Source organism: Narcine bancroftii, chromosome 2 (genome assembly GCF_036971445.1).
Source record: "Narcine bancroftii isolate sNarBan1 chromosome 2, sNarBan1.hap1, whole genome shotgun sequence".
Taxonomy (NCBI): Eukaryota; Metazoa; Chordata; class Chondrichthyes; order Torpediniformes; family Narcinidae; genus Narcine; species Narcine bancroftii.
Window position 1 is genome coordinate 345774549 of NC_091470.1, and position 288358 is coordinate 346062906.

At 40.5% G+C, this 288358-nt stretch overlaps 3 protein-coding genes and 1 long non-coding RNA gene across 5 annotated transcripts; 1 reads left to right on the forward strand and 3 right to left on the reverse strand.

Annotated features, from left to right (window-relative positions):
* Positions 1-1329: 1329 nt before the first annotated feature.
* LOC138753125 (collagen alpha-3(IX) chain) lies at positions 1330-128127 on the forward strand. Its single transcript, XM_069915702.1, has 37 exons — positions 1330-1469; positions 18915-19000; positions 21222-21305; positions 22271-22400; positions 29351-29747; positions 31352-31432; positions 42691-42861; positions 43661-43696; positions 48901-48972; positions 50676-50720; positions 66029-66064; positions 71171-71194; positions 72130-72183; positions 80378-80431; positions 80829-80870; positions 82404-82460; positions 83932-83985; positions 85689-85742; positions 87486-87539; positions 89397-89450; positions 90807-90860; positions 91571-91624; positions 93367-93420; positions 95130-95183; positions 95945-95989; positions 103426-103479; positions 105112-105165; positions 106649-106702; positions 107061-107132; positions 108819-108854; positions 109596-109640; positions 111206-111238; positions 112750-112896; positions 115448-115502; positions 116580-116762; positions 118145-118222; positions 127809-128127. The coding sequence occupies exons 1-37, from the start codon at positions 1330-1332 to the stop codon at positions 128018-128020; spliced, it is 3009 nt and encodes a 1002-aa protein (XP_069771803.1). The 3' UTR covers positions 128021-128127.
* A 6907-nt stretch (positions 128128-135034) lies between these two features.
* On the reverse strand, positions 135035-143356 carry LOC138755743 (uncharacterized). Of its 2 annotated transcripts, none has more exons than XM_069922249.1 (2): positions 143204-143356; positions 135035-136400 (listed from the first exon to the last, which is right to left on the reverse strand). In XM_069922249.1, exon 2 carries the CDS (start codon positions 136045-136047, stop codon positions 135235-135237), a length of 813 nt encoding a protein of 270 aa, XP_069778350.1. In that variant the 5' UTR covers positions 136048-136400; positions 143204-143356; the 3' UTR covers positions 135035-135234. The 2 variants fall into 2 exon arrangements, with proteins under 2 accessions (XP_069778350.1, XP_069778351.1); XM_069922250.1 differs by lacking the exon at positions 143204-143356 and adding an exon at positions 138471-138729.
* A 21093-nt stretch (positions 143357-164449) lies between these two features.
* On the reverse strand, positions 164450-271006 carry LOC138755742 (collagen alpha-1(XXII) chain-like). Its single transcript, XM_069922248.1, has 38 exons — positions 270958-271006; positions 270797-270841; positions 269313-269375; positions 267527-267580; positions 267407-267439; positions 265433-265486; positions 259656-259709; positions 254321-254374; positions 251349-251402; positions 244410-244463; positions 236646-236750; positions 235737-235781; positions 231421-231489; positions 228089-228124; positions 225099-225152; positions 221145-221189; positions 216757-216804; positions 209803-209916; positions 208709-208753; positions 206057-206110; positions 204336-204389; positions 201759-201812; positions 198768-198821; positions 197582-197635; positions 197273-197326; positions 194182-194226; positions 193054-193107; positions 190381-190434; positions 185237-185290; positions 184073-184144; positions 181122-181157; positions 180944-180988; positions 178404-178583; positions 177692-177758; positions 176467-176649; positions 175525-175587; positions 166625-166702; positions 164450-164905 (listed from the first exon to the last, which is right to left on the reverse strand). Exons 2-38 carry the CDS (start codon positions 270815-270817, stop codon positions 164718-164720), a joined length of 2445 nt encoding a protein of 814 aa, XP_069778349.1. The 5' UTR covers positions 270818-270841; positions 270958-271006; the 3' UTR covers positions 164450-164717.
* A 143-nt stretch (positions 271007-271149) lies between these two features.
* Positions 271150-273744, reverse strand: LOC138752809 (uncharacterized). Its single transcript, XR_011350960.1, has 3 exons — positions 273691-273744; positions 272544-272597; positions 271150-271203 (listed from the first exon to the last, which is right to left on the reverse strand). It is a non-coding gene; the product is annotated as an uncharacterized lncRNA (long non-coding RNA).
* Between the last annotated feature and the right edge of the window lie 14614 nt (positions 273745-288358).

Below are 288358 nucleotides of genomic sequence, written 5' to 3' on the forward strand. Positions count from 1 at the left end.
GCTGGCTGAGGGGAGCGAGGGAGGGGGATTTATTATATTATATCATATAAAAATCTTTTTTTTTCCTGTTGTTATTGATTTTAAGTTTTTAAATAAAGTTTTTAAAAAGTTTAAGAATTATGTGAAATGTTAACATTGTGATATCTACCTCAGATATTTATGAAGCAGTGTGATTTCTCAAAGAACATCTTTTATTAATTTTTTGACAAGCACACAAGTCACATGTTTCATTTATATGCACCTGTTCATTCATGAGAGCACATAACATGCCAGGCAGCCTGCTCATGTTACTGCATTGGATGGGGAGGATGGAGGGGGGAACAAGTTGTGGAAAATGGGGAGCTGGGTGGCAGGGACATACCCTTACAGGAGGAACAAAATGGCAGAATGGATGGCCTGGTGCCCATGGCCCTACTGATCAGGACAATCTGCGCTATTGGGTGCAGGACCATCTGCTTCAACCAATATCCACTCTGAAGGGAAGTCTTCCTTGTTAATCTCACATATATTGTGCAGTACACAGCAGGCAAACACAATATCTGGAACTAAGGCAGTAGAGATATCTAAATAATACAGGCACTGCCAGCGGCCTTTTAGATGGCCAAATGCATGTTCCACCACTATCCTTGCTGAATTAAGGGCTTTGTTAAATCTTTGCTGATTTGGATCCAGTACTTGATGCTGTGTGAACCCCTTCATCAGCCAGCTTCATAGGGGGTATGCCGCATCACCCACAAGATGCCCTGGAACCTCCACACCCTCAACATCCTTGGACACCTGCAGGCACAACAATGCAGAAATGTAGTTAATTCATGCACCTGAATGTTGACACAGCAAGCATGCATAACATATTGAAACACTGAGCTTTGAAGGGTGAATAATCATGTCATGTGGGAAGGGGTATCCGCCCTGGTCCTCAGCTTTTCTATACAGAGGAGAGTTGGCAAGCACTTGGGCATCATATATGTGGCCTGGTAAGCCCACAAACACATCTGAGAAGCTGTAACATGAATGGAAATCACACAGTGAAGTTGTAGTCATTTGAAATATGATATGATAAAGTTCAATAGAAGCTTAACTCACCAGAATCTGTGGTCGACCACCGCTTGCAGAACCACCGAATGCCACCCTTTGCGATTGTAGTAGGCTGCAGTATCCACGCTGGGTGCGATAATGGGAATGTGTGACCCATCAATGGCACCAGCAAACATTGGGTATCCCCTTTGGGTGAAGATATCAATGGTCTCCTGGAGATGTGTTCCACTTGGCAGGGAGATGAAGTGTTTACCGAGGAACTTCCTCAAGGTGACAGTCACCTCCTGCACCACCATGCATACGGTGCTGACGCCTATTCCAAAGATGGTACTGATGGATCGATACTCACAAGGGGTGGCATACCACCACAAGGCCAAAGCTAATCGAAGTCCAGGCTCCAATGGTTACTGTAAGTCTGGTCTATGCACCTTCAGGTGAGGTTCTATGAGTTCCAGGACAAAGTGAAAGGTGTCACGCAACATACAAGTGTCTGCTGCACTCAGCATCTTCAGATTTGGTGAGGACATTACTCCAGAACTCAGCACCCTGGGGTTGGTTCAACCGATGTGTCATCATAGCTAACTGATTGAACAGCAGCATACGCCTTCATCTGCAGCGCCTGCTGTCTAACTTCCCCTCAACCTTTGCAGGAACCTTCTCCTGATTGCACCCATGTGATTTTCAGATCTCAAGGATGATTGAAGAGCTTCAACAGTACAAATAGCCTTACCAAGGATCTGCCGTATCTCATTCTGAACACTCAGAAACACTGAAATCATCATTATTATGTCTCCTGCCTGCACAGGGTCTACCATTGACCTGTGTTCCTTCTTCTCACGCTCAAAATGACATCACATCAATGGGAGCACAGCTGACACTGAGCAGGAGCCGGAGAGTACTCAGAGCCGTATCCAGTGCAGCTGTGTCCTTCAAGAGGCCATCATTGCGCTTTAAATGCTGCCACCTGAACGGAAATTTAAAGGGCCGCTTCTGCTTCTTAAGGTGCATTCTTAGCATAGAATGCACCTGAAAAAGCCTTAAATGTCTTAATTATACCAGCCACTACAGTTTCCCTTGCTAGCTTATTCCATGTACCTATTGCTCCTTGTGTGAAAAAGTTGCCCCTTGGCTCTGGTTTCCTCCCACATCCCCAAGGTACATTAGTCGCTAGATTAATATGCACCTGTAAATTGCCCTGAGAGTGGGAATCTATGGGGAGTTGATGAGCACATGGGGGAGTAAAATGGGTGAAAATAACATTAGTATAAAAATGGAGCTTGGTGGTTGGCATGGAATCCGCAAACCAAAGGTCTTGTTTCCATGTTGTCTCCCTCTCTCTTTGATTCTGATAAATCATAAACAGGTTTCATGATGTTTTTCTCAAAGTGTTTTCCTGCAACAAATAGCATGAAATCTCTTTAGTCAAGGAGTCACAGAATGAATGCCCCTAGCAATTGTTATAAAGCCCAGAGGATCCTCTTGCCCAGAGGATCCATGCATATGGATAAATGGTGGCAAGTAGATTGGTGCAAGTTATTACGTTACACTCTCCAAGACATACACTGTCATGACTTGGAAATTTCTTGCCATTGTTTTATTGTTGTGAGTTTAAGTCCTGTAATGCCTATCCAATAGCATAATGGGAGTACGCTCATCTAATAACAATATAGATTAATGAAGCTGGGTCACCACTAACTTCAAGTACCGGAAGAAATGTAGAATAAATGTTGATCTTGCCAGCAATAGGACATTAAACAACAAAAAAAAAACAAGACTGAGTGGGATGCCCACTCTGTGATATGACTCAATAGCTGTAACTTGGAGGTAACTGATTCCTCCATACATGTAGAATTTCACAAAGAAAGCAGAGGATTCAGGTCAAAAGAGCTATCCATCAATCTCTGTAGCACAAGCTCTGAGGCATTGCACTTACAGTACCCTATGTCCTCACCTTTATCACGCTAACTTCTTTCTGAACAGAAAAGAAATCAACTCCAGTCATGCCTAGTTCATTCGTGACCACTTGTATCACCTTGTCAAGGCCAAAGCTTAGAGTTGTGCCAATTCTCATAAAGGTAAGGCCCATTTTATGAAAATTCACTTTAATGAAGAAACCAGTGTTCACTTTTATGAAAATAGCCTTCAATAGAAATGAATAGATCTTCGCTTTATGCCACTTTGGCTCATGAAAGGTTTCATAGGAACATTCTAGTTTCGTTAAATGGGGTAGAGCTGTCCTTCATTTATTTTTGGTGTTAACACCTTTAAAGAGGTGCAACCTAGATCCAGGCCTATAAGGGGAAAAAAAAGATGAGACATATAAAGCCAGAATTCCCCAAATGGGCAAAGAGATAATGATCAAAATAAAGCAAAAAATTAAAGGCATGATAATCATCCATTGAGTAGCACAAGTGAGAATAGAGCTGATTAAAGAAATTACAGAGGGGAAGTAGAAAAGGACATTGGTGAGTCAAAGAATATGAGGGAAGATTTGCAGTGAACAAAATGAAAATTCAAAAATGTTCTGTTGGCATGTAAAAGTATTCAATGGGGGGGGGAACTAAAAAAAATCTATTCATAGAAGAAGACAAGACAGCATAGGTGCTAAGTGAATTATCTATGTCAGGGGTGGCCAAACATTTTTGGTTGTGGCCATATTTTGATAGATATAAGGAGCCATGGGCCAAACAATATTAAGCCCGGGAGTTTTCAACCACCATCAGTTCCTTTAAAGTCTTTACAGAAATGACACCAGTTAGACTGGGTGGTTGGACCATGTGGGGAAACACTGAGACTTCACTCCCGGGTGTCTATGGGTCCGCACCTGCAGCAGTTACAGCAGCTCCGGTGTTGCCACCATTCCCCCCCACCAAACAGGCCACATAAAAATGTGCAATGGACTGCAGTTGGCACAGGTGCTGTAGTTTGGCCACCTCTGTTCTACATCAATCTTTGCAAAGTATTAAAATTCTGCTCGAGCAGCATGCCAACTTGTAGTTATGATAATTGATTGGCTAAATCTTAAGAAAGGTACAACAAAGCTTAACATTACTTAAAGTAAATAAATCACCAAGAACAGGTGAGATTGAATCTTGGTAGTCAAAGGACACTGTAGCTGAAGTAGGCCATTTGGACAATGTAGCCTGCTCTGCCATTCAATACAATCATGTGCTAGGACACCCTAAACAAAATTACCCCATTGTTGCCAGGAATGGGTGTTACCGGTTCTTGGGACTTGAGCCATCAATCAACTGATCCAGTAGCACATGTGAGAGAGGGCTCACACGAGTTCCCTCGGGACCAAGGGCATTATAAATACTATAACTGTAAATAAAAGAGTTTGTTCTTTGAATTTGGGAAAACACTGGTGTCGGTCGTTTCTCTCTGGGTCTAATGAGGTGGAAGCTTGTATTCCACAAATCGCGTGCACAGTACAAACATTCGGCGATCGAACCTTGGTAGCCAAGGGACACTGAAGCTAAAGTAAGCCATTTGGTCCACATAGCCTGCTCTACCATTCAATACAATCATGGTTGATCCTTCAGCCCAATATCATGTTCCAGCTTCCTTCCCATATACTTTGATAGCTAAAAAATCTATCTCCTCCTTAAGTATGTTTAATCACTTGGGCTCCACTCCTCTGTGGTAGAAAATGACATAGGTTCACTACTTGCTGACTGCATCAAAAATCCTCCTCATCTCCATCTTAAATTTCTCAGTAGTATCTGTGACTGTGACTCTTCAACTTGGAGCTATCTGCCAGAGGAATTTAAAAAAACATTCAATCTCTATTCTTTCTGATCAATTCTAAGTTTGTACCATTCAACAAAATCTTCTCTTATATACCTATTCTCCGAATACAAGAACACATGATCTCATAGGAGAATCCTGCTATCCCCCGAATCAGAATAATGAACCTTCACTACTCTCCTTCTACTTGCATGTACCTTTTAGTTTAGGTAATGACTCAATGGGCTAATTAGTGCTGTATCATTCTTTGCTTCGACTGCCAGGATACATAATGCTTTGGGTTTCTCTCTTTCCTGTCTGTTAGTCACCCAGATGTAGAAACTATCAAAACAAACACGTCCAATCCAGAGCTAATCAAGGGGGTTGCAAAGTAGAAATATACACAGACAAAAAAAAGACAATTATATTTGGGACAAAATGAAAACAATTAAATGCAAGACAAAATGTTTTTAGGCAAACATTCTATGAAAGTTTCAGATATAATCAGAAAGTGAACTGAACTGCAATTTCAAGCTCAGCCATCAACAGGGGTGAGTTTCATTTTCAAGAATGCAGCAATTTTCATTTGATAGGCAGTCCTTCAAGTCTTGCCTGAATCCCAAGTGCTACAACACTCAATTATTACTTTGCTATCACTTTAATTCACAACTATAGCTACACAGAGGAGCCTGGTTGAGAGAAGGCATCATAAGGCATTTTCAAGCTGCCTTGTAAAATGGGGTTAACTGGGCAATTTGCCCAGTTAGCACCCCACTCACAAGGCAGCTTGAAAGGATCCGACTAGGTCAGCGGGCTCCAAAATCAACTGGGTCCCTGCTCTATCTCGGAGGCAGTCAGGGAACTCAGTTAAACTTACCTAGGTCGCGTCCACCGGCAGTTCAAAAACAAAAATGGCTAACCCAGTTACTCCAGTGAAATCGGAGCTTGTGAATTGGCGTCACATGGAAACCCCGGTTGAGGTCTCTGCTGTGATTGGGGGGGAGATGGGTCGCTGCCATGGGGGGGGGGGGAGGGGGAAGGTGGAGAGCACAATTTGGGGGAGTGAGGTCACTGATATGGGGGGGGAAAGAGGTCGCTGTCGCAGTGGGGGGGGAATGCCACTATCAGCGGGGCCAGAGGGCCAACTGCTGCAGGGGTGTGGGGGAGCACAAGTGATGGAGGGAGGGTGACTGACAGCTGGTGGGGGGGTGGGGAAAATGGGGGCAACTAACCACCAACAGTTTGCGTGATGCCTCTCTCACCACGTCATTGTGGGGGCAGGATCCCCCTTAAATCACTGGGTTGGCGATTTAATGGGTCAATCCCCCTGAAGTTTAAAAGGTGCTGGAAGCAGCTTTGCCCCAGTAATTGCACCTGAGTCGCAGGAGTGCGACTCAGGTGCTGCAGCTTAAAATAACCTAGTTAAAAGGGAGGGGAATTATTTGCAGCTTCAATCCAATGAAGGCCGAGCTATCCCCAATTGCCACAATGAAACACAGGTCATGTTAATATATAGGAAAAGTAACAGCCAGCTGTGGTCTATATTACCTTCATCCCAGATGGATTGACCAGGATGGCTTGTTACATCTTGGGTGTCCAGAACCATCACCAATTGAGTCAAGTCTGACCTGGTATAGGTGATCCACCCAGACCAAACCTGCATGGTTCCGGTCAGGAAAAATCTCTGACAGTCTTGTGCTACTCAGGGATAGTGCAGGAGAGTGGGGTGGGGGGGGGGGGGGGGGTGGGGGGGGGAGGGGAGTGGGAAGGGCAGGGGAAAAGGGTGGGGAGGAGGGGTTGGACACCTGCCTAGGTAGCTTAGAGCAGGAAAAGTCTTTTGACTGGATATTGTGCATGTATATGATAGAGATGCTGTCCACAATGAACTTTGGCAAGGGAATTTGAAATCAAATTAAAATGCTCTACACAAACATCAAAATAGTACAAATTAATGGGAAAAAAACACACATGGCTTCCCCAGTCTGAATTCAAGCAGGGTTGCCTGCATAGAGTATGCTGCATAGAGTCCTTTTCTGAATCCATGATGAGGTCACCTTGACGATATTGAATTCACACCCTTAACTCTCACACCTGCGTCAACCAAACTCCAATATGTGAGCCCACCATGTATGCACCAACCAAAAACTTACACATGCGCATTGGAAGCAAGATGGCCACACCCATTTGATTAAAGAGTTTACTTTAAGATTTCGTCACTCCATCCATGCAAAAATCTGATTTGCGTCCATTCTGAGATACGACTGATCCTTTGGCCCCAATTACTGTCATATGTCAGAGACTACCTGTATTTCAAAATGAATAATCTATCAGCCCTAAATAAAATGCATCCCAATGCCTGAAGATGTAGAGTAGAGGTAGATCAAAAAAGCATTTTTTTAGTCAAAATTGAAATACTTTTATGTTGCAGAAGGAACAGACGACTACGGGATAAAGTAATAGATCAACCAACAAATCACCAACCTAGTTCACCAAACAACCACAGTTGGTAATTAATTTGGAAAGCTTCCAAGTGGCACTATTAAACATTTGACAGAGAGAGAAGGTGTGAAATGTTGGTTACCCTTCACTTTCTAGTGATGCTGCATAACCTGTTTAGTTTCTCTAACACTTTTGTGCATTGCACTAGACACCAGCATCCCAGACTTTCTTATTTAACTCTTAGAGAACTACCTGTTTTTTCAAGGAAAGGTTGTATCTGACTAATAGCAATATTTTCAGAAGAGTGAAATGTATGATGTTGTCCATGGAGATCAGTGGTTTTCAAACATTTTCCACTCACATCATCGTGGCTTGGCTTCATGAATGAAGATTCAGAAAAGATGGTAGACATGGGAACGTCCTTCGAGGCTGCACAAAGAATATTTTTTTTTAGGTGGAGTGCAGTGAGTGCAGTAATGGCCTCACTCTTCACACCTGGGGTTTACCTGCTGGGTTAGTGATAGCCAGGTCCTCAGGTTGCATATGTTATGTCAGAATGTCCTTCTGGATGGATGGCCTGACAAGGCAATAAGCCTCATCTGCCCTGGAGTATTCCTTCCCTTAGGGTGGCTGCCAACCAAGCTAACAAGCCCAGCCTGCCCAATCAGTTATAGCGCCGAATATTCTGTCGCGCATTGACGTAGCAAACTCATTGAAAATGGGGGACACCTCGAGAAGGGGTTGCTACAGACGCAGTAATGTAGGAGAAACCAGTTGCAGGGACTTCCTGCCTGGCAAACAAATAATGTGCATGCAGCAATTACTGGGTGAGCGGGACATTAGGCCCAGACCTCACCTGTGGCCCCTTCCCCCATCCCTTTACTATAGGTGCTATGATTAGTAAGGGATTGCTTAAGGTGGTATGCGCATGGAAAGAAAACCACTGTTTTAATCGTACCTGATTGACCCGTCATGTGCACGGTTTCAGAACTCCAAAGGAAATGGGCCAATGACAATTTTTCTCAAGCAAAATATTTCAGTAACAATTGGGTCTGGAGCAGTGGTTCTCAACCTTCCCTTTTCACTCACATCCCACCTTAAGCAATCCCTGACTAATCACAGATCATCTATAGCATAGGGATTACTTAAAGTAGTAAGTGGGTGGAAAGAAAAAGTCTGAAAACCTCTGATGTAGATAGAACACAGAATGAAACAGTGCAGGAACAGGAGTTTTTGACCATGTGTCAGTGCTGAACACAATGTCCAAATCATTTTTTAAAAAAAGTTGCTTGTATTTAACCATATAACCGTTTACAGCACGGAAACAGGCCATGTCGGCCCTTCAAGTCCGTACCGGTTCACTTGAACAACTCCACGAGCTCCTCCGCAAACTCCTGAGGAAGTAGAGGCTTTCTTCATGATGCCATTAGTGTGTTGGTTCCAGGAAAGATCTTCCGAGATAGTGACTCCCAAGAACCTACATATTTGCATCCCTTCATGTTCATATGTCTACCTGGAAGCTTCTTAACTACTTCCACTACAATTTCTAGCAGCTTGCATCAGGCACCTACTATTCCCTGTGTAAAATAAACACCCTGCAGCTTTGCTTTAAACTTCCTCCCCTCACCTTAAACACGTCTTCTAGTGACGCTTTTGCCCTTGGGGAAAGATTCTTTGCTTTCACCCTTTCAAAGCCTCTTATGACGATTCCCTGCACTTCCATCAGCTGAGGCCTCACATCATCCTCTTACGCTCCAGAAAAACAAAACAATTCTAGTTTGTCCAGTCTCTCCCCATAACTCACCTCCTCTCAATGTGGGAATATCCCAGTAACGTACTTCCATACCTTTTCTAAAGCCTCCACATCCTTCCTGCGATATGACAGCAGAATTGTACATGGTATTCCAAGTGCAGCCTGACCAAATTTTTATATAGTTGCAACATGACCTCCTTACTTTTGTACTGAGTCCCCTGCCCAATGAAGCCAAGCACGTCATGTGCTTTCTTTATCACTCTCTCTACTTGATTGACCACTTTCAATGAGCAATAGACCTGGAACCCCAAATCCATCTCACAAGAATATCTTTCAAAGACCTCATATTAACTGCAGATTCCCCCTACATTTGAGTTCAAGGTGACACACCTCAATCGTATCTGGATTAAACTTCATCTGTCATTTCTCTCCCCATATCGGTTATCCCCTCAATAGGACAGCTATCCTGTTGTATCCTTTCACAACCATCCACCGATCTTTTTTATCATACTACAACCTTACTCACACGCATACCTTCCTTTTTATTCCAAGTTGTTTATATCTAAAATCACAAATCACAGAGGTCCCAACACCAATCTCCGCAGACACCGCTGGTCACAGGCTCCAGCCCAAATAACAGCCTTCCACCACAACTTTCTGTGTTTCGCGAGCCAGCCAATTTCAGATGCAAACCATCAGTTCACCATGATTCCCATGCAATCTCAATTAACATTTCAAAAGGAAAATATTGTGGATACTTAACATCTAAATTGAAAGAAAGTTCTAGAAATACTCAGCAGAGGAAGACAGGTAACTGAACACTGAATTTAAAGCAAAGATTTTTTTTCGCTCTTTCATGGGATGCAATATAGGTGCGGGCATCAATCCCCAGATGTATTGGCAATCAGTAACTGTCCACTGAACTAATGCTTTTAGTGTGCACAGGATTGTCTGGAAAGGATGTCCAAGGCATCAATGGAAGAAGAAGTTTATTTTTGGGAGGGGGGGGAGAAGGCACAATTTGAAGGGAAACTTGGAACCTGATTTTTCATACACTTTCTCTAAGATTACCTGAGAATCACTGGTTGATTCTCCAGTAACACAGATGTAAAGATACTAACAAATAAAGACAATTACCACACCAACACAAAATGTATATTCACAGACGCAGTTCATGCAAAAACAATCTTGCAGTCAGACTTTTGGTGATGGAGTAGCGTTCTTGCACCTTTCCCTTTCACCCCACCAAATCACTTCTGGGTTTTTTTTTTGAGGGGGTGGGCTTCCTGGGCAACCTTTCTGCAGCTCAGTAATGTTGAAATTATTTTTTTTTTTGGAAATTGCATCCAGGCAAATTACAGTTGGAGAGAACTGCCTCATTAACTTTGTTTCAATGCAGTCCACTCACAACTCCATTACTGATGTCCCCCACCCCCTCACATCACTTATTGTGTTATTGTACGCGCCCCCACATCAGAGAGAGTTAAAAAAATATTTGCACCGTTAACGAGGGATTTGTTTTACAACCGCGCAAAGACACCATTAAACCACCCCACCCCACCCCCCTGCACAAAATTAAAACCTTCCCTTGGATTACCTTTGTACTCAACGTGGTGAGACAGATGAGAGGAAGTTTATTGAGAGAAAAGTTGGAGTCTGCGAGGTCTCCTGGTGAAACTGGCAGCCAATGGGGAGGCGCGGGGTCTCCGCTCTCGCCCGGGGCTCGGCTGGAATGAACCTTACCTTGCGCCGCCAGTCCTCACTCAGTCCGGCTCGCCCTCTGCCTCGGACCTCGCCCTTGACTTCTCCCAGTGCCCCATTCGTCTGGCTTCTCAATTCAAACGAAAATGGCATTGCCTCTGCTTCACCGATCAAGGTAGGAGCCACAGTTGGTTGAACGAACAGTTTGCAATTTAAAAACATCAACAAAACTGATGTTGCTTCACCAACTTCAGTCGCTTCGCTGTGACTCTGGGGCAACCTCTATTGTGGGCATCCCCGAAGGTGACCCAACTTTGTTTGGCATTATTCTCAGGGGGCGAATAACCCAGGGTATATTTTGTGTTACATCCAGGTAGGTCTGAAGCTGTAAAGTGGTGCACACGATCTGTGATTTGCTCGGGTGGCAGGGAGCTTGGTTACAATTGAAACACTGCAGACAAGTGTGGTGGAGGTGAGCAACTCCGTCCATCCCACGACAGATCCTGTCTATTTTTTGATGTAGCGAGACCCTTGAAATGTATTTTAAATCAAGCTCCAGGACCAGCAACCAGGTCAATTCTGCATTCAGCCTGAACCAGCGAAGGGCAGAGCAGCTTTCTCCACTCCCATTCGGATAACCTGTGCGAATTGTCCTCGGAGCTTCGATTTCAAATAGGGTTTTGAATAGACCCATTGAGATGATGCCCACCTTTAATAAATTATAAGTTGTTAATGTTTGGTGTTATTTCAACTTGTTATTTGTAAGAATGATTTACAGGAATTTGGGGTTTTTTTTCCTGCTTTACCTTTTCATTGTTTCTCGATTTTGCATTTGGTTGTGAGCTGTCACCTGTAATTTTTTACCTGTGAGGATAAACTGTTGGTAGTTGTCACCTTGCACATAAAGAGCTATTAACAATGGATGTGGGGAGTGCATTAGGAAGCAAGCACCAGTCTTGTTCCCCAGAGGCTGGTGGAGAAGCTGTCCTCACTGGGACTCAACACCCCTCTCTGTAATTGGATCCTGGACATACTAACAGAAAGACTGCTCTCCGTCCGGGTCGGTAGCAGAATATTGAGCCCTGTCATACTGAGCAATGGTGCACCCCAAGAGCTGTGTGGTCAGCACAACAGCAGTTGGCCTCATCACAACAATGATGAGTCGCACCCCAGGGAAGAGGGGGAAAATCTCGTGAAATGGTGTGAGAGTAACGACCTAAGTCTCAATGTGAACAAGACGAAGGAGATGATCGTGGACTTCAGCAGAATCAGGAACACATCTTGCACTACACATCAATGACTCTGAAGTAGAGAGAGTGGAGAACATTAAATTCCTTGGAGTTCACTTAACTAATGACCCATCGTGGACACTCAATATCTCCCCACTTGTCAGGAAGGCACAATGGCCAGTGCACTTCCTGAGAAGACTGAAGCAGGCAAGGCTACCGGCTGTCATTATGTCAACCTTCTATAGGAGCTCTGTCGAGAGTGTCCTGGTCGGCTGCATCAAAGTATGTTATGGTTGCTGCAGAGAAATGGATCGGAGGTCAATCCACAGGACCATAAGAGTGGCAAGACGATCACTGGAGTCTCTCAGTTTTTCCTCCCGTCCCCCTGATGTGATCTACTGGGATCGTTGTCTGAAGAGGGTATACAAAATTATTGAGGACCCCTTCCACCTTGCACACTGCATCTTTCAGCTGATCCCATCGAGGCAAAGATACAGGAATATCAGGGCCAGCGCCACCAGGCTGAGGAACAGCTTCTTCCTACAGGCAGTGAAAATGATGAATGACCAAAGGAACTACTCACATTAACCATCCGAATCTCTCATATTTACAAAATAATATTTATTTTTATAGCTATAATACTTGTCCTGCATATGTATTATTTGTTTGTATGTGTGTTGTGTTAGTTGTGTGTCTGCATGTTTTGCACTGAGGACTGGAGAACACTGTTTCGTCAGGCTGTACTTGTTCAATCCGATGACAATAAACTTGACTTGACTCCATTTGGGAATGTAGAAATTTCTGGATGAGAAAGGATCCATGAAGGTTAATTAAGTTTGCAGTCTTGTTAACACCATGGTACAAGCTTAAACATTCACTATGTGATACAAATAGAACATGATCCCTTTCCCGATTTATCATTGGAAAAACCTTCTATGGATAATCTTTAAGTACATAATGTGTTTATTGCGCTCCTATGTCCCCCCAACCTGTAATAGTGGTATTTAATTTGACGTGCATTTTTCCAGGATACATCAGTATGTGGCCTTGACTGATCATAGGAAGGAGAAAGTTGTGTATGATGGTGATATAGGAGGGGTATGTTGATATTCCAGGGCATATCAATGTCAAGGAGAAGCCTGGGGAAAAAAAAAACTTTCAGTTGAACAAATTCCCAGGGACCTGTGGGATCTATGCAAAGGTACAGAAGGAAGAATGAGAGGATATTTTTGTGGCCTTAGCACAAATCTTTGTGTTCCCTTATCTTTGATATTCCAGAAGAATGGAGAATAGTCTATGTTGTTCCTTTAATTAAGAAAGACCACTAGGATTAACTAGGAAATTGTAGGTTAACAAGCCTATGGCAATGGTGAGGAACTCATTAGAGAAGATTTTTAGGGACTGAATTTTCTTAGTTAAACAAATGGTTTTATTAAGGAGGGTTAGGACAGGTTTGTGCAACGGAGGTACTGTGTCTCAAATTTAATTGAGGTTTTTTTGGGGAGGTGATAAAGATGATTGATAAGGGTACCACAATTGGCACTGTCTGTTGCAAAGCATTTGACAAGGTCGCTCAGGGTAGATTGGAGTTGCAATCTAGCATTTCTGCCACCTACTACATGATCCCACCACCTACTGTATGATCCTACCACCTACAACATGATCCCACCACCAGACACATCTTCTCCTCTCCTCATTGCCTTCAGCAAGGACCTCTTCTGTGACTCCCTTGTCCACTCTCCTGTCCCACCAATCGCTCCCTTAGTGCCTATCCCCTGTGACTTTAAGAGGTGCTGCAGTACACTCACATCTCCTCCCTCACCACCGTGCAGGGGCCTAAAGAATCTCTCGCTTTGCTGGTAAATCTGTAGGGTCTGTTTGCTGCCTTCAGTGTTCCCATTGTGAAATCTTTATATTGGAGAGACTGGGGGACCGCTTAGTTGGGCACCTCACCTCAGCAGGGATCTCCCAGTATCACCTTGTATTCTGTCTGGCTGCCCTCAAAATGGTTGTTGGTAGAATCGGCTTCTCTGATTTCTATAGCTTCCTCCCACCACCTTCACCTATCCCTATAATCACCTTTTCTTTAGCTCTCTCTCCCCTTTTCCTTCCACATCTTCTCCCCAGCTCTATATTCAAAGTCAAAGCCTCCTCCTCCTTCCCCCAACTATTGTCACCTTTCCTATCTCCTATCCATGTCCAATCAAGAGTTTTTGTTTGTTGGTCTGTACTCCTCCCCCTGCTCTTTCTTCCCTCTTCCCAAACTTTTAATTCAGATACCTGCCTGCATTTATTTTTTTAAAAATATTGATTTTAATAAAAATACAACCAAAAAAAGGGTACATTGCAATAAAATAGTACGGACAATTACATAAACTAAATAAGATATTCTGTATATCACCAACATACATGAATTGTAAATCATATCCTTAATTCATATTCTAAATAATATATACATTTTTTTTTAGAAAAAAAACTAAGAATGCAAAAAAAGAAAATAGTAGAGGAGAAAACTCAACCCCGTACCGAACTGTATTGCCAGGTGCTATATACATGACTAGTGTTAAAGGAAAAGTGAAGGTAGAAAAATAAATTATATAAAGAACATGGAAAAGATACAAGTTAGACAATTTAATTACATTGGAGTAAAATTATAAAGTTAGCGAGCGAGTCATAAATTGCCCCCATAACTTCTGAAATCTTGTATCTGAATTATTAATTGAATAACGGATCTTTTCCATATTCAGTCAGAACATTATGTAACACCACCACTGATCATGAGTTGGTGGGGCAGCGTCCTGCCACTTCAGTAAAATTGCCTGCCTCGCCAAAGAGAGACAAAAGAAAGAGCGCGAATCTGATCCAAAGATAAAGAAGAATCGTTCCATCCTGTTGTTCTGAACAGGGCCACCAAAGGATTTGGTATTAAATCTATATTTTAAAAAAAATTGATAAAGTATGGACTAGGACAAGTCCAGAACATATGAATTAATGATGCTTCTCCACTCTTAAACCTGTCACAACTGCCTGCTTTTTATTCATATCTTGAAGAAAGGCTCCCAGGCCTGAAATATCAGTTTTATATCTTTACCTCCTGTGGATGGTGCAAAACCTGCTGAGTTCTTCCAGCATTTCTACAGTTTTGGGCTCATTATTTTTTTTTTTAAAAAAAGGATATGCTGGCATTGGAAATGGGTTCAGAGAAGATTTACAAGAATAATTCCTGGAATTAAGGGATTAGCAGATGAAAAACATTTGATGGCTCTTCGTCTGTACTCCTGCAAGCTCAGAAGAATGAAGGGGAAGCATTTTGAATGTTAAAAGGCCTGGATAGAGAAAATATGGTGATGTTATTTCTCATGGTAGGAGCATTGAGGACAAGAGGAAACAACTTCAAGATTGAAGAGTACCCATTTATAACAGAGATGATGAGGAATTTCTTTAGACAGAGAGTGGTGAGGCTCTGGAATTATCTACCATGGACAGCTGTGGGTACCAAGTATCTGAATCAAAGGTTATGGGGAGAAGTCAGGAGAGTGGGAGAATGGATCAGCTCGACATGCTTCTAGATCTAATGGTTCTATGGAAGGGAAAAGAGGGATATGACCATATACAGGCAAATGGGATTAGTTGACTTTAGCACATGGTTGGCACAGAGATGCTGGGCCAAAGGGCCTATTCTCGTGCTGCTCAGTTCCATTTATTTTTGCTAGATAGTTTTCATGAACATAAACATTGAATGGTTACGGCATCAGATCAGGCCCCCGTTGGCCTTATGATTCTGTACTCAACAAAATTCTGCTGGCTCTTTGCGATGTCTCGTTATTCCCTGCACGTTCCTGTCTGTAAGCCTCCAAAACACTACTGTCCTATCTTTGCAACAGCACCACCACCCCACCCCACCTTACCGGCAGATCTGTACATCTTCTTTGAACTTTCCTTTCCCCGCTCATGCTAAATGCATGCCCTCCATTATGTGACATTTCTACCCTGCAAGAAAAATTCTGAGTGACTACCTTATCAATGCCTATCGTAATTTTATAAACTTCTATCACATATATCCTCTGCCTCTGCTCCAGAGAAAATAACCTGTTCATTTTAATTGCGCTCTGTAATCTAGGCAGGATCCTGGTAAATCTTTGTGGTACACTTACCAAAGGCCTCACATTCTTCCTGTGAATGGGATGACCAGAATGGCAAACAATACTCCAAGTGTGAACCAACCAAAGATTTATGTCATTGGAAAGTGCTTTCCTCACTCTCATACTCAATGCTTCAACCAATGAAGGCAGTATGCTGTAGGTCTTCTTTACCACCTATCTTCATGAATGGCAACTTTCGAGGATCTCGGGACTTGGAACCCCAAATCCCTCTACATATCCTAGCTGAATACATTCCCCTTGTATTTAACCACCCAGAGTTCAATATCTCACACTTGTTCAGATTAAACTCTATGTGCCATTTCTCTGTCCATACTTGTAATTATTCTTTCATAATCCTCGAAACTGTAACTCCACTAGGTGATAATTAATGACAAATCATTTATTATAATGTGTATTACACATATGGATCAAAAATTTTACTTGACAGGTACATTTTAAAGGGTTAAAAAAATACAATAGTGTGTATTCAATTAAATTAAAAAGAGACACCAAATGTTCACAGTTACCATAGTGCAAGACAAAAGGTATTGTGACAGTAGAGTGCAGACAATTTTTGTGGTGTCAGAGTAGTCCGTGATTCAAGAGTGACCGCTTTAGAAAGAAACTGTTCTTGAACCTTGAGGTGCTGGTCTTTAGGGCTTCTGTATTTTCTGCCTGAAGGTAGCAGTGAGAAGAGGTGATGATTAGAGTGATGGATGTCCTTTATAATGGTTGCCTTCTTGTCACATAGATGTCTTCAATGGATAGCAGGTCAGAGCCTGTGATGGACCTGGCTATGTTTGCTACCATTTGCATTGCTGGGCACTCAAATTGCAAAACCATTTGTGACATAATTAGTTAGCATACTTTGCACAGTGCATCTGTGGAATATGGAATAACTTCCTCCAACCTCTTGGTGTCACTTCTTCATGGATTCCTTTTTGCTGGACCAGGAGAAATCGTCTCATGTCCTTTATTTAAACAAAACAAAAACCAACCAAGCAAACATTACAATATTTCAAACTTAATCTAAATACATGTGGTATTTACCTAAAAGAAAAAAGAGTAAAAAGAAATTAAAAAAGAAAAACCTCTTATTAATCACCCCCCCCAACCCCCTACAAACTCAAAAAAGAAAAAAAAAGGGACAAGAAACCCACAACAGGAGCACTTCACTTTCTAATACCTTTAAATATGTAGAGACCAATAAGAGAAAGGGAATGCCTTGAGATTCATTTAAATTTTAATACCAACAGTTTGTAAATATGAGCTCCATATTTTCCAAATTTTATGCTATTCGTCTCTTAAATTAGAATTAATTTTTTTTTCAAGTGGAATACAGCTCCAAACTTCTACAGGCCACCTATCCATTCCCAGAACAGTATCCAACTTCCAAGTTATACCAATACATTTTCTAACTATTGCCAAAGCAATTTGAACAAATTTTACTTGATACATGTTAAGTTTTAATTGAGGTTTAATCCCTTTAACATCAAAAATAACACTCGATCCTGTGGTAATTTTACTCCAGTTATTTGTTCTAATAAATTACCCATTTCAAGTCAAAAAATGTTTAATTGTGGAACACTGCCAAGTTGAATGCAAAAAAAAATGCCAACGACTTGTCCACATCCTAAACATAAATCTGAATAAATATAATTTATATTATGTAACTTTTGTGGTGTTGAATATAACTGATGAATAAAATTGTATTGAACTAACCAATATCTCACATTTATTGTATTTTTCATACTTTCTCTACATATCTGAATCCATTTACATTCAACTGTTTGCTTATTTAAATCTACCTCCCATTTATGTTGTTTTTCTGACTCCTTCCTTTCAAGCTTTCTTTTGTAAAAATTTATACATCTCTAAAATGAATTTCCTTGCATCTCTACTGCCCTCTGTGTTTTAAGCTCTCTCAATTTGGTTACAACAGCCAGAATAATTCGAGGAATTGCACCAATTATTCATTGGTTTAGGTAACAATGTTGAAGATGTTTGGTTGCCTGCCCGAAGCATGACTGGTCGCAATATCGCCATATGCTCAGTTCCATTGACATCAGTGGAACCCAATATATTAGAGAAAAGCTTATGATGTAGACATTTCTGGTTAAATGTCTCCATTTGTGGTCCCAAAGCTTTCCTCACCTTCTAGGTTTGATACTACTGAAATATCTCAAGTTAGTAGAAGAGCAGATCTGCCTGTCATGGTTCGAAGATTTGGAGGAGCATTGACAATTGTGCGAAATGATTAAAAGTGAAAGGCATTGAAGGTATTGTGCTTGAACATGCCACTCATTTCTCTATAAACCATGATATTTCCTGGATCTTCTGTTCATGGCTTGCTACCTCAAGCTGCCCTGATGCAAAATGGCAAGATTCTGAATGATAGCAGGGTGTTATGTGACGTGCTGAAACCTCACCATTGATGATGTCACTAGACACTCCTTTCAAAGAATTGGGATTATTTTCAGGATTTATCCCACAGTCTTTGGGATTTATTTTTGGAAAACTGACCTCTGGCAAAGTGATATGGTACTGGGAGTCCAATATGATATACAATAGACAACAACCCAATTTGGCAACGACATTGCTACTGGTGATTTATATTCTATTCTGTATTGGAATAAAACATTTGGTCATATTTATTGCATATTTCCTTCTTTGGCTTGGCTTTGCGGACAAAGATTTATGGAGGGGTAAAGTCCACGTCAGCTGCAGGCTCGTTTGTGGCTGACAAGTCCGATGCGGGACGGGCAGACACGGTTGCAGCGGTTTCAAGGGAAAATTGGTTGGTTGGGGTTGGGTGTTGGGTTTTTCCTCCTTTGTCTTTTGACAGTGAGTAATAAGAATTAACACTTGAATTTCACCTTGCATCAGGAAAAAACAAGGAAAGTTCTTGGAAAAGCTTTGGATTTTCACATTTGCAATCTTTCAGACAGCAGTTTGGCCTCCAGCATTGTGCAGTAAGTAATATTTGTTTAAAGTATGTATGAGCCTTTTGAGATGCTTGAAGGTAAATACTTAAGACATTCAACAGTTATGAACTTGAAACGATGGGTTGATCCATAAAACTGGCTCTGAAATAGGGTTTGTGTCACTGTGTAGAATAGTGATTGACAATCCCATCCAAACTCCACCCATTGCTCTTGTTCTTTCCATCAAACACACTATCCCCTGAACCCTGCAAAATCCAGTATATAATGCCCTGGAGAGGGTGAAAAACATTCTACACCTGCCAGTTAGAGTAAAGATGATAAGGAAAATTCTGTACAACTTTCTGAAGGCCAGTTGACCAGGTGTAAAGAAATAATTTTTAATTAATGACTAAATGTTTATAGTCAGTATTTAATGCAATATACAAAACACTGGAGATACCCAGCAGGTCATACAACATTTATAAGAAGTAACAGGTAACCAATATTTCAGATGTTGAGTCCTCCATTAAGGTATTGCCAGAAAACGGGGAGGTGGCTGAATAAAAAGGTAGGAGAAGGAGAGGAAATGAGGGAGGAAGGATCAGGGAATATGGGCTAACAGGCAAGAAGTCATGGGTGGATGTAGGTGGGAGGATGGAAGAGAAAAAAACTCTGAAAAGTAAAATAGCGAGGGGAAGAAAAGTAGCGAGCTAAAGGAAAGGCGGGGATAGGGAAAGAGAGGGAGGAGGGGTTTAATAGAAACTGGAGAGGTTGTTGTTAATGCTATCTGGTTGAGATGACCCTCAACTTGGTTCCTCCAATTTGTGGGTAGCCTCAGTTTTGCAATGGTTGAGGCCATGGATAGACAGGTGGATGTGGGAATGGAGGTTCCTGTTATTGCAGCAGAGAGTGAAATTGTTCAATGAAACAATCTCCCAGTTAGCGTCTAGTTTCTCCAATGTAGTGGAGTCCACAATAGGACCACTGGATGCAGTGGATGACTCCTGCAGATTCACAAATGTCCCCAAATGGTGATGTGTTATGGACCATGTGACATTTCTTGTGGTCATATGGGATGGTACTGAGGGGGTGATTAGTGGGAAGGGATGATTGGTTGAGAGAGTGCTGCAGAAAGTGGAGAGGTGAGGAGAGGGAGAGATATGTCTGGTTCTGTTGTTGGTAGAGGATAGCATTGTTGGGTGCAGAGGCTGGTGGCGTGGCAGGTGAGGACAAGGGGACTCTTGTTCTTGTGCCTCGGGGCAGAGGGGGCCAGGACAGATTTGTGGAGAAATGGAGGAGATGTAGATAATGGCAGTAGAGGGGAAGGAATGTTTTTGAAGAAGGAAAACATCTGGGATGGAAGATCACTTGCAGTTGAAGCAGTGATGGAGTTGCTCTATTGGTGGGAATCACTTTGTAGGGGGGAGCTGGAGGAAAGGAGTCAGGGATGGAGAAAGAGAGAGACTTTGATGAGGGGTTTAACAGAAACTGGAGAAGTCCATGTTAATGCCGTCTAGTTGGAGAATGCCTCTGTCGTCTTTCCTCCAGATTTCCATCTCCTACCCTTTCCTCTCCATTCAGTGATTCACACCCTCCCCCTATCACCTCAGCTTTTTTTTTTCTCTTCCACCCACCCATATCCACTCATGACCTGTGCTCCTCCCACTTTCCCCTTCCACTCTCCTCCTCCCATGCCTGCCTGGTATTTTCTCATACCTTGTCAAAAGGGCTAAGGCCTCAAATGTTGGTTACCCTTGACATTGTACAGATGCTGCGTGGCCTGCTGAGTTTCTCCAGCACAGAATCTGCAGACTTCCCTATTTAAGTTGGTATCTAATTACTTCCAATAGCAGATAAAATCTTTTAGCCGATATGGATTCTTTATCCACCTTCCATCAAGTTCCTCAAAAACTTGTGTGCACAATCTCCATGAAAAGTATTTGTTCAGTAATTAAGTTGTCCAAATCTTTTGTCATTTAAAAAAGTAATTCAAATAATAAATAGCTTGCATTTGAGGTGGGTGACTTTATTTGTCCTCTTTTAAGGCACCATTATCATCCATCTGAGATTATAGTTCACATACTGAAGACAGCATCTCTAATAGCATACTTCCTCAGTGCTACACTGATTAACTAGATAAAACAATCCAAATACTACAGTGGAATTTGAACTCTCGCAACTCTACAATCACAATGAATTTTGTTGTGACACGATCTGAGTATGATATAATTAGAACTTTGTATAGTACAGTATATTTTCTTTTATCTAGCTGTTGAACAGAAACATGCCTACGATGGCCTGGGTGATAACACCGTGTGTCCTAATATTAGGATTGGACAAGATGACTTGCCAGGTACGTTTTTCAGATGTTAAAAGAAGCTTCGCCCCCCCCCCCCAAAAAAAAATTGCCATATCTCTTGTGATGGAGAGCAAAATTCATCTCAGAGGATCAACTTCTGTTTCAGTTCACACTACGATCATTAAAGTAAGAAATCTGACGGGTCTCACCTCATTTTGGCTTTATTTTAAATATATTTGAGCTCCTTGCTTTAAATGTACTTAAACACCAAGTGAACCGTAGCACAGGCTGTAGCACTCCTCTGCTGCAGTGATGGGGTCTGGCGTCCATTTTCTATCTTTGCCTCCACCCTATTCAATGCTGCCACAACTCTCACAAATTGGCTGATTCCTGAAATTCCTCAATCTCTGATGTTGCCATCAAATGAATAAAAATGTCTAATGGATGCATTTCCTACAGTCTGTTGAATCACTCAAAAACAATTGCAAACTTATTGATGCTTAATTTTCTTTTTTTGAAGCTCAAAATTCAAGTCACTATAAATTGAGTCTCCTGAGTAAATTAGAAGCTTTTAGAAAACGTTCCAAGCTGAAACCTTTTCGCAATGAACCTTGGATGCTGCCCATGTTAGCTTGGCAATAGTACATTGCTTCTATTAATATGCTAGATATTTCTTCATTATGATGTAAACATTAATTGGATATGATGCACAATCCATTTAGCAGAATTAACTCTGACATTGGAAAAAATGCATTTCAATTACTGCAAACAAGATATTTCTCAATACAAAGGGGAAAAAATGCTTAAAATATTCAGCAGGTGACATAACATCTGCAGACAGTGAAAATGTTAACTTTTCATTTCTATTACCATTTCTGATGAAGGGCTAACCATCAGAAATGTTATATCTATAAAGTCTGCCTGACCTGAGTATTTCAAGCATTTTTTATTTCAGATTTATGGCATCAACAGCTTTTGCTTTTGTGTCCTGATCTTCCTTTGCTTTCCTGCCCTGTCAGGATTTGATCTTATTTCCCAATTCCAATTGGATTCCATTCCACTGCGGGGTGTGAAGAGAGTGGAAGGTTCCACACCATTGCAGATTGCCTTCAGACTTGACAGAGAGGCAAACTTTGATATTCCAACAAGGTAGGAAACACACAAAAAAAATCTGTTTTAATCCTGATGACAAGCAATCCTGCTGCAGGAAAATTAATTTTAAGCAAGCTAATATGAAGCACATCATTAAAGATCCTCCACAGCACTGTTTTAACTTGAGTGTGGATAAAGAATCTCCAGTGTGTTTAAAGCAGAATGATTGATCCATGGCTCACAGGTGCTGATTGCTACTACTGTATTTAGAAATGGTTTTGCTTGTTAAGATGAGATATGTTGTCATTATGCAACCAGGGTAAACAAGATACTTTATGAGTACTTCTCCACACACAGAACAGAGATTCACTAATTCTTTAGAGTAATTTTCTGGCTTTAACACTGCCTTCTTGCTAAATGTGCATCTGGTGTTTGGAGCACGAGGTAGGGTGGTCATGATCCTATTGAATGTCCTGGCTGTTCTTGAGGGGATTAAGTGGCTCCTATTTCCTTGTTTTCTTGTGAGAGCAAAGGTTTACATTGTTCAGAGAAATTCTAGCAGTGTGATAGGAGCAGTTTTTGGAAAATTCCAACCATAACCATTGGGTGGCACGGTTGATGTAGCAGTTAGTACAATGCCTTTACAGTGTGAAGCGTGCATCGAAAGAACCAAAGACTTGATGATCCAAACCAAGGCTTTTATGAACTAAAAGACTGGAGCATATCACATGTAGGTTGACCAGTCCAGAATGACCTGGTCTGGCTAGGAGCAATCTTTTAAGACCAGCCAGTAGGCGCAGCTACGCTCTCAGCCAATCTCAGTCATCCTACACTTCTTTTCTTTGGCTTGGCTTCGCGGACGAAGATTTATGGAGGGGTAATATCCATGTCAGCTGCAGGCTCGTTTGTGGCTGACAAGTCCGATGCGGGACAGGCAGACACGGTTGCAGTGGTTGCAAGGGAAAATTGGTTGGTTGGGGTTGGGTGTTGGGTTTTTCCTCCTTTGTCTTTGTCAGTGAGGTGGGCTCTGTGGTCTTCTTCAAAGGAGGTTGCTGCCCGCCGAACTGTGAGGCGCCAAGATGCACGGTTTGAGGTGATATCAGCCCACAGGCAGAGGTCAATGTGGCAGGCACCAAGAGCTTTCTTTAGGCAGTCCTTGTACCTCTTCTTTGGTGCACCTCTGTCTCGGTGGCCAGTGGAGAGCTCGCCACATAACACAATCTTGGGAAGGCGATGGTCCTCCATTCTGGAGACATGACCTACCCAGCGCAGTTTGATCTTAAGCAGCGTGGATTCGATGCTGTCGGCCTCTGCTATCTCGAGTACTTCGATGTTGGAGATGACGTCGCTCCAATGAATGTTGAGGATGGAGCAGAGACAAAACTGGTGGAAGCGTTCTAGGAGCCGTAGGTGATGCCGGTAAAGGACCCATGATTCGGAGCCGAACAGGAGTGTGGGTATGACAACGGCTCTGTATACGCTAATCTTTGTGAAGTTTTTCAGTTGGTTGTTTTTCCAGACTCTCTTGTGTAGTCTTCCAAAGGCGTTATTTGCCTTGGCGATTCTGTTGTCTATCTTGTTGTCGATCCTACACTACCATCCTAGACTACCATCTACCATCTGTACCTATACACATTGGTGATAGCATCTGTACTATCACACAGTGCCAACGATTGGGACAAAGGTTCGAATCCCACACTGTGTGTTAGGAGTTTCTACGTTCTCCATGTGTCTGCATGGGTTTTCCCTGGGGACTCCGGTTTCCTCCCACCATTCAAAACATATGGGAGGGGGGAGAGGGTGGTGGGTGTAGTTAAATTGGGTGGCACAAACTCGGAGGCTGAAATGGCTTGTTTACATGGTGCATGTCTAATTAATAAATTATATAAATAAAACACTTGTTCTCTGTGGCATCTCATTAACCTATCAAATACCCTTGTGATTTATTTTTAAAAAAAAAACTCTGCCTATCCAATCTCTCCCCATAACTAAAGTCCTTAAATCCTGATGAATCTCCTCTACTCTCCTCAGCACAACCACATCCTTTCTACAGCCTGGGAGATATAAATATAAACAATTCTCTAACTGTGGTCTCACCAGTGTTTTATAAAGTTGCAATATAACTTTCCAAAGTCAGCATCAAAAAAAAAATTGAATGGGGTGGGTCATTAGGGGTAACCACAGTTGGGCACAAACTGTCATTCATGTGGCAGCTTTGTGTGCTGTGTCTCATTTGGGGGGCATGGCCCATGAATGCACCCCCATGATGCGGTCCCTGCCTTCAACCTACAATGGCAAGAATGCCATATGCCTTCCTTACCACTCTTGGACTGAGGAAATTCAAAGTAAGACATGTATCCATTTGATTGAGGTTGTGGTTGGAATTGGTTGGGAGATGGAAATTTTTTTAAAAAGTAATGGAAGCAGGAGATGCTGAAATATTCAAGGAACAGAAAGAGTGTTGACACTTCTAGTTGATCACCTTTCATCCAAAACAGTTCTGTGTGGGTTTGGCTGTTCCAATTCTTTCTGTTCCTCTCAATAGATGTGGCTTCACTTGCTGAATATTGACAATGTGCTGGTGCTTTTTTGTTGATTTCCAGTATTTGCACCATTTTGCTTTTGGGTAAATTTGGCAAACTGAGCTATTTGTCTTTTCAGGTTTTGGAGATCAAAGTAGAGTGGTTCAAGGAAGTTAAGTGAACTGACTGGATATAATGCACCATTTTGATTTGATAGGCATTTGCCACATATCAAATAAAATGAAACGTCCGAAGGCAATCCAGTAGTTAGGTAATTCACTCGGATTAGTTTAGCATTCATATATCAGGCCAAAGGAAGAGAGAAGGAAAACAGAGAAAAAATATTACCTTATGCAAAGTGAACATCATTGGAATGGCAAGCACTTGTGCTTAATGGCTGCAAGATGTGTAATGGCTGCAAGATGCTGAATGTTCAACACTTCTTGCCCTGCATCTCTGTTTGATAGTATTTTATGATATGTTTGGACTCATCATTCTGTTCAGTGCATTTGAAATGGGAGCCATTTTCTTTCATTTTAAAATATTTTTATTGAGTTTAATAGAAAAACCCTTTATACATGGTCTTCTAATTAATAACAAATAAAATTGTATCATTTATATATCACATGAAAATTGTAAATCAGAAGCATAACACTAATTATTTATTTAAACTTGTCCTATTCAAGACATCAAATTCTATGATTATATTGTTAAGTTAATGCATTCCTTACAATAGATGCAAAATTAATATTGAATAGAAACATAGATAAGATATAACTAGGATTCTCTTATTTAAAAAAAAGGATTTTATATTTCTCAGGTATTTTTCTCTTATTCTGTGATATGATCAATATTAATGATCCACAGTTAAACCCATCTTATCTCCAGTAATAAAAACAGAAAAAATGGAAAGAAAAATACAATAACAATAATCGCAAGGGTATTTGATAGGTTAATGAGATGCCACAGAGAACAAGTGTTTTATTTATATAATTTATTATTTAGACATACACCATGTAAACAAGCCATTTCAGCCTCCGAGTTTGTGCCACCTAATTTAACTACACCCACCACCCTCTTCCCCCCTCCCATATGTTTTGAATGATGGGAGGAAACAAAGTTAACTTGTATAAATTAGGTAGATATGAATCGAATAGCAACTTTCAGATACCAGATAAGGAGTCTCCGAAGCATCCGTACACCTTCAAGTTGTAATAATAATCCGTGAACGAGCCTCATATCTTATCAAATTCAAACGTCCCATCTAATATTTGGAGCCAGTCTTTGAAGAAGTTGTTATGTCTGTAATAAATTTTTGGGGTGAGCAAGAGGAAAATGGGAGGGATTCTTGCAATCAAAAGAACTTTGGTGTTGGTGCGTGTATGTAGTTAATGGGCAATGGTAACCATTCCAAGGGCATGTGCAGTCTAAAACATTTAGCTAAAGAATGGGCAAGCTAATTAAACAAGAATAATGAGAAACAATAAAGAAAATTGAAGATGTGGTAGAAGAGACCACAAACTACATACAATGAAGACAAGAGGTAATTGAGTGTAGAAGCTCTCCTTAGTACAATGCAATACACATGTTGAAGTTGGCTTATGAATGCATCACATCATGATATAATGAGGTGAATTGTCCTGCCCTATTGGGCAGGAGACACACTCTTTTGACCTCTTGCACTCACATGGAGCAGATCCCATCATGTACTAGTTCAGGACGAATGGAGTTTAGAATCAAGAAATTCTATCATTTATTTTCAGGCAAATCCTTTCTCCGAGTATGAGATCATAAGCCACTAATTATGGCACTAGGTGCCAAATCTGTGGAAAAAAGGGAATGGCACGACACTATTACAGCGCCAGCAACCTGAGTTCCAATCACAGCGCTCTCTGTAAGGAGTTTGTATGTTCTCCTGTGCCTGCGTAGGTTTCTTTAGGGTTCTTCGGTTTCCTCCCATCCTTCAAAAATGTATGGAAATTATAGGTTAATTTGTGTATTTGGGGGCCAAGGCCTCCTCCATTGGAAGGGACTGTTATTCTGCTGTGTATTTTCTTTTAAATTAAAAATATTGATTATTATTTAAATTGGATTGAAATGCATGTATCACAACTGAATAAGTAGAGACATTTAGCTCAGAAATGGGCATTTCAGCTCCCTGTGAGGATGTCTACCATTTGCCCAATTTGAAGACAGTGCAGTTGGTGAGGAAGATGAGAGAACTTTGCACCCCTTGCTACAGACCTTCTCTCATTCATTGACTGAGCTTTGGACCTTGCTACAGGCTTAAATTCTACTTCATCCTCTGCTGGGTCCGTTCCTTCAACTTATCTTAGTTGATTAAGGGTTCAGATCGGAAACGTTAACTGACAATTTCTCCCACGGATGCTGTCTGATCTGCTGAGGTCCTCCAGGAATTCTTTGTCTGCTCAAGATTCCAGCATCTGCAGGTTTTGCGTAACTCTAATCCTTCTTCATCCCGCTTATGAAGAATTAACCCAAGTCGCTCCAAAATAAATCTGAAGAACTCAGTCTCATCAGTCTTTGAGCAAGAGATTTTCAATGACTCTCAAGCCTCCGAAAGAAGAAAATAAAATGTCCACCTTAAATGCGTAAATCCTTTTTTTTTAAACAGTGACCCATCATTCTAAATTATCCTTCAGAAGGAAACCTCCTCTGAATCCATGCTGTCAGAATTTCCAGAGATTTTCAAAACTTGGCATGAAAAATCACTTGGCCAATCTCTTGCTGAAGCATTGAATGATTCCATGCACTCATCTTCTGCAGATTTCTCAATGAAAAGAAGACTGAGGTGGTTTGGACCCTGCATGCCTAAATTTTGGTTTTAGAATTGAATAGAAGCTGGTGAGTCAAAGCTATTACCAGTGACACTTGACAAAAGCACTGTTCAGCCGAAACCTGAAACATCAACACATGTATTGGGTAAAGTCCTTGCCTTGACCCATTTCAGTCTGCAAACTAATCTACAGTCATCTCCCTGGCTCTCTATTTGGCCCTACGTGCTAAATACCTCTAAAGTCGACCACTGTTCATGCATTACTGCTTTGCCTTAAATTCCACATTCCCCAGCAAACTCCTTCCCAAACTTCAGGATCTCTGTCTCAATGCCACACCTCCTCCCTGAAACTGACTTACTCTCCAATAGATCATCATAATTGCTCCTTGATCACATAGCGCACTTGTGCTCCTCAAGGGCATGTACTCAGTCCCCTACTTAATTCCCGTGACTGTTCTCAGTCCATCTTGAAATTTGTCAACCACACCACAGTAGCAGATTGGGTATCAAACAACAATGAGATGGAATGCAGGAAAAAGAATGAAAAATCAGATGTTATATTGCCATCTACCTCTTTCTCAAAGTCAATAAGATTAGACTGTAAGACATAAAAAGCAGAAATAGGCCACTGAGTCTTCCTCACCATTTAATCATGAACTAAATTCATTTTCCCACTGAACCCTACTGCCCAGGCTTCTCCCCATAACCCTTGATGCCCTGACAAATCAAGAACCTATCGATCTCTGCCTTAAATGCACCCAATTCTGCAGATTTACCACCCTCAGGCTAAAGAAATTCCTCTGCATCTCCATTCTCAGTGTACACCCTTCAAACCTGAAGCTGTGCCTTCTTGTCCTAGACTCTCCCACCATGGGAAGGAGAAAAAGAGCCCTGTCCACATTCATGATGCTGAAATTGAAAGAATAGATAGCTTCAAGTTCTGAGGAGTAAATGTCTCCAGTAACCTGACCTGGGACAAGCACACTGACGTGGCAATCAAGAAAATACACCAACACCTCTACTTTCTTAGAAGGCAAATGAAGTTCAGTATGTTCCCCTGTCCCTCAAAACTTCTACACGAGTGTCATGAGCAACAGACTTGCTGGATGCCAAGTGGTGCGGAGTTGCTCTGCTGAAGAGCAGAAGAAGCAAGGGACGATGGTGAATGCAGCTCAGAGCATAATGCAATCTTCCCTCCTCTCCATGGACTCCATCTACATCTCCTGCTGCCAGCATACTTAAAGACCCATCACACCCATGACAGTCTCTTCTCCCTTCTCTCATTGGGGAGAAGGCTGCAGGGTGTGACAGCATCAACTGGCTTAAAGACTTTCTTCCCGGCAGACATCAGGCTCCTGATTGAAACCCATAACAAAACTTGGATGCCACTTTTGCTCGGTGCTATTACTTTTTAAAAAAAATTTCATGGCAATCCTATGCTCAGTAAACAGCTGAATGAATGTTAGTGATAAATTGCTTGTTTGCTTCCAATAGAACCCTTCTCAGTGTTGGAGGTATTTTGTAACAAATAAAAACTTGAGTGAAACACTTCTTATTTTGATGTATATGCCTGGATGCATTTGTGAAGACATGATTTAAAGACAAATAAAGCAAGCCAGCTGATGACTGGCAACTTGCAAAAGGCTTGCACTCTCAACTAATGTAAATAATTATTTGATAACTTCCAGGATAATTTATCCAGGAGGGCTGCCTGAAGAGTATTCATTTGTCACCACGTTCAGGATGGTGAAGAGCACGGTGAACAAAGTGTGGAACGTTTGGCAGATATTGGATGAAAATGGCAACGAGCAAGTTGGCCTGAGGCTGAATGGGAACACCCAGTCGTTGGAATTTTATTTAGTCCACCTTGATGGCAGTTTGCAATCTGCTGTTTTTCGAGGTGTATCTCAGATTTTTGACACTGATTGGCATAAGATTCTGGTGGGTGTGGAGAGGGACACGATCAGCTTATTTGTGGACTGCCATCGGGTAGCATCCCGACCCATCAAACGAAAGGGAACTGTTAACGTTGATGGTGATACACTGATAGGACGGCTGGATGCAAACCCTGAAGTATCAGTGGTGGTGAGCTCACCATTCTTTTGTTTCTTGTCATGGGGAAATAATCAAATGAGTGTGAAATCTTTAGTCATTGACCTTTACAGCATGGAAAAATTGAAATTTATAAAATGGGAGCAGAAGCCCATTCATCCCTTTGAGCCTGCTTCACCATTCAATACGACTATGTCTGATCATGCGTAGTCAGTAACCCTAATTTTGCTTTTGCTCTGTACCACTTGATCCCTTAAAAAAGGGCCACATCTTATTCCTCTCAGTCCCAAATAGCTGACCTCTTGTCCTTAGACTGTGACTCCTTGTTCTGGACTTTCCAAACATTGGGAGTATTCTTCCTGCATCTAACCTGTCTAGCCCTGTCTCAATGAGGTCCCCTCTCATCTTATCAAAATTCCAATGAGTATAACCCTCATCTATCCACTCTTTTTTCATGCGTCAGTCCTGCCATCCCAGGAATCAGGCTGGTGAACTTCCAATGCACCCTTCAACAGCAAGAATGTCCTTCCTCAGATTGGGAGATCAAAATTCCACAATACTCCTGGTGTGCCCTCACCAAAGCCTTGTACAACTTTATAAGACCTCCATGTTTCTATTTTCAAAACATCTCACAATGAAGGCTAACCAGCTATTTGCTTTCTTCACCACCTACTGTACCTGCATTTCAACCTTCAATGACTGATGCACATGTGACCGGGTCTTGTTGCACCTCCTTTTTCCTAATTTGTCACCATTTAGATCATAATGTGCCTTCCTGTTAATGCTTCCAATGTAGATAATCTCACACTTATCCACATTATATTGAATCTGTCTACTCTCATATTCTAAGTGACTTTTCAGCCTCTTGGAATCCTTCTCTTAGCTTGCATTGCTACCTATCTTAGTTCATCTGCAAATTCCTTCTCGATCATCAGTATATATTGTAAAAAGTTCAAATCCCAGCAATGAAACGTGCAATACTTCACTCGTAACAGAAACGGGCCTTTTAATCCAACTTGTCCATGTTGATCAAGTTGCCAGCCCAAACTTGTCCCATTTATCTGTGTTTGGTTGTATTCCTCTCCTATCTATGAAAGGATCAAGAATCCTTTCCAATCAATTCCTGCAAGCAAGAATTTCAGTGCATATGTATATGACGCTAAACTCATTACCTGTCAAAATGTCTTTCAAACATTACATTTGTATCCACTTTCACCACTTTCTCATAGATTTGCTTACCAACAATTTTCTCCATCTCAGAAACCCCAGTGTCCTTTCTCTTTCCCCCCTCTCTGAATCGTTCTACCCTTAATTAGATCAACAGTAGATGGCAGAGACAACATGAATAGGTGTCCTGAAGTAAAATTTAAGAATCTGTCTTCAAGAGGGTATGGATGTTTTATGGGGTTTCAGAGCTGATAGACTAATGTGGAGTTAGTGGATGTAAGTACAACATTGTGGGTTGAAGGGAATGTACTGTAATGTTCCATGGTCAATTATTTTTTTCCCCATAATATCCAAGTTAGGAAGTTGCTCAGTGGTTAATGCATGAACACACAAACACTATAAAGAAGCAACAACAATTGGTTATGGCAGCTATACCCTGTTCGTTGTAATTGTTTCTTTTGACCTTGCAGTTTGAACTACAATGGATGTTAATTCACTGTGACCCACAACGTGCTCACCGTGAATCCTGCCCTGAGTTATCCATACAGCAGGTAATACTAAATCTAGTCCTGGTTGCAGTCTGTCAGTCTGAATTCTTTCTGCCCCTCTTGCTTTTGTATATTTTTGTGCATCTTTTGCAAATTTTTGAACTTTTATTTTTCTTTAACATTTGGGCTTTGTCTTCCTTGATTCGTCTCTCTGCTATGCTTGTTCCCCTCTCTGTGCTTCTCTTAATCCTCCTCCATTTGCTTCCTCTCTCCCCTTTGACTTTGCATGTCATTTACACTCCTTTTTTCTTCTTCTTGTATTTGGGTATATCATCTTGAGCAGATGATTATCAGGTTAAATACTTGATATTAATTTTAAATAATATTAGATTGTGAGTCATGTAAACCATCATTAAGTTACATTTTGAGAAACAATAAACTGGATTAGATTAAGGGACATTGTTGCTATTGATATGGAATGTAGCGAATGCATTTTGACAAGAGAAATCTTTTCTTTGGTGAGGTTGTAAAATCCTGCTTCATATCTTATAATCCCCTGTGATCATTTGCCTTCCATTACCCTTCTGTGAACTCAATAATGAGAAGAGTGATGCCAAGTCCACCACTATCTTGATAGAAATGTGCTTAGAAACCCAGAACTGTCAAAGAAACCTCAATGGTTGAAGATGGTAATAAATATTGGCATTGCTAGAGACACCCACATCCTTTTTAAAATGTATATATTAATTAATGCTGTGTTGCAGCCTGCCCGCAGAGACATCGACTGGCCCATAAAATGGCCAACAAACGTGGTGACTACCCGTTCCTGGGGGGGGGTGGTGGGTTGACACTGCCATCATCCCAGGTGACCTCCCGCATGGCGGGAAGACTGGGAACTCTGGCGGGAATGCCGGCCAATCCCAGACTGTGGCGCTCTGACGGCGCAGGGCCTTAACGTAAGTGCCTAGAGCCCATATAAGTGCGGCGGCCAGAGTAATAAACCAGCCTCGACTTCAAGGCTTTGGTGTGCATGTTCTTCTTCTCCACACTTGCGTAGCGTGAACAGTACAGCTGTTTGGATGTCAACTATTTGAACCTTTCTTTAATTTTTGCTCGCCACCAGAGATTGCAATGTTGTTAGCTATTCTATAGATGGTGCTTCCTCATGCCCAGAGAGATGTGGAGAAGAATAATTTAGGGAAAGGATAAAGGACAGCTCGTTAAGTTCAGTGTTTGTAGGATGCACCCATGTATATTTATTTTTAGACCACTATTTGAGTAGGCGCTGGGTTAGTCTTGTATAGTGGTGAACTATATTAAAGACTTCACAATATAAAATATAGTATAATTGTGTCATAATCATTTGTGCCCAAACCCCGTAAATTAAAAAGGCAGGATGCATAATTAAATGTAAAAGAAATCCCTGAGTTCATGGCAGTGCATTGTAGCTCATTGACAACAACAGTGCCTGGAAATAAATTTGCATACAAATGTTCAGATCTCAAATAGTTGTTTCACTGTAAAATTAACCAACACAATTGCAAGAGGCACTCTTTTTTGGGTCAATTTAAACCAACGTCGAGTCTTCAGGTCTTCATGAGGCATGATTGTGTGAAATAAGCCTCTCATTGAAATCAATAGGGTAATGATGAATTCTTTTCAAAGGTAAGGTTGGAAAGACCTGACCTTCCTGCTTTTCAAGTAATGTTCAGATTATAATATGCTTCTCCCTTCCAGTATTTGTCATCACATTTGTACTCTGTGTATTTTCCTTATTGTTGCCCCAATTATTTGGATGTTTTTGTGCAAATTTAAGACTACTACTAATTACTTTTTCCACTTTTCCTTCTCAGAGAATTATCCCTAATTCTGAGGTATTCTATAACTCATTCTAATAGACACAATTGACAATTTTAGTAGCTTTAAGAGCTAGTGTGTATTAAATCATTAGTCATGCATGAATCAATGGAATAAAATGCATGCAATTTTTGTTTTCGGACAATCCCATTAAAAATCTTGATTTGTTTACATACCTGCATGTGCTGTAAGTGCCATAGACTACTTACATTTTAATGTATTTTAGATTTGGGAGACAGTATCCACCTATTTGCATTTTTTTTTCTTTTGGTTTGTTGGAAGGATTAATGATGCCAGCAAAACTTCATCATGTCATTAAAACACTGTGTTTATTTATTTTACATTTTCCATATTGAATAATTCTTTCAAGTTGGAGAAAGAAAATGGTAATGTTCCTCTTTGTTTACCAAGAGGCCCTAACTTTGGCAAAATAATTTAAAGCTCTTCCCAGAGATGTGTGAGGGGAAGAAACTAATATGAAATGATGGCCAAAACTCATTCAAAAAGTTGAGACTCAAAGTTGAGGAGGGAAGAGATGATACTTAAGAAATATAAAGAGGGGCTCAAAGACTCGATGAGGTGAAGCAACAGGTTCATGCAAGAGACCCTGATCAGAAATTCTGAGGAAGATGTGGGTAGTTTGGAGGAGATTATTGTGTTAATGGAGAAAGAAATGAAAAGATTGAAGCAACAAGGACTCCAACATTCTGCCATACTTAAATCTCTCTTTCAAACTGCCATTTTTTATATTTTTTTAAAAAATGCAACATCTATTTAGGTGTTCCAGTCAAGCAAATTAATTTTGTGCTCTGTTAGCATTATTGATCTTCTTATTCTCCCCCCACCCCCCCCCCCTGATGCCCCACAAAATGTCCATCTAGTTACTGCATTCTGGTTTCAGGGTGGGGAATTTAACATTTGATGGCACCCAAGCTACACTTGGGCTTCTGTCAGCAACCAAATGTCATGGAAGTGTTAAGATGATGTTTAGGTAAAGCACTAACCTTGTCTGCATGGCGGCTTCCTTTCCATTAGAGGAGGAATTTTTTTTTATCTCCCACTGAATCCCCAATTCCTACACCCCCCAATACAAATAAATATGCATACATCTCCCTGGAGACCAGAAGACCTTTTTAATTTTAGAGAAGCAGTCCCTTCTGGCCCACGATCCCACGTCGTGCAAATACAGCAATTAACCTACAAACCCCATGGGTTTTTAGGAGGATGTGAGGAAACCCATGCGGTCAGGAGGACTTTGTACAAACTCCTTGCAGATACCTCTGCAGTTGTCCACGGGTAGCTGATGCTGTAATAGCACTGCCCCAACTGCAACACTAACAGTACTGCCCCAAAGTTCTCCGGGTACTTTTTCTGGAGAAGAAGTTTGGTCCCAGAACAAGATTGCAATTTGTAGAAGAAAAGCACAATAATCTGACCAGCATTTCCAGGGTAAGCAACGTGGGTTTTTCTTGCCTCTGCGGACACCTCCACCAACTCTGGCGTGCTGTCTACAAGTGAGACATCACATTCTCTAAACTCCTGATAAGACTACCAGTAAATCAGTCCTTTTTTAAAAAAATAATTGCAAGACCATACACAGGAAAAGCTAAAAAGCTGACAAGTTCATCTGTCCCTTGTGGTTGTCCCATCATCATCAAAGTCTAGTCTGTGCCAGAAGAGATGCCACTATTTATTTCTGCTTCTTAACTTGCCAACATTCTCCAGTGATGACAAGGCAGAACTTCCTTCACCAATTGAGTCTTCCTCTGTCTTCACACTAAGACCTAACACTTAACTAACCAACCAGTTTCAGCAGCTGGAATTGTGGGTGTACCTCGGCCATTACAGGAAGTGGGTTCCGGCCTTTCCTCAAGACCCTCTTCTGGGAAGGCAACACCTTAGGCAGAGGGTACCACATTCCCAATGGACAAGCTAGTGTAGAAAGTGGCATAATGTTTGCATCTCCTGTCGCAAATATGATCCAAATGGACCATGGCTGATATACATCTCCACCTCATTTATTCCTCAATTATCATAAACAAAACAAATTGCCTGGTCAATATCATGTTGATATTTGTGGAGGTTGTAAACAAATTGGATCTCAACAGTAATTAGATTAACAAGAACTTCATTAGTTACAAAAACTGTGAAAAGTGTTAGGTAAATAGTATTTTTTTTTAATCTGCTTTGATTCCCATTCTCCTTATACCTTCACACAACAAAAATCTGTTCATTCCAATGTCAAAGTATTTATTTGAATATTTAATTGCATCATGTGGGGAGAGATCAGCGATGATATCATTCTTGCCACACTCTGTCTGAAGAGGTTCTTTGTGACGTCACCCCTGAAGGATCAATGTTTAGATTCAAAGTGTCTGTTTTGGACCTTGATCTTCATTTTCCCCAGGGTCTCTGGAAATTGTTCTTGGTATTGACCTCCTAAATTATATTTTCCTACTTTAGGATTGTCGACTGCCCACACATGCTGAAAATAGCATCCAACTCCTCCAACACTATATATAAAAAAAAAGGCATGGTGCACACTTTGCTCCTCTGACTAAAAGCATTATGACTTTCTGTTGAACAGCAGCATTATTAAGGTATATGAGTTGTTAAATTGTCACAAATTTCACCCTCAACAAGACTCCGATCCTGCATCTCTCTTTATGCAATAAGAACACAAAAATGCTGGAGGAACTCCGCACCTACAGGAGGTAACCAACTTTTTGGACCGGAAGGAAAAGCAGGAAGGGACCTGAACAAAACAGCTTGGGGAGGAGTGAACAAAGGGCAGGGGGAATGAGCAAAAGGCCACAAGTGAACATGGATAGGAGGACAGGAGAGGAATGGTGAGAACTGGTCAGGGAGGGGGTGGCTCTGAGATTGCAGAACTGGAGGAAAGGAATCAGAGGGAAAGGGAAATAAACTTTTTTTTGCATATTCCTTACATAAAATGGCTCATTTTTAGATTATAGTTGTTCATGATGCTAGAACATTGAATATATAACACTACAGCACAGTACAGGCCCTTTGACTCCTGATGTTCTACTAACCCATATATTCCTTAAAAAAAACTAAGTCCTCTCTATGCTATAACCCTCTCTTTTTCTCCCATTCTGTCTAGGAGTCTCTTCAATGCCCCTAATGCTTCAGCCTCCACCACCATCCCTAGCAAGGGATTTCAAGCACCCACAGCTCTCTCTAAACTTCCCTCTCTTCAAGATTTGTACTTTGTACATATGTCCTCTAGTGTTTGCCATCCCTGCCCTAGGAAACAGGCACTGACTGTCTGCCCTATCTTTCCCTCTCATAATCTTGTTGACCTCTATTAAGTCTCCACTCATCTTTCTACACTCTGAAGAAAATTCTCCCAGCTCTGCTAACCTTGCCTCAGAAGATTTATTTTCCAATCCAGGCAACATCCTGCTAAATCTCCTCTACACCATCTTAATAGCCTCCACATCCTTCCTATCATGAAGTAACAAGAACTGAACACAATACTGTAAGTGTGGTCTCACCAAAGATTTGTAGAGTTACAACATGACCTCTCTACTCCTGAACTCAATCCTCCTATTAATGAAGCCTAATATTCCATCGGACTTCTTAACTCTCCTATCAATCTGTGTTGTGACCTTGAGGGATATATGGATTTGGACCCCAAGGTCCCTCTCTTCATCCACACTCTTAACTAACCAACCATTAACCCTGTACTCAGCCTTATGGTTTATTCTTCCAAAATGTATCACCTCACACTTATCCGGATTGAACTCCATCTGCCACTTTTCTGACCAACTCTGTATCCTGTCTATATCTTCTTGTAACCTTCGACAGCTTTCAGCTCCATCCACAACTTCTCTAATCTTCATATCATCTGCAAACATACTGACCCATCCTTCCACCTCTTTATCTAGGTCATTTATAAAAATCACAAAAAGCAGGGGTAGTAGAACAGATCCTTGTGGTACTCCACTAGTCACTGACCTCCAGGCAGAATACTTTCCTACCACTACCACTCTCTGCTTTCCTACCTGCAAGCCAATTTTCCATGGATCACATCCTCAAGACTTTCTGAATGAATCTCTCATGGGAGACTTTGTCAAATGCCTAACTAAAATTCATGTAGACCACATCTACTACCTTACCCTCTTCGATTTCTTTTGTTACCTTCTCAAAAAAACTCATTTAGGCTTGTGAGGCACAACCTTCGCTTCACAAAGCCTTGAGTAGACTCTACTTCTTCAATTGCTCATAGATCCTATCCTTAAGAATCCTCTTTAATAGTTTTCACACCACTGATGTAAGACTTAATGGTCTATAATTTCCAGGGTTCTCCCTATTACCTTTTTTAAACAAGGAGACTATATTTGTCATTCTCCAATCCCCTTGGTGGCCAAAGAGGATTCAAAGATCACAGCTACTACCCCAGTTATCTGCAACCTGGAATATATTGCGTCCGGCCCCAGGGACCTATCAATCATAATGTTTTTAAAAAGATCCAACATTTCCTCTTCCTTAATCTCAACAGTGCTCAGCACACAAAACTTGTTCTATTCTGATCAAGCTCCTTTTCTCTTGTGAATATTGAATCAAAGCATTCATTTTAAGACCTCCTACGCATCCAGGTACATTGCCTCCTTTATCCTTTAGTGCCCCCACTTTCATTCTTGCCATCCTTTTTCACATATGCATCGAGTGCCTTGGGATTCTCCTTAATCCTACATGCCAAGGATTTCTCATTCCCCCCCACCCCCCTCCTCAAGGTCTCCTACGTCCTTTTTTAAGCTCCTTCCTGGCTGCCATATACTTCTCATGAGCATTTCCTGTTTCTTGTATCTAACATGTGCTTCCTTATTCCTTTTGACTAACTGCCTCACTTGTTTCTTTGATTCCCAATGATATCAAGATAGGTAAAATTACAAACATAAATGGGCCAACAGAGATGCAGTTAAACGAGCAACTACAAAGGGCCTGACATTCGTGTCAGTGGTCGGGAAAGAGTTATTATGAAGCGGTGATGCAGTATTGGGGCAAAGCACAATTGAAGGTCAGCATCCTCCCCCACCAACTCCCTCCCCCCCACCAACCTGAGATCTGAATGGGGAGTCTTTGGATGGGCTGTCCATTGGAGAAAGGGTGGAATGATTTCATGGGATGGTGAACATTGTCTGCTTCTGAGAATGAAGCAAGCTCAGTGGAATGTGGGAAAATGCATCTGTTTCTCCTCGCCCACAGGAATTGATTTGTGGGCATTTTAAAAATTCTAACCCGTTTTCTCCCTCACCAGTCTGTTTTTTTTTTAGTTGGATTTGCTCCCAAAAGTGAGATAGAGAAAAATGTACAGTGTCGGGCAAGCTACATGATGAGATATAGATAAAACAAATTGCTTTTAGTCACACATTCCCACTTTTGTCTACCAACGTAATGTCTCCGGCGGGTACAGGAATGCAGATTTGTGGCAATGCAGGGTATATTTGTTATCCATGTGCAGATACATTTTCACAACATACATATACATAAATGCAGAGCAAAACATTGTAAAGCTTTTAATTAAGATTATATGCAATGAAAAGGTAAGTGCAGAAACTTCTCCTGTCGGGTTTAAAGAGAACCAACAAGAGGTGAGGTGCTGTCTCTAAGTAGTTGCATGTTAGTTGGCAAACAACATTTTGGGATGAAATGATCTGAATTGCTTGAAGAAATGTTTCTGGTGTTCGCAGCAGTTTTACAATTTCTACTTTGCTAATTTATATTGGGAATGCCATGAATGGTACTCAGCTTTTTTTATTGTTCATGTTTTAAAAGGCAGTAAAAGCTAATTTTGATAAAGATTGCAGAGTCTTTTGGGAGTTGTTTTCCTTTTCGATGTCTTTTCGTTTTCTTCTCTGAAGTTGCTGAACCTTTGCTTGGTATGGACAAGCATCTTCAGCACCTTGTCCAGTAAACTGATATAAGGCACAGCCCAGTGGCATGCTGTATGGGAAAAACACACTGCAGCTTGTGGTTTTATGACTGTTAATTTCAACTGGAGAGAATCGGTTGGTTTTTCTGATATATTCCCAGCTTGTACCACAAAATTTGAAGTGAAAACTTCCAGAAGGTGACCTGAAATTGACTGAAAGAACACTAGTAAATGACAATTTTCTCAAGATGTTAAAAAAAAAACCCAAACACCTTTGTTTTGCATCAAGGGAAAATAAAGCATCAGATAAAGTTTAACTGGAGGCTGTGATCTTGCTGCATCTGGAATTTAAAAAGTCTTTAGGGGGGGGGGGGGTGGGTTAATCTGCAATGACCAAAGTATTCCCTATTGGCTGCAATGATTAAACATGAGCCTTGCTGGTGGGTGAGATTGATCTGAAAGATCTCATGCTCTGTTTTTGAACAGCAGTCGAGTGATCTCCAATATCATGACCAACAACATTAGACTATCTTGGGTCGATCATTTTGACATGAAACCTCCTGAGCTGCAGTGGTTATAAAGCACTTTTGGAGTTTGTTAAACTAGAAGAAAATCCAAGTTTTTCTTTTAAAATATTAAATAGTCAGGTAAGATGTAAATATTTTAGACTTTTTATCTTCACACTATAGGAAACAGCAGGTAGATAATATATTTGGAGAAATGGACAGCTGTTCATGATGAAGTGAAATTGAAATTCAGTGGCTGTGATAAGGGCCTGATTTGAGATGTTATGCTTCACCCTAGTTAACAATGTAGGGAAAAAGCAATCAAGATATCAATTTGCCACTTTTCTTTCAAAGGACAATATTACCCCAGTTTATGCTGAAGAGTTCCTCAAAGTGAAGCCGTGAACTTTGTTTCTAATATACTGTGGCCTACTTAAGGAGATGGACAATCCATCTGTTCTATTTTGTGGGATGAATGACTTAGCAATGTTGCCCTACATCTTTTGTTAATCTTTTCCTGCTTGGGTAGGTAAATAAATATGGAAATAACTAAAGTCAAATGAATTACAAAAAATAGTTTCCTTCCTTCTAAATAGTGTTATGGACCATGGACTGACCTTTTGGACTGTGAACTGTCATAAAGGATGGTATTCTGCTAGGAACTCTGTGTGACTTGTGGCAGAGCTGTGCAGACAGAAAAAAAAATGTAACATTCAGAACATCAGCTGGAATACAGTTGAAATGGGATTTGGAGCAGTGTGGAAGGCACATGCCTCATAAGATAATGAAGTGTTAAAAACCGCAATTTGAGAACTGATGGCAGCCATCTAAGAAGGCCTTGAAAAAGGATACATAAGCTTCTGGCGACTCAACATCGGTTATTTCTCTCACATCCTGCCATTCACAGAATGGCAGGATGTGACGAGTGGAGGGCCTCAGGGATCGGTGTTGGTCCTCAGTTGTTTGTAATTTATGTTAATGATTTGGATGAGGGGATTATAAATAACATGAGCAAATTTGCAGATGACACTAAACTGGATGGCGGTGTGGGGTGTGAGGAGGATGTAAGGAAAATGCAGAGGGACTTGGACAGGCTGGAGGAGTGGGCGGCTAAATGGAAGATGATTTTCAATGTGAACAAATGTGAGGTTATTTATTTTGGGGGAAGTAATAGGAAAGCTGAGTATTATTTAAATGGAGACAAGCTAGGGAGTGGGGAAGTGCAAATGGATCTGGGTGTACTTGTTCACCGGTCACTGAAGGCTAGCAGGCAGGTTCAGAAAGCTGTGAAGAAGGCAAATGGAATGTTGGCTTTCATAAAGAGGGGATTGGAGTATAGGAACAGAGACGCCCTTCTGCAGTTATACAGGGCCCTGGTGAGACCCCACCTGGAGTATTGCGTCCAGTTCTGGTCTCCAAACTTGAGGAAGGACATACTAGCTATAGAGGGTGTGCAGCGCAGATTTACAATGTTAGTTCCAGGGATGGCAAGGTTGTCATATGCAGCAAGGCTAGAAAAACTGGACTTGTATCCATTGGAGTTTAGAAGGATGAGGGGGGACATGATTGAGGTATACAAAATCATCAGGGGGATAGACAAGGTGAAGTCTGATTACTTGTTCCCAATGATGGGGGAGACGAGGACTAGAGGGCATAGTTTAAGAATACAGGGTAGGCCCTTTAGGACGGAGATGAGAAAGCATTTTTTTACCCAGAGAAGTGTGAATCTGTGGAATGCTCTGCCACAGAGGGTGGTAGAGGCGGATTCGCTGACTATGTTCAAAAGAGAGTTAGATAAGACTCTTGTGGGTAACGGAGTTAAGGGTTATGGGGATAAGGCTGGAAAGGGGTACTGATGGTAATGATCAGCCATGATCTAAAATGGCGGTGCTGGCCCGACGGGCCAAATGGCCTACTCCAGCTCCTATTGTCTATTGTCTATTGTCTATTGTCCAATGTTCAACTCAACATCCTTTTATTTATTTGGGGTAACTGAATTTGGATATTGAACTTTTGGATTAAATTCTGTTGATTGTGTTTGCAGGCTGGCTAACTTGACTGACTGACCTTGTTTTTTGGGGGGTGGGGGGTGGAATGGAGGTTTCTCTTTTTGAATATTGGGCACAAACTGTAATTATCTGGGCTATTTTTACATACACACTGTTGAAGATATAATTGTATATTTGTTATACTTATAATGGGGTTAGTTGTTTTAAGACATTACATTATTAATAGTCATTAATAAATTTAGAGTTAAAATTTAACCCTTTTGAATTGTGTTGTTGCTGGTTTGAGGTGTAACAAAGTGGGGGCTCATCTGAGGAAACAAATTTGGGAGCTTAGAGGTCAGTTTGATTAGTGATCAGTTGTCTGAGTCTGAATCAACCTGGAGCTTGGTGATTGAGGAAATTTCAGTTTTGTCAAGGAAATTCCTTTGGTAAAGATAATTAAAAGTGTGTGCACGTGCATGTGTGTGAAATCAACTGCAACAAACCAACAACCATGGATATAGAGGGACGCTTGAGGATTTGAAAAAGGCTAAAAAGCACGAGTTAGTGACTACTACCAATAAGTTGGCATTTGATTCAGTGGATCCACAAATTAAAAGGGTGATGAATGGGAGGAAAATTGAAAAATACTACATAAAAGCAGGAAAGTTTGACAAAGTGTCAGAGCAGTTTCCCAAGAGTAAAACCTCTGATAAAATGTAATTGAAATTGAAGTGATTAGAATCGGAGGCAGCTGAGAGACAAAAGAAATTGGACATAGAGATGGAACTGAAGATATTAGAACTACAGGCAGAGGAGAAAATTAGGCCATATGAGCTGGAAAATATTAAGATGGAAAATGACAGGAGAAATGAAGAGACCTGAGATCAAATTATTGATTGCGAATTGAGGACATTTCTTCAAGTTCACCATTCAACATTTCCCCAAATGTTGCTGGCAAATGGACCTTTCTATGTCATTGTGATACCCTATTGTGCTAGACTTTCTAGGAAATGTGTTCCTTTTTGCATATCAGTTTTACTGATTTGTATTGATGGTTTTTTTTATTAGCCGGATTTTGGCTTCAGAGGACCAGGACTTGATTATGGAAAACTAAGCCCACCAGGTCCAGTAGGTCCACCAGGTACTCCTGGTCCACCAGGTACTCCTGGACTGCCAGGTCCTGCAGGATCTCCAGGGATTCCCGGGTCACCTGGGCTGGATGGAAGAAATGGAATTGATGTAAGTCTTTACAGCATTTTCATTCCAAATGGCTTCTTTCAAGCTTGGATTAGAAAAACTTTGTAATCATCTCTGAAATTAGTGCCACATATTCTTCAGCATTTATTATTTACTTTTGCAAATATGCCCCAACAAGTTCAGTGTAGATGCTAAGACTTCCCATACCAAGTTGGTGTAAGATCCTGAACGACCTCATTTTATTGTAAATATTACTTTTAAATTGCAGACTCTGCAGGTCTAATATAAAGTCTTGATCAGATCTTCAAAATGGATTTAATACCTTTTGATTTTGTGCATGAATTGAGAATGCAGCTAACAATTCCTGATACATGCATTGCCCATTTTGTGATTCCATTTTGTGTATCTATGAACAAAAGGCTAATGGGAGGCTTTTGAGCTGTTTGGGATTGTAATCCTATTCAGTTGAATCATGCTCTTGCCTGACTCCATCGAACAACATTTACTCCCTTCATACTTATAAACATGAAAACAAAATAACCTGTCAGACTCTGAAAATTACCCATTGACCAATATGCCTGAGAGGATTCATTATCCTCTACGTAATGCACAATGCAATATATCTGACTAGATTGCTAAATGGTCTGGTTTTATGGAAGGATTGCATTACTTGAACTTCTCCTGCAAATTAATTGAATCATGGCTAATGCTCTGCCTCAAGTCCTCTTTGCTGCCATATGCCCACATCTTTTAGCTGAGGTTCAAAACTCTGTCATAGTTAAAAACAAGCACATAATTTTTCCTACATTTCTATATTCAAAGTCCAATTTTCTTTTCACAGGGAGGAGAGGGCCCCCCTGGTCAGCCAGGTCTTCCAGTAAGTACTTATTATTTTCAAGAGTTATTTGGTTAGTAGCAACCATCTGATATCTCGTATGAAGAGCAAGGGTGAAATTTACTGAAGGTAGGATGAATTATATGACATTTTGTAGGACATGCAATGAGGGTTTTATTAACCACCCTGTCAGCTCTTAAGTTTCTCTCCATAAACTTAAAAAAAAAATTAATGTCAATGGCCCATGGCCAAAAGGTTTAGAGAGTGAATAGGATTTTTTTTAAAAATTAATTTGAAAACTTGAATCCATTCAAAATATGTTCTGTGAGATCGTGCTAATCAGAGAATTCAGTGGTAATGGTGTTGTTGACCAGTGTAAAGAATAAATCTCCATCAATTAAGGACCGAAAGTACCGTAAAGAAAGTTAACATTTCAAATTCGCATTAGAACCTAAAACATTAATTCTGTTTTATCTCCTGAGAAGTTGCTTGATTTGCATATACTGCATTCACTGTTTTCTGCATTTAATGAAGAAGGTAGTTATTCTTTTTTACCCTCTTTCAATTAGTCTGCAACAGATGTAGATGCGTTGAATGAATTGAGAAATATGTCTCCATTGATAAGTTTGGGGTGATTCAATCTCACAGCTTGTAGCACTGCTGCCTTAGCCACAGTGACTGGCTGGGTGTCTTTCAGGCGTTCCTCCCACTTTCCTAAAATGTGTGTGTGTTGGTTGGTTTAATGGACCATCCAAATTATATAAGACAATGAGGGGCCTACGTAGGGTGGAGAGCCAATGCCTTTTTCCCCAGGGGAACAATAACAAATACTGAGGAGATCTGTTTAAGGTGAGTGGAGGATTTTTTTTGATACTTAAGAGAGTAATAGATGCCTGGAATGCATTGCTGGGGATGGTGGAGGCTGGCACACTGGGGGCATTCTGACACTTAGATAGGCATATTGATGCAAGAAAAATAATGTTCTGGGAATGAGGCATTCTATAATTTGCGACAAGACCTTGTTGGGAGAGTTGAGGGATTTTGTCGCATTTGTTCTGTATCTGCAAAGAACCACACTTAAATTTGTCCCTGATGCAATATAATCAATGAGCTTCAGAGAATGCTCTGGTTCTACCATATTCAGATGCCAGTAGGTCACTGGTAGTCTCAGCAATCAGTGTTGCTGTGATATGTATTAAGCAAATTAAGAGTCGATTATAATATATATGATCTTTGAACAATTAAGTGTGAAAATAAGCAGCTATATTCCTCAATCTCTCCAAGCAGGAAATTACTGCCATAAATCAATTAGCTTGCCTGTACACTGCCCTCTGATAACTTTATTTTCTTTTTATTCTTTGTTAGAGCAATGTGGCTACTCCACTCCAACAGACCTACTGAAATGAATAAAGAAAGACTTAAAAAAAAGAAAGTTTAAGAGAATAAGGTTGTAGAGCATGTTGAAAGAATCAAAGGGTTGTTGATCCAAACCAAGGTTTTTATCAACTGGAAGACTGGGGCGTATCACATGTAGGTTATCAAGTCCAGAATGACCTGGTCTGGCTTGGAGCAACCCTTTAAGACCTGCCAGTAGGCGTGGCTATGCTTCTCAGCTAATCACAGTCATTCTATACTACAATCTATGCATATACACACTGGTGATAGAATCTGTACTATCACAAAAGGTCTCCAAGCATAAATTAATTTTCTATCTTTTTCTTATATCTGTGAAATGGATGGTGTCATCAGGATTTATTTCAAGTTTTGTGCTGTCTCACAAAGACGGACATCTGAAGACATTTTAAGGACATTTTTTTCCCAAATATTTTTGGCTAAATAATTACATTATAGAGTCGTTAATCACTTATCAGATACTGTATTTTATCTCATCAAATTCAGGGTTCAAAAACTTTTGACAATTAAGGAGATTAATTAAGTGCTGATCCTCAAGCTTTCCCAAATTGTAATCACTATATTCAATATGCCCGGTTAACTGTCAAGTGTATGTATAAATCTTCTTCAAAGAAGATTTATTCATACTCTGGGATATTAGTAGATGCGATTAATTTGTTTGTACGCGGCCTGATTTTAAAGAGGAGATCTGTAGTACCATGCAAGCAAGTTTATAAACATACCATTATTTATTATAATGATGAGGAAATTTTGGCAGCAGTATATTGCAATACACCTTGGTTTCACCTTTGCAATACACCTTGGTTTCACCTTTGCAATACACCTTGGTTTCACCTTTGCAATACACCTTGGTTTCACCTTTGCAATACACCTTGGTTTCACCTTTGCAATACACCTTGGTTTCACCTTTGCAATACACCTTGGTTTCACATTTGCAATACATCTTGGTTTCACATTTGGCTTCTTGCCAATGATGCAACATATCAAGATGGTTGAAAAAAGTGAAATGTAATTGATTAAATCATGTAGGGAAATCATTACCCATTTATTGGTTTTGACATTGTTTAGAAATGTTGTGGTCCTATCTGCCTGTAGTTAATTCTTTTCCAAAATTACAATAAAACATTTGGGATAAATGATTAGTTGGAGTTACTCATTTTTATTGATCTCTAACTATTCATGAGTAAAGGTAACAATTTAAATCATACAACATGTAGGGGCAGAAGTAGCCCATTGGTCATTGAGTCTGCTCTGCCATTCTAATCAGAGCTGATCCATCCTCCCACTCAGCCCCACTCCCCAGATTTCTCCCCGTAACCCTTGATGCCCTGACTAATTAAATGCCTCTCCATCACTGCCTTAAATGCACCCAATGACCCCGCTCTACAGACTCCTATGGCAACAAGTTCCACAGCCACTTGGCTCTCTGACTAAAGAAATTTTTCTGCATCCTGATTTTAAATTTACCCCCTTTTTAAAAATCATGACTTATACCAAGTAATAAAGCAATTTCATGTTTCTTTTGTAGGATCCCTCTCCCTAACTTCCCTGAAGGAGATGTTGAGCCGGTTTCTTGAACTGTTCTGGCCAATCTTGTAAAAGAGCTCCACTGTGCTGCGGTGCAAGTTCCAGAATCTAAATCCAATGACTATGACATGGAGGGGAACCTAGTGGTGTTCATGTGCTCTTGGTACCAAGGGTTATGAAGTTTGTGAGAAAATATTAGAGTAGTCCTGGCTGGAGGCTGCAGTGCATTTTGTAGATAATGCACACTCTCAATGACTGTGTCAGTGAAGATGAATGTTTAGGATGGTTGATGGGGTGCCAGTTGGGCAGGATGTTTATCCTGGAAAGTGTCCAGCTATAGATTCATTGAAATACCCAGCATGGAAACAGGCAATTCAGCTCAACTTGTCCTTGCTCACCAAATTGTTGACCTAAGATGGTCCCATCTGCCTGCATTTGGCCCATATCCTTACAAACCTTTTCTTTATCTGCCTGTCTAAATGACTTTGAAATGTTACAACTGTATCAGCCATGGATATGTGTAAGCCCCTTGCATGTATCCTCCACCACTCTTTGTGTAGGAAAAAGGTAACCGCTAGGTCCCTTTTGAATCTCTTCACCTAACAAGTCTACAATTTGGAGAGGTATAGATGCGGTGGAGAGCCAGGGCCTTTTTCTTAGGGCAGATATAGCAAACACCAGAGGACATGTGTACAAAGTAAAGGGAGGAAAGTTTAGGGGTGATAATTGGGTTAAGTTTTTTTTTACATGCTAATAAAAATTGTGGGTGCCTGGAATGCCTTGAGGCTGAAACAAAGGGGCAATTTAAGAGACTCTTAGACACATTGATGGAATTAAAATAGAGAGTTATGAGGTAGGGAGGGTTTAGTACTTTGAAGGAATAATTGGTTTAGCACAACATTAAGGGCTGAAGGGCCTGTAGTGTGCTGAATATACATACTGTACTAAATTCTAGCACTTTATATCTATGCCTTTTCATTTTGGGTTCCCTACCCTGGGAAAAAGATGATGATAATTTATCTTGTCTACGCCCCTCATGATTTTATAAACATCGATAAGGAAAAGTTCCAACCTACTTAGCCTTCCCTGACAATTAAAACCCACCAGTCGCAATAACATTCTTGTAACTGTTTTCTAGCTTAATGATTTTTCTTGTAGTTAGGTGACCAGAACTGCACACAAAATGCCCAAGTGTGGTCTAACCAATATCTTGTATACTTCTAATATGACATCCTAGCTCCTGTACTCAATTCCTTGACCAATGGTCTTGAGAGTTGCAGCACTGCATTAATTCTGGTCAAGTGCCGAGTACCTTAGCACACTTCTCGCTTATGCTCTATGCCAAGGGTGTCAAACTCAAATTCACAGAGGGCCAAAATTCAAAACTTGGACTAAGTTGTGGGCCAAACTAAATATTTATTGAAAATTTTCAACAACATCTGCATGTTTTCTCTTCTTTCAACATATGTAATGTTAAACTTTTTCTTATTAAAATAAATGTTTAATAATAGTTTTGGTTAAACTCTTTCCAGAAGAAGCATTAACAAATGAGAAATATAATATTCAATAAATAATATTTCTCTATAGCCTTTAAGCTCCTTTTAAATGTTTTTTTTTTCACAAGCCAACAAGTCAAAAAAATAACAACTTGCTTCAATGACAAATGATGAACATATAGTTTGCCTCCCACCTGTCTTGAAAGGCCCTGTTTTCTGTCTTTCGTTTGGCCATTTTTCGTAAGGGGTTTATTACATGTGAGTTAGGCGACAGGTCGCAGGTGCTAATGAAAGTAAAGAGAGGAGGTGGGGGCGATTAGCGGGCTGACAGGCCAGCGCCAACGCATTTGCAAAGCATTCTGGGATTTGTAGTATTAGTTGTACATGTGCTATACTGGCGCGGCAGCCAGCGGGCCAGTTCTAATACATATTTGATATGATCTTGCGGGCCAAATATTATTATATCACAGGCCTAATTTGGCCCGTGGGCCTGAGTTTGACATGTGTGGTATAGACCCAATGATCTTCTTCACGGTCAGTGAAAATCACAATAATCAATAGAATTCCATGACAAGATTTTTTTTTAAACAGGTAAAATGTGTCAAAAATTGTGGCCAACAAAGAAAACATTCATTCTCATTCATTCCTCCAGCCTCAACTTGAAATGCTCTCGCTGAAAGACTATGATCTCGCTACTCGCCCTGGTTTTGGCAAAGCATTAATATCTCTGTCACCAGCGAATCACAGAGCCTGTGGGTATTTTCATTGAAATGAATTTAATTAAGAAATATTCCTGTTTACTCCATCTAGGGTCAGAAGGGGGAGCGAGGTGATACTGGGCACACAGGACAGTCTGGAAAGCCTGGCATTCCGGGAATTAATGTAAGTATCACAAGATATTCCCAGATTCCTCTGTATTGTGATATTGAGTTGCATTACTCTATCTAGATTGCTTTTGATTTACCACTACCATTTCTTCTTGTCATTTGGAAGTCTGAGTCAGAGCACCATTATTTCTCCTTTGATAATTCTATCTTGAATCATTCTTTATTGATTTTCTTCATCTTATTAACCCCAATGACAACAGAAAGAATGCTCTTTTCCAATGTTTAGTGCAGTGGTTCTTAACCTTTTTCTTTCCAGTGATGTAACACTTTAAGTAATCCCTATGCCGTCGGTGCTCTGTGATTAGTAAGGGATTGCTTATGGTAGTATGTGAGTGGGAAGGGGAGGTTGAGAATCACTGCTCTAGACCCAATTGTTACTGAAATATTTTACTTGAGAAAAATTGTCATTGGCCCATTTCCTTTGGAGTTATGAAACCATGCACATAATGAGTCAATTAGGTACAATTAAAACAGTGGTTTTCAAACTTTTTCTTTCCACCCACATACTTTCTTAAGGAATCTTTTACAAATCACCTATGGCACAGGGAATACTTAAAGTGTGGTTTAGTGCATATTTGGAAAATATTTCATATTTTATTCATTCAAGTAATGTGGGCTTTGCATTTAATTGCCCATCCCTAATTTCCCTTGAGAAGGTGTCAGTGAGTTGCCTTGAACCATTGCAGACCTTGAGGTGTGGGAATTCATGTAATTCTGTTGGCGAGGGTTCCAGGATCTTGATTGAAACACGGAAGACTGCAGATGCTATGATTGTAGTAAAACACACAGAAATACTGGAGGAACTCAGCCAGTCTCGCACCATCCATAGGAGATAAAGATGTATTACTGATGTTTCTGGCCTGAGCCCTTAAAGTAACACCTTAAGGAAGGGCTTAAGCCTGAATCAGGCCCATTTTTAAAAAAAATGTGATGCCTCTCAGTTGTAAAGGCTCCATGGTCCATTGCATCAAAATGAAAAGTCACCAAAAGCAATCTAATTTACAGTACACAGATTTTACTGGACACTGCAGAAAGTTAGGAGAAATGTGTAACCCATACATTAACCCATACTTTATTGACACATTAACTCTGGCCTCTCTTACATTCTCTTACAAATGGGAATCTTCTAAACAATCTTTTCATTGCTTTATGAGCCTTGAACTTTATTTTGAATTGCTAACAAAGAAAAGAAAACAAAGCTGAAATTGGAGCCATATCAAAAAAAGGCACATGCGTACAAATAAGGTGACATTATTTGGTGGCAAGTTGGGATATTAATGAAGTTAAAAGAAGAAAATCTACAGATGTTGGAGTCGAGTGCAATACACAAATGCGCTGGAGAAATTAGGCAGGTCACACAGCATCCTCGCAAAGTAAAAGGTAGCCAATGTTTTGGGACAGATCTCTTTGTCGGAAGTCAGAAACCTGTTTTTTTTCTCTCTGATTCCTGACAAAGGGATCCAGCCTGAAATGTTAGTTATACCTTTAATTTCCTATGGATGCAACACACTTGGGATATTAATGATTCCATTTCTATTACTAAACTCTAACTGCTCAATTTTGAAGGAATCACTGCATATTGTACCATGGATCTCATCCTTGTTGAGTTCAATTCATTAAAACATTAACAGCATGTACGTTTTCTGTGAGACTTGCATCAATTGTGAATCATTAGCAAGTGTTGTTTTCTTTCACCAGGGACGACCAGGTCCAATTGGACCAATGGGGCCAGAAGGTCGAGTGGTAAGTGGGAAGGATGCTTTTTATTTCTGCTGCTGTTCCAAGTTCAAATATATGTGTGAATGTAGCTCATATGCAAAATCAGGGAAGGACAGTTGCCTAAGTATTCATGGCTGGTCAGTGATGTTAAATGTATTGTACACACAGCCTTATTTATTTGCTCATTTACTATCTGAGATTCATGTACTCATGAAGTTGGATGCATATTATTGGGGGTGTTGGCAAATATCACACATTTCTCCTAACTTTCTGCAGTGTCCGGTAAAATCTGTGTACTGTAAATTAGATTGCTTTTGGTGTCTTGTTGCTGGCAAGCAGCAAGATGTCAATTGGCTGGGTCTCGAGTCAATGGTTGAGAAAACCAGTCATCATGATCTTGACCAGAATGAACATGCATAGAAGCTGATGTATCCATCACATTCTTGGCATCATTAAGAGTGATCTTGGTGGTATCTGCACTTTTTTGTTATCCATGGGAAGTTGTGCCCTTAACCCTTGTAAAAGTTACATATATATAACAATTACAGCACAGAAACAAGCCAATTTGGTCCTTCTAGTCCATGCTGAATATCTTCTCCCACCTAGTCCCATTAACCTGCACCCAGCCCATAACCTTCCGTACCTCTCTCGTCCATATTACCTATCCAACTTTTCCTTAAATATTAAAATTGAGCCGACATCTCCCACTTTGACCAGAAGCTCATTCCACACTCCCTCCACCCTCCAAGTGAAGAAACTCCCCCCCATGTTTCTCCTAAACTTTTCCCTCTTCAATCTCATTCTGTTCCTCTCGTTTGAATCTATGCCACTCTCAATGAAAAAAGCCTATTCACATTTACTCTTTCTGTCCCCCTCATAATTTTAAATATCTCTATCAAATCACTCCTCGATCTTCTATGCTTCAGGGATTAAATTCCTAGCCTGTTTAACCTTTCCCTGTAACTCAAACCCTGAACCCAGGTAACATTCTTACAAATCTTCTCTGCACACTTTCTATTTTTTTGATATCCTTCCTATAATTTGGCAACCAAAACTGCACACAATAATCTAAATTTGGCCTTACCAATGCCATATGCAACTTCAACATGACATCCCAACTCCTGTGTTCAATAATCAGCTTTTGGTATGATGGCCTTCATAAATCAATCTTCACCACTTTCAGGGAATTATGTACCAGAATTCCTAAATCCCTTTGTTCTACTCCACTCCTTAATTCTCTACCATTTACATGTATCACCTTTGCTGATTAGTCTGAGCAAAATGTAGCACCTCACACTTATCAGTATTAAACTCCATCTGCCATCTTTCAGCCCACTCTTCTAACTGGCCTATATCCCACTGCAAGCTTTGAAATTGTTCTTCTCTGTCCACAACACCACCAATTTTAGTATCATATGCATACTTAATTATCCAATATACCACCCTATCATCCAGATCATTAATATATATGACAAACAACAATGGACCCAGTACTGATTCCTGAGGCACTCCACTAGTCATCGGCCTCCAATTTGACAAACAATTACTCTCTGGCATCTCCCATCCAAACTTTGTTGACTCCATTTCAACATTAATACCTAATGATTGAATCTTCCTACCTAATCTCTTATGTGGAACTTTATCAAAGACCTTACTAAAGTCCATATAGACAACATCCACAGCCTTCTCCTCATCAACCTTCTTAGTAATATCCTCAAAAAACTCAATAAGCTTTGTTAAACATGATCTACCACACACAAAACTATGTTGACTATTCCTAATGTTACAGATTATGTTGTGTTTATATTGTATATAGATAAGTTTTCGGGAGATAAATTGTGGCAGGTTTTTTCATGCAGGCCATACATAAACACTTCAAAACAGATCTCATTTAAAATACTGGAGCTCTGCTCAAGGAAGACAGGCCGGCTCTGAGTGCCTTTTCAAAAAAATTGGAGGGTGCCCAAGAGACTTCACTAATGGATTGTTGTTTTGAAAAACAATAGATGAAATAACTCGGAGGATTAGTTCTGGAGCCGCAGGCTGTCTGAGTGCAGTTTACTGTTCGAAAAGGGTCATGTGGTTTTGCAAGCAGAGAGAGTCAAACAGGTTTTTCTCTGTGAGTGAGAGAGAGAGAGAGAGAATTCAGTTCCACTGTCAGCAGCAATAGCTGGGGCTGAAACATGGCCAGCTGGCAAGCTTGTGGAAAAAAAACATTTTGAAGATGGGTTGTTAGTGCTTACTTCAGCCTAGTCAATGCCCTTGTGGTCCAGAAAAGAGAAGAGGATTGTCTGCATAATGAAACAAGGGTGACCAGAAAGAAAGATGTTATCATCTGGAAAACTCTGATGGGTCAAGTTTCTTCAGCAAGACACTGACGTGACTGATTAGAAAGGATCAGTTTGTGTGCAGCGAACAACACGTCTCTCTCTGAAAACTGACAAACACATTCCTGAATGGTAACCATTTACATTTCAAGCACCAAAGCCTGATGAACTTCATAAATGTTAAATCTGTGCACAGTATAAGAATTACCTGCAACCAGTGCACTTGGAGGAATGAGAAGTGAGATTGGACTGTGAATTAAAGAACTTTTCTAAACTTAAACACACACACATTACATACACGTGTACTTAGAATTAGAAGGGGATTAAGTTAGGTTAAAGTTAATAGTGATAAGTTAAAGTTTGATCCTTTTTCATGTTTAAAGATAATTAAAAGCAACTTTTGTTTAAGTAACTATTTGTCTTGGTGAATTTTGGGGTCTTCTGGGACTTGTAACATTAATCAATCCATGCTATCCAAATAATTGCATATACCATCTCTAAGAACACTCTCCATTAATTTACCTACCACTGATGTCAGGCCTATAATTACCAGGTTTATTTTTAGAGCCTTTTAAAAAAGAGTGGAACAACATGAGCTACCCTCCAATCGTTTGGCACCTCCCCTGTGGCTAATGACATCTTAAATATTTATTTCAGATCCCCCAATATTTGTACACTAACCTCCCTCCGTGTCATAGGGAATATCTTGTCAGGACCCAGAGATTTATCCACTTTTATTCCATTTAAAATAGCCAGTACTACCTCCTCATTAATCTTTATATTTTTATGTGACCTCATTACCAGTTTTCCTGATTTCACCTGACTCGAATACTGAAGAAAAAAAAGTCATTTAAAATTTCCTCCATCTCTACTGACTCCTCGCCTAGCCCACCCCTCTGATCCTGAAGGAGCCCAATTTTAACCCTCACTATTCTCTTACTTTTTTAATGCACCTGTAAAAAACTTTTGGATTTATTTTTACCTTGCCTGCCAAAGGAGCCTCCTATCTCATTTTAGCCTTGTAATTTCTTAAGAATTTTTTGCACTCTTTATATTCCTCAAGCACCTCATGTATTCCCTGCTGTCCATATCTATTGTACATGTCCCTCTTCTTCAGAACCAAGTTCCCAATATCCTTTGAAAACCAAGGCTCCCTATATTTTCTAACCTTTCCTTTAATCCTCACAGGGGCATATTGACTCTACTGTCAAAATTTCCCCTTTGAATGTCCTCCATTTATCTGTTGAATCCTTCCAAGAAAATAAATTATCCAAATCCACGCCATCTAAAACCTTTTGCATCTCCTTAAAATTAGCCTTATTTCCAATCAAGAATCTCAGTCTTAACCCCAGCCCTATCCTTCTCCCTAATTAACTTGAGCATAGTGTATAAGAGTGACAGTGGTTCATTCTGTGCTCTGAAATTCATGTCCATTATAGAACTGAAGTGCATTAAGTACAGACCACATTGCGTTGTCCCAAACATAATACCTGATGAAGATGAATGTTTACAATTTAAATTCGGAGATAAAATTTGCACAGTGTTGTGTGTCAGCCACCATTTCACAATTACCAATTAGATGGCTCAGACACATTTTTTTATAGATTCAATCATTATTTTGTTTGTTTACCCTAACACAGGAGATACTAAATGCTCTTGAAGACAGTTTAGTAATCAAGAGCCGTTTCAAGAATGGGAGGAAAGTTTAGGGGAGACATCAGATGTTTTTTTTTAAACTGATATGTGGGTGCCTGGAATACCTTGCCAGAGGCTGGAACAATAGGGGCATTTCAGAGACTCTTAAACAGGCACATGGATGAAAGATAAATAGAGAGTTATGAGGTAGGGAGGGTTTAGTCGTAGTTTTTTTGGATAGGCACAACATTGTGGGCTGAAGGGCCTGTACTGTGCTGTAATTTTCTGTGAAAATCTTGGAAAAGTTCATCTTGAGTTACTATTGTTATAGGCCCAGAGGACCCCAAAGGCTAGCAGCAATAGAAATTCACCAAGACGAATGGTTACTTCAACAAAAGTTACTTTTAATTATCTTTAAACATGAAAACAGAATCAAAATTTAACTTATCACTACTGACTTACTTACTAACTTAACCCCCTTCTAATTCTAAGTGCATATGTATGTAATGTGTGTGCACGTTCAGAAAATTTCTTTTATTCACAGTCGAATCTCATTTCTCTGTCCTTGACTTTCACTGGTATCAGGTAATTCTTATACTGTGCACAGAATTTAACTTTTATGAATCTTCACCTGGTTTAAGTGCTTGAAATGTAAATGGTTACCGGTCAGGAAGGTTCTTGTCAGTTTTCAGAGAGAGACACAAACTGATTCCTTTTTGGTCAGTGTCTTGCCGAAGAAACCTGCCCCATCGGGGTTTTTTAGATGATAACCTCTTCCTTTCAGATCATCAGAATTCATTTTCTGTTTCCCTTATCTCAGGAGAAACACCACACAGCTAGCCATCTCCTCTTGTATGGGCCACAAGGGCTTTGAATAGGCTGAAGTCAGAACTCACAACCTGTCTTCCAAAATGGGTTTTGCCACAAGCTTTCCAGCTTGTCCTGTTCCAGTCCCAGCTGCTGCTGCTGAACTGTAGAACTAAATTCTCTCTCTCTCTCTCTCTCTCTCTCTCTCTCTCTCTCTCTCTCTCTCTCTCTCTCTCTCTCTCACTCACTCAGAGAAAACCACATGACCCTCTTAGAACAGTAAACTGCATTCAGACAGACTACGGCCCTGGACCCAATCTTCTGAGTCCGTTCATCTGTTCCTTTCCAAAACAATAATCCATTATTCCACAGCATGTCCAATTAACACCTACTTGTGAAGTCTCTATAGGCATTCTTCCAAGTTTTTGCGAAGGCACACAGAGCCTGGTCTGTCTGGCTTGAGCCAAACTCTTGCATTTTAAATGAGATCTGTTTTGAAGTGTGTGACCTAAAAATCCCACAATCTATCTTCCCAAAATCTCTCTATATACAATATAAAATATAACATAATCTGTCATGAAATGAGAGTTTGACATATACTTGAGTACAATACACAGATGCATTGGAATTCTTACTTGCTGCAGTCACTCAAGTAATAATAGCAACTCTACTAAAATATTAAGATATACTAACAAAAATTAAAATATATTCACACATGTCCTGAGATAGAAAAAGATAAAATAGAGAAAGAAAGATGTTCATAATTACAGTTAATATGTAAACAGTTATGTTTCAATAATACAGATCTTTTGGTGTTGAACAACAGTTAGGGTTGTTCAGGGAGGTTGAACAGTTATTGGTGGGGGGGGGGGGAAGAATTTAAAAAAAACATTGGACATTTTATGGAACCACTCAAAGGGATGTGAAGGGTTGAGCTGGATTCCTAAATGTCTTAAATTTTATATTTGATGTTGGGAGTAATTTACAAAAATCTGATTTTAAAAAAAAATATTTTCTGCCCAGGTTGAGTTCCACTAGAGACATGGTGAGGGAGCACTATTTTGAAGAAAAGGATCCCATCTTGGGATCCTGGATCCAGTATCTCTCCTGTCTGATTGTTGTTCAACTTAAGGCTCATTTTGATTTTAGACATGTCACTCTCAAGGCAATGCATTTACTTTCTGGAGTCGCACAGAAAGAGTGTTTCTGTTTATTTCACAGATGCTGTCAGTCCTTCATTATTGCACTAAATGAAGTTGAATACCTAATATGTGAAACCAGCTTCAAAAATTCCCCAAAAAATAGAATACATAATTGACATGGTCTGAGGTTGATTGGACTACAATCCCTGGACATTTCAGTATTGGTTTAGATTGATCCTCTATCATTGAGTTAGTATGGTCAATTGTCTCAATTACAAGAACAGAGGATGACCATGAGGTGAAGTGACCGAATAAAAATAAACTACCAATACATTATTGATCAGTTTTAGCAGACATTTACTTAAACCTGTATGATATTGGAGAAAAAAATCTAAAGGAAAAAATATACATCGATTAAAATATGGTGCTACATTGTAAACTGTTGCTGTCCTGTCAGCAAATTCAACATCAAAGCTATAACATTTGTGTTGTATCTGTTCCTTCTCTCTTGCTATGATGGCTTTACTGCAGTCAGGAAACAGTCAGCACAATTTGCCCAAGGTTTTGTCAGTGCCATCCCTTGCTTGTTGATAGCCAAATGTATTCTTCTTTAAAATGTCTCGTTACCTCAAATCACAGCTTTTTGCTGTACAACCTCAAAGAAAACTCCGTGGCAGTGGTTGAGTTGGTCATTTGAAAAAAGCGTTCACTTTCTCTTGTCTTCAAATGAAATGAACCAAAGAACAGATACAAAGCTTCCTTCTCATGGCCCGATGCCTCTGAATAGCAGCCAGATAAATCCATGATCTCAGCAGGGGAGCTAATGAAAATTCTTCTCTTTCATCTTGCTGCAAATGCCGAGAAGCTGAGCTAATTAACAATTATAGCAACATGTTGCAGCCTTTGCTCTTTTACCAGATGCTGAACTATATTTTTAATAAGGAATCTCATGATCTTCAGGCTGCTATTAAACTCGTGCTGTGAGAGACTCAAATTATACATTTGTAAGGCTCCCAGGGAAATTCTTGAGTCACGATTTTATGAAGCTGCCCAAACATTTTCAAATATAATAGAATTTTATGACAGATTTCAAAAGATTTCAGCATTTGTCTGTTGATAAGTTTACCAAATGTTAGTTCTTCTAAAGTATGATGCTCAATGAAATGAGGAAACTCAAATGAAGCTATTTTGATCTTGAAAATAATGTAATAGCAATTTTACAATATAATCATATAATACAAAACCTTCATTGGAGCTGAACATCACAAGTATTTTGGATGCTTTTAGCATTAAAGAGAGCAGGGGTTCTCTATTTTAGCATCTCACTGTAAATTGAAAGAAAATTACAACTTTCAATGGATGGAAATTGATGAGTTGGAGCTATGCAGCTTCTTTTAATCTAACTGCCTAGAAGGCTTAATGCAAAATATTTGTCTTGGTGAGGTTACCAAGTTGTGCTTTCACCTTTTCCTCAAAATGGGTTGAGATTTACACGATTCACTTAATTTTATTTTTGTAACCGCATCCCCGCAGTGGTTCTGTCTGAGCCAGCCCCTAAGTTTTCAGAGGTCATTCTGTTTGATGGAAGATTTGTAGAATCAGTAAACATGACCCAGTCCTCTCCAGCTATTTGTGGATGTGGGGTTTCCAACATCCAGCTATTAAATAATGGAACTTTTTCATTATTCCTGACTCGGAGATTGAGGTGAGTTGAGACCAAACAATAGGACCTAATTAGATAGTTTTAGGAAAAAAAATTGGAGAAACATACAAACTGCAGCGGCTAAAATATTGCGCAAGCAATGAGATGCTGGTCACAGGACCATTTCTATCCATGGATCCCACTTCTCATGATTTACTTGTTTTGCAAATCTGGGTCCTGTATTCTTTTGTGCTAGGTCATGCATCTCCTGTTCAGCAGTAATTCTTAACAGCAAAATTAAAATGCATGCCATGAATTTCTTAACTTTTCGGATTGTTTTTTACAAGAACAAAAGCTGTTTTATTTAGTTAATCCACAATAGTTTACACAGATTCATCAAAAAATTTAGTTTCAATTAAATTTAATGTTGAACTTTTTTTCATATTTGGATCAGTACGGTCATGAGATATCAAATTTGGATCCATAAGGCAATATAATACGATAAAGCCAACTTTAAATCCTATAATATTTTACACTCAACCCATTCCTGCTTCTAATCTGCCAGCATTAAAATCATTCATCATTGCAGTACAGTGATATTCCTCTGCATTTCATTTAATATTGGTTATCACTGTAGCTCATTATTAATTAAAGTTCATATTTGCTGAACAACAGTGAATTTAATTTTCATTATTCTTGGGTGGGGGGAAACATGTAACTTGTTGTCTTCACATGTTTCCACCAATGCCCATGTTATAATGTTTGGAGAATACATAAATACCTAGTGCCAGATGGTAGGAGGCAATTTCCATATGTCTCCTACATCACCTTTCTGCCTGTACTACTGATTGTAAACATCGTGGTGTTTTCTAAAATGAGGCATTTCAACCTAATATCAATTTACAAGATGAATGTTTTCATTTAAAACTGGTAGGAGCCTTGTTAAAAATATTTTAAAAAGGGGACCTAAGGCACATTTAGGATTCCAAAGCAAATTACTCTTTCTCTGAACATGCTCCAGAGTTAAGGAAGTGACAAATTTTCCAATGAATTCTTTTGTCTAGACAAAAAAAAAGTTGTTTCCCCATTAGCTTTCATAAAAACTTTTGGCTTCACATTTTGATCACATTCCATAGCCAATACCGGTTGCAAATGCTAAATAAAATACTATCTCAGCTTACATGTTATTAATGAACCATATAATTTGGACTGATAACATTTATTTATGTTGAGTGCAACATTCTTCATTGTAGAAATTTAACCAATGTTGATCAATCCCTTTAAAATCAAATAACAAAGCTCTAGTAAAATATGGCAGTTTCAAAACTGGCTTAAATATAATTCCAATGTACACACAAAATAAAGTTTGAGTAAATAAAGTTTCAGAATTAATAGGGGCTACAATACAAACATAAAATGTACCAATTATATGAGATTTCATCTGAGACAAAGAGAGAAATCTCTTTAAAAAATCTCTTCTCACTGCTACCTTCAGTCAGAAGAAACAGAAGCCTGAAGTCCAACACTTCTAGATTCAAGAATTGTTTATTCCAATAGTTATCAGGCTCTTGAACCTTTCCATAGCACTCTAACTAGAACACATCTCGAGTGTTATTCATTTGTCATTTAGTAATATATAAGTTCACAGAGATGTGAAGCTTCTCTTATGGTTTAATACAAGTTAAAATTGTTCCCCCAGTTCACAGTATATATGACATCATACACATGCAGGCACATATAACATCCTTCCCACACCCTCCCTCCCAACAAATAAATGTTCTGTGAAAATAACCTATGGGCAACACTTAAACTAAACTATAATAACTACATGGTGCCCTTAGACAAATGGTGAAGAATACAATTACAGAGTAAGGTAAGAATGAGAGGAAAGACCGGCTGGTCATTGCATATAGTCCTTCAATCATTCTGAAAGATGTCTTTATCTCTCTAATCTGCCGGGGTACTTTCCGGTTATTTTTTTTTTTACAGGCTCTTTGCCTTCTTGGGTGAGCCTCTGTTGGTGGTAAGAACTTTCAATTTGGTCTTTGGTGAACCCCATTGGGTCTTTGCATAGGACTGCTCTGTGGAGCCATTGGGCTGCTTGGTTGAGTAGTCAGCACTGAAGGAGACTCGCTTTCTGAAGATATATCTGGAACATTGATGGTAGGTTCTGGAATCTCATCAGGGTTGTGAGCTGTGGGCGTGGCCATAGGATCATCCACCTCTCTCAATTGTTCGATGTGTCATTTTCCATATTTTAGTTCCCACTAGTATGTAGTAAGAAGGGAAAAAATTTTTTTTAAGGATAACTCCTCTCATCCATGGCCCCTTATTATCCCTGTAGTCTCATATTAGTGCTGGTTCTCCCACTTCTAGAAATCAGGTAGATTTACTGGAGAACATTAATTGCTCCGTTCGAAGACCAATGTTTAGATGTACTGTAGAAAGTCTTGTTCCTAGGTTACGTACAAACCTCAATTCAGCAGGTGTTCCCTTAGTAGTAGAGTGAGGGGTGTTTCTATAGCTCAATAGAAAATCTGAAATTTTGAGGCTCCATGATGTATTTAAGCATTTCTTAGTCTTGTGAAGGTTTTGAAGGTTTGTACAAAATGTTCTGGTTCCCCATTTGTGCTTGGGTGATAGGGTGCTGGCAAGACATGTGTAGAAATTCCTTAAAGGCATCTGATTCTAACTGTGGACCATTATCAGAAACTATTTCAATAGGCAATTCATACAAGGCAAATATACGTCGTAGTCTTTCAATTGTCTGGTTCGTCGTTTTTCTCGTGTCACCCTATTGGCCATTTCAAGTGTGCATCTAAACAATAGGGGAGATTTCTCCCATAAAAGGACCATCAAAATCAATGTGAATCCTATTTCACAGTCGTGATGGCCATTTCCATGGATTACCCTTATCTTGAGGAGCTTTGGATTGAATATCTTGACAAATGCTACATCTCCTTCCAATTGATATTATTATACAATATCATATAACCCTATTATATACTAGGGTTTTAGTTCTTCTGATCTCATTTTGGCCTCAGGGCACTCATTTGGTGTGAAGTAAAGGACCCTTGATAAATATAAGTTGTTTTCATATGTATTTTCTGAACATCTTTGCTGTAAGTGGTAAACGACAAAGCTGTTCTTGATTAACAGCTGTAACCTCCACTACATCTATTTGTCTTCCTGCTACATTTCCCGTAAGCGAGATAGTGTGTCAGCATGGTTGCTAGTTTATGTTTCAAATCTTAATCATATGCGGCGAGCAGCATGGCCCACCTTTGAATCCTTGTTGCAGCTAGCACTGGTATTCCCTTTTTAGAGTCTAGAATCAAACTCTGTTTGTTGTCTGTTACTAATGTAAACTTTCTACCATATATGCATTGCTGGAACAGTTCGACACCAAATATTAGGGTGAGCCCTTCTTTATCCAGCGGGACATAATTGCGTTTACAAGTCATCAAAAACCAGGAGGCATGAGTGACCGGTTGTTCCCCTTTTTCCATTAACTGTGATAGCACCCCTCCTAGCCCCACTGGTAAAGCATCCACCGCAAGGGTCACTTCCTTTCCTGGATCATAGTGGATGAGAACCTTGTCGCTGGACGTGAATAGTTCTTTCAAACAGTCCACTGCGTTACTAGTCTCTTCCTTCCAGCACCATTTTTGGTCTTTTCTCAAGAATTGATTTAGCGGGTTGCAGGGTGTTGATAGATTTGGTTTGTGCTTCTGGTAATGGTTAACTTAAAACCAAAAATGACTGCAATTCAGCAGAAGACCTCTGTCCTTTATTCTCTGTGTCTGAAGCTGTGGGGTCTACTGTGTCGAAAATCTATGTTTCCCTTTTAAATCTTCACTGTCTGGAGTATGGGGAGGTCCATTTGGATTCTCGTCGCCACTGTTATGTATTGCCCTTTAGTAATGCAGAAGTATACAGAGATGTGAAGCTTGTTTCATGGTTTAATGCAAGTTAAAAATGGATTCCCCCCCCCCCCCCCGGCCCCCCAGGTACACAGTGTATATGAGAGACAACATCATTATACGCATGTACATAGCATCCAGAACCAAAGACCTGTATGCACTATTAAAACTTATTTATTTGGACCTGCGGCAATGATGAATATTTATCAATCTTTTAAATTTAATTTAGAGATACCACATAGTAACATGCCCTTTCAGCCCACGAATTTGTGTCATTCAATGGCACCCATGTGACCATTAGCCTGCTAACCTTGTACATCTTTGGAATGTGGGAGGAAACTGGAGCATCCAGAGGAAACCCTCGCAGTCACAGGGAGGACGTACAAATTCCTTGCAGACAGCAGTGGATGTGAAGTCCAGTTGCTGGCGCTGTGATAGTGTTGAGCTAACAGTTACTCTAGCTGTGCTGCCCTAAATATTTTTGCTTATTCACTATCCTTGTATTTACCTTTCCTCGTTTTGTACTTGCTATTGGTGTATTTTACGTACTCCCGTAGATGCAGTAAACAAGAAGAATTTCAATGGATATGTTTATTGTACCTGTGTATAAACATAGAAACATAGAAGATAGGAGTAGGTCATTCGACCCTTCGAGCCTGCTCCGCCATTCAACGACATCATGGCTGATCTTAAAGTTCAGTACCCCGTCCCCGCCTTCTCTCCTTAACCTTTAATACCCTTATACTGAAGAAATAGATCTAATTCCCTCTTAAATAGATTTAATGAACCTGCCTCTACTGCCCTCTGTGGCAATGAATTCCACAGATTCACCACCCTCTGGGTCAAGAAATTCCTCCTCATCTCGGTCCTAAATGGTTTGCCTATTATCCTCAAACCATGGCCCCGGGTTCTGGATTTTCACATCATTGGAAACATCCCATCTGCATCCATGATGTATTTAAGCAAGAATAAACTTTTATCTTCTTTCGGGAATAAATTGCAGTGAAATTAAAAGCGAGGATATTTTTCCACAACCATTCAGATTTTGTTAATTTTACTTGATGCATTTTAATTTTAGTAATGTGGAAGTGAAGTTGGTTGTAAAATGAAAGAACAGTTTCTCAGTGGGAAAGCATTAAACAATGACCATTTTTTTTCTTGTCCTTAAAGAATTGAAGGCTTTTCTTCTCGTGCCTTTGAAACATTTTTTTTCCCAAACAGATGGTTCCAGCTAGAAATGTCTCAGTAAATGTTCACGTTACTGGATTTCATAATTGAGGTTTCGTCACTGATATGAATCCAATTGGAAATCAGCAATAATACATCAACCATCTGAAGTGTGGTCCGATGCTCACCTTCGGTATTCTTTACACTAAAATCAATACATTTTGACCCTTTCACCTTCCAATGGGCTTGGATTATAAGTGAATGAAAGTGGGAAAACAATAATGCATACTGAAATTTAAAATAAAATAGTGAAAATCTAAGCATTGTCGCTTCAGCAAAGAAGAATTTCTGCCCATTGTACCGTGTACATATCAATAAACTCCCGTTGTCATGTCACGAAGACTTCTTTCTTTTTGAATATTTTTATTTAACTTTATATTATACATACATAAAGGAATGATGCATAAAAAGAATACAAACTGTAATAGGGAAGGCAAGCAAAATATGTCAGAGAAAATTATTTTTCTTATGCAACAGTATTATTCATAGGTAAATTGAAAGAGGAAAAGAGAAGGGAAAATACAATATCATTAACTAATCTAAACCCCAAACTGTTCCAGAGTTGCATGGCAATATCGAGAAAAACTGCCAGTAGAAACAAGAAGAAACACATAATTACAAGGATCACCAAGAACCTGATGAAAATTCCTATTAGAGGATGTGAAAATAATTCAAAAAAAGAACCCCAAAGATTGGGAAAATTTAAATTAGAGCCACTTATGGAATGTCTTAATTTAATCCAAGGTTAAATTTGACATCATATCATGTAACCATTGATGATGAGTGGGCAGGACAGCATCTTACCCTCTGATCAAAATAACTTGTCTTGTAATGAGAGAGGGAAATGCTAATACATGACATTGAAATGAAGACCATTCCACTGTGCAACCATCCCAATCCAGGCAATCAACAAGTCTGGTGCTAGGTTAACATTAATAATTATTGATAAAATATGAAAAACCTCTTCCCAATACTTGGCAAGGGATGAACAAGAGCAAAACTTATCAATTAATGATCCGTCCCCATTCTTACATCTACCATAAAAAGAGCTAATATTAGGATAAATACCAGCTAATTTAACTTTCGACATTCTTTACCACACCTTCTGATCCAATGTACCTTTTCCTCCAACAGTCCAATTTCAAGTAGACATCCCTGTCTATTTCAGCACAGGACTTATGCTTCCATTTCCCCAGTAGATCCTTTCACATGGGTGTACAGCACAACGCTGCACTTGTGTTTCAGTTTGTTCATTGCATCACAAGCGCTACCCTCAATGTTGCTATCCTTACTGATACTACTCTTCATTCACGTTTAAGTTCATTGCCATGTGTCCCAAAGTGCAGTGATGAAGTTGGTTTTGCGAATAGTTTAACTAAACATTTCAGACCGCACCCAGAAATATACAGTACATAAGGTAGAATTATAGGGAGAAATCAGATGATACACAGCAAAAGCAACATAACTTTACAATTGTGAGGTCCATTCAGGAGTCTGATTATGGCAGGAAAGAAACTGCTGGAATGTGGAGGTGTGTGATCATGCACTTGTGAATCCTCTTCCTGAAGTGGGGTGGGGAGGGGCGGGGTAAAGGGAGTATTGCTAGGGTGGGATGAATCTTGGGCTGCTCCTTCACATTCTTTCCTCATGTCACTCTTCAGTTTTCTTTACATTCCTTTTTCCTCTCAGTATCGAATGGACTTCCTTTCCCTCCCATTCTCACCAGCATGCCCTCTCCCTCTCCCTTTCTCTCTACCCTCCTTCTCAATGCATTCAGACTTCTCCCTCTCTCTGATATTTTCTCCTCTCCAACATCTACAGTTGCATTAAGGATTGTGCACTAAAACAAAAGATAAAGATTCCATTATTGCCACATAATACATTTAGAATGTAACATACATGAAATTCTTTAACTTTGTCTACTATAAGGAAGACAGAGAATCACCGCTTGGTCCAGCAACCCTCACAGAAATAAGGCCCCTGTGAGGAATGAACTCATGATCCCTGCTTTACAAGACCAGTGCAGTGCTCTAACTACTGAGCTATGGGAGCTGGGAGCAAATTAGGCTAGTGATGTCCCAGAGCAGCTGGTGAATTATATCTACTTAAAATATAGTATTTTTTTTTTAAAATAGACATAGAGTACGGTAACAGGCCCATGAGTCCGTGCCACCCAATTACACCCATTTTACCTACAATCCTTGGTATGGTGGGTGGAAACCAGAGCCCCAGGGGAAAACCCATGCAGATATGGGGAGAACATAAAAATTCCTTACCGAAAGCACAGGATTCAAATCCTGGTCCTGATTGCTGGCGCTATAAAGGCATTGCGCTAACTGCTATGCCAACCGTGCCACCCATTGTCAAGAAAAATAGACACTACTTGTGCAAAAAGATCCACCAAAATATCTGCAAAACAATAAAATTACTCCTGGACAGAGAATTGCGAGGAGAGGAACTTGAAGCCTGTTTTATTTCAGCAATTACTCCAGGAATGAATTGAGAATGGTGCATTTATCCTATTTCAGTCCAGAGCAAAAACAAAGACCTGAATTTCATTACTCCATAATCTAATGAAATATTGCATAAATATGACCTGTAATAACTTACCAATTATTTCTTTTGGAAGGGTCCTCCTGGAGTCTCTGGTCCTGAAGGCCCACCAGTAAGTATTAACTTTCAGCATTCTATTCCAGATTAAACATTTTATTGAAAATGCTTTGAGCAGCTAATGCCTTGGGGCTAACTTGAATTACTGAACCAATAGGCCTTTTTATGTCGAAACCCCATCTCAAGATTTTTTTAATAAAAGGTGATTTTACCTTTTTATCCTGAAGACCAAAAAGGCAGATTCTGCTGTCCCTTTATGCGCAGCTGAGTTGGGAGCCAGCTTCCAGAGCTGAGGGAGGCGGGCCGAGTGGTGCAGTAGCGCCGCCTGCCACCGTGAAGTCAAACTTGCACACCAAGAAGGGAAAGCGGCCTATTCTCCAGAATAGCAACTGAAGAGCAGATAAGAGAGCTAGTGGAGATCTGCACAAGCAGCCTTAGGGATCCAGCAGATCTCCTGCACAATATAATCGACTCTATTAACCATATGGTTTTTTTTTTAATGTGTTCCTCTGGATTGCAAGATTATCAGCCAGCCTCTTCGTAGCCACTTTCAACATCATTCGTTTTACGGAAGAGATAGAGCGACAACACTCCACCTCTAAGGTACCTCCCAAGGTGGATGGAAGCTGGAGTCTATTCCAGCAGTCCATCCGTCTTTGGACCTTATAATGAGGTAGGTGCAGCAATGTAAAGACAGAGAATCTGTCTTTACATTTGCTTTTTTTCCCCTCTATTATGTCCAGTTTATTGTAAAATAGTTAGATTAGACACCAAACTGCTAAAGTCAGGCCTCTAATCCAAGCTTTGTTACAACAGGGATTTATCAGGAAAACACAGCAAACACTTTGAGTAAAAATAAAATAACACTTCATCAATCCGTGGGGATCTTCTGCACAAAATGGAGAGAACAGCCGTGATCTCACTGGAAACCTTGAGAACCCCAGCAAAAATGGCAAAGAAATGCACTACCTCCTCAGACTGCTTCCCCCTTCTGTGGCTAAGTCTGTGGATACCGCACTGAGTTCATCAGGCTCTTCATCCGTCATCCCAAGGGGCTGCATAATTAAGCAATGAGTAATTGGTACTGGGGGGGGGGGGGGGGACAAATATAATATAAGTTCCAGATTATGCCAAACAACTATCCTACCTGTTGCCACAAATAAAAAATAATAATCAGTTCCATCCCAAAGGAAAATATAAATGTTGGAATATAAAGCTAAATACAGTCTACTGGATGAATTCAGCAGGTCAAGCTGCATGAGTAGGTGAAAAAGAATGGTCAATGTTTCGAGCCAAAATCCTCATTCAAGGGTGTTTAAATCAGTGGTTTTCAACCTCTTTCTTTCCACTCACATCCCACCATAAGTCATCACTATGCTCAGTGATTAGTAAGGGATTGGTTAAGGTGGGATGTGGGTGGAAAGAAAAAGGTTGAAAACCACTTTTTAATCGTCCCTAATTGACTCGTTATGTGCATGGTTTCAGAACTCCAAAGGAAATGGGCCAATGACAGTTTTTCTCAAGGAAAGTATTTCAGTAACAAATGGGTCTAGAGCAGTGATTCTCAACCTTCCGTTCCCACTCACATACCACCTTAAGCAATCCCTTACTAATCACAGCACCTATGACATAGAAATTACTTAAGGTGGTATGTGAATGGAAAGAAAATGTTGGAAAACGACTTGTTTAAATGAAGTAGACAAGTCAGTGTAAAGAGGGCAGTATGGAAGGGGTTGGATGGGGTCTCCATGTGGGATTGATGACAGATAGAGCTAGTAAATTAGCAGGCACCAGATAAAGAGAGACAGTGGAAAGAAAAACATGAAGACAAAGGCTGCCAGTGGTGGAATCTGATTTTAAAAAGAGAAGGCAAGAATGGTGGTGTAAAAAGGGACCAGAGGGAACCAAAATTGATTATGCAAGTTAGCTCTTGGAACAGTATTCCTTTGGGTTTGTGATACATAAATTTAAAAGCTCACTAAATCTTCTTTAATTATCTATGTTCATTTCACATCTCTTAACTTCTTATCCCAACAATTTGTTTTAAATAAGAGTAAAATAAGAAAGTCTGCAGACACCATGATTAAAATAAAAACACAATGCTAGAGAAACTCAGCAGGTCAAACAGAGTCCTTTATTTAGCACAAAGATACATAATGAATGTTTCAGGTTTTAGCCCTTCATCAAGGTATGAGCAAAATGTAAGCAGGCACCTGTACAAAATGGTGGGAAGGGAAAGGAGGGGGAACCATAGTCCCACAGGCAGGTGGTAATAGATGGCTAAGGGAGGGAAGTCATACCAGCAAACAAAGGGGGAATGGGTGTGAGTGGAGAGCTGGAGGAAAAAAGACACAGGGATGGAAGAGAGGGAGAAGGGTGATTTGACTAGGAGAAACCAGGGAAGTCGATGTTAATGTGATCTGGTTGGAGAGTGTGCAGACAGACAATTAGGTTTTGCTCCTCTACTGGAAGAAGTAGTTGCAGCAGGGTCAATTCTATCATTTAAGAGGAGGCCAGATGAGTACATGGTTGTGAGGGGATTGGAGGGATATGGGGATGGGAGTGGGTAGGTGGAACTAGTGGAGTTTCATGTAAATCAGTGAGGTCTAGAAGGGCCAATATGGCCTGTTTCCATACTGTAAATTGTTATATGGTTATTATTGGTTATATGGTTATAAGATTATAATGATCTTGGTTTGGCAGCACATGAGGCTGTGGACAAACACGTCAGTGTGGAAGTGGGTGCAGAATTGAAATGATTGAGATCCCTGTCACTGTGAAGTAAACTGAGATTCACTGGTGATGGGTTGTGCTGATGGCTAGCTCCACCCCCATCTACCCATATATAACCCAGGTTTCCCACCTAAACCCTTCTGAAGACCATTGTAAGACCCTACCCTTAGTTATAAGCTAATAAAAGCGCGTGTTCTCCCTCCAAATGTGAGAGCTTTTATTCGCGCCACACACTGATACAGACAGAGCGAAGGTGCTCAGTGAAGAGATCTCCCAGTCTGAATCCAGTGTTTCTGATGGAGAGATGGCCACAATGGGAGGACAGGATGCTGTAGATGACTACTGAGGATACACAAGAAACACGGAAGTAAATTAAATGGAATCAGGAGGGACAAAAACGGGTCTTATCTCTATTCTCCTTCTCTTCACCATCCCTCTGTTTTGTTTCATCCTGCTTTTCACCTGTTTCTCTCTTTAATCACAACAATCCCTCTCCCCTTGTTTGCTGGTATGCCCTCCCCATTCCCTCCACCATTTTGTTTGGATGCCTGCCGACATTTTGCTCATGCCTCGATGAAGGGCTTAAGCCTGAAACGTTGGTTATGTAGCTTATTTTGCTATATAAAGTACACTCTTTGACCTGCTGAGTTTCTCCAGCATTGTGTTCACTTGCATTGAAATAACATTGCTAGCATCTCATTGGGTTTCACAGAGACACAATTAAATAGAGACCAATATTGAAGTTAAGCATGATCAACATTTGTTTTGATGCAGTTATTAATTTTAAGTAGGATCTGGCATTTATACAGGATTAACAATGGAAGAGCTGCTGGGAAAGCTTTAAAATATTTTAATGGGTTTTCTGGTATTCTAGGTGAAACATGAAAGTGTGCAGATACTGTGATTGTAATTAAAAAAAACAAACCAAAATGGTGGAGGAACTCAGCTGGTCTTTCAGTGTTGATAGGAGACAAAGGTGTATTGCCAAAGATTCGGGCCTAAGCCCTTCTTCAAGGAATAAAGCCAAATGAGCAACCCAAAAACAGAGAGTTTCAGAATATAAACATTGGTGAGTGGGGGAAGAATCCAGACCAACAAAAGATGTTAATTGGATACGATAAGGGGAGAGGTAAGAATTGATTATGTCTGTGGGAAAGGAGACAGGGTAATGGAGAGAGACAGAGCTGGGCGAAGGCAATGGGGGAAGAGGTGAGGTGCAGGGGTTTCAACGAAAGCCAGAGAAATCGATAGTAATGTCATCCAGTTGGAGAGTGCAAGGAGGCAAGGAGGTGTTCCTCCAATTTGTAGGTGGTCTCAGAGTCCATGGACAAACAGGTGAGCAAGGGAATGGGATGGGGGATTGAAATGGGTGGTCACTGGGAGATCGCGCTATTGCAGCGGACAGAGCAGAGGTGCTCAACAATGCGATCTTCCTATCTGTGCCCAGTCTCTCTGATGTAGAGGAGACCCCTGCAGATTCACAAGTAAAATGTTAGTAGCCTAATACAAAATTCTGCAGTGAGTCCAACTTAACCTTCAACTTCCAGTTCCCTAAATCTTGGCATTTGAACTCTTCATCATAGAAAATGTTATAGCTGGATCAACTTCCTCAATTCAGCTAGAGAGAGAGAATCCTGAACAAGCCTCAGTGCAGGGGTTTGCAACATGGAAGTATGGAACTCAGGAAGAGAGATGTTGTTTGACTGGTGCATCTGGTCTCTGACTTTGCCATGAGACTCGGCACCGAATGCAGAGGCAGAGTTCAAATGCTCTGAATGAAAGTGCCAAGAACACCTTGTAGTTTTTCAGCTTGCAGCCTGACTCACTAAATAGGGTCACCAAGTTGGCTTAAAAAGGGTTAGTTCAGGTCAGTGCTTCATTTACTTTTCTTAACATTTTAGTTCATTTCAATAATTTAAGCACTTGAAATGTGTTTTGGATAGATGATTTTGAACTTTTGAATAATTTTAAATGTTCCACTTGATTTAAATCTTCAACTGTTTTTAAATGAATCTGATTATCAGTTGCAAGTTAAACACTGTTGAAACAGCCACTGACACCAGTGGACTATTAAAAGTTCTGAGGTGAGAGTCTGTTACTGATTGCAGACTGCTCTGCTTTTGAACCGAGCAGTGGCATCGAGACCTGGACCCAAATTGTATCCCAGAAATGCAGGATTTGGGTGTTCATCAAGTGCAGGAAATGGGCTAGTTTGAACATAATTCTGCCGATTACTTTGATTGTTATCTTTACCCAAGCAGGAACTTGCGCTGGAAAGCTGGCATCTAAGTGTAAGAAGAAGCCAAGAAACTGGAAATATATTTTGCACTCTGCACAGTTCAAATATTTCAGATAATTCAGTTGACATTTGAATGTTACGTAACAGTCAATAATTTTAATAAAGACTTTTCTTTTCCTACTTCCACAGGGGGTGTCGAGAATTGGAAATCCAGTGAGTAAACAGCCCAGCACTGGCATAATCCAGTGAGGAAGGATGAGAGAGAGGTTGTATGGCAAGAGAGGTTGTAAATTGAGTCCAGAAGAAAGAAGCATGTGTAAGGCTTACGAAACTGAAATCAGACAAGATCTGAAGGAATATAAAGAAAGGTGGAGAAAATTTTAAATGGAATCAGGAGGGACAAAAAAGCCCATGAAATGTCCTTGGCGAGTAGCATAGATGAAAATCCCAAGGCATTTTGTACATCCATTAAGTACCAGTTTGTAGCTCAGGAGAGGGTAAGGCAACTTGAGGGAATTTGTATCTGAAGGCAGAAGTGATTGAGGTAATGAATGAACAGGCATGGGGTGGAGGGATGAGGGTTCATGTTGATGGCGACGAGCATCACACGAAGCAGAAGTGCAGGTAAAACGCTAATTTTAATAGGCTAATCTATGCAGCTAGGTCTTGGGTCTTGCCTCTGTGCAAGCCTAGGCCAGAATGAGGGGGAATGCTTTATATATGCAAGGTCACCAGGTGGCTCACCTAGTGACCTAGTGGTGTAATAACACATGTATAGGTAAGAAGGGATTAGTTTAATTTGGCATCATGGTCAGCAAAGAATATGTGAGCCAAATGGCTTAATCCTGTGTTGTACTGTTCTTCATTCTGTGTGAACAAGATCACTTTATGCGATTCACTCATCATATTTTTAACCATTGAGTAGAAAGGGGATATTTTAAAAATAAAACACCAAATAACATGCTTAATATGTCTTTCCATCATTCTCTACATGGTTGTATAGGGTATCAATTCAATCTCAGTCCTTTTACATATTTACCCAAGTTAAAATTCCTGTAAAGTTATGTTAAATATGTCAGACGTGCATCTGGCATCCTTAACCTCAACACTTCATCATTCTTATTGCCTGATATCTTCTATTTCTTTAGGGACCACCTGGTGAAAATGGTCTTGATGGGGAAGCTGGAACTCCTGGGCTACCTGTAAGTTGCTGATTCCAAACCCATAATAAAAGATTATATTAAAAATAATACCCATTAAAATTCTTTCTTCTGTGGCCAAACAGATACTTTTTTGGGGGCAAAAAAGAAAACCACTCTGATAAAATGCATTATATTATCTCAGTATGGAACAAGATAATAAACATGATAGATATATAAATATCCACATTTATAGTCAGTGCAAGAAAATAATGTTTAGTGAATGAAATAATGCAGAGTGGTCTTTTTGTGATCTTCAAGTAGTTTGTGGTTATCGCAGTAAGGGGAGGTTCAGGAAGCCGATAACCATTGGCGGGGGATGGGTGGTGGTGGTGGGGGACGACTCTTGAACCTGGAGTTGTTGCACTTCAGGCATGTTCACCTGCTTCCTAAAGGTAGCAGTGAGATTGTAACCAGGGTGGTGGGTTTTTTTTTGTGATGTTGCCTGTCTTCTTCAGGCAATGCTGTTTAGGAATGTCTTCAATGGATGAACTTGTCTATAGAACATTACAGCAATGTTCAGGCCCTTCAGCCATGATCTAACCTACTCAACAACAGTCTAATTTTTACTCACCTTGCACTTATAATTCTATTCTTCTTGCATCCATGTGCCTGTTTCATTCTTTTAAATGACCCTATTGTACCAGTCTCCACCACTTCCCCTGGCAATGCATTCCAGGCAGTCAACATAGAACCACAGAACATTACAGCACAAAAACAGGCCCCTTTGGACCTTCTAGTCTGTGGTGAACCATTTTTTTTGCCTTGTCCCACTGACCTGCACCTAGTCCATAGTCATCCATACCACTCCCATTCTTCTTGAATGTTAAAATTGAGCCCGATTTCACTACTTCAGCTAGCAGTTCATTCCATACTCTGTGTGAAAAAGTTCCCCCTTGTGTTCCGCCTAAACTTTTCCCCTTTCACACTTAACCCATGTCCTCTGGTTTGTATCTCACCTACCCTCAGTGGAAAAAGGCCTATCTATATTTACTCTGTCTATCCCCCTCATAAGTTCAAATTTCCCTCATTCTTCTACACTCCAGGGAATAAAGACCTAAGCTGTTTAACCTTTCCCTATAACTCAGTTCCTGAAGTCTGGGCAACATCCTATTGAATCTTCTCTGCACTCTTTCTAAATTATTGATATCTTTCCTGTAGTTAGTTGACCAAAATTACACACAATACTCCAAATTTGGCCTCCCCAATTACTCCTATACTCAGTACTTTGATTTATGAAGACCAATATGCCAAAAGTTCTCTCTACCACCCTATCCACCTGTGACACCACCTTCAAGGAATTATGTATCTGCATTCCCAGATCCTCCTCAGTGCCCTACCACTTAGTGTGTATGTTCTTTCTTGGTTTATCCTCCCAAAATGCAACTTGTCTGCATTTAATTCCATTTTTCTGGTTAAGCCAGATCCCACTGCAAGTGTTAAAAACCTTATTCGCTGTCCACAACGCCTCCAATCTTAGTGTCACCTAAAACTTGCTGATCCAATTTAACACATTATAATCCAGATGATTGATATGGATGACAAACAACAATGGTCCCAGAACCGATCCCTGAGGCACACCATTAGTCACAGGTCTCCAGTCTGAGAAGCAATCCTACACTACTGCAGTCTGGCTTCTTCCATCTAACCATTGTTGAATCCAGTTCACTACTTCACCATGAATACCTAGCATCTGAACTTTCCTGACTAATCTCCCATTTTGGACCTGACTAAGGTCCCAAAATGGCCTTACCAAAATCCATGTAGAAAACATCTACAGCCTTTCCTTCATCAATTTTCCTAGTAATCTTCTTAAAAAAAACTCTATAAGGTTAGTTAAACATGACCTACCATGCACAAAGCCATGTTGACTATCCCTAATCAGTTCCTGGCTATCCAAATAATTGTATATTGGATCTCTTAAAATATCTTCCATTAATTTACCTACGACTGACATCGGGCTCACTGACCATTAATTTTCAGGGTTACTTTTGGAGCCTTTTTTTAAAGAACAGAACAACATGAGGTACCCTCCAATCCTCTGGCATCATAAACATATAACAATTACAGTACAGAAACAGGCCATCTCGGCCCCTCTAGTCCGTACTAATTTTACTGATCTCCCCTGGTCCCACTTACCTGCTCCCTGCCCATAACCCTCCAATCCCCTCACATCCATGCACTTATCCAACTTTTTCTTAAATGGTGAAGGACATTTTAATTTTTTTCTCCTCAAGCCACCTGCAATATCTACACTAGCCTCCCTCAAGGTCTGAGGGAATATCTTGTCAGGCCCCAGGGATGTATCCACCCTTATTTGCTTTAAGACAGCTAGCACCTCCTTCTCTTTAATCTTACTTCCCACGACTATTGCCCATTTCTTGAATGATGCTGATGAAACAAAAAAACATTTAAGGTCTCCTCATCTCTTTTGGCTCCATACAAAGCTGGACACTCTGATCTTCAAGACGGCTAATTTTGTCCCTTAGAGATTTCCTTCACATTGTCTGCTAAAGCAACCTCATGAGGTTTTTTAGCCTCCTGATTTCTTTCTTGAGGGTTTTTTTTGCATTTTTTTACACTCATCAAGTACCTCATTTGTTCCATGTTGCCCAAACATGCTATATTCTTCTCTGTTTTTCAAAACCATATCCCCAATATCCCTCAAATACCAAGGTTCCCTATGCCTGCTATCCTAACAGGAACATTTAAACTCTGTACTCCCAAAATTTCACCTTCCACATACCAAACACATCCTTGCCTGAAAACAACTGCTCCCAATCCACGCATTCTAGATATTTTCTCATTTCCTCCTTTCTCCAATTTAAAATTTCAACCTGAAGCCCACAGCTATCTTTCTCGATAATTAACTTGAAACTAATGGACCCAAAATGTTCCCCTACACATACTTTTGTCACCTGTCCTGCCTTGTTCCCTAAAAGGAAATCCAGCACTGCACTCTTTCTAGTTGGTACATCTATTTATTGATTTAGAAATTTTTTCTGGATACATTTGACAAATTCCAAGCCACCCAGCTCTTTTATAATTTGGGAGTCCCAGTTAAAATATGAAAATTAAATTCTACTATAACAACCTTGTGTTTCCTGCAGTATCTGCTAACTCTCTACAGATTTTCTCCCCTAATTCTCGTTAACTATTGGGCAGTCTATAATACAACCGGGGTTGTACATTTCCTGTTCCTCAGCTCCATCCATATAGCCTCGATAGACAACCCCTCTGTTCTGTTCTGCCTGACCACCACTCTCTGTGTAAAAAGTATTACCTCTGATGTCTCCCTAAACTTTCCGGATGTTTAAGGAGTGGGGGCTCCTGCTGCAGTGCCTACCAGATGGAAGAAAATAAAAAAGTCCATTTTACAAGCCCTTTTTAAGCAACGATCCCAGTAAATCACATCATTTGGGGAGGATTGGAATGGATAGGAACAGGCAGGGGGAGACCCCAGTGGTCCTGCTTTGATGGTCCTGTGGATCAATCTCAGAACTAATTCTCCACAGCAACCGTACCACACTGTGATGCAGCCAGCCAGGATGCTCTCGATAAGCCTCCTGTTGAAAGTTGATAAACAGTTGATAGAAGGCTGTCTGCCTCAGCCTTCTAATGATGATAGAATCGACATGTTGGGCTGAAGGGCCTGTTACCATGCTGTAAAACACTTTGTCTCTTAAATGATTTCAACATTTATCACACAGCCTAGTTTTAACTTGAAGGTAATGTCTCCTGAATGTGACATCCCAGGTGACTGAATTAGTTTTTCTCAAATCACTGATGGCATTCCTTAATATTTGGGCTGAAAAATAGCAGATGGAATTAATGCAGATAAAGGTGAGGTGTTGCATTTTGGAAGGACAACCAAGAAAAGACATATACAGTAAATGGTAAGGGACTGAGGAGTGTGGTAGAACAGAGGGATCTAGGACTACAGATACATAATTCCCTGAAAGTGGCATCAAAATTGGATAAAGTTGTAAAGACAGTTTTTGACATATTGGCCTTGATAAATCAAAGTATTGAGTATAGGAGTTGGGACATTATGGTAAAGTTGTATAAGACATCAGTGATGCCAAATTTGGAGTATTATGTGCAGTTTTGGTCACCTAACTACAGGAAATATATCAACAAGATAGAAAGAGTGCAGAGAGGTTTTTCTGGGATGTTGCCCAATTTCAGGAACTGGGTTAAAGGGAAAGCTTAAACAGTTTAGGAGTTTATTCCCTGGAATGTAGAAGAATGAGGAGAGATTTGATAGAGGTACTTAAAATTATGAGGGGGATAGATAGAGTAAATGTAGGTAGAGTTTTTCCATTGAGGGTAGGTGATTTACAAACCAGAGGACATGGGCTAAGGGTGAAAGGGGAAAAGTTTTGGAGGAGTATGAGGGGAAACCTCTTCACATAGAGAGTGGTGGGAGTGTGGGACAAGTGTGTAAGATGAATATTTAAGATGAATTTGGGCAGGTACGTGGATGGGAAAGATATGGAGGGCTATAATCTGAGTGCAGGTCAGTGGGACCAGGCAGAAAAATAGTTCGGCACAGATTGAAAGGGCCAAAGACTCTGGTTTTTGTGCTGTAATGCTCTATGATTCTATGGATTTGTGTTAACAATCAGTGCATCTGAGATTTCTAGATATCATAACTGAATCCAGTATCATTCTGAATAATGCTACTGCAACTCCAACATTGACAAGTTTCACCGTTCCTAGACTAGATCGGAACTCGGATTCTGGAAAAGGGAGAGGGGGTGGTGTGTGCTTTATCGTTAATACTGGGTGGTGCAGAGTCTTTGGGTTTATGTTAACCTCCTGCTCTACTACCTTAAATGCAAACCATTTATCTGCACCAGGAGTTCTCATCAGTAATTCTCACTGGAGTTTATATCCCTCCCGATGCTGATTCCAAACAGGCACTTTCAGAGCTGCGTGATGTGGTCACTAAAAAGGAGAGGCGAACCTCGACACTCTACAAATATTAGTCGGGGACTTTAACCAATCCTGTCTCAAGAAAAACCTTCCCAGTTACCACCAGCATGTAATCTGCTGTACCAGAGGTCCCAGCACACTTGATCACTGCTGCACCAAGATAAGGAAGGTCGACCGTTCATTCCCAAGACTAATTTTAGCAATTCAGATCATCTGATTGTTCTCCTTCTGCTGTCATACAGTCAGGGCCTAAAAAGAGAGGCTCCGTAGATCATGCCAGCTAGAAGGTGGTTGCAGGAGGTGGAAGAACAGTTGCAGATCTTCCTCAATTCAACAGATGAGGTGGTGTTCAAGGACTTAGTTGATGATCTGAATGATTACACCAGGGCTGCCACAGACTTTATCAAAACAGCTGTGGACAATTGTATCCCCACCAAATCATAAAAGATTTTCCCCAACCAGAAGCCTTGAATGAACAATGAAATCTGGATCCTGCTGAGAGCCAGATCAGAGGAATTTAAGTCCGAAGATCCAGATCAATACAGAAGGAGCAGGTATGACCTACAGAAAGCTATCTCCCCAAAAGTAGAGTATCGGGATGAAAATGAAACCCATGAGAGATACCCAACAACTGTGGCAGGGCCTATATGACACAACTTGCTACAAAACAAAATCAGATACAGTAGGAGATGGCAAAACTTCACTCCCTGATGAACTCAATTACTTCTATGCCTGATTCAACCACAAGGACAAGCAAGGACCACCACTGTGCTTTCCATGTCCCCTGATGATCCTCCACTGTCAATATCTGAGGATGATATGTGGGCTGCCTTCAGGAGAATGAATACAAGGTAAGCATCTGGTTTGGATGGAGTACCCAGCCAGGTATTAAAACTTTGTGCTGACCAACATATTCACGGATATCTTCAACTTCTCACTCCAGCAGGGTGTTTCAAATGGGTGTCAAACGTACCAGTGTCCAAGAAAAGTGTGGTAACCTACCTAAATGACTATTGACCAGGGGCACTCACATCAACAATGATGAAGTGTTTTGAAATGCTGGGGTTGAAGCATATTAGCTTCTGTCTGAATGACAACATGAATCCAATCCAATATGCCTATTGTAGCAATGGTTCTAATGCAGATGCCATCTCACTGGCTCTACACAAAGCCCTGGAACACCTGAAAAGCAATGATGAATACATTAGGAAGCCCTTTATCAACTACAGTTTGACATTTAACACCATCTTCCCCTCAAAGTTCACCAGCAAACACCAAGTCCTGAGACTCAACACCCAACTATGCGATTGCATCTTTAATTTCCTCACCTCCAGACCACAATCAGTAAGGATTGGTAAGAACATCTCCTACACAATCTCCATCAGTACCAGACTGCCACAGGGCTACATTCTTAGCTCCCTGATCTACTCAGTTTATACTAATGACTGTGATGCTCAGTACAAAACTCCACCATTTAAAATCTCGCTGACAATAACACAGTAGTGGATTGTATAAATAGGGATGATGAGTCACTGTACAGAAGGGAGATTGAAAACTTAATGCATCAATATCACTAAGGAGCTGGTTGTTGACTTCAGGAAGGAAAAGCAAGGGGTCTGTGACCCAGTGATCATTGGGGGATCAGAGGTGGAGAGGTTAAGCAAAACTTGGGAGTCACTATCTCAGAGCATCTTTCCTGGACCCAGCACACTAATGGCACCTTGAAGAAAGCACGTCAGCACTTCTACTTCCTCAGGGTTTGCAGAGATTTGGTGTGACATCAGAAACCTTGGCAAATTCTACAGATGTGTGCTGAATGGCTGCATCATGGTCTGGTATGGGGACATTACTGTCCCCAAGTGTAAAGCCCTGCAGAAGGTGATGGATACAGCCCAGGACACCACAGACAAACCTCTTCACACCATCAAGAACATCTACAGGGAACATTGCTTTCAAAGAGCAGAAGCAATCGTCAAGGATCCACATCACCCAACACATAATCTGTTCTCACTGCTACCATTAGGAAAGAGGTCTAGGTGCCACAAGACTCACACCACCAGGTTCAGGAACAGCTGCTACCCCTCCACCATCAGACTCCTCAACAACAAATTCAATCAGGGACTCGCTGAAGGACTCTATTTGTGCACTTTATTGTGGTTTTTTTTTAACCCTCTCTGTATTGCAGTCCGTTTTAACATTTATTTATTTACGTGTCCATTGTGTACAGCTTTTTACACTATCAGTAAGTGGTAATTCTGCCTGGCCCACAGGGAAAAACAAATCTCAGGTTGTATGCAGTGTCAGGTTTGCACTTTGACAATAAATCTGAATCTGAAATGTATCCTCCTTGTGTTTTCAATGTCCATAAGAGAATATTGTATTTCAAATTTGACATGACCATCTCAAAACATTCATTTAGCTTTTAGTCTTTTGACGTTCTGGATGTTGGAATACAATTGTTACAAGCTTTAATTTTTTGGAATATCTCATGTCCATGCGATTTGCCATGGTTTGATCCCATGTCATTCTACAATTCAGAATTGCCTTCCTTGAGGAATTTCTTGATCATGGACTTACTCAAGGTTTAGCAGCTAGCTAGGATTAATGAGTATGGGAGCAGAGACTTGAAAATATAATTTTCCTCCATTTATTTGAGATAAATGGTTCTGGTTGTGTTGGTCACAGCTGAGTAGATAGCATTCATACCTCTGAGGTTGAAATATGTGAGTTTTGAAGTTCCTCGTCATGCCTGGATCACATAATCCAGTAAAAAGTATTGTAGAAATGCTACATTATGAGAAATGCTGGTGTGCTCTTTCGAATACATGCTTGGGATTTATCTCTGTTGAGCTGCCGATATTTACAACTTGATTTGTAAAAATGGTTATCTCTCCATGGCCATTCCACTAGTTGGGTGACCTCTGAGTGACTTGTCTGTCACATTTCCACATTTCAATTATTTGTGAAGTAATGTGTGGTCAGAAAAAAAAGTGCATTGTGAATGATGGTGCTTTTATTTTATCCGATGCTCTACATAAAATATAGCAGAGCTTATATTTTTTGAAACTTTTTAGTTTGATTCTTTCATCCTTTTATTAAATGTCATAATTTAACCTTTCTGTTGCTCAGCAATGTCTGTTTCGTTTGATACAATTTCATGAAGATGAACATTACCAACCAAACTTTAGAATCAAAATTCTTATTGTACCTTACAAAGTCATGAGAAGTTTTCAGCTTTATCTATTGTTTTGAACATTAGGGTGAGCCTGGAATGAAAGGAGCCCCTGGCTTGCCTGGACCACCAGGACCTATTGTAAGTTCACCACTGACCTTTCCGTGTCTCTTTTTGAGTATTACCATTGGCCATGGATCTCTACACAACTTGAGTTCCTTTGTAAATCTTTTTGAGTGAACTTGCTCCTAATTATGTGCAAGTTCCATTTAAAAAAAAAGTTGGAAGACCCTAAACTTGAATTGTTATGACTTTATTCGATCCAGCCTAAATGTTTGATCTCCCATAACTGAGTGGCATCTTGATTCCTATTTTCTGTAATCATGTGTAACATCTTCTTGCCTTCTGCATTCTTGATCAAGTCTGAGCAAAAACTGAATTGCAGAAAAAAATGAGTGTGAAACAAGGTTGTAGATTACATTTTCATTTTGAAGTATCTTGTACAATACAAATGACTGAATATTGATTCTCTGCAAAGGGCCCACCAGGAACAGTAGGAGATGGAAGTGGAGAAGTTGTGGTAAGTGCACAAAATGTCTAAAGGTTAAACTTTATACAAAATGGTACTCAATGTGGCATTTGTCTGATGTCAAAGGCATCTAAAAACATAACCACATGATCAAGTACCTCCTCACCATCTACTTAATCCAGCATTTTGGCACAGAAATGTGCCCTCCATGACATTATCTTCCTCCAGGTTAGTTTAAGTTTTATGGAAACGTAAGAGATGAATCTGGAGCAGAAAACATACTACTGGAGGAAATCAATGGGTCAGGTAGCACTTGTAGGGCAGAAAAGCAATTGTCATTGTTTCAGGTTGAGACCCTGGATCAGGTTTTAGCTCTCCCTTCCATCATTTATTTACCCTGGGATTTCTTGCTCCTGGTTTTATCTTTCCAAACTTGGTTTCCATTAGCTCCACTTGTACATGTTTCCAAATGCAACTTGCACTCTACTGATGAAAAATAAAATCAAAATGTTAAAATAAAAAAAAATAGCCCAGCAGATTGAAAAGGAGGAAGTTGAAAAATTTTTGGATGGGTGTAACTTGAACAACCGTTAAGAGTTTGACACTATCCAGGACATGAGTTGTCACATCCACTACCCTTAACATTAACTTTATCCACCACCTCAAGGGTCTATGTCTGCGCTTTATCCACCACCTCAAGGGTCTATGTCTGCGGTGTTATCCACCTACAGAATGCACTTCATTTCCTTCCTGAGTAACTCACAGTAGCACCTGTGAGCTGCAGAGCTCAGCCCACGAGGGCAGGCACCGCAGGAGGACACTGCCCTCTGTAGGTTCTGTCGGCATTTTCTATTCATCAAAGCTGGCTCTTTAAGTTCTAGAATTCCACACCCAGCAAAATTTAGGAAGTATCTTCACCAGAAGGACAACAATAATGAGGTTATTGTCATGCACATTGTACAATGTCCTTATATGCTCTGAAATTCTTACTTGCTGCAGGTAAACAGATGTTTTGTTGAAGCAAATACAATAAGAACCAAAAACACAACATACTAAATGGAATTAAAAAGAGAGTAAACACATAACAATCCAGAAAATAAATATTCAGAGGACTGCAATGATCTAAGAGAAAGACTCTCTACTTCCTGCAGGGTACTTAGAGATGTACAACACCTGCTGATCTTGCCAGTGCTGCACACACACTCTGCAAATGAATAGACTAATGGGCATAAACTATCTTTACTGCATCTCTTCTGAACTTTCTATGGTTTCACCAGGGAAGATGAAATGACATGGACTTGCACCAATTATGTTGCACCTGAATACTGCCAGTGATTCAGTGATTGGCATTTGTCATTTGGGCCACTCTATTTCGTTGGTTGGTTCACACAGTTATCATTCTATTGGTCTGCTGGAAGGAGGCGAGATTGGAAGATCCCCTTCAGCATTGTAACTTGAATTTAATAAAATAATCTCAAAAGTATGATAAAAATAACTTACAAGAACATTTTTTTGTGTATTTGAATGCTTTTCTTTTGTATTTTTGGGCAATTAAATGAGGAGGGTCTTTGTTTTGTTTCTCAGTGTACAGTATCTTGTCCTGCAGGCCCGGCCGGGCCCCCTGGGCTCCCAGGATTTAAGGTAAACAACTGGCATTCATATTGTCTGACTCCAAATTTTAATGAGGACTGAATCCTGTCACATGAGAATTCATTGTCACCTCTCGCAGCCACTTGCCATTCTTCATGATTTGAGTAGAGGATCTGTTTATTTGGTGCCATCAGCTGGAGAGGTGTATTGAAATGGAGAGAGAGAAAGACTTGATTGTTCTTTGAACTGTGCTGTGGAATCTTTGACAGCAGTAGCCTAAATTAGGAGCTTAGGTCCTGGATTCAATGTTGAAAACCTGACTTCCTGACTCACAAATGTGAGTATTGTCATCTGAACCAAGCAGCCATATAGAGGTTTACCTTGATGCTGCGTTGACTGATTTTTGTTTGTCAATGTTATTAATTTTTTAAAATTCTGAGATATAGCACAGTAACAAATCCTTCTTTTCATGATACCACACTGCCCAAATAAACTCACGTGACCAATGAACCTACTAACCCATATATCTTTGGAATGTGGGAAGAAATCTATGCTGATATGGGGAGAAGGTGCAAACACCTTACAAACAGTGCCGGATTCTAAAATGGATCATTGCCATTGTAATAGCATTATTATTAACTGCACTATCTATGCTGCCCTCTATGTGGGGGTTTGGAGAGGTAAATGATCATCTATGTTTTGTCTCCTTGCAGGTTTGTGGCTACACAATACACTGCTGTGTTTCAGTGATCAAAGGTTCGATAGAAACACAGAAATGGGTCAATTTATCCACCAAAATGTCTATGTTGAATTTCAAGAACCCATTATTCACTCTGACCCATTTTATTCTTGTATTGTCATCAGATTTTACTACTCACCTACATGCTGGGTATTTTATAATGGCCTATTTTCTTACACCATGCCCATACTTGAGGTTTGAGAAGAATCTGGAGCATCTCGAGGAAGTCCATGTGGTCACAGAGAGAATGTTCAAAGCCCACGTACTCTCATTCTCGTGCACACTGACTCTCATGCGTGCTCTCACTCTCTTGCATTCTCTCTCACGCCTACACGTGTCCTTGTGCACCTTCTCTCTCTCTCTCTCTCACACACACACACACACACACACACACACACACACACACACACACACACACACACACACACACACACACACACACACACACACACACACACACACACACACACACACACACACATCTCCCCCCTCTCCCACTCTTCACAGGAGCTGTGAGATGGTAGCTCTTCCACCTGCATCACTCTATCATTCCAGATCCTTTCTACCTCTGCCTTTAATCTTGATTCACCACAAATTAACATGTGTATGGTTCCAATTCTCTCATGAAAGGTTGTTTGGTTCAAAGGGCCATGGCTGGGCTCTGTTAAGAAGAGAATTGTTCTTGTGCCTCACTTTCTATGATGATTCATTTCATTTCCCTCCACATGTTACATGAGGCCAATACCCTGTTGATGCTTAAACTAGCCACTTATTTTCTTATAGGGTCAAAAGGGCCAAAAAGGGATTGCTGGAGCTGGAGGCAAGGAGGGTCTGAAGGTATGTGACCAGAGCCAATTTTCCGCCTAGTAATTAAGTACATTTCTCCTTTGAAGATTATGCCAGATCCTATTCCCTGCTCTTATAGCTCTGAAAATTGAGTCTCCTTAAATACTTATCTATCTCTTTTTGAAAGGTCATTTTAGAAGCACCTTTTTACTGACCATATGCTCCGATCCTAACCATTACTGCTTTAAAAACTTCTCTTTTTGTTCAGTGCTTCAGATGTCCCCTTGTTCTCAAACCATCCAATCAATGGGAACGTGGAAATAGAAACATAGAAGCAAGAGGGTCTTCAGATCTGCTCCTCCATTCATTCTACTCTCATTTCCACACCACATTCTTGTTCTCTACCCAAGCCCCTTTAATACTCTTTGCATCTGGGGCTTTGCTTCATAGATATACTTGAGCATGGCTTCCTCAGGTGTAAATTTCGCAAGTTCTCCAAATTCAGGTGATAGGAAATATCTTCACTCGTGGTCTTGAAAGTTTTGCCTGTTCTCCTCCATCACTGGGCTTCTGTATTTATTGGGTGATTAATTGATCTAATCTCTCCTCATATGGTAGTCCTGCCACCCAAGAATTAGCCTGGTGAACATTGGCTGCACTCAGTCTATGGAAAATCAATCAGTTTCTGACAATGGAGGCAAAAACTATACATAACATCTTGGGATATAGTTTCTTAAAGCCCTGTATAACTTAGTAAGATATGTTTATTCCTGCCCTCAAATTTATTTCATTTGAAGGCCAATGTGGTATCTGCCTCCTGAACTGCTTGATACACCTGCATTTTTCTTTCTTTGTGTGCCTGATGTTGATCATTCAACACATTCCAATCTTGCACAGCCTGAATAACACATCACCATTCTGTTTTTCACACTAAAGCTGATAATTTCATATCTATCCACATTTTACTAGCACCTTGCATTACCCTCCCCCCCCCCTCCCATTTGCTGTAGATGTCCGCATCCTCTTCACATTTCAGAATTATACCAGTTTCATGTTATTGGTAAACTTTTAATTTTTTTTTGCTCAGAAAAATATCCAAGACCGAAGTGCTTTTGCCATTGAGGTTGGGTGAGACAAGGACCAGAGGACATGTGTTGAGGCTGGCGCTGAGAGCAAAATTGTTGCCTGGCAACACACAATTTAATTCTTAATTTCCACCCTATATTCTGACTCATCATTCTGACTCAGTATTTGGCCAACACCGAGTTAAGAAGCATGCTACCAGAGTAATTGAACTCAACTTTTCTCATTTTGTGTTATTAAAAACCTGAATCCTTCTCCAATATTATTGCAGATCTTTCATTCAAGTGTAAACTTTGGAAAATCTAGGAGCTAGATTTGCCCAGTGTAGTATTTGGCATTGCAGGAGGGTCAGATTCTGTTTTCACTAATATCATATGTAGACAGTTTTAAGAAATCGCCATTTGATTTCATGCAAACATACAATAAGGAAAGTCAGTCTCATTGGAGCTTGTTTTGAAAAGTACAGAGCATAAATCAGTGAACAAAACAAGAAGCTGACAGATATTAGCAGCTCAGTACCACACAAAGGAGTTTTGACAGCTCAGATTACTGATGGAGCTTTTTCATCAGCGTTATCAGCAATAAATGACCTTCAGTAACCATGCCCAAGACTGCAAAGCTGAATTTATTCAGTACATAAATTCATTCATGTAATTGCTTTGAAAAAACAGGGAGATCGCGGTTCTCTTGGGCCACAAGGTATCAGAGGGCTTCCTGGATCAGAGGTAAGTATGCAATATCTTCTAATTGACCCAGAGATTTTCTGAATCTCAAAAAAGAAAATGTCCTTTATCCTCATAAATACATTCTGTGATGTTTCTTGAGAGGATAAGATTATCTAAGATTGCAACAGGATCGCGATGAACCAAGAAAGTGGGCCAAGGAATGGAAGATGGAATTTAACATTGACAAGTGCAAGGAGTAATTTTGGTAGGTTAAAACAGGGATGGACTTCCACAGTGAATGGCAGAGCCTTGGAGAGTTTTGTGGAACAAAGATATTTGGAGGTACAGCACATAGTTCCCTGAAATTGGTGATGCAGGTAGACAGGGTAATGAAGAAGGTGTTTGGCATGTGTGTCTTCAGTGACATCATGTTACAACTGGACAAGACTTTGGTGGCACCACGCTTGGAGTATTGTGCACAGTTTTGGTCACCCAGCTGTAGGAAAGATAGCAGTAAGATGTAAAGGATACAGAAAAAAAATCACAAAAGTCTTACAGTGACTGATAAGCTAGAATTATGAGGTGAGGCTAAATAGGCTGGGATGTTGTGGTATCATAGGTGGATAGGGTCATGGCACGTTGGCTTTCAAAAATTAAAGTACTGAGTATAAGAGTTGAGGTGTCATGTTAAAGTTGTATAAGACATTTGTGAGGCCAAATTTGGAGTTCCATCTGTAGCTTTGGTCACACATCAACAGGAAAGATATCAATGAAATTAAAAGAATGCAGAGAAAATTTACAAGGATGTTGCTTGAATTTGAGGAGCTGAATTATAGGGAAAGGTTGAATCGATTTGGATTTTATTCCGTTGAATGTCAGAGAATGGGGGGGGGGGGGGAGATTTGGTAGAGATATACAAAATTATGAGTGTAGAGTAACTTCAAGTAGGCTTTTTCCACTGAGATTGGGTGAGGCAAGGACTAGAAGATGTGGGTTAAGGGTGAATGGTGAATTATTCAAGGGAAAATTAGGGGAAATTTTTCACAGAGGTGGGTGAGAGTGGAATGAGCTGACATTGGATGTGGTGGATTGGGTCCACCACAATGTTTTAAAGAAATTTGGAGATATATGGATAGGAGGGTATGGAGGACTGTGGTCCTGTTACAGGACTATTGGACTAGGTGGAATAATAGTTTGGCACAGACTAAATGGGATGCAGGGCCTGTTTCTGTGCTGTAATGTTCCGTGGTGCCAGAAGCATCTTTGTCAATGCAAGGTAGTGGAAATGACAGAAATTAGAAAGAAGAATGCACCTATATAATTCTTACAACAGATTTCAGGGGCAGCTCAGTAAGTTCTTCAGAAGAAAATTTGTTTTTGGCCCAACCGATCCTGTGGCTTGGAGAAACACAGAAACTGCAGATATTGATGCAAGCAAAGAATTGCTGGAAAAACTCTACAGATCAGTCAGCACTGAGGAATAGAAATCATTAGTCTTTAACAAGACACTGTGATGTGTCGGTGATGATCCTGAGGCTTGTTCCCTCATTCATTTTCACCCTTTTTAAAGTATCTATCCATCCCTCATTGTCTTTATAGGAATCTGTTCCAATTCTCCAACAACAGCACCTTAAGCTGTGCACCATCGTTTCAGATGCAGATTGTGAAAAACATTGAAATTATTTTGTTGCAGAATTTGGGATAGGGTCACCAGTTTTCATCCCCACCACAATTCTATATCTGGAGTAGTAACCTGAATCTAGGCATTTTGTTCTTAACCTTTTGGGGTTCTCATTCTTACAGGGTTCTCGTGGATCCAGAGGATTCCCTGGTACACCAGGAAATAAAGGGAGCAAAGTGAGTATCAATTTATCCTTCTGCAATATATAATATAATTTGTCATTTTATTTTTGTAACACCTGCAAGAAAAGATTTCTGATTCTTTACATCATCATTGCAATGCACTTAATTATATTTTTGGAATGAGATTTTAATGCTTCACTTAATGATCTTTGACTGTGATATTTTTCCCAGCCAATTTCCTTTTCCTGTGCTCACTCCAACATAAGTTTTACTTCATTCTCCTTCAATGCTTGTCCTCTCCATTTCAAAGGGAAGGTTCTCTGTGTTCCCATTGTGATGTCTCAACACACCACACATTTCCTCAGTGATTTATAATAGTTTCCAACTTGAGCTCTAAAGATTATATCCTTCCACTACCATTCTATTTCTATATCTGTTACATGGTCCTTTTTGATAGCATCATGCTGGAAGATTACATTAATATTTATATACTTCTCCACAAGTCTTTTTTTTCCAAATCACCTTCAAGGTTTTCACACTGCCTATAACAATGACTGGATTTTAAACAATGGTAAGAAGTTGTACAAGATATTGATGGAGTCAAATCTGGATTATGGTGTGCAGTTTTGTCACCTCGCTACAGGAAAGGTATGAATAAGATTAAAAGATTTACAAGGATGTTGCCAAGATTGGAGGAACTGAGTTAAAGGGAAAGGTTAAACAGGTTAGGACTTTATTCCCTGGAGTGCAGAAAAATGAGGGGAGATTTGATAATAGTACACAAAATTATGATGTGTATAGATAGAGTAAATGCGAGTAAGGTTTTACCACTGAGATTAGATGAGATGATAACTAAAGGACATGGTTTAAGTGTGAAAGGTAAGATGTTTAAAGGGAGCATTAGGGGGATTGTGGAACGAGCTGCCAATGGAGTTGGTGGATGTGGGTTCAATTTTGGCATTGAAGAAAACATTGGATAGGTAAATGGATGGGAGGTGAATGGAGGGCAATGTTCTGGATGCAGCTCAATGAGACTGGGCAGACTAATAGTATGGCACAGACCGGATGGGGCTTGTTTTGGTGTTGTTGTGTTCTATGGTTCTAAATAAAGTGTTGATATTGACTTTCGCTCAACATCAGTTACATTTTAGATGCAGTTAATCAAGAGATTGAGAGCTTTAGAATCAAAATTATTCAATAATTCCTTTTATTTTACAGATGATTTAAAAAAAAAATCATTGCTTCCCATGTGCAATTTCTCAATTCAACAAAATAAATCCCCATTTTTAACCCATTTGCTGTGTGTGTAAATGAAGATTCGTATTGGATCTTGCCAATTTGGTGGGCACTCTGCAGTCCACTTGACATTGTACACATTAAAAGCCATGTTGCCCTAATAAAAAACTTGCTTAAGGTCCAGGTTCTGTTAGCAGACACAAGATCAAAGGTGTGTGATAGTGTTGAATTATTTAGAGCGGCTAACTGCCCTGAACTAATGGGAAGATTTTTTTGAACTTTTTTTTTCTTCTCATTATTATTTTATTGTCAAATCCAAAAATCTGTCCAGGGATAATTGAAAACCATTTACGCTTTGTATGGGTGTGACTTAGAGCCAGTATTGTGCATCCTGCTGTTGGTTACCATCAAGATAAAGCTTGATGGACTGAAGGAGTATTAAAATTCAAGCTTTAACACAGGCTTCATATCTTCTTTAACAAGTTTCTCCTTTGCATCTTATTACTCTTACAATAATGAGGTTATGTGGCACTTTGCAACATAAAGAACACATAAAATTGAATTCATAAACCGCTCCAAAGTAAGAGGCATCAAGGTTCTGTACTTCTGAAGTAATTTTGACAGCAGAAAAGGTAAAGTCTAAAACTTAATATTTAAGTGTGGTTTTGCTTTCAGGGCAACCCAGGATTTAATGGTTTGCCTGGGCCCCCAGGCCTACCTGGGCCAACTGTAAGTTTTCAATCATTTTATTTCCTTTAATTAAAGGTGCATAAGAGTTTTTTTCCAGGTCAGTTAGAAGGTTGAAACAAAGACCAATAGAAAGTGTTGATTTCCATCCTTTGCTACAGACCTATTGCTGAGAGGTGCAAAGAGCCTGGGTTGCACTTCATCGACAGTCACAGATGCACTGACACTCTACATCACAAATGGTCTCAGATCTGATTGACGAAGGCTATTCAGTCACATGAGGCTGAACTCACAGTAAATTGTTTTGAAAGGCGAAATACTGATGCACTGTAAATAATTTGGTAAAAGCACCAACTGGATTAGTGCAGGATTAACTGGTCATTTGCAGTATTGGAATTGACAGGATGAATGGCACCCTCTTTGTCTTTTCGGGAAATTCACCTGGCTAACACAGGATGTATTAACCCGCATAGCCTCGGTGTATTATTTGGCAAATATGACATGTGCCCAAAAGGGCAGATTGTAGCTTGGCCAGTTATGGGATATTTAAGTGGATTTCCATTTGAAATCCACTGAAAGGATATCCCTTCTCACAGTGTTGCATTTGAATGTTGGCATGGATTATTTAATGTTGGGCAACAAGGTAAGCCTACATTCAGGAGTGATTTGATCTCAGAATGGAGTGCCAGCCTTTCCGATTGTAGTAGGCTAGTAGGTCCTCACGAGGGGCTCTGATGGGAATATGTGTGCCAACGATGGTACCAGCACACATTGGATACCCCCATTCTGAAAATCAGTCCATTCTCAAGAGAGTGGTGGTAGAATGGAATGATCTTCCAGAATAGATAGTTGCGGCAGGGTCCTCTCTGTCATTGAAGAGAAGGTTGGATGTGTACATGGATATGAAGGGGTTGGAGGATATGGGCGGAGTGTGGGAGGAGGAAACTAGTGGAGTGGTTTGTGTTAACCGGCATGGACTCGAAAGGCCGATATGGCCTGTTCCCGTGCTGTAAAGTGTTATATGGTCTCTTGAAGTCGGGCATAACGGCCCGCATAACAAAAGTGGGTGTCCCACACACAGGTACCTTCTTGTGTAACAATCCCTCCTTCCCCGCGCGCTGTCCCTGTCTGTTGGCTGTGCAACAGGGCCAGTGCCATTTTGGGGTCACTGGTCCTTATGCTGCCCTTGCTGTTTGTCTGCCGGTTCGTTTGCTAGGGCCAGTGCCACTGCTGGCTTTTGGTTACTCTCCCTGCCTGGAGCACCAGCCTGATCGCTGCCGCGGCGGGCTGCCACAATATTATACATCAAAATGTTTAAAGATATCCAGCTAGTTTGTAAATCAGCATTGCTCAGAAGTGATAAAAAAGAATACCATCAATAAATCTTCTTCATTTTAGGGCCCTGAAGGTGCAAGAGGTGGAATCGGAGAACAAGGCATCAATGGCGCCAAAGTAAATATTTTTTCTTTTTCATGTTGCTTATGTACAAATTATACTCTGTATCATTCATTGCTTTATCAGATTTTTTTTTCCCTCTAGAGAATAGTGAATACAAGTGACAATGGAAATTTAAAATAAATTTGAAAGGCTGCTTGAAGAAACATTCTCTCAGATCCTGATCTTTTGATGTGCATACATTAAATGATATCACTGCCAGATCCTCCTGCTTTTGGAGGATATTGTGATAGATGAGCAGTTTCATTGTTTTTCAACATTCAGACTCCAAAGAAATCCTGAAATAGCAAGAATGGCAGTTTTGGTGAGATTTTTTGCTTCCTAATTTGAAGCAAGGTGGAGGATAAGCTTCACAGATGTTCGAAGGAACTTGACAGAAAATGAAGATTAAATTGAGATTAAAGTGACAAATTAAGGCCTCTGGTAGCTACAGGTTTCCATGTTTTTAATACTTCTTTAGCCAGAGGGTTGTGGAATTCGTTGCCACATATGGCTGTGGAGGCCCGATCTTTGGGGAATTTGAGGAGGAGATTGATAGGTATCTAATTAGTCAGGGTATCAAGGGATATGGGGAAAAGGCCGGAAATTGGAACTAGATGTGAGAATGGTTTAGCTCAGGTTGGAGTGGTGGAGCAGACTCGATGGGCTGAATGACCTACTTCCGTTCCTTGATCTTGTGATCTTAACAGTAATTCTTATCTTTCCAGGGTCCAGAGGGACCTCGTGGGCCCTATGGGCCTCCAGGACCCAAAGGCGAACCTGTAAGTATTTCCTCAGCTAACCAAAATACTGAACAGTATATCATTGCCTGTTGAAAATTACATAAATAGTATTCCTATATTCTCTCATCTACTCCAAGCACTATTGTTGAAACTAACCAAAGGTTCCTTTCATTGTCATGTAATACATAAAAATGTAATGCACATAATATACTTCAACTTTTGTCTGCTGTAAGGCAAACAAAAAGTCACCATGAGCATTCCCAGCACCCCTCAAAAATAGGAGAAAGAGAAGCAAAAAAGAAACAAACTAAACATGTACTGTCAAGACTAACTTGTCATGTACTATTGATATAAAAGACCGCAGATTAAGAACTGTTCTGTGAAAGAGTGATGAAGGTGAACCCAAAGATCAAGGGAGCTAGGAAATGGATTTCATCATACTAAAGTGGAAAAATGTTGCATCTATGTAGCGCAGTGTAGTGGTTAGAACTGCTGGAGGTATATGATGGGTAGTATCCTGGAAGCAGTCAAAAGAAGACAACTAAGCCACCACCACATAAGACTGACACTGCTGAGATTCAGAGACAGGATGAAGCCCACATCAGACACAGCAGAACGCAATAGTGATGGAACACACCACATGCCAGTTCACTCAGGTTCATGTCAGAAGATGACCAGGTCAGGGCAAGGGGCACAAGGGCAAATCTGGAGAGATATTCAGTTGACACAAGTATCTCACCAACTTTATGTCCAGGTTCACAGTGAATAAAATATAAATGGAAAACACTGGAAATATTCAGCAGGTTTGACATCATCTGTTGAATGAACAGCAGTTAATGCTTGAAGACTTTTCCCTCTAGTTTTCATTTTTCAAAATCTGATTAGGCTTGTGTAATATTGGGTGCATAATCCTTCCTCGCATGTGGTCAAATGCTCTTTGTTTATACTGCAACATTCATTTTAAAAATTAATTCAGAAATACAGTATGGTAACAGGCCCATCCAGCCTGTGCTACCCAAATATACAAATTAACCTACAGACCCTGTACATTTATGGTTGCTGGGAGGAAACCAGGACACCTGGAGGAAAGCCACACAGACACGTGGAGAATGTAGAAACTCCTTATAGACAGCGCTAGGTTGGATCCCAGGTCGCTGGTGCTGCAGTAGCATTGCGCTAACTCCTATACTAACCATGCTGCCCTGGACAAATAGCAGAGGTCATGGGAATGCACTTGCTGCACCACTGCTTATTTAGAGGGAAGCTTCTGGAAAATCTCTACAAAGAACTTGCTCGCCTTATCTTTCGTCTCCCCTTTCCAGTTTTTAAATTTATCCCCTCCCTTCCCCTTATCCACCAAGCCCTCCCTCCTCCCCCTCATTGCTGTTGTCCCCTCCCTCCCCTCTCTCCGGTCTTTGTCACCCCCCCCCTCTCCCCGAACCTTTTTTATTCAGACACCTGCCAGCATTTTCTCATACCTTGACGAAGGGCTCAATTCCAAAGCTTTGGTTATGTATTTTTACCTTTGCTACATAAGGAACACTGTTTGACCTGATGAGCTTCTCCAGCATTTTGTGTTTTTATTGTTTCCCTGAAATTTCTTTTAAAATAAAGTACTTCCTGGATGTCCCCTGGTATCCTAGAGAATGACACTGAAATGTAGCTGTACTTCGCGAATGTGTCAGCAAACTTCCAAAGGGAGATTGTTGCAAAGCGAAAGTTTTGAAAGACAAAAGCAAACACAGCAACAATTGATTTATTTTTCATCTGCCTTATTTTAGGGTCATCCTGGGCCTGCTGGACGAGATGGGAGTCCTGGTGCTGATGGCATGAAGGTACTGGCTCATCAACAGCTCTTAATACTGCTGTTTTTGTGTGATGGATACAAAATTAAATTGCAGCGACAGTTACATCATATTCATTTTGAGAGGATGCCCTTTTAATGGTGTGTTAATAATAACCGAGCAATCTCATTAGCATTGAAAGCAACGCATCTCTTCCCTTCAAGATGTGATAGTCATTAAAATTAGGAAAGCATCAGTTTTCTCAGTGATTTTAAGGCAACGGAGTTGCTCAGGATGGCATCAAAGGAATTGAAAGAAAATGTGTGATGTGAACTTCAAAAAAGGTAAAGTAATTAAGAGTGAGGAATTTACATGCCAAATATTGAAAGGATCAAGTGGATGTAGAGATGATATTTCCAGTGGTTAGAGAGACTAAGGCACAACCTCAGAATAAGGGAATGTCCCTTTAGAACAAAGATGAGGGGACAGTTCTTCAGTCAGGGACTGGTGAATCTGTGGAACTCAATGCCACAAATGTCCAACTCCTTGGGTATGTTTGAATCAGGTGGTGTCAAAGGTTATAGGGGGAAGGCAGGAGAATGGAGTTGAGAAGATAAATATAATGGCCATGATTAGAATGGTGGAGCACATTCAATGGGCCAAATGGTTTTATTCTGCTCCTCCATTTTATTGTCTAATGGGATTAGCCTTTAGTTTGAAGCTCTATCTATGAGCAAGAGTATTGGCTGGTACTGCCTCAAAGTTGATTGCATTGGGTTCAACGAATCATGAAATGTCATTACATTCACATTTTGCTCTTTGAACCTGTGGTGATATGTAATTACACCACTAGGTCACCATGGGTCATCCCGGTTACTTTGTATAGAAAGCAGCCCAGAGCTATAGTCTAGCCATCAAGGTTCATCTTGCAGAGAGACAAGACCTCTTAGTGTACATATTAGTTTATTAAAGCAGTCTTAAACTTGCACTGCTGTTGTGGTTATTGTCAGTACAGAACCTGAGGTGATTTTCTCTCTCATGTTGTTCTTTCTCATTCATGGTGTCTGCACATCATAGGAAAATCAACATTCAACGGGCTGTTCCCTTTCACATGTCCTCCTGATGGAGGACCTCCGTTTTCTTCAGGCTGACTTCCAGGCCAAACATTTTGGCAGTTTCCGCAAAACAGGACATCAAGCGCTGAAGAGCTGGCTCTGAATGGGCAACTAAAGCAGCATCGTCTGCAAAGAGTAGTTCACGGACAAGTTTCTCTTGTGTCTTGGTGTGAGCTTGCAGGCGCCTCAGATTGAAGAGACTGCCATCCGTGCGGTACCGGATGTAAACAGCATCTTCATTGTTGAGGTCTTTCATGGCTTGGTTCAGCATCATGCTGAAGAAGATTGAAAAGAGGGTTGGTGCGAGAACACAGCCTTGCTTCACGCCATTGTTAATGGAGAAGGGTTCAGAGAGCTCATTGCTGTATCTGACCCGACCTTGTTGGTTTTCGTGCAGTTGGATAATCATGTTGAGGAACTTTGGGGGGCATCCGATGTGCTCTAGTATTTGCCAAAGCCCTTTCCTGCTCACGGTGTCGAAGGGTTTGGTGAGGTCAACAAAGGTGATGTAGAGTCCTTTGTTTTGTATTAACAGTTCTATTCTATTGTTATCTACCTATAGCAGGCAAATTTAAAACTGGCCAATCGTGTTGAGATAATAGCCATGAAATTTTCCTATAAATCCTCATTTATTTTTTAATACAGGGTGACGCTGGAATACCAGGCCGAATGGGAGAAGCTGGAGTTCGAGGTTTACCTGTAAGTATTTCAGTTGCAATTAAAAGTAAATTTACAGAGGAAAATTTTATTTACTTCAAAAAACACGTTCCTGTATAAATTCTATTCTCACTTTGAACTATGATTATGACGTGATTAATTATTTGAAATGCGCTAATGATATATTTGAGAGAGATGACTAAATGCATTTTTTAAAACTTCAGAAAACTGTATACTTAATTGACAACAGCGTTAGTATATTACAGGGGTGGCCAATCTTTTAATTTTTAATTTAGACATGCAGCATGATAACAGGCTATTTTGGCCCACAAGTCCATACTGGGGGTGTAGGTTAATTGTGGGCTTGTGGGCCGAAATAGCCTGTTACCATACTGTATGTCTAAATTAAAAATTAAAACAATTTGGCCACCCCTGGTATATTACATTTGTCATATGTAGCTGTGTCACTGTAGTAATCAAGAATTTAATGGAATCTGTATTTTGTACATGTGTGCATGTCAATAAACTCTTGTCATCAGTAATTGAAGACGTGACCATTTCTGAGTTGGAAGCAGGTACAAATCTTAAAATGTTTGATGGGAATTTAAAAGCCGTTTGACTTCATGATTGTTTGAATTTCCTGGAGCATTAATTCTCATTAATTCCCACAAAAACAAGACATGAAGTTCAGTCATAAATGTGGTTCAATTGATTGTTAGATCAATTAGATCTATTAGAATATTAGATTCTTTAGTTGATCCAGTGAGGATAGTTAGTAATATGTAGTATGCATTTCTTTTCAGGGATTACATGGATCACCAGGACAGAAAGGATCCACTGGGGAAAAGGTAATTGGTGTGGCAGCGCACATTGCGACAAAGGCGAACCTGCTCTGTGTGTAACGGTCATGGCAGCGGAGCAGCTGTGTCAAGATGGTGCTGCTGGGTTTGGGCTCCTTCCCTCGTGGCCGGGGGGATCGCGCATGCCCTCGGCTGTGTCATCGCGTCACAGCCAACACAGAGGCGTTTTTGTGGCTACCCTCTTAAAATGCAGCGCGGGCTTTTGAATTAAATCAGTTGTTGAAAATTAAACCAACCTCAGCTCGTGGTTTCTGTTCAAGTGAGTTCTGTGTAGCTACTGCTACATTGGTTTATTTTTTTCAACATTGAGAAATACCACAAACGTACAAAGGTTGTAGTAATACGATCTTCAAATAATGAAATCCCAGAGCAAGGGAACCACAGAATAAAAGTTGCTGGAACTGCAGAGAAAATCTGACAATTCCTTAAAATGTTCTGAATCTGTCAGCATATTGAGAATATATCCAAAAGATCAGCCTGACATTTCTCTGAAACAATGACATTGGACTGAAAGCAGTGATACATCTGGTTTTGTGAACCTAATGTCAGCACAGGGAAATTTCATGTGTGTTCATATATAAAAAGCAGCAATGAGTTGTTCAGAAAAAGCACAAAACAATATCATTCATGTCCAGGTTAGTTCCAGGGTGAGACAACAAATTGGGAACAAAATTGACTTGGTTGGTGTTAGAGTGATATTGTGGGGTTATTATTTAGATTTGAGATTTGTAACCAGCAGTGTGTCACAGTAATCAGTGCTGAGGCCTTTATTGTTCGTCATACATATATTTTAATATCTAGAAGAGAATATGGATGGCTTGATTACCATAATAGGTTTGCAGGTGGTATATTAGACTATGAAGAAGAATATCTAAGAAGACTACCTGGAGGTTGGTGCCTAGTTGAGTGCTGCGAGGACCTGTTTTGGGACACCTGCTCTTTGTGATTTTTTTTATAAATGACCTGGTTGAAGAGGTGGAAGGATGGGTCAGTAAATTTGTGGATGACACGAAGGTTGGAGGAGTTGTGGGTGGAACTGAAGGTTGTCGAAGGTTACAAGGATATATACAGGATGCAAAGTTGGGCAGTAAAGTGGCAGATGGATTTCAATTTGGATAAGTGTGAGGTGATGCATTTTGGAAGGACAAACCAGAAGGCTGAGTACAAGGTTAATGGTTGGTTATTTAAAAATGTGGATGAACAGAGGAATCTTGGGGTTCAAATCCATATATCCCTCAAGGTCGCCGCACAGGTTGATAGGATAGTTAAGAAGGCCTATGGGATGCTGGGCTTCATTAATAGGGGGATTGAGTTCAGGAGTAGAGAGGTCATGTTACAACTCTACAAACCTCGGGTAAGACCATACTTATTGTGTTCCACTCTGGTCACCTATTTTGGGAAGGACATGGAAGTTATGGAGAGGCTGTAGAGGAGATTTTCCACGATGTTGCCTGGATTGGAAAACAAGTGTTATAAGACAAAGTTAGTGGAGCTGGGACTTTTCACTTTGGAGTGTAGAAGGATGAGAAGAGACCTGATAGAGGTCATGATTATGAGAAGCATAGATATGGTGGACAACCAGCACCTGTTTCCCAGGGCAGGATCAGCAAACACCAGAGGACATATGTACAAAGTAAAGGGAGGGAAGTTTGTGGAGACATCAGGAGTAGTTATTTTTTTTACACAGATAGTTCTGGGTGGCTGGAATGCCTTGCTGGGGATGGTGGTGGAGTATTTAATATTGGGGGTATTTAAGAGACTCTTGGACAGACACATGATGAAAGAAAAATAGAAGGTTATGGGGGTAGTGAGGGTTTCACACTTTTAGGAAGAAGTATATGGGTTGGCACAACATCGAGGGTTGAAGGGCCTGTACTGTGCTGTATTGTTCTATGTTACAACAGGACCAAGGTCAAATGGGAAAGTAGGTAAGGGAATAGCTGATGGAAATTATTTCAAATGAGGGCAAATTAAGCCAGATTAGGTTATGCACAGTGAAAGGCAGGCCCTGAGGTGTGTAATTGAACAGAAAGACCTAGGAGCATGAATACAAAGTTCTGAAAGAGGCCATACAAGTAGTCCGAGTGGTGAAGAAGAGGTTTGGAATGCTTTCTTCCTATGGCCAAGGCATTGAGTATTGGAGTTAGGGTGTCATGTACAACTAGCTAGTTACTCAGGGTATGGTGTGCAGTTCTGGTCACCATGCTGTCGGAAGGTTGTGATTAAGTTTAAGATGGCTGAAATGACTTTGCTTGCACTGGAGGGTTCAAGTTGTAGGTTGAGACTCTTTTCCTTGGAATGAGAAAAGCTGAATGGTTTACAGATATTTATAAAATGACAAAGGGCATAGCCAGGTTAGCTAATCACACTGTTTCCTTTCCCAGGGTAGAGGAATCTAAAATTAGAGGCTACAAGGTAAGTTTGGGAAGATTTAAAGGGGTCATGAAGAGCAACATATATGGAATGAGCTGCCGGAGAAAGTGGTATAGGCAGGTACAATTACAATGTTTAAAACATATTTGGACAGACAGATGGATAGAAAAGATTTAAAGGGATTGTGCAAGTGAGATTAATGTAGAAAGGCAAGTACAAGTTGAGCTGAAAGGGCTATTTCCATGTTATACAACATTATCAATTTATGAATCATTTAATGTTAACAAACACAATTAATGGAACAGAAACTAGAAACAGTGCATCTGTGTGGTAGTAAATTAAAGTGATTTCTATTTGTCCTTGTATCAGCCATGAATTTCAGTCACATAATTAGATGGACATTGAACCACAGATACCACCTCACTTTCTTCTTTTGCACTCATTTATTTATTTCAAAAATCCAATTTCTAGTGATATTTGCACTGCAATTCTCCCGGAAGTCAACAAATTTTGTGATATGTTCATGACAATAAATTCAAATTCTGATTACAGCACAGTATCGACCCTACAGCCCATAATGTTGTACTGAGCTTTACAAACCTACTCCACATCAATCTAACCCTTCCCTCCCTCAGAGCCTGTAACCTTCCATTTTAATAACATCCAGATGTCTATCTTTTAAATGTCCTATTGTATCAGCATCTACCATCATCCCCAACAGTGCACTCCTGGCACCCACCACCTGTACATTATAAAAAAGGAGAGAAACTACTTCTGACATTTCCCCCTAAACTTTCCTCCACTCACCTTAAACAAATATCCTCTGCTAAGTTGAAGAGGGAAACATTTAATAGGAACCTGAGAGGAGGAGGTGGTTGAGGCAGGTACTATTGGATGAATACATGACTAGGATGGGATAGTTCAAAGGGATATGAGGCAAATGGAGACAAGGGTTACTAGTATGAGTTAGAGATTTTGGACTCTATGACTCCATGGTATTGGCCATTGCCATCCTGGAAAAAAAAGTTGCTGGTTATCGACACTATCCATGCCTCCCATAATCTTATTCACCTCAAGTATGTTTCCTCTCATCCTCCATTGCTGCAAATTGAACAATTTATAGTTCATAGGGCATGTTCTCCATTGCAGGCAGCATCCTGCTAAATGTCCATTGCGTCATCAGTAAAGCTTCCAATTCTTTCCTATAACAAGGTGAGCAGAACTGAACACAATACCCTGAATGTGGTCTAACCAAAGTTTTATTGAGCTGCAATATCATCCAGTAGCTCTTGAACTCAATTCCCTGACTAATGAAGGCTAGCAAACCATGTATCTTCCTAACCACCCTATCAAATTATGCATTCTTTCTCAATCTACTTTTTTGTTATTTCCATCGATTGTTTGGTTCTTTAAGTCATGATTCTTTTGGCTTAACCATCTTGTCCACCTGATTTGCCACAGTCATGGAACAATATACCTGAGGCCTCTGGTTTTTCGATCTATAATACTGTACAGAGTCTTGCCATTAACTGTACAAGTCCTAGTTTGGTTTGACTCACCAAAGTTCAGCACCTCACACTTGTCAGAGTTATTTTCCATTTGCCACTCCTTGGCACATTTCCCAACTGATCTACACCTTGTTGTAAACTAGGATATCCTTCCTCACTGTCTACCACATCACTAATTTGCAAATTTACAAATTGTATTAACTACATTAATATAGATGATAAAAAACAGAGGTAAAAGGTAAAAAAAATTAGCTTTAACAAGTAAAACTGGGGATTTTGGCCTTTATTGTGAAGGAGTTAGAATTTAAGAAGAGGGAAGTTTTGTCACAGTTAATGAAGCCATGCTTGGAAGGCAGGAGGTTTTAATCCGCTTACCAAAAAAATGAAATGGTAACTGTCTACATTTAATGACCTAGTGGTGTAATTACATATCACCACAATAACACTGGACCCATTTAAGAGAGATCACTTAGACCTGTATTCCTTGCAGTTTAGAAGGATGAGGAGTAACCTTATTCAAACATTTAAGATCCAAAGAGGGCATGATGTGGGAGATGTGGAGATGTTTTCTGTGATATGATCATATCACAGAACAACATGATCATATCAGAGAAGTTCAAATATCTTTTAAAAATATATTTAATTTAAAATATAATCAACCACGATTACACCAATAATATAATAATACAAATCTATCTTTAAATTTAACATGGTTTAACCCTCTATCCACTCCTAAACCTTACAATAATACACCCCCCCCCCTCCTATCTCTACCCCTACTTACTTAATTAATCCCTAAGAAAAAAAAGAGGAGAAAACCAAAACAAGAATTAATACATCGTGGAATAAGGGAACCCCACTACATCTAGATCAAAGCCTTCAAATTTTCCAATTGAAATAACCTTCACAAAAATATAGCATTTATCTCACAAAGTATGAATTATCTTTTCCAACAGAATGCAACACCTTAATTCTGAATGCCATCTCTGTCAATTCTATCTGATCTTTCCACGTGCTTGCTATACATTTCCTCGCCACTGCTAATGTTAGTCTCAGAAAAGCTATTTGAAATTTATCCAATTTATATACTAAACAAATTCCATTTATATCACCAATTTAAAAAATGTTTGAATCTTAAAAAAAAGTTTAATTTTCAAAATATTCTGTAAACAATCCTTAACCCTAAACCAGAAAGGTTTAACCTTATCACAAGACCATACTCAATATAAAAACATACCTTTCTGTCCATTACATCGAAAACACAAATCAGAAAGAATCAAATTATATATATTTTAAACACTCCGGAGTTAAAAATAATTGATGTATAAAATTATAATTTTCAAGTCTATACTGAACATTTATAATCCTGGGTCTTATAGACCAATTTCATTATTAAATGTTGATTACAAGCTTTTGACTAAGATTCTAGCTAATAGGGTAGCACAATTTCTACCTAAGTTGATTCATATTGATCAAGCAGGCTTTATTAAGGGTATATATTCTGCTGATAATGTAACCTAATTAATTAGTTTAATTAATATTTCCTGGGAGAAATCCAACTTACCAATGGTCTTATCATTAGATGCTGAAAAGGCATTTGATAGGGTGGAATGGTTTTTTTTTTATTTAAAGTGTTGGAAAAATTTTGATTTGGACTAAAGTTTATAAGTTGGATTAAGGTAGTAGATAAACAACCAAAAGCTAGTGTTATGACAAATGGGCTTTTATCTGAATCTTTTAATTTAGAGAAATCTACTAGTCAGGGTTATCCTTTGTCACCAGCATTATTTGTATTAGTGATTGAACCACTGGCACAATTAATAAGACAGGATAGGGATACAAAATGTATTAAAACAGGATTGGATTAGTTTATTTGTGGATGATGTGTTAATTTATTTATCAAAACCTCAAGAGTCATTAAAAGTTTTACAGGAAAAGTTAAAACAATATGGAGAATTAATGGGTATAAAGTGTATTGGAATAAAAGTGAACTTATGCCATTATCTGAAGCTGATTATTCTGTTGTAAAGGAGTAGCACATTTTAAATGAACTGATCAAATTAAATATTTATATATTAAAATAGATAGACATATAAATCATTTAAATGCTTTAAATTATTTGCCATTATTTTCCATAATTAAATGGAAAGACTTGTCAATAACTTTAATTGGTAGAGTGAATTGTATAAAAATGAATGTATTGCCTAGACTTCAGTATTGTTTTCAATCTATTCCTTGTAATATTCCAAAAAAATTTTTAAAGACTTGAATACAGTAGTTAGGAAAATTTTATGGATGGGTAAATTGGCAAGAGTATCTATACGTGAGTTAACATGGAAATATGAATTGGGGGATCATAACTGCCAATTATTTTAAAATTACTCTAAGGCCACTCAGCTATAATTTATTAATAGAATGTTTGATCCTGATAGTACTTTGAATTGGGCAGATATAGAATTAAATAGAATTAGGGTAGAAGTGATCAATTTGTTTATAAATGGAATGCTAAATTGTTAGGTTCTTATAACTTGCCAATTTTATCTCATTTGATAGATGTTTGGGATGGGATAAATAATGAAATTGGTACTCAAGGTAAAATATCTAGATATATTCCTTTGTATCAGAATAAATTTTTACTTTTATGGTTAATAATGACCTTCTTAAGATTTGGGATCAGAAAGGGATTAAGATAGGAAATAATTGCTATGAATTAAGCCGATTTCTTTCATTTGAAAGAATGAAAGGAAGATATCAAGTAGCAACTCAGACCCTTTTTTGTTATTATCAAATTAAATCGATGTGGTATGATTCCTTTGGGAAGAATTTGTTTCTTCCAAAAGAGTCGAAATTTGAAATGATAATTCGTGACGGAGGGAAAAAAGGATTTATATCTGAAATGTATAAATTATTGCATCAGAACATGTCTAAAATTGATTTGCATACATCAAGACTAAAATGGGAGAAAGATTTGGGAGTCGATTTGGATAGAAATCATTGGAAAACTATTTGTAATGAAAGTATAAAATATCTTATATAAAGGAATTTTATGTGGTATTATTTGTATAATATTTGTATTCAATTTTTGTAATAATTATGGTTATGTTTTTAATTTACAATTTATCTGTGATATGTCTATGATATGAGTTGATTTATGTTGTCATTAGTGTACCTTGTGTAAAGGGTTTTTGTTAAACTCAATAAAAATATTTTAAAAAGAAATGTTTTCACTTGTGGGAAAATCTTGAATAAGGGGACATGGGTAGAAGTGGATGGCCATTTAAAACTAATGTTTAGAAATGTCTTCTCTCAGAGGGGGTGAATCGATGAAATTCTCAGTATTTAAGATGGTGATGGAAAAAAATATTTGAAAGATCAAGGAATTGTGGATTTTGAGGAACTGCCACAGAAAAGCAGTTGAGGTGAACTTGGGAAACCATGATGGGACAAGCTTGAAGGTGGTCTACCCCTGCTCCTATTGTATTCTTGTGGTACTTTTGATGGCATAAAACTACTACTTATGTCTGCCTATTTGCCTAATTTCAGGGTGATACTGGTGAGATGGGGGTGATGGGACCTTCTGGAATCCCAGGGGAACCTGTAAGTATTTTATCTATTACCATTAATGTTAAAGCACACAGTCTGTTTCTGATCAGGAAATTTTCTCCTCACTTTCAAGTTTTTAATCTGTTCAGGTTTAGTGCCTGGAAATGACCTTTCACTGTGTCATCCAATTTACATACCTGGAAATTCAGAAGAGAACATGACAAAGGATGTCATGGTATTTGTGGGGAAAATGTCAATAGTTCTTGCATACCTATCTGCAACTGCAAGATTTCCTCAGGAGCAAGAAAGCTCAATGTAGCAAGGAAATGTGGATGATAGTTTCCTGACTGCAGTCTAAATTTCTGGGACTTCCCCATTGTTAATGCTGAACTCCTACAGTATGTCACCTTGCACCATTCAATTCAAGGGAGAACAAATGTGAGGGACATGGATGTACTGTATTTCGGGTTTCAGGAACCTTAATTCTTGGATATTTTAAATATTTGTATTTTAATGTTCTTACATTTTAATATCATTTTAATTGAGTGATTTTAATGGTTTCATTCTGAATATCAGAGACATTCAGATTTTGTTTACAGCTTTTAACATCAGCTAAGCCAGTGAATGTGGTTTAGTTTTGTTCAACAGTTTTGTGGGCAGAGTTTGAGTTTTGCATACTGTTCATTCATTGGAGAGCATGCAAAACACAGACTTTCACTTTATTTCTGTAGATGTGGCCATAAACAACAGGACAGGGTGTGATTAGTGTTGGAAAGATTCAAGGCGGCTTTTATTGTCATGCACTAAGGCAAATGAAGAATTGCTATTGGCATTGTCCAGCGCCCCTTACTGTCAGAGAAAGTGAAGCAAAAGTGTCCCTTCAGAGTGTCTGTTAATTTGCCTCCAGTGCTTCTGCAGCCACATAGTCCACCGTTTGATTAATTGGCTACCTGAACTACAGATCCAAACCTCCGACTCAATCGGGAACCTTTGAGCGCCCTTCAGGAGCTCTTTTCTTCAACACCCTTTCGAATTCCAAGGTATGGACTAGTTTCCATGAGACAGTCTCCAGCAGCCCCCTGGCTGTGTGAGTCCTTCAACCTCAAAAGGCCCTCAGCCCACATGAAACCTTCAGCAGCAAGTCCGCAACAGGCTTCAGCCTGTGTGGATTCTTCAGCTGCTGAGCCCCTTACTGGTCTGCTGCCATGGTCACCATCTTGTTGGTTCATCTTCCATGCTTCTCCTTCTCAACAATGGGTGTTCTCGCCATTTCTGATGCCCTGTGCCGGTTTGCTGCTCCCCTGATGTCTGCAGCCGTCGTGGCAAACAGGTACCACCATTTTGGGCACAGACCTTGCTGTTAAAAAACACAGACATGCTGGAGGAACTCAGCTGGTCTTTTCAGCATCTATATGAGACAAAGATATATTGCAGACATTTCCGGCCTGAGCCCTTCTTCAAGGAAAAATCAGAAAACCTATACTCAATACTTTGATTTATGAATGTCAATATGCCAAAAAACTTTCTTTATAATCCTATCCATCTCGAGAAAGTGGCATTGTGATAAATAATCAGTCATGATCTTGCTGAATGTCAAAATCGGCTTCTCCTGCAATTTTTATCAAAATATTTTTAAAGATACTTGTATAGATTTATTTATAACAATCGTGGTGCTTTATTCTTCAGGGTGACCCAGGAGCACCAGGACAAAGAGGAGTCCAAGGTCCACGTGGTGCTCCTGTAAGTAGTGCAACTGCCTTTCTAAACTTATTTTCTGCTCTTTAATTAGGGTGTGATGTGTGGCCTTTTAAAACAAGACAGGTCATCCATTACTGGAGTCAGCCTTAGTCTAAAAGTACTAGTAAAAATATATTTATCCTTTGGTTATTCATCTTGCACCATTTACAATCTCCCATGCAAGACCTTGTGAACAATATCCACGACCTTTCCTTCATTAATTCTCTTGGTAATCTCCTAAAAAAAACCCTCTATAATGTTGGTTAAATGTGACCTACTGTATGCAAAACCATGCTGAATATCTCTAGTCAGTCCCTGTCTATCCAAATTCCTGCAAAACCGGTTTGTAAAGCTACCTTCTAATAATTTGCCCACTACTGATGTCTGACTCACTGTCATAATAATTACCCAGATTAATAATTACCCAGATTATTTTTGTAGCTTTCTCAAACAACAATCCTACAACCCACCATGGCTAATGATAATCAAATACCTTTGCTAAGGCCCGTGCAATTTCCTCAAGGTCTGAGGAATGATCTTGTCAGTCCCTGGGGATGTGTATGTATATCAGGAGACCCAAAATTCTGAAAGGTTATTTTCCAGTCTGTTTAAATGTAGAGTTGGTGACATGAACAAGCAGAGAGTATCCTCGCTTTAGTCCTTTACTGGATCATTCAAATATTATAGTTAATGCCAGCTTGTTCGTTTTCATCATTGTTAACATCTGTCTTGGAGTAGATCAGTATAACTGCACCAAAAGGCAATATTTATTCTATTGTGAGAAGCAAATTATAAAAGGGGCTTAATGGGGCTCAATAATACTGGAGTTTATCATGCAACTTCAGTAACTTTCATAAATTGGGTGTAGATTATGAATCAAACAAATAATGGATATCAAAATTTAGCATTATGGTTAACAGTGTGTTGGCAGGTTCCAAAGATGCCTTCCTCTATAACCTACAGAGTCTCTTCAGTCACTTAATGGAGCTCGCAACAACATTGAATGAAATTTTCTGAGATCTGTTCAGGCTTGCCCACCTATTTAAGATGCAATTTAGTAAATATCATCTTTTGCTGATATATGTTTTTATGTTGCTAAGATTTGATAATAACATCAACTTTCTCATCCCATCATTTCCATTTGCCAGATCTATCCATTACCTTTAAAGTACAGAGAAACAAACAAAATGTAAGATCTCAGCCAGTCAAGCAGCATCCACGGAAGGATAATCATGTTTCAGCTTGAAACCCTGATCAAGGGTTCCACCCAAAATATTGACTATCTTTTGCATTCCATGGATGCTGCCTGACCTGCTGAGTTCCTCCACCATTTTGTGTGTTTCTCCAATTTTCCAGCATCTTCAGTCTCTTTTATTTACCACATCTTAAAATATATGTAGCTCTTTACTAGACTGTAAACCTTCCAACATAACACTCTGCATTTTATAGGACTAGGCATTGAAGACCATGTTTTTTTTTTAAACAGGGAGTTTCTGGAGAGCCAGGACTTATTGGATCTCCTGGTTTGCCAGGTCCTGCTGTGAGTAAAACCACCGTTCAATATAATTATTATCTATATATTAAGTGGTTATTAAGAAAAATTCCCATTTATTTTTATGACTAATTCATCCACAATTTTACTCAGAAGGTAAACTGAAGAGATTGAGTTGCTTATTATGTTTTCTGCCATCTTTTGTCCAAATATGGAAATACACCAACTGATTGCCTCTGACAAGACTAGACACCCAATAGACTCATGATAATGCCAGATTTATAATGGTCAGTCAAACTTGCAAGGAATATGGCATTATACTGCTTTCATTCTTATTCCCATTCTTTATCCTGTAGGTTAATTTATTATTTTTTATATATATTATTTCCTATTTTCTGTTTAACAGGGAGTGAAAGGCGAGTCTGGTCATCCAGGACTACAAGGTCCTCATGGTTTTCCAGGAGGAAGAGGAGAGAAAGTAAGATGCTAGTTGAATAGTTTTAAATTAAATGTTATGTGTACTTGTGAAAGACAGGTGCTGAATTTTTCACCAGTGATTATTTGAAACTCTTTAATGGAACTTGAGGTTCTCCAGCATTTCTGCAAACTTTTGTGTTCTTCTCCCTACACATCAGTTAGCCTGACATTATTAGAAAAGTAGCAAATGGCAAAGCCAATTTCAATTTGTGAAAGGGAAACTGTTTCTCAAATATTTTAGAATTGTTTGAGACTGTTGGGCATTTAGATGTTCAGATAAAGTGCTGCCCTGGCTCCATTCTGGCTTCCTCTCATCAGCCTCTCCCTATACACATTTTATTGTTGATGTACATGAATTCATCTGTAAAGTGAAGTTATAATATTAAAATATTTTTTTTTTCCTGAGGTAATATCTAAAGCACCAGTTCCATGTTGAAGAATATGGTTTTCCCTTCTAAAGTTGCCTGGATGGCACCACTTGTGATGTTGATAGCAAATTATTGTAATATTTAAAGATAGGAAGATCTTCTCAATGAGGCAGAGGAATTAAATCAATGGAAGTTAGACATCCATGAAAAGAGCTATAAAGATATAGTGTTTTGCAGAAGGAAGGTAAACTTAAATAAAAGCATAATACCAGCACCAAACACCAGCCTTTTGTACACTCAATCCTATATAGATGGAAGAATTATGAAAGTTGGTAAAGTCAAACTTGTTAATGTGGCATAGTTATGTGGGATTTAGGTGATGCCAATATGTGATTAAATTGCAATGTTGAATAAATTGAAGGATAATACTCCACCTACACATACTCAATGGTAAAATGATATTATGTCTTGTTTGAGTATAGAAAAAATTAGACATGGCATCAAAGATTGAAAAAGTAAATTCCAAAAGACATGGGGCACATTTACGGATCATTATCATAATCTTAAGAATTAAGTTTGTTCTGAAACTTTGGTACTGTGCTGTCCATTGTCAAGTAGTTGTCATTTGATTGCTCTATGTTAACTTTTAACCTTGCTTAGTGGTAGGGGGTTTTGATTTCTTTTTTTTCTTTTGGTTTTTAGCTTGTGTGGTTAATTCTATTTTTCAATATGATTGTCCTCTGGATTTTTTAAATCATGAAAAGCTTTTTTGAAAAAAAAATCCTTTGAATCTTATAGCACAATATATAACTGTACTGTTTAAGTATTTATAATGTATAATATAAACACCAATAAAAATATTTTAATAAGGAAAATGTTACATTTTCTGAATGATTTGATGCCTCTACATAACTTTTATTTTGTTTTAGATATTACAAAATAGTACAGTAAATTCAAAGGAAATGTGGGAAATGGGGCCCCCAGTGAGTTCTGTGAGAAATCCCCTCCCCCATGAGTTCCAAGGAAACAAAAAAAAAGAGACCCCTGGTATGTTTAATGGAAGCTCTGGAAGTACTGATCATTAGTCAGATGTCAAATCTTTAAGATTTCCAGATGCTTCAGATGGTGGATTATCAGAGGTTTACTGTACAACAGATTGAAAATGAGGGCAAGATTGGATTGATAATTTGTCCAGAAAAGCACTTCAAATCCAAGTGCTCTACTCTTTCAATTGATTGAGTCCAGGCAATGAGGACACGGTGTGATTGTTTCTATTGATTTATTCAGTTGCTACAAGCTCACTTTCTTTTGTTTTTTAGGGATCTTCTGGCATTCCTGGTCTCAAGGGAAATGAGGTAAAATAATCTGAATTTATCCTGTAATGTCAGCATTCAGAAAGGCAACAAGGGATGACAAGTCCTTCAATTTTTTTTTTACAACAGTCATATTGAGATTTAGATTTCAGATTTATTGTCAGAGTACATACATGACATCACATACAACCCTGAGATTCTTTTGGAATCCTAACTCCTTACTTTCATTTCTTCTGCTACTCCTAAAACATACTGTCATGTCTTTGTCACCTCTGAACTTGGCCAGCACACTCTGAGCTGACCTCACACAGTCTAGCCTCCATTAACTTGGAGGACCATGGAGGACATTGAAATCATCCATAAGATAACAGATGAGTTAATTAAAATTAACAGTGAGGAACTTGTAACAAACCCAATCTCAAGGGATAAAGTTTTAGGGAAGCGCATCGGACAAAGGGTCAGGACCCCATTGCAGCCACTCAGGGTTTTAAAGAAAGTGGCTGCAAAGATAATGGTTGATTTTTTTTTCCAGTGCCATCTAAATTGCAGGAAGGCAGGAAATAGCTCATGTGCCCACAAGGATATTGCTGTAGAAAATGACATTTAATAAAGTGCTAATCAGACCACTTTGTAACAACCTGAATAATGCTTAGATCTGACTGAAAATTGATGGTTGCTAATTCTGAGCATGGCATAACACTGGCAATTATCTACAATGGAATTTTATTGGAGGTCTGGTAGATTGAGATGCTAAATGAATGACTTCAATATTTAATTTAAAAGGGAAAACCCGGTGTGAGAGGTGTAACTGGACAAAAGGGCGAGCAGGTAAGCCAAGGAAAAAAATGTCTTTGTAAAAAAAATGTTAATTGACTCTTGGTTCATGATGGGTGATGATGTATCCCAAGACAAATGTTTTGAGTAAAGCAACTAAAGGAAAATATGTAGCAATCATTAAATGTTTGGGGGAAAAATCTCTCTCACGGAGTTAAAGTTCTGAAAAAAATGATTTTTTTTCAGTAATGTTATGGGCCCAAAACCCAGCAGCAATAGAAATTCACCAAGACAAATGGTTACTTAAATAAAAGTTGCTTTTAATTATCTTTAAACGTGAAAACAGGATCAAACTTTAACATCACTATTAACTTAACCTAACTTCTAATTCTAAGTGCATGTGTATGTAATGGATAAGTTTTAAAAAAAATGTTCTTTGGTTCACAGTCCAACCTCACTTCTCACTCCTCCAAGTTCTCTGGCATCATGCAATTCTTATTCTGTGCACAGAAATTAACAGTTATGAATTTCACCAGGCTTTGGTGCTTGAAAGGTAAATGGTTACCACTCAGGAAGGTTCTCAGAGAGAGATTTGTTGCTCATTGGACGCCAACAACTGATCTCTTTTGATCAGCCACTTCAGTGTCTTCCTGAAGAAACTTACCCTATCAGGGTTTTCAAGATGATAACCTTTTTCTTTCAGGTCACCACAGATTTCCTTTTTGTTTCACTTATTTCAAGGGAAGCATTAGACAGCCAGTCCTCTCCTATTGTATGGACCACAAGGGCTTTGACCAGGCAAACTAAGAATTCACAACCCGTTTTCAAAATGGGGTTTTTCCACAAGCTTGCCAGCTTGTCCTGTTCTAGTCCCAGCTGTTGCTGCTGACTGTAAAACTGCAGAACTGAATTCTCTCTCTCTCTCTCTGAGAAAGCACATTTGATTCCCTCTCTACTTGCAAAACCACATGACCCTCCTAGAACAGCAAGCTGCACTCCAGACAGCCTGCAGCTCTGAACTACTCCTCTGATCTCTTTCATCTGTTGCTTTTCAAAATAACAATCCATTAGTAAAGTCTCTTGGACACTCTCTAAAACTTTTGCAAAGACTCTTGGAGCCAGATTGTCTAGCTTGAGCAGAGCTCCAGTATTTTAGATGAGATCTGTTTTGAAGTGTTTGTATGTGACCTACATTAAAAAAAAACCTGCCACAATTTATCTCCCAAAAACATATGTATAATCTGTCACAAAATGGACTATGATCTGCCCCATTAGATTACCATCTCATGCAGAGAGAAATGATTGTCACCCCACAATTTTTTTTTTAAATTTAGACATACAGCACGGTAACAGGCCCTTCTAGTCCATGAGCCCATGCTGCTCAAATACCCCAATTAATCTACAACCCCCATATGTTTTTTGAAGGGTTGAAGGAAACCCACACAGACATAGGGTGAATTATAAACTCCTCACAGTATCGGATTCAAATCCTGGTTGCTGGAGCTGTAATAGTAATGTGCTAACCGTGCCACCCCACTATTTTATTAACTTACAAAATATTGTTCACCTTTAAAGACAATTTATTCTTTTGAATAAAACTATGTCTTTTTCTTTTAAAGGGAATTCCTGGTGTTCAAGGCAAGAAAGGAGAGGTATGTATGAATTTAATAACTGCAAAAAGGTTGAGCCCATTTGTTTTGCTATTGAATTTCACTGCTTTGAGATTGGTGGTCACAATATTCATTTAAAGATTAGGGATAAGATTATCTTTAATCCTGCCAATTTTCTTCTTCCTTCGGAAGAAAAGGCATAATGTCTAGGTGATTCCTTTATTTCATTTTGAAATCTTATAAATAATACACAGAAGAGGAAGCAGGAGAATTTCACAGTCAATATAAAGTAAGTATTGATTTCTAGCCTCTGACTTAAGTGGTTGAAGGTTCAAGTCCTATTCCAGAGGCTTTGCACAAATTTTAGGTGACAGTCCAGAGTGCTCCTGAAGGAAATTCTGTCCTTTAGACCATATTGTTAAATCAAGCCCCCATATCCTCGATGCAAAGATCTCATGGCACTATGATGGAATTCATGCCAATGTCTTAGCCAACATTTATCCATCAATTGCCATCACCAAAAAAGGGATTATCCAATAATCATATTAGTGATTCTTGGAATTTACTGGGCAAATATTGGCAACAATATTTCCTATATGCGATGGCAGGTCAAAGGTACTTCTACCTATATGAATATTTGGGATATTCTGAACATCAGAGAAGATGGTCAATTCTAAGTTTTTAATGCAATACAGAGAAAGGAGGAGAAAGAAAATGTTTCACTCAATGGAAATCATAAAATATCAAGCTGGAATGCATATATAGCATGAATGAAACAGAAAGGCAGAAACCATTGCACTCAAAGTGGAGTGAAGATTTTTGACCAAAATGATTAATTTTTCAAATGACATTTTCTTACAAAGCAATATACAATAATTTTAACAATCTGAAGTAAAATTGCAAAACACTTTAAATGCCCAGCAAGTTGATTTGCATCTGTAAGGAACAAAATCAAATTAGATTATTGATTACATTATCCCCGCTGCTGCCATCAGATTCCTGAATAAATGAACTAAAGACACTGCCTTACATTTCGTATTTTTTTTTTAATAGCAATGTCATAAGATGGTTCTAATATGAACGTTTGCTCTATGACGCTGCTGCAATCCCCAAATTTCCTGACTTGTTCATGTCAATAAGTTATGGAGACCTCCATTGGAACTAGAATGCAGATGGTACATGATGTTTCAATGGAATTGAACAAAATGTTGGCATAGCTGGTTATTTTAAAACTTGTAAAGAAATTAAATTACTTCATGAACATTTGAGCATCACTTAATTTCATCCTGTCTTGTACAATGTGATTGATATAATTTTTTTTTGGGAAGAACTTGTTCAAATAGTAGAAATATCTTCAACTTGGATCAGAAAATTAATTCAGTGCCAATGTAGGACTATCAACTGAAACCAGATATTTATGCTTTCTCAACCATGGTATAGTTATGAAGCAACCTGGAACCAGTGAATGTGTGGATTTCAGCTTTTTGTTTTGGTCTATTAAAGTAAATATAGACAATTACCAAAGTCAAGTCTTTTTTGCTCTTCATCCACAGACTGGAGCTTCTGGTGGACCTGGACCAATGGGATCACAGGGACCTCGTGGACGGCCTGGTCTTCAGGGAACACCAGGTCCAGTTGGTGCTCGGGGAATGGAAGGAATACGAGGAGCTCCTGGGCTTCCTGGTTCACCGGGTAAACATGTGAGTATCCAATGGAAGATTTCCCTTGTTTATTTTGGGGCAGCCTCTGCAATTCTGACCCAAACTGTACAAATTACTGGTGAGACCGCATTTGGAGTACTGTATGCAGTTCTGGTCTCCTTACTTGAGGAAGGATATACAGATTCTCCTCTACTAAATTATGGTCTGACTTAAGATTTTTCAAAGTTACGATGGTCATTATCCCTATATTTTATGCTTAATTTTTTTTTCAGTGTGGAATTAAAGGCATTCAACATTCAATTATAAAATAGGCTTTGTTTTAGATAAGTTTCCCCAGTTATAGGCTCTGGTGAGTATACTGAACACATTTAAGATAGGCTAGGCTATAATGTTTGGTACGTGTGGTATTGTATTCTTTTTTGACTTATGATTTTTCTACTTATAATGGGTTTATTGTAAAACAACTCCATCATAAGTCAAGGAGCACCTGTACTGGCTTTGGAGGTGGTCCAGAGGAGGTTCACCAGGTTGATTCCAGAGATTACAGGGTTAGCCCACCAGGAGAGATCGAGTCATCTGGGAGTGTACTCGCTAGAATTTAGAAAAAGAGAGGGGATCTTATAGCAATGTATAAAATTATGAAAGGCATAGATAAGATAGAGGTAAGTAAGTTGTTTCCATTAGTGGGGGGAAACTAGAACTAGGGGACATAGCCTCAAGGTCCAGGGTAGTAGATTTGGGACAGAGATGAGGTGGAAATTCGCTGCCCATTGAAGCAGTGGAGGTGACCTCAGTAAGTGTATTTAGATGAGGATTGATAGACTTTTAGAAAATGTGAGGAATTAAAGGATATGGGGAAAAGGCAGGGGGGTAGAGATGAGCCACTCATCAGACCAGCCATGATCTTACTGAATGATGGAGCAAGCTCGCTTGTCCAGATAGCTTACACCTGCTCCTATTTCTTATGTCCTTAGGGTCATTTTACTACTTGATTTGTTACTGAGCCTCACAGATTAGAACATCCTATTGTTACAGGATATGTTAGAAATGTTATGGGTAAAATATGTCTTTAAAAGAGATAGATTGTGGGGGTTTAATTTAGGTAACATTTCACTAAAAGACATCTCATTTAAAATGCAAGAACTTTGCTGAAGTGCTTTGGAAAGAAATTCACAAGGAGATGCAAATGGAATAATGACCAGGCTAAGGCTGATGCGATCTTTGAAAATTGGATTTAGAGCCTCGGGAGAGGTCATTTGGTTTTTACAAGCAGAGAAAGGAAAAAGCAAATAGGTGATTTCTCTTTTGGAGAAACAGAGAGAGAAATCAGTTCTACAATAGCAGTTGAAGGTGCAAAATGGCAAGCTTGTTGAAAACCCCATTTTGAAGATGGGTTGTGCGTTCTGAGTTCAGCCTTTTCAAAACTCTTGTAGTCCTTACAAGAGGAAATGGCTGGCTAGAACATTTCTCCTGAAATAAGGGAAACAAGAGGAACTCTGTGATGACCTGAAGAAGAGGTTATCATTTGGAAAACCTACAATGGGGCAAGTTTCTTCGACAAGACACTGAAGTGACTGATTGGAGGAAATCAGTTTGTGTGTGTCCAATGAGCAACAAATTTCTCTCTGAAATCTCTAACAAAAACCTTCCTGAACGGTATCCATTTAAAGCAGCAGAGGTTGGTGGACATTAAAAATGTTTAATTCTGTGCACAGTATGAGAATTTGAAGAAATGAAATGTGAATGGGCAGTGAAACAGAGAACTTTCCTGAACATATACACATTACATACACTTACGCTTAGAATTAGAAGAGGGTTAAGTTAGGTCCTGTTATTATGTTTAAATAAAATTAAAAGCAACTTTTTTTTAAGTAACTATTGCTACTAGATTTTGGAGTTCTCTGGGCTTGGATGAGTTAGCTGATCTCTGAGTAATCGTATTGTGTCACAATTCATCTCATTTTCTTTGACTGGGAAGAGAACAAAAAATGTCACTGTTAAGAATAATCTTTGGTCAGTTTTTCAGATGCCTTTCAGGTTAATTCTCTTTAATTGCTATTTGTTGAGTTTCTAAGAACAGCAAACTTTTGGTTTTTTTTTTTGGTTAGGATTTTGAAGTTTCCTTTCAGCAATCTAACCAATCATTCCAATACATACTAGGGTATGAGGTAGTAGCAAACAATGAATGATGGTGTACCCATATTTCCCTCTTCTGTTTGAGGTAATAAATGGTTCTACTTGTTTTGCCCAATTGTTGAAGCACAAAATCTATTCAATTAATTTGTGCATTAGGCCAAGTATTAATGACAGTTAAGTGTTCCACATTTAGTTCTGTTGAGAATCAAATTGTTAATATCCAATGAAATGCCCTTGCATATATTGAAGCAGATTGGCCTCAATTCTCATTCAGGCCTTAAGACGTGATGTATACAGTGTTTTTGGGAAAGTTATCATTAAATTTGGTTTTCTCAGTGCTCTCGTGCATCTTAAACCGTACAAGTTAATGGATCCACAGCTTGTGAACACAAGCCAATCTGTTCCTACAGATTCAGGTAGGAATGCTAACTGCATTGTGTTATGTTGAACACAGGGCAAGGATGCAAGTGAGCACCGGATCAGGGAGGTATGCATGAGTATAATTCAAGGTGAGTGTGTGGCATGAAATTTTACATCTTAACAGGTCCTAAGGTCTGAGCATCTAACTTTCTAATACTTTCTCTCATGGATCCTTATGACTTTAATAATTTAAAGAATTAAATTACCTCTAAATTAAGTAGATGACAATGGTATCTAAATGAAGTATTTCTCAGGAAATTTGAATTAATCAAGAGAAGATGTGCAAGAAATATAATTGTGTATATAAATGGTGAATAATTTCAAGGTTTTTCATGTTTTTTAAAAAAATTCTTATTGAGATCAGTAAAAGAGCAGCATAAATTTTTGTGGTAATTCTCCATTGGAAGTCATTAATATTTATCAAATTCTTTGCTCAGAACATTAAGAGCACAGAAAAGCATACCACAGGACCAGGCTGTTAGGCTTGCAATGTTGGTTCCAAATGTAATAGTTCATTAAATTAAATCTTTTTTGCCTGCATGTCCATATCCCTCTATTCATGTGTCTGTTGAGTGGCCTCTTCAACACAACTATCGCATTTGCTTGCCTTGGAAGCCTGTTCCAGGCACCTCCCTCCTTGTTGCAAGCTTTAATGAATGCCCGCTAATATTTGACCTTTTTCACCATGCAGCGGGATGGGAAAATATTTTTTCTACTCTATCTTTGCCCCTCTCAATTTTTTTTAAAATAATTCCAGATCTCTATTCTGCTTGGCATATTAAAAAAAACTTACTATTACTTTTCTCTGGGCTTGAGGTTTTGTCTTCTCTCAAAGTCTTAATGAATTGATTGACCTTTTGGTAGAGGATTGCAGGAATAATTTGAATGTATAGATTAAAAAAAAGGTTATTTTCTACTAGACCTCTCAAGCCTGTTTTTGTCCTTCAGGGAGATATAGAGGAATGAAAAATCCAGTTGATTCCTCTTCTCAATTAACCAACTTTTATGGAAATGTGTTCAATTGTGGAATGTGCCATCGTCAGTAAGACCAACATTTACAGACCATTTCTAATTGGGAAATTGGAACGGACTAGTCTTCTTGGTACTATAAGAATATTAATTATGCAAATATATTTTTGAAATAAGTTCTTATTGTCTTTTTTTAGAGCAAATATCTCAGCTGTCAGCTAGCCTAAGACGACCAGTAATGCCTGGAGAACCAGGCCGGCCTGGATCACCAGGTCCTCCAGGACCTGTGGGGCCTCCAGGAATTACAGGGCATCCAGGTGCTGTGGGCCCTAAAGGTGTCAAAGGTCACCAAGGTTATCCTGGTCAACCAGGATCAAATGGCAAGTAAACTACCCAAGTCTTAGAGTTCCCTTATGAAAACGAGAGGTGTGTGTGTTTTTTGTAAATGTAACCTTTGTAGGCAAGACATCTTTCGAGCAAGAATAATAAATGAACTGGTGGATTAGGAGCCATGACAATTCACTCATCTCAGCAGTGATGTATTGGTGAAATACATGGATTTCTTGTTCCCCACTAAGCATTCTATCAGGAAGAAGTTCAAGAGTGTAAGGTCATATACCACCAGGCTTAAGGACTATTTCATCCCTGCCATTATCATACACCTGAATGATCCTCACAATGGTAAAATGGTGTTGTCTTTGCTCCATACCAACTGTTCTGTCTCTCTGTGACTCCGCACTTTGTACTGTGGCTTGCTATATTTGGATATCTGGTTGGATTGCCCACAAAACAAACTTTAACACGGCACCTGTGATGATAAACTTGAACTTGATTAAGTGCCAGGATGTACCTACTCTCTCTTCCTGCTTCTGAACTTGTTGACACTTAAGGAATAGGTGCAAGGAGCAGCCAGGGCCTTGATTCAGCTTCATACCTTTAATGTCTCCATTACAAATTTTAAAATGGGAACATTATTTCCCCGGATTGGAGAGCATGCCTTATGAGGATAGTTTGAGTGAACTTGGATTTTTTTTCTCCTTGGAGTGAAGAAGGATGAGGGATCACCTGATAGATGTGTATAAGATATTGAGAGGCATTGATCATGTGAATGGCTAAAGGCTTTTTCCCAAGCCTGAAATGGCAAACATGAGGGGACACAGTTTTAAGGGGCTTGGGAATAAGTACAGGAGTTTGATGCAAGAGGTATGTTTTTCACACAGAGTGGTGGCTGCATGGAATGTGTTGTCGGCAATGGCAGTGAAGACTGGTACAATAGGATCTTTTAGGAGACTATTAGATGGATACATAATTGAGAAAAATGCAGGGTTGTACAGTAGGGAAGTTCTAGGCAATTTTTAAGAGTAGATTATTAGGTCAGCACAACACTGTTGTCCTTAGGGTCTATACTGTGCTGTAGATTTCTGTTTCATAGCCATTGAGTTGCATCCGTTCATGTTGTTATGCCAGGTCATAAATGAGGGCTCAAATGAACAAGATACAGGTCTTCTAAAAATATCAGCCCTAATGGTTTTAAGGTTCAAAGTTGCCTTTATAATCAGTGAAATTCCTTAGCAAGAAATAAACCATTGGAAGAACATAGCTGGCTGAGAGCACCTTGGAGGCAAAGGGATAGCCCACTTTTCTGAATGAGACCTGCTTTAGAATCAGAATTAACAATAAATTCCCTAGAAATATTGCAAGCTATTTTTATGTTAATTTCTACTGTTGAAATTGAGCTTGAACTTTGGCTTTCTGTGTGCAGGACAACAAGGTGAAAAAGGCGAGAAGGGTGAAGAAGGTATTGGACTTCGAGGGACACAAGGACCGCAAGGACCACCTGGTAAGCATTATGCTTGCTGGTTTTAATATCACAACTCCTGTTCCAGTGAATAATGGCCCATTTGCTTCTAGCAGGAAGTGGACATGTTATACTGCAGCAATACGTGACTGGATAAGATAGCACGTCAAAAAAGAAATAATGAATAAAATCTGCATGAACGATACGATGTCCCCAATAATGACTACAGGAAATTAGTTATTGTTGGCTTCAAGATTCAATTTATTGTTATAGTAATAAAACAGCATCATATTACATGAAATTTCTTTTTTCCTGCTGCAAGGCAGACAGATTTGCTACTGGCAGGAATTTTCTAAGTGCAGAGAGAAAAAAGCAAGAGTTCCCACCACCAAGTATCTGTAGATTCACCTTCAGCAATCCTGCAGTCACAGAGTCTAGTCCAAACCACCAACAAGCTTAGCTACAGATCCAAAACTCCAACATGGTCAGGAACACTTTAGCGCTCTCGGTTTCTCCTCGCACCCTGGTTCCGATACCAGGTACCCCTCCAGCCAGTTCAAGCCAGTCTCTTAACAGCAGTCTCCAGAATCCCACAGCTTCCGCGGGTTCCTCACCTTGAATCGCCAGCATTCTGCCACAAGCACTGGTCCCTCAGCCACAGAGCCCCCTCACCATCCCATGTGTCATCTCCACTGCTTCTCATATAACCATGTAACAATTACAGCACAAAAACAGGCCATCTCAGCCCTTCTAGTCCACACGGAACCAAGTACTCTGCTCTAGTCCCACCTACCTGCACCTTGCCCATAACCCTCCATTCCCACCATCTCATCCATACACCTATCCAATTTTCCGTTAAATGACAAAATGGACCCTGCCACTACTACTTCTCCTGGAAGCTCATTCCATACAGCCATCATTCTGAGTGAAGAAGTTCCCCCTCATGTTACTTCAAACTTTTGCCCCTTAACTCATGACCTCTTGTTTCAATCTCTCCTACCCTCAAGGTAAAAAAGCCTAACCACATCAACTCTGTCTATCCCCCTCATTATCTTAAATTCCTCTATCAAATTCCCCTCCCCCCCTCAATTTCTACACTCAATCTTTCTTTGTAATCTAGATTCTGAAACCAAGGTAACAGTTTCATAAATCTTTTCTGCACTCTCTTTACCTTGTTGATATCCTTCGTATAATTTGGTGACCAGAACTGCACACAGTATTCCAAATTTGGCCTCAGCAATGCCTTGAAAGGTCTCAACATCACTTCCCAACTCCTGTATTCTATACTTTGATTTATAAAGACCAGCATACTAAAAGCCTTCTTCACCACCCTATCCACATGAGATTCTACTTTCAGGGAATGATGAACCGATATTCCTAGATCTTTCTGCCCTACTGCATTCCCCAAAGCCCTCCCATTTACCATGTATGTCCTGTTTTGATTATTCCTTCCAAAATGAAGCACTTCACACTTCTCAGCATTAAACTCCATCTGCCACCTTTCAGCCCACTCTTCTAAGCCGTCCAAATCCTTCTGCAAGCTTTGAATTCCAATTCCACCTATTTTAATATCTTCTTCATATTTACTAATCCAATTTACCAGCCCATCATCCAGATCATTAATGTGAATGACAAACAGTAAGAGACCCATTACAGATCCCTGAGGCACACTGCTTGTTACCGGCCTCCAGCCAGACAAACAGTTATCCACTACAACTCTCTGACATCTCCCTTCCAGCCACTGTTGAATCCATTTGACTATCTCAAAGTTAATACCTAGTGCCTGCACATTCCTAATTAACCTTCCATGTGGAACCTTATCAAAGGCCTTACTGAAGTCCATATAGAAAACATCCACTGCTTTCCCCTCATCAATATTCTTAGTCACTTCTTCAAAACACTCAACAAGATTGGTCAAACATGACCTTCCACGCACAAACCTGTGTTGAGTGTTCCTGATCAGATGCTGTCTCTCCAGATACAATACTATACACACACACACACACACACACACACACACACACTTGTGTGTGTGTCTATATAGATCTATATAGATCTATATATATATCTATATATAACAACAATTACAGCACGGAAACAGGCCATTAGGCCCTTCTAGTCCGCACCGAACCAAACACCCCTTTCTAGTCCCACCTCTCTGCACAATGCCCATAACCCTCCATCTTCTTCATATCTATATATAGATATATAGATATATATATCTATATAATATATATATAGATATATATATCTATATAATATATATATATATAGATATATATATCTATATAATATATATATAGATATATATACACATTTCTAAGAATGCTTTCCATTAACTTGCCTACCACAGACATCAAACGTACAGGTCTATAATTGCTAGGCTTGCTCCTCGAACCCTTTTTCAACAAAAGAAAAATATTAGCAATACGCCAATCCACCGGCACTTTGCCCATTTCTAATGACATTTGGAAAATCACTGTCAGAACTGCTGCTATTTTCTCACTAACTTCTCTCAAGATCCTGGGGAAAATCCCCTCTGGACCTAGAGACTTATCCACCTCCAAAAGCTCCAGTACTTCCTCTTTCTTAATCACTACAGTTTCCATAATTACCTTCTTTGCTTCCTTTACTCCACACAATTCAATATCCTTCTCCTTAGTGAATAGCGAAAAAAAAGAACATGTTCAAAATCTCCCCCATCTATTTGGCTCCACAGTTGTCTGTTCTGATTGTCTAAGGGACCAATTTTATCCTTCACTCTCCTTTTGCTATTAACATATTTATAGAAACCTTTTGGATTTATCTTCACCTTGTTTGCTATACCTTCTTTTAGGATTTTTAATTTCTTTCTTAAGATTCTTTTTACATTCAATGTATTCTCCACACATCTCCTTTTTTCCTTGTTTCTTATATTTATTGATGATCCCTCTCTTTTTTTTTAATCCAAGTTTCCAATATCCCTTGAAAACTATGACTCTCCAACTTTTGACTCTGCCTTTTATCCTGACAGGAACATAAAGATTTTGGACCCTCAAAATTTCACCTTTAAAAGACCTCCATTTCTCTACTACATCCTTCCCATAAAACAACTCGTCCCAATCCACTCCTCGAAAATCCTTTCTCATCTCCTCATATTGAGCTTTTCCCCACTCAAAAACCTCAATCATAGGTCCAGTCCTATCCCTTTCTATAATTATATTGAAACTCATGGCACTATGATCACCGGACCCAAAGTGCTCCCCAAAACATACCTGCTTCATCTGACCTATCTCATTCCCCAACAGTAGATCCAGCACTGCCCCTTCTCGAGTCGGTGCCTCTACGTATTGCTGTAAAAATCTAACCTGCACACATTTTGCAAATTCTAATCCATCCAGCCCTTTCACAGAATGGGTTTCACAATCTATATTTGGAAAATTAAAATCCCACTATCACAACCCTGTGCTTATTACAAAGATTTGTTATCTCTGTACAAATTTTCTCTAGTTTTCGCTGCTCATTAGGTGGCCTATAATATACCCCTATAAGTGTGGCTATCCCTTTCTACCCATACAGCCTCCCTGGACAAGCCCTCTATCATGCCTAAGCAATGCTGAAATATTTTCACTGACAAGCAATGCTACACCACCTCCTCTTCCCCTCCAATTCTATCACACTTAAAGCAATGAAATCCAGGAATAGTTAGCTGCCAGTCACATCACTCCTGCAACCATGTTTCACGAATCATATATCCATTTACAGCACGGAAACAGGCCATGTCGGTCCTTTGAGTCCGTGCCAGTTCAATTAAACAACTCCACCAGCTCCCCTCTCCCACTCTCCGCATATAATTCTCCAAGCCCCCCACATCCATATACACATCCAACCTCCTCTTAAATGACAGAAGGGACCCTGCCGCAACTATCTAATTTGGAAGACCATTCCATTCTACAACCACTCGATGAGTGAAGAAGTTTCCTCTAATATTTCTCCTAAAATTTTGCCCCCTTAACTCATGCCCTCTTGTTCCAATCTCCCCTGCCCTTAGGGGAAAGATACTATTTACGTCTAATCTATCTATTCCTTTCATAATTTTAAATCTCTCTATCAAATTCCCTCTCAGCCTTCTACATTCCAATGAATAAAATCCCAGTCTCCTTAATCTTTCCCTGTAATCCAGATGCTGTAAGCCAGGCAACATCCTTGTAAATCTTCTCTGCACCCTCTTCACCTTATCTATATCCTTTCTATAATTTTGAGACCAGAACTGAGCACGATACTCCAAACCTGGCGTCACCAATGCATTATGCAGCCGCAGCATAATTTCCCAGCTCTTATACTCTATACTATGATTTATGAAGGCCAGCATACCATATGCCTTCTTAACTACCCTGTCTACATGGGAATCCACCTTCAATGAACTCTGTACCAAAACCCCCAGGTCCCTCTGTGTATCTCAATGTCCTCCCCTTAACTGGATATGTCCTATTCTGGTTATTTATATCGAAATGCAGCACCTCACACTTGTCTACATTGAATTCCATCTGCCATCTTTCAGCCCACTCTTCCAAACAAACCAAATCCTTCTGTAATCCAAGAAAACCTTCCTCACTATCCACCACTCCCCCTACTTTCGTATCATCTGCATATTTGCTTACCCAGTTAACTGCACCCTCCTCAAAATCATTAATATAAATGATAAACAACAAGGGACCCAGCACCAATCCCTGAGACACCCCGCTTGTCACAGGCTTCCAAACTGACAGTTGTCCACCATGACTCTCTGCTGTCTATCTTCCAGCCATCTCTAAACCCATGTCACAATCTCTCTACTAATCCCTAACCTTGCATGTCTTCATTTTTTCTTTGGCTTGGCTTCGCGGACGAAGATTTATGGAGGGGGTAAAAAGTCCACGTCAGCTGCTGGCTCGTTTGTGGCTGACAAGTCCGATGCGGGACAGGCAGACAAGGTTGCAGCGGTTGCAGGGGAAAATAGGTTGGTTGGGGTTGGCTGTTGGGTTTTTCCTCCTTTGCCTTTTGTCAGTGAGGTGGGCTCTGCAGTCTTCTTCAAAGGAGGTTGCTGCCCGCCAAACTGTGAGGCGCCAAGATGCACGGTTTGAGGCGTTATCAGCCCACTGGCGGTGGTCAATGTGGCAGGCACCAAGAGATTTCTTTAGGCAGTCCTTGTACCTTTTCTTTGGTGCACCTCTGTCACGGTGGCCAGTGGAGAGCTCGCCATATAACACGATCTTGGGAAGGCGATGGTCCTCCATTCTGGAGACGTGACCCATCCAGCGCAGCTGGATCTTCAGCAGCGTGGACTCGATGCTGTCGACCTCTGCCATCTCGAGTACTTCGACGTTAGGGATGAAAGCGCTCCAATGGATGTTGAGGATGGAGCGGAGACAACGCTGGTGGAAGCGTTCTAGGAGCCGTAGGTGGTGCCGGTAGAGGACCCATGATTCAGAACAGGAGTGTGGGTATGACAACGGCTCTGTATACGCTTATCTTTGTGAGGTTTTTCAGTTGGTTGTTTTTCCAGACTCTTTTGTGTAGTCTTCCAAAGGCGCTATTTGCCTTGGCGAGTCTGTTGTCTATCTCATTGTCGATCCTTGCATCTGATGAAATGGTGCAGCCGAGATAGGTAAACTGGTTGACCGTTTTGAGTTTTGTGTGCCCGATGGAGATGTGGGGGGGCTGGTAGTCATGGTGGGGAGCTGGCTGATGGAGGACCTCCGTTTTCTTCAGGGTGACTTCCAGGCCAAACATTTTGGCAGTTTCCGCAAAGCAGGACGTCAAGCGCTGAAGAGCTGGCTCTGAATGGGCAACTAAAGCGGCATCGTCTGCAAAGAGTAGTTCACGGACAAGTTTCTCTTGTGTCTTGGTGTGAGCTTGCAGGCGCCTCAGATTGAAGAGACTGCCATCCGTGCGGTACCGGATGTAAACAGAGTCTTCATTGTTGGAACCTTATCAAAAGCCTTACTAAAATCCAAATAGATCACATCAACTGGCCTACCTTCATCCACATTTTTTTGTCACCTCCTCAGAAATCTCAACATGGTTCGCCAAACATGACTTTCCTTTTACAAACCCCTGCTGGGTGCCCCTAATCAATCCCTGCCTATCCAGATATGCATATATACCATCTCGAAGAATACCCTCCATAACCTTCCCCACCACTGAAGTCAAACTTACTGGCCGATAATTACTTGGCCTGCACCTATGCCTTTTTTAAACAACAGAACTATATTTGCAACCCTCCAATCCCGTGGTACCACCCCCTCCTCCAGTATTCTTTGAAAGATCACTGTCAGTGCCCCCACTATTCGCTCCTTGACTTCCCTTAATGTCCTGGGAAAAATCCCATCAGGACCAGGAGACTTATCCACCTTTATTGACCCTAGAAGCTCCAAAACCCTCATTTTACTAATCCCTATTCTCTCCATAGCTAAGCCATTTACCTCACTTATCTCATGTAGCCCAATGTTCCTTTCCCTCATGAATACAGATGAAAAAATATCATTCAAGATCTCTCCTATCTCATACCTCACATAGTCCACCGGTCCCATCATCCAGTGGACCTACTTTATCCTTAACCCTTCTTTTATTGTTCATATATCTGTAAAAACCCTTAGGATTCACATTCACTTTTACCTTATTAGCTATGGACTCCTCATACCTTCTTTTTGCCTTTCTAATTTCCCTCTAAAGGTTCTTCCTACAATCTAAGTAACTTTCATACATCTCCTCAATCCCCTGTTTCTTATACTTAGCTTTGGCGTCCCTCTTGTCCCGAGCCAACTTCTCAATTTTTCTAGAAAACCACAACTCCCTTGAACCATTGGTCTTGCCTTTTGGCCGGACTGTACTCTCAAAATCTCATCCCTAAATGCCCTCCAATTTTCCTCTACATCCTTTCCGGCAAAAATATCAGCCCACACAACTCTCTGCAAATCCCTTCTCATTTCTTCAAATCTGGCCTTCCCACACTTGAAGACCTTTGATTTCGGACCCAACCTATCCCTTTCCATAATTACATCATACTGCCAAATGTCTATCCACACCCTCAGCTCATCCACCTTCCTTACAATGCTCATAACATTAAAGTACATGCATTTCAGAGATTTCCCACTTCTTATTCTGTTTGCCCTATCTTTACAAACAAATCTATTTTGTTCTTTTTCTATTATCGCCCCTCCATCTTCATACAGAGCATCTTCCTTCTCTATCACCTGCCTATCCACCCACAAACTTTGTCGATGAGCTTTCTCTGTTGGCAATCTAAACTTCTCTTTGCTGTTCTTCTTCGTTTGGTTCCCTCCCCCCAACTATTCTAGTTTAAAGTCTCCTGAGTAGCCTTAGTAAATGTCCCTGACAGGATCCTGGCCCCACTGGTCCGTTCTGTACAGGTCCCACCCTCCAAAAATGGTCCCAGTGATCCAGAAACTTGAATCCCTGCCCTTGCTCCGTCCCTTCAGCCATGCATTCATTCTCCACCTCATTCTATTCCTGCTCTCACTGTCGCATAGCACAGGCAGTAATCCCGAGATTACTCCTTTCACAGTCCTTCTTTTCAGCTCTCTACCCAACTCCCTGTACTCACTTTTCAGGACCTCCTCTTTTTTCCTCCCTACGCCGTTGTAGGTTGTACCACAACCTCTGGCTCATCTCCCTCCCACTTTAGGATATCTTGGACACGAGCAGCAACATCCCAGAACCTGGCATCAGGGAGGCAAACCACCATCCGGTTCTCCTCACTGTATCCAAAGAATCCCCTATCTGTCCACCTATTGCCCTCCTCTTCCTTTTCTTACCCTTCTGAGCCACAGGGCCTGACTCTGTGCCAGAGGTACCCCCCCCCCACACCCAACAGTAAAGAGGAGTACCTATTATTGAGTGTTACAGCCTCCAGGGTCCTCTCGAGCACCTTACTCTTTCCCTTTCCTCTCCTTCTCAGCCGGGGTGCGGGGGGTGTATGATCTTCCAGTCGTCTGGAGCCCTGCTCCAGTCCTATGCTTTACCGGAGTCTACAGCTCATGTTGGAAACAAACCCACTGTCCTAGGATTTCAATAAAACCACTGTCAGCTCCCTCCATGGGCCATTCAAAGCCCATGCAGAGCCGATGGTAGTCAACTGGGCAGCTGGACCCCGGGGGAGAATTGCATCTCCACTCCCTTGCTACCCATGGGTCTGCTCCAGTGGATGCTACGATTCTTAAGAGGCACTGGAATGTAAGGTAATCCCAGGTAGTAATTGTGATATGTTGCTGTTATTACAATTCGAAAATCCAAGACTTGGAAAGCTGGGGTGAAATTAACAAGAGTGAAGAATAAACTCTAAATCTCATAATTCCACGATCTAGCAAACCTTTGCTGTATTCCTTTATGTCCTCTTTGAGAAGTATATATTTCAGTGAGTCGGGAAACCAAATCTGCATTCCCACCAGGGGTCATGGAGCATCTAGAAGCAGAAAGTGTTAACAGAGTAAACGGGTGCTTTTTAACCATTTTTAATTCTGTAGGCCAATTGCTGAATTTGTGATGTTTCTGCTAAGATACACAGAACTTTGAACACTAATCTCTCCATTGAAAATTATATTATCTTTCTATTGTTTCATTTATTCCAAAGATTGTTTTCACTTCAATTACATAGGAAATGGGAAATCACATGAAAATAGGGGGTGGCATGGTTAGCACAAAGTCATTACAACATGGTATGCCTGGTATTGGAAAGGATGGCCGTGATGGTGCCCGTGGTGAAATTGGTCTCCCTGGTGAACAAGGACATCCTGGTCCACCTGGGCTGAGAGGCTTTCCTGGTATCTGTGATGCTTCTTTATGCATGGCTCCACCCCATCTCTACATGGGAATGGGGATCAACAAGAAATCTATGAACATGAAAGGACCATCCAAATAACAGAAAACAGGCACAAGAGGTTGTGATGTGTTACCTATCACTCTCCATTTCCAAATGCTTCGTTATTTTACGCACATGCAATTTTTATTAAATCTTCACTTACCTTCCTGGAATTTTAATCACTGCTTGAATCCAGCGCTGTCTGTAAGGAGCCTGTACGTTCACCATGTGTCTGCATGGTTTCCTCGGTGCTTTGATTTCCTCCTACCCTTCAAAACTTACATGGGTTGTGGGTCAATTGGGTGTAATTGAGCAGCACAGGCTTGTGGGCCAAAAGGGCCTGTTACTATGCTGTATAACTAAATTAAGTACCATTCAGGTTACCACCAGTTCCCTTCTAGTCTTCAGTTTCTGTTCCATCAAAAGTTCAGTTAAGATCCATGCACTACTTCATGGTGATTTCTAATGTTTTAAAAGATTTGGTACTTCACTTTTGTGTTAATCTTTGTTGTGCTCTTACAAATGTGACCTCGTGGCAGCCCTTGCACTGTTTTAGCTAAACTTTTTGTGAATATGTTAGAGGGGGTGGTTGAGACAGGTGCTATTGTAATGTCTAATGAAAGAAGGATAGATATATGGGTAGCATAGGTTTAGAGGAATATGGACCAAATGCAGACATTTGCTCAGTGTGGGCAAGTTGGACCAAAGGGCTTATTCCCAAACTATGTGATTTTATATTATTGCTGCTGTACGAATCAAATAAATGTCACTGTATTTATTCTGTTGCAGGTGTTGATGGTATGCCTGGTATTGGAAAGGATGGCCGTGATGGTGCCCGTGGTGAAATTGGTCTCCCTGGTGAACAAGGACATCCTGGTCCACCTGGGCTGAGAGGCTTTCCTGGTATCTGTGATGCTTCTTTATGCATGGCTCCACCCCATCTCTACATGGGAATGGGGATCAACAAGAAATCTATGAACATGAAAGGACCATCCAAATAACAGAAAACAGGCACAAGAGGTTGTGATGTGTTACCTATCACTCTCCATTTCCAAATGCTTCGTTATTTTACGCACATGCAATTTTTATTAAATCTTCACTTACCTTCCTGGAATTTTAAACTATTTTGAACAAACAACTTCAACCAGATCTATGCATATTTTAAATCTTGATTATCAGAAAACATTTGAAGTCTTCAATAGATGTAAAAATTTGAGATTGTATATTAACCTAATAAACAATACTTTGCTGTGAATAAGAATTATATTTCAGGCAGGGGAAATGATTTGTTCTTGACCAAATCATACTTCAAGACTTTGCCATTGTGCTTTCTGTTAAAGTGCCTCAAAGCTATTTGATACCCATCTACCAAGTGCACACTTATCTGAAGTGAACAACTTGATATTTCAGAAACTTGACATTTCAGGTATTACGAAGGGGTAATGAGCATGTGGGTTTGGAAATTGGCAAGAGTAGGGTTAAATAAGGAAAATAAATTGACAAGAACTGATTCTTACCTTCCACCTTCTGTATTTTTTCTGCTATCGGAAAGGGCAGGCAGCTAAATTGCTTTGAGATTAGGCTGGCTTTTCAAATATGTTTGTGCTTGTAAATAATTTTCAACAGTTCCACTTGCTCCTCAACCAGGAACCAGACAATTATCTGTTTGGTATGACTTGTAACTTGAGAGTAAAGCAAGCTAATCACAAGACCAAAGGTAACACACCGGGGAGTTACATTTCTGACATCTAATGTTCACATTGTCAGACATTACCACCTGTTCCATCTGAACAACTCATTCCCAGAAATTATCTAGTCCTGTTACTTGGTGAGTGGAACTAATTGGATGAAATGTTATGAGCCTATACACTGCTAGGTCTCTATGATTTTTCATTGGTAAAATAATTAAAGGTACAGTAGACAGTCTCTTGTTTTCTATTATGGGAGAATGTCATCAATCATTAAATTTATTCATTACTTATGCATAATTATTGAACTAATTCTGGAGATATTTTTAATTTTTTTAATAAACGTACATATAAAAAATTTCCATACACAACAATCTTTCTCACCACCACCCCCCCACCCCCCCCCCCACCCCCGACTCCCTTCAGTATAAATCCATACCCTGTCAGAGCTTACAGTTGGGTTAAAAAGAGAAAATCCTCATTGGAGAGATTTTTTCATAACACATTATTATCTTCATTCTTGTTATTTTGGGCCCCTATATAATTCAAATATGGTTGCCATATTTTTATATATCATATTTGTTCTTTAGATTGTATGCAACTATTCATCTGTCTTCCATCGTGCTATCAGTGGAAGGGAGTGAGATTTTCAAGTAATTGCAATGCATTTCTAAGCCACAGCTAAAGCTATTTTAACAAATGAAATTTGGAATTTAATTAGTTTATTACTTATTTCAATAAAGTTGCCCAGAAGTTAAAGCTCTGGGTCATCCACGAAGACCACCCCTATAATTCTTGTTAGCATTTCAGTAATAACTTGCTTGAAAGATCTCACATTCACACATGACCACGCAGCATGTATAAACATCCTATTTCTGTTCCACATCTAAAACATCTGCTATTTCTGATTTTGATTTATTTAGTTTCTGCGGTGTAAGGTATAATTAATGTAAAATATTATATTGTACTAATCCATATCTTTCTCTTTGGCTTGGCTTCGCGGACGAAGATTTATGGAGGGGGTAAATGTCAACGTCAGCTGCAGGCTCGTTTGTGGCTGACAAGTCCGATGGGGGACAGGCAGACACGGTTGCAGGGGAAAATTGGTTGGTTGGGGTTGGGTGTTGGGTTTTTCCTCCTTTGTCTTTTGTCAGTAAGGTGGGCTCTGCGGTCTTCTTCAAAGGAGGTTGCTGCCCGCCGAACTGTGAGGCGCCAAGATGCACGGTTTGAGGTGATATCAGCCCACTGGCGGTGGTCAATGTGGCAGGCACCAAGAGATTTCTTTAGGCAGTCCTTGTACCTCTTCTTTGGTGCACCTCTGTCACGGTGGCCAGTGGAGAGCTCGCCATATAACACGATCTTGGGAAGGCGATGGTCCTCCATTCTGGAGACGTGACCCACCCAGCGCAGCTGGATCTTCAGCAGCGTGGACACGATGCTCTCGACCTCTGCCATCTCGAGTACTTCGACGTTAGGGATGAAGGAGCTCCAATTAATGTTGAGGATGGAGCGGAGACAACGCTGGTGGAAGCGTTCTAGGAGCCGTAGGTGATGCCGGTAGAGGACCCATGATTCGGAGCCGAACAGGAGTGTGGGTATGACAACGGCTCTGTATACGCTTATCTTTGTGAGGTTTTTCAGTTGGTTGTTTTTTCAGACTCTTTTGTGTAGTCTTCCAAAGGCGCTATTTGCCTTGGCGAGTCTGTTGTCTATCTCGTTGTCGATCCTTGCAACTGATGAAATGGTGCAGCTGAGATAGGTAAACTGGTTGACCGTTTTGAGTTTTGTGTGCCCGATGGAGATGTGGGGGGGCTGGTAGTCATGGTGGGGAGCTGGCTGATGGAGGACCTCAGTTTTCTTCAGGCTGACTTCCAGGCCAAACATTTTGGCAGTTTCCGCAAAACAGGACGTCAAGCGCTGAAGAGCTGGCTCTGAATGGGCAACTAAAGCGGCATCGTTTGCAAAGAGTAGTACGCGGACAAGTTTCTCTTGTGTCTTGGTGTGAGCTTGCAGGCGCCTCAGATTGAAGAGACTGCCATCTGTGCGGTACTGGATGTAAACAGCGTCTTCATTGTTGAGGTCTTTCATGGCTTGGTTCAGCATCATGCTGAAGATGATTGAAAAGGGGGTTGGTGCGAGAACGCAGCCTTGCTTCACGCCATTGTTAATGGAGAAGGGTTCAGAGAGCTCATTGCTGTATCTGACCCGACCTTGTTGGCTTTCGTGCAGTTAGATAACCAAGTTGAGGAACTTTGGGGGGCATCCGATGCCATATATCGCATTTATAATTGACATCATGCTATCCAAATACCATCAGACCAGCATCTTTCCATGATTGCAACTATGAAATCTGAATCCCATCTCTCTCGATCTCTGTAAACCTGATTTTGCACTTACATTTTGGAGAGCAAAGTACATCTTGGTTATTAATTTAGGTGTGTTCCTAAGCCAAATTGTTTGTTCCATCTCACTAATTTCAGTTGGGGCCAAGTTTGGTCCCCATCTTTCTCTTAAGAACAACCTTAACTGAGGAAAGCAATGAATGTCCCATTAGCTGAACATTCAAAAGGCATGAACTCCTTCCATATAACAATAGTAGGTGGTTAATGCAGCTCAGCACATCATGCAAACCTCTGAAACCATCTCAAGCTACTAAGGAAAACCAGCTAACATACTGTAACGCCCACCCCAATCTGGATGGGGAAAAGGTTCAAGAGTGGAAAATTGCACAACATCAGGCTTAAAGACAGTTTCTTCCCCTCAGCCACATAGCTCCTGAATGAACCTTATGACAAGGTCTCATGCCATCCTTGAATGCTGGTTGATATTTTCACTGTAATACAATGCTCTAATTTTGCTCTGGCTCTCCTACTTTGTAAAGTTGTTTTCATGTTAGAGGTAATTTTCTGGATAGCTCCCAGAAAAACCTTGCTCACTGTTGCATGTATAATGTCACCTGCCTCTTTTTTGTTCATACTTTGAAGAAGGACTCAGGTCCAAAACACTAGTTATATATCTTTACCTCCTATGGAGGTTGCGGGACCTTATGAGTTCCTCCAGCATTTTTGTGTTTTTAAACCACCATCAGAGCACCTGCAGACTTTTGTTTTTCACTACATGCAACATTCTAAAGTCCTAATTTCTCTCTGATTACCATTTATTTTCCATTCAAATCAACTTTTATTTCTTTCATGACATTTTCATATTTTTATCCCGATTTATCATTTTCGACGATTTGGGAACAACTTTGTCAAAATTCAATAAACTATACGGAAGGAAAGAGAGCAAAGAAATTCATCGTCAACAAAAGTACCATGCAGTTCATCAGTAAAATGGCATCCAGGAAAATAATAACTAATGCGTTATAATCAAGAATGACTGTCCTGATCTGAACGAAATGGTAAATGTTATTACATCATGGAGAGAAATAATTGTTTACTGTAGCAATGCTAATAATATAATAATTTATCGATTTGAGCAACTCCCTGCTCTCTTTCCACAAACTTTTCATTTTCAACTATACAATTTAATTTTGAAAGTTATCAAATTTATTTTTATCTTCCCTTACAGATCATGAGCACTTTGCAAAAAGTTCCCATTTCATATTGTTTCTTCAATTATCTTAATTCTGCACCTTAGAACATGACAGTAAAGAAACAGGCCCTTAGGTAAATCTATTCTGTGCCAAACTATTTATTTTGTCTATTCCCATCAAACTACACCTAGACCTTTGTACTCCAAACCCCTCCCATCCATGTAACTATCTAATCATCTCTTAAATGTCAAAATCAAACCAGCATTCACCACCACTGCTGGCAGCTCGTTCTACACTCTCTCCACGCTCTGAGTGGAGAAGTTCTTCTAATCTTCCAATTAACCATTTTACCAATCACCCTTAAACCATGTTCTCATGTTCTCTTGGTCTTATCTCACCCAACCTCAGTGAAAAAGCCTGTTTGCATTAATCCTAACTATATCCCTCAATTTTGTATATCTCAATCAAATTTACCCTAATTTCCTGATGCTCCAGGGAATAAAATCCTTACCTATTCAACTTATCCCTATAACTCAGCTCCTCAAGTCCTGGCAACATCCTTGTAAATTTTCTATGCACTCTCAGTCTTGTTGAAATCTTGCCTGGAGGTAGATGACTATAACTGCACACAAAATTCCAAATTTGGTCTCATCAATATCTTGTACAATTTCAATATAATGTCCTGACTCCTCCTCATAATACTTTGATTTATGAAGGCTAATGCTCCAAAAGCTTTCTTTACAACTGTTTTGAACTGTTATGCCACTTTCAAGGAATGATGTATTCTGTTTGGTCTCTCTGTTCTGCCACACTCTGCAGTTCCCTACAATTTACCATGTAACTCACTTGTTCACATTAAATCCTACCTGCCATTCTGCAACCTATTTTTTCCATGTTGTCCAGATCCTGTTCCAATGCTTGAGAGCCTTCGTCACTGTCCATTTACCCCATCCCCCTCCACCATCCCCATTCTGGGTGCCAGCCACAAATTGGCTGATCCAATTTACCACATTATCATCCGCATCCATGGATATGGATGACAAACAACAAAGGATCCAGTACTGATCCCTGAAGCACAACATTAGTCACAGGCCTTATGATTACAAATCCTGCTAATATAATTTTCTCCCTACTTGATCTTATGAAAATACATAATTCTGAAGACTTTTATTAAATCTTCCCTCAACAATTTCTATTCTATTCTAAAATTGAATTTATTGAGATGCAAAAGGATACATTTTCTTTAAACAAGAATAAAATGATATTTATCAAAAACCGGGTAAATCTAGTGAGATCAGTTGTGAACGGAAACCATGCTGGTACAAATTTAATGACTGAGGATTTAATGCACAATGACGGATGTCAGAGAAGTGCTTGAGTTGTAAGAAATTAACAAATGATTTTTAAGGCAAAGACATCTACTTAAAATCCAAATCTACTGATGCTACAAAAAGAAATAAAAACAAGGAACTAAAACATCGGCCAGTCACAGAGCGCTACCTGATGTGCTGAGCGTTGTGAGTGCTTTGTTTTTATAACTCTTGGGTAATACACTTTGGTTTGTGGCCCTCTACTTCAAGTTTTTTTCTTGGAAATGAATTGGAAGCTGATGTTTCCAGCTGTGATATGCCATCCACACCAAAATATTCTACGCAAGTCCTGCAGCTAATTGAGTAGTTTGACAGACTATTAATCAATGCTTAATTAAGGTCATTCCACCCATTTGCCCAACAGTGCTTGCTGAAGGCTGCCTAGGAATTAGAAATGCTGCTTTAATATTACAAAGATCTGTCAACATGAGTTTTTCTTTTCTCTCCATTTCCCTTACAAGCACAAGATTTGTTTGAGAAGACCTAAGCCACATTTCCGAAGTAATCGACTTAAAACAATGGATTGTATTGTCAAACCACTGAGTGGCAGCTTCAGGACCAAATGCCTGCGTCGATTTTTGAAGTTGAACTGCATGTGCCATCCCATTCACTCATTTCCCATTCATCTGGCTACTCCAACTCCAAATTAAGCTTTGCTGTGTCACGGAGCTCTTCTGGAACCTTGCACTGAGACAGTCTCCATGACTATTAATCAAAACAACTTAATATTTTAATCTTATTTTGATTGAAGGAGGTCTTAGCTGAGTGATGCCCTGGGAAGGAACAGAATCTCTCACAAATGCATTTCCGAAACACCTATTGGTATGCCATACCAAGAACTTGATGCCAAATTTATGCTGCCCTCCTCAAACAGCTAATTGCTTCACAATGCCCTAGAAACAATTATAATTCTCCTCTCCTACATTGCAATCAGGAGTACCACATTTATAATACAAATAAGTCAGTTCACACGAGACAATCTTAATATAGCATAACACAATTCTCTAGTTTTCAATTACATCTGGGCACTCTCCAACTGGATGGCATTAACATCAGCTTCTCTGGTTACTATCCATTCTCCCTCCCTTCCCTTTCTGTCTTCTTTCCTCCAGCCTTCCCTCTCCTTTCACAGAGCGATCTCTATTTCCCCTGCTTGTTGGTGTGCCCTCCCTCCCTTATCCACCTTTTACCTCCTGCCATTGGAACCGTGCTCCTTCCCTTTTCACCACCACTCCCTTACTATTTTGTTCAGGGGTCTGCTACCAGTTTGTCATACCTTGATGAAGGGCTCAAGCCTGAAACATTGGTTATGTATCTTTGGTATAAAAAGTACCCTGTCCAGCTGAGTTTCTCCAGTATTGTGTTTTTACTTCAATCACAGTGTCTGCAGACTTTCGCGTTTTATTTCAATTACCACATGTCTTTTTGATGTTTGTATATTCTCTCATTTGTTAGTTCCATTTACAAAAATTGCATATCATCAACCTATGTAGATAATAATCATGAGATGTTAGCAGTTCATGGAGGTAGGTAACCCATTTAACCATACAGGTAAATGAATAAAGTTTACATTTTAAAAATACTAGCTCAATTAGCCAAATGGTTGATCTGGTTACTTTGCCTCATTCATCCCACATAGCAAAGTAATGTCTGATCTCCTCAGGTCCACCCCTGCATATTTTAGAAGGGGGTGATTCCAGCGGATTGCCCTCAAAGTTTAAAGAAGAGCAGCTGTGGCCCCACTCAAGGTTGACCAGGTGTCCAAACTCTACGGGCAGGCTCCTTAGGTTATTATTACCCAGCCAGAGTGTGCGCAGGCTTGTGAGACTGCAGATGGAGTCAGGAAGGTTTTCCAATGCATTAAAGCAAAGGAGCAGAGATTCCAAACATTCCAGGTTGCAAATACTGTGGGGGATGAACTTTATCTTGTTGTCGCAGGCATCCAGAAATGTCAAGCAGCGGAGCTGACACACTTCAACAGGGAGCTCCAGGAAGTTATTATTGGCCAAGTGTAGGTTTTGCAACTTTTGTAGCTTCTCCATCTCAGTGGGCAGGCAGCTCAGGTTGTTGTTACTAAGGGTCAGGGTTTCCAGATTTTGCAGAGCCCCAATCTCGGGTGGAATCTCCCGCAGTTTATTGGTGTCCAAATTCAGCACAGTAAGGCCACTCAACTGACCAATTTCTCGAGGAACAGTTGCCATCCTATAATTCAAGCAACTTTCCCGTTTCGGGCTCATCTCCAGCACCTGGAGCTCCCTCAGGTCAAATATCTCCCGGGGAACAGATTGCAGCTCTTTGCCCTTTAGCTTTAATTTCTTCTTGCCATTGTTCCAGGAATCAACCTCGATCCTGTACTTCCAAAGGTTTTCCACTTTGCCACTGGCAGAATAAAGTGAGGGGTTGATCTGAAATGATTTTTGTGGGTGCAGGGACATTTTGGCAATCCTTTTACATTTTTAGAAATGTAAATCGATTTAATTTTTTAAATAAAATAAGCAGCCACTTTCAAATTCAATATACCATGGCATTACTGTTCTGAACAAAGTGTTTCAATATTCTGAGACACATTTGTTCTGAAGAAATGCCTTGCTGAGGATCACACACATCACGATGGAGGTCACACACTTTCTAAAATGTTATTGTTAAAATGCCTGCAGCCTGATGTTGGATTTTCCAGTGCTAAAAATGTTTCTCAGAGATGCGTCAGAAAATCCAGGCCTTAAACCTGTGGAAGGATAAATCTGGCACAGTTCAGTCACTCCATTCACTTCAATGGTGAAGATTCATCCTGAGAATGAGAGGAAGTTCATGTAAATTGGCATTTTTTGATTTTTTTGGTCAACAAATACATTTTCATAAGAACATTAGTAGGAACAGGAGTGGGACATTCAACCATGTTAACCAGCTTTGCTTGATCTACTTCAACAGCATATTTTTGTACATTTCCCCTACTCCTTGAATCCCTTGATGTACAAAAATCACTATTTTAAATAAGCTCAAAGCTGAGTTTCGACAGCATTCCTAAAAAGAGAATTCCAATTCATCACTCTATGTATGATTAAATATTTATTCATGCTAGTCCAAAATGGCCAATGCATTATTCTGATATTGTTACCTCTGGTTCAAGAGTTTTCAGTGAGTTTGCAATGGCAGTCAAGTGTAAAAAATTCCAAGGGTTTTTACAGATATATTAAGAGTAAAAAGGGACAAAATTGGTATTCTTGAAGATGAGTGTGGTCATTTATGCATTCAAAAACAGATGGGAAGATCTTAACTGGATTTCTTGCATCTCTATTTACTCGTGAAATGGATACAAAGTCGATACAAGAAAGGCAAAAGAATAGTGAGGAGGTGCTTGCTGTTTTGAGGCAAATGGGGTGGATAAATCCCCAAGGTCTGACAAGATATTCCCTCGGGCCTTGAGGAAGGCTAGTGCAAAAACTGCAGGGCTCCTCCAGAGGTTTTTAAATTGTCCTTAGTCATGGGTGAAGCACCAGAATATTGGAGGTTAACTAATGTTGTTCCATTACTCAAAGCTCCAAGAATAATCTGGGAAATTATAGACACGTGAGCCTGACATCAGTAGTGGGGTAAGGTATTCTGAGACCAGATATACAAGTACTTATAATTGATTAGGGAGATTAGCTCTGATTGTCATTTCATTCGTTAAGTGCAATAGTACTTGTTCCAAACCTCATCTGGCACCTTCCCCAACTCTTTCTGCATAACAATGAAGACAGAGTAAGAGTTGTTTTCTACACTTGTGTGAAATTCATCAATTTTATCATCTCTGCCACAACTTCTAATCTGACCTCAAATTCATATAGATTCTCTCTTAACACTTATTTTTCTGGATTTCTGTCTCCATCTCATGCCACAAACTTGCCACCAATATCTACCACAAATTCCGACAGCTGCATTGACTATACCTTCTCCTGCCCTATATCCTACAAGGCAGAGATTAATAGATTCTTATTTAGCCAGGTCGTCTAAGATTATGGGGAGTAGGCCAGGCAGTGGGGCTGAGAAGGAAAATAGATCAGGTGGGGCAGACTTGATGGGCTGAATAGCTGAATAGCCTATATCTGCTCCTATATCTTATGGTCGTAAGGATGTCATCCCTTTTTCTCAATTTCTATTCTCTTCTGTGATTAATCTTAAAATGACTATTTCAGCTCTAAGATGTCAAAATGTTCTATGTTATCCAGAAATGTCCCTTCCTCTCTGCTGCAGTTGATGGAACACTCCTTGCGCATCGGCAATCAACCACCAACCCTGAACTCCCTTCCTGAAGGCTAAAGTCTCTTTAGTGCTATCACACCCCTCCACCCTCTGCCAGCCTCAACATTCAATATATCATCCTTAGCCATTGCTACCAGGTCCAAAGGAATCCCATCACCAGTCACATCTCCTCCTGACTCCTTTCTGTAGAAGCCATTCCCTACATGAACCCCTAGTATAGTCATCAGTTCCCACATACAACCACCACCTTCCCGCCCCCCTCCCCCACAAATCCCCCAGCAATTTCTCTTCCAACCTTTTCCATCACCACTATTCAGGGACTTAAACAGTCCTACCAGTTAAGGTAGTATTGGTATTCGATGCTCATGACATGACTTCCTTTACATTAACAAGACCAAACACAGACTAGACAACTGTTTTGCAGAGCATCTGACCACTATTTAAAACAGTGACTTTGAACTTCCGAGTTGTTTTCAACCCAATAGCATGAACATTGAATTTTCCAAATTGCAGGCGACTCAAACCAACTGTGTTTCTTTCACCCAGGTTCTCTTTCCCTTTGTTCATCTTTTCCCACTCCTTCCCAATGAGTTACCAAGATTGGCTGCACACTCACCACTGGTTCTCTGTCCATCACCCTTCTCTTCCAGCTTCTCTTCTTCCTTGGTTCACCTTCATCTTTCTCTCCTCCATCTGGTTCCACTTGTTCATCATCTCTCGTATTTCCACCCTTCAGCCTTTGACTTAACACACCCCATTTCCACTCCTTCATAGACCTATTTATCCTTCATTCCCCACTTCATTTAATTTCACCTAATACCAACCAGTCTCACCCCTCCTTCTCATTTATATATTCTAGATACCTTCCCTCAACATTTTCTCTTTCTTGATGCAGGACCATAACCTGAAACATCAGGCATCTAGTTGCTTACCTGACATTACTAGGCTTGCTAAGTTCCTCCAGCAGTTTATTTTCTATTTTCCTCCTTCTTTTGGCCAATATGCTTATAAAAGCATTTAATTTTGCTTTTTAAATTATCCTCAGACTGTTAAACCATTTCATTAATAGAATGTAGTCCTTCTGGGTTTGGTAAATTTGGGTCATGACATAACCACCTGGACCAGGGTTTCCCAAACATTTTTATTTCAACTCACATGCTACTTTAAGTAATCCCCATGCCATAAGTGCTCTGTGATTGGTAAGGGATTAGTTAAGGTGGTATGTGAGTGGGAAAAAAGGTTGAGAATCATTGATCTAGACCAGGGGTGTCAAACTCAAATTCACAGAGGGCCAAAATTAAAAACTTGGACTAAGTCATGGGCTAAACTAAATATTTATTGAAAATTTTCAACAACATCTGGATGTTTTCTCTTCTTTCAACATATGTAATGTTAAACTTTTTCTTATTAAAATAAATGTTTAATAATAGTTTTGGTTAAACTCTTTCCAGAAGAAGCATTAACAAATGAGAAATAAAATATCCAATAAATAATATTTCTCTATAGCCTTTAAGCTTTTAAATGTATTTTTTGTTTCACAAGCCAACAAGTCAAAAAAATAACAACTTGATTCAATGAAAATCCAATCTTTCAACTATGAACAGTCCAAAGTGAACCAAAGAAAATATTAATCCACGCTTAGCTTGCTACACTGTGATTTACTCTGATGCACCTGGGTCTAAACCAGATACTTGGCATCTCTTCTTGCATGCAAGTTCATCAAACTCTGGGGTCAGAGTTTGCCTCCCACCTGTCTTGAAAGGTCCTGTTTTCTGTCTTTCGTTTGGCCATTTTTTGTAAGGGGTTTATTACATGTGAGTTAGGCGACAGGTCGCAGATGCTAATGAATGTAAAGAGAGGAGGTGGGGGCGATTAGCGGGCTGACGGGCCGGCGCCAACGCATTTGCAAAGCATTCTGGGATTTGTAGTATTAGCTGTGCATGCGCTATACTGGCGGGGGGGCCAGCGGGCCAGCTCTGATACATATTTGATATGATCTTGCGGGCCAAATATAATTATATCACGGGCCAAATTTGGCCCGCGGGCCTGAGTTTGACATGTGTGCTCTAGACCCAATTGTTACTGAAATATTTTGCTTGAGAAAAATTGTCATTGGCGCATTTCCTTTGGAGTTTTGAATTAGTACGCATAACAAGATAGTTATGTACAATTAAAACAGTAGTTTTCAACCTTTTTCTTTCCACTCACATACCACCTTAAGTAATTCCTTACTAATCACAGAGCACCTATGGCATAGGAATCACTGTGAGTGGAAAGGGAAAAAAAAAGTTTGGGAAACCCTGGTCCAGACCAAATGCAACTTTTATATCAGGAGTGGGCAACTTTTAAAAAAAAACTCACATTCCACCTTAAGTATTCCCTATGCCACAAATGGCCTGTGATTAGTAAGGGATTACTTAAGGTGGAATGTGAGTGGAAAGAATAGGTTTGACAACCAGGGTACCTCATTGACTCGTTATGTGCACGGTTTCCTAACTCCAAAAGGAAATGGGCCAATGACATTTTTTCTCAAGCAAAATATTTCAGTAACAATCAAGTCCAGAGCAGTTGTTCTCAACCTCCCCTTCCCATTCACACCCCTCCTTAAGCTATTCCTTACGAATCACAGAGCACTGACTGCCTAGGGATTACTTAAAGTGGTAGGCGAGTGGAAAGAAAAAGGTTGAGGACCACTGGTCTAGAGCATTGGTTCTCAACCTTCCCACTCACCTACCAATTTAAGCAATCCCTTACTAATCACAAAGCACTTATGACTGTTTAAGGTAGAATGTGAGGTTTTATTTTAAAAATAAATTGCCCACCATTGTTTTATTCTGCTGAGGGTCATTCGAGGACAGACGGATCTGCATTCACATATTAGTGATCAAGAAGGGCTTTGCAATGCATTACTAGTGACGAGTTAGTATTTTTAGTGAATGTTTGCACATGATTTAAATATAACATCCACAGTTCCCAGGGTAACCCTGAACACTACTGAATCCAGTACACTATTCAATGTTTCATTATGATCAAAAGATGTGAAACATACTCAAACAAGAATCATTCATACAAACCACCCTCCTCCCCATCCAAGCCCCCCCCCACCTCGCACCCCCCACCTCGCACCCCCCACCCTCCCCCCCCTCCCCATCCAAGCCCCCCCCCACCTCGCACCCCCCACCTCGCACCCCCCACCCTCCCCCCCCTCCCCATCCAAGCCCCCCCCCACCTCGCACCCCCCACCTCGCACCCCCCACCCTCCCCCCCCTCCCCATCCAAGCCCCCCCCTCCCCATCCAAGCCCCCCCTCCCCATCCAAGCCCCCCCTCCCCATCCAAGCCCCCCCTCCCCATCCAAGCCCCCCCTCCCCATCCAAGCCCCCCCTCCCCATCCAAGCCCCCCCTCCCCATCCAAGCCCCCCCTCCCCATCCAAGCCCCCCCTCCCCATCCAAGCCCCCCCTCCCCATCCAAGCCCCCCCTCCCCATCCAAGCCCCCCCTCCCCATCCAAGCCCCCCCTCCCCATCCAAGCCCCCCCTCCCCATCCAAGCCCCCCCTCCCCATCCAAGCCCCCCCTCCCCATCCAAGCCCCCCCTCCCCATCCAAGCCCCCCCTCCCCATCCAAGCCCCCCCTCCCCATCCAAGCCCCCCCTCCCCATCCAAGCCCCCCCTCCCCATCCAAGCCCCCCCTCCCCATCCAAGCCCCCCCTCCCCATCCAAGCCCCCCCTCCCCATCCAAGCCCCCCCTCCCCATCCAAGCCCCCCCTCCCCATCCAAGCCCCCCCTCCCCATCCAAGCCCCCCCTCCCCATCCAAGCCCCCCCTCCCCATCCAAGCCCCCCCTCCCCATCCAAGCCCCCCCTCCCCATCCAAGCCCCCCCTCCCCATCCAAGCCCCCCCTCCCCATCCAAGCCCCCCCTCCCCATCCAAGCCCCCCCTCCCCATCCAAGCCCCCCCTCCCCATCCAAGCCCCCCCTCCCCATCCAAGCCCCCCCTCCCCATCCAAGCCCCCCCTCCCCATCCAAGCCCCCCCTCCCCATCCAAGCCCCCCCTCCCCATCCAAGCCCCCCCTCCCCATCCAAGCCCCCCCTCCCCATCCAAGCCCCCCCTCCCCATCCAAGCCCCCCCTCCCCATCCAAGCCCCCCCTCCCCATCCAAGCCCCCCCTCCCCATCCAAGCCCCCCCTCCCCATCCAAGCCCCCCCTCCCCATCCAAGCCCCCCCTCCCCATCCAAGCCCCCCCTCCCCATCCAAGCCCCCCCTCCCCATCCAAGCCCCCCCTCCCCATCCAAGCCCCCCCTCCCCATCCAAGCCCCCCCTCCCCATCCAAGCCCCCCCTCCCCATCCAAGCCCCCCCTCCCCATCCAAGCCCCCCCTCCCCATCCAAGCCCCCCCTCCCCATCCAAGCCCCCCCTCCCCATCCAAGCCCCCCCTCCCCATCCAAGCCCCCCCTCCCCATCCAAGCCCCCCCTCCCCATCCAAGCCCCCCCTCCCCATCCAAGCCCCCCCTCCCCATCCAAGCCCCCCCTCCCCATCCAAGCCCCCCCTCCCCATCCAAGCCCCCCCTCCCCATCCAAGCCCCCCCTCCCCATCCAAGCCCCCCCTCCCCATCCAAGCCCCCCCTCCCCATCCAAGCCCCCCCTCCCCATCCAAGCCCCCCCTCCCCATCCAAGCCCCCCCTCCCCATCCAAGCCCCCCCTCCCCATCCAAGCCCCCCCTCCCCATCCAAGCCCCCCCTCCCCATCCAAGCCCCCCCTCCCCATCCAAGCCCCCCCTCCCCCTCCAAGCCCCCCCCCCTCCCCGCCCCCCCCCTCCCCCCCTCCCCCCCTCCCCCCTCCCCCCCCTCCCCCCCCTCCCCCCCCCTCCCCATCCAAGCCCCCCCCTCCCCCCCCTCCCCATCCAAGCCCCCCCCTCCCCCCCCTCCCCATCCAAGCCCCCCCCTCCCCCCCCTCCCCATCCAAGCCCCCCCACCCCCCCCTCCCCCCCTCCCCATCCCAGCCCCCCCACCCCCCCCTCCCCACCCCAGCCCCCCCCACCCCCCTCCCCACCCCAGCCCCCCCCACCCCCCCTCCCCACCCCAGCCCCCCCACCCCCCCTCCCCACCCCAGCCCCCCCCACCCCCCCTCCCCACCCCAGCCCCCCCCACCCCCCCTCCCCACCCCAGCCCCCCCCACCCCCCCTCCCCAGCCCCCCCCACCCCCCCTCCCCACCCCAGCCCCCCCCACCCCCCCTCCCCACCCCAGCCCCCCCCACCCCCCCTCCCCCCCTCCCCACCCCCCCCTCCTCCATCCAAGCCCCTCCCCCACCACACACACACGCCGACGCTAACTCGAGCGTGCCGAGAACCTGCTCACCCGCCAGCTCGCCTGGTGGCTGGGGCGCCCTGTGACGTCACGCCGCACGGCCCTCGGAGATTGGAGGAGGCGTCGGTCAGAGGCGGATGACGAAAGACGCCGCGATGGCCCACGGCGAGTCGCGCCGGTTGCCATGGCGCTGAGCACAGACAGAGCCCGGAAACCCCCCGCCACGCCACCCTGCGCACTTCCGGTGGTCCATTGACTGGTGAAACGTCGGGAATGAACCCTGAAATTATTTGTTTATTCGGAAACTCCAATAATAAGCGATGCTGGTTCTATCTCCCCGGTGAGTGGGGAGTTGGATCCTTCTAAGTGTTGCCAAGCCAACGCAAAATGAATCAAAGTTCTCGGGTGTCCAATTGCAACCCCCCCCCCCCGGAGATTGCAAGAAGAATGAAGAATAGACACGAATAATTATTGTCCTTCCCTATTTCCCTCGAATGGTGTCTTCCTGGGCTATTTCAGAGGTCAACAACATTGGGCATCTGAACTCATTCATGCCTAGGCCAAGGCAGGTGAGGAAGGAAGGCAAAACATCTGGTAAGGGGAACTAAGAAACCTCTCACATGTTATGGGTGAAGTGGAGGAGAGTAACTTGAATCCTTATGACCTTGGTGCAAATGAACGTCATTGGATTCACTGGAAATCAAAATGATACAAAATAAGCAGGGGGCCTTTTTCATCTTAGTTCAAAGATTCTAAATAAGCCATCAGCTTCCCATAATCACATAAAAGAAATCATAATTACATGATTGAGTCTTTAAGATGAGGAGAACAGCGTTGCGTTAGATCGTGCTGAACTTGTATGGCTCCATATGTTTCCCAACTGGACAATTTCTCCTGACACAGAGGGCTGGACAAGTAGCTCTGAGCAGACTTCATACATTCTGAGGCTCCACCTGCAAATAACATTTGAATAGCTCTCTGATGAGGGGGGGGGGGGGGGTGGAACGTTAGCCATTGCAGCTTTAGGAATTCCATCAATTCTTAATCCAACTGGGTCCCTAGTATTCCTGGAATGTATGCACATCTTCCTTAGTGAAGCAGAACCAAGTAATTTATTCAATTAGTCAGGAATTTCCTTGTTCCCCATTATGAATGCCCCAATTTTTGCTGCTGCAGAGAAGATTTTGCACTCAGCTTTGATGTTCCCCACAAGTTTATTCTTGTACACTATATCTTTTGTCTTTCACTGCTGCATTTGAAACTGCTGCCAGCCCTCAGGTTTTCTGCTTTTAGCAAATGTTTATGCCTCATCTATGGTTTTAATGTTATCACTGATTCCCCTATTAGCCATAGTTGAGCCACCTTCCCAGTTTTATTTTTATGACAAACAGGTGTTACGAGCCCAGAGGACCCCAAAACCCAGCAGCAACAGATATTCACCAAGACAAATGGTTACTTAAACAAAAATTGCTTTTAATTATCTTTAAACATGAAAACAGAATCACACTTTAACTTATCACTATTGACTTAACTAATCTAACTTAACCCCCTTCTAAGTCTAAGCGCACGTGTATGTTTGGAAAAATGCTTTGGTTCACAGTCCAATCTCACTTCTCAATCCTCCAATTTCACTGGTTGCAGGCAATTCTTATACTGTGCACAGAATTTAACATTTATAAAGTTCACCAGGCTTTGTTTGGTGCTTGAAAGGTAAATGGTTACCACTCAGTTTTCAGAGAGAGATTTGTTATTCCAGGACATCCACAACTGATTTAGTTCTATCAGCCACTTCAATATCTTGTTGACGAAACTTGCCTCTTCAGGGTTCTCCAGATGATAACCTCTTTCTTTCAGGTCATCACTTTTCCCAAGTGAAATATTAGACAGCCAGTCCTCTCCTCTTGCATGACCCACAAGGGCTTTGACCAGGCTGAACTAAGCACTCACAAACTGTCTTCCAAATGGGGTTTTCTAAATGGGGTTTTCCACAAGCTTGCCAGCTTGTCCTGTTCCAGTCCCAGCTGCTGTTGCTTGCTGTAATACTGTAAAAGTGATCTCTCTCTTGATCTCTCTCACACCGAGAGAAAGCCTGTTTTACTCTCTCTGCTTGCAAAACCACATGACTCTCTTAGAACAGCAAGTTCCCTTCCAGGCAGAAGGCGGCTCTGCCAAGCTCTTTCATCTGTTGCCTTTTTGTAAACAACAATCCATTAGTGAAGTCTCTTGGGCACTCTCCAAAGCTCTTGCAAAGGCTGTGAGACACCGACATGTCTTGCATTAGCAGAGCTCCAGTATTTTAAATAAGATCTGTTTTAAAATGTTTGTATATGACCTACTCTAACAAACCTTTCCCAAAATCATATCTATTTACACTGTCACACAGGAATGTACAATTTTTGAGGTTCCTCTTCACTATCTTTTAATATTTGCCATTGTTTATCTACATTCTGACGTATGGACACACAGGTTGTGGACAATACTCAGGAACAGAACCGTTGTGAATGCATTCACACAATTACGACTCAGAGATGTGATGCTTTCTCATCCTTTCTCTTAAGACACAGGGTTATAAGGGTGATGTCATGACGTGGGTGGGCTTATACCCAACACTCTCCCCCCCCCCCCATGAAGTAAATGTTGACTGGGCCTCTTCTAACTAATAAGATTACATTGGGCCCAGGACCACAAGTATCGGATGCAAGCCCACCCATGTCATGATGTCACCCTTCCCTGTGTCTCAGTAGCCAGGTGAGTCTAATAGAAGTAAAGGATGAGAAAGCATCAGATCTGAATCTTAATTGTGTGAGTGAATACAAAAGAGTGGTGAAGAGGAACGAAACCTACACATACTTCATGCATCAATTGTGAAAAGGAAAACAACAGAAGAAAGGTAGAAAACGACTACCTAACAACCCCAACAAGTTACCACCAAAAGATCAAGGCTAAAGCATGCCAAAATGGCGGAGGGAAAGTTTGGGGAATTCAACAAAGCAGAAGAAAGTTGGGATAATCACATAGAACAGTTTAACTACTACTGTGTAGCCCACAATATTGTGGAAGATCCAGTAAACTGCAAACGTGCTCTCTTCCTTAGTATTAATGGGCAGCAAAACATTCGACCTCCTTCAGACCTTACTAACCTAGGAGGATCCAGGGACAAGAGATTCAACGAATTATGCTCAAGTCTAAGGTACCATTTAAGCCCCAGATTTTTTTGTACCCCCTTGTTGATTGTTAATATAAGATCTGTTACTGAGAGGCGCATGAAGACACATTTGTCCTTTTGTAATCGTATATTAGCCTGTTGTAGTCTAGTTAAAAATCTTTTCAAGGTTTTGTAAGTGTTCACTATCATTTCGGCCCGTGATGATGGTATCATCTAGGTAACCCCCAACTGAGAGTCCATGTAGTAATTTGTCCAAAGGCCTGAGTGTATAAGTGAATAGTCCCAGATGGGTAATGATGGTCACATATTCCCTTGATTTTTTTTTTGTCCATTTCTACCTGTTGAGATGGTTGTGACAAATTTAGTTTGTGGGGTGTTTGGGAATTTTGAGTGATAGATTAATGGTGACTTTGTAATTGCCGCAAAAGCGAATATCACCGTTTGCTTTTCAACTTTCTTTTTTTTCTTTCTTCTTTGGCTTGGCTTCGCGGACGAAGATTTATGGAGGGGTATGTCCACGTCTGCTGCAGGTTTGTTGGTGACTGACAAGTCTGATGCGGGACAGGCAGGCACGGTTGCAGCGGTTGCAAGGGAAAATTGGTTGGTTGGGGTTGGGTATTGGGTTTTTCCTCCTTTGTCTTTTCATACTGGTACGATGAATATACAAATGAATATGGCAGAAAGGCAATGATTCTATGAAAGGAAACAAGGACCAGGAGAAACAGTAAGTGAATACCAGGCATTGTTGTGTAAACTGGAAGAGCACTGTCATTTCAAGCAGTTTCTAAATCAGGCACTTTGAGACAGATTAGTGGTGGGGCTGTCAAATCACCAAGCAAGGAAAAAATTGTTATCAATGGATGAATATGTTAAGCTGCAAATTGCATACAGAACTGCCTGCAGCTCTGAAATGGCAGATAAAAACTTGGATGTTGGTCACCAGACCTACTGGTCGGGAGGTCTTCCCTCCAACAATGCTTTCATTGTTGGAAATACAACCACCGACCAGAAAAAAATTTCTTCAAAAATTCTAAATGCAACGTTTGCAAAACAGAAGGATATAATAAAACTAAATGTCTGTTCCTACAGGTGGCCTGCAAATAAGCAGGCAGCTAAAGTCAAAACAATTGCAGAGAGAGGGAGAGGCAACCTAGCACAATGATGATAACTGCCCAGTGGCTGACCTTCAACTCCTGAAATTTCAGCTCCTGAGATATTATACATTCGAGAAATAAACGGAGGAAACACACCAATCTTTATACAGCTAAAAATAAACGGACTCCCCCTGAAGATAGAGTTAGACACAGGGGCAGAGGTGTCCCTAATGTCATAACATGTAAAGGAACACTTGCTACCATGCCTCCTGGTTAAAAACAACTGAAATAACTCTAAGATCTGTTACAGGAGACAGAATCAAAGTGTTTGGAAAATGTAGGGTCCAAGTACAATACAAACAACAGCAACCAAAAGCACTCTCTCTCTCTCTCTCTCTCTCTCTCTCTCTCTCTCTCTCTCTCTCTCTCTCCTCCCTCCCTCCCTCCATCTGTCTCTGTCTGTCTGTCTGTCTGTCTGTCTGTCTGTCTGTCTGTCTGTCTGTCTCTCTCTCTCTCTCTCTCTCTCTCTCTCTCTCTCTCTCTCTCTCTACATCATAGAAACCCAGGGACCAGCACTTTTTGGAAGAAACTGGCTACAACACATTCCCCTAGACTGGCTGGAAATTGGTTCTGTACTAAACGTAAACCACACAGACACCTCCCAGCCAGAATTCAACCAAATCCTCAACAGCCATGCAGTGGTTTTCCAACAAGAGTTGGGGAAAATCAAAGGTGTTCAAACCAAACTGCAATTCAAAGATAATGCAGAACCAAAATTTTTCAAAGTTAGAACAGTCCTATTTGCTATGAAAGGGAATATTAGAACCAATATTAGAACCAATACAATACAGCAATTGGGCAACATTCATTGTACCAGTATGAAAAGCAAACAGTGATATTCGCTTTTGCGGCGATTACAAAGTCACCATCAATCTATCACTCAAAATACCCAAACGCCCCACAAACTAGATTTGTCACAAGCATATCAACAGGTAGAAATGGACAAAAAAAAAATCAAGGGAATATGTGACCATCAATACCCATCTGGGACTATTCACTTATACACTCAGGCCTTACGGAACTTCAGCACCACCTGTGAGTTTTCAAGCAACAATGGACAAATTACTACATGGACTCTCATTTGGGTGTTACCTAAATGATACCATCATCACGGGCCGAAATGACAGTGAACACTTACAAAACCTTGAAAAGATTTTTAATTAGACTACAACAAGATAATATACGATTATGAAAGGACAAATGTGTCTTCATGCGCCTCTCAGTAACAGATCTTGTATTAACAATCAACAACAAGGGGGTACAAATGAATCCAGCATGAACAGAAGCCCATTCGCAAAGCCTCATAACCCACAAGAACCATTACTTAACCTGGGTATTGTCTATCTGCCATTGTCTCTAAACTTGCCCCTTATTTTCCACTGAGGTTAGGAGAGACAAGAAAAATAAGCCATGGGTTAGGATAAAAGGTGAGACATTTCAAGGGAACATTAGGGGGAACTTATTCGTGCAGAGAATGGTAAGTATGTTGAATAAGCTGCGAGCTGAAGTGGTGACTGAAAAATATTAAGGTAGATACAGAGATGAGAGCATATAGAGGTCTATGTCTGGGTGCTGGTCAATGGGACTAGGCAGAATAATAGTTTGGAATGGACTACACAGACGAACAGGCCTGTTTCTGTATTGTTCTATGGTTCTAAATTGAAAGCACTGGTGATGGACCCATGGAATGTTATCATATTGCAGTCATGACCCCCCCCCCCCACCAAGGAGATCTATAACCAGATGTTCTCCTATTAATTCTTCATAACATAAAACCAAATGTAAAATAGCCTTTTTCCAGTTAGTTCTGCATTCAAGAAATTCTTCTCCTTCAGCACCTCTGCCATTCTGTTTTGTATACGCAATAAGCAGACTAAAATCTCTTATTATGATTGCAATTTCCTTCAAACATACCCTTAATATTTTCAAATTCATGCTCTAATCAATTAACGGGTAAAATTTGGGGATTTATGGACTATTGTCTTCCTTCAAAGTTCTGATTTATTGTTAAGAGTACCTGACATCACATACAACCCTGAGATTCTTTTTTCTTCATCTAGACAGAATTTCTACTTATTGGTGGTGCAAAAAAACTGTACTCAAAAGATATTTATATAAAAATGAGAAATGTAAACAAACTGCAATGCAGGAAATAAATATTCAATAATAAATAATGAGGAAAGAGTGCTCAAATGAGTCTCTGTTATTTATGAGTCTGATGGTGGAAGGGTAGAAATTATTCCTGTCTTGGGTAAACTTATACCTCTCATTTTGTTCATTTTAGATTGGTCACAGTGTTTGAGCTACCGAAAGAAAATAGACACACACACCGAGAGCAGTTCAGTTTATACAAATGTTTATTACTAATTCAAAAGCTGATTTCACACTACAATATGCAAGCCCTTCCCAACTATACTTATCAACGCTTGGACTGGTCCCAACTGCCGAAGCGAGGCAACGACTGCACACTTGTAGTAGGTTGTCAGGGCGCTGGTAGCAGCTTCTCCACCTCCCCCGACCGGGACGTTGCTTGGACTCTGGCTGTTCTTCCTTCTTGACAAGGGATGTTCCCACCCCTCGGAGAATCTAAACTTCAGCAGCAGGACCACAGGCTTATATACCCCAAAAACAATTAATCATGCGCCTACTCCTTCTAATATTTGTCAGTCAAAATCAAAACTGAACATTACATTCTACAATTTAGAAGATTAATTATTATGGAACCAGGATGTTATAATTTCCTGGTTTATCTCGTAGATACAAAGACTTATTAAAACTTCTCGAGCAAGACAGGTTGTGACCAATTCGTCAATTTCAGAGTGTTGCATTTGACAACTGCTTTCCCTGGGCCTCACAGTGGAATTCCATTTCAAAGTGTATCTTCAGATAAGTCCCCATGGCTGAGTTTAATTACATCTGCTAGTTCTGAAAGTAAGGTGACCTGCGTGTGGACCCAGTGTCGTCAGTTCCACATAAGCAAAAAGCATCTGGGTACATGGTTTTAATCCTCCATTACATCCCACCCCTTGGTCACAATCTGTCATTTGCGAGGCCTAACCAGTATTTGAGTACAGAGGGAGCGAAAAAAGAGAAATCAAAACAACAATTACAAAGATAAGCAATGACGCGAGCCACCAACGGAGGATAGTGTGGCCCACCCCCCCAAATGTAGCAGTTAGCCATGAGAAAGGATTCCAACCAAGGCTCAAATTATCCTTGTTGGCCACAATACCCAGGTACTGGAGCTCACGAACAGATTTTGAAACATGCTGAACAATAACATATTTATATAAGCTGCACTTGAGGCTGGTGACCGAGGACTTCCTTGGTGTAATGCATCGGACCGTGTTTCCCACGGGTAACTCCCTTGGAACGTCCTCGACATTACAAATCCAATTGCTGGCATCAAAGCAGCTGTTAAGCCAGATCACCAGGAGTGTAAAATGGAGAACCTGGAACAAAGAAGCCTGACACATGTCACTCACGATACCATAAGCGTTCAGTGTTTAAACAGACTAAATCATCCTGTCCCTCAATAGCTACCCACTGAGTGTTACCCTGGGCAGGTGTCACTATTTCCCCTTTTACAGGAGGGCCACTACCTGGTGGTGCCACCCATACCTTTTGTCCAACATTCTCTAGTTCGGGAATGGGGGGCAATGACTGTTTTTCCTCTGGAATAGGCTGTAATTCAGAAGTGTGAAGAAGTCGGTGGAAAGGTGTACCTCCTTTTAAAGGGCGATGATTCAAATTGTCGACTGCCTGCTGCAGCACATGGCACCATCCCTTCTGGGTCCCCAGTGATGTTTCCAAACGAATTTGTTCCTTCAGTAAGCCGTTCATTTGTTCAACTAACCCGGCAGCCTGTGGGTAATAAGGAATATGGTGGACCCATAAAATACCGTTGTCATTTGCCCAATCACAGATTGCTTTCCTGGAGAAGTGCGAGCCATTATCAGAGTGAATCTCCTCTGGAGCATCATAACGATAAATCAAATGGTTTAGTCCTTGGATAGTGCTAGCTTGGTCAGCCGTCTTGGTGGGAAAAGTAAAAACCAGGCCCGAAAAGGTGTCAACCATTACTAGGATGTAATATTTACCCATACAGTCTAGCATGGGGCCTATGTAATCAATTTGCCAGACCGCAGCTGAGTGAGCACCCCGTTTTATTCGGCCATGTGGACCAGGTGGAATGGTATGGAACTTCACAAGCTGACATTCTGGGCATGTACGTACGACCATGCGGACATCATCCTGATGGACGGATAAAGCATGTGTACGGGACCACATAGCTGATCCCTTCTCCCCCAAATGACCACTCTGTTCATGTGCCCATCGAGCCAGGGGGACGGTATCAGCACAGCTGATAGTGGCAAGCTGATCTGCTACTGCATTATGTTGAGCCATGTTAGTCGCCATATTGGTATGGGCATCAACGTGATAAACGGTTATCTCACGATGGTGGGAAGCATCCCACAACAGCTGCCACAACTCTTTGCCCCATACTGGGCGGTCATGTATCATCCAGTTGTTCTTTTGCAAATCAGGCATCCATACCACAAGTCCATTAGCCAAAGCCCAGGACAGTAAACAGGCGAAGAGGGTGATCATGGGGATCTAGTGGTAAAGTGACTGCCTTCAACTCAGCATACTGACTGGAGCCACTATCCCCCTCCTCCGATAAGTGAGTTCCTGACCTGGGATGGTAAGCCACCTGTTCGTGTACGCGGCCCACCCCTTCAGGCCCTCTGGTCGCACGACTCTGAATATACCACTTCCATTTAACAATAGAAGACTGCTGAGCCCGCCTGATCTTTAGATTAGCGTCATTAGCCAGGACCCAGTTCATTATTGGAAGTGTAGGTCTCAATTGAACATCTGCATCGCCTGTCATTCTTTCAGTCTCTAGCAGGGCCCAGTAACAGGCTAGTAACTGTTGTTCAAAAACAGAATAACGAGTGGCAGCCTCGGGCATGGTACGTGACCAGAATCCCAGTGGGACTCGGCGACCCTCTTGTTTCTGCCAGAGGCTCCAGGAGGCCACATCATCAATATAATGGTGAATTGAGAGGGAAGGCGATACTGGAAGGTGGGTGAAGGTATACTGGCGCCCCTTCCAGGTAAAGGCGAACTGATCCTGTGAATCCTCAGCTATAAGAATACTGAAGAAGGCGTTAGCGAGATCAATGACAGCATACCATGTTCCTGAGTTCCCAGTAGCAATGTTTTCAATAAGGGTGACAATGTCCGGAACTGCTGAAGCAAGTGGTGGGGCATGTTTGTTCAAAAAACGATAATCAACTGTCATTCTCCAGGAGCCATCTGGCTTCTGGACCGGCCAAACAGGGCTATTAAAGGGCGACATTGCGGGCCTCACTACCCCTTCTTCTTGCAGAGCATCGATGGTGGCAGTAATCTCTTCCTGCCCCCCAGGGAGACGATATTGTGGAATGCACACTGGTTTCATGGGGGCTGGCACCATCACAGGATCCCACTTAACCTGACCCACTACTAGTTTTTTTGTAATAGTTCGAATTCCGAATTCAAATCCCCCTTGGCTAGTATTAAGGGCCATACCGGCCAACATATTAATACCCAGGATACACTCGTCAGTAGCAGCCACCAGGGCATGTAACCAGACAGGGGAAGGGCTATCACCCACCATGGCACAGACTTTTATTTCCTTTGCCAGGGTGACCGCTCCTCCCAACCCCTCTATTTGAAAGGCCGGTCCAGTCCAGAGGTCGGGATTACCAGGAATCACCGAGTGCTCTGCACCGGTGTCGACCAAAGCCAAGTATTGGCGATCATTACCCCCACCCCAGTGGATTGTTAACGGTATGTAGGGCCGCGGATCCCCGTGTGTGCGCCGTGTCTCGATGGAGTAGACACGGGAATCCTGCCCACACCTTGAGGCTTCAGAAGGGTTCGGGGGCTTCCAGGACCACATGCTATTGTTATCTTTAAGAGCCTGTTTAACCCATTGTTTTACCTCATCATGAGTAACTGGAGCAGGAGAAGCCAGCTCGATAGAAGCAGCAGTGGGAGCAGAAAGCACAGCTGGGCCAGGAGGACTCAGCAGCTGGGGATGATGTTCCCCTGCTTTTTGCCTAAATCAATCTCCAATGGCAGCCAGCTCTTTTACAGAGAAATCACGGATCATTGACTCCTTCCGACCCCTGTTCCCACTTTGACTCACAGGGTCCTCCACCCAGTCTAGGGGAGGAGGTGGAGGCCATCCAACAGAGGGAGTAGGCCATAGAGCACAAGCAGGGGTTTGGGTATTTTCCCCTGGGTCCACATGGGAAACCGGGGTATCTATCCCTTCCATCTCTACCCTTACATCATCCCCCCTTCTGTCTGTTTGGGAAATCTGCTGCCTTATAGGGCGGGCGTGAACAGCAGATGGAGAGGGTAGTATGTTAGACACATGCTGAGGAGTATCTGCATTATTACCATTGTCATTCCAGATATTCCCATCCCAATCCTCAATTACATCAGGATCGTTACCATTCCTTATCATGGCATGAATACGATATGGATCGGGTTCTACTCCATGCCTTTCCTTATCTGCACAGAGCTGCTGCCGGAGTTTAATATTACGGCAAATCATTTGGACATGCTTATCTTCCCATTCTTTGGCTCTGTCCTGACTGGTGCGAACAATCTCGCTCATCATGGAACAGCATTGTCGCAGGACTTCTAGCTCCTCCTTTAATTGCTTTCTTTTGCACTGAGATTCTACTTCTCTTTGAATTAATTCTGCTTCACGCTGAACGGAGTGGCGTAATGCTGTGGCCAGCAACCAAAAACCATTCGTCAGCGTTCCCTTTTTATCAGGAAATTTACTTTCTCGAAGGAGAGTGGCAACCCGCTCTCCCAGAGGTGCACTTGATGAGTCTAACTTCTCATCCCAACTAATGGGTGGTCCCAACAAAGACAGGGTATTGGCCAACATGCCAAACCCATCGTCTTTGGAAGTCCATACAGGAATCAAGAACTGCTCAGGGCTCACCTCTTTCTTTCGGCGAAACATCTTGAGACCAATCCTGCTCGCAGCGCCAATTGTCTTGGGTAAACTTATACCTCTCATTTTGTTCATTTTAGATTGGTCACAGTGTTTGAGCTACCGAAAGAAAATAGACACACACACCGAGAGCAGTTCAGTTTATACAAATGTTTATTACTAATTCAAAAGCTGATTTCACACTACAATATGCAAGCCCTTCCCAACTATACTTATCAACGCTTGGACTGGTCCCAACTGCCGAAGCGAGGCAACGACTGCACACTTGTAGTAGGTTGTCAGGGCACTGGTAGCAGCTTCTCCACCTCCCCCGACCAGGACGTTGCTTGGACTCTGGCTGTTCTTCCTTCTTGACAAGGGATGTTCCCACCCCTCGGAGAATCTAAACTTCAGCAGCAGGACCACAGGCTTATATACCCCAAAAACAATTAATCATGCGCCTACTCCTTCTAATATTTGTCAGTCAAAATCAAAACTGAACATTACATTCTACAATTTAGAAGATTAATTATTATGGAACCAGGATGTTATAATTTCCTGGTTTATCTCGTAGATACAAAGACTTATTAAAACTTCTCGAGCAAGACAGGTTGTGACCAATTCGTCAATTTCAGAGTGTTGCATTTGACAACTGCTTTCCCTGGGCCTCACAGTGGAATTCCATTTCAAAGTGTATCTTCAGATAAGTCCCCATGGCTGAGTTTAATTACATCTGCTAGTTCTGAAAGTAAGGTGACCTGCGTGTGGACCCAGTGTCGTCAGTTCCACATAAGCAAAAAGCATCTGGGTACATGGTTTTAATCCTCCATTACAATTCCCTAACCTGTTGGTGGGAGTTTTGTGGCACCTATACCTCTTTCCTTATGTCAGCAGCGAGAACAGAGCATGTCTTGTGTGAATTCTCGATTATTGATGCTGTTCTTTGACAGCAGCATTCCATGTAGATTTTCTCGATGGTGGGGAGAGTTTTGCCTGCGATGTACTGGCTGTGTCCACTACCTTTTGTAGGGCTTTAAGCTCAGAGGTACTGGTGCCATAATCCAGGTGGTGTTGCAGTCAGTCCGCACACTTTCCACTACTCATCTGCAGAAGTTTTCCATGGTCTGATATACCAAAGCTCTGCAAACTCTTTAGGATGTAGAAGCTTTGACATTCATGTGTTGGGTCCAGGAAAGGTTCTCCAAGATAATGACTCCCAGGAATTTAAATTTTCTCATGCCATCTACCTCCGATCTCACAATGATCACAGGATCGTACACCTTAGGTTTTCCCCTCCTAAAGTCCACAACCTGTGACATTGTGTGAGAGGTTGTTGTGAGTACACCATTCAGCCAAGTTTTCAATCTTCTTCCTGTATGCTGACTGATCTCCCCTTTTTATACAACCCACTACTGTGGCATTGTCAACAAATTTGTAAATGGTGTCATTGTTGTACTAAGCCAGACTGTTATAGGGGCAAAGCAATTAAAGCAGAGAGCTAAGAATGCAACCCTGTGGTGCTCTGGTACTGATGAAGATTGTGGAGGAGATGTTCCCAGCTTCTCATGATCACAAACCAAAACCATTCCACATCACTGTCCACTGACTCAGCACTGGTTTGGGTTCACGATTAACAACATCATTCCACATCCTTTCAGTAGGATAACTAGAAAATTGGTAAGTTGGAGAAGTAGGTGTAATTTTAAGGAAAAAACTCAGGAGTTGGTGTGTAAAAACAAGATCTTAGTTGACCCAAGAATAAAACGAATATATTTACTTAACACACACAAATCATTTGTAGAGCTGTGTGGCAGAATATAGATATGTTTTTGGGAGATAAATTGGGACAAAGTTTGTTAGTGTAGGTCACATACAAACACTTTAAACCAGATCTTATTTAAAATACTGGAGCTCTGCCCATGCTAGTCATATCAGGGCGTACAGTCTTTGCAGAAGAGACTTCACTAATGGATTGTTGTTTACAAAAAGGCCGCATTCTGTCTGGGGGGAACTTGCTGTTCTAAGAGGGTCATGTGGTTTTCAAAGAGAGAGATCAGTTCTACTGTTTTACAGTCAATAGCAGTAACTGGGACTGGAACAGGACAAGCTGGCAAGCTTGTGGAAACCCCCATTTGGAAGGCGAGTTGTGAGTGCTTAGTTCAGCCTAGTCATAGCTTTTGTGGTTCATGCAATAGGAGAGGACGGGCTATCTAATGTTTCACTTGGAATAAGAGAAACAAAAAGGCACTCTGTGGTGATCAGAAAGAAAGAGGTTATCATCTGGAGAACCCTGAGGGGGGCAAGTTTCTTCGGCAAGACAGTGAAGTGGCTGATTTAAAAAGGAATCAGTTGTGGGTGTCAGCATACAATGAATCTCTCTCTGAAAACCAACAAGAACCTTCCTGAGCAGTAACCATTCACCTTTCAAACACCACAGCCTGTTGAACTTGATAAATGTTAAATTCTGGGCATAGTATAAGAATTGCCTGCAACCAGTGAACTTGGAGGAATGAGTGAGATTGGACTGGGAATCAAAGAACTTTTCTGAATTTACACTTAAAATTAGAAGGGGGTAAGTTTGGTTAGTTAAGTCAATAGTGATAAGTTAAAGTGTGATTCTGTTTCCATGTTTAAAGATCATTAAAAGCAACTTTTGTTGAAGTAACCATTTGTCTTGGTGATAATCTATTGCTGCTGGGGTTTGGGGTCCTCTGGGTATGTAACAGCTACTCCTGAAATATAAATGGCAGCTCTGTTGGAGCTGCTATAATGGCAGTGCTGTCGCTGGTGCGAACCCAGGCCAGCTGGGAGTGGAGATACAGTGCTGCTCCACAAGGTCCTATTGCCTGATTCTGATGGTCATTGATCTGCACAAGCTTTAAACAACCTTTTAAAGGAGCCGATGGTGTTTATTTAAAATCCTGCAACCACGGAGCCCTATGTCCAAGATGGCAGTGCCTGTTCTGGGCAGCATTCCGCAAGGCGATGCAGACCCAGGAGAGCAGTAGACTGGTGCAGGGCAACAGAAAAAAGAACACCTCCAGTTGAGAGGGAGATGACCCTACAGGGAAGGTGATCATGGCAGCAAACCAGCAAAGGGTTCAGCAGGTGAAAAACCCCATACAAGCTGAGGGGTGTTGGCAACTTGTGATCAAAGGACTCACACAGGCTGCAAGATGCTGATGACTTGTGGTTGAAGGACCCACACGGGCTGCGGGAGACTGGCTCATGGCAACCAGGTATTGGAACTTAGATTGAAGGGGGTTTTGTGGGCATGATGGCTTCCAAAGTGGCAACAGTTAGCATAATGGTTAGTGCAATGCTGCTACAGTGCCAGTGACTGGGGTTCGAATCCAGTGCTGTCTGTAAGGAGTTTTTATGTTCTCCCTGTGTCTGCGTGGGTTTCTTCTGAGTTCTCCGATTTCCTCCCACCCTTCAAAATGTACCACAGATGTAGGTCAATTGGGCGTATTTTTGTGGTCCGAAAGGACCTGTTTCCATGCCGTATGTCTAACATAAATTGTCTCTTTCATTCAAGGCTTCACGATAAAATCAGAAGTTTAGACCTGAACCTCAGCATGCCGATTGTTTGAAGAGGGGTCGGTGTGGCACTCGTGATAAGGGCACCAGCCATTTTCATGTCGTCTCTTTATTTATCTTAAAGTTGAAGTACGTATAAACATGAATATTACATTTTTATGAATTATTAGAAGGATACCTGGTGTTACCCAGGAAATAAAACACTCAGTTAATGACTACATGGTTTAGACAAAATACCCAAAAAACTTCATGGTAACATGAGCAGTAATAGACAATGAACCAGATGGTGTTTAATTTTAAAACATTAATTTTATTTATAACTCAAAGTATTGTCTTAATTTTAAATTATCCTTAACACTTAATCTTTCCAAAATGGGGGGGGGGGTGGGGGGTGGGGGTGGAGGCGTGGTGGGGGGGGGGGGGGGGTAGTGTGTGTGTATGTGTGATGTACCAAGACCTTTACAATCCAGGCCAAAATTTAGAAAGTTACTTCAAAGTTCAGTCTTTTAAATTCAGTGTTGAAACATAGGCTTTGAAATTTGATGCCCAGAATTAATGATAAACTGATGGTAAGACTGGAGTTGTGGCTGCTACAGACGCATGAATTCTCCTTGCACTGCTTTTGAAGAAATGTCCATCCACATAGGCTGTAGTCATAAAACTCCTGGTCCTTTTGTGGGCAGGGCTCGAACTGGGTGGCCTCCACGAAGCTTCCATGACCCTGGCACCAGTTTCTCCAAGTGACCTTCACTATTAGTCACAATCAAAATGAAGCATTTTGCTTCCCAAAGACCTTCCTGGCACAGGTCAATCCATTGATATGGTCTAGTTATTCACAGACCAGGCTTTACTCGAATTCCACAAAAATGGGTGGCCACAAGAGCTGCTTCAAACAGATGTGTTCTCTTTAGCTGTCAGAATGGTTCTCTCTTGCAAAATCACCATGTCTTTGCAAATGTATCAAATCTGGAACAGACTTTGTGACAAGCCTTCCCTCAGTTCTTCCAATGGATTGAATTGTTGCTGGTCTGTGACTTGTGAGAGTGTTTGTGTGAAATGTTAACTGTAACTATACAGTTCCTTCTGTCTATACCATCCTTTACAGTGATAATCCCATTTTACTGAAACAGGAGCTCTTAATAACATTGATTTAGAAAACTTTCCTGCACACATTTATCAGCCCTTTTACTGTATGGGAATCCCAATCAATATATGGAAATAAAATCTCCTACTATCACAACTTCATGTTTCCTGCAGCTGTCTGCTATCACTCTGCAGATTTGCTCCTCCAATTCCTGTTGACTATTGAGTGGTCTATCATACAACCCCATAATTGTGGCCATACCTTTCCCGTTCCTCACCTCCACCCATATAGCCTCAGTAGATGAGCCCTCTGCTCCGTCCTGTTTGAGCACAGCTGTGATATTTTCCCCGATGAACAATGCCACTCATTCCTCCCACTCTATCACTTCTGCAACAGAACTCTTGATTATTGAATTGCCAATCCTGCCCCTCCTGCAACCAAGATCACAATGTCTTCATTTCACATGTCACTCTGTGCTCTTAGTTCATCCATTTCACTGGAAGTTCACAGAATCCAAATATGTTCATTAAAGCATCTTTCTTCTCCTAATTAGTAAATAAATAAATGTATTCTCCTATCATTGTATCTCTCTTGTAAGGCATCCTTATAGCCTTGCATATCATTAAATTGTGGTAAAAGTGGCCCAAACCAAAATTTTTAATTTTAGAAGGGTTATGAGTTGTCCATTTTTGGAATTCAATGAAAAAAATCAATTAAATTATGACAACAATTCAATTATCACATGCTTTGGCATAAGTAATGATATAGACCTATTAATATATCCAAAATGTTGCTGTGTTAAATCTTTTGTCTTATCATACAGTTCTAGAGTTTTGCAAAAGTAACGACCCATTGCCAGGAATTTAATGGGTTCTTGGCACCTCACTGTTTTCTCACTTGGCAGTGAGAAGAAGAAACAACTTCTTGACAATTATTTTAATTAAAAATCAACCCCTTCACGCCACCACCATCCTTGTCTCCCTTTTAATACCGTCACACTTAATTACATCTTTCAATTCACTTTGTGATATGTTTATGTGTAGAGACATTATTTATGGAAGATTTGCAATTCCTGATAGCCAGAAATCTCTGTTAAATCTCTGTTATAAAGAAGCTAAAATCAATACTTATTCTATAACAATGTAATGTAAAAATATATCAAATTAGACATATAATGTCAGGGACTTGGAACATCCTGTATAAAACTCCAGTTAGCAATTGAACAACATTGAATTATAGTTAAAATGCCATATCAGAGAAAACAAATCATACCTTAATTGTAGATTCATGCAAATAAAGTATTATCACAATTGTAGGGTATTTGGAGACCTTTCATACCTCTGTCCAGAATCTCTTGATGGCATGTGACTTTCCAGGTCAAGGGTAATTGTTATGGTGAATTTTATTTTATATATTTTTAAACAAATTAGACATACAGCACTGTAACAGGCCCATTAGGCCCTACAAATTTGTGCTGCCCAATTAACACTTCATTAATGTACATTTTTGAAGAGTGGGAGGAAGCAGGAGCCTAGAAGAAAACCCACGCAGGCACAGAGAGACTGTACAAACTCCTTACAGACAGCATGGGATTTGAACCTAGGTCTGGTCCTGATTGTTGGCACTGTAAAGGTGTTGCACTAACCACTACGCCATCTGTGCTAACTCAGAATTAAAGCCAATATAGGGGTTAGTAAATATTGCAGTCAATGGCAGTGAGAAGAAGAAACGACTTCTTGATAGATTCAGTTAAAAATTCTCTCCATGTTTATGGGAGATAAACAAAGATACAGCCCAGAAGAATTTGCGCAGGTATCCTGTAATTTAGTTCCTTGATGACTCCTGTGTTGATCTCTAAATGTTGAATATGACAGCCTGATAAGTTTGCTGTGGGTTTATAACTTAAAGCAGGGCATGTCAGGAAACCACAGTGCATCTATGTGTGCTATGGAAGAGTTCTTGGATAACTTTGGGGGATATGAAGAATTTTTAAATTAAATTTAGACATACAACACAGTAACAGGCCTTTCTGGGCCACGAGCCTGTGCCGCCCAATACCCCAATTAAGCTACAACCACCATATTTTTTGGAAAGTGGGAGGAAACCCATGCAGACATGGGGAGAAAGTATAAAGTCCTTACAGACAGCACCAGATTTGAATCTGGGTCACTGGTATTATGATGGCGTTGCACTAAGCACTACTTTAAACATGCCACCCATTCTTTCTAGCTAGCTTTCCAGAGTCTCACAAAAATTTGAGATTGGTAGGATTGGAAAGAATAGGCCATCTAACTGAACTTATTTTTTATACCTCTGAAGGATGGTAAGATTATTTGAAAATTAGCAAGTAAATTATAGTTCTAGTTATGTTTGTTCAAATAATATATATTTACTGAAATGTTTTTTTACTAGACACTCCCCCAAAACCCCCCTCCCCCCATGCTCCCCACTTTGTCTTCAGGTTAAAGCAGATAATGTTTCCATCTTTGTATTTTGACTTATTATGAGTACTTGATTAGTCAGGGAATCGAGGGGAAGGGGGGGCAGGGAGTGGGAGGATGGATCAGCACTTGATAGAACGGTAGAGCAGATTTGATGGGCCGATTAGCCTGCTTCTGCTCCTATATCTTGTGATCTCATATGATCTTGTAATCAGTTAATACATAGTTCATTAAGAATCAAGCTATGCAGACCACATCTGTCCTGAGAAAGTAGATCTCCTAAGAACTGTATTGAGAGTGGACTAAAATGTAATTGGTTATAAACAGGGATTTAGACTCTTTCTTGTGCCAGAAGTAACTAAAGGTTGGACTGCATTTGGCTGAATTGCTTGCAGGTGGTTAGTTCAGAGATGCAAGATGGTTTTGGGCCTCAATATGAACAATGGCCCAGAATGTATAAGTGGGATAGAAGTGGATCAAATGCACATTTTGGTGCTGTTCTCTGAAATCCAGAAACTTGCATCAAGATGAGCTTCATCAAAATTTTGCTGGGGAGCAGTAGATGCATTTGAGCAAAAGCAGCTTGTCAATAGCCCCTTTCACCTTATCCTAGTATTTAATGGCTAATATACTGGTTAAAGGGCCAGTGTGATTGCGCCCGAATCAGCACACAGGCATCAAATCACCCTAGGTAGGGTGTCATCAGGGTGGGTGGTGAGCAGCAATGCCATGGTGCCGATTAGCCCAGTGTGAAAGGGACATGGATTATTCAGAGGACAAAGTAGTGATGGTTTTGCTTGAGTTCAGGAATGTGAAGGAAACAAAAGATTAAAAAGGTATAAATTTGTATCCAATTCACTAAATCCTGATCAATGTATTATGATCTTGTATTTAAACAAAATTAATCATGCCTAACTATATAATTATAATTAGCACAGTATGAACCCTTCAGCCCTGTTTTTGTGCCGACCCATTTAAACCTTTTTAAATTTATAAAGGGCCATGGGAAAGTGGTAGCAAGAGAGAGAGAGAGATGGCAGACCTGCCCTCCCAGTATTCTGTGCGGATGTATGCATGGAGCACTCATGGAGGGGTTTTTCTGCTGCACAGAATTCTGGAGGCCAGGTCCGCCATCTCTCAATGCATCACTCAGGTATCGAGTCCACGCTGCTGAAGATCCAGCTGCGCTGGATGGGTCACGTCTCCAGAATGGAGGACCATCGCCTTCCCAAGATCGTGTTATATGGCGAGCTCTCCACTGGCCACCGTGACAGAGGTGCACCAAAGAAAAGGTACAAGGACTGCCTAAAGAAATCTCTTGGTGCCTGCCACATTGACCACCGCCAGTGGGCTGATAACACCTCAAACCGTGCATCTTGGCGCCTCACAGTTTGGCGGGCAGCAACCTCCTTTGAAGAAGACCGCAGAGCCCACCTCACTGACAAAAGGCAAAGGAGGAAAAACCCAACACCCAACCCCAACCAACCAATTTTCCCCTGCAACCGCTGCAACCGTGTCTGCCTGTCCCGCATCGGACTTGTCAGCCACAAACGAGCCTGCAGCTGACGTGGACTTTTTACCCCCTCTATAAATCTTCGTCCGCGAAGCCAAGCCAAAGAAGAGACTCAGGTATTGCTGGTGGAGGAGAGGCATCCCTCTCCCCTGGCCTGGTAGTGAGGGTCAAAGGACACAGAGAAAGGCTTCTTTATCCTGTTCGTTGAATGGCCAATTTACAGGCTAGCCAGTGTGAAAAGGGCTAGTGAGAAGCAGATTAATTTAGGCCATCTACTCCCCTGTAACAGGTGGAGACCAGGACAATCATTATTTCTCTGCGTTTAAAGGAACATACTAAACTTTTTTTGTAGTTACTGCCCCCTGCAGTCTCATCAGGAATCAAATACCTGTTTGGAGCATTGGGCCTCTCACCTGCAATTCGAAGGGATGAATATCTTTGCTGATCTCTTGTGAATGCTGCAATTCTATTCCCAAGATCTGGTGTTCAATGATACATCCTGAAAATAACATGTTCTTTCCCCATTAAAAGAGGAGGTCTAAGGATCAATTTTTTGTTTGGAGAATATAGGAAACAAAATGACAGGTGTATCAACAGCCAAGATAGCTGCTTTCGGAAATGGATTTAAAAGGGCATACTTCTTGAGATTTATTTCTGCTTAGTGGTGCTATATATTCATGTCAGCATGAATGGAAATTTATTTCCATTGACTTTATTGGAAATAATGTTAGAGTCAAAACATAATGCGTTGATGTTGCTGTATAACGTATTCAATGTCAATTACTGGGAATGAAATTAAAGATATCAATGGTGTAAGGGTGTTGCGTTCTTTTGAAATGATAGTTTGATGGATTATTGAGGCAGAGGAGACTGAACTTGACATTGAGTTCAATTATACTTGAGTAGAGATGGCTTGATGCAGAACCTGATGGATCAATGAGAAAAGCCCCATTCTCAACAGCAGTATCCTGTACCTTGATGAGCAGAATAAATTAATATTTTAATTATTTAAAAAATATAGACCATAGGTGAGTAAATGAAGGCATAAGTATTAAATGCACTGAGAATACCAGATATTACTATTTCAGGCTGAAAATGTAAATATAATATTCTTTGATTAATTAAAATATATAATTGTAAACTCAAATACATCAATTTTGCAAAGTGATATTATCACCCCTTTAAGGGTGAGTAGAAGAGGTATTGTCTTTTAAATATTGCATTTGAAATTCAGCACATTTGGTGTTACTTTACCTTATATATATATATCTACATTCACAACACTGAAATCAAGCACAACAACTGAATAATCTAGAAATTGTAAATTGCACCATGTAACCTCACACGAGGTTTTTGGGTAGATAAAATGAAAATCTAGTGGAAATTCGCCGAAGAGATTGAATATGTGTATAATTAGAAAGCTTTAAAACCACACAATTAAGAGCTGGTGCAGATTTGCAAAAACAAACTATACATGTGCTTAATGGCTGGGACACAGTTCAATTCTCCAGTGAGGGAACAGGAACTCGCATCAAACACACACACACCAGGCCAGCAGCAAGTGTGCTTGGACTGCTCTTTTGTTCAGGCTGCTAACTATTATTGTACTTTAAGCTAACAGCCTCCATCCTTCAAATTTATCAAACGTTTCTTCTCATGGCTCAAGGTCCTTTTTGATTGGCCGGTCGACTGGCCATGCTCGCATAGTAAGCACACTGTGCCAAATCACAGATTCCATTCTGTCCAGGGGCTCCCTGTGGACCAGCGATGCCAGGCTTGCCGGGCTCTCCTTGTGGGCCTGGAGAACCAGGAATTCCATCCTTTCCATAGCCAGGAGGCCCAGGGATGCCTAAAAAAAAAAGAAACAATTGGAACTCAGTTCTAATGTGTCAGGTCTGAGAAAGAGGCAGTGAGTTATGTTGTGAGAAGACACTGAAAGAGAGCTGGGAATCATAACTGACTCAATCTGCCTAACCAATGTAGAGGTTCAGACAACAAATCCAATTGGAAATATAAAGGTAAATGTTCCATTATAGTCACGTAATACTACATTTAAAATGGAACATACATGAAATTCTTTTACTTTTGTCTACAGTAAGGCAGACAGAAAGTCACCATTTTGTCCAGCTCCCCTCACAGAAACCTAGTATTCCGAGGTGGTCTCCCCTCCAAGTATTGACCAGTCCTGAGCCTGCTTACCTTCCAAGATCAGACATTCTCAGGCTTTTGGGTGCTATTTGATATGGTCAAAAAAAATATGAATCAAACAATAATCAATGCTTTTGTCAGACTGAGTTTTGATCAATGCGTGGTATTAGGAATGGTATAGGATTTATCCTATACCTGGAAAATCATTTATTCAGCAGAACCTAAGAGTAAGAGTCTTTAGCTGACCTTCAAGAATCAATTTGCATTAATCCTGCACCAATCATTACCATTAAAATCAACATTAAATTTTACAACTCATTGCCTTAACAAGCCGAGCAAGGAACCTAATCTTATTTGGTTGTTTTTCTGTTTAAAATATTTTTATTGTTATTTAAAGGATAAATATTTGAATGGAGCAATTATACAATGTGCTACAAAATTAGAAAAATACATTACAAATATGATCATAATTATGAAATCAAGAACACATTCTTAATAAGGAAAGACAACATAACAACAACAACAAAAAAACACAAGATAAAAAGGAAAAAAAATAAAACTCCATTCCTTGAAGTAAGGCTGAAAATTTGACATGTATGAATCAAGTAACACCTTCTTGGAGAGGGACAACACAGCACCAAGATTCCTGAACAACACTAAACCTTTAGATTATGATAGTAGTCCATGAATGAGCCCCTTGTCTTTTGAAATTTAATATTTGAATCCTTGATAGCATATGTAATATTTTTCTAGATTTAAACAAGACATAATTTGGTTTAGCCACTGTGCATTGTGTAGGTGGGGTATTATCTTTCTTTTTTTATCAAAATTGTATGTCTGGCAATCAACGAAGTAAAAGGTGAAATTCGGCTGTGAATGGAAGTCAGTAATGCATCATCTTCTTGAGATATTCCAAAAAGAGCAATGTTCCAGTTTAATTTAGAATCGCTGATAATGTTTAAAAACATCCTTCCAATTTTTTTTAAGCTAGGGCAAGTCCAGAACATATGAACTGAAGAGACATCACGTATTTTTACATAGACATATGTGCTCTGTGGACCACTTTAAATTGCAGCAAACAATCCAAGGAACACATTAGACACTTTGTTCAATCTCAGATTTTGATTTTCCTGTAATCCCTGAGGTGAATATTCTTGATACATTTTTTGAACTACAATCTCGTTATAAAGGCTTAATATCTCTTATTTATGACAGTGGTAAATTTAAGACTGGGCTTGTTAGTTAAAATCAAGAATGCCTGTGAGCAGGATTTGAACCTTTCTCCAATGAGGTTTGGGATTCTATTTTTAATTTGATTAATACTACTTCTTAATCTTATTTGTTACAACTCCTACTGATGTTGGAAATATATTTTTAATATTCAGTGATTTTAAGAAACTGTAATAATGCAGTTTGTTACCTGGAGGGCCTGCTGCGCCAGGATTGCCCCTCTGTCCAATGCCCACTGCCCCATGTTCACCTTTTGTCCCTTTCTCACCTGCACAAAAAAATTGAAACAATTTTGACAAAGCTGAATCATGGAGTCATACAATACGGAATAAACCCAACTGGCTCCTATGACCATAATGTCCCACCTACATTAGTCCTACCTGCCTGCATTTGGCACATAACCCTGTAAACCTATCCTATCCATTTTTTTTCTCTTCAATTTTCCAATAGTGTCATCCCAACCTCCTCTGGCAGTCCATTCCAGGCACTCACCATGCTCTGTGTTAAACCGAGTTACCTCTCAAGTGCCTGTTAAATCTCTCCTCCCTCTCCTTAAATCTATATCCTCTGGTTACTGATTCCCCTTCCCTGAGCAAAACACTCTATATATTCACCCAATCTATACCTTTCATGATTTTGTATACATGTATGAGATCACAACCTCATTCTCCTATGTTCCAAGGAATAAAGCCCTAACCTGCTCAATCTCTCCATTTAGCTCAGGCCCCCATATTGGCAACATCCTTACAAACCTTCTTAGCAAGCATTCCAACTTGATACCATCTTTCCTGCAGCACGGCGAATTCTGCAAATGGGGCCTCACCAGAGCCTTACATAATTGCAATATGACCTCCCAACTTTAAGGCTCAGTGCTTTGACCAATTGCCTTTTTGACCACCCCAACTTGTTTTGATGTCATTTTTAAGGTACGACGAAGTTGCATTCCTAGATCCCTCGGTTCTACAACACTCCCCAGATCCTAACCAGTCACTGAGTATGTCCTATACACAGCAGTATTTGAGCATTTTCAGGGAGGTGGTCACCTACAACAGCCATGTAAACATTGAGTACACGAGCTTAGTGACTGGCTACATTAGCAAATGTATTGAGGATGACATGGAGATCAAATGCTACACAACTATGTTGAAAAAAAATCATGCAGAGGTCCGTGCACTTCTCAGAGATCGTGATGCTGCCTTCAGGACAGGAGACAGGATGGCACTAAAATCAGCCAGGGCTGAACTCTCCCATACAATCCGGAAGGCAAAGTATGGATACACAGAAGATCCATAGTCAGCTGTGCGACGTTGGCAACACGAGGCACACATGGCAAGGGATCAAAACTACAACAGACCATAAGACAACCTTGTGAGTCAATGACAATGATCTCTCTCTTCCGGACAAACTAAACATCTTCTATGCATGGTTCAACAAGAACAGGCTGATGGCAAAGAAAGCTCTGTTTCCCACAGATGAAAGGGCCCCTTGAACAATGGCGGCCAAAGTGAGGAGGACCCTATCCAAGATGAACCCACACAGGAGCAGACAACATATCTGGTCACATATTGAAGGACTGTACAGACCAACAAACAGAGGTCTTACAGACATATTCAACATGTACATCATCCCTATGGGTTTCAAGACCTGGTGATAAAACACATCAATGTGCACCTCCCAGAGATACTGGACCTATTTAGGGATAAAAGGAAAAGGGTGATAGTTATAGGGGATTCAATGGTTAGGAGGACAGACAGAGGTTTTTGTGGATGCGATAAGGAAAACCAGATGGTGGTTTACCTTCCTAGTGCCAGGGTCCGGGATGTGACTATGTGTGTTCAGAACATCCTAAAAAGGGTAGGGTGAGGAGCCTGAGGTTGTGGTACATGTTAGTACCAATGATGTTGGAAGGAAGGAGGAAGTGGTCCTGCAGAATGAGTATAGGGAGTTGGGTAGGGAGCTTAAAAGGAGAACCACTAAAGGGGGTCATGGCTTCCTGTGCCATGTGACAGTGAGGGCAGAAATAGAATTAGGTGGAGGTTAAATGCATGGCTAAAGGGGTGGAGTAAGGGTTTCAAGTTCTTGGACCACAGGGACCTTTTTTGGGAAAGATGGGATCTATACCATAATGATGGGTTACATCTTAATCCCAGAGGGACCAGTCTCCTGGCGGGGGCATTTGCTAGGGCTGGCGGGGTGGGGGGGGGGAGTTAAATTAGTATGGTTTGGGACAGGGTTTCAAGTTAGGCAGGACAGCAGGGTGAGGGTTTAGGCTAAGGAAAGAGACAAGTTTGAATAATTTGAGGGAGGAAAAGCAGGAAGTAGTAAAAAGATGTAGATAAAATTGTGAGAATGGAAGTGAGGAGGATATGCAGAAGATAGGATGTAGGAGATCCCTGAGATGTATTTATTTTAATGCGAGGAGCGTAGTGAGGAAGCTGGATGAGCCAAAGGTGTGGAGTGACATGTGGCATTATGATGTTGTGGCCATTAGTGAGACGTGGTTGAAGGAGGATTGTGACTGGCAGTTGAATGTTTGAGGATTTCGCTGCTTTAGATGTGACAGAGTTGATGGATTAAGAGGGGGAGGTGTGGCATTACATGTTAGGGAGGACATTACAGCAGTGCTGAGGCAAGGAGGACTGGAGGGCTCATCGATGGGAGGCAGTGTGGGTAGAGCTGAAAAATAAGAAGGGTGAGGTTACTATCATGGGGGTATATCATCGGCCTCCAAATGGGGAAAGTGAACTAGATGATCAAATGTGCAAGGAAATAGGTGAGATGTGCAGGAGAAATACGGAGGTGTTGCTTGGGCATTTCAATTTTCCAAACATAGATTGAGAAACAAAGTCAGTAAAAGGGCAGGATGGTTTAGTATTTATGCATTGTGTTCAGGATTGCTTTTTGCAGCAATATGTTGAGACATCAACTAGAGGGGGAGTGGTGTTAGATCTGTTGTTTGGGACTGCAATGGGGCAGGTGATGGAGGTAAGCTTTGGAGAGAACTTCGGATCCAGTGATCATGGGTCCATTGGCTTTAGCTTAATGATGGAAAGGGATAGGTCAGGTCCAAGGTTGAAGGTCTTCGAGTGGAGGAAGGCCAGATTTGGAGAAATGAGAAAGGATTTGCAGAGAGTTGTGTGGGCTGATCTTTTTGCCAGAAAAGACGTAGAGAAAATTTGGGGGATATTTAGGGGGCTGAGAGTTTGAGAGTACAGCATCTTTATGTTCCAGTCAGGCTGAAGGGGAAGACTAACTGAGGAGTCCATAGCTAATAAGGTGAAGGTGAATCCTAAGGGTTTTTACAGATATGTAAACAGTAAAAGGAGGGTTAAGGATAGAATAGGTACACTGGATGATGGGATCGCCAAAGTATGTCAGGAACCATATGTGATAGAAGAAATATTGAACAATTTTTTCTCATCTGTATTCACGAGGGAAAGGGACATTGGGCTATGTAAGAGGCAATGGGCTTAGTTATGAAAAGGATAGGGTTTAGTAAAGCGAGAGTTTTGGAACTTCTAGGGTCAATTAAGGTGGATAAGTCTCCTGGTCCTGATGGGATTTTCCCCAGGACTTTAAGGGAGATCAGGGAAAAAATAGTGGGGGCAACTGACAGAGATTTTTCAAAGAACACTGGAGGAGGAGGTGGTACCACAGGATTGGAAGGTTGCAAATGTTCCATTGTTCAAAAAAGGCATTAGGTGTAGGCCAAGTAATTATCAGCCAGTAAGTTTGACTTCGGTGGTGGGGAAAGTTATGGAGGGTATTCTTCAAGATAGTATATATGCATACCTGGATAGGCAGGGATTGATTAGGGGCCCCCAGCATGGGTTTGTAAAAAGTAAGTCATGTTTGCCGATCCTTGTTGAGTTTTTTGAGGAAGTGACAAAAAAGGTGGATGAAGGTAGAGCAGTGGATGTGATCTATTTGGATTTTAGTAAGGCTTTTGATAAGGTTCCACATGGAAGGTTAATAAGGAAGGTTTAGTCACTAGGAATTAGTAAAGAGATTGTGACATAGGTTCAGAGGTGGCTGGGAGATAGACAGCAGAAAGTCATGATGGACAACTGTATGTCAGGTTGGAAGCCTGTGACAAGCGGGGTGCGTCAGGGATCGGTGCTGGGTCCCTTGTTGTTTATCATTTATATTAATGATTTAGAGGAGGGTGTGGTTAACTGGGTAAGCAAATATGCAGATGATATGAAAATAGGGGGAGTGGTGGATAGTGAGGTAGATTTTCTTGGATTACAGAAGGATTTGGTTTGTTTGGAAGAGTGGGCTGAAATATAGCAGATGGAATTCAATGCAGACAAGTGTGAGGAGTTGCATTCCAGTAAAAATAACCAGAATAGGATATATACAGTTAAGGGGAGGGCATTGAGGCACGCAGAGGAGCAAAGGGACCTGGGGGGTTATGGTACAGAGTTCACTGAAAGTGGATTCCCATGAAGACAGGGTGGTTAAGGCATATGGTATGCTGGCCTTCATAAATCATAGTATAGAGTATAGGAGCTGGGAAGTGATGCTGTGGCTGTTTAAGGCATTGGTGAGGCCAAGTTTGGAGTACTGTGCTCAGTTCTGGTCTCCAAATTATAGAAAGGATATAGATAAGGTGGAGAGGGTGCAGAGAAGGTTGACAAGGATGTTGCCTGGCTTACAGCATCTGGATTACAGGGAGAGATTAAGGAGACTGCAACTTTATACATTGGAATGTAGACGACAGAGAGCGGACTTGATAGTTGTATTTAAAATTAAGAAAGGAATAGATAGACTAGACATAAACAGACTCTTTCCCCTGAGGGTATGGGAGGTTGGAACAAGAGGCCATGAGTTAAGGGTAAGGGGGCAATACTTTAGGAGAAATATTACAGGTGGCTTTTTCACTCAGAGTGGTGGCAGAATGGAATGAACTTCCGAATGAGATAGTTGTGTCAGGGTCCCTTCTGTCGTTTAAGAGAAGGTTGGACGTGTACATGGAGGTGAGGGGGTTGGAGGGTTATTCGCGGTGATCGGGAGGTTTGAGCTAGTGGAGTTTTTCTAGTGAACCGGTGTGGACTCAAAAGGCCTGTTTCCGCTCCGTAAATGGTTATATGGTTATTTCAATTCGCCGACAGATGGAACCATTCCAGATTTTTCAGATTTCAGATTTATTGTCGGAGTACATACATCACATCACACACAACACTAAGATTCCCTTCTTCTGCAGGCATTGCAGAATCACCACTAATTTGTAGTGCAAACAAGAAACTGTACACAACGTAAACATGTAAATAAACAAATAATTGCAAACAGGTAACACATACAAATGTAAACAAACTGACTGTGCAATACAGAGAGAACAAAAAGAAAATCAATAAAATGCACAAGTAACAGTCCTTAAATAAGTTTCTGATTGGGTTTGTTATTGAGGAGTCTGATGGGGGAGGGGTAGCAACTGTTCCTGAACCGAGTGGTGTGAGTCTTGTGGCATCTATATCTCTTTCCATCAGTGAGAATAGAGTGACGTGGAACCTTGATGATTGCTGCTGCAGTTTGTCTCATCAGCTTTAACAATAAGTTGCAGAACAGAAAGGAGGTAGAGATGAATAGCTAGAATAACAAAGGAGATCATTGTGGATTTCAGGTGGAATAGGGTCCTATCGCCCACCACTACACATTAATAGCATGGAAGTGGAGAGCACAATTTACTCAGTGTCCACCTTAAGAACTGACCTCTCCTGAACACACAACATCTCAATATTCGTCAGGAAGGACCAACAGCATCTGCACTTCTTGAGAAGACTGAGGCAAGCAAGGCTACCAGCACATCCATCTACTTTCTTCAGGAGCATTATTCAGAGAGTCCTAGCTGGTTGCATCAGAGTGTCGTGTAGTTGCTGTTGAGGATCAGATCGAAGATCAATCTACATGACCTTAAGAGTGGTGGAGGATCAGTGTGGTATCTCTTCACCACCCCCACCCCCCGCCCCCATCGGGCAGGATTTACCAGGATCATTGTCTAAAGGTGCCTCACAAAATCAGTGCTTATCTCCCGACCACCCATCAAACACCATCATCCAGTTACTCCCTTCGGAAAAGATAAAAAGTATCAGAGCCACAACTAGCAGATTGAGAAACGGCTACTTCCCATAGGTAGTAAAACTACTGAATGGCTGATGAACTGTTCATAGTATCATTTGTGCGATTGCAGTGGATACTAGAGTGCCTCGGATCCCCCCCAAAGTTCCTCAACATGGTTATCCCACTGCACAAAAACCAACAAGGTCGGGTCAGATACAGCAATGAGCTCTCTGAACCCTTCTCCATTAACAATGGCGTGAAGCAAGGCTGTGTTCTCGCACCAACCCTCTTTTCAATCTTCTTCAGCATGATGCTGAACCAAGCCATGAAAGACCTCAAAAATGAAGACGCTGTTTTCATCCGGTACTGCACGGATGGCAGTCTCTTCAATCTGAGGCGCCTGCAAGCTCACACCAAGACACAAGAGCAACTTGCCCGTGAACTACTCTTTGCAGACGATGCCGCTTTAGTTGCCCATTCAGAGCCAGCTCTTCAGCGCTTGACGTCCTGTTTTGCGGAAACTGCCAAAATGTTTGGCCTGGAAGTCAGCCTGAAAAAAACTGAGGTCCTCCATCAGCCAGCTCCCCACCATGACTACCAGCCCCCCCCACAGCTCCATAGGGCACACAAAATTCAAAACGGTCAACCAGTTTACCTATCTCGGCTGCACCATTTCATTGGATGCAAGGATCGACAACGAGATAGACAACAGACTTGCCAAGGCAAATAGTGCCTTTGGAAGACTACACAAAAGAGTCTGGAAAAAAAAAAACAACTGAAAAACCGCACAAAGATAAGCGTATACAGAGCCGTTGTCATACCCACACTCCTGTTCAGCTCCGAATCATGGGTTCGCTACCGGCATCACCTATGGCTCCTAGAACGCTTCCACCAGCGTTGTCTCCGCTCTATCCTCAACATTCATTGGAGTGACTTCATCGCCAACATCGAAGTACTCGAGATGGCAGAGGCCGACAGCATCGAATCCACGCTGCTGAAGATCCAACTGCGCTGGGTAGGTCACGTCTCCAGAATGGAGAACCATCGCCTTCCCAAGATCGTGTTATATGGCGAGCTTTCCACTGGCCACCGAGACATAGGTGAACCAAAGAAGAGGTACAAGGACTGCCTAAAGAAATCTCTTGGTGCCTGCCACATTGACCACTGCCAGTGGGCTGATATCGCCTCAAACCGTGCATCTTGGCGCCTCTCAGTTCGGCGGGCAGGAACCTCCTTGGAAGAAGACCGCAGAGCCCACCTCACTGACAAAAGACAAAGGAGGAAAAACCTAACACCCAACCAATTTTCCCTTGCAACTGCTGCAACTGTGTCTGCCTGTCCCGCATCGGACTTGTCAGCCAAATACGAGCCTGCAGCTGACGTGGACATTACCCCTCCATTAATCTTCGTCCGCGAAGCCAAGCCAAAGAGTATCATTTGTATGTGTCTGTGTTATGTTTCTATTGTGTGTCTTCATTATTTTACACTGAAGACCGGAGAACAATGTTTCATTGGGCTGTACTTGTACAACTGAATGATAAATGAACTTGAACTACTTATATTAGACCTCCAAAAATATAACAACTCTATATTAAATTCCATCAACCATTCTTCTGCCCACCTGGTCATGTTTATCTTCTCCCTCAGAATACTCTCTGGTAACATACCAACCACAGATGTTTGGCATTCTGGTCTGAACAGGTGTTCTCCAACATACGTCTGTTCTGATTGATTGGTTGGATCTCAAAATGGATGTAATTCGGATGTATGTTACTCCAGGCCTGTGCTCAACCCCATCTCAAACACCTTTGTGTCCCAAAAATAGAACAAATTCACCAGCAATGATGACTCAGCATGCCCCCCAACCCCCTCTGATCAGCCCTCTGTTTTATCTCTATGTTCCCCATAGCTCTCATTTCCCTGATCTTTCAAAAATTTACTTACTTCCTCTTTAAATAGCCCAGTAACCCAGCCCTCACCCCCCCTCCCCAATAGAAAGCCCCAGAATTTTACCAGCCTCACTTAAGTGACTGCCCCCTAGTTTATTATTGGCTGCCCTTGTTCAAGCTTTTCCCACTGGTAGAAAAATCTTGTTGTAGAGCCTGACATGCCCCCTGAAGAAATATCACCCAAAGAATAGAGATTTAAAGTTGTGGCCTCACCAGTATCCTTTGAAATTGTAATAATCTTTCTAAACTTCAACTCTCTTGCAATAGAGGCCAAAATTACATCTGCCTTTCAGCATTCCCTCTAAGCTGTGTGCGCATGCACCAAGAAAATAAGCGCACGTGTGCGCATGCACCAAGAAAATAAGCGCACATGGGTGCGTGTGCACACAACCTGATTTATGTGAGAGTGTCCATGAACACAGCGCATTTGTGCGCGTGTGCACATACCCTGTTGTGATTCTTGCACAAGAAAAATCTAAATCCATCTGCACGTCCCTCTTTGCAATCTTTCTCCACTTAGGTAAAGTCCACTATAGGTTCTTTTATATTTTCCACATCAGTCTCCATTTGCTATTTTTTTTTAAATCCATGAACTTAACTTTTCTACAAACATTTATAAAGTCCTAATATCTTAATCACAATGACTAATCTTGGATACCTCCTCCTCCAAATTATTAATATAAATTATGAATTATTGATGGCAAAGATCCGATGCTTTGTTCTCTCCACTTGTCCTTTCCTTCCAGCTTGGAAAAACCTGTTTATTCCAACTATCTGCCTTCCATGCAATTACAATCTTTAAATCAGGTTTATCTTAATGTCTTATGAGCTCTGATCTACTGTGCTGGTCTTTTATGTTAGCAGCTTGCTAACATCAAAATCAAAATACATATGTTTGCTTTGAATGGCTCTACCTGTAACATCTAAAAGAAGTCAAGCAAATGTGTCAAATGTGATTTACTTGTCTTAAAATAATTTTGAATTGATTTAATTACATAAAACTTCTCTAAATGACTTGTTACTTATTCCTTGATTGGAGACTCCAGCATTTTGTCATAATATATGTTGATACCAGACTTACATTTGACTGCTTTTCGCCTTCCTCTCTCGTAATCATGTTTGTGCTTTTCCAATCTGCTTGTTCCTGCTCAGATTCAGTGAGTGATGAAAAAATTCAATCAATGGCTCCACCATCTCTGCATTCACATCCTTTAAAACTTGTGTGGAGGTTATGCGAACTCAGCTATTCATCTACTTTTATTCCCACTAGTTTCTCTAATACCATGACCCTTGTGATAGTTGTTCCATACTAGATAAAACTAGATCCTCAGAACTCTGATATCTGTACACCCAATTAACTTACAACCCCCGGTAGGTATCGAATGGTGGGAGGAAATTGGAACCCCTGGAGGAAACCAACACAGACAAAGGGAGAATGTACAAACTCCTTACAGACAGTCTGGTCCCGATCGCTGGTGCTGTAACAGCGTTGCATTAACCGCTACGCTAACCGTGCCGCCCTAATAACTGTGCTCTTTCCTTGTTTTCATTAATCCCTGGTCTTAACACTGTAGGGGTTCACACACTTCCCTTGCTTCACTCAACACTCTCCCTTTTTATATATCCATGAAGGTGTTTGCTGCTTCTTTTGTTATGTTTTTCTTTCCACAGCCACAGCTCTTTTTAAAAGATTTACTAATTTAGATCCACAGCTTTGCTATCTTCACTGGTCTGATAGATTCTTCTTTACAATGTACAAGAAATCCTTTTGGAATTTTATAACTCAATTTGCTTGTCCACCCTTTTAGAAATTGGAACCATGAAAAATTATTATATATAAAAAAAATAATTTCACCTCATGTCTGAAGAGGAAGTGGCAATGAGGATTTGTGAGTTATTCATTTATTATTTCACAGATGGAAATAAATGAACAATAAGAAAATTAAGATTTTTTGCCTCTAACCTGGGACCATCAAAATGAATGTTATTCAAGACCGAAGTTTAAAATAAAACATGTTTGTACCTTTTGGACCTGCTGGTCCCCTGGCACCCTCTAGGCCAGGTTGTCCAGGCTGTCCAGGTTCTCCTGGAACACCAGGTCTTCCCGGAAAACCAACATTCCCTGGTGGACCAGGAGGCCCCGGCTTTCCAGGTGATGCTTTAATGGAAGTTGGGTGAAACTGAGACAGGAGGTAAGACAACCGTGCTGAAATTGAAAGGAAAACATTATTTTTCAATAACTTATTTAATTCGCAAATGTACTTCCAACAGCTTTTTGGGAAGGTTGTGCAGTTTCGATCATTATTATTTGTAAGAGGTATATTGCAAGAGGTCTAGTTGCCTGACTGTAGACTTGATCATTTCATCTCCAAAATATCAGTACAAAACCGAAAATGCTGAAAGCTCAACAGATATGGCAGCATCTGTGCAGAAAAAAAGTTAATATTTTAGATAGATGATCTTTCATCAAAACTGGAGTTAGAAATCAAACATGTATGGCATTGCAGAGGTGGAAGGGCGGAAATAACAAAAGGAATGAATGTGATCAGTTGGACACCAAGAAAGATTGGTTAACGTGAAAAAGATGGTGAAGGAGTTCTAATGATAATGTTTCCATCATTTTCACTCTTTGTTTCAGATTTCCAGTAGCTACAAAATTTTGATTCTGTAAGTAATCAAGTCTAAGAAGCAACATTAGAAGAATGTAATAGAAAAAGGGTTTCAATGCCCAAGCTTGACACTGTTACCATCTGATGTCACTTATTTGTTCTCTCTCTCTCTCTCTCTCTCTCTCTCACACACACACAAGAGGAACTAAACTCAAATTACTACTCTGAACTTAATTTAATATTGGGAGAAGGTAGATTTTACAATAAAAAATAAATAATATTCATGCATTTATTGCATTTCATGCCTTAAGACATTCATAATTTAATGATGTTTCTTTTATTCAACTTTTTAAGCAACTTTGCACTAAAAAGTTGCCAAACACATTTCCTATAATTCAAGGAAGAAAAGATTTAACTTGTTCCAGGCCAGTGGTTTTCAAATGTTTTCTTTCCGCTCACATACCACTTTTAAGTAATAATCTCTATGCCATTGGTAAGGGATTAGTAAGGGATTGCTTAAGGTGGTATGTGAGTGGAAAGAAAAGTTTGAAAACCACTGCTCTAGGCTATGTTAGGGTAGAATTAAGCACAGATCTATATTCTGTGCAGAACAGTGTAGAAATAGGAAGTACAATCTACCATCAAGCTGTTTTGATAGTTCTTCTCTGATAAGTCTTCTCAATTGTTCAGCTGATGGTGGTTCACCCTAGGGAAAGCAACACACAGATACGTGTATGAGTCAGTATTCACTATGAGCAGATGATAAACAAAACCATTCTCTTGTTGTGATTCTTGCCAGCTGACAATGGTTGTCGGCAGCTGAGACAATAAATATTAAATTAATAGAAAATGTCCCAAAAGATACACATCTAAATTCCTCTCACGTCCTCTCAGTGTGTGGATTTCTCTGCCGGAGGTTTGATCACACTAAAGATTAATTTTTAAAAATTATCAACTAAAATAGAAAATAAGGACTGAAAAGGAAGTTCCAAATTCCTGTCTAGAAAAAGTGCAAAGGCATTGTACAAAATTAGTTATATAGAGCTTCAGTACTTACATGTTTTGTTCATTGACATTACACATCAATAACACGTTATGTTACATGTTATAATACTTAACAGAACATGTTTTGTTAGTCGACATTACATGTCGAATACCGATCGTTTTCCATTGATGCTGCAATGACTTGGTGAGTTTCTTCACCACTTTGGTATACTTCCATAGGCACATAATGGGCCAGATCTAATGTGTCATAAATTTTAATGAAGTCTCTTGAGTACTTTTATCACTTCTTGACATTGATAACTCTGAGTTTGGTAACCAGGTAGATAATCACTATTCAGTCACTTACTCTTTCTCCGGGTAACCCAGGAGGACCTGGTTGGCCAGGTGTTCCAAATGGACCTCGTTCACCAGGAGGTCCCACTGGACCTATCATCCCAGTGTGTCCTTTTATACCTGGGAGGCCTGGACCACCAGCTCGACCTTTCTCTCCCTGGCTTCCTTTTTCACCTTTAATTCCTCGCTCACCCTGTCCAAAAGAAAGGAAATAATTACAAAACAGTAATATTATGAGGAAAAACATCTTTAAATTGAAAGGATCTTATTTTGGCACTTTTGGTAATTTCTTCCTTTGTGCTTTTAATTCCAGAGGCACCCATTCAATAAATTCATAGACTTTCTTTTTAAAATATTTTTATTGAAATTTGCAATAATACAAAACTAAACCATACATTTATATTTTAGGATACAATCGCCAAAGAAGGAAAAAAAAAACATTTGGTCAAAACCCCTTCCATTTAGCAAGGTTAGAAAAAAACATAACATGTGGATATTAAGTGATGACAACTCAAAAACCAACAACACAGCATCAAACTTTAGATCAGTTTCAAAACCTTAAATGGTCCATGAAAGGACACCATGTCTTTAAGAAATTAATATTTGAATCTTTAATGGCATATCTATTTTTTTTCGAACTTAAACAGGAAATAATACTTAACCATTGTGTATGTGTAGTGCTACCCTTCCATTTGATCAATATTGCATGTTTGACTATCAATGAAGTGAAAGATAAAATTCAGTTTTGAGATGAAGTCAATGAAACATCATCATCATTACATAATCCAAACAGAGCAATTAAGGGGCAAGGTTCCAATTTATCCACCAGAATCACAAATAGTGTGTCAAAAATATCGTTCCAGAATTTTTTCTAGACGGCAAAACCAAAATATGTGAACCAAGGAAGCATCCACAATTTTACTTTTGTCACACAGAGGATTAATATGAGAATAAAAATGAGTGAATTTTACTTTACATAAATGTACTCTATGGACCACTTTAAATTGCATAAACAATGTTATGCACAAAGGGAGATTAGTGTTAATCAATTTACAAATGGAATCCCAAACCTCATCAGAAAATGAAAGATTCAAATCCTGTTCTCAATGGCTCTTGATCCTAACTAAAGAGGCTGTTCTTAAATCAAGCAAATTATTATAAATAAAATATTAAAGAGAATATTGGCAAAATTTAGAAGTTTTTTTTTGGATTTCAGTATTTTTCCCTTGCTAGTCCTATTATATCTAATCATTTTTTTTTGCAAGAGACAGTTTTTAAATGATGGCACAGATTGGGTATTAAATGTTTCAAATACCTTTTTATTCACAGTTGTTTTTCTTCATTTGAACAATTGATAGCAAAGTTTAATTTATCATATACACATTTTTTAGATATTTATGTTTAGACATTTTGTTCAATCTCAGATTCCTAATTTTCTGCAAATTTCTGAGATGAATATTCTTGATTTACTTTTGGATTTTCAACTTTCTCTTATTTGTAATAATTTGCTTGATTTAAGAACAGCCTCTTTAAGTTAGGATCAATAAATTCATAGTCAAACAATAATGTAATAAAATTGTTTGGAAGGATCCCTCTGATCATAATTTCTTATGAAATCAGAAACATATTTAGGTGGAAGGTTAAAAAAAAATCTGCTATGCCAACAAGCTATTAACATGCAACACTTAGGAGGTAACTGTACCTCCAAAGTTCTGCGGCTGTGTTGCACTTGTTTTCTTTTGAAGAGAAGAAAACAAGAAATTTAAAATACAAATGTTAAAAAAAAACTGATCTCTGTTAAAAATAGTCACCAATTGTGCAACTGCACATTCTGTAAAACACAGCTCTCTTCCTCATGGCTTGTAAGTTCAATTACAATTATTCATTTAGTGAATTAAGAATAAGATCAAACGTGCATTAATAAGATATTTTATCATGACCTGATTCAGTGTACGTCACAACAAATAAATAGCCTTTTGGAGTATTGTTATCTATCTCTAATGGTGTTGGGTGCATGAATTAAGCTTCTACCTATCAAGTGAGATAAACTACTGGGGGTGTCATGACAGGGATCAGAAACTACAGATTTTATTGTTAAAATGTTGTTCATGCCTTTTGTTAAATCTGCAGTTTTCCATTGATTTGAATGGAGTAAAATGTGATAAATTTTGTAAATAGTGAGTAATCTTTTGAATCAAATTTTCTCACTTATGTTCTCAAACTTAATTATTGAAATTTTTGGCCATGCCTCTACAGCTACTTTTCCTTTAAAACTGAACTGAATGGTATGTTGATAAAATGAGAAGTACATACTGTATATAAAGCAATATGATACTGAGTCACAGAGACCAAATAACTTGATAATGATATTTGCTCTTTATGGAACTGGCTTTGATTACAGAATGAAAATAACACCGTACCTTCACTTTGACTTTTTTTCGATTGATCAGTCTCACTTGATATGTCTTTGATAGATACTATTATTTTGTATGGTTGACAAACACTTAGAAAGACTTAAAATAGACCATTTATTGTAAGAACTACCTCACTTACCCTTTCTCCTTTAGACCCCCGTTCCCCAGATTTGCCAGGAGATCCCTGTTTAAAAAAGAAAAACACTAAATTAAAAAGAGGTGCACTCTGTTACTGAGCTCAGTATAAGGTAAATAACAACTATGAGTGTTGACTTCTCTTAGAAAAGTGAAAAGTAAACGCAATCCTCATTACTTACCATCTTGCCTGGAGCTCCTGTTTCTCCTGGAAGTCCCTGTTTGTGAAAGTAAATAATTATTGTACATAATAATAGTCCAGGAAAGGTGTTGGGATGAAGAGAAATTGAATGAAGAACAGAAAAAAGAGCAAAGATAAACCTACATTTAAGATGTATTCAGACAGTCAATAGGCAAGACATGGAACCAAGCCACAGTTTTATTTCCTACGGGTTAACATGCAAATGTCATTGCTGCCACCCATCTGGGAAACAGCAGAATGTGAGATATTCAGGATTGTTTGCTCTTCATGGAATGAAACGAGTAGATTTAGAAGGCTGAGTGGCCTTAATTCATGTATGCATACATGTGATATACTAACCTATAATTCTCTCTGTTCACAAATTGGTATCCAAGATATTATTATTGATTTTATCACCATTATGTTAATCATACTTCTTCCTTGTTTTATCCTTATGACAGTGCCAAGCTTGCCATTATCATTTTGACAATATTTCTTGCTTTGTTTTTATAATAATTCAGATTTCTGAATGAACAATGAACCATAGACATTAGCTTAATTTTGTCTTTTTCATTTTCTTGCACAATTTTTATTTATTTTGTAATGTGGTTTATATAAATATTTGCGGTGTGATGCTCCCGCATACAGCACATTTTGTGACATCCATGACAATAAATTATGATTCTGATCATAACAAATTTTGAAGTGAAGGGGGCAGTCATTCCAGAATCCTAAACTGAAGATAATACTGGCCCACTGCAGGTGAAGAAATATAGAATGCTTAGAATGATAACAGCACAGAAGCCGGCAATTTGGTTCATCATATTTTGGCGAGCTTTCTACCAGAACAATTCAATCTTTCCATAACCTTGCATAATTTTCTACGCATATATTTATCTTATTCCTTCTTGAAAACCACAAAGCAACCAATCTCCATTAAATCTGCATTCAGTGAATTCTAGATTCCAAATATATGCTAAGTAGAAACTATTTTCCTCATCTCACTCAATATTTCAATTGAGACTGGGCCAGTATTTTACATAGGATCTGCGTTGCTTCTCTCTGGACTGTTACATGATTTGTTAGAATAGCTATGGGTAAAATATGTCTTTAAAAGAGATAGATTGAGAGGGTTTCGTTTAGGTAACACTTCACAGAGTAACACTTCACAAAAGACATCTTATTTAAGATGCAAGAGCTTTGCTGAAGTGAGACATTGTGTTACCATTGACTTTGCAGAGACAATGGAAATGCTTAGGAAAGGACTTCAAAAGGAGGTGCAAATGGAACATAATGTTGATCATGTCCAGGCTCAGATACTGGGTTTGGAGCCTTGGGAGAGGATTTTTTGGTTTTTACAAGCAGAGAGAGGTAAAAAACAAACAGGCGACTTCTCTTTTGGAGAGAGAATGAAGTTGTTCTATAGCAGCAGTTGAGACTACAAAATGTCAAACTGGCAGGCTTGTTGAAAACCCCATTTTGAAGATGAGTTCTGAGTTCAGCCTGTTCAAAACCCTTGTAGTCCTTACAAGAGGAAATGGTTGGCTAGTGTGTTTCTCCTGAAATAATGGAAACAAGAGAAACTCTGTAGTGACCTGGAAGAAGAGGTTATCATTTGGAAAATCCATGATTGGGCAAGTTTCTTCAGCAAGACACTGAAATTGGAAGAAATCAGTTTGTGTGTCCAACGAGCAACAATTTTTTCTCTGAAACCACCAAGAACCTTCCTGAGCGGTAACCATTTAACTTTAAGCACCAGAGCCTGGTGGAAATTATAAATGTTAAATTTTGTGCATAGTATGAAAATTGCCTGATACCAGTGAACTTGGAGAAGTGAAAAATGAATGATTGGAACAGTGAAACAGAAAACTTACATACATGTGCACTTAGAATTAGAAGGGGGTTAAGTTTGGTTAAGTTAAAGATTGATCCTTTTATTATGTTTAAAGAAAATTAATATAAACTTTTGTTTAAGTAATCATTTGTCTTGATTAATTTCTATTGCTGCTGGCATTTGAAGTCATCTGGGCTCATAACAACACTCTTTATTATTTATTCAGAGAACACAAAAAAATAATGGCAGAAATACCAGAGAGCCTTGGCTCTCTGATCAGTTTCATTTAAAAATAGTGGAGAAGTTGGGGCTCATGGCTGCATTCACAATGTTAAATACGTAACTGTATTGAATGTTCTGGTTGTCATCTTCTGGTGTTGTTTCTGTCAAATGGAGGATAGCAATTGTCATCTTAATCTTTAAGCATGAAAGGAGAGAAATGGCCCAATATAATTTGCAGGTAAATGTTATAATAAAGCAGGGAAAAAGAGCAGCTTGAATGATTGAACAAAGTCAAATGAGTCCACCAAACAGAAAAGCAGAATATTATTTTAATTGTGAGAGATAAAGTAGTGTTAATAAAGTATTTTGACCTTTATTATGAAAATGGAGTGACAGGTATCATTGCGATTGTATTTTTATTTTGGTGAGATTGTAGCTGGAGATTGGTATATGGTGTTCACCTCCTTATCTAAATGCGGATATACTTGTTTGAGGGGAAGGGAGTGGGGAGCTGGGAAGATTCTCTAGAATAATTCAGAGGATGGAAGGTTTGTTTGATGAGTTGATATTGAGTAATATTCTCCAGAGTCAGTAGAATGATAGATGTCACTGAAGCTTACAAACAGAGCTTGCAGAGAGAATATTCCCCTGGCTGAGGATTCTAGAACTTGGGGGTGTTACAGTGATCACAATTAAGAGTACAGAAGGAGGAAACACTTCATCTTCAATGGTGAGCTGAGTTAGCTCAATCTATATGTTAATTCGAAGCAAGAGATTTCTGCTTAGTAAGCAAATCAAAAGATAATGTATTGAAGGAGGAGATCAGCTGTGATCTTGAATAATGACAAAGAATTGCTCGTCCATTTTGAGAATGGAATAAGGGAAATGATACTCACACGAGATCCGGGTAATCCCAAAATCCCTGGAAAGCCTGGATCTCCATTTGTTCCTTTTGAACCTTTTGGTCCCTAGTATGCAAAATAATTTCAGATAACATATGACTGGTTTAAAATTTTAAAATATGATTAAAAACAAAAAGTCAATTACTCAATATAAGACTAATTTTTAGTTTTAGTGAACACAGTTCTTTGTGAAGAAAGTTAATTATCCACATATTACCCTGCTTAACAGCATGAGTAATGATAAGACACTAATTCTGAAAGATTCCTCACTGCAAGCTTACAAAATATTTGCTTTAACCATATATAATCATATTACAACTACAGTACAGAAACAGGCTATCTCGGCCCCTCTAGTTCATACTGATCTAAGTAATCTCCTCTAGTCCCACCTGCCCGCACTTTGCCCATAACACTTCAATCCCCTCCCAACCATAGACATATCCAACTTTTCCTTAAATGACAAAATTGACTTTGCTATGATCACATCTTCCAGAAGGTCATTCCTTCTCTCTGAGTGAAGAAGTTCCCTCTCATGTTACTTCTAAACTTTTTCCCCCTAACTTTTAACTCGTGACCTCTTATTTGAATCTCACCTACCTTCAAGGGAAAGAGCCTATTCACATCTACTCTATCAAATTCCCCCTCAACCTTCTACACTCCAATGAATAAAGACCTAATCTACTCAATCTTTCGTTGTAATCTAGATTCTGAAATCCAGGCAAGATGTCCAATGATACAGCCATCAACAACAATCAGTCAACTTGCAAATCAATACATCCGACAGAATGTAAACTGGAAATTAAACCGGCATCAAATTCTGGCATTCATGAGCTGACATTAAATTAAAAATAATAATGTTCAAAATAAAGTAATTATATAAATGCATGCAAATTGACATATTGACCATTCCTAATATACAAATATTCACTATTTTGAATAATGTTTTTGGCAGAGTTATATTACAAATCTTTTTGAGTAGCTTTTCAGTTTAATTTTTGTAAACTTGATTAATTATTGCATCTCTTAAATTTTGCAATTTTGAGTATTCAACTGCCATCAATCCCAGTTCCACTCCCTCTACCGCACCCCCCAACACAAATGTTTTGATGTTTGCTTCTGTACATTTAATATTTATTGGTAATTAACCATGGGACTTACCGGCAGACCTGGATCACCAGGAATTCCTTCACGTCCAGGAGGGCCACTTTTACCCTGAAAATAAATGTCTTGTTTAATGAAGGCAGTGTCATCAACTCAATTCTATTGACTCAATGAGACTTTAATAAATAAGTGGAATGTACCAGATGCAGCAAAATCCTGCTGCCAAGAAAGGTACACAAGATTCACCAAGCAAAACACAAATGTCTGCAGGAAGGAACTCAGCCAGTCTTTTCAATATCTATAGGAGACAAATATATATTGGCGATGTGGTGGGCCCGAGCCCTTCTTCAAAGAAGAAGCAGAATAAGCCAGAAACAGGAAGTCTCAGAATGCAACTAATGGAGGGAGGAAATAGACCAACAAAAGGTGTTAATTGGATATGCTAAGGGACAAGGTAAAATAATTTATTATTTTTGCGAAAAAAGACAGGAAACGGAGAGATGACGGGGGAAGAAATGGGGGTGGTGGGGTTAACGAAATAATGCCATCGGGTTGGATGGTGCCCAATTAGAAGATGAGGTGTTTTTTCTCCAGTTTACGGGTGGGCTTAGTCTGGCAGTGCACGAGACCATAGTCAGACATTTTGGCAAGGGAAGAGGATGGGGAATTGAAATGGGTGACCACTGGGTGATCCATGCTACTGTAGTGGACAGAGCTGAGGCCCAGTTTCCCCTATGTAGAGGAGACCACAAGGGGAGCACTGGATGCAGTAGATGACCCCTGCAAATTTACAAATGAAATGTTGCTTCATTTGGAAGGAATGTTTGGGTCCCTGAATGGTGGTGAGGAAGGAGGTGTGGGTGCAAGTGGAGCAACTCCTGAAGTCACAAGGGTAGATCCCAAGTGTTTCAAAAGCACTAAGAAGCCAAAAGATTATTTTTTAATGCAAATTATATTTGTAGGTTACAGAGGAAGGTAAATGAATTTAGAGGATATGGATACTGTAACGGAATAAGTTAACAAAATATATGTTTAAAAAGGGTGAATAAGATTAGGTAGTTTAGGTCACTTTTCACAAGCAAACATGACATTACAGAAACAAAGACAAACTGAAACAAAAAGGACAGAGAGAGACAGAGATAAAAACTGCAGCAGTCAGGGAAAGACTGCAAAGTGGAAAGCATACTAAAGATCCCATTTCAAGACGGGTTTTGAGTTCCAAGTTCAGCCTGTTTGAAATCACTGTATTGGCTGGTTAGTGTTTCTCCTGAAGTAGGGGAAAAGAAAAAAAATCTTTGTGGTAACCTGGAAGAAGGCACGTTTCTTTGGAAAGACACTTTGGTTGCTGACTGAAGGAAATCAATTTGTGTGTCCAATGAACAAAGAACATCTCTTTGAACCAACCAAAGGCTCTCCTGACTGGTAACAACTTAAGTTAAAACACCAGAGTGTGTTGAATGTAATGATTGTTTAATTCTGTGCACAGTACTGAAAACTTCCTGATACCACTGAACTTGGACTGAACACTGAAAAAGAACCATCTTGAATGAACACACACACACACACACACACACACACGTGCTTAGAATTAGGAGTGGATTAGGTTAAATAACTTGATAGTGATAAGTTAAATATTGATCTTATTATTTTGTATTAAGAATATAAAACCATAATTTGTTTAAATAGCCATCGTCTTGGTGAATTTCTGTTGCTACTAGTTTTTAAGTCCATAGGGCTTGTAACAAGTGGGGGCTCGTCCATTGCGATTTGAAATATTTGGAATTTTGGAACTAAAATATTTGGTGTTTTGGGATCTTAAACCTTGGGAGTTTTTCTGATTTATTAGTAAAATGCTTTTCCAAGCTAATTTAAAGCTCGTGTGAGGAAAAGCAGGAGGAATTAATATTAGAGAATTTTTGGAACAACCATCACTTGCAGACCTGCAGAGGGGGAGAAAAAACAAGAACTGATAGTCATTGCTAGGGAATTAAAGCTGGCTGAAGTCAAAAGTTTTATGAAGAAAATAGAAATACAGAGAATTATAGTGAAAAATATTATACAAGTGAGTGAAAATTTGAAGAGGAAGACTTAGAACATGTTCCCAAGGATAAATCTGTTCAGATGCAATTGCAATTAAAACAAAATTGATCTGGAAGAAGAAAGAGACAAATGGATAGTCAAAATGCAGAAACACAAACTTAAACATGAAGTGGAGGAAGCTGAAAGAAATCAGAAATACGAGTTGGAGGAACCTGAGTTTGATTTGAGATGGAGAGAGGTAAGAGAACTGAAGCTCAAACTCCTGGAGAGATGTTTATGGTTAATTTAGTTCCTCCTTTCAATGGGTGGGATATTGATACATATTTTCAGCTTTGTGTAAAGATTGCTCAGAGCTCAAGCTGGGCAAAATAAAAGTGGCCTTATGCTCCAAAGTATAATAAAGGGAAAAGCACAACTGGCATATTCTGAATGCAGAGCAAGTTGCAAATAATGAGACTATTAAACAAGCAGTATTAAAAGGTTATGAGTTGGTTCCAGAAACATATAGAGAAAAATTTAGGTATTTGGGAAAGCATGGAACCAATCTCGTATGGATTTTGCAATTGAAAAATCTATGTTTTGACTGTTGGTGTGCCTCAAAAGGAATAAATAATCTTTTCAACAGGGTAGGAGAATTATTATTAATTGAGGAAATTAAAAGGTATGTTCCCAATGAGATCAAATTATACCTGGATGGACATGTCAACAAATGGCTAGGTTAGTGGATGGTCAGAAGGTTAATGTGGTACAGACCAGTAAGCCTGAAATTAAGACTGGGCAGAATATTAAGAGAGATTAGGGTAAAGTGGGAAAGGACAGAATTTTAGGATTTGTCTGTTGTTACTGTAAGAAACCTGGTCACGTTCTGGCAAATGGTTTAGTGCTGAAAAAGAAAGGAGATATTTCCAGAAGCTTGTATTCAGAGAGTTGAACTTAATGAAAACAGAGGTTTCATACCTGATACGGGTGTTTTAGATGTTTTCAAAGGGCTTGATTTCAATAAAGAAAGGAATTTCCAAAGTGCCAGTTTAAAATCTCAGAGTCACTGGGGCTGCCCAGTCATTGTTGTTGGAGAATGTCTTGACTCTTGATCAAAAGACAGACACAGGAGAGATGACTTTGATTAGAGGTGTTGGTGGAGATGTAGAATCAATAGCTCTGCATAAAGTTGTGTTGAATTCAGAATTAGTTAAAAGACCAGTTGTAATGCGAATTATTTCAAAGTTTCCCATGTGAGGAGTGTCATTCTTACTAGGGAATGACTTGGCAGAGGATAAAGTTGGATCAGTGTTGAGATTAACAAATAAGCTAAGTAAGGATGAGGTTGACAAAGATTGTGAGATATATCCTGCATGTGCTGTGACAAGATCTTTGTTTAAGAATATGAGAACAGAGAAAGATCCAGTTGATAGAGATTTGCCCAGTATTTCTGAAATAGTCAAGAAAATACAGGTTAAATTTGAGAGTCTGGTTTTGTCTTTGTCAAGGAAAGAGTTACTTGAGCAGCAAAAGACAGATTCTGATCTCACTGTCTTGAGGAAGAAGGATGTGGATGAGGAGGAGATTAAGAAACTGCCCTGTGGATATTACTGGATGGGTGAATTATTAATGAGGAAATGGAGATCTTGTGATGTTCCTGCAAATGAAGAATGGGCGGTGATTCATCAGGGGAGTTTGTCCCCTACCATTCCAACTCTAACAATGATCCTAAGGAACTGTTGACCAGGCTAAGGGAGACCGTAGGAAAATTGACCCCTAAACCACCATCTTCGCATGGAGAACACTCTTCCTTCATATCAGAGGACTTCAAAAATTGCAAATATGTTTTTGTCCATAGGGGAACATTTGGTTGACCTTTCCAGATGCCTTACGAAGTACCTTATAAGATACTCAGACAAACTAGGTCGAACTGTATTTTACACATTGGAGTCTTTCACTATTGATAGGCTTAAGCCAGCTTATGTGGACAAGTCTTCCCCATTGCAGCAGCCAACAGTCCTTCACAGAGGTTGACCATCTAAAAGACAGACAAGCTTTTCTGCCAATTCTTGGGGGGAGGTTGCCGTGTAGGAACGCTATGGTGGCACTACAACACCCAGAAGGCAATGAACCGTCTATGTGACGTCAATGCATGATGGCGCATATTTGGACTTTTAAAAGTTTGCACACATTCTGAACAGTAAATTTATTTGATTCACTGAAGAAACGCCTTGTGTGTTTATTTCATCATGTCCCACTGCAATTCCTGTAGCCACAAATGGATCTTGAGGGGATCTGAGGGGGACCTTTTAATTCTAGATAGTGGTGAGAATAATCATATAGCCATAAGCATGAAGGAAACCCACTGGATCCATGTGACACAGGTTGGCATTCTTTGCAAGCCCTATTTGGTCTCATCAACAACCTGTTCAGCTGTATCATGATGTCCTAACATTTGTGCCTAGAATACAATGTCTGAGAGAGTGGTGGAAGCAGAGTTGCTGGGAGCATTTAAAAAGTGTCTGGACAAGTGGTTGTATCATCTAGGTTTGGAATGCTCTGGGCCAAGTGCTGGAAGATGGGATTAACAATGGATGGATGCCCACAGGTTGGCCTGCTTCCATGCTGTATGGCTCTATGATTCAAGGACTATTGTTATGGTCAACAGGCAAGATATTTTGATGAGAAGACTCAAGGACATCAGCTGCATAATTTAAAAAATCTAATATACATTCTAAATAGTTATATAAAATCAATTATATCAAAGCGTAAACTTACACGTGGAGCTGACTGACTCAACTGCTTCATACATATTCACCACTGAGAAAATAACTATAAGTTTGAATAAATTATATGCTTCTGACACAACCTGCAATTTCAATGAGTTTATGAATGACAAACTGATAAAGAGGTATTTGATGTAAACTATCCAAGAATTTTAAGCATTAAAAAGGTGATGCGGGTGGGAAGACAGAAAACTCCTTCAATAATCTTCTTTTGAATATGCAGGCTTTCAAACTTCTGCAGACAGTGTAATGTTTAATATCAATTATCCTGTCATAAATGAAAGTATTTTCAATGGACACTTTCATGTCTCATGTGCTGGTTAGCTTCAATCTGTATAAACAGAGAAGAAATTCTGAGATTTTAGGTAATAAGCACCAGGAATGTTCATATCTTACCTGATCACCTCTTAAACCAGGAGGACCTTGAGGTCCTAAAGGTCCTTGTGCACCCTATAAAGATAAATAGTGCTCCATTATAAAATACATGCCATCAAAACATTAAGCATATTATAAAATTATGACAGAATGATAAAACAGCTTTTGTAATAATGCTTTAGATTGCTATTCTGTGATCCAGGTAGTCCAGCTACTGTAACTTTTTAAAGCCAATTTAAAGATTTTGTCTTATCTGGATTAGATTAAATTGGTACATGAAACATTGCACAGAATTGGGAAATTAGATCCCATGCCATTCTACTGTGGTACGGTGCCAACTTGGCTCATTGATCATGGTCATTCTTCCACTTAAAAAATGGATTTGGACTTTGAGGTTTGACTTGAGCTTGTAAGATTTACTAGTGCTCCATAAAAGACAAAAGACAAAGGAGGAAAAACGCAACACCCAACCCCAACCAACCAATTTTCCCTTGCAACCGTGTCTGCCTGTCCCGCATCGGACTTGTCAGCCACAAACGAGCCTGCAGCTGACGTGGACATTACCCCTCCATAAATCTTCGTCCGCGAAGCCAAGCCAAAGAAGAAAGTGCTCCATAAAATTAATGTAATTCAAAAGAACAAGCCATTGGAGATGCCAACTGCTTTATTCTGTTTTGAAAGTTCTTAACAAAAGCTTTCTGAAGTCTTTAACAAATATCCACCACTATGGTTGATCATGTTTTTCTCAGAAACTGCAAATGTTTTTGAAGGTAAATGAAGCCACAGCACACCTTGAAGTGTAAGGAAATGGGCGATGTAAAGAGATGACACCGGAGAATCAGCAAATGTCTCAATAGGTGTGAAGACTGCTGCAGAGATAGAGAAAGGCTAGAATAAAAATATTCTGCATCTTCTTTCAGAAAATCAAAAAAGAGTAATAGGAGGCTTTTCTACTGGAATTCATTAGGCCCAGTGTGTTGTGGAGGCTAGATCATTGAGGAGATTTACAGAGATTTGAATCTGAACAAAGTACTGGGTATTGAGGTCTGTGAGCGACTGACACAGAAAAGGAGCTGAGGCCTGGAATAGATCATCCATTGTCATAGTGAATAACAGGCAGACTTGAAGAACGGAGGGGCCATTCTGCCTATTTTCTCATGTACTGTGATAGCCCCTCTTTATCTGACACGTGCTAAATTATGCTTCAACACAAGAGGTCCAACTGTGTCTTCCTCTTCAAAGTTTGTCGATTTGCATGCCATTTTCCAAGTTCATTATCCTGAAAGATTGGATCTCTCAGTAGTCATGGCTTGGCTTTGTGAACGAACATTTAGGAAAGGGGCTGTCCACGTCTGACGCAGGCTTGCTGATGGCTAATGAGGCCAATATGGGACAAACTTGCCCGGCTGCAGCAGCTGCAAGGAAAATCCTGTCCTGGGTTTGGTGCTGCTATGTCAAGGTTCTTCTTCCATCTCCTTTTGTCCTCAAGGCCAGCCCTGAGTGTGTTTTTGGAGGAGGAGACAGACTGGTGAATGTCACACAATCGGAGGCTGTGAGCATAGGCGATGGTCAATGCGACAGGCGCCAAGGGATTTCTTCAGAAAGCCCTGTGCCTATTTTATGGTGCCCCTCTGTAACAGTGGCCAGTGGAGAATTCACCCTGCAGCACAGTCTTGGGCAGGCGATGATCCTTCATCCTAGGCCCGGCCAGCGTAGCTGCATCTTCAACAGCACAGTCTCGATGCTGATAACCTCCACCTGTTCGAGGACTTCAATGTTGGTGACAGTCACTCAAGTTGATTTTGAGGATGGTGTGGAGGCACCGCTGATGGTGATGGGAGGTGACCCACGATTTGGAGCCATACAGAAGGGTGGTCAGTACAACAGCTCTGTACACACTGATCTTTGTGCCTTTCCTCATATGCTTGTTGTTCCAGAATCTTTTGTACAGCCTGCTGAATCCGCTGTTTTTCTTTGCCAGTTGTTGTCAACTTCTTTATCGACCTTGGCATCTGACAAGATGGTGCACCCCAGGTAGCTGAACTGGTGGACTCCCTTCAGCTCAGTTTCATTGATAGTAACGCGGGGAGGGTGGTACTCTTCCTGAGGTGTGGGCTGATGGAGGACTTTTGTCTTCTTGAAGCTGACTGCCAGTCTGAAGAGCTCGGCAGCCTTCATAAAACAGGATGTTATACACTGCTAGACTGTTTCTTTATAGGCAACAAGGGAAGCATCATCAGTGAAGAGAAGGTCTCGAATGAGTTGTTCCAATGACTTGGTGTGGGACTGTAGTCTCCTCAGGTTGATCAGTGCGGTATCATAGCACCAATGTATGATTAAACTATGTTTTGGAAAATTATTAATTATATACTTGAAATAGAGTCTACATAACCATGGTGCACAGATTGCAGTCAAGTTCTCAAAAGGCTATGTTTGAAGTATAATGCACAAATATGCTGGAGAAACTCAGCAGGTCATGTAACATTCTTAAAACAAAGGATAAATGTTTCAGGCCTGGGACCCTTTATTTCCTGTGGATGCTGCGTGTCCTGCTGAGTCTCTCCAGCACAGTTGTGTGATGCACTTGACCTCAGCCTTTGCAGATTTTCTTGTTTAACGCCATATTTAAAATATTACATACCAACACATCTTTAATACAATTAATGAAAATTCAAATTATGTTTGAAATCTTACATCCTTCCCAGGAGATCCTGGTGGGCCTGGAGGTCCAACTATACCCCTTTCTCCCTATAGAAAAGAAATCAAACACGTTTTAAATAACTTGTACAACATCTTAATTTTTTTTAACTTAGCACAACAACATTTTGGCTCCAAAAGTTTTGTACTGATTTTGACAAAGATTTTCACTCAAAGTAGATGAACAATTTTCTATGTCAAAATCAGGTTCCAAGTCAGAAATATTAGAGCCATTGACAAATAATATCTAACAAATCACTTTGAATTGATTTTGTATTGAATGTATTTCCACAGCACTGGAATGGCAAAAACACTCAAACTCCTGTTATGATCTTTATGCTTGGGCTGAGAACAAAAATATTAGAAATAAAGTCATGTTAAACATTCATAGGGCACCTTCTCATGTTCTTCTCCTGAGGGACCAGATCCCACATGTTTTACAAGTGATAATTCAAGTTTCACTCTGCCAGATTACATTCTTTTAATTAGATAACTGTACCGGATCTCCTACTTCTCCATCCAGCGATTGAACATTTTAAAAAAATTGATTATTTTTTGCATTGATTCTTATCATTGCAGTGAATCCCAGTTTGTTGTGTTCACAAATATAGACCAATTTTCTTTCTTTAAATAAGCATGATGGCATTAATATTGAAATTTCTGACATTTTTATAATTAGATATCTACTGATGTATACTCATTCTTTTTAATTTGTTGATCATTTGTCAGTCCATCTTAAGGAAGAATCTTAATTTGAAATGTCACCTCTGGTTACTTTGTCACAGAGGTCATCTAATCTGCTAAGTATTTCTATTGCTTTTGAATTTTGTGTCAAATTATCAGTATCGACCATATCTTGCTTTTTCCAAATAATTTTACCTGCTATTTTCCCATTGTTTTTGATCTTAGGCCTGAGAAATGATATAGTGTTAAAAACTTTCTTAAGATCAATTTGCTGGCTGAAGAATAAAAACCTTGGGTTCAATTTTCCCTGCAAGTACATCATTTTCACTTAAATGGCTGTTCTGAGTATGAAACAAGAGTTTTTTGAAGTAATGTAATCACAATTTCCTGGTTCCCTATAGCTTAACTGTCAATTTTGTTTTATACTTATTATATACTTACTCTGGGACCAATTGAACCATCTGCACCTCTAAGACCTTTAAAACCCTGTGTAAAAGAGGTTCAGAATCAACAAATCAGATAAATATTTGTGATTGTTAAAATCATGCACTGTATGAAACTGTCTTTGTGCCATGGCAAGGGTGGCTCCAAGTACATGTTGACATTCCTTGCATATATACCTGTAATTTACATCATTGCAGAAAATATGATGATTTCAGACAATTTTATTTTGCTTTAAAAAGCAGGGGGTTGATATCTTCATCAACTACTACAATGTTGTTGCTGAATGGTCAATGCCATTGAAATCAGGATGGCCTACTGCCGCATGAACCCATGGTAAGTGAGTGGCTGAGATGGAGTCCCAGAGTGTGTCTTAAGAGACCGTGCAGATCAACTGGTGGATGTAAAAAGAGACAACTTTAATCTCTCCCATCAATAGGCTGCAGTTCCCACTTGCTTCAAGAAGGCCACCATCACAGCAGTACTGAATAAAAGCACAATAAGCGGTGATTGGTGGCTCTGATACCAAGTGAATTGAGAGGCTGGTCAAGGCTCACATCAGCTCTAGCCTACCAGCCAGCCTTTACCAACTTAAATTTGCCTACTATCCAAGCTGATCCTTGGGAAACACCATCTCCTTGACATAGTCCTGGAACATGTGGATGCCAAGGGTTTGTATTTTCGACTACTGTTTATAAACCACAGCTCCACCTTAAATACCATAGTCCCAAGCAAAGTCATTCCAAAGCTTCAGGACCTAGGCCTCAGCAGCCAGCTCTGCAACTGGATTCTTGACTTCTAACAAATGTAACAATGAAAATGGTTAACAACATCCCCTTCATGACCACAAAACACCGGCACTCCTTGGAATTTGTACTTAGGCCCCTACCTCCATGCAGCTTCCCTCTATACCCATGAGTATATTGTTAAATACCTCACCAACTCCAGCTTCAATTTCACTGACAACAACACAGTTGTGGACTGGGTTTCTGTTATGTACAGTACTAGATTAGTAACAATGGGAATTCACCAAGTCAATGGTTTTTTTAACACAATAATTTTTATTATTATTAATATAATATTTCTTGACTCTAAACTTAACCCCACTTTGTGCGTGTGTGTGTGTGATGAGTGTGAGAGAGAAAACCCAAACAATTCCAGTTTAAACTTGATTCGAGAGATGATTTTAAAGTTCAGTCTCAGAAAGCTTTTGTGTTGAAACCCAAAGGCTTTACTGTTGTTCAAAAGTGCTTATGGAGTGTAAGGCATCAGATTTCTTCAAATTGTTGCTCAAAAGCAATAATGAAGTATTTTGCAACATCAAGTCACTAGACTTCTTTAAAACTCACAAATTTCTTCTGCAGAGTTGTTTTCAGAGCAATGTTTCTTCATTTGAACAATTTTCTCTCTCTTGCATGGAGATTTTGGAATCTGTATTGCACATGGTAAATCTGACCTCTTTTCAAAGAGACAGCAAAGTGGCTATTTTCTTCCACAATCATTTCACAAAGTCACACAAGGGCGATATGAAGTGGCCATACACTGTAGAAATCTGTCCTCTTTTCCAAAGAGACAGCAAGAAAGCACACTGACACTTCTACTTTTTTGGTATCCCACCCTTGACCCTCAAAAACTTCTGCAGATGTCCCGTCAAAAGCATACTTGCTGGATGTTATGGGAGCTGCTCTGCTCATGATCAGAAGAAGGTACGGAGGGTGTTGAATGCAGATCAGAATGCAATGCAATCTTCCCTCCTTTCTATGGTCACCACTTGCATCTCCCGCCAACATACTGAAGGACCTATCACATACTGGACAAACTCTCTTCTCCCTCTTTCCATCAGAGAGAAGGCTCAAGAATATGAAAGCATTCACTAATGGATTTAAAGATTATTTCTTCCTCACAGCTATCAGACACATTCATGAACCCTGAAATAGAAAAAAACATGTTATTCTGCTCACAAAAGAACCCTGCTCACTGTACAACTTATACTGTGACAAATTAACTTAAAATTTCCATGCTTGTCCAAATAAAATAAGAAGGTTTTTACTCAATTCTTAATGGACCTCAACATGAACAATTAGCAACTTGGGTCCATAACTTTGCAGGAGTAGAAATTACATCCAATGTGGTGGTGCAGGTTCAGCCCGCAACAGCCTTTTCTGAACTGGTGCTACAAGAACTCCCCAAGGAGGCACTGTGCATAATCTATGATCAGATGAGGATAGATGTTGGAACACAGGGAATTGGGTGCTGAAATATGGGAATCACTGAGCAAAACCAGACCTCCAAGGATTGATTGTGAAGTTGTTCAGACTTGACTGTTGCAGAATGGAGCTTCAGTTATGGCCTTGACAGCTGAGTGGGATTGAGGCCTTGGATAGGGTGATATTGCCTTCATTCTTCAGCATTGGTGTTGGGAATACCTGTTGCCGGTGGTTGAGGAGATGGCACAGCATAGTTGGAAGTATCCAGGAGCAGCGGAGTTGTGGGCCCAGTTTGGAGGTCCTGAGGATGCATTGTCCAGGATCACAGGGCTCATGGTGGACAGGGATGAGGCTTTGTGTTCGAGAGACTGCAAACTGTGTGGTGGTTTCCTCTTAAAGCTGGCAGACATTCAACATTTTGAGTCCAGAAGATGCTGGTAAACCTGGCCAAAGATGGCAGTGCAGCAGTAGCTTGCAGTGGACTCTCCAGACTGAGTGAATGGTTTCTTCATTTGAGCTAGCGGACATTTTTAACATCTAAAGTCTAATAAAAATGATGCCTTTACTGTACCCATTGCCTAGCCTTTGAAAATCCATGTACTGTAGCACTATTTCTTATACATTTTAATGTAGTTTTGTGTAATTGTAGTTTTAACGGAAGAGAAATCATTTATTTTTGAGATATTTATTGTCCTGCGGGGATACAGTGATGGCTAAAGCCCAAGGCTGGAGCAGCCTGTTTGGACAGGATGCTTCTGTCTTATGCTCTTCATAGTCTTGGAGAATGTTGACTTGTTTTTCTATTGTGGCACTTGCTTTGCAGGATGGCTTTAAAGCGACAAATAAGGATACAACTTGATTGACATGAACAATTTTATACTTACTGGGATTCCTCGAAGTCCATTCCTGCCAGGAGGTCCAGGATTACCTGGCCTGCCCTAAAACAATGAAGTAGAGGCTGTTAAATAATGTTGCTCTATGACAAAATATTTTGAAACATTTCTTGTTTATATAAGGCATAACACAGAATAGTGAAGCAAACATCAATTTCTAACTCTAAAATTTTAGCCATGACCTGAAATTTATTTTAATTCGTTGAATATGCATGACTTTGCTTTCCCCTTGAGAATAAGGGAATTTTACATTTGTAGTTTGTTCCTGGATAAAATAGGATAAAGGGTTTAGTTTCTTACCAGCTCCCCTGCAGGTCCAGGTTTCCCATCTCTCCCATCTTTTCCTGCAAGACCCTATGCATTGTAAGAAAGATTGTTAATTTCTGTCCATTCCAAGGAACAGCAATCTTTGTCTCTAGCAAGGAGAAAGTTTCCAAAGCACCTTGCACTTTAATTCCTTAATAGGGATCCTCACTGTGTAGACGTCACACAAAGAATTTTATTTCACACACGAGGAAGGATTGGCCTCAGAATGTCAGTGGAGTTCAGAGAAATGATCAAGGTTGAAAATGAAATATTCCAGGAAAACATTTTGGATCAACAAAGTGGAAAAGGAGGAATGGTAGCACTTACAATAAAGAAGATAAAGGCAGTAAATGGAATGAATCATAGATCAAAAGATATTCAAGCAGAAGCAGTTTGGATGGAACTGAGAGTCATAAACACCCAGAACTCACAGGTGGGAAATGTCTACAGGATCATAAAGTGTTAGAGCATAGTATAAATCAGGAAATTGGAGGCACACAAGAGAAAAGAGAGAATAATAGGGCTAAAATGAATGAGGACCTAAATGGAATTGGTGAAGAATTCCAAAAATTCCTTCCCATCTATATGGAAAAAAAATATAATCTCTGTAATGACCAACACTTTATTCTGAGATTGTGACTCCTGATTTGAGATACCCCAGCCATGGATAATATCAACCACCATGAAAAATGTATATGTTTCAATAATCTCTCATTCTTCTAAATGCCAATTTATAAAATCTTAGTCTGTTTAATCAAGAATTAATCTGGTGAATCTGCCTTACATTCCTTTTAATTCAAATATATCCTCACTTGATCAGTGAAACTAGATCTGCAGGCAGTGTCCAATATTAAGTACTTACTATTACATCCAGATACAATACTATGGTTTGATATCATTGTTGCTTTGTAAGAATATTTCTTTAAAGATATACTAGCACTGACAAAATGTTGGCACTCAAAGAGATCTCCCACTTTCCCACTGTAACTTTTCCAAAAATGTAATTTTAGTATGCTGTAAGCACATAAATTGATTTCTGTGAAACTTGGTGAAGTTACAGTGTAAAAAGTATGAGTTTCTCCAAAGAAAATCCCTGTTCTTCAGGTGTTACACGGTGATCCAGTTTTTGTATTTAAATGTTGGAATGAAACAAAATAGAATGTAGAGTTAGATGACTTACATGTGGTCCTAATAATCCTGGGGATCCTTGAATGCCTGGAGCACCTTCCTTTCCCTGAAAATATCCATAAATTCAACTATTATAAATGTATTTGGTTGTTTGTTGTTTGATTATAGGTCTACGGCGGATGCCATCTCACTGGCTCTACAAAAACCCCTGAAACACCTGGACAGCAAAGATGCATAAATCAGGATGTTCTTTCTCGAATACAATTTGGCATTTAACACCATCATCCCCTCAAAACTGATCACCAAACTCAAAGACCTGGGAGTTAAAAATTCACAGTGTAATTGGATCACCTCCAAACCACAATCAGTGAAGATTGGCAAGAACATTTCCGCTACAATATCCATCAGTACCGGAGGACCACAGAACTGTGTTCCTAACCCCCTGCTCTACTCACTTTACACCTATGACTGTGTAGCTCGGTAGGATAATAACACCATCTACAAATTTGCCAACAATTCCACAGTAGTGGGTTGTCTAAAGGAAGGGGATGAGTCAGTATAGAGGATGGAGTTTGAAAACTTGGCGGAATGGTGCACCAACAATAACCTTGCACTCAATGTCACCAAAACTAAGGAGTTGATTGTTGACTTCAGGAAAAGAAAGCCAGAGGTATATAATCCAGTGATCATTGGAGAATCAGAGGTGGAGATGGTGAGAAAATTTAGGTTCTTGGGGGTCACTATTTCAGAGGATCTTTCCTGGACTAAACAAACAAATGGGATCGTGAAGAAAGCACATCTTCAGCAGTATGCGAAGGTTTGGTATGTCACCAGAAACCCCAATAAATTTCTACTGAGATGTGGTGGAAAATGTGCTGACTGGCTGCATCATGGTCTGGTATGGGAACACCAATACACCTGAGTGTAAAGCACTCCAAAAGGTATGGACACAGCCCAGGACATTGCAGGCAAAACCCTCCCTGCTATTGAGTACATCTACAGGGAACACTGATGTCAGAGGGCAGCAGCGATCATCAAAGACCCACACCACCCAGCACATGCTCAGTTCTCACTGCTGCCATTTGGAAAAAGGCATGGTGCGACAAGACTCACACCACAAGGTTCAGGAACAGCTGCTACCCCTCCACCATCAGACTCCTCAGCGACAAACTCAATCAGAGACTCATTTAAAGACTCTCACTTGTGCACTTCATTGATTTTTTGTTCTCCCTTAAACTACACAGTTTGTTTATTTACATTTGTTATCTGTTTACATGCTTATGCTGTGTAGAGTTCATTTTTTTGCACTACCAATTAGTGGTAATTCTGCCATGCCTTCAGGAAAAAGGAATCTCAGGGTAGTATGTGATGTCATGTATGTACTCCAACAATAAATTTGAAATCTGATTAGTTATGTGTTTGGTTATATTCATCTATATGTGCTAATGTTTAAAATATGTAAAATCCAGTCTTACAAAAATGAACTGAACTATCAGCCCTACATGAGTGTCTGGTGTGTTTTCATGCAAATAACGGCTTAAAAGCTATTAAATGCCACTTGAAATGCAACAATAATGATGTGTAAACTGTCGTCAGTGATGTTGTATTGGGCACAGCAGTCATTATTCTAGCATCATTTGTGCAAGTAATGGCATAGTCAATGTGTACAAAGCTGATTGGTGCCTCACAGATAGAAATTAAAGCAATACTTAACTCCAGTTGAACAAGAAGAAAAACCCTGCTGCAGTTCAAAATTCACATTATTCGTTAGAGTATATACACATGACATCACATACAATCGTGAGATTCTTTTTCCTGTGGGCCAGACAGAATTTCTACTGATTTGTAACTTTAAACTGTACTCAAGAAAAAAAGGTAACTATCAAAAGAAAGAAATCTAAACAAATAAACGTAATCAAACTGACTGTCCAATAATGCAATACAGGAAAGAAAGATTCACTAATAAATAAAGTACAAAGTAAAAGGCTTTAAATGATTCTCTGAGTCTGTTGTATATGAATATGATGGTGGAGGGATACTTGAACTGTACCCGAACCTGGTGGTATGAGTGTGGTACCTATTCCTCTTTCATGATAGCAGTAGTGAGAACAGAGTATGTCCTGAGTGGTGTGAATCCTTGATGATTGCTTCTGTTTTCTGACCTTAGCTTTCGGTGTCAGTGTTCTCAATGGTGGAGAGAGTTTTGTCTGTGATGTACTGGGTTGTGTCCACTACCTTTTGCCAGGCTTTCTGCTCAGAGGCATTGTTGCCCAAACACCAGGCAGTGAAGCAGCCAGTCAGCACACTTTCCACCAGATATCTGTAGATTGCTAAGGTTTCCAATGTCACATTGAACTTCAGAAACTCCTGAGGAACTCAAGATATTAAGATGCTTCCTTCATGATGACATGATTATGTTGGGTCCAGGAAATGTCCTCTGAGATAGTGACTCCCATGAATTTAAATTTGCTCATCCTCTCCACCTCTGAGCCCCCAATGATCACTGAATCATACACCTCTGGGTTTCCATTCCTAAAATCTACGATCAGCTCCATGGTTTTGGTGACATTGAATGCACCATTTGGTGCATGTTAGTGCTCCATTCAGCCACTATTCACTTCAAACATAGGAGAGCTTTAGATTTTCCATGACGTGTATTGACCAATTTTATAAGAGCTTCTTGATGTCTCACTTGGTTAAATAATTTCATGATGTTAGAGGCAGTCACTTCTGGAATTCAACTATTTGATCCATTGAGGTCTGGAGCAAAGTGAACATGGGAAAATCCAAGCAGAGCATGAGTGACTTTGTTACTGGTAAATTAGTCTTTCTTGAAAGAATTGCAATTGGAATAGTTTGGTTAATGTGGCATTTGTCATGGTAATTGATCATCTTGATAACCCCTGAATTGGATGAAATTGGAACATGAACACCATTACACCATCCTTCAATACCTAATAACTCATCCCTTTATTTGGAGCAGTAACTAATGCATAATATTTCTTTCAAACTTCCTTGATATCTTCTTGAAGCTTTATTTTACCTTCTCTCCACGTAGACCAGGTGCACCAGGAGACCCAGGTATGCCATCAGCTCCCTGAAAGAAGTAGAACATGGGCTTAGTCCATGCCCTAATGCTATCTGTAAAATTGCTGAATGAAATAAAGGTTGATGTGTTGTCCCATTATTTTAATGTTTGTAAAGTATTGATAGTCATATTTCACAAAGAAGGCTCTGAGTCTGGCAGATGGCATTTCATTAAAATGCAGAGCAGTCTATATTCATAATAGACCTAAAAATCTGCTATAATGACACCAGATAACTCTTTGTGAACACAGTGCGGTTGTCAAGAACATATAGAAAACAGGTTCAGATGAAAGTCATTACATTCCTGATATTTAGAGTGGTCATGATATTACAATGGCAATTCTGTCAATTTTACCTTCATTAGGCCCAATTAAATTCTAATAAAAATTGCTATTCTATTGTATGAAGGGACTCCATGAACTGCAGAGTAATTGTAGCATTTTCTGCTTTTATTTTCAGTATTTGCAGTTTTCAGCTTGATTTGGCATTGGCAATGTTTGTTCTTCCAATTTGGTGACTACTGTTGTTTACTCTTTCAGATTATTTAAAAAATTGCATTAATCCCTTCCAACCTTTCAGCGATTTCCACCACAGGAGTATCATGGTCCCATTAATTTTTTTTTAAATTGAGACATATAACCACAGCAACAGGGCCTTTTGGCCTACTGGTCTATGCCGCCCAATTCGCATCCAATTAACCTACACCCCTGATATGGTTTGAATGGTGGGAGAAAACCAGAGCCCCCAGGGAAATCCCACACAGGCACAGGGAGAACGTACAAAATATTTACAGACAACGTGGGTTTCAAACCCCCGTCCCAATCCCTGGCGCTGTAAAGGTGTTGCGCTAACCACTATGTTAACCGTGTTGCCCCATATTTTGCTATACCCAAAGTGGGTAGCGACTGATGATGTGCTCTGCAGGCATGAATGCCTCAACCCCTTTTGAAAATGTCAGTTATATGAATGATCTGGATGATAATGTGGTAAAATGAATCAGTAAATTTGCATATGTCACTCAGAGGGGTGTAGTGGTTAACAAGGAACCTTTCAAAGATCTGGACCAGATGGAAATATAGGCATTAAATGGCAGTTGGAATCCAATTCAGACAAGTGTGAGATGTTGCACATTTGGAGGTCAAACCAGGTCTTATGCAGTAAATACTAAGGAACTGTGGAGTTCAGTAGAACAGAATAATCTGGTAATACAGATTCTTAATTCCTTGAAAGTGGATGTAGAGATAGTGGTATTCATAAATCAAAGTACTGAATTCAGGAGATGGGATGTTATGTTGAAGTTGCTTAGACATTGGTGAGGCCACATTTGGAGTACTATATAGTAAATCATGAAAATCTGTAGACATCATGGTTGAAGTAAAAACACAACATGCTGAAGAAACTCTGCTGGTCAAATTAACATTTCAGCCTTGAGCCTTCCATCAAGGTATGAGAGAATGCTGGCAGGCATCCAAATTAAAATCATGCGGCTTTAGTCACCTAACCACAGGAAAGATATCAATAAGATTGAAAGAGGGCACAAAAATCCTCCAAGGATATGGCTGGGACTTGATGAGTTGAGTTATAGGGAAATGTTGAATAGGTTAGGTTCAGGAATAAAATGGTTAGGAATAGGTTAGGTTCAGGAATAAAATGGTTAGGAATAGAAGCAGATGGCAGGGCCAGTGTAGTGGTTAACTTAGTGCAATTACAGCATTAGCAGACTGGGTTTGCAATCGAGATTCAATTTACAATTTATTATCATGTAAAAAAAAAGTGTTATATTACACAAAATTGCTTTAGCCTGCTATTATTGGCCCATTTCCATTCAAGTTATGATACTGTGCACATAACGAGTCAGTTAGGTACAATTAAAACAGTGGTTTTCAAAACTTTTTCTTTCTACTCACATACCACCTTATACAATCCCTTACTAATTAAAGAGTACCTAAGGCATAGTGATTGCTTAAGGTGGAATGGGAGGGTTTTTTTTTGGGGGGGGGGGAGTTTGAAAACCATTGATTTCAGAGAAGCATGGATAGTTATGTACATGGGAGGGGTATGGAGGGCTATGGTCCAGGTGCAGGTCTAGGTGAAATAAGTAGTTTTGTACATACTAAATGGGGTGAAGATCCTGTTGTATTCAACCTTCAGAAGTAACTTTGATTCCAAATGCCTGGAATAATTTGAGTAAGTCACACTCATATCCTTAAATCCACATCCTCTAATGGCTAAACCGGGGGGTGGCCAACCTTTTAATTAGTCATACAGCATGGTAACAGGCCATTTCGACCCAAAAGTCCAATTAACCTACACCCCTGGTACGCACTCATGGGCTGAAATGGCCTGTTACCATGCTGTATATCTAAATTATTAAAAAGTTGGCCGTCCCTGGGCTAAACGTTTAGAACCCCCATACAGGAAATCAAAATCAGACCTAAGCAAGGCTTACATGAATCAAAATTATCTGTGAGAGGAAGGGTTATTTTTCTTCAATTAAAATTTACTTTCATATCATATACAAATGTATACTTACTGCTTGACCTGGATTGCCAGGTGGTCCAGGGTAACCTGGTAACCCTGGATTACCCTAAGAAAAACAAGCAAAACATTTTAGTAAGAAAGGTAAAGATGTCATGGTCATGTACTTAGCTACGTCAGTTGTGGTGCTGGTCGCCACCGATGACGTAACCGGGACAACATGCTGGAATAGTAGCGCGCATGTGTAGGTCAGATCAGAAGATGAAGTACAGTGTGATGGAGCTCAGATACAGGAGCAGGAGAATGAGAGCATCAAGATAACTTGTGTGGCAGAGAGCCAGTGAGAAGTTCAGAGGGGTTTGGCTAGGTGGTCTTTTGTGGGATGAAGAATGCATTGTTGTGTGTGAGAAGAATAAAGAGAGTTGACTCTATTTTTATACTCAAGAACGAGTGAATGTATTCTTTAAATTGTGTGTATGCCAGATGAATTATAGCAACTTTAAAGACATTATCACCTTAGATATTATCCCTTCTGGTTAAAAATTAGCTATCGTCCAGTGGGTGTATATCCTAATGCTTTTATTAAATTCAATTCTGTTGAACAGAGCCTGTCTTTAAACAAAACTGATATTTAATTAATTCACATTGTTCCACATCTTCCAGATAATGACTTCCCTCCAACACCCAAGTTTTTTGACATTCCCTTGAGCTCTCATATGCAGTCTGAGCCCTTGGTTCACTAATTTCTCAAGCAGGACCATTCCAATTCAATGGCTGTTTATTTTCTGCCATTATACATCATTGCCTCTGCATTGTTCCAAATCATTAGTCACTGTCTATACTCTGTACATTTTTAAATTGTTATAGTATGTATGAGTTAATGAGCTGAATGGCACTCAAAATGAGCTTCCTCAGTTTATGTTACGATAAACTTGAATTCGAACCAAGACCTGAACATCAATCTGCCCTGAAACACAGAAAACACGGCCCTGTGCAATAACTGTAGGACTCTAACCACTGAATTATTTATCCTCACCCTTGTATTCCCAGCCCTGGTCTAACTGAGTTATAATCCATGACCTACACTTGGTCCTCATGTGCTATTGAATTTACTAGCTTCCTTCCATGCTGTAGATGTTAAATATGGCTCTGGTAACACTAACTATATTCCAGGTGCACATTCAATACATGACAGATGTGTGCAATTAATCGGCTTCACATTTTTCTTGATATTGAGATGGACTTTTAGAAGATGAGTTTCTCATATTTCATCACTTAATGTCAGTGGTGGTAAAATAAGTGCAATTAAAATGCATCATATTTCAAAACCAGTGTGATTCCAATCTTCCATTCATCCTTTTCCAACTTTCACACCAATACCTCTAAATTCACAAATATTTACATCCCACTGAAGTGGTAAGATTGTCATATCTTCAAGGTTCAGTGCAAAACAGACTTAAAGGTTGATCTGAAGGATGGTTTTGTAAAATATTACTAGCTGTATGTTTGCAAAGTACAAGAACTATACTGTTAATTCTGCCAATGGCTTACTTCAGCTGTAGAAGGAAAATGCTCAGATTAAAAAATAGAAAGATTAAAGAAAACAGAAATTTAATCCTTCTTAGATCATGCTAAATATTACCACCTTGTACTTCATGTCCAAAGTTTACACTTTCCAGTGATCAAGTAGAAAATAGCAATATAACACTAACAAACACTAACAAATGAATCACTGTTTAAAATTGTTTTACTACAGCACCAATTTACAACAGTTACCTGTTCACCCTTTTCACCAGATGGACCAGGTAAACCACGTTCTCCTTTGTTACCCTAATAAATTAGTACATAAGAAAAGTGGAGTGTTAGATTCTGATGGCAGTTCAAAAACAATTCTATTTAGTGACAGCTAGAGGGGATAAAGAAGATCAAAAGTCATTGTTATTAGTTTGGAATTTCCCAATTTTCTGTCATAATTGCCTGCAGCAAGTGTTTATTTTTGTGTGTGGAGAAAGCACTTGTTGATTCATAATGCCACTCTGAAATGGCCTTTCTGGTAATTCTGTTCAATTTACTTTCAGTACAAAAAAAAAATTCCTGCAAAATATTAGATACCAGGAATTAATTTTACCCTTTTCCTTCCTGCATTTAGATCATATATTTTTTGATTTTTTAAAAATGAAAAACACTTTGAAATATACTCAGTGACTGAGCTTCCACAACTCTCTTGAGTAGAGAATTTCAAAGGTTCTCATCCCTGTCCTGAATGGCCAACTTCTTTTTTATGACCAAGGGCTTTGGTTCTAACCACTGAAGCCAAGTGAAACATTATCCCAGTATTCACTTGTGATGTTCATCAGAATTTTGTACATTATAATGAGATTAGCTCTTATTCTTTGAAAGGAATATAGTCTTATAATCCCTCCATTTCAGATTTCAAGCCAGCAAATTTTTTCCATGCTCCCTTTTTTTCAAAGATTGCATTCTTGAGGTAGAGAGACCAGACTTGTACTGATCTCTTGTGTTCTTTCTGTTTGCCTTCGCGATTGAAGACTAGATAGTTTTTTTGTAATATCTTAATGACTAGCAGGTTAAATGTGAGTGCCCCAATATAAGGAAAACTCAACAAGGCTGGGAATATGAAGGTTTGCAAATCTTGAAGGCCTGTTTTAAATAGACTAAATTTTAAATGACTGTGAATAAAGCTGCTTTGGATATGAATCTGAATTCAGATCCTAAGCTATCCTGCCTTTTGGGGAGAAGGCAAGGCTAAAACTGCCATACACTTTTGTAATGTACCACCACTAATTCCTGAAGCTGAGATATTGAAAGCATTTAATCTATTGCCTAGACCTCAGGTGACTGAAGGATAATTGATAGAGGTTTATAAAACCATGACAACGTGGATAAAGTGAATACTTACGGAATTTTTTTCCTGGGTATACAACTCTAGATCTAAAGGGCACTGATTTAAGGTGAGATGAGAGGTAGTTGAGGGACAACTTTTTCACTTAGAGGGTGAACAGGATGCCAGAGGAAACTGTTAAAGTCGGCACATTTTTAACTTTTTAAAGTCATTTGGAAGAGATGTGGATAGGAAGGGCATAGAGGAGTTTGGACCAAATGCAGGAACATTGCATGGGAAAGTTGGGCCAAAGGACCTATTTCGTGCTATATGGCTCTGACTCCATAATCCTACAAAGTATATGATGAGTGAATTTAGAATTCTTAATGTATTTTTCAGTTGTCAGCTTGTAAATGGGTCTCTAAGATCAAAAACATAAAGAACAGAAGACAGAGGAGCAGGAGTAGGACATGCAGCCCATCAAGCCCGATCTGCCATTCAATAAGAACGTGGCTGATCTGATCATTGTCTCAATTCCACCTACTTGCCTTTTCCCCCTATCCCTTATTTCTGTTTTTCTTGTGTAAAAATCTAACTGAACCTTAAATATGTTTAATGAAGTATCCTCAACTGCTTTCCTGGCTGGAAAATTCCACAAATTCACTACTCCCTTCTCATTCTTCTGAATTCCTGTGAGTGCAGTGGCAAGCTCTCATCAGAACACAAGCCATTTTAAATGTGCAATGGGAAAATGAAGATGGAAATCATGTACTTCTCAGACAATGAATTCCAGACCTCAGGTTGCAGTTGAGTGGAGTTTAATTTTCCCACCAAAAGATGCTAAGAGTGGACAACTCAATTTCCCTTTCATGCACATTATATAAGAAGCTGTGTATTTGACTTTCTCTCATATTATCTTTGTACTTTCCTGATTTTTTTGTCTTTTTCACAGTGACACCAGAGAGTAAAAATGATGGTGGAAGCTTCAACTCATTTCTTAGTACAGTCCTGGCATTTCTGACTGGTCATGGTTTTAAGGGTTAAAATGAGTGAATTTCACTTGAAGACTTATACTGCCAGTTTCTAGCAGTCTGGAGATTGTTGAATATTCCTATGAGGGTTTCTATAGTTGCAGCCTGTAAGACCAAGGTCTTTTTTCCTGTGTGTTTAGTATAAACAAAGTAGTTAGTTTTGTCTGTCTTTGACCATGTAATTTTGAATGTATTAATATCTTATTGTCTGTTTATTCATTGTTTTAAGTATAATTTACTGCTTAGAGTGCAAATAAACAGTGGAAAATTCGATGCTCTTTGAATGGCCTTTTTCATTAACAAGTCAAAACAACCAGCTGCATGTTCTCAAACAATTATAAAGGGAAATGGTCACAATAATGGTAAATAGTAATGTTTCTGATCTATTTCTCCCTTCCGCCAAAGATTATGAACTTTTTTCGGACCATAATTGTGGTAAAGCCACTTTACATTAGCAATATACGAGGCAGGGAATATATTGCTTCAGAAGGGTTAGTGTTGGCAAGGTAATTTATGGCATTCCCAAGAAGAAAGGATAGACTGAAATTGTCTTACCATTGTCCCTACTGGGCCTTGTGGCCCTGGTGGTCCTTGGTCTCCCTAATAAAAGGAAAAGTTAAATAAGAATGGACATCAAAAATATACTCCAGAAAATGGGTGGTTATTTCAAAATACAGTATGTAGAGAAGAAAATATGCCTATTCCTGTTTACTGAACTTATTTAAGCTTAGCTATCCAATGATATCCATGACATCACAGGCAAAACCCTCCCCATTGTGGAGTGCATCTACAGGGAATATTGCCATTAGAGAGCAGCAGCAATCATCAAAGTCCCACACCACTCAGCACATGCTCTGATCTTGCCGCTGCCAACAGGAAAGAGGTCTAGGTGCCACAAAACTCACACCACCAGGTTCAGGAACAGCTTCTACCCCTCCACCATCAGACTCCTCAATGACAAACTGAATCAGGGGTTCATCTAAGGACTCTTACGTGTGCACTTTATTGATTTTCTCTTTTATTCTCTCTGTATTGCACAGTCAGTTTGTTTACATTTGTGGTTCTTTATTTGCTTACATGTGTACGCAGCGTACAGTTTTTTTTTTTCGCACTACCAATTAGAGGTAATTCTGCAGCACCCACAGGGAAAAAAAAGAATGTCAGTGTTGTATGTGATGTCATGTATATACTTGATCAATAAATCTGAAATCAGATCTTCTTTCTTTGACCATTAATTATTGCAGAGTTGAGAAATGGCACTGGGCACCTCTTGAATTCAATCATAGTTGTAATGAACTCTCTCTTCTTCATCACAATAATTTTTCTTGAACCAATGATCATTGCCATTTGAATCCTTTCCTACAAAGAACATTTTGTCAATCTTCAGTATTAATTTGATCTCACCGTTTTGTTTTACCCTTTCCACAGGAAACAAGCCTCATCACCTTAATTTTCTTTGGTGCTGAACTGGATTTGTTTCTCACTTTCAGATCCTTAAAGGGCAGTCATTCATTAACAATGCACAAAAAAATAGGAGCTTTAACGTGTATACTTTGAGTCATGTGAATTCTAGGTTGGAATGATCTTCTTTTGCGAAATATATTGGTCAAGGTTTTACACCTGTAAGAATCCTTTTCTGATTCACTTACCCTTTGCCCATCTTTTCCATCTTTCCCAGGGGTTCCGGCATGCCCCTTACTTCCCTTGAAGCCAGGGGCTCCTGGTAGTCCAGGTGGACCAGCTGGACAGCTAGTACACAGCTTCTGAAGGAGCCAAATTAAAATTATGTCAAAAGGTATTTAGAATTATTATACTGAATAGAAGAAGTTACCCTGCATTGTTGGTCCAACATAATAATGGTTATCAAAATAACTGTTCAGCTACAGGAAGTAAGAATTTTGGTGCATATGTACGTTAGTGGAATGTATATGACAATAAACTCGTTATCATTATCAATCTTCAGAGGGTTGAAGCCATTGGTAAATAAATTCAAAATTCACTTAACAAGAAACAACATAAACTCTCATGGAATTCCTCCTCCCAGATATAAAACAATGAAATAGTCAAATCAAAGGTAAAGGTTCCATTCTTCTTTCTTTGGCTTGGCTTCGCGGACGAAGATTTATGGAGGGGGTAAAAAGTCCACGTCAGCTGCAGGCTGGTTCCATTATTGTCACATAATACTACATTTAGAATTTAACATTCATGAAATTCTTTAACTTGTGTCTACTGTAAGGCAGACAGAGATTTGCCTCTTTGTCCAGCACCCCTCACGGAACACCTGGTGTTCTATGGCAGTCTCCCCTCCAATTATTGACCAGTCCTGAACCTGCTTAGCTTTGAGAACAGACAATCTCACGTGTATTCAGGCTATTAGGCTTCAAGTCAAGTTTTTTTTTGTCAACTGATTATAAAAGTACAACCCAATGTTCTCCAGCCCTTGGTGCAAAATATGCAAACATCCAGACATAATGCACACACAGACAAAAAATGCATTTGCAGGACAAGTATTTCATCAATACAAAGAAATAAATCAATATTGATTTGTACTCGAGTCTCAGATGGTTAGTGAGAGCAATTCCTTAAGTTGTTTAGCATTCTCACTGCCCATGGGAAGAAGCTGTTCCTCATCCTAGTACTCCTGTATCTCTTCCCCGATGGGAGCAGCTGAAAGATGCTGTGTGCAGATTGGAAGGGATCCTCAATGATTTTGCACGCCCTCTTTAGGCAATGATCCCGAATGTGCAGAGGAAGGAATTCCACAATCCTCTCTTTCGTTTTGTCCACATTGAGACTCAGGTTGTTACTCTCTCACCATTTTGTGAGATTTTCCACCTCTTCTCTGGAGTGCGACTCATCATTGTTGAGGAGGCCAACTCCTGTTGTGTTCATCTGTCATCTTGATGGCATTGTTGGAGCTGGATCTGGTGATGCAGTCATGGGTCAGTAACGTGAACAGGAGAGGGCTGAGCACACAGCCCTGAGGTGCGCCAGTGCTCAGGGTGACAGTGCTTTATGTTCTGCTACCAACCAGGACAGACTGTGGTCTTTCTGTTTGGAAGTCCAGGATCGAATTATAGCGAGGGATGTTGAGTCCCAGTGATTTTAGCTTTTCCAATAGCTTCTGGGGAATTAATTGGCATTTGTAGCCAAATAGAATTTTTTACTTAAACTCGAGATAGCCAGTAGCATGCCTGACAATAATGTGGGAATTAGTGATAATTTTGTAGATGTGTGATTTTTGAATTATTGCAGAAGGAAGCCATTCAGCCCATCAAATCTGTCCTGGCTCTGTAAAGTAATTCAGCCAGTTCCTGCCTCTTTATATATATTCCATTCTCTTTTGAGAACCATAAATTAATCCAAATCATCCACAATTTCAATTCGTATCCACTCGCTGTATGCTAGATTTTACTCACCTAGCACCTGAAATATTTACCAATTACTTTATACATCTTTTGGCAATAAATATTAATTGAACTGGTTAAAATGATATAAAAATATGTAGGCCTCATGGCAACATACACAGCTGCTCAACTGATAACTTAATCATAATCCAACAAATGGCTTTTTTGCAAGTCCTAACAGCTGTAAATCTAAAAAACCCCTTTCATATCCCTTTGCATAGAAGCTGCTACCATTTGCTCTTGGCCACAATTGATGTTTGAATAACTATAGATTCAGAAAACCTCCCGATTCCAAACTAGAAATGGAGGAAAAATAGAGAACAAACCCCGGCTGCTTCTTTGCAGAAATAGAAAGTGAACTTTAAAGCTGTTGTGTGAATCTTGGTGCATGAAATATTTGTCATCATTTTAGATTGTTTCAAAGTCCTTTCCAGCCAATGAAATAACATTGGGCATAGAGCACTACAGCACAGTACATGCCCTTCGGCCTATGTCCTGATGTTGTGCAGACCTATATATGTCTTCCAAAAAAAACCTAAACCCTGCCTACCTCCTAACCCTCTATTTTTCTTTCATCATGTGCCATGGATGATTGCTGATTGAGATTAAATTTAGAGTAATGCAGATGACAATGAAATTATATATTTTGTAGTTGAGGAATAAATACTGGCCAGGATACTGGACCACCTCTGCTTTCTCAACTCATGTCAAAGGATGTCTTACATTTTCGTGAATGGATAAATATCAAAGATAGAGATACCCCTTAATATTAGCTGAAATCAGCCTAGCTACGTTAATTATTTTTACTGATTGAGTTTGAACCCATTGCATATAGATGAGATTTTCAGACAGATACAAGGTCCACCTTGTCACCTCTGGATTTTTAATGTGGTAAGAAATAAGAATCAAAATATTTCACTTAATTTAGTAGTAGAGAGAGCTGTAAAATCAAAATAAAAATACGGTCATGTGGAACCTGCGAAACCTGGCAATTAAATCCTAGGAAGGATTTGCCCTATCAAGTGGAACATAAAAATATATAAATGTAGGAGTCTAATGCCCATTTTCAATGTGATTATATGTGACATTTTGGTTCACTACCCGACAATCCTGACCCAGTCTCTTCCCATGGTTCCACCCACTCAGCTCCCAGGCAGGAACTGCAGGATTCTGCCCATGCATTATTTCAGGAAGATTTTTTTTTTTGCTCCTTTGAGACCAGTAAGTACATTGAAAAAGATTTGTAATGCCAAATATATGCTTGATTTCATATTTCATATTGAAAATATTTGATGGCTAATTACATTTTTTAAATTAGTATTTTTTTAATAAATTTTAAATCATCTTGCGGATTGATCAGTTTCCCCCATTAAAAGCAATTTTCTGCCAGATTAATAAAACAACATCCCAGGTCTCTATTCTTAAATTAGAAAAGAATACTTTACAATGGAAAGAACTGATTACATTCCATTGGTTCTTGGAAGATATTTAGCAAATGATTTTTTTTCAAGTCCTAACAGCTGTAATTTGAAGTCCATTTTCACCACAAAATGCTGAAGGAAGGGATAAATATCAAAGATGAGATACCCCTTAATATTAGCTGAAATCAGCCTAGCTAAGTTAATTTTTACTGATTGAGCTTGAACCCATTGCCTATAGATGAGATTTTCAGACAGATACAAGGTCCACCTTGTCACCTCTGGATTTTAAAGTGGGAACAAATAAGGATCAAAAAGGTAAGGTGGCTATCTGGAAATCTGCCTGATCTGCTGAGTTCCTCCAAAACTTTGTGCGCTGCTCCAGTTTTCTGGTATCTCTAGGCTTCTTGTGTTTCCCCCATTTTAACCTTAATTTCCCAAATGCTTCCAAATGGAGTCACTTCCCTACTGCACTGAGCAGAACTCCAACAAAACAATTTGAAAAATTGCAGTGCAATACGCGAAAGAGCTGGAGAAACTCAGCAGATCGTGCTGAGTGCTGGGAAACCATTTTTTCATATATAACATTAAGAGAGAGGGTTGTTCTGCCCCTTACTCATTTGAAATTGTATATAGAAGCAACCATCTGTATCTGTAGAGAGCTGAGACTTCAGGGAGATGTCTGACTGAGACATCTCCTGACTAGTCATCCTCACTTCCCATAAACAAACTGAGCATTTATAATAAAACCTGCATGCTTTGAAGAGATATTTTTGTTGTGTGTTCTTTTGCAGTCTGATTTCATTTTAGAGGTGCAGGCTGACTTCCACACACAAGTGAAGTGTTGCTTCACTTTTAAGCACTGTTTGGGACCCCATATGATGGTGAGGGAAGAGGTGTTGGACATACGTGTAGCATTTCCTGTGGCCACAGGGGTAGGAACTGAGGGGGAAATTAGTGGCAAGGGTTGAGTGGATGAGGGAGTCATGAAGGGAGTGATCCCTGCGGAAAGCTGAGAGGGGAGGAGATGGGATCACGTTGTAGGTTTGTAGGCTTGCAGCATGGATTGCACAACATTAAAATAAAAACAAAAAGGCAGGCATAGCTGGGACCCATGGCAACCCTTTAACTTGGAGAAAGTGGGACAAACTAAAGGAGAAGTTATGGAGGGTGAGAACAAGTTCTGCCAGTCAGAGGAGGGTGGGAGTGGTGGGGACTGGTTTAGTCCGCTGTTAAGAAAGAACTGAAGAACTTTAAGTTCTTCAATATGGGGATGGAGGTATACAGAGATTCAATGTCCATACTGAAAATTAAGCATTCAAGTCCAGGGAAGTGTAAGTCTGTTGAAGTGATGGAGGCCTGTGAGGTATCACAGATGTAGATAGGAAGAGACTGAACAAGGGGGTGATGCACGAAATCCATCACAACATTTAAGCTACACAAGCCATCTGTAAATAGTTTAAGTATAAAGAAAATTCAATGAACTTATTATTTATGCTATTTAAATATGTTGGTACTACTTTTAATTTCTGGAACTGATTGACCAGGAGAATGCACATTGGATGCACATTGTCAAGAATACGGTCATTTAGTTATTTACAGTTTGTTTTAGTTTTTTTTTTCTTCTTTGGCTTGGCTTCGCGGGCGAAGATTTATGGAGGGGTAAATGTCCATGTCAGCTGCAGGCTCGTTTGTGGCTGACAAGTCCGATGCGGGACAGGCAGACACGGTTGCAGGGGAAAAATTTTTGGTTGGGGTTGGGTGTTGGGTTTTTCCTCCTTTGTCTTTTGTCAGTGAGGTGGGCTCTGTGGTCTTCTTCAAAGGAGGTTGCTGCTCGCCGAACTGTGAGGCGCCAAGATGCACGATTTGAGGCGATATCAGCCCACTGGCGGGGGTCAATGGGGCAGGCACCAAGAGATTTCTTTAGGCAGTCCTTGTACCTCTTCTTTGGTACACCTCTGACGATGGCCAGTGGAGAGCTTGCCATATAACACGATCTTGGGAAGGCGATGGTTGTCCATTCTGGAGACGTGACCTACCCAGCGCAGTTGGATCTTCATCAGCGTGGATTCGATGCTTGCGGATTCTGCCATCTCGAGTACTTCGATGTTGGTGATGAAGTCATTCCAATGAATGTTGAGGATGGAGCGGAGACAGTGCTGATGGAAGCGTTCTAGGAGCCGTAAGTGATGCCGGTAGAGGACCCATGATTCGGAGCCGAACAGGAGTGTGGGTATGACAACGGCTCTGTATGCGCTTATCTTTGTGCGGTTTTTCAGTTGGTTGTTTTTCCAGACTCTTTGTGTAGTCTTCCAAAGGTGCTATTTGCCTTCGAGTCTGATGTCTATCTCGTTGTCGATCCTTGCATCCGATGAAATGGTGCAGCCGAGATAGGTAAACTGGTTGACCATTTTGAGTTTTGTGTGCCCGATGGAGATGTGGGGGGGCTGGTAGTCATGGTGGGGAGCTGGCTGATGGAGGACCTCAGTTTTCTTCAGGCTGACTGCCAAACATTTTGGCAGTTTCCGCAAAACAGGACGTCAAGCGCTGGCTCTGAATGGGCAACTAAAGCGGCATCGTCTGCAAAGAGTAGTTCACGGACAAGTTGCTCTTGTGTCTTGGTGTGAGCTTGCAGGCGCCTCAGATTGAAGAGACTGCCATCCGTGCGGTACCGGATGTAAACAGCGTCTTCATTGTTGAGGCCTTTCATGGCTTGGTTCAGCATCATGCTGAAGAAGATTGAAAAGAGGGTTGGTGCGAGAACGCAGCTTGTTTGAGTAATCACAGCACAATAGGCTCTTTTAAGTTTCTAATTGCAGATAGTTTCATTACAGAACCTACCTAAACAGCTGACTAAAATCTCTTCCTGTCAGCATCTGATTAACTTGCAACTTTCAACCTCCTGGAATGAAAATTGCACGACTGGTATCTTATGTGAAAGCAGATGACTCACAGTAATAATACAAGTGATCATTTTTCAGCAATTTTTGCATTAATGTATCATTCAGAGTGAATCATATTGTGGACAATACTTGAATCCAATCAGAAAGCTAAGATCATTACCTTTCATCATTGTCTTGTGATTAACAATATCAAAAGATCATTTTACAAGGTCTATCTACCCTTTGCAATGTAATTACAAAACATTTCAATAACTGAGAACAATAGTGAGAGGAGTTATGATAGGAACAGGAAGAACAGCACTAGTAAAGGACTGAACATCACAAATGAAAAATAGAAGCTTAGGAGCACTTGCAGGGAAAAGAATAGCAGAGAAACCAAATCTTGCATGTGCATTTTTTCTCCTCTACAAAATGTACTCTTTGGGATAACCTGATTCTTTACCAGGGAATATGTACTCTGGGAATTAATTGTCTCCTTTCTGTTCATAATAAGAACAATTCACAGCTCATGAAAATGCCAAATCACAATGAGGGGATAATTTTTCATTGGTTCTACCACGTCAGAACTTTAACACCTGCTATTCAAAATTGGAAGTTTCCTCCCCGGTGGCCACTTCACAAGACCACAAAAGGTCTAATGGTTCTACTATTGTCATGTAATACTACATTTAGAATGTAACACATATGAAATTTGTTAACTTTTGTCACTTTGTACAGTGCCCCTCACAGAAACATACACCGCCTGGTGTTCCCAGGCAGTCTCCCCTCCAAGTACTGACCAGTGCCGAGCCTGCTTGCCATCCGAGATCAGACAATCTCAGGCATATTCAGGCTATTAAGTGCTGTAATCTCGGGTGCATTCACAAACCACTCACCTTAGCCATGCTTTCTAGCTCTCCCCTGGAAATAAGAGGTAATGATGCCTGTAGATAAAAACATAACTATATTATTTTTTTTAATCAATTAAATAATTTTACATGAAATGTTGGTTAAGCCCTTTGATTTTATGTTTCCTTTTTTTGAGCCAATTTTGTTCAGGCCTTGAATAAGGTAAAGTTAGCATCTTTGGATTACTAATTAGATGTTAATAAAGTTGATAAAAGAGGAGATAAAGAGGAAGAGGTAAGTTAGTTATTGGCTAAGGCACCAGTCAACCACTCTTCTGTGCCCTATTCTGACAACAAAACGTTGCACTGAAATATTGATTATCTTTAAGATTCACAGCCATGGATATATGTAGGTGTGACGCCTGGATCTTTCACAGATTCAAACTTGTAGTGTTATAAATATTAGGACAGGGCAGGGATTTCCAAGGAGTTTGTGCCTTTTGTTAGCTCCCCTATCCAGATACCATCTTACCGGTCAGTCAAAATGATGGCAAAATACAGCTGCATACTGAATGTGACGTCAGGTTAGCTTCAATGATGTTACAGATATGTTGAAACAGTGTTTTTTGTTTGGATTTTTAATGAAATCAGTGGTTCCTCTTTGGTTCCTCTTTTGTGCTTTCTGATTACTGGAGCAGAGATTGGATCAAATCATACAAAATGTATTTTGTGAGAGTTACAGGAAATATATTGATGAAGATACATAACTGACATTTCGGGCTTGAGTCCTTCATCAAAGCATGAGAAAATGCTGGCCTGTTTGAACTAAAGAGTGGGGGGGGGGGGGGGGGCGGTGGCAAAGGCAGGAGATGATAGGTAGAGAAAGGAGGGAGGGGATAGCAGGAATGAGGGGGAGGAGAGATACTGGATGGGTAAGAGAACTGGAAAGATAGGAAAAGGGGAGGGGAAAAAATAGGTGAGCAGGTTTCATGGATGTAATGTGGCTGGAGAGTGCCCAGATGGAAAATAAAGTGTTGTTCCTCCGATCTGCAGGTGGTCAGGGTGGGACAGAACATAAAGCCATGGACAGACATGTGAGCATGGGAGTGTTTCTATAAGATCTCCTCTCATTCTTCTGAACTCGAGTGAATACAATCCTAGACGATTTAATCTTTCATCATAAGTCAACCCCTTCATCCCAGGGATCAACCTAGTAAACCTCCTCTGGATCGTTTCCAAAGCCAGTATATCCTTCCTCAAATATGGAGACCAGAACTGGACACAGTACTCCAGGTGCGGTCTCACCAGTACCTTATACAGTTGCAACATTACCTCCCTACTCCTGAATTCAATTCCTCTAGCGATGAAGGCCAACATTCCATTTTCCTTCTTAATAACCTGCTGCACCTGCAACCTAACTTGGTAGAACCAACTGACAGGGAAAATTCTATAGTAGTAAAAGAAAAACCGAATGGCTGACTAAGAATAAGTCTGGACCCCAAATACTTAAACCAAGCCATCAAAAAAGGGCACTATCTAATACCAATGCTGAAAGACATTACTTTTGAACTAGCAGTATCCAAAATCTTTAGTCAGCTAGATGCCAAAAATGGGTATTGGAATGTGAAGCTGGATGAAAAATCAACACTGCTAACAACTTTCAATGCTCCATTCGGCCGGTACAAGTTCCTGCGCCTACCTTTTGGCCTAAAGGTGAGCCAAGACATCTTCCAGCAAAAGATAGATGAGACCTACATGGGATGCAAGGGTACTGTCGGCATCGCAGATGACATCCAGATCTTTGGCAGAGACAGGAAAACCCACGATCACCACCTACATGAGGTCATGGAGAGAACAAGAGGGGCCGGCATCAAACTCAATGCCGAGAAATTCATCATTAAGGTGGAGGAGTGCTAGTTCTTTGGAATGGTGTACACACCTGAAGGGGTCAGGCCAAGCCCAGAGATGATAACAACCATTGCTGAAATGGACCACCCAAAGGACATAAAGGAACTAAAAAGCTTCCTCGGCCTGGTCCAATATACGAGTTCCTTCATCCCACACATGTCAGATCACACAGCCAACCTCAGAGAGATGCTGAAAGAGGATGTGGAGTTTCAGTGGTCACCATCACATCAGCAAGATTTCGACAAGCTTAAGGAAATGGTCTGCTGAGAAGAAGAACTGAGCTACTATGACAGAAAAAAACTGTCACATTATAAGTAGACGGTTCCTTCAGAGGCCTTGGGGCAGCACTGGTGCAGGAAGGAAAACCGATAACCTTTGCCTCAAAAGCCCTGACAATAGCAGAAACCCAATATGCCAATATTGAAAGAGAGCTGTTGGCAGACATATATGGATGCGAAAAGTTCCACAAATTCCTCTATGGGAGACAGTTCATGATAGAGAGTGATCATCGCCTGCTGTAACATATCCAGAAAAGGCACCAGCCATACTACAGAGGCTACTCCTCCGGCTCCAATGTTACGACTTTACCTTGAAGTATAGGCCAGGGAAGGAAATGGTGCTCGCTGATGCTTTGTCACATCTTTCCCCAAATGTAAAATACGAAATGAAAGACATGGAAATCAAGATACATCACCTCGTCAGGGTAACCAATAACAAACCAAACCTGATTAAAGAAGAAACTGCCAAGGATGAAGAGCTAGAGCTGCTCTCCCAACAGGTGATACAGGGATGGGCAAAAAGGATAAAATAGGTATGGCCTACAATATGCCAGTATTGGTCTATCAAGGACAACATATCCTTGGAGAATGGTGTACTGCTGGCAGGGTCTCGGCTGATAATACCAGAAACAATGAAAAAAGAAATTCTCCAGAAAATGCACCAAGGCCACAGGGGAATGGAGAAATGCAAACTTAGAGCAAAGTCAGCAGTTTACTGGACAGGTATGTACAAGGACATCGAAAACATGGTGGCTACATGTCCGGCAGGCCAGAAATACACAACAAAAGGAAGAGATGATATCTGTGGAAATACCCGCCAGGCCATGGCACACCGTGGGAGCAGACTTTTTCACAGAAAACCAAGAATGGTATCTGATTGTGTCCTGCTACTACTCCAAATTCCCCTTCATCAGGTAAGTGAAGGACCTGAAAGCATCGACCATCACTGCTGCAGCACGTGCACTCTTCACAGAACAGGGGATACCCGAACAAATGATATGTGACAATGGGACCCAATTCACATTGCGTGAATTCCGAGAACTAGCTGCAGAATTATGGGTTCACCATAACTATTTCATCACCACATTACCCCAAGGGCTATGGGTTCATTGAGAGGCATGTACAGACAATTAAACACACTCTCACAAAGTGATCAAGAGACAGAGGAAGATCCCTATCTTGCTCTTCTGTCACTGTGAGCAACACCCTTGAGGGTCAACATGAAATCCCTGGCAGAGCTTCTGAATGGCAGCAAGTACAAGATAACCCTGCCAAGCCAAATCCATCCACCAGACGACCAAGAGGAAACAAGAAGAAAGCTGACTAACATACAAGAGGAAAGTCGTCAACATTACAATAAACATGCACAAACACGACCAGAATTCTTCCGAGGGCAGCATGTGCATGTTCAAGAGCCAGAGACAAAAACCTGGAGTCCAGCAAAGATTGTTAAGCTGAGACGCCAAGGTCATACATACATCATTGAGACAGAATCTGATAGGCAGCTGAAATGAAACAGAATCCACATCCGCCCAGGACCAGATCTGACACGGAAAGTGCCAGAAGCACCAGCAGCTTCTAAAAATCCAACAACTTGTGAAGGAATGTGAGTAGAAACCCCAACCAACTACACAGTAACAACTGAACAGCAGGCAACAGGAGAACCGAGGCAAACAACACCATCACCCACAACCGTACCAACACCACCAATCCAAACAAGGTCTACGAGGTGGAGAAGCAACATCCTACCACCAGCCCAATTCCGTTGAAAAGAATATAGAATTGCAGTTGTGTAATTAGAATTTTGTTGGCAAGTGCAGGTAAAGAAGCAGTAACAATTTATTTTTAAGATATTTTAAATCTTAATAAATCTTTTAATTTTTTTATACTTTTTTAAAAAGAAGGAGGGATGTTCTATATAGAGGAAACTTGGGATTATTTTATGCTGGAGCATGAACACTGCAAGACTGTAAAAACCGCCTGACACTTGAGTGGTGAGCATGCTCAGTGAGACACATTGGAAAAGCCGCATCACACTTGAGTGGTGAGAATGCTCAGTGAGACAGTGTATTCATATACCAGAGATGTGAGTAAAGGTTTGTGCTCTAAACTTACAAGCTTTTCTTAATGTTTACTAAGACCTCCAATGGTACAACTGAGGACATAACACAGAGTATGAGAGCATGATTGTGTGCGAGAGAAGGGGGAGGGGAAGGGGAGAGAGAGAGAAAGGCTATAAGGCTAACATACTTGAAGTCCTGGAAGTCCTGGATCTCCTCTGGGACCAGGCAAACCCTGCAAAACAAATAAACAAATCAGAAACCTCTTCACAAACATTTTTCATCTCATGAATACTGAGATGCAGCAATTTGAAATCGATGCAAGGCAAAAAAATGACAGGGCTGTTCAAGCAGTGGCCCCAATTTCTCTATACCCATACATTACATCTTATGGTATGATTAAAATAAGTAATTCTTACTCATCAAAAGAAAAAGGAAGGAGACATTTGTCATACCACATTGATTTCCAAACTTCTCTTGAACTAGAGGAAAACACTGATAAAGTAAACCTCCTTTCATTTTCAATTTGCAAAGCAAGTGGAACTCAATAGCAGCCCAGCATCTTCCATAATTAAGTGTGTTGAATACATGGGCTGAGCAAACTTTTTACATCAAGACCAAAACTCCAGGTACAAAACACATCCCCCTTACTATAGCATGTTCAACATGTATACAGCACATAAAAAGCATGAATTAGGTCTCAACAAGGCCATGATATTGTAAAAGGGGCTGCTTTCTATTGCCACCTGCCACCGAGGCACAATGTCTCAGTTTTTTATCATGCCCCATTACTTATTCACACTTTTTGTTTTATTGCTTAGCCAAGTAACTTTCCATTCAATACATTGGAAGAATTGAGGGAAGGCTTGACACAGTCTGTTCCATATTTGATACATTTGCAAAGGCATTGTAATTTTGCAAGGAAGAACCCTTCTGACTGCTAGAGAGAACACCACTGTTTGAAGCAGCTCTTGTGGACAGCCATTTTTGTGGAATACAGAACAAAGCCTACTCTGTGAATATTGGGCCTTTTCGTTGGATTGACCTGTGACAGGATTGACCTGGGAAGTAAAATGCTTCATTTTGAGGTGACAGTGAAATTGCTTGGAGAGACCAGTACCAAGGTCTTGGAAGCTTTGTGGAGGTCGCTCAGTTTGAGTCTCACCTACAAAAGGACCAGGAGTGTTATGACTACAGCTCTTGTGGATGGACATTTCTTCAAAGGCAACACAAGGAGAATTCATGAGTCTGTAGCAGACACAACTCCAGTCCCCCCCATCAGTTCAACATTAATTTTGGGTATCAAATTTCAAAAGTTTACACTTAAATACTGAATGTAAAAGACTGAACTTTGAAGTAACTTTCTAGACTTTGGCCTGGACTGTAATAGTTTGGATATATCACACGTACAAGCCACACACACCACACACACACCTGCCATAGTTGGGGATAGATTTAATGTTAAGGACAGTTTAAAAGTTAAGACTATCGTTTAAGAGTTAGAAATAAAGTTAATGTTTTAAAATTAAACGCTCTCTGGTTCATTGTCTATTGCTGCTTATTATGAGCTGTTCGTACCAATACCCTCACAACCAATTAACTGACAAACACACAATGGAATTCTTTGGAATGTGGGAGGAAACTGGAGCATCCAAAGGAAACCCACACAAGCATGGGGAGAAAGTACAAACTCCTTAAACATTGGGGTGGATATGAATTCTGGTTGCTGGTGCTCTAATGGTGCTAACCGCAACACCAACCATGTTACCAATGTATTATTACAATGGACATTACACTTTATAGACCGAGATATTCATTTCCAGTGAATAGTATTAAATATGCTAATTCTGCTCCAAAATTCGGATCCAGTGCATTTGCAGCCACTGTTATACACTGACAAAACATTATTAATTTTCATCAATTTTGCAATTGCTTTTGTTCAATTGTACAACATTTATTAAAGTTGAAGATACTATTTTCTTTCTCCATTCCCTCAAAGAAATTCAGTTCGCTCGATGCTGAATATCTCCAGTTCCTCCCACACTGTGACTTTCACACTTATTGATGTAGACCAATATTTGTCCCTCAGTACAGCAGGAGCTGAGTGTGATGGTGAAAAAAATTGGTTCCAGTATGGTCAAATCAAAGTGAATGCATAATATGAACAGCTCTATAGTGAGGGAAAATTTCTATTCGGAGTCACTGGAGTATATGATATCACCTCTGACTGATGCTCCATGATATAAAAGTTTCAAGCAGGGATCATTAAAAATGAGGAGCAAACTTAATAAAATAATTTCTGGAAAGAATGTTTCCTATGTTGGGGGAACCTGTGACCAGAGGGCACAGCCTCAGAATACAAAAATGTCCCATTAGAACAGAGATGAGGAGGAGTTATTGACCTAAAGGGTGGTAAATCAATGGAATTCATTGCTGTGGACAGCAATGGGGCCATCATTGTGGATATTTAAGATAGAGATATCTTGATTACAAGGATTACAAGAAGAAAGTAGGAGAATGGGGTTGAAAAGGGTAGCAAATTAACCATGATGGATTGGTGGGCAGACTTGATGGGCTGAATGGCCTCATTCTGCTGCTACGTCTTCTGGTGTTATATAACTGATCAAAACAAAAAATGGCACTAATCTGATCTTGGGTTTTAATGAATGTGGCAGAGGGAGGTAATGATGGCTGGCCTAATGACTTGTCTACATTGGTGTTCATTAATCAGGAATGGAAACTTTTTTCCCCCCCCCCAGTTGGCCTTATGTAACACTGGGCAACAATTTTTTTCCCAAAAAGTTTTGCTTCCTGGAAAAAGAATGGGTATTATGATAAACAACTTCAAACTGAAGACAAAGATCATTTCTGATTTGCAGATTCATGCAAGAAGTTGGAGAAACATTAAATGAACTTTTATTGAATTTAGCATGTTTAAATGGATAATGCACCTCACAGCCAAACTCCTGGTTGACTGCACATGTTACACAACAAATGTGAGGATCGCAGGGTTTGTCTTGGTCACCAATTTTACCATCAAAATATAGCTCTTTTAATAAGGGCAGTTGTATTACACCTTTGAGCCTTAAAGCATATAATCACCACAAATGTAACAGAATCTATTGCAGCTGGTCGTACCAATGACAAGACATTTCTGCTGTATTGAATCTTCCTGAAGACAATAAATGCTATGGTTAAGTTGACTCATTATGTTATTGCCTAAAGAACATGGGTTGAATCTATATCATTGTAATGCATGGAGCTGCTGCTTTTATAGCCTGTCTGCATCTATCTTGGCTAAGCACATCCAGGTCTGAAATAACATTGACATAGCACCTGGACTGCATGCATACACAGGCATTCTTGGACTGACCAAAACAGTTTGCTTTGTGGACAATACAGGCACTTCTCAGACTTGCGACTTACGTCCATCCGCACATAGGACTGAATTTTTAATAAAAATATATAAAATGATATAGTTTATGTTGTATTTGACAGAGTAAAACAGGGCAATGAGGGTATGTAAAAGCCAAAATGTATGTACTTACCTTGCTAGTCAGCATCCTGGGGTCAATAAGCTGGGCACAGCCATCTTGATTCCTATGCACATGCGTGAGTCTTCGGTTGGTGCATGTACGATGGGTTTGCATATTGGAGTTTGGATGGTGCACGCACAAGAGTAAAGGGTACCAATTCAGTATTGTTAGGGCACTTAACCCTGTGCATGTGCCAACCAAACTCTAATACGCAAACCCACTGTGCATGCGCCTACCAAAGACTCACGTATGTGTACAGGAATCAAGATGGCTGCACCCATTCTATGGACCCCAGGACACTGACTAACAAGGTAAGTACACAATTCTGTCATACATCCATTCTGACATATGACTGGTTGGCAAGAAAGAACACAGACTTATATCGGTGAGTACTAGTAGACTTAAAATATGTCAGGAAATCACAAATATAGGTTATATCTAAAAAAAAGTTACATGATAGGAAAATATTATGATTTTTTGTGATCAGCAGTCCAAAGTCCATAAAATACACCCAAAAATATTCAGGAAACAAAATTTTCTTTGTACATTGTCTTGTGTGATCAGTTAAGGCTATTGAATTCTCTTTGGTGAATTTCAGCATGACTTACATCATTTCCTGGGAGGCCAAGCTGACCTCGGAGTCCTGGTGGACCTCGTGGACCCTGTAAATTAAGGAAAAAAGCTTTGCAAAGAACCACTAATTCAAGCAATAAAACTGACAAAGTATAAATGGGCAAATTCAAACATAACTTTAAACAACCTCACAAAATTATTCTACTTGTGCCCTATTTGACTACCAGGATCTAAATCTAAGCCATTATGTTCAGGCTATATACAACTGAGGTGTAATCTAAATGATTTGTTAAAATGATAGATCTTTGATTGTTTAGTTACCAGGTAACCTTATTTTCTCTGAAAAAAAATACTGGAAACACTCAACAGATCAAGCAGTATTTACAGAAAGTGAAACAATTAACATTTCAGAATTTTTAACGAGTTGTTAACTCTAACCTCATGAGTGTTTCCAACAATTTCAGATTTCCAATGGCTGCAGGTATTTGGTTTTCAATTACTTGATGTGGGAGTCATGAAACCAGGATTCCACTCTTAAAATCAGAACATTAATGCTCTTTTCATTCACTTTTGCAGGAAGTGGGTGTTACTGACAGGTCAGTATTTATTCTACATTCACCCATGACTTCTTACATGTTGGCCTGTGCTCCTCCCCCCTCCATCCATCATTTTTATTAAGGTCCCTGCCTGTTGAAGGGCCCAGGCCCAAAATATTAATTATTTCCTATGGATGCTGTGTGACCTACTGAGTTTTTCAAACAGGTTTTATTTCCTGTTGAATTTTGGGAGATTTGTATTACACATGCAACAAAATTACAACACTTTTTTTCCTTTCTAATCTCTACCATGTTTGAGGATCTTTCTTGGACATCCTTCCTCAATGCTGAGGTAATCTTTAATGCATTAATATTGTATTTCCTCTTTCTCCTGCAATTCTCCTTTTGTCATGCCTGAAAAATCTGAATTGCTGATAAATTGTATGCTATGGTATGTTTAAACTCTGTATGCTTGAATTCTGTTATTTTGTGTACAATGAATACTCGATTGCTTAGACAGAAATATGACTACTAACTATTGTGTGACTAAGTGAAACTGTGGAGCTATGTAATTACACCAGTAGGTCACCAGGGGTCATCCCGGTGACCTTGTATATAAAGTAGTCCAGAGCTACAGTCCAGCCTCCAGGTTTGTCTTGCAGAGAGACAAGACCTTAGTGTATATATTAGTTTATTAAAGCTGTCTTATACTCGCACTGCTGTTGTGGTTATTGTCAGTACACTGTTGATGAGGAGAAACCATAGTCTAAGACATAGAACCAAGGTGTCTGTTTCTAGAAAAGGTTCTGCATTTTAAGAATTAAAATAACTTAATTCATTGGTTGTGCTATCATTAGGCACTTTCAAACAGGGAAAACACCTATCTGTAAAGACAGAGGTTCTTTGACATTACGGCTAAAGACGTACATGCCTGAATGTGCCGTGGCCGGCTTCGAGGCTCCGATTCCAACCCTTCTCAGGGAAGGATAATTGATGCAGTGCTGCACTCTGCAATCTGACCTGAATGTACAGCCACTGCAAGTGGCTGGTTAGGGGCAGGCTGATGATGCCATCAGCTGTGACCCATCTCCCTACTCACCCCTCTTCCTCCAAGGCAGGGGTGGTGGGCGGGAGCCATCAGCAGGATCCATCGGAGTTGCGGAGACCATCAGGACAGCAGGGACTATTGGGGTAGCGGGGGTCATTGGAGCAGCGGGAGCCATTGGGGCGGCCAGTGCAGGCCGAGATAGCCGCACCGGGGAGCTTCGGCCTTCGTGACCTCTCTCTGTGGCTCAAAACACAGCAGAGCAATGGCTGTCACCCCGACCTATAATCCCCCACACAGCTGGAACTGTTCTGGAAACCACAGAGCAGTTCCAGCTGCGTGGGGGGATTGTGGGTCAGGAAGACGGCCATTGCCCTGCTGCATATTTATGACGACTTCAAGGGGTACTACGAGAAGCCTCTAGATATAAATGGGATGCTGGAGCAGCCTTCTAGGGCTGCTGTCAGAAAGATAAGTTTTAAGTTTTTGATCTGCTCTAGTAGCCGGCCTCTGGGTGGAGGACTGACGTGAAAATGGCCTTTTGTGATTCTGTAAAAGGACACACACGTTGACTTTCAAAAGGTTCCTCAGCTGTAAATGTGGGGCATGAATGTTATTTGACCATTTGTTTTTATATTTACAAACAACTTGTAAATTGTTGTCCGAACTGCCAGGTTGATTTACAGGACCATAGGACAAGATTTCCCCAAGGAAAGTAAGTTACTAATCATAAATAACAAGATGTGACAGTAATTGGTGATTCTGTGAAACAAAGCTGGTACTGAACCAGAAGCAAAGTTCCAACAAGGTAACAGAATAATGTCTGTACAGGCTGATAAAAGCAGGCAATGCTGTTCTTACTTTAAGTGGGTGCTCCAGAGCACACAGCAAATGTGCTTGTGTTCAGCATTGTAATCTGGCCACTCCAATCATGATCTAAGTTGATTAAAGGCAACTTGACTTGTTTCAGTTGTTTGGTGTTGTTAGTCCCTAACAGGAGAACTGAATTTTACACTCCAGGATAGCAATAATATCATGGACCCTATGTGAACTATAGATCTAACTTAATCTACTTTACTTGTCTTGTGCTTTGCAGTAAAATAGATGCAAATTAGCTTTGAATTCCTTTGATTTGTATTTTCTTCTTCTACATACTGAATGGTATTTCTCCTCTACATGATGCTGTCTCTCAATTTCAACAACTCTGAGCCCTTTCTTCTGCCAACACAGTTTAAACCTTCTCTGACATCACAAACAAGTCTCGTCCCCCCCACCCCCGAAAAAACTAAAACAAATAAATCAAACTGAACAATTCCACAAAATCTTGGAATTTAACCTTTAATCATGAGAATTTTTTTAAAAATCCAATATGTTATGGAATCTTCAACTCCACCTACAAGAATCATCAACATGAAAAATGAATTGACAGAATGTTTTATCATACCGGATGACCTCTTTCACCCTGTGGTCCTGTAGGGCCCTAGACACAAAAAAAAACATTATTATTTTTTAACCAACATATAAATTTGCGGTTTATTTTCTGTCATGAACAGTGAGGAGCAATGAAATACATGATTGTTAAAGGAAGATGCATGGTCAACAAACAACATTCTTTCATCAAATATAAGGATGTTAATCAGTGGTTTTCAAACTGCCCCCCTAAATTCACATTCCACTTTAAGCATTCTCTATGCCATAAGTGCTCTATGATTAGTAAGGGATGGTATGTGAGTGGGACGGGAAGGTTGAGAATCAATTGTTACCGAAATATTTTGCTTGAGAAAAATTGTGATTGGCCCATTTTCCTTTGGAGTTATGAAACCATGCACATAATGAGTCAATGAGGTACGACTAAAACAGTGGTTTTCAAACTTTATCTTCCACTCACATACCACCTTAAGCAATCCCTTACACAGAGCACATATGGCAATAGGGATTGCTTAAAGTGGTATGTGAGCTTGGGGAGCAGTTTGAAAACCATTGCAAAACTAATAATAATGAATAATATATACTAGCAGTTCAAAGTTATTTTTGAATTACTAGTACTATTTGTTATTCATATTAATAACAATGTAGTTCACATAATTGGTTGGAGACATGAATAAAGTGAATATTCTCTGTCCTTTTGCCCAGGGTAGATGATTCTTAAACTGGAGGGCAGAGGTTTCAGGTGAAAGAGAAGAGGTTTAAAGGGAAGAGAGAGCTTTTTTTTTCATTTGAGGGTTTAATTACAATGTTCAAAAGAGGTTTGAACCGACATATGGATAGTAAAGGTTTAGAAGGATAGAGAATAAATGCAGGCAAATGAGATTAATTCAGAATACCAACTTGTTTGACAATGTATTTTGGGCTGAATGACCTAGTTTGTGCAGTTCAGCTCAATGATTCTACAGTCAGTTTGCACAGATGGGGTTATAAAGTCAAAGGGCATTACAAAAATAAAAATTTGATTATTGGTCAAATTTAGACAAAGTCCATTTACAACACCATGTCCATTCATGCACTGAAAACATAGTTGTGAATTCTATCACCCAATCTCAGAATCAGAATTTATTGTCGTGAACAAGTCATGAATTTCGGTGTTTCGACGTCATAGTGCAAACATCCATATTATAATCATCCTACAACACAGTTTACGTTTACATTTATTCATGGTTCTCTGCTTGGACCTTAGCTCACCCCTACAGCATAAATCTCATCTTAATCCAAAGATGGTTCTGCAGATGTTTCCTTTGAGGGGGGATCTTCATGCTGCTGCACTCAGGCTTCCATTACATTTTAAAATAATGGAGCTTTAAGCTTTTATGTATTGAAAATTGTTTTTTGTCAGCATTATAACCAGAGCATAAATCCATCCAGTAGGCTTGTCCTTTTTAAGGCATTAAAACTCTGGCTTTAAAAGCTCTGATAGTAACATTTGGTGAACTAACTGGATCATAGAGTAAGTAATTGTGATATTATCAGAAGAGATAGACCTAAAAATTAATCTTCTGAAATGATAATGTCCTTAGGTCATTCTTTTATATTTTAGACAAAGATTCAACAATTGTTGGCATGGTGAAAAAGCACCCTGATAATTTATTCTCAACTTCAAAGTGAGATGAGTTCATCTTCAATATCCTGTTCCTTTCAGAAGAGATATATGAAGGTCAAGCTAAATTTTGTGAAATAAAGAGGTCAGACCACCTTGATGATGACCTCACAAAAGTAAATCCATGTCAAGACTTTTTCAGACGGCCAAATGGTGAAACAAAAGTCATATCAATATACAGGTACTTAATTGGAAAGACATTAAATTATTTTGCAATCTAGAGTGAAGAACTGAGATCTTACTGACAGGGAAATAGACCAAACTAGATTTTAAAAAGAAAAACTATTGTCTTTAAATTTGAACAGTCGGTGAGTATTTTCATCTAAACGTGAATCTACAAGAAATGTATTCCAGCTCTGTGCATCTATTTGTTACAAAGGCAGTATTTTTGTTTATACCTTTGATCTGGTGTAGACTCAGTGACAGAGATTAACTGCTTTGATCTTTTGTGTCATTGGATCTTGTAGGATAGTGGAAAATTAGATGGATCTTGTTTACTTTATTACTCCAGCAGTCACTATTTGTCAGTGACTCAGGATTGTGCCCAATCACTCATTCAAATTCAAGAAGAGGCCGTGGAGATCCAATAGATTGATGAGAGGGGGATTTCTGTTACTGGCCCCATTTTCTGTTACAAGGTGCCCAGATGCTGATTTAATCTTAATAGGTACATTGTGACTTTAACCATCATTTCATTTTTAAGCAATACATTTAACATTCTATACCAAGTGATGAAAACAATTATGTTGTAGCAATAGTTGAAGAACAGGATGTGAAAACAACTATTTGTTCTTCAACTATTTGTTTCCATGGGAAGTGAGCACAGCGAATTATCCAGGCCTAGGGTGGATACTTCAGAATTGCAAGTGTAGCTTGTAGTGAGGAGTGCAGTACATGAGGAGATCATAATATTCTGAATTTAAAATTTATTGTATGAGTGAATACAGTACATATAATATATATAGAAATAAATGTAATGGGACCTTTAAAAACAGGCTTGTATCAATTGATACAATTGTATCAATTGCAGCTCCCCCACAGGGCCTCACAAAATGAACGACAAACACAATGGTCTAGCAGGCTGCACAAAGCCACAACCAAAAGAGCTTAACTGACCTATCAGGGAAAGCGGATCACAAACACACCAATCAGTTCTGAGGAGGTTTGGACCATGCCCCTCACCTTGAGAATAAAAGCAGGGCTGTGAGTCTAATAAAGCTCAGAGTGTTAACTCCACTCAACTGGGTTTGTATTGTCCTTTCTGAGCTAACCTGCATACAGCTATAATTTGTGTCAGGATTGTTATAGCTAGCTGCTACAAGCTATGGCTCTGCGGAGCCTATAAGCACAGGCCTGACACAAGATGCCTCAGTAGAGTTACTGGTTTCACTGAAGGACGTTCTTTATACAGCTCTACTTATGTTTATTTGTTAAATAAAGTGAGAATGCTGAATGACCAAAGGTTATTTGCATATTTGAATTCTAGTCTGCATTATGTATTGTTTATTCGTATGTGTGTTATGTCAGAATGTACATGCGCAATCAGTTTTCAATAAACTTGGCTTGAAAAATAAATCATAGCAATTACATTTCTATAGCGTTAAAATTTGAGGCAAGGCTCACCTTTAAATATTTGACCTATTATCATTTCTTAAGTACATTTAACAATATATTAATTAACTTACTGATGGTCCAGGGCTTCCTTCACCAGAGGGTCCCCTTACACCTGGTATTCCAGGATCCCCAGGGTCACCCTGAAAGGTAGAAAGGAAGGGTTCATGTTAAGGCTGAATAATTTTCTAGCCTGCAATTTGTTAGTGTAGCTTATTCTTATATGCTCACTTAGTACTGGTAACTTAATCTTATGAGAACATTGTTCTCAACCATTGGTGGGTTAAATGATTGTTTAATCTGAGGATTAACCTGTTACAAGGTGGACATAAACGCAGCAAGAAATAAAGAAATGCAAGGGAAAAGAAATGTGAAGAGAGCAGGTGGTGCTCAGTTTTCTGAAGAACACTAAAGATGAATAATTCCACAGAGCTGATGGGATGCATCCCAAGTTATTGAAAGAGGCAAGTGAGGAGATGGCTGGGACTTTAACCAAAGATCTTTGTGTCACTGTTCACAATAGGTGATGGGAGAAGGGCCATTTTTGTTCTTTTCTGCAGAAAGAGATGTAGGGATAATTCAGGAAATTATAAGCTAGTGAGCCTCACATCCAGAAATAGGATGAGGATGTTATGGAAATGATTTATACACATTTTGAAAGCCATGGTTTTGTGTCTTACTAACAGGATTAAGCTTTTGGAGGAAGTAACAAAGGAGATGAACAAGGATAGGCCAGTACATGGACTTTAGTTAGGCTTTTGATAAGACTGTCCCAGATGGAAAAGATAGGATTTGTGGTTGTTTAGACATAACCCTCAGAACACACTCCCCTCTGAGTGGTTAAAGGGTGTTTTTCAGTCCAGAGGTCTGTGACCAGCAGTGTTCCACAGCAAGCGATGAGAGGACAATGACTAGAAAAACATGTGGACAGATGGGTTAATATGCCTGCAGATGACACAAAGATTGGTGGAATTGTGGAGAGTAGACTATCAAAGAATTCAACAGGACAGTTACAAATTATTCAGTCATACAGCATCAGACAGGCCTTTTGGCCCACCTTGTCTATATCAAGCCAGCTGCGATTGCAAGCTAGCACCATTTGAATGGAAAGAATGCCTTTCGAACATGGTAATTATAACAGATCAGATCTATAGAATCCTTTGGCAACTTGTTCTGGATATTGTCTACCCACTGACTGAAATGTTGACCTTCAAGGGCCTCTGAAGTCATTCCAATTTACCTTCAAACCTAAGCGTCGGCCTTGTGAAATGGAGTAGGTTGGCACAGCTGGAGTAGAGGTTAGTGTAATACCTTTACACCACCAGTGATTGGGATCATACCAGGGTTTGAGTCGCACACCGTCTGTAAAGGGTTCTCCCCATGTCTGTAAGGGTTTTCTCCGGGAGCTCTGGTTTCCTCCCAATGTTCAAAATGTACTGGGGGTTTAGGTTAATGGGGTGTAAATTTGGGAGCATGTACTCATGAACCAAAATGACCTGTTACCATGCTATATGTCTAAATTTAAAAAAAAAATATTTACTTTATCCATGACCCCCTAATGATTTTAAAAACCTCTATAATGTCACCTATGCTCCACAAATAAAGATCCAGCCTATCCAACCTCTCATTGTAACTCAGGCCCTCCAATCCCTGCAACACCTTGTTGAATATCCACTTCTCTCCTTTCAAATTATTGATATCCTTCTGGTCGCTGGGTGAACAGAACTGCACACCACATTCCAAGTGAAGTCTCACACTTGGTACATGGAGTTTAATCCAAACAAATAAGAGGTGTTGCATGTTGGAAGGTCAAATGCAAGGGCAGTCAATGTACACAGTTAATGGCAGGATTCTTAACAGTACTAATAATACAGAAGGATGTGAGGGTCCAGGTCCACAGCAAACTGCTGTCAACTTGCATGGCCATCTTCAGGGAGCTATGGACTTGCCTTTATTCATTGGTCCATTAATACAAAATTAAATAAGCAATGTTGCAGCTATATAAAGGATTGTGCGCAAGTCTGATTGCACAACTGCATGAAGTATATGGAGGCTTTGGAAAGAGACAGAAGAGACTTCTGGATTAAACAGTATGTGCTAAAAGAAGAGTTGGGTTATTTGTGGACTAAGAGGCTGAAGGGAGATGATAGAGGTTTACAAAATTATGAGAGGTGTAGATAGGGTAGACCATCTGCATACAGTTAAAGTGAAAGGTGGGGGGGTGGGGTTCAAGAAATGTATACAGATATGGAACCCATATATACATAAGAGAGTATTGTGGATTTACATTGTTCTTTTCTAATCACTACTCCCTGTGACCTCACAGATAGAACAGTTGATAGTTAATTCCTTGGTGTTCCCTGGCCTTCCCTAGTACAATTCAGTGGTCTTATCTTTCTTCTTTCTTTAAATTTATTATATAATATCCACATGTATAATTAATGATTGATTTTTATTTTTGGGGTTAGGGTTAGGGAGGTTTTTAGTTTTAAGGGGAGAGGGTTTAAATTTATCTTTTGTAGTCAGAATTAATTGTTATCAAAATGATGGATGTATATGGATTTTATATTCTACATTTATGAAAACTGTATAATAAAGTATTTTAAAAAAAGACACGTGGATCCATTTATTTTTTAAAACACAGTGTCTGGAGCAAGCTGTTAGGAGTAGCAGTGGAAATAGGTACATTAGTAGTATAGATAGATACTTGAACATGCAGGGAATGGAGATGCTGTATATAAATCATATACAGGCAGAAGAGATTTAATTTAATTTAGCATGTCCAGCACAGATATTGTGGCTGAAGGGCCAGTTTCTGTGCTATATTGTTCTATGTATGCTGTTTTTTTACTAAAGTTGCTTTATTTAGAAATGTGCCCAGTGTATAGGACAGGCACTTGCTAAGATTAACAGTTCTTTGGTTCAGCTGTGTTAGATATGGTCTTGTTTTGAGATGTGTTTCAGTCAGTGTTGTACAAAGTTGGCTGGGGGGGGTGGAGGGGGGGGAAGATGACAATAACATGTGTGATGGACAGTTGATATTTTGTGAGGATTCCAATGGGGACTGAATCAGCTGAGGCACAAGGGAGAGAGTAGGAGAAACTGGCCAGCCTCTAGATGGTTGAAATTGGACCATTGTGATGGAAGAAGGCCAACCTTCCCAGTACGGGAAAGGCAGTATCCTCAGACTCATGTGCAGGAGAAACCTCACCATCATATGTCTCAGCTGACCATACCTGTCAACCAGTGAAATAGTATTAAAGTGGAGTTACTCCAGCTAACTATTTAAATGAGATCCTTCTTCAGATAAAAAAAGATAGTCTTTTGAATCAGGTTGGTTAAACAAATGTACTGATAAGGACCACAACAGAATAAACCAAAGCATTTTCAATACAATTTATTTTATTATGTTTAAATCCTTTCTCTTCTCTGATACTATTGCTTCATTCTTTCACAACTTGGGTTTAATGCATGGTAAATTGATTCCATCTACATGATTCCATTCCATTCCCTTCCCAAGCTCCAAGCATACACCCTCTCTCCTGGCTTCTCTTTTCATTCCGGCATTTTCTCTGCTTCATTTGCATCTCACATTTTGAAGCCTATTTGAATTCTTCAAACCACCACCTCTTTGACACCCATTCAAGATCAGAGTTCTTCCTTCATTCACGATTGTTAAGATTATGTGATGAAATAGACAGAAAGTATTCAATTGTTTTTATTGAGTTTTTTGGCCTCAGCTCATCAAATTGCCAGCAATATCTAACTTAAAAAAGAATAAAGAGAAAAGGCCTAAAATTGTTTCAAATACACTTCAATGCCATAAAAGGCCATGAAATGTAGGCAGATACACTGTGTGCCAATATATTCAATGATACCTTATAAGGGCAAGAATATGAAGCCCTTGGACGCATCACAATTGGTGCCATGGGAAAAATTGCTATTGCCCAGTATAAAATGCCAACATTTTTGAAATGGTAGCAGTCAGCAGAGGCAAGCCAAAGAGTCACTATGGCAAGAAGCCTGGTAAGAGGTTCTGGAAGAGGTAGACGTGGTGGCCGAAGGAGAAGGAGGAGAAGGCGCCGTGGACGTCGAGGTGGAAGAAGACGGCGCTAAACCTCCTACAGAAATTGAAAATGGAAAGTAAGCCACATTTGGAACAACGAATATTAAGAGCCAACTACTGCATGACGCATCCTGTTATGTTCTACAACTTCCAGACGGACTTGCCTTGCATGTGAACAGTTCATTATCTTCAGTTATTTGACAATGAATAAAAAGCATCATCAATGATGGAAAAAATGTCTTGTGTCTTTCTATTCTCAAGATAGAAATAGAAATTTCTAAATTAGTTCCATACAGTTTAAAAATGGTTCAAATATTTTCTTACCTTGGTTCCTTGGAGTCCTGGCAGGCCAGGCTTCCCAGGATGTCCCTGTAACATACCAAATGTCAAGGTTAAGATAAGTGAAAGTGTGCAGCCAGTCTTTCAGCATTCATAAAAAGCAAAGATGTATTGGTGACAATACATTTCAGAAAATGCTGGCTCGGGGAGGAATCCAGATCACAAAAGGTGTTGAGTGTATATAAGGGATAAGGTAAAAAGTTTATGTGAAAGGAGATGGAATGGAGAGATGGAAATATGATGGGGGAAAAAGTTGGGGGGGGGGGTGGTTTGGATGCAGTACATTATACCTGCAGATTCACAAGTGAATCACTTGGAAGGGCTGTTGGGCCCCCGAATGGTGGCGAGAGAGGAGGTTGGGCACAAGTGGAGTCACATTTCCTGCAGTCACAGGGGTAGATCTCAAAGGGATAATTGATAGGGAGGGAGGAGTGAACAAAGGAGTGATGGAGGGAGTGATCCCTGCAGAAGGCAGAGAGGGGAGGTGAGGGTACTATGAATCTAGTAGTGGGATCACATTGGAAAGTAGCGGAAATGGTGGAGGAGGATATGTTGGATGTAGAGCCTTGTGGGGTGGTAGGTGAGGGCGAGAGGAATCCTGTGGTGTGTGGAAGCAGAGGCAGCCAGGGCAGATGTGTGGGTAATGGAGGATATGCGGGTGAGCGCTGAGTTGATGGTAGTAGAGGGAAAACCAAGGTAGCAGAAGTTGTTTGAAGAATCTATGATCTGGCATGGAAGTACTCATTCTGGGAGCAGAATCAATGGAGTCGGGAGAAATTGAGAGAATGGAATGGAATCTTTTCAAGGGACAGGTTGGGAAGAGGTGTAGTCAGGTAAAGGTTCATAGGACAAAGGGCTGACACTCCTAATGTTGCTCAACTGAAGTTCACTTACAGTTTTTCCAGTTCCACTTTCACCTGGAGGTCCAGGGATTCCAGCTGCCCCAGGGTCACCACGAATCCCAGGTGCCCCTGGCTCACCATCCTTTCCAGGTTCCCCCTGTGCGGAGATAGCAGGAAGAACAATAATCTCTTGTTCTGTAGTATTTTGAGAAAAAAAATGACATTCCTACAATTTACATCAACAAAACTTGGCCAAATTCAGAAATCTATAACCAACCTCGAGTAACACTGAAGGGTTAAACTTGTAGTTTGTTATCACATTTGTTTGGCCAGTTGCTACTTACAAGAGACTGCTCATAACTGCCTCCCTTTGTCGCAAGACAAAATAGAGTAATTGAGAATATGGGAATGTACATTCTGATATCAAGTGTGGAAATGGCATCAAGCCACATCAGGGGGTTTAGATTGAGAATCACATCCATGATTCAGTTTATGCCACAACACAGATCTTATATATTCATTGAGATCTACTGATTTTGGAGGTGTTATTGACACCTTACATCAGACCTCTTTGAATTCCTTAACAGGCCAATTGGGGTTGCAAATAGCCTTGCCAGTGTACATTTCCTGTATTGGAAGGGGTGTTTGCTTGCCCCTTATAGCATTGACAAAGGATGTTAATATAAAACATTCAAAGACCATGGGGACAGGAATCTACAAAACAACCACAACTCCTTAAAAGGAGATGCAAAAACATTGTTTCTCTGAAACCCAACTCCACTTGGTTACTGGGAGCATGGTTCTTATTGATGTCTGCTTGGATAAAAGACCCTTTCCAACCCATGGCCATGAGTCCTTGGGGTCCCCATTTGATATAGGCCTGAGGGGTTTTTGGTATGTCTTCTTATTGCCAGGGCAAGCTACTTATATGACAGAAAATCTTGGAAGATTCCAGTGGTTGCACGGGCTTACTGGCCCAAAATATCTATTGTAACCAAAGACATTGCATGAGATGCTATTAGGCTACAGTTAGAAGAAAAAGAAGATCTGCCAGTTAATTGTTTCTAAAACTATAGGATCATAGAATGTTACAGCACAGAAAAAAACCAGGCCATTTGATCCTTCTGGTCTGTGCCAACCAATAAAACTAGCTAGTACCACTGACCTACTCTAATTCCACAACCTCCAGACTACTCCTATCCAAGTATTTATCCAATTTATTTTTAAAACTCAAGATTGAATCTGTATTCACTACATCAAATGACACCTCATTCCACATTCCTACCACTCTATGAATGAAAAAAAATCACTTAATGTTTCCCTTATATCTTTCCCCTTTCAGCCTAAAGCTATAACCTGCCGTATTTATCTCCCTCAATCTAAGTCAAAACATCCTTCTCACATCTACTCTGTCTATACCCCTCATAATCTTATAAACCTCTATCAAGTCTCCCCTCATTCTTCTTCATTCCAAGGAGTATAGTCCTAACCTGTTTTATCTTTCCCGGTAACTCAACTCCTGAAGACCTGGCAACATCTTAGTAAATCTTCTCTGCGCTCTTTCAATTTTATTGATATCTTTCTGTTAAAACAGTGAAGGAGTGGGTCCCTGAGGCTTTGACAAGCCAAGGCTTCGGCGAGCATGCTGAACTAAAGGTAAGACATTCACAGTTAATTTAATAAGGTATGAGGTGAAGGAGGCAGGATGAGTGTGCGGGCAGTTTTCTGCTCTCAGTGTCACATGTGGGAAGTCATGGAGTCTTCACGTCTCCCAGACATCCACGTGCGCACAAAGTGTACTGAGCTGCAGCGTCTAAGGGACTGAGTTAGGGAACTTGAGCTGGAGCTTGATGACCTCTCTGGTTAGGTAGAATGAGACCATCATGGACAAGAAATGTGACCTAAAGGACCGGCTCAAGGAACTTGAGCTGCAGCTAGATAACCTCGTTCTGGTTAGGGAGAATGAGGCTATTGTAGCCAGGAGCTACAGGCAGGTGGTCGCACAGGGGCCACGGGAGGAGGGGCAGTGGGTTACCATTAGGAGGAGGAAAGGGAGGGGGTCAGGTTCATGTGAATGCACCTGAATCTGAAATCCTCAGAAATCAGAACTCCACCTTGAGTACTGAAGAAGGGGATAGTCAGACTATGGTGGGTAGAGGTGTGGTCAACCTCTGTGGCCCAGAAAGGTAGGGATAAGAGGAAAAGGGCAATAGTCATAGGGGATTCAATGGTTAGGAGGACAGACAGAGGTTTTTTGTGGATGCGATAAGGAAAACCAGATGGTGGTTTGCCTCCCTGGTGCCAGGGTCCGGGATATGACTATGTGTGTCCAGAACATTCTAAAAGGGGAGGGTAAAGAGCCTGAGGTTGTGGTGCATGTTGGTACCAATGATGTTGGAAGGAAGGAGGAAGTGGTCCTGCAGAATGAGTATAAGGAGTTGGGTAGGGAGCTTAGAAGCAGGACTGTAAGGGTGTAATCTCTGGATTGCTTCCTCTGCCACGTGACAGTGAGGGCAGGAATAGAATCAGGTGGAGGTTAAACACGTGGCTAACGGGATGGAGTAAGAGACAGGGTTTCAAGTTTTTGGACCACTGGGGCCTTTTTTTGTGGGAGATGGGACCTATACCGTAATGATGGGTTACATCTAAATCCCAGAGGGATCAGTCTCCTAGCAGGGGCATTTGCTAGGGCTGTCGGGGGTGGGGGGGTGTTTAAACTAGTATGGTGGGAGACAGGTTTCAAGTTAGACAGGACAGCAGGGAGAGAGTTAGTAGGCTAGGAGGCTTATTTAAATAATTTGTGGGAGGAACAGCAGGAAGAAATAAAAAGATCTTGTTGTGACAACTGTGAAAATGGTAGAGAGGAGGATATGCAGAAGGTAGGATGTAGGTGATCCCTGAGATGTATTTATTTCAATGCAAGGAGCGTAGTAAGGACATTGGATGAGCTAAAGGTGTGGATTGACATGATGTTGTGGCCATTAGTGAGACATGGTTGAAGGAGGGTTGTGACTGGCAGTTAAATGTTCCAGGATTTTGCTGCTTTAAATTTGACAGAGTTGGTGGAATAAGGGGGAGGTGTGGCATTACTTGTTAGGGAGGATATTACAGTGGTGCTGAGGCAAGATAGACTGGAGGGCTCATTGAGGAAGGCAGTGTGGCTAGAACTAAAAAATAAGAAGGATGAGGTTACTATTATAGGGGTATATTATAGGCCTCCAAATAGAGAAAGGGAACTAGAAGAGCAAATATGCAAGGAAATAGGTGAAATGTGCAGTAGAAATAGGGTGGTGTTGGGGGATTTTAATTTTCCAAACATAGATTGGGAAACACAGTAAGTAAAAGGACAATATGGCTGAGTTTTTATGCAATGTGTTTAGGATTGTTTTTTGCAGCAATATGTTGAGACGCCCACTAGAGGGGGAGCAGTGTTAGATGTGTTGTTTAGAAATGAAATACGGCAGGTGACGGAGGTAAGTGTTGGAGAGAACTTCGGATCCAGTGATCATGGGTCCATTAGCTTTAACTTAATGATGGAAAGAGATAGGTCAGGTCCGAGCCCGGATTGGAGAAATGAGAAGGGATTTGCAAAGAGTTCTGTGGGCTGATCTTTTTGCCGGAAAGGATGTAGAGGAAATTTGGGGGGCATTTAGGGGTGAGATTTTGAGAGTACAGGATCTTTATGTTCCAGTCAGGCTGAAAGGGAAATCCAAAGGTTCAAGGGAGCCATGGTTTTCTGGAAAAATTAAGAAGTTGGTTTGGGACAAGAGGGAGACCTATGCAAAAAACGGGGGATTGAGGAGATGTATGATCGTTACTTAGATTGCAGGAAGAACCTTAGAGGGAAATTAGAAAGGCAAAAAGAAGGTATGAGGAGTCCATAGCTAATAAAGCAAAGGGTTTTTATAGATACATGAACAGTAAAAGGAGGGTTAAGGATAGAGTAGGTCCATTGGATGATGGGACCGGAGAACTATGTAAGAAACTGTATGAGATGGGAAAGATATTGAACAATTTTTTCTTGTCTGTATTAATGAGGGAAAGGGACATTAGGCTATATGAAATAAGTGAGGCAAAGGGCTTAGTTATGGAGAGGGTAGGTATTAGTAAAATGAGAGTTTTGGAGCTTTGAGAGTCAATAAGGGTGGATAAGTCTCCTGGTCCTGATGGAATTTTTCCAAGGACTTTAAGGGAGGTCAGGGAGCAAATATTGGGGGCACTGACAGTGATTTTTCAAAGATCACAGGAGGAAGGTATGGTACTTCAGGATTGGAGGGTTGTGAATGTAGTTCCATTGTTTAAAAAAGGCATTAAGTGTAGGCTAAATAATTATCAGCCAGTAAGTTTGACTTCGGTGGTGGAGAAGGTTATGGAGGGTATTCTTCGCGATAGTATATACACATATCTGGATAGGCAGGGATTGATTAGGGGCACCCAGCATGGGTTTGTAAAGCAAAAGTCATGTTTGACGAACCTTGTTGAGTTTTTTGAGGAGGTGACAAAAACAAAGTGGATGAAGGTAAAGGGGTTGATGTGATCTATTTGGATTTTAGTAAGGCTTTTGATAAATTTCTTCAAGGAAGGTTAATAAAGAAATTTCAGTCACTAGGTATTAGTAGAGAGATTGTGACATGGATGGACGATAGACAGCAGAGAATCATGGTGGACAACCGTCTGACAGGTTGGAAGCTTGCGACAAGCGAGGTGCCTCAGGGATCGGTGCCTGGTCCCTTATTGTTTATCATTTACATCACTGATTTAGAGAAGGGTATGGTTAACTTGATAAGAAAATATGTGGATGATATGAAAATAGGGGGAATGTTAGATAGTGAGGTAGATTTTCTTGGATTACAGAAGGATTTGGTTTATTTAGAAGAGTGGGCTGAAAGATGGCAGATGGAATTCAATGTAGACAAGTGAGGTGTTGCATTTCAGTAAAAATAACCTGAATAGGACATAATGCAGTTAAGGGGAGGGGATTGACATATGCAGAGGAACAGAGGGACCTGGGGGTTATGGTACAGAGTTCACTGAAGGTGGATTCCCATGTAGACAGGGAGGTTAAGAAGGCATATGGTATGCTGGCCTTCATAAATCATAGTACAGAGTATAGGAGCTGGGAATTGATGCTGCAGCTGTTTAAGGCATTGGTGAGGCCAGGTTTGGAGTACTGTGCTCAGTTCTGGTGTCCAAATTATTAGAAAGGATATAGATAAGGTAGCGAGAGTGCAGAGAAGATTTACATGGATGTTGCCTGGCTCACAGCATCTGGATTACAGGGAGAGATGAAGGAGACTGGGACTTTATTCATTGGAATGTAGACAACTGACAGGGGACTTGATAGAGGTATTTAAAATTATGAAAAGAATAGATAGACTAGACATAAATAGACTTTTTCCCCTGAGGGCAGGGGAGGTTGGAACAAGAGGCCATGAGTTAAGGGTAAGGAGGCAAAACTTTAGGAGAAATATTAGAGGATACTTTTTTACAGCGAATGGTGGTAGAATGGAATGATCTTCCAAAAGAGATAGTTGCAGCAGGGTCCCTTCTGTCATTTAAGAGAAGGTTGGAGGTGAGGGGGTTGCAGGGTTATTGGCAGAGAGCAGGAGGGTTGAGCTGATAGAGTTGGGCCAAAGTTGACTCAAAGGGCCAACATGGCCTGTTTCCACACTGTAAATGGTTATATGGTTATCTAAAGGCAATAACCTAGACCAATGAGAAAATAAAAACTTGCATAAAGTCAGTAAGTACTAAAAAATAGCTGGCAAATGATACAACTAAACGGCAACATATTTTTATTAACCAGGTATTACTGAAAGCATTCTGAGACCCAGACAACTTCAGTCTCTACCTAACACTAATATTTCATTTGTTCTGCCTCTCTACAGCTTAAGCACACCTTCATTTCCTCACCTCTCCGAAAATGGTTCATCGACCTGAAATGTTAACCCAATTTTTCCTCAGTTGCTGAATATTCCAAGCACATGTTCTGTTCTCGCTGCTGCCATCAGGAAAGAGGTGTAGGTGCCACAAGACTCGCACCACTAGGTTCAGGAGCAGATGTTACCCCTCCACCATCAGACTCCTCAACGACAAACTCAGAGACTCATTTAGGTACTCTTACTTTCCTCTCTCAGTATTGCACAGTTTGTTTACATTGCTTTATCTGCTTACAGTTTTTTTTACACTACCAATAAGATGTAATACTGCTTCTCCCTCAGGGTAAAGAATGTCCAGTTTATATATGATGTAAGTACCATCATATATAAGTGCTTTGAACCTTTTTTTTGTTTTTATTTCCGATTTCCCAGAAGATCCAGTTTTTTTGTAAGTTTCATAAAAACTGGTTGTTCTTTCCTTCTCTCAAAAGGCTATTTACTCTCAGAGAGTAAACATTACACTTTCAGGAATCTGGACACTTCCCTCTTTTTCTCCTCCATAATCCAAGAAAAACCTCAAGGCTTGTGAGTACCACGGTTAACACAGTGGTTAATACTATTACAGTACCAGCTACCCAGGTTCACATCCAGCACTATCTTTAAGGAGTTCATATGTTCTCCCTGTAAACCTGTGTGGGTTTTAATCGGGTGATCTGGTTTTCTCCCATCCTCCAAAATATAGGGGATTGTAGATAATCAAGTGTAACTGAGCGGCACGAATTTCAATGGTTGGAATCTACTTCTATCATGTTGAACATCTTTTTTTTTTAATTTAAGCTTACGGATATGCCCATCCTTAAAAAAGTTCAATCCAGAAGGGAGTTTGGGGCAGGGACAGTTAGTTCCTCAAAGGATCTAGTCAACCACTATTCCCAGAACAGCTTTCTTAATGAACTCTGAATAAAATGTGTTTGCTGGAATTATATCCTAAAAAGATAGAAAATGGTTGTATCTCGCTGTTCTACCTGTGAAGAAAGAAACACGTTTTATATAATAATAACAAAGACAGAAGCACAAGAGATCACAGATGCTAGAATGTTTGAGCAGGACTGGAGGGGAAAGGAAATATGGACATTTCCAATCCTGATGCAGTCTTGACTTGAAACATCAGCAATTTCTGGCTGGTGCCTAATATCCCCTTCCCCCTCCTCCAATACCCACACACATTCTAATTCATGGCTGCTGACCCTCCTTTATCCCTGATGGAGAGGTTTCCCTGGCTATTGACCATTCCTGCCCCTCTCCCCCCAGTCTTTGACAGTTGACCAATCTCCATTCCCATCCAATCACTAGCGATGATCCCTCTCCTCCTCCAATGCCCTTGGTTGATTTGCTTAAAAGAGAGGTTTGACAAACATCATTTATGGGACAAATTTTCTTGTATGCACTGCTGTGGGAAGTAGAAATGAATATGATAGAACTATTTGTAAAATATTTGCCCAAACACATGAAAAGGCGGGGAATGTAGACCATATGCAAATCTGTATTACTGTCAACACAATCATTGTGGCCAGAAGGGCCTGTTCTTGTGCTGTGCTTTTCTGCGCTCCTCTCCCACTTCCATCCCTTCTGACCTTTGTCTGGCCACACTTTCAATTCCAAGCTCCTGATCTTTCCCCCTTCAAATTCCTGGTCGTTCATGGTTCAATCTTGGCTGCTTAGGATTCTCCAATTTAAACTCGAGCTGGCTGATTATTCCGACCCCTAGTTTCTGACCTCTCGTTCGATTCCCTGCATCTGCCTCTGATCTTTGGGATCTTACTGCTCCCTTTTAATTTATAGTCATTTTAAAACACAGGATTCCAAAAGATATTTACATTGCTATCTGGTTTAACTGATAGGATATCTAGTCCCATTAATGACAACAGCATTCTTACCTTCTCCCCTCTGAGACCATCCTTGCCTGAAGGACCAGGCACTCCAGGGAGTCCCTGTAGCAAAGACAATAATGGCACTTTTATTTATTTATTTTAATTCATGGTAACAGGCCCTTTTGGCCCATGAGCTCCTGTCGGCCAATTACACCTAATTAACTGACAACCCCTCCAATACATTTTGAAGGGTGGGAGGAAACCGGAGCACCAGAAGAAAACCCACGCAGACACTCGGAGAACGTACACACAGGATTCAACCCCGGTCTTGTTGTAATAATGTTGTGCTAACTGGTATGTTAACCATGCCGTCTTTAGAAGAAATGCATCTTCTATGAAATATTGCTGTCCCTGAATATTGGATGCCCAACACACTCGGGAGTTTCTTGTAAGGAAAGGTGGAATCACCTTTAGGGTTTAGGGTGCCTTTAGGGTGCCCCTAATCAATCCCTGCCTATCCAGATATGTGTATATCTTTGGCTTGGCTTCGCGGACGAAGATTTATGGAGGGGGTAAAAAGTCCACGTCAGCTGCAGGCTCGTTTGTGGCTGACAAGTCCGATGCGGGACAGGCAGACACGATTGCAGCGGTTGCAGGGGAAAATTGGTTGGTTGGGGTTGGGTGTTGGGTTTTTCCTCCTTTGCCTTTTGTCAGTGAGGTAGGCTCTGCGGTCTTCTTCAAAGGAGGTTGCTGCCCGCCAAACTGTGAGGCGCCAAGATGCACGGTTTGAGGCGATATCAGCCCACTGGCGGTGGTCAATGTGGCAGGCACCAAGAGATTTCTTTAGGCAGTCCTTGTACCTTTTCTTTGGTGCACCTCTGTCACGGTGGCCAGTGGAGAGCTCACCATATAACACAATCTTGGGAAGGCGATGGTCCTCCATTCTGGAGACGTGACCCATCCAGCGCAGCTGGATCTTCAGCAGCGTGGACTCGATGCTGTCGACCTCTGCCATCTCGAGTACTTCGACGTTAGGGATGTAAGCGCTCCAATGGATGTTGAGGATGGAGCGGAGACAACGCTGGTGGAAGCGTTCTAGGAGCCATAGGTGGTGCCGGTAGAGGACCCATGATTCGGAGCCGAACAGGAGTGTGGGTATGACAACGGCTCTGTATACGCTTATCTTTGTGAGGTTTTTCAGTTGGTTGTTTTTCCAGACTCTTTTGTGTAGTCTTCCAAAGGCGCTATTTGCCTTGGCGAGTCTGTTGTCTCTCTCATTGTCGATCCTTGCATCTGATGAAATGGTGCAGCCGAGATAGGTAAACTGGTTGACCGTTTTGAGTTTTGTGTGCCCGATGGAGATGTGGGGGGGCTGGTAATCATGGTGGGGAGCTGGCTGATGGAGGACCTCAGTTTTCTTCAGGCTGACTTCCAGGCCAAACATTTTGGCAGTTTCCGCAAAGCAGGACGTCAAGCGCTGAAGAGCTGGCTCTGAATGGGCAACTAAAGCGGCATCGTCTGCAAAGAGTAGTTCACGGACAAGTTTCTCTTGTGTCTTGGTGTGAGCTTGCAGGCGCCTCAGATTGAAGAGACTGCCATCCGTGCGGTACCGGATGTAAACAGCGTCTTCATTGTTGGGGTCTTTCATGGCTTGGTTCAGCATCATGCTGAAGAAGATTGAAAAGAGGGTTGGTGCCAGAACACAGCCTTGCTTCACGCCATTGTTAATGGAGAAGGGTTCAGAGAGCTCATTGCTGTATCTGACCCGACCTTGTTGGTTTTCGTGCAGTTGGATAATCATGTTGAGGAACTTTGGGGGACATCCGATGCGCTCTAGTATTTGCCAAAGCCCTTTTCTGCTCACGGTGTCGAAGGCTTTGGTGAGGTCAACAAAGGTGATGTAGAGTCCTTTGTTTTGTTCTCTGCATTTTTCTTGGAGCTGTCTGAGGGCAAAGACCATGTCAGTAGTTCCTCTGTTTGCGCGAAAGCCGCACTGTGATTCTGGGAGAATATTCTCGGCGACACTAGGTATTATTCTATTTAGTAGAATCCTAGCGAAGATTTTGCCTGCAATGGAGAGCAACGTGATTCCCCTGTAGTTTGAGCAGTCTGATTTCTCGCCTTTGTTTTTGTACAGGGTGATGATGGTGGCATCACGAAGATCCTGAGGCAGTTTACCTTGGTCCCAACAAAGCTTGAAAAACTCATGCAGTTTGGCATGCAGAGTTTTGCCGCCAGCCTTCCAGACTTCTGGGGGGATTCCATCCATACCTGCTGCTTTGCCACTTTTCAGTTGTTCGATTGCCTTATATGTCTCATCCAGGGTGGGAACCTCATCCAGCTCTAGCCTTAGGGGCTGTTGAGGGAGCTGGAGCAGGGCGGAATCTTGGACTGAGCGGTTGGCACTGAAAAGAGATTGGAAGTGTTCTGACCATCGGTTGAGGATGGAGATCTTGTCGCTGAGGAGGACTTTGCCGTCTGAGCTGCGCAGCGGGCTTTGGACTTGGGGTGAGGGGCCGTACACAGCCTTTAGAGCCTCGTAGAAACCCCTGAAGTCGCCAATGTCCGCGCTGAGCTGGGTTCGTTTGGCGAGGCTAGTCCACCACTCATTTTGGATCTCCCGGAGTTTGCGCTGAAGATGGCTGCATGCGCGACGGAAGGCTTGTTTCTTCTCTGGACAGGACAGCTTTGTAAGGTGAGCCTGGTGGGCAGCTCGCTTCTTTGCCAGCACCTCCTGGATTTCCTGGCTGTTTTCGTCAAACCAGTCCTTGTTTTTCCTGGAGGAGAAGCCCAGTACCTCTTCAGTGGATTGCAGTATGGTAGTCTTCAACTGATCCCAGAGGGTTTCAGGGGACGGGTCCGTGAGGCGGGTTGCATCGTCGAGCTTTGCTTTGAGGTTTGCCTGGAAGTTTCCTCTCGCTTCGTCTGACTGCAGGTTTCCAACATTGAACCTCTTTCTGGGGGCTTTATTGTTCCTGGGCTTTGGTTTGAAGTGAAGGTTGAGCTTGCAGCGAACCAGCCGGTGGTCAGTGTGGCATTCCGCGCTAGGCATGACCCTGGTGTGGAGCACATCTCGTTTGTCACTTTCTCGCACCAGGATGTAGTCCAGGAGGTGCCAGTGTTTGGATCGGGGATGCATCCAGGTGGTCTTAAGGCTGTCCCTCTGCTGAAAAAGGGTGTTTGTAATGACAAGCCGCTGTTCTGCGCAGAGCTCCAACAGGAGGCGCCCATTGTCGTTGCACTTGCCGACGCCATGCTTGCCCAGGATTCCTGGCCAGGTTTCTGAGTCTTTGCCGACACGAGCGTTGAAGTCGCCCAGGATGACCACCTTGTCGGCTGTAGGGGTGCGTTGGATGATGTTGCGCAGGTCGGTGTAGAACTTGTCCTTTTCTGCTGGTTCCGCCTGGAGGGTTGGAGCATAGACACTGATGAGGGTGATGTGACGCTTGTTCTGAAGGGGGAATCGCATGGACATGATTCGGTCCGAGAGGCCTGTCGGAAGGTTTTCGAGTTTGGAGGCAATGAAGCTCTTGACCATGAAGCCTACACCAGATAGGCGTCGTTCATCCGAAGGCTTGCCAGATCAGTAGAGTGTGTAGCCCGCGCCGCGTTCTTGGAGGCTGCCTACATCTGCCAGGCGGACTTCACTGAGAGCGGCTATGTCGATGTCAAGTCTGAGGAGTTCATGTGCAATGAGGGCAGACCGACGTTCAGGTCGGTGGCTGTCAGCCTTGTCTAGCATGGTTCTGATGTTCCAGCATGCTAGCTTGAGTTTGTGAGCATCTTTTGAGGGGGAAGGCGTGGAGGGAGAGGACGTGGAGGGGGAGGACGTGGAGGGGGAGGACGTGGAGGGGGAGGACGTGGAGGGGGAGGACGTGGAGGGGGAGGACGTGGAGGGGGAGGACGTGGAGGGGGAGGACGTGGAGGGGGAGGACGTGGAGGGGGAGGACGTGGAGGGGGAGGACGTGGAGGGGGAGGACGTGGAGGGGGAGGACGTGGAGGGGGAGGACGTGGAGGGGGAGGACGTGGAGGGGGAGGACGTGGAGGGGGAGGACGTGGAGGGGGAGGACGTGGAGGGGGAGGACGTGGAGGGGGAGGACGTGGAGGGGGAGGACGTGGAGGGGGAGGACGTGGAGGGGGAGGACGTGGAGGGGGAGGACGTGGAGGGGGAGGACGTGGAGGGGGAGGACGTGGAGGGGGAGGACGTGGAGGGGGAGGACGTGGAGGGGGAGGACGTGGAGGGGGAGGACGTGGAGGGGGAGGACGTGGAGGGGGAGGACGTGGAGGGGGAGGACGTGGAGGGGGAGGACGTGGACCTGTCCTCGGGCCTGCGCAAAGGAGCTTTAGGTGGAGTGCAGTGCGCGCAGTACTGGCCCCACCCTTTACACCCATGGTTCGTGTGCCGTGGCCAAGCAAGCTGGGACGTGGCAGCGAGGTCCTTGGGTCGTAGGTTTTATATCGGAGTGGCCTTCTCCTATGCAGGTTTCTTACCCGGGCTGGAGGGGCCTGCCTCTTGGATTGTATTCATTGGAGTATAGAAGAATGAGAGGGGATATCAAGAATGGGAGGCAGGCCCCTCCATGTGTATATACTATCGCGAAGAATACCCTCCATAACCTTCTCCACCACCGAAGTCAAACTTACTGGCTGATAATTATTTAGCCTACACCTAATGCCTTTTTTAAACAATGGAACTACATTCACAACCCTCCAATCCTGAATTACCATACCTTCCTCCTGTGATCTTTGAAAAATCACTGTCAGTGCCCCCAATATTTGCTCCCTGACCTCCCTTAAAGTCCTTGGAAAAATTCCATCGGGGCCAGGAGACTTATCCACCCTTATTGACTCTCAAAGCTCCAAAACTCTCACTTTACTTATCCCTACCCTCTCCATAACTAATCAGTAGATTTAAATATCCCATTGCAGTAATGTACCTATTAACTGAGTTCTGAATATCGTGATGATTGAATGGATGGCAATGGTTCAAACCATTGTTCAAAGAAGAGGGAAAAGGGAGCAAAAGTGCCAGAGAAAATCAGAACTTAATGCATCACTGTTGCCCCTCTGAACCCAATTGCCAAGTAGGTGCAATTAGACAAATTCCCACTTTGGTGTCTTCATTTGCAGGGAGCCTGTGACCCCATGGACAAGAAACCCAGGAGTTCTGGGAATGAGAGATTCTTACATTTAGGTGAATGGTGGGGGTTCATGAAGCATTTAGGTGAAAATGGGTTTGGAGAGACGGCAAAATTCTGGTGATTTTAAATGGAATTGGCCTCAGAAATGGTGATATGTGAGATGCTGAATTTGTCAGATCTAGGGGATGTCTATGAAATGGGGTGGGCCAATATTTTCTTCTCTTTACCTGGTCTGAGCAAATTTATTCAATTACGTTTGTTTATTTGTCTCAAAATATCCAGTAATGTGAGAAGGGTTCTTCTGTGAACACACCAAAAGGTTATCTCTGGAATTACATACATTCCATGTATAGAGCACAATTTACAAAATGTAGAATTACAATGAAAATGAAGCTCAATTAGTACTAATCAAGGGAAGCTTGAGAGCAGTGTTATCGGCTTCATTCAGGAGCCTGATGACTCCAGTGAAGAAACTGGCTTTATTGGTACATGTTTTCACACTCTTAAGCTTTCTTCCCAATTAGAGGACGGGAAGAAGGCTCTGGGATTTCATGGTCCTTCAATATGTTGTTTGCCTTTGCTGGGCACCAGAAGTTTTTGTTGTCCTGCCTTCCACAGTTTATTCTAATCTTAAGCAGCGCAGCTTCCATACCACACTATGATTCATCCAGTAAGTATGCTTTTGATGGTACACCTGTAGAAGTTGTGGAGGGACTAGGGGAAAATGCCAAACTTCCTTAATCTTTTCAGAGGTGTTGGTGCACTTTGTTGATTGTCACTTTGATGAGCTTGCCCAGGTCAGGTCATTGGGGAAATTTATTCCTGAGAACTTAAAACTATCTACTCTTTCAGTTTCAGTGCCATTAATGTGGTCGGGGCATCAACCCTGTCCCCTCTCCTGAAGTCAATCATTATCTCCTTAATCGTATCACTGTTGTGAGAGAGGTTACTATCTTGGCACCATGTGTCAACCATTTCAATCTCTTTCCTCATTCGGCTCATAATTGTTTGATACCCAGCCCACTATTGTGGTGTTGTCAGCAAAACTGTAGATGGAGTTGGAATGGTTTTTAACTGTACAGTCGGGGGTATAGAGAGAATGCAGCAGTGGACTGACTACACTAATTCTGGGAGACTGTGTTATTATGGTGAACAATATGGTGCACCTTTGCAGAAGTCATACTGATGAACTGAGTGCCATTTGGATTGGGCATCACAAGTTGAAGCCTAATGTAATCATTATGACAAATGATCCAAAGCTCAGCCATGTAAGTCAACCTACATCTCTGTAGGTTCATTAAAATGAATATTTGTTGCGTCATTGAAACTGCCATTCTCTAGGATTGAGGTATGTGCAAGCATGCAATAGTCCTGATTAAGTTGCATCTCATCAGGATCCATAAATGAATTTGAAAACTATATCTTATTTAATTAATACATATCTCCTTCTTCCTTTGTTGCACACTTTGGTGCACTCAACATGGAGCTCTCCGAGTCCAATAAAATGTTCGGCCTTCAAATTGACCCACAACAGCAAATGAAATTGTTGCCTTTCACCAATGTTTGAAACCTGCTCAGTTTCTAGATAAGACAACATCATTAATTAACTTGAATATTGTTCCTTGGCAATTGTGTACTCAGGCTCCAAGTATACATCAAATCTGATTTTTCTCATCTCTCTTTCTCTTTGCCACATCGTGTGATCATTTTTAAAATATATACTAAAGAGTCATTAAATAGCATTTCAATAAGTATCTCAATCAGCCTCACCATCTTCTCTCCCTCCACTACTTCCCTACGAACCAATCCTCTCTCTCACTCTCATGAAATAATACCCCACCAGCAATAATTCCTTTGATCTTACCACATTTCCTGGTACTCCATGTGGGCCTGGTTGACCTGGTCTTCCAATAACACCCTGTAATGAGACAATTAAAAGCTAACATACCTCCAAAGCTGCTAAAGATGTTAGTCTATCATACATTGAATTGATCACTGAAGAAGATGTGAAATAAAATTGTGGCATGATGACTTTAAAACCATCCAAAACCATTAACTGGAACTGTTCAGTTAACAGGAAGCTGTTGTGAACCTAGTTAATTATAGACTTGATGGACTTAAAGGGCAGTTGAAAACTCAAGTTAAATGTAATGTGGTCCATGGTGTAGAGTTGCTTAGAGAATTAGAATCAGCTGAAGGCACAGCTCTGCCAGCATTCAATTGGAATGGGGTTTGAAAACACATGATGGGGTTTGATGCAAACAGCACTGACAATCAGTGTTTATTTCGTGTTTACCTACAGGTTTATTCACGAAGTCCAGAGAATGGTGTTTTGTCAGGTTCTACTTGTAGAATCGGATGATAATGAACTTGATGTGAGTAACATAATGATGGTTGGTGATGGGAGTAATTTGTGGAGAGGCAGCTGGCTGCAGTCACAGGAGTAAGTGACCTGGCCAACTGGGCAATTTGGCAGGTCAATATCACAAGATAAAGAAACAGAAGCAGGCCACTAGGCCCATCGAGACTGTTCCGTGACTCTACACTCAGCTGAACTATGCTCACACCTAGTTCCAATTTCCAGCCTTTTCCCCATATATACTTATCAATTTCCTGTTTAAATTCTCCCAATGATGTGGCCTCCACCGCTGTATGTGACAGTAAGTTCCACAGATCCACAAGCCTCTGTATAAAGAAGTCCTTCCTCATCTCTGTTTAGAGCGGATAACTTCTAATATTAAGACTGTGACCCCTTGTCCTTGATTCACCCACCAAGGGAAACATCTTATCTACATCCACTCTATCAAAACCTTTCAAAATTCAAAATGACTGTATGATATCCCCTCTCATTCTTCTATACTCCAATGAATACAATCCAAGAGCTGCCAAACGTTGCTCATTGCATTCCAGGAATAATCTTCGTAAATCTCCTCTGCACCCTCTCCAACAGCATCACATCCTTTCTAAGATAGTGGCCCAATACTGCATACAGTACTCCAAATGATGTCTCACCAATGCTCTAAAGAGCCTCATCAATACTCTTGAACAATATTCCTCCTGAAATGAAGGCCAACATAGCATTTGCACGAGGACGCCCAGGTCCTTTTGCACTTTTGAGGTTTGAATTTTCTCATCCAAATAGTATTCTGCCTATTTGTTTCCATAGCCAAAATGTAGAACTGTACATTTCTCAATGTTGTATCTCATCTGCCATATTTTTTCCAAGTCTCCTAATCTTTCTATATCCTTCTGCAACTTTATGATTTCTTCATAAACAGCAGCACCAAGACCGACCCCTGCGGACCCCGCTTGTTACAGGCAGCCATCCTGAATGGGATCCCTTCATTTCAACCCTTTGCTTCTGGCTTTTCAGCCAATTTTCTATCCCATCTAATATCGTCCCTGTAATTCCATGGGCCCTCACCTTATTAAGCAGCCTAACATGCGGCACCCTATTGAAAGTCTTTTGAAAATCCAAATGTACAACATCCACGGCCTCCCCTTTGTCTCTTCTACTTGAGATTTCTTCATAAAAACTCTAAACTCTATGATGTAATATTGAATAGGTCCTGGTACTCTTGTGGAAACAGACAAAGATCCTCACTTGAAATGGAAAGTCAAATGGGGTAGACTTCAAAATAATTCTAGAATCAATTACGTTGGCTGTTGGTGAAAGGTACGCATTGTGTGTCAAAATGGAGAGCACAGTCATTTCCCGAAAATCATGTCCTTTACCTCTTTTCTCACTAATAAGAGGATATGAACATTTTCCTATGTCCATGTGCTTTTCTCTAAATTAGAGATGTGGTAGAAATGCTAGTTTATGTGATTTATCATGGTTAACTGAGCTCCGACCTGCTACATTTTCTTAAGTATTGAAACACTTCCGGATAAATTATTGTGCAGTTCCATTTCCAGGCTTTGAGTTACGAGGAAATTATGCCTTTTTTTTCTGGTCAATAATGATCCAAATATTATTCTGCCTATTTGTAACGAATAAGGCACAATAAGGAATCATGAAAGGACTGAAGGCGCTGTGATTGTGGTAAAAACACACCAAAACGCTGGAGGAACTCAGCTAGTGTTTCAGCATCAATAAGAGACTCCCCGTCACTGCTCCCATCTGCATTCCCTGCTGCTCTCAAGTTTTATGACCACCTTCTCACCCAGATTTGCATTATCAATTCTTACCTCTCCCCTTATCATATCCAATTAACCCCTTTTGTTGGTCTGGACTCTTCCCCCAGCCAGCACTGTCTATTCTGAGACTTCCATTTTATTTTGTTGCTCCTTCTGCTTACTCCTTGAAGAAGGGCTCAATCCCGAAATGTCGGCCATATATCTTTGCCTCCTGTGGATGCAGAAAGATTGGCTGAGTTCTTCCAGCATTTCAGTATTTTCACTGCAATCACAGTACTTGCAGACTTTTGAGGATCACTGGAGGGCCACCAGGGTTCAGTCCTGGGGAGAGACTGGCATTCAAAGATATTCAGAGGTATTCAAAAATGCAAAAAAAAACAACTACAAAGGATTTCCATGGGCTGGAATATCTAGAAACAAAGGGCCCAGCTTTAAAATAGTGCAAGATAAAAGCAAAGGATGATGAGGTAAAGAATGCAAATTGTTATGATCTGGACTTATATTTAAAATGTTAGTGGAGAAAACTAAATGCATAAAATGTACAGATTTATGGAGAATTGTCAGGGATGGATTTGCATTAATTTCCCTCTGAGAAAGGTGTTGTTCTTGTTTATAGCCTATTTGACTGGGCACACACAAGCAATAGATGTTATTAAAGTATGAAATAAATTAATGGGGTTTATATAAATAACTTACCATGTCACCTTTTTCTCCAGCTATCCCAGGTGGTCCAGGATTGCCTTGTTGACCCTGACAGTTCAAGATAGATAACATCAGCTGTGGATTCTGATGGATCTGAATTAATTTCAGAATGATTTGTGATCGAGTGCATGTGGAACACAAAATTGTCATTTGATTGCATTATTCATTTTGTCCTCATTTCTCTTAAGTTGACTTCACTGACACTGTATATGTTTTTTTTCCCCAAGAGCTATCAGGCTCTTGAACCTCCCTTTACTACCCTAATTGTAAAATACTCCAGGGCCTCAAAAAGACCTGTCTGCACGATTGCAATATTTAATTGTTACCCCAAAAACCAGTAGCAACAGATATGCACCAAAATACAGGGTTACTTAAACAAAAATTGTTTTTCATTATATTTGAACAAGAAAACAGAATTAAACTTTAACTTATTACTTAACCTACCTAACTACTTAATACCCTCTCTAATACTAAGCGCAGGTGTGTGTAATGTACATTTAAGATTACAAAAGTTCTTTGGATCATAGTCCAATCTCACTGGTTGCAGGCAATTCTTGTACTATGCACAGAAGTTAACATTGACAAAGTTCACCAGTCTTTGATGCTTAACAGGCAAATGGTTACCACTCAGGAGGGTTCTTGCCGGTTTTCAGAGAGAGATTCCTTTTCCAGGACATCCGCAACTGATTCCTTCTCAATCAGTCTTGCTGACTAAACTTGCCCCCTTCAGGTTTCTCCAGATGATCCTCTTTCTTTCGGGTCACCTTTCACACCACCAGTCTTCTCCTTTGACCAGGCAGCCTTCCAAAGTTTGCCAGCTTGTCCTTCTGGAACTGATTTCTGTGTCTCTCCTCTCTGTTTCACTCCGTCCTTCTCTGAGACCAAAACTCTTCTCTTCTGCCTGCAAAGATCACATGCTATCCCAGGCAAGCTGCTGTCGATACTTTGTTGCCTCCTGCAAAAAGCACTCTGCAAAAGTCCTGCAAATATTGTATTTTAAAATATGTGTGTGCAAGCTGCTCTAATAATTCCTTCCAAACCACCTCTAAATACTCTGTCACATAATTTACTGAACACTTTTTTTTTCTCTAATTGTCACTGTGAATATTTATTGTCAATCTATCTTTGTAATTGATTATCTCTTTCTGTACTTGTGTAATTTAATATATATATGATTGCAGTTGATTTTCTTCCACAAAAATCTGTTTGGCTGCAGTAAGAGTTTATGTGTATGGCAATATAACGTTTATTTCGGCATATGTCGACCTTCAGATAAATTGCCCCATTTTCAGCCTCATTTTCATATATTGTGTCTATGTCAACCCCCACCCCAGCAAATTGCACTAGCTGAGCTATTAGGCATTGCCAGAAGGTGGTTGTTATCGTGGAGCCTCCAGCAAACTGACGGAAGTATGAATTTTTTTTATATTAAAAGTAATAGAAATGGCCAAGAAATCCAGCAACTGGGCTGCCACTACTAGGACATTTGAGATATATGAGAAGTTGGTAAGGGATTGGAGAAAGAATGAAGATGCTTTAAGAAAAATACAAAAGAAACAATGTTCAATGAGAAGTGGACTCCTTTGTCGGCCAGAGTTGGAAAATCATGTCACGGCATGGGGTACGTGAACAGATTGCTACCAAAGTCATGAGAAATAAAATCAGATTATTTGCACTGAAGTGGGCAAAGTGGCACCCAGAACGCAGTAAATATTTTAAAGGTACAGCAACCATTTCATGAACAGGAAAAATCTGGTATTATGACAAAAAACAAAAATAGCTCAGAAACTACCAAAAGATCTTGATCATAAAGTTATAAATTTTCACCAATTTATTATATGTCACCAGCAGAAACATGGATGAAACCTCCATGAATTTTGACACTATTGGCAATAAAACAGTGGAATGTAAAGGTGTGAAAACTGCGCAAACCAGAAGTACAGGACACGAAAGGACCAGGATTTTGGTGGAGTTATTGTGCATGCTCAACGGTAATCTTCGCGTGCAAACTTAAACCTAAAATAAAATTCCAAGCAGATATTTTTGTATATTTTCATGAAAAAGGATAGATGGATGAAATGGTGTAAAACTATGGATAGACAATGCGTGGAATAGGCGGACAGGTGGTTTACACAAAGAATGGAGTTTGTTGGTCTGGGATATGCTTTGCAGCTATTTAACTGAGTACACTAAAAATAGATTAGCACTAGATAATACTTTCATTGCTGTTAACCGAGTTTGTTTGACTTCTATATTGCAACCACTAGATGTCTGCTTCAACAAGCCATTTAAAGATTGTGTGCATGAAGAATGGAATATTTGGATGACGAGTGCAGAAAAATCCTTTACAAAAGGCAGGGCAATGCATGCTGCATCACTTGATGTGTTGTGTGACTTTGTGATCAAAGCATGGGATAAAGAGAAAGTAGGGACTATAATCAAATCTTTCGAAAGGTGCGGTATCTCTGGTGCAATGGATGGCACAGAGAATGATTTAGTGTGGGACACTAACGACAAATGGGAAGCCGACTCATCAGATTCAGACTGGAACCCAAATGATGACACCACCAGTGGGCTGATCTCGCCTCCAACCGTGCATCTTGGCTCCTCACAGTTCGGCGGGCTGCAACCTCCTTTGAAGAAGACCGCAGAGCCCACCTCACTGATAAAAGACAAAGGAGGAAAAACCCAACACCCAACCCCAACCAACCAATTTTCCCTTGCAACCACTGCAACCATGCCTGCCTGTCCCGCATCTGACTTGTCAGTCACCAACGAGCCTGCAGCAGACGTGGACATACCCCTCCATAAATCTTCGTCCGCGAAGCCAAGCCAAAGAAAAATAAAAGACATTTGACAAGAAAGATTGCCAAATAATGCTCATTCATTTATAGTTTTTAAAAGCAAAAAGACATCCGCAGATGCTGAAAATCTGAAATGAAATTAGAAATTGCTGGAGAACCCCTCAGCAATTCAGATAACAGCTGTGGAGAGAAATGCTGAGTTAACAGATCCTGTCAATGCCCTTACAATGATCAGCTATGATGAAAAACCCCCTTTAATCTGAATTCGTCAAATGTTTGCTCAGGTACTGGTTTTAAAAATTCTGCAGCGTATTTTCAAGTTAAAATTTTAACAAAAAACTTCTGTTAAACCAATGCTAGATTGTACTAATTCAGAGTAAACTAACTGATTGTGTCATGCAAGTAAGTTTGACAAGAAGTTGTGGGCAAAAATAGTCTATGTTTTGGGCAGGATTCCCAATGAAGGGCTTGGGACCCAAAACATTTATTGCCTTTAAATTCTTATGGATATTGCTTGACCTGCTGAACTTCTCCGGAACTTTTGTGTATTGCACTCAACTTCAGCATCTGTAGATTTTCTTATTTAATTGCATTATTAAGTACAGTTTGCATTGGAATTTTAAAATGTTTTTTTTTTACATTTTTAAAAATGTTTAGACCTACAGCCCAGTAACAGGCCCTTTCAGCCAACGCACTCATGCTGCCCAATTACACCTTATGGACCTACAATCCCCAGTACGATTCAGATGCTGGGAGGACACTAGAGCCCCTGGGGAGAAACCTACGCAGACACTGGGAGAACGTAAAAACTCCTTACCAGCCCCGTTCCTAATAGCTGGTGCTGCAGCAGCATTGTGCTAACTGCGACGCTAACCATGTCACCCGTTGATTGTACAAAATCAGAATCTCCACTCATATGGGCAGCACAGTTGGCGTAGCGGTTTACAGCACCAGTGATGGGATCCAGTCCAGAGCTGTCTGTAAGGAGTTTGTACATTTTCCCCATGTCTGTGTGGGCTTTCCTCACGGACTCATGGGCCGAAATGGCCTGTTACCATGCTGTACGTCTAAAAAAAATTCCTAAAAAAGGTGTTCTGAAATCTTCCTATTTCGAATAATTGTGGATAAGTTCTTGGTAACCTTTTTGGAATTAAATCTTTTCAGGACAATTTCCTGTTGACACCTTTTAAAGACCACAAAACATGGAAATTTATCGAACTCTTTTTAAATTACAGCAAGGCTCAACCTTTTGTATTTCCCTTCTATAAATATTTAAATTACAATTTTTTTCACCAATACAAAGAAAATCAAAAACAAGCAAGTAAAAACATCCAAAAGCAGTTCCCAGAACAGTGCAAATTAACACTTTTTTTTTATTTTCAACCAATCCATTACAGTCATCTTCCCAAAGAGGGCCATCTTCTAAGAGTATCTCTAGAATGCTCCAACATGATCATATTTCACAGAAACTGCTGGAGAAAATCGGCAAGTCAAGCAGACCAGTGGTCAACATTGGGGGACAGAACCCTTCCTCAGGACTGAGAGTGTCGATGAGAGAGAGCTGGTAGAATGAGGTTGTAGTGAAAGGGGTGGGACTGAGGACATTGAGGGATTTCTGGTCCATTGATCTCCAACTGGCTTTTATCATACCTCTGCCACTTTGACCTCATTTTACCAGCTTTCTCTCCTCCACACCCTCAGTCCTGATGAAGGGTTCTGGCCTGCAACATTGACCATTCTTTTTTTTTCTCTCAGTGTTGCTGTTTAACCCTTGGAGTTCCTTTAGTAGATTGTGCTTAACTTAACATTCCAGCACCTATAGTCTCCTGTGTGATCGTGTTTCATGCAAGGTGAATTCTTGGTTTCAATGACTTCTCCACAGGGATTAGGGATCAGATAAACCTACTAGGCATATGGCTGAGAACAGACACAGTACAGGACTGGGCACAGTACAGGAACCTGAACACAATGAGTGTGCAGTGCGCTGTTAGCCAGAATCAGACACACACAAAGATAAAGACTGCACAACAGGCTTTAATCCACAGAGACTTCCACAGAGCCAGGCTGACTGTGGCTGCAGCAACTCTGAGTGAGGCCTTGGGAGGCCGGCGCAGGCTTATATCCCGGAGGGTGATTGACACCCCACCAGGTGGGGCTTGATCCATTCAGGCCAACTGATTGACAGCCGTTCAGGTGTTGTCCTGTCCCCTTACACTCCTGCAGGTACAGAGGTTTCTCCCTGTAATCGGCCGGTGGTGTACCACCACAGAGTGGTTTTCACATTGCTTGGGCAACTCCTGTCTACTTACAAGAGAGATTATATTCATACTCCAATTACACTTGATTGATTAGCACATGGACCCCTGAACTTTTCATTGCACCATGTGCACATCTTCTGCTGACATCTTCTCCAAGGCATGTCTTGCATGACACAGCATGAGCAACTAATTGTGCAGCTTCACTTTTCATTTTGAGTGCCATCAAAGAGAATCTCCAATATACATTCTGAAGAAAATTTACATTACCTTAGAACCTGGAACTCCTTGTGGCCCTCTTTCACCTGGTATTCCATGGGAACCCTAAAATAAGAACATTTCATATTGTAGTGACTGTAAAACCCAACTCTTCTTTATCAGAAAGTCTACATCAATTCCTGGTCCGTAAATGCATCATTATGCCAACTATTTTGTCCTCCAACTTACTGTGGTGAATAGATCTGATCCATTGATTGCTTGATCGATCAGCTCTGTCCTTCTACGGTTTCAACAGCAGATCGTGTTCTATGGCGAGCTCTCCACTGGCCACCGTGACAGAGGTGCACCAAAGAAAAGGTACAAGGACTGCCTAAAGAAATCTCTTGGTGTCTGCCACATTGACCACCGCCAGTGGGCTGATATCGCCTCAAACAGTGCATCTTGGCACCTCACAGTTCGGCGGGCAGCAACCTCCTTTGAAGAAGACCGCAGAGCCCACCTCACTGACAAAAGGCAAAGGAGGAAAAACCCAACACCCAACCCCAACCGACCAATTTTCCCCTGCAGCCGCTGCAACCGTGTCTGCCTGTCCCGCATCGGACTTGTCAGCCACAAACGAGTCTGCAGCTGACGTGGACATTTACCCCCTCCATAAATCTTCGTCCGCAAAGCCAAGCCAAAGAAGAAGAAGTTAATGTGCAACTGCTACAGGAAGCATAATGGACGACATGTAAAGCCAGTGGGAAAGCACTCCTTCACCTAGTAAGGGTAGCATTTCATTTTTACACTGAGATTTTTGGGGATAGTTTATAGGAAACTGTTTTAGCTACTGAGCATCTGCAAAGGAGGAAGGAGATGCATTAATGTGGTGTCCTTCACCACCTGTGGGCATCCTAAAGCACTTTATGACCCACTTTACTTGTAGATGTGTGACCTGCTGAGTTTCTCCAGCACTTTTGTGTATTGCATTAAAACCAATGTGGTGTTTTTCAAGTGTAGTTAATAAGCAATTATTTTTGTTTGCCTTTGAGTTTGCAAGCAACACCACTGAATAGTTTAATTTCTGTGAGTATTTCAAAGGGGTAATCAAGCATTTGTACTTTACACTCCCCACCCCACGCTGAAAAGGGTCTATCAAATAATCTCACCTTGAGTAGTGCAGTGTTCTCTGTGGCGATACAATCACCAGCAAGGGGGGGGGGGGGGGGAATTTCTGTTCCTGAAGGAAGACCACCTCTTGCCGGCTGTTAATCAGCTGACCTGAATAGAACCCTGAGCCTGTAACATGGGGAGCCACCAGGCTTGCACTGGTGTTCAGACTTTTACTGGAAATCAAGCCTGTTGAACAGTCTTTTGAGTTTGAGCTTGCTTGCTTCCACCTCACCCCACCACGTTACTCATGACTGCACTGATATGTTAGCATTGACTATTGTGCCCACTTCTTAAAGCTGTTAGAAGTTTATAACACTGTGAGAGGTAAAGGTAGGGGAAATGATCTGAATCCTTTCCCCAGGGTGAAATCATCAAACACTGCAGGACATGCAATTAATGTTGGGGGGGGGGGGGGGGGGGGAGGGACATTTAAAGGAAATGTGTGGGAGGCGGAGAGAGTAGTCGGTGCCTGGGACAGGCTGTCAAGGATAATGGGGGAAGCAAACATAACAGTATCATTTAAGAGGTTTCTGGATAGATTCATCAATAGTCAGGGAATACTGGGAACAGAAGAAATATCATTTTATTTGGCATCAGGTTCAGTGCAGATATCTCGAGCCAAAAGGCCTGTTCTTTTACTTTTCCTTCTGATTCAGCACCAATGATAAATTAAAAAGCTTAACAAATGTCTGTCTGGTACATGTAGTGCTCAGTCACATTCTAATCTGGCTTACAAACATACAGATTCTGGAAAAGGTCATTCCACCTCGCAAGCCGATTGTGGCCATTTAATGAAATTGTGGCTGATCTGATCCTGCATTCAGTGACCCTTCACATCTTTGCTTATCAAATGTCTAGCAAATGGCTACAAGTTTTGGCATTGCTTATGGGCAGTCCATAACTAACTTTATGTGCCTTGAAATCTGACACTTTAAACTCAGGGAAATGAATTAAATGGTGGTGGGTTGCCCCTGTGTGGACGGAAACACATCTGCAGACCCTGAGATTATAGTTAAAAACACACAGGAATGCAGGAGGAGCTCAGCCGGTCTTTCATTGTCCTTTGGAGGTAAAGATTAATTACTGAAGGTTCAGGCCTGAGCCCTTCCTCAAGGTATAATCAAAAGCAGGCACGACCCTGAATTAAAGACTGGGGAGAGAAGGGGAAAATTCTCAGCTTCCCTCTTATAATATCCAAATAACACCTTTGGTCTGGGCTCCTCCCCCTCACATTCTCCCCTTTCTCTTCCCAGCCTTTAATTCAAACGGTTGCCTGTTTTTTTTACTTAACCTTAAAGAAGGCTTGAAACATCGGTAATTAATCTTTACTTTCAATGGACGCTGCAAGACTGGTTGAGTTCCTCCAGCATTCTGTATGTTTTTTGCCTGTGGTAACTGGAAGTAAACAATAGAACTAAACAGGTCATCAATGTACATTACTTAATTTAATTAATTATTCAAAATACATTGAGACAAATTTGCTGCGTAAAGACAAAAGAGACCAGGAAACAAAGTTTTTCTATTAGAAATGCTAGCCATATTCTTGTCTTTGCTGCCACCAGGTGGTACTTCTTAAAATTGATTTTTTTTTTGAGCTGACATTTCAGACCTGTGAAACCGAAGTGGGGGGTTGACTTGATTTCTTGAATGGTTGCTGTTCTCCTGGTGAGATCATTCCACAAATGACACAGATATTTTAGGTTTGCTTTCAGAAAAGAAAGCGCAGAGAAAGTATTTTGGAAATCAATGGCAGAGTCGTGGGAAGTAAAGAAAACACGCAGTGAGATCACAGAGCCGTACAGATTAAAGGAGGTGTTTGCTGTCTTAAAGGAAATAGGGGTGGATAAATTCCCAGGACCTGACAAGATAATCCCTTGGACCTTGAGTGAGGCTAGTGCAGAAATTACAGGGAGTCTTGCAGAAGTATTTAAAACGTCCTTCACCATGGGCGTGATGCTGGAAGTTTGGAGGGTACCTCATGTTGTTCTGTTGATTAAAAAAGGCTCCAAAAGTAACCCTGGAAATTATAGGCCAATAAGCCTGATCTCAGTAGTAGGTAAATTATTGGATGGTGGTCGAAGAGATCGGATACAGAATTATTTGAATGGGGATAGTCAACATGGCTTTGTGCATGGTCGGTCATGTTTAACCAATCTTATTGAGTTTTTCAAGGAGGTTACCAAGAAAGTTGATGAAGGAAAGGCTGTAGATGTGTCCCCATGGATTTTAGTAAAGTTTTTGACAAGGCCCCATATAGGAGGTTATGTAACAGCACTGATTTAACACAGCTTACAAAGAAATAAAGAATACATTCACTCATTTCTTTCAGCACGCCATGAAGTCAACTTTCTTTTTATTATTCACTTGACAAAACATTGCATTATTCAACTCCCCAAACACCACTTAGCTAAACTCCTCTGACCTTCTCATTGGCTCACTGCCACATGGGAGATCCTGACATTCACTTTCCTCCTCTCGACAAAGGTAAGTACATGACCACGACAGTTACTCAGGAATGTGTAGACATTTGGTATTCCGGATGAAGTAGTAAACTGGATTCGACTACAGCTGGATGGGAGAAGCCAGAGAGTAGTGGTGGATGATTACTTCTCACACTGGAGGCCTGTGACTAGTGGTGTGCCTCAGGGATCGGTGCTGCAACCATTGTTGTTTGTCATTGATATCAATGTTTGCAGATGACACTAAGATTGGAGGCATGTGGACAGCGAAGATTTTCAAAGCTTGCAGAGGGATTTGGACCAGCTGGATAGATTGAATGAAAAATGGCAGATGGAATTTAATGCAGACAAGCGTGAGGTGTTGCATTTTTGAAGGACAAACCCAGAAGTGACGTACACAGTAAATAGTAGGGCACAGAGGAGCGCGGTAAAATAGAGGGATCTGGGAATACAGATACATAATTTCCTGAAAATTGTGTCACAGGTGGATGGGGTTGTAAATAAATCTTTTGGCATGTTTGCCTTCAAAAATCAAAGTGTTGAAGATATGAAATGGGATGTAAAAGCATTAATAATTAGAGTATTGTGTGCAGTTTTGGTCACCTAACTACAGGAAAGATATCAATAAGATAAAAAGATTGCAGAGAAAATTTTCTGGGATGTTGTCTGGACTTCAGGAACTAAGTTACAGGAAAATGTTAAAGAGATTAGGACTTTATTCCCTGGAGGATAAATGAAGGAAGGGAGATTTGATAGAGGTATTTAAAATTGTGAGCGGAATAGACAGAGTAAATATAGTAAATTTCTCTCCCCTCTGAGGGCAGGTGAAATACAAACCAGAAGACATGGGTGAAGGGTGAAAGTGGAAAAGTTTAGTGGGAACTTTTGTGCACAGAGAGTGGTGGGACGAGTTGGTAGCTGAAGTGGTGAATGCAGGCTCAATATGAACATTTAAGGATTTAGACAGGGGCATGGATGGGAGAGACATGGAGGGTTATGAGCTGGGAGCAGGTCAGTGGTACAAGGCATAAAAATGGTTCAGCACAGACTAGAAGGTCCAAATGGGGGCTGTTTCTGTGCTGTGATGTTCTATGGAGATCCATAAATCTAGAGTAAACCAGAAGCTCAAACTTTTTCTTGATTGTAGATGTCCCAGTGTTTGAGATGAGCATTTAGAGTGTCATAGGTGAGTAACTGCTGTATAGTTTCTCGATGGGGGCATGCTGTAACCATGTGATGGATTGAATATTTAAGATGATGGCTATTAATTAAATGCACTGAGTTTCTTAACACTAAATTCAAGGGTTCATTGAGCAATATTGAAACTGTATTTATCCATTGCAAGTGGATCCCTCACACTTGTAATATACTGTGTATCTGGTGGAAAGGCTCTGAGAGATAGAAGGTGAAAACCTCACTCAATGATACCTAGTCTCAGATTTGCTTTGGTGCTTGCATTATTTAAGTGATTGAGTTTCTGGTCCATGATGACCCTTGCCAAGATAATAGTGATGGATTTTGTGATGGTATTGGCACTAAATATCAAGGATAGATGGTTAAATTGTTTCTTGTTAGAAACAGTCAATATCCACACTTGTATTGCACAAATTTTAGTTGCCTGGCTCTTGTTGCACAGAGACATGGACGACCTCCTTGGCTGAACCTTGTGAATGGAATTGAACATTATGGAATTGGAGAACATTTTGCTTATGGAAGGACATGTATTGATGAAGAATTGGTGATGGCTACATCTCTCCTACAGTCTAATGGTGAAATTTGATTGAAAATAAAACCTATCCTGAATGAACTTTTGCCCATGGTTCTAATAGGTGACAGCTTTTAAGGATGGTTGCTCAGTTTTGCAAAGATAACATTTTACCTGAGCACCATTGAGAGTGTCTTGTTCGGCTGCATCAATGTTCCAAAGCATTGGACTGGAAGTCAATGCAGAGGATCATTAAAGTGTCCAAGAAGATCACTGGGGTCTCTCTTTCTTCTATTGACGACATTCACTGGGAGTTGTTGCTTAAATAGGGCTCAAAGGATTATTGAGGATCCCTACCAACCACCAAACATCTGAAATTATCTTTGTGTTCAGCTTGAAAATGTCTTTCATAATTCCCATGTATTTTTCCCAGGAAGAAACGCTTTTGAAAAAAATTCTTGTCCAATGTAATTTAAATTAATGCTTTAAACATTCAAAGGGCTTATACTTACAGGCTCTCCTGGTTCTCCAGGATCTCCTTTCTCTCCCTTCCCTCTGTTCAAGTCCTGGTGGAAATGAGAAGATAACAGAAATGGCTGTGAATAAGTTGTTCTCCAGAATTACAATGATTGGTTCCTAAGAAGGGATCTTCTCTGTAAATTTAAGTACCTGTGATCCTCGATTTCATGTTGTGAGAAATGTAAGAAAATACCAAGCAGCTTGGGCTTTCTGTAAATTTTCCACTTGTATTAATTTGCCAACCTCAACAGAATTTTACTTTTAAAAAAAAAAATCATCCATTGAATGTGGATTCAGCAGGGGAAGAAGTTGCTGAACATTTGCTTGTGAATAAACATTCTGAATTATTGCATTCCCTGATGAAAGGTTTCTCCCAAAATTCCATTTTTTGGAGTTTCAGTATCTTTTTCCAAAAATGACGAATGAACAATGCATCTCCTTAAGGGAACTTGAAAGTGGGGCATCTTATGCCTAATCTTCTAACTTCCCTCAAAGGAAATAAGGAAGGAATTCATCTCATATTTATTTCTATGTGTGTCACATAACATAACGTCAGAAATTCAAATCCAATGAAGTTAATCGAATCAAGATTCCCAAATTGGAAGACAATTGCACGGCAGCTATCCATTCAAGTGACTAAAACTTAATTTGTTCCCCATAACCTCTTACTAGAAGTTCTTGCCCAATAGATCTTGGCTGTCACTCAGTAGTTTATTGCCAAGTATGAACTTAAACTGGGAGTGCTTTTAAACAATTTGTCCACTTGCAGCCTTAAAGAAAAAATCCATTTGTAACCTGCTTTTAATTTTTAAATGGAAAGATATCTCCTTCAGGGATCTGCTGAGACCTTTAGTATCCAGAGTTAACTATAGGATGGTCATACCCAGTCAAACATCTTTGTTGGGCAACCAGATCCAAGCCCAAGCGAACTAGAGTCAGGACAAATCTGCAGTGGCCTACTACCCAGGAGGCAACCTGATACACAAAATTACAGACAAACATAGCAATCTTGCAAAGCCCGTGCAGGCTAATGGCCTTTCTTTCTGGCTGACAGCCTGCGCAGCAGGAACACCAACCAATCAACGGCTGAACCGCCCTTTAAGTTACTTCCACCAGCAGCAGCGATAAAACTGGGCCTAGTGGCGGGAAACTGGGCCTATAGAAGGGCAGGGAGAGCAATAAAACAGTCTTTACTATAACTGCATTGAGTGTGTGTCGTTCTTCCAGTCTCTGCTGTAGCGCTTGCTACAAGCCCATGGCTTGATTTATGTAGATTGGTCATGGTTGGATTCAGGTTTTAATTTCACGTCTGAGCAGATCTCTGCTCTCGTCAAGCTCCATCTAGCTGCAAACCAGCTATGATTAGAATTTTAAAAAAAACATGTGGCATTGTGCAATTGAAAATACAAATTAGAGTTCTTTGGCCAATTCAATGTTCCTTCATTTGTTTAACTATTTTACTACATGCCCTGAAGAAGTATCCCCACATTAAAGAAATCTGGTGTTTATTCCAATCCCAGGTATAGCCATCAGTGGCTGGGGGGGCAGAAAGAAAAGAGGGTAATGAATAAATTTAGAATAACTTATAGAATACTTGCATGCAAATGCTTTGGTTGGTTGACCAATGTATTATTTACATCAGTCAATGTGCTTGTGACTGGCCTGTGGCTTTTAGATGTCTATCATTCATTGATAATGACCTGCCATGATACCATCATTTTTCCTTCATTATACATGTCTGGAAAAGTATTTGCAGCAGTCTGACAAATCATATATCATTGCTTTGGGCATCTCCAAAATCTGGACCAGAGTACAACTCCAGGAACTCTGAATATGTTACTATTGTAAAATTATATAATCACTAGGACCATCCCATGGCTCTTGGAATATCATACAAAATATGCCGGTTTTAAACTGATGTAACATGTAATTTTAAGCCATCAAGTTCATTCTTTGCTTTTACTCACCGACCCTGGTAATCCTGGAGAACCAGGAGATCCCTAGGACATGAGATAAAGAAACCATCTGTAAATATGGGCCAATCCACCAATAAATTTATATCCTTATTTTAATTCAATGTTTCCCACCTTTTCGCCTTTTTCTGCCTTTGGACCAGTTGGCCCTTGATCTCCTTGTTTGCCCTGAGAAAACAAAACATGACACTTATAGGAGTCAAAATATATACAAACAAACCACATTTCCTGCACCATCAATACATTTCCATGGAAAGCCTCAGTTATGTGCACAAGGTCAATGAAACACAAATATGCAAGAAATACCACTGTGTCGAGAGAAATTTATCAAATATTAATCCTTTACGCTCAACCTTAATTCTGTCTCTTGTTCAGATAATAGCCGGACAAGCTGACCAGTGCTGGCAATTTTTTTTGGTTTTTTTTGTTTTTATTTCAGATTCCCAGCACCTGCCCTATTCTCATTTTGGATTTCTCATGCAAAGTCCATGATCCAAATGAACTCTAGTTTTGCTCTTTGGACGCTGCCTGACTTACTGAGCATCTCTAGCATTTCCCACTTTAATTTCAGGTTATTGGCATGTACAGTAATCCACATCTTTTATTTTACACAAGCATGCTGGGAAAAAACTGTGCCTGTTTGCAGGGACCAGTTCTTGGGGTGAAAATGGAAAATGGCAAAAATCGTGGCCGCGTTTTATTACCACGCTTTGCATGGACCACCAGAATAAACTGCCAAAAATTGTGAACACAGCTCAGACCATCACAGAAACCTCCCTCAACTAAATCTACACTCCTGATGGCTCAAAAATATAGCCAACATATTGAAGATTCATCCCACCAAACCCTCCCTCTCCATATCAGACTGCCTTCCACCGTATAAATAATGTTTATTTTACACCATTCAACTCTGCTCTCTTACTGTGTTTTATCTGGTGGACTATGTATGGATAGACGTTCAGGAAAGCACCCGGAATAAACCTTTTCACTGTAACTCAGTTCATGTGACGATAAATATAAACTTGGAGCAAGATCAATGAGGGGTGAGAGAGAAAGGGAGAGAGTATGTGTGTCCGTCCATCTGTGGTGCATGTCTGTAAGTGTGCGCATGCGTGTGTGAAGTTGAAAAAATTAGAACCAGTAGAGAAACACAAGGAAGCTGTATGGAGATCTCATATATTTTCTGCTCAAATGTAAATGAAAGCAAGTAAACAAGCCTTTTATAGAAACAAAATTTGACCACAAGATCTCTTGACATTGCTCTACTATCCATTAAGTTTATGGCCATTCGTATTTAATTCCAATATTCTCTGCAGATTTAAATCCTGATTCTTTGCTGCTCAAAAGTTACTCTTGGTCTCCAATACAATGCACCCAATGACTGAACTTCTAAGGCCTCAAAGAAATTTTTTTCTTTTTAAAAAAAATCACGATTCTTCGAGTAAGGCTTTTTCTTTTCCTCCCGGAGAATCTCCTTGATGGCAACAGCAATCAGTCACAGCAAACCACTGAGGAATGTGTCGCCGAACAAAGCAGAGCCACTTCAACTTAAGGAGCAAAACACAAGTGAGCCCTTCACTCAGACGTGTGAGATGCCTTCCTAGGGGTGGGAGGGTGGAACGGAAGGCTAGCCAGGAAAAAATTGGGAACTGGAAGTATGAATGAGGGTTCAGCATCAGAAAGTCGGAGGTGGCAATGTTACATTCTCGAGATAGGTTAGCAATCAATGATGAACATGATGTGGGCTTTGGATTTGACGTTGATGAGTAGAGGGCCCTGCAGATTATAGTTTCACTTTTCCCAATGACCATCTGTAGTTGGATTTCATACAAAACCATAGATTTTATTACTTAATATGACAACCCATTCAATCCTTGAGAGATGAATCAAAGTCACTGACCTTATCTCCTTTCAATCCCATTGAACCTGGCAGACCATGTGATCCTGGAAGGCCTGGTTCTCCCTGAGAGATCATTAAATATGTACGTAAGTAAGAGCACTAATGGCAGTGATTAAATCAATTTCAAATGTATACAATTCTAAACTGGAATTTAAAGTGAACAAAATTGCTTTGTAGCAAGGTAATTAAATGATGCCTCTCAATGGCCATTCTTCATTACAGAAACACAATAGCAACAAATTGTTGGAGGAACTAAGCAGGTCAGACAGTATTCACGTATAGAAAGGTCAGTCAACAATTTGTGACTGAATCCTTCATCAAGTCACGATAATGAGTTCAGAGTTTAACCCTGACTATGTCTACACTTGGATGTTGCTTGACTTGCTGTGCTCCTGTAGTAATTCTTTGTATACTCAGCAATTCTTCGTTAGTTGGGCTTCCAGGCCTCAAATTCGAAGTCACTTCAGCTATCAACTCCATTTTCTTTTAACAAATTCAAGGTAAAAGCAGCACTTCTGACTTCCCACAGTTGCTGTGATGTTATTTAATGGGTGCCAAAACTTTCATCACGCCTTTATGTTAGACTGACCAAGCACAGGTTCCAGTGATTCATTCCATGTGTTTCTGCTATGACCAGCACCATTCAGATGATTGTATTTTTACTGATGTGTGTCTTGTTAAACCAGTAACTGCAGATGGAAAATTCAGCAACATGTTTGTCTTTAAAACAGCAAGAAGTGAATTTGTATGAAAGGGTAATTGTGTCCAAGGTTTGCTAACTCAAATATCCCCAAGTTAATATAAAAGTGACTATTAGCTAGATTTGTCTTTGTGTGTTGGAGTGATATACAACATAGAACAATACAGCATAGTATAGGCCCTTCAGCCAACCCATATATTCCTATGATAGTGAGGTATTTGAGAAAGGGGTGCAACAGGAGGTTTGGAGAGATTTCCTCAGTTAAAATTATGCATAATTCCTTTATAGGTTACTTAAATTTCAGGATAATATTGACCAAGACATGATTTCCTCAGGGCATTGGAAGTTCCTGGTGAGGTTGTTCACACACCATGCTGCACGTATATTCGTCCACAGCCACTGAAGCAGATTGTTGACTACTGATCCTGGAGAGGGTCGGTGATGTGAAATGGTTCCTGCAAGATGCAGGGAAGAGAAGAACATAAACAAACAGCTTTATGTACTTTTGAGGGTGGGCAGCAGTGGGGTTTGGACAGAACAAAAGGTATTGAGGGTGGCAGAAAGAAGTTTGGGACCTGAGATGTTCTAAAGCAAAGATGCCGAATCTCTGATTGGCATCTGTCCCTGAAAGTTGACCAGTATTGAAGTTGTGATGGAGATATCAGAGATCTGTTGGGGTCTTGTCAGCATTTGAAAATGTTCAGAGATGAAGAAGGAACTACTTGAATCAGGAGAATGTAGAGTGACTTTCTCAGAAAAGTATGTTTTGAAAGTCTTCCCTTACCTTTTTTCCACTAAGGCCCATGATACCTGGACTCCCTGCTTCTCCCTATGAAATAGGTAAAACATAAGTTAGCAACTCTGCTGCCACACTAATAATTATATACGTTATAAACAGATAATAACTCTTAACCCTGAGTAAATCAATTGACCATTTTCGCTCACCTTTTCACCTGGCTTTCCAGGTATACCATCTTGTCCTCGTCCTCCATCTTGCCCCTGAGTTATTGAAAAGGCAAATCAAGGAGAATCATTCAGCATTATTTGCAAATAACTGTTTCAATCTAATGGGCCAATTTAATTCTTATCCTTTCATTTACATTTAGTTTCCATATACAAAATATAATGAATCCTTGCCTTCATTCCTGGAGGCCCAGGAAAACCACTTTTTCCATCTACCCCAGGTGGGCCCTGTAAACACATTGATTGAAAACATTAGAAATGTAGCAAAGCATGACAAGGTTGGAAAATGGATTAGAGCACAATCTCAGACTAAAGTTTTACAAATGTTTCTCATCGATGATTTTCCATCAAGATTAGAGGAAGAGTATTCATCATCTTTAATTAGCAAGATTGTCACTGTTAACCCGAGGACAGCAACTATATAAACAAAATTATATTTAGAGCAAATGACAACAGTTGTGTTTGGAAAGCAGCAAAATTACAAAATGTTACATTTCTGAACAGCTAGAAAATTGAGTGGTAAATATGTAAATTCCCAACAGAAGAACAATGGAATCAAAAGCAGTTTCCTTTCTTCCTGGATCCCTTGTAGAGCTTACTTTTGGAAGAACTTTTTTTTTCTGTTTGTTGCCAGTTATATTGTTGAAGAATCTTGGGTTGGACTGGGTTGTTATCTAACCTAGTCATCATTTTTGAAAATGATCCTACACAAATATTTTATCTTTTCGGACTCAATGCCTACTTTAGGCATTTGCCAAGGAGGTTGTGCTAACCAATTTACATTAAATTATCCTCATTTATCCATCCTTGTTCCCTCTTTGATAAACGGGGACAAAATAAGCATTTGACGATACGAGAAACGCCAATGTAATGGAGCAAGTGCTGAGAAGTGTGAGAAACCTAACAGTTCAATTTATGAATGGCATAGATATGATGGGTCACCTTCTGTGCTGCAAACTTCTGTTATTCCATGAAATCAAGTTCTGCAATTAACATCAGCAAAGATGTGCACAGAAATTACAATCTGACATCTTTCAACTGGATGTATTTAAACAATACTTGATACCAAAATTCACATAAACATCCAGACTTGAATGCTTAATGATGACTGAAGTAACTGTGTGTGTGTGTGTGTGTAGGTGTGTTTGAGTGAGAGAGCGTGTATGTGTTTGAGAGAAAGAGTGTGTCTTCGAGAGGGTGTGCGTGTGTATGTGTGTGTGTGTGTGTGTGTGTGTGTGTTTGAGTGAGCGAGAGTGCGTGTGTCTTTGAGAGAGTGTGTGTGTGTGTTTGAGTGAGAGAGAGAGAGAGTATGTGTGTGTGTTGTCCCTCTGCATCCCCCCCCCCCCCCCCAATGCTCATGCCCCCAGCAATGATGGTATTGAAACAACAGAACAAAAGGCCTCTGGTACTTCAACTCAAATAAATGATTTAATATCTTGGCTAAAGATATTGATGAAGTCAATTCTTATGAGAAATAAATGAAGTGTAGCTAACCTTATGTAGCAAGTTTAAGGTTCGCACCCCTCCCCTCTCCTCTCCAGCCCCTTTTGTGGATGAAGATTGCTTACCGGTTTTCCCACTGATCCTGGTTTTCCTGGAAATCCAGTTTCTCCTGGTAGCCCCTAACAAATTGAATGTGTTAATTATTTGGCTTCAAATTTGTAATGTCATTAAATGACTGCACAGAATCATCCTCTGTTCCAAGTGCACCCCTATAATTACACTTCCTCAAAAGGTATGGCGGAGTCCCTGACATCTGTCTCCAATCATTCTCTCATTTAACCAGTAGAAATTGGTTGCTCTTGAGAATGTCTCTATATTCCTTTCTTTACAATGTAGTGATTGTTCACTTATTCAAACCTCTACATCATAAATGTCAGCTGTGAAAAACAAAGGCTGAAGTAACCGCAGATGTTTTGATTAGCTAATAATACAGTGAAATGAATGAAAATAAAAATAGATATAAAATGATTTGTTAATCCTTTGTCAGCTTTCAGTGATTTATAGAGAATCTACCTCTTCATCCTTGCAAACCATCTCTTCAGACAGGGCTTTTGTAAAAATAAAGTTGGAAAATGCATTCTAGATTATTCAGATTTAGAAGATAACAGGCCATAACTTTCTGGCAATAAAAATTAATGATGTGGCTCAAGGTTCCTATTTTGCACAGCAAAATTCATGGGTGAGAGAGAGGATCTGTCACTAAAAAATATAAGTGATGTTGGATGGGTTCTGCTGCTCCACGATTAATATCACAAAGTTGAGTCCTGTTGACTAATTAGATACATTTAATAGTGGAAAGCCACCACATTTTTAGAAACAAAATTACTTTAATTTAGACATACTGGCCCTGCAGCCCACGAGCTCGTTCCACCTAAATACCCCAATTAATCTACGACCTGGTACTTTTTGAAGGCTGAGAGGCAATTGGAGCACCCTGAGAAAACTCATGCAGACCCAGGAAGAATGTACAAACTCCTTGCGGAAAGCGCTGGATTTGAACTGTAACGGCATTGCTATGCTAACCACGCCTCCCTCTTTGCCATCATGATCACATTAAGTAATGCATAGCCTAATTCTGCTTGGCAAAATTAAACAATATCTTTAAAAGGAATAAAACATCATACAGTATTAAGTTTACTAACTCAATAATAATTAAAATCGACATTTCCTCTGATATCTTAATATTTCTTTGAGTTGGAACATTCCTCTCACCTGTTCTCCGGGAAGGCCAGGTGCTCCAGGAAGACCTGCTTCTCCTTTAATACCCTAGATAAAAGAGCAAATACTTCATTCTCCATTCCCCCAATGGCTCAGTGAATTCACCTGTAAATGGTTGAGCCCCTCAAATTCAGGGATTCGGTGAACAACCTGGATGAGTGCACCACAACAGCCATCGCAGATGCCATCAGTAAGTCTAAGTGACCAAGGAGATAATGAAAGTGTTCCTCAATTGGAAATTAGGACCAGGTTAGGAACATTTAAGTCAGGAGATGGGGCCCTCCACAAGAGATCCAAGTACAATCTCCGCCAAGCCACACCGAGAGCATCAGGGACACATGGCTTTTATGGTTGGATGTGTATCCTATCATGGAGCACAAAGCTAAACAAGCAGCACAACATGCAATAAAGAGCACTCCCCTATGTGTCGCTGCCTGCTTCGAACAGAGAGCTAGTAGGGAGGGTGACATACACATCAATTACTACAAGTCATGTTGCACAGTCACTGTGGCTGAAACGCAGGTGACCTTCCAGTGGATGAACAGATCAACTGACAGAAGTATTCACTGCTATCTTTAATCTCCCTGTATGCCAACAAGTCTCCACTGCCTCATACTAGTACTGAAGCAAAGCACAACAATGGTCCTGAATGACTACCAACTAACGGCATTCACATCCCCTATCAGTGATTTGAGAGGCTGGTCAAGGCTCACATCAACTCTAGCCTACCAGCCAGTCTTGACTCACTTCATTTTGACTTCTGGCCATACAGATCTATCTCCTAACTCTCCACTAAGCTCTAGAATACCTGGAATTCAAGGACATCTACAATGCTCTCCACGTTTGGGGCAAAGGGATTTTTTTTTTTCCTTTATGTGCTCCACAGTTTTAAATTTAAAATCAAACAATTCACATGTGATTAAAGTGCACATTCCAGATTTTCTTAAAGGTTATTTACATACATTTTGATTTAACCAGCAATCTTTGTGCATGATTCCTCTCATCTCAGGGCACCATAATGTTAGGAACATTTGGCTTCACAGGTGTTTGTGAGTACTCTGGTGCAGATATAAGAGAACTCAGCTGACTTCTAAGCTTTTCATCACCTTTGGAGTCTATAGTTGCCATTTTTCAACGTGAGGACCAGAATTGTACCAATGAAAGTAAAAGAAGCCATTATGAGGCTGAAAAACAAGAATAAGACAGTAAGAGACATTGTTGACCTACATCAAATGTTGGGAGCATCGTTAAGAAGAAAGAATGTTCTGCAGAGTTCAGTAATTGCAAAAGGACTGGTAGGCCAAGGAATATCTCCATTGTTGATGACAGAAAAATTCATATCATAATAAAGAAAAATCACCAAACATCCATCCAACAGATCAGAAACACTCTTTAGGAAGCAGGAATAGATATGTCAATGACTACCATCCTCAGAAGACTTCATGAACAGAAATACAGAGGCCACACTGCAAGATGCAGACCACTAATTAGCCACAAAAAAACAAGATGGTCAGATTACATTTTGCTAGGAAGAAAAAAAAAACCTGTTGAATTCTGGTCAAAGGTTTCATGGACAATTGAGACCAAGATTAGCCTGTATCAGAGTGATGGCAAGAGTAAAGTGCGGAGGCATAAAGCAACCAAGATCCAAAGTATACCACCTCATCCATGAAACATGGTGGTGGGATGTTATGGCCTGGGCATATATAGATGCTACAGGTACTGGCACACATATCTTCATTAATGATGGCAGTAGCAAAATGAATTCTGAGGTGTACAGAAACCTCTTATCTGCTCAAGATTGAGCAAATTCCTCCAAACTCATTAGACGGAACTTCATCCTACAGCAAGACAAAGATCCCAAACATACTGCTAAAACTTTTTCTCAGTGGCATGGTACCAAGATAACAACCACTCCCTCAAAATCAATAAGATGATCATTGACTTCAGGAATGGAAGCAGACAGAACACCCCATTCCACATTAATGGTACTGGAGTCAAAAGAATATATAGTTTAGGAATAAATATCCCCAGTGGTTTGACAGGAACAAGCACCAAAGCCTCTACTTTCTGTTTCATCTTGTACTCATATGTGTGAGGTCTTAAGACAACACATGGATGAAGGTTGGAAACCTTAAAGTTTAAAGTTGATGTAAACGGCACCATGAGGCATGCCATAAGGCTGCAAGCCTCCATTAAAGATCCTGCATACTGTGTGTCAGCCCCCTTCTGGCAGCCAATTCTAATCAAATGGAAGCTATAATCAAGGCCTTGCTACTGGCCATGCAAACATGATTACTATCATTACACTTTCTGAGAAAGCTAAGGAAATTATCTCTTAAAACCTCTAGGTGTACAATCAAAAGTAAGCTTAGTATGGGAGCTAAAGCACAAAATTTCTGGAGGAACTTGTAATGATAGTGATCATGGTTGCAATACAACAAACAATGCCTTAAGGATAATAGCTCCCGTTTGATTATACTTGGTGGCCACCAGGGGCTGACACAGAGCAGGAGACTGCAGCATGCAAGATCTGTAATGGAGCCTTGCAGCCTCATGGCATGCCTTGTGTGCCGTTTACAACAACTTTAAAGTAAAGAATCTTTTCCTTCATCCATGTGTTGTCTAAGAACACACGCACGGATACAAGATGAAACAGAATTTAGCAGGTCATGCAGCATGCAGAGGAAGTAAAGATTATGTAACAAACTAACAACCCTTTTAAATTTTGTATAGGACTAAAGGGACTTTATTTCCACTAACAAAGGAACAGCAATAACATAACATTTCTTAATTATCTCTGAATTTAGCCCCTCTAAGCATAAATATAAAGTGTGTGTGTGTGTGTGTGTGTGTGTGTGTGTGTGTGTGTGTGTGTGTGTGTGTGTGTGTGAGAGAGAGAGAGAGAGAGAGAGAGCGAGAGAGAGAGAGAGAGAGGGAGAGAGAGAGAGCGCGAGAGAGAGAGAGAGAGAGAGAGAGAGAGAAATTAAAGTCCCACTCTGAAAAGTCAATTTTTAAAACTTCAGCATCATTTTGGTCTTGCTTGAAGGTCTTAAATTATCATTTCAGAAATAATTAGGAAGCACTTATAAACATCATGCCTTCAGGCCTCTTTACCTACAAGATGTCTTGAGAGATGTTCTTTAAATAGAAATGACCATCCTTTGAGTCACCAATATACTTGCTGTGAAAAGATTAATACAATTCCTGTCTTCCCAGGATCAAATCTTCTTTTTATTGAAGATTTTAGGATCTGTTTTCCACACAAAGAATTTGCCTTCTTTTCAAAAAGGACAGTGAAAGTGGCTATTTCCTTCCATGAATTAATTCGCAAACGCAGACAAGAGTTAAATAAAGGGGCTATTTTCTTCTACAATAAATTCACAAACCAAGAAAAGGGTTAAGTGAAGTTGCCTTACAAAAATCGACCCAGTATGATTCTATCCTCTTTTCCGAAGAGGCAGAAAAGTGATCTTCCTTATTTCAAAAGCCATTTATTCTGTGTTCTCCTTTTCCCAGGAGTAACACACAACAGCACCTATTCTGGTTACTGTAACTCAACCCTGTCTTTTACAAGATTCCAACCCGTGTGCGTCACAGAAGTTTTGACTCCTGAAAAAAAACTGACCTCGTCTCTCACTTTGATAATATATTTCCAACCTTTTTCTCATGTCACATGGAATGTGACATCATTTCTCTCTTTGAAGCTCATAAGACCTTCTGACAAAAATGTGCTAAAAGCATTCGCCCACTTAATAGTTTCTGAACTACCATCTATTCTTTCCAATATCTCATCATAAATCCTTTTCATCTTTTTGACGCGAAGCAATCAGCATCAATTTTTGAGTCAAATCAGCTTTTGTCTTCTATCTCAAAGAACCATATGGGTTTAAAATGCTAATGTTTTGTTTTTGTGCCCCTGTGACCACCCAAACTAACTTATTAAACAATATCTAGATAAAATATAGTTTTAACATTTTACCAAGGATTCATATTAACACAGATCTGTTACAATATATAACCAATGCTTCAGGCTTTAGCCCTTCAAGGTATGAGCAAAAGCCAGGCAGGTGTCTAAATATAGAGGCTGGGGGAAGAACACAGGCCAACAGGCAAAAAGCCATAATTGGACGGATAGGGGAGAATTGATTGGGGGAATGAAGGGGTGGCTGTGAATGCAAAGGGAGGAAAGGAGACAGGGAAAGAGAGAGAGGGAAGGAGACATAGGTGTAGAAGAAGGGTGGAGACTGAGTGGGGGTGGAGAAGTGTAGGGTTAATGGAAACTAGAGTTGATGTTAATATCATCTTGTTGGAGAGTGCCCAGACAGAATATGATGTGTTCCTCCATCTGTTTGTGTGTGGTCTCAGGCCATAGGTGACAGGCATGCAGGAATGGGAATGGGGCGGGGAATTGTGGAGTGATATGGGGTCTGCACTGCTCAAGATCAGAAGATACTGCAGAAGTTAGTGCATATAGCTCAGAATATAACATAAACTCCCTTCCCCCCCCCCCTCCATGGACTCTGCCAACATCTCTTGCTGTCTAAGAAAGGCAATCAGTATCTTGAAGGATCCATCTCACCTCCAATGCTCTCCCACTGGAGAGAAGGTGTAAGGATGTGAAATCACGCTTCAACAAGTTTAAAGGCAGCATCTTCCCTCGAATCATCAGGCTCCTGAATGAACCCCATCACAGTGCCTTCATACTGACTTTGATGTGCTAATTGAGTTTTCTTTTTGAAATTCTTGCTGGATAATTGTGTTTTTCACATAGCTAAATGAATGTCAGTCTGTTTGTAGAAAACCCCTTCTCAATCCATGAGGTATTTTGTGAGAAATAAACAAACTTAACATGCATTAAATTTCAGGGGAGAAGGAGGAACTGCTTCTCCCAGAGAGTATTGAATCTGTGGAATTCTCAGCCCAAGGAAGCAGTAGAGGATGCCTCATTGAATGGCCTCAAGACATGGATAGAAATTTGAAGCAAAGGGGAATTAAGAAAACAGGCAGATAAGAGAATCTGAGTCCAGGGCCAGAGTAGCCACGATCTTATGAAATAGCAGAGCAAGTTCAATGGGCCAAATAGCCTACTCTATTCCTATTCCTCACTTCCATATGCTCTTGTGATTATATTGTTAACTTCTCATTTGGTTTCACAAGACTATTAACTAATGTATTTAAACGTGTTGGTATTTCTACCTGCGTCACCTATCCTGACTGCACTCTGGATACTTGCAGATGACCTGAATCTCAGGGTGGCTGACCTGTACCTCATCTCCATTTACAATGCTTGAATCACACAAACAGCCTTCCCAACACCCAACACCAATGTACAGGTAAAGAAATAACATCCAATAACTGGACCAATTTCCACCTTTATGACCTGTGAATCCTGTCTCCAAAGCAATTTTTTTTTGCATGTTTTGAGAGACTTGCATTCATACCCTTGTGAAATCTGGCCCATCTGCAAATTGATACCTCCTTTATCAGATGAATGCAACCTCCTCATCATGGTTTCGGAATGTTGATGATGACATCAGCAATCATGGCATCAGTTATTGAATTCCTGACATAAGATGGATGAAGGCATTGTACGTTGATACTTCCCTTATTCCACATGCTTCTGTTACCACTTCTTGGAGAGAGTTAACTTTGATAAAGGCGTAATAAAGCAAGGACAAGTCAGAATTTGTTTGTACAAGTCACTTTCACTTTGGCATAGGCACTGCACATAGGACCTGTTTAACCCAATAAATATGAGGGATTTCAGTTGTTTGTCAACTTCTATCTGAGAGTGTAACTTGATAATTATGTGATCAAATAAATCAAGTAGAATCTATAATCTAGTAGCACCAGCATTTACTCTCAAAATTAATTTTGTGGTAATAGTTTGCAATTTGTGACCATTAGATGGCAGCATTTCCTTTGGAGAAATCTGGACCCCACTCTCCATTCATTTCTCGCAACACCAAAGTCTGCAGACATTATGATTGAAGTAAAACCACAAACCTGGAGAAACTCAGCTGGTCAAACAGTGTACTTTACATATCTTGATGAAGGGCTCAAGCCCAAAATTGGTTATGCATCTTTATCTTTGCTCCACAAAGTACACTCTTTGTCCTATTGAGTTTCTCCAGCATTGTGTTTTAACTTCTATCTCACATCTATTTCACTTTTTTTTAAATTAAAAGTATTTTTAGCGTTAAATTTGTGATACTTCAATTTTTGTGACAAGATAAGTAGAGGAATCGGTTGAGGACCAAAAACTGGTCAACCACCATTTTATGAGATAGAAAAAATTCTCATGGACTGATGCAGCATGGAAGCAGCCCAACTTGTCCGTGCTGACCCAAATGTCTTCCCGTGCTAGCTCCAATCACCTTTATTTGGACTACCTCCCTCTAAATCGTTCTCATCTATGTACCTGTTAAATTGTCTTTTGCAATTGTACCCATTTTTAACATTTCCTCTGGCAGTCCTTTTCACATACACACCACTCTATTTGTGGAAAAAATCTTCCTCTCTGGCCCCAATCTGAACCCCAGAGAGAGAGAGAGAGAGAGAGAGAGAGAGAGAGAGAGAGAGAGAGAGAGAGAGAGGCAAGAAAAACATTGTTTCCAGATTAATTCCATGATGCTACTCCTATTTTTAACCTAAAATATCAGTTTGTGAATGCCCACACTTAGCTCTCTTATGAAAAGCACTAGTTTTTGAGAGGGTACATCATAAGGTAAGAAATTAGACCAGAAATGAGCTGGAGGAAGTTTCAACTTGGATTTTCACATCTCCTCTCTACCAATTAGGTTTGATTCATGTACAGCATCACTACACTCTGCAGATGAAGAAGATACCAGGTCTAAAAACTTTTAAACTGAATACTTAGCTGTTACCTTTTAATTTCATCAACTTCAATTCAGCTTTTAATCTGGAAGAGCTACTCATTATTCTCAATGATCAAAATTTAATTTTATTGTAGTCAATCAAATGAAATATCCACCATGGAAAGAATCCCAGATCAGACTGAAGCATGTTATTTTATATCCTCTTATATCCTTTGATGTTGCACCAATTAAATTTCTATCTGAAAGATACCAATTCTGACAATTTAGCTGTCCTTCAGAGCATAAAAATCTCTCACCGAGATTATGTGGTGAAATCAATGGATATAACTTTGGACAAAATATTTTTATTTAAAGATACAAGATTTACCAGTAAATCAAAGTTGGTCCCAAATATACAGTTCCATAGTTTACAGTTAACTATTCTGTACTTTAGAATCTTGTCATTAATCAAAATATATTAAGTGGAATTAAAACCCAGGATTCTGGCCCACAGTAGCAGTACCATAAACATTTCTTTCTTTGGCTTGGCTTCGCGGACGAAGATTTATGGAGGGGGTCCACGTCAGCTGCAGGCTCGTTTGTGGCTGACAAGTCCGATGCGGGACAGGCAGACACGGTTGCAGCGGCTGCAGGGGAAAATTGGTGGGTTGGGGTTGGGTGTTGGGTTTTTCCTCCTTTGCCTTTTGTCAGTGAGGAGGGCTCTGCGGTCTTCTTCCTGGAAGTAACAGCAGTACTGTGGAAGCAACAGAAAACACATAGGAGTTTGCACTCACTGGGGTTCCAGAGATTCCCTGTAGACCTGTCAGACCTCGGTCACCCTTTCTTCCCTTAAAGAAAAAGAAGGCAACAAGATTAGCGAGGGACCAGAGCAGACAAAACACTGCATATATGGAAAGAGGCGGTAAATTTTAGTAAGGCGTAATGGAATTTCATTCTGTCAGTGAAAGAAAGAAGAGAGCATTAATTCACATTCATGATACAGTAATGAATTTCACACAGACCTTTATTTTGAATTGGGCATTTGGCTCAATGAGCTAAAGCATTTGATTTCAGACCAACATTTTTTTGTAGCATCTTGAGAGAATTGTTAGAACCTGCAGTGAAAACATTTGAATTGTGACGCTGCACTGGCATAAACTGCAAATTATTAAAACATACTTTATACACAACATCCTATTTTACCACATGGACTCAACATTAAAGCTTTCTAAAAGCGCAGCACCGTGAAACTCTTAATCTGCCCAATCGGATCCTTAGCAAGGCTGAACCGGGAGAGCTTCAACAATTTGATGCTATTCCTGTTAATGCCCTAGCACGCTTGACTTTTTTCTTTGATGCTTTATGGTGGTATAAAACATTTTTCACTTAAAACAAATAAACATGAAGGGAGTGCTGGAACCTATGATTTTAAGGGAGAGGTTCAGGAAACATCTCCCCGTGAACCATCTATATTCTCAAACAATATCAGATTTTTTTTTTCATTTGCTTTCCATTTCATGGTATCACCACTGTTGAAGAAGAACTACGTGATGCACAATTCCATGGGCCATTTATTTCATGTCCATTTTCAATGTTTTTTTGTTTATTCAGAACTGTTCAGTTTTAAGATGTTTCGTTGCCAGTTTTTGCCTTTCCCCTTTGAAGGTTTTGACTCCATTTGAGATGTTGAAGTTGGGGTCCATGGCACCTGAACTAAACGGACCAGGTAATGAATGCACAATGTGTAAAAGCAGCAATGGACTCACGGTGAGGTGCTATGATGAGGTTGGGGTTCTGAGGTATACAACACACAAGGAAGCCAGGAAGAAGGAGGGGCATGGGCATCCTTTACTGGATCTCATTCACCTTAATAACCAGTCCTATTTATTTCCCTCTGGCTTATTTTCACTCACAGGCCTAACGACTCTTCTGCTTCTCATTCTCTCTACCCGCAACAGGGTTAGTTCCCATTTTCGATTTATGACCTCCTCACTTATTCCTTGGCTTAGGTCCTAAGCCTTAGGACTAGCTAATAGAGTGTTGCTGTGCTCTTTGTCCACCAAGAAGGAAATAGGAAAACATGACCAAGCCTAATTTTGGTGCAGAACTTCTTGATGCAATAAGGTGTCATCTGGTCCATTGCCAGAAGTAATTATTTAATGGGAAAAGACCATCAGTCACTGGTGCAAATAAATTGCCCAAAGGGACATTCAGCCTTGGATCCACAGAGTCCACCTATCCCTCTTCCATTTGCTTGGGCTAACTAGCTTTGTTCCTGAAAATAGTAGTACACGTACCATATATACACATTTAAAAGTTGAATGTTGTATACCGTTTTTAATGTTAAATTTATGGGGTTAACTGATACATAGGTACTACTTTTGAGGGGCTGATATTCACGCAAGAATCCAAATACCACATCAGTAGCATAAGTCCAAATGATCTCTAAATGAGAAACAAATCACACTAAATTAAAGTAATAGAACAGAGTCTGTGTATCAAACGGGGAGGTTTGGACCATAGTAAGTACCTGCATTGTTGCAGGTGTCAGGAATTCTGATCAACAGGCAGCCAGGATCAAGGCAATGGGAGCTCCAATGGGCAGGCAGCCAGGACCAAGGTGAGAGACTAGGGTCAACTTTACATGAGATATATGGAACATTCCATATTTTTGGTCAAAAATATTAAGTTGACATTAACATGAGATCAACTTTTACATGAGTATATATGGCATTAAAAGAAAACCTTGATGTAAAGTTGAATCTAATCTAAACTACCACCATATGGAAACATTATATCTCTAATTCCATATCCTGCCTCCAGTTGAAAGAGTATTGATTTTAACACTACAGGATTTAATTATTTTACATACCCTTTGACCCTGTTTTCCAGGAATGCCATCCAGTCCAGGAGGTCCCTTAGAAAGCAAGACAGACAAAATTTTACTCATTCCTTTGATTTGCTGTCTGTGAAAGTTGATGAGTGTTACTCCAGCTTATTTCTCTAGGATTCATTTCTTCCTCAGGAGAGCAATTACCAAGCATCCTGCTCCATTGAAGCAGGACCTACAATTTGTGCTTTACAGCACTTTACTTCGACCATGTATTTTGATACATATTTTTCAGAATAGAACAATTTGATCCAAGAAAAATGTATGCATCGTCACATCAGAAATTACAGAGGTGACCCAGTAGGTCGAACTTCCTGTAGTTATACAGCTTCCTATATTATATCAAACCAGGCCCTGGAAGGAGTTTCTATAAATACTTTGTTATAAGCCCAGAGGACCCCAAAACCCATATTCACCAAGACAAATGGTTACTTAAACAAAAGTTGCTTTTAATTATCTTTAAACAAGAAAACATGAACACACATTAACTTATCACTATTGACTTAACTACCAACTTAACCCCCTTCTAATTCTAAGTGCATGTGGATGTAATGTGTGTGTAAGTGAAGAAAGGTTCTTTGATTCACAGTTCAATCTCACTTCTCATTCCTCGAAGTTTACTGGTTGCAGGCAATTCTTATACTGTGCACAAAATTTAACATTTATGAAGTTCACCAGGCTTTGAAAGGTAAATGGTTACCGCTCAGGAAGGTTCTTGATGGGTGTCAGAGAGAGATTTGTTGTTCCTGGACACAAACTGATCCCTTTTAATCAGATTTGCCGAAGAAACTTGCCCCATCAGGGTTTTCCAGATGATAACCTCTTTCTTTCAGGTCACCACAGAGTTCATTTTTTTTCTCTTATTTCAAGTAAAGCATTAGAGAGCCAGTCCTCTCCTATTGTATGGACCATAAGGGCTTTGACCAGGCTGAACTAAGCACTCACAACCTTCTTCAAAATGGAAGTTTTCCACAAGCTTGCCAGCTTGTCCTGTTCCAATCCCAGCTGTTGTTGCTAACTGTAAAACAGCAGAACTAAACTTTTCCTCACTCTCGCTCTCTGAGAAAAAAAAGCCTGTTTGTCTCTCTCTGCTTGCAAAACTACATGACCCTATTAGAACAGCAAGCTGCACTCCAGATAGCCTGTGGCTCCGAACTACTCCTCTAATCTCTTTCATCTGTTACTTTTCAAAACAACAATCCATTAGTGAAGACTCTTGGGCACTCCCTAAAGTTTTTGCGAAGGCCCCAGGAGCTGCCCTGTCTGGCTTGAGCAGAGCTCCAGTATTTTAAATGAGATCTGTTATGAAGAGTTTGTATGTGATCTACATGAAAAAACCTGCCCCAATTTATCTCCCCAAATCATATCTATATACAATACAAACACAACATAATCTGTCACAACTTGTACTAACACAAAATGTCACTAAGATAATCATATGAGATTTTTTTTTAAGAAACATCAATTTTTTGACACTTCTTGAAATTTTAATTTGAGCATCACTGCAGGTATCATTCATCACTCCCCCTTTCCAAAATATTATTTATTGTATTATCCTCAAACACTGAAGAAAGCCCCATTCTCACACTCATTTCCCCATGTCCTTACATGGCCAACAGATGCACTCTGATTCCACTACCATCCTCCTGCACTCATGAACATTTACAGCAACTAATTAACTAACCAGCCAGGTGGCTTTGAGAATGTGAGGTTAGAATAGAGGATGAAAGTGACAGAGATTACTGCAAACTCTACACAGAATGCACAAGAGTTCAGGATCAAAACCAGATCATTGAAACTGTGAAGCATTCACATTATCTGCAATGCCACTCCAGTATCATATCTGGATTGATTTCCAGATGTGCATATGGTTAAGCCTGCATCCTACACCATCATAATGTTTCCTTGTACAGTATAATATCAACCTAATATTTAATTTAATTTAATACACAATACTGGAGAAACTCAGCAGGTCAAACAATGAATGAAAAAGATACATAATCCATGTTTCAGGCTTGAGTCCTTCATCAAGGCATGAACAAAATGTAGGCCTGAACAAAAATATTTGATTTAATCAGTTGTATACAGTTTGAAGACTGTAATTATCTGACTCTCTTTATTATGTAAACATGCATGTGGGTACAAACACACACACACACACACACACACACACACACACACACACACACACACACACACACACACACACACACACACACACACACACACACAGAAGAATTAGACTTTAATTTGTAATAATATTGGGAAAAATCTTTCCTTGTAATCAATCAAACACTTACCACAGGTCCTAGAGGACCTGGCAAACCATGAGGTCCTGGCTGACCCTAGGAAAGCAAAGCAGTGATTTTTAAAATAAAAAAATATACTCTATTTGGATATTTTTAAAAATATTTTATTTTACACAAACCCACTAGCAAACATATCACAATATCTGAAACTCAATCCAAGTACATGTATTTCATAATTAAAAAAAGAAAAGAAATACAAAAGGAAGAAAAATCTCCTATAAATCTCCCCACCACCCTTTCCCGAACCCCCTACAAACTAAAACAAAAAGAAAAAGAGGGGAAGGAAAACCATATCAGGATTACTTCATTTTCTGATACTTTTAAACATATAAATATTTATAGAGACCTATAAGAGAAAGGGAATGTTTGAAATACATTTAAATTTTAATACCAGCAGTTTGTAAATATGGGCTACATACTTCACAAAATGTATATTTATCTCTTAAATTATAAGTAATTTTCTCGTGGAATACAACTCCTAACTTCTGCATGTCATCTATCCATTCCCAGATCAATTTCCGACTTCCAAGTTATAGCAACACATTTTCTAGCTATTGCCAAGGCAATTTGAACAATTTTTAATTGTTGCATATTCAGTTTTAATTTAGGTTTAATCATTCTAACATCTCTCAGTAAAAATAACATTGGGTCCTGTGGGAATTAAATTCCAGTTATTTGTTCTAATAAATTACCCAAATCAAACCAAAAAGGTTTGTGGAACACTGCCAAGTCGAATGCAAAAAAAGGACCAACTTCTTGTCCACATCTAAAATATAAATTTGAATAAATATAATTCACATTATGTGACTTTTGTGGTGTTAAATATAACTGATGAATAAAATTATATTGAACTAACCAATATCTCACATTTATTGAACTTTTCATATTCTCTCTACATATCTGAATCTATCTACATTCATCTATTTGCTTATTTAAATCTTCCTCCCATATATGTCTTGATTTATGAACTCCTCCTTTTCAACCCTCATTTTGTAATAATTTATACATCTTTGAAATGAATTTCTTTACATATCTAGTACATAATAATAATTCAACTTCTGTCTCCACTGGTAATACTAAATCTTGACCAAATATTTCACATAAAACTCTCTTAATTTGATAATAATAGCATCTTAAATCTTTCCTTCATTCTACTAAAAGTAATACATTTCCTGGCTTCAAAACGATCTTTAATTTTTTTAAATACCACAATTTTGCCAAATTAAAAAAAAAATTTCCATAGAAAATGGAATAAGTCTATTTTGATATAATGGTGTTCTTCCAGACATTAAACCTCTTCTCCAATCTCTACATCAACTTTATTCCAAAGTTCAATTAAATGTTTCAGCATGGGTGTTTCTCTATTTGCTGTTAACCATCTTGCATTCCGTTTATATATAAAATGTTGTGGATCTGTTTCTCCTATTTTATCAAGTTCCATATTTACCTAGGCTGGAATTCTATCTGGATATTGTTAGGTCTGCTTTGTTCATGAATGAGTGAGTCAGACACCAGACTGAGTCGAAATCAAGGTTCTTTATTACCGGATTGTAACACTTGCAACTAACAGTGTTAGTTGGAGAAGGCGCATTCTGCCGTTATCAGCAAGTGGTGTTTTTTTATACCTCAGGATACGTACTTAGTAAATTATCATACCATGACATTGTCCAATGAATAAACTGTTGCTATCCTTCTCTGTTAGTCTGCTGCACATCATTCTTGTTAGTGCCAAGCTTATCTTGAGTGTACAAGGTCACATCTGCATTCTGTTACTCCTTAGTACTGGGTGACTCCTTCTCCGGTCCCATCTCATGATGTTTTTACCTTACATTATTTAATGGAACTCAAAATGCTGTTTATGTAAAAGAATAGCTAATCCATTTTATTCACATCTTCAAGTGATTTCTTCATGCTTAGAGAAATGCCTTTCCCTCTTATACAGTTACAACACTAATATGCACAATTAAGCAGATCCATCACCCTTTATGTACCACACAATTCTCTTTCAACCTTTCTGTGGTTCACTCCATCAACAATTCACCTAGTTTGTCCATCTGACATTTCCCCACCCTCCTTCCTTTGTAACACTTTCTCTCACCCTACCCTACTTCAATCAAATCATATTTCCAAATAGTCAAGTGTTGGAGGATGGAAAGTAATGTTAACAGAGGCACCAAGCCTGACATTGGCCTTCCCTTCTTTAAACTAGCAGTACAGAATCATTGCCACCTCAGAGAGAAACCAGATTACAGTTCAACAGTTCACCCACAAGATGGATTCTCCAAAGTAAAGTGGTCTCTGGCATCTAGCAAGAATACTCCACACTAAGCCATCACTGATATTTCACAGTGACTGGAAAAAACGCAGCAATCCAAAACAAAAAGTGTAAACTGCTGGAAGCAATCAGAGAGGTCGTCTGCATGCATGGAGAAATAAATGGAAGACAATTAGAATTAGGGAAGCAAAGAAGCAAAGGTGTAAAGTTACAGAAAAGTGGAGGAGGCCAACGTGAGGTGTATCTCTCCCCACAAAGTCAGCACTTTCCTCTCTCCACAAATATCGCTGGTTATTTGTGTTTCTGACTTCTCCTCTTCTGTCTCTGAACTGTCAGCATTTATAATTATGGATACCCTGACAACTTT

Excerpts from the sequence above, each read along its gene's own strand:
- LOC138753125 (XM_069915702.1), top strand. The coding sequence starts at position 1,330 with ATGCATACGGTGCTGACGCCTATTCCAAAGATGGTACTGATGGATCGA. Across the intron at positions 103,480-105,111 it reads CTGGAATCCCAGGGGAACCT|GGTGACCCAGGAGCACCAGG; the intron begins GTAAGTATTTTA and ends TTTATTCTTCAG. Across the intron at positions 105,166-106,648 it reads AAGGTCCACGTGGTGCTCCT|GGAGTTTCTGGAGAGCCAGG; the intron begins GTAAGTAGTGCA and ends TTTTTTAAACAG.
- LOC138755743 (XM_069922249.1), bottom strand. The coding sequence starts at position 136,047 with ATGTCCCTGCACCCACAAAAATCATTTCAGATCAACCCCTCACTTTAT.
- LOC138755742 (XM_069922248.1), bottom strand. The coding sequence starts at position 270,817 with ATGGGCCTTAGTGGAAAAAAG. Across the intron at positions 244,464-251,348 it reads ATGGAGTACCAGGAAATGTG|GGACTCCCTGGAGTGCCTGG; the intron begins GTAAGATCAAAG and ends TCTTTGCTACAG. Across the intron at positions 178,584-180,943 it reads GGGGGTCTAAAGGAGAAAGG|GGTGAGCGAGGAATTAAAGG; the intron begins GTAAGTGAGGTA and ends TCTTTTGGACAG.